At 41.6% G+C, this 288,358-nt stretch overlaps 5 protein-coding genes and 1 non-coding gene across 10 annotated transcripts; 2 read left to right on the plus strand and 4 right to left on the minus strand.

The window, feature by feature from the left end:
• Positions 1–25,040: 25,040 nt before the first annotated feature.
• ANKRD66 (ankyrin repeat domain 66) lies at positions 25,041–32,298 on the minus strand. Its single transcript, XM_047101619.1, has 3 exons — positions 32,136–32,298; positions 29,888–30,116; positions 25,041–25,307 (listed from the first exon to the last, which is right to left on the minus strand). The coding sequence occupies exons 1-3, from the start codon at positions 32,296–32,298 to the stop codon at positions 25,106–25,108; spliced, it is 594 nt and encodes a 197-aa protein (XP_046957575.1). The 3' UTR covers positions 25,041–25,105.
• A 16,561-nt stretch (positions 32,299–48,859) lies between these two features.
• Positions 48,860–85,255, plus strand: PLA2G7 (phospholipase A2 group VII). Of its 3 annotated transcripts, none has more exons than XM_047102566.1 (12): positions 48,860–48,962; positions 68,249–68,391; positions 73,340–73,461; positions 73,900–74,044; positions 75,512–75,605; positions 77,671–77,739; positions 78,594–78,720; positions 79,861–79,974; positions 81,144–81,235; positions 82,631–82,801; positions 84,078–84,226; positions 84,768–85,255. In XM_047102566.1, the coding sequence occupies exons 2-12, from the start codon at positions 68,283–68,285 to the stop codon at positions 84,896–84,898; spliced, it is 1,323 nt and encodes a 440-aa protein (XP_046958522.1). In that variant the 5' UTR covers positions 48,860–48,962; positions 68,249–68,282; the 3' UTR covers positions 84,899–85,255. The 3 variants fall into 3 exon arrangements, with proteins under 3 accessions (XP_046958522.1, XP_046958523.1, XP_046958521.1); XM_047102567.1 differs by having other exon boundaries at positions 48,868–48,962; positions 68,252–68,391; XM_047102565.1 differs by lacking the exons at positions 48,860–48,962; positions 68,249–68,391 and adding an exon at positions 68,444–68,835.
• Positions 85,256–93,002: 7,747 nt separating this feature from the next.
• Positions 93,003–107,192, minus strand: TDRD6 (tudor domain containing 6). Of its 2 annotated transcripts, XM_047102963.1 has the most exons (4): positions 101,084–107,192; positions 98,705–98,829; positions 97,733–97,822; positions 93,003–93,592 (listed from the first exon to the last, which is right to left on the minus strand). In XM_047102963.1, exons 1-4 carry the CDS (start codon positions 107,190–107,192, stop codon positions 93,569–93,571), a joined length of 6,348 nt encoding a protein of 2,115 aa, XP_046958919.1. In that variant the 3' UTR covers positions 93,003–93,568. The 2 variants fall into 2 exon arrangements, with proteins under 2 accessions (XP_046958919.1, XP_046958920.1); XM_047102964.1 differs by lacking the exon at positions 97,733–97,822.
• Positions 107,193–116,721: 9,529 nt separating this feature from the next.
• SLC25A27 (solute carrier family 25 member 27) lies at positions 116,722–142,885 on the minus strand. 2 transcript variants are annotated; one of them, XM_047102864.1, is made up of 9 exons: positions 142,674–142,885; positions 139,965–140,156; positions 137,729–137,813; positions 133,808–133,930; positions 131,464–131,576; positions 128,193–128,277; positions 122,848–122,940; positions 122,114–122,216; positions 116,722–118,517 (listed from the first exon to the last, which is right to left on the minus strand). In XM_047102864.1, exons 1-9 carry the CDS (start codon positions 142,777–142,779, stop codon positions 118,482–118,484), a joined length of 936 nt encoding a protein of 311 aa, XP_046958820.1. In that variant the 5' UTR covers positions 142,780–142,885; the 3' UTR covers positions 116,722–118,481. The 2 variants fall into 2 exon arrangements, with proteins under 2 accessions (XP_046958820.1, XP_046958819.1); XM_047102863.1 differs by lacking the exon at positions 116,722–118,517 and having other exon boundaries at positions 120,403–122,216.
• Positions 142,886–143,331: 446 nt separating this feature from the next.
• On the plus strand, positions 143,332–236,975 carry LOC124529276 (24-hydroxycholesterol 7-alpha-hydroxylase). The gene is made up of 12 exons (XM_047103104.1): positions 143,332–143,599; positions 157,712–157,847; positions 160,310–160,484; positions 161,797–161,946; positions 162,856–162,949; positions 171,066–171,173; positions 176,400–176,490; positions 203,268–203,401; positions 213,896–213,991; positions 214,860–214,948; positions 233,350–233,437; positions 236,014–236,975. Exons 1-12 carry the CDS (start codon positions 143,423–143,425, stop codon positions 236,083–236,085), a joined length of 1,410 nt encoding a protein of 469 aa, XP_046959060.1. The 5' UTR covers positions 143,332–143,422; the 3' UTR covers positions 236,086–236,975.
• LOC124529441 (U6 spliceosomal RNA) lies at positions 179,575–179,679 on the minus strand. Its single transcript, XR_006966340.1, has one exon. It is a non-coding gene; the product is annotated as a U6 spliceosomal RNA (small nuclear RNA).
• Positions 236,976–288,358: the final 51,383 nt, after the last annotated feature.

Genomic DNA, 288,358 nt, shown 5'->3' on the forward strand with positions numbered 1-288,358 from the left:
GAATCAGACAAGAGACTTACTTTTATGTTGCCGATTCCCTTCTTACGTATTGAAGTTGAAACAGACTCAGCGGAAAGATACAGGATTGCCCCTGATTTTAGGAAAAATCTATAACCTCTGCTAATTACAAAGATCATTACTGCCCAAGAGGCCAAGTTAGACCATGGCATCTAGGAGGAAGACCAAACACATGGGAATTACTGAGTAAAGGGAACACCATTGGGATGGGCTTTGCTTTAAAAGGAAACGTGGTTCTAAAGAGGAAGAGTTCGGGTTTCTAGTGTCAAATGACAAACGTAAAACAACTGAGCAATAAGTTTGATGTCCCTTATCCAAGGGAAATAATCCACAGATGGGGATGGGGGCACTGTGGCTCACGAACAGTGGCGTGCTCCTCCCGAGGGATTTTGGGCAAGAGCATGTTCCACAAAGCATTGGAAGTGGCAACACAGAAACAGGGCACGATCGACTGGGGTCGCATATCTGACCTTATTTAGATCGAGGAACAAGAAATAAGCATAAAGCCTGAGGTCGGCTCGTTGGCTGGGGACTGGTTGACTGGATACATTGCATTTCTGGTCACACGGAGCATTTACAGGATCACAGAAGCTCCGTTTACTGGGCAAGAGTGGCTCCATCAGGGCTTGGAAATTTATTTCGACACTGCTGTCCTTGAAGTTAGGGTACAAAGAAACAAGCTTAAATTGCAAAAGGGATGCTTAATTATTAGATACAAAGACCTTCCTGGCCATCTGAGGATTTTGGGGCTCTAAAGTGTTTTAAGGAGGGAGACAGTGTTAGTCATTGAGAATAACACCAAAGCTACAGGGTAGGGTGAGTCACGCGCGGACAGATGAAATTCTTCAGAAAGAGATGCTGTCAGAGAAAGAACGGGTGAGGCTTGGCTTGAGGATTTTTCTTTGTCCTGGGAGAGGTCATTCAGTTTCAGAGGTCATTTAATGGAAGCAAGATGATGGTAAGTCACACATGTAACTCAATCCAGAGAACAAGAAGGTCAATCGTTTTAGAAGACAAATGGGAATTATAATCCCATTTCCCCTTGAAAACCACAAAATTGTTTTGGGGACAGCAGATTCTCTTATGCAAGTGGCCATCCCCTATTTTCAGGGCCAGTTGCAATATCTGACACCTTAATAGGAATCTGAGTTAGCACAGGGGGAAGGTATCAGGAGGACCTATGTGGGGGCATTACTGGAAATTCTGAGAGTAATTAGTCACAGTAAATAGATGAGCTAAGAGGTCTTCCTGACATTCATCTGTCAGGTCTGCTCACATTCGTATGCCGAATCAAATTTTTAAACATAAATTCATCTTCTAACTACCAATGGTGAGAGCAGGAAGACTACTGTGGCAGCCACTTTGCAAAACACGCATGAGGACAGCTCTGCACAAACATGCAAGCAAGGATGCCAGTCACTGATGTCCTGTGAATGGATGGGCTAAGTGACGCTACATAACGGGAAAGGAAGAAAACTAGCCGTCCCTTAGGTTTTTTAATAGAATTTCTGGGAAGAGCACTTTGCTAACTGCCTACAAAGTTTCCTACCTTGAGCGCCATTTCTTCTTATCCAAATAAGAGCAATTATGATGATACTAACCAGATGACTTATTAGGCACTTATGACCTGGCACTGTGTAAGATGCTTTACATAAGCCAATTCATTCAATTCTCATAGCAATCCCATAAGGTAAAAACTATTGTCCTCATTTTATAAGCCTGAGCTCAGAGAGGTTGTATATAGTACCCAGAACCTGAAAAATATCAAAACAGAGAAATGAGCTTAGTAATGTGATTCTCTTTCCAGGGCAGTTTCCTTCTTAGCTGATTAGCTAGACCACCATATTGGGTTCATTCATTCCTTTGTTCATCCATGCATTTGTCCACAATTCCTTTACTGAGCACGTCCTCTGTGACAGGCATTGTCTTAGGCATTGGGAAAACACCCGTGAACCAGACAGACACTGCCCTTGCCCTCATGGAGCTTAGATAGAGGAGAACATCATGGGGAGGCAAGCATCTCTCAGCGTTACTAGTAGATCCCAAGGTAAAGATGGGCCAAAGGGAAATAGATGAACAAATCATGATGTATTCATTGATCACATAGATCACAGCAGACTTCTATAAAATAAAATAGAATGCACAACAAAACACTGTCACCATTGAGTACTCCTAAACAATAAAAAAACAATTGGACTATTGGCACACACAAGAACATAGATAAACCTCAAAAGCGTGATGCTGAGCTCTCAAAGTCAGATACAAGACCATATGTTGTATGACTCCACTTATATAAAACACCAGAAAAAGCAAAACTATAGTAGTAGAATCCAAATCAGCAGTTGCCAGGGACCAAAGGATGGCAGTAGAAGGAGACGGACTACCAAGGACAGAAAGAAACTTGTGGGAGCAATGAAAATATTCTATATCCTGACTGTGTTGGTGGTTATGTAACCGTATAAGTTTGTCAAAAATCAAGGCGTTGTACACTTAAAATTGGCAGATTTTGTTGTATGTAAATTATATGTCAATAAGACTGACTTAAAAAAAAAATCGGGGGGCGCCTGGGTGGCACAGTCGGTTAAGCGTCCGACTTCAGCCAGGTCACGATCTCGCGGTCCGTGAGTTCGAGCCCCGCGTCAGGCTCTGGGCTGATGGCTCAGGGCCTGGAGCCTGTTTCCGATTCTGTGTCTCCCTCTCTCTCTGCCCCTCCCCCGTTCATGCTCTGTCTCTCTCTGTCCCAAAAATAAATAAACGTTGAAAAAAAAATTTAAATAAAAAAAAAAATCAGGAACCCTGGTGCTCACATCCTATCTCTTCCACTAACGTACCAGATGACATTGGGCAGAATAGTCTATGTTTGGATTTATTCTTCAAAAATATGGGGCTAATGAGACGTGTTCTCCCTCTTTTACTACTAGGTCAAAGGAATTTTAAATGTGGAGAAATGTTTTACCACGTATCAAATGCTTTATCAATACGTAATTTAACTATTATTGTTTCCGCACTGAGGACTATCTCCATGGAGGAATGCCATCTCCATTCTCAGAGGCCTAGAATGAATTTAATTTGATAGGTTTCTTAACAGCCTCTGAGCCTCAGGCAGGGTTTCATAGTCCTGAGTCCACATGTTTTAGAGAAGACTCAACCATCTGCTTTGGATTTGGACCATCAAGTTACTGAGCGAATGGAAACAACGTTGTTCTGATGCTTTTTCCCAATCACCACGCATCCCTACGTAGTTAACAAGTCCGTATCCAGACGAGTCTGTCTGGATAGGAGACAAATGCTGAGGGTGGATCCCCAGATTCTGGCCACAAAACCGAAAGAGCAATTGATGGTTGGCTGTATGTTTAGAAAAGCTCTTGATTCTCATCCCGGGATCTATCGCTTTACCGCCAACTATTTTCCCGAAGAAACAGAACTGCTCTATTCTCAATTCTGAAAGCAATTCTTATGCTACTCATCTTTATTTATTTAATGTATTTATTTAGTTTAACATGTCACTGAGTTTGCAGTTACTCACATAGAAGGAACATGAATCCACGTTGACACAGTAACCATCCAGCTGGTATTTGATCCAGTTACCAAAATGCACTTGGGTCCATGGTGGATGCTAAGGAGAAAACCAAGAAGAACCTTGCACATTTTTGTCCTCAAGGCCCTTAAACTTAGCTTTTCCTGAGAGTTCAGCCTTTTCATTTACTGGATCAGGAAAAAATATATATTTATAGCGTGGTAACGCGTACATTATGAAGTATATAATATTTAAAGTTTAAAAATATATTAAAAAGGGGCGCCTGGGTGGCGCAGTCGGTTAAGCGTCCGACTTCAGCCAGGTCACGATCTCGCGGTCCGTGAGTTCGAGCCCCGCGTCGGGCTCTGGGCTGACGGCTCGGAGCCTGGAGCCTGTTTCCGATTCTGTGTCTCCCTCTCTCTCTGCCCCTCCCCCGTTCATGCTCTGTCTCTCTCAGTCCCAAAAATAAATAAAAAGGTTGAAAAAAAAATTAAAAAAAAAATAAATAAAATAAATAAAAATATATTAAAAAGAAGAGAAAAGTCACCATAAGTCTCACTTTTGACATAGTCAGTTACCTTTCATTTAACAAATTTTGTATAGGGGCGCCTGGGTGGCTCAGTCGGTTAAGCGGCCAACTTCGGCTCAGGTCATGATCTCGCGGTCCGTGAGTTCGAGCCCCGCGTCGGGCTCTGTGCTGACAGCTCAGAGCCTAGAGCCTGTTTCAGATTCTGTGTTTCCCTCTCCTGACCCTCCCCTGTTCATGCTCTGTCTCTCTCTGTCTCAAAAAAATAAATAAACGTTAAAAAAAATTTTTTTTAAACGATAAATAAAATAAAAAAATAAAAAAAATTTGTATATATATTATATACGTATATAGTGTATATACATATTATATATGTATATAAATATATATATATAATAGTGATATAAATTTTTGTTCACTTAGTTTTTGGTCATCAAGTCTTTAAAGGAAATACTGAGTTAGAATTTCATCTATTTTTGCTAAATTATCCTTCTTGAGAACATATATCAGTGCTCAGTTTTCCCTCAACTGGCTCTCACCAATGAACAGCCCCACCCAAAACAACAACAACAATAACAACAACAAAAAACTGTGGCATCTTCAGATACCTCAGCTTTTGAAAAATAATATTTATTCAGTTTTGTTATAAAATTAATTTATAGTTACAAACTTACTAGTTCTTTTATAAACTTAATTAGTAGTTATTCAGTGTGAAAGACTGGAAAACACTGTAGGAAAATGCTAACTGTAATCCTACTACGCAAAATAATCAGTTAGCATCTTAGTATATGTCCTAGAATTTTCTCCATGCTTTCTTTTTTTTTTTTTTGTACAAATGTTAGTTATATTACATTCATAGCCTGGCTTATAAATGTTTCCCCATGTCGATAGATATTCTTTAACAAAATGCCTTTCCGGGGCTACATATAGTTCCATTGAATGGATATACTGGCTTTAACTAATGAAGTCTGTGTTGTGGATAGAGTGGTTATTTTCAGTTGATTTTGCTTATCATGGTCAACACTACAGTAAATATCTGTGTTTGCAATTGTATGTACTTCATGTTATTGCCTTAGAACAAATTCCAATAAGTGGAATTGCTGAGTTGATGTATTGAGTTGTTTTATTTATTTATTTATTTATTTATTTATTTATTTTTGAGGAAGGTAATTTTAAGATAATCTCTAATTTCCTCACCCTCTGAAACCACGTCACAGAAAGGTGAAGGTCATTCGAAGTCCGTTAGCCAAAGACCCAAAGAATGCAGAATTAACCCTTTAGGAGGGAAACAGGACAGGACTTTTCAAGGCATCATAGAAAGATTCTGAACTCACCTTCTCCCACAGACACACTGAATCTACAACTACATATGGATCAATTCCCTCTGGAAAAGACCTAAAAACTATCTGAACAACTCTTTCACAACAAAGAGTTAAGAAGTCTATATCCAGATGCATAGGAGTGACAGAGACATAGTCTCGCCCCACACGCCACCCACGGTGTGGCAATGCACAATCAGGAAGTGTCTCATGAATCCGGAACTTCTCCCTGAGATCTGAGGGGTTTGTGCCCCACATCAGGCACTCCAGCCCTTGGAACCTGCAGTGAAAGGAGGAACCCCCAAAATGTCTGGCTTTGAAAACCAATGGGGCTCCTGTCCAGGAGATACATTTCTTAAAGCGCTTGTGCACAGACTCACTCACCCCAGAGACCAGTGCAAAAGCAGCACTTTAAAATTTTTTTTTCAACGTTTATTTATTTTTGGGACAGAGAGAGACAGAGCATGAACGGGGGAGGGGCAGAGAGAGAGGGAGATACAGAATCGGAAACAGGCTCCAGGCTCTGAGCCATCAGCCCAGAGCCTGACGCGGGGCTCGAACTCACGGACCACGAGATCGAAAAGCAGCACTTTAAAAAGTACCCAGATTATACATGAAGGAGATTCATTTGTTGATCTTAAAGCATCTGCCAGAGGAGCAGAAGCCTGTTGAGGCTCTCTCCAGGGATGGAGGCAATGGCAGGAATAATTTTTATGCTCTCTCTCTATCTTGATAGTGTCAGTGGGCGTGCCCCAGCCCTGTGCTCTCCCACAACCCTGCCCTGCTAAAGGTGGTGGGCATGTGCAGCCCACACAGGGGATGCTCCTTGATTGCCTGGCTCTGGGTCAAGGGGCTTGTATTCCTGGGCCCCAGAAGACTGTAACTATAAATGGAGAGATAGTTTTTGTCAGGCTAACATCCCCACAGTGCTACATAAGCAGCAGACAAAAACTATGCCCCCTTTTCTATGAAAAAGACCTACTTTCTTGTCTTGGAGCTTCAGTCTAAAAGGCAGAATTCAGGTTTTCCAGGTATCTAGAGGCTATAGAGGAGATCTCAGGGAATATAGGCTGGGAAGTGCCAGGTTTGTGATCTCTCTTGGCCGTGCTACATCTCCTGCTATCTTCCAGAAAGGAGCTTTTTACCCAAGGAACATCTCCAGCTCTCCTGATCTGGAGGCCACCAGGGGTGACTGTGGGACTTATCATGGTCAATCCTACAGTAAATATCTGCATTTGCAATTGTATGTACTGTATATATTTGCAGAATTGTCTATATTTGCATACTTTAAAAGCTTCTGCTAAGGTCTGGCTTCCAATCAACCTGAAACGAGGTGCTGACTGAGATATATCTTGCCCGTCCCTTTGAAAACTTGATAGGTCTTGGCACACCCTCAACAACTGGGACCTATTAAGAATAAGTCAACCTGCATAGGCAATCACAAAGGCTTAAGAGACAACCAAGAGCTAGGGCAAAGTTGAAAGATAAGGCTCATCTCCTATACAAGGCCGTTCCTTGAAGACTGAAAGAGGTAGCTGTTTCGCCTAATACATAGAAATAAACACGGAGAGAAAAGCAAAATGAGGAAACAGAGGGATATGTTCCAAATGAAAGAATAAGATGAAACCTCAGGAAAAAATAATAATAATGAAGCAGAGAGAAGTAATTTACCTGATAAAGAGTTTAAAGTAGGGGCGCCTGGGTGGCTCAGTCAGTTAAGCGTCCGACTTCGGCTCAGATCATGATCTCGCAGTCCATGGGTTCGAGCCCCGTGTCGGGCTCTGTGCTGACAGCTCAGAGCCTGGAGCCTGTTTCAGACTCTGTGTCTCCCTCTTTCTCTGATCCTCCCCTGTTCATGCTCTCTCTCTCTCTCTCTGTCTCAAAAATAAATAAAGTGTTAAAAAAAAAAAAGAGTTAAAGTAATGGTCATAAAAATGTTTACCGAACTTGACAGAATGGATGAACACAGTGAGAACTTCAACAGAGACAGAAAACGTAAGAAAATACCGAACAAGTCACAAAGCTGAAGAAGACAATAACTAAACCAAAAAAATACACTAGAAATATTCAATAGCAGACTGATGAAGCAGAAGAAAGGATCAGTTACCTAGAATACAAGGCAGTGGAGCTCACCCAAACAGAGCCCCAGAAAGAAAAAAAGAATTTAAAACAGTGAAGATAGCTTAAGAGACTGATAGGAAAACATCAAGCGGAATAACATTTGCATTATAGGGTTCGAAGAAGAAGGAGGAGGAGGAGGAGAAGGAGGAGGAGGAGGAGGAGAAGGAGGAGGAGGAGGAGGAGGAGGAGGAGGAGGAGGAGGAGGAAGAGAAGGAGAAGGAGAAGGAGGAGGAGGAGAAGGAGAAGGAGAAGGAGAAGGAGAAGGAGAAGGAGGAGGAGAAGGAGGAGGAAAAGAGAAAGAAAGGGATAGAAAGCTTATTTGAAGAAATAATGCCTGAAAATGTCCCTCACCCAGGTGGGGAAGGAAACAGATATCAGATGCAAGAATGTCAGAAAGTTCCAAAGAAGATGAACCCCAAATAATTCACACCAGAACACATTAAAATTAAACTTAAAAGTTAAAGAGAAAATCATAAAAGCAGCAAGGGAAAAAAGCTTGCTACGTACAAAGCAGCCCGTGGGACTATCAGTAGTGTGTTTTAGCAGAAACTTTGCAAGCCAGAGAGTGGCACGGTGTCCTCAAAGTGCTGGAAGGGAAAAACTTCCAGCTGAGAATACTCTACCCGGCAAGGTTATCATTCAGAATTGAAGGAGAGATAGAGCTTTCCAGGTTAAAAAAAAAAAAAAAAAAAAAAAGCTAAAGGAGTTTATTACCATTAAACTAGCCTTACGAGAAATGTTAAAGGGACTTCTTTAAGCTGAAAAGAAAGGGCATTAATTAATAAGACAAAAACATGTGAAAGTATAAATCCCACCAGCAAAAGTAAATATACAGTAAAGGTAGTGAATTAATCACTTATAAAGCTAGAATGAAGGTTAAAAGACAAAAGTAGTAAAAATAACTATAACCACAATAAACAGCTAAGGGATACAAAAAAATATAAAGATGCAAAATGTGACTTCAGAAACATAAAATGGGGGGGGTAAAAATGAAGAGTTTTAGAGTGCATTTAAACTTATATCACTATCAACTTAGAATAGACTGCATATATTAGAGGGGGTGAGCCTCATGATAACCAGAAAACAAAAACCTATAGGAGATACACAAAAGTTGAGAAAGGATCTAAGCCTAACACTAAAGAAATCATCAAATCACAAGGGAAAAGAACAAGAGAAAAAGAACAGCCAAAAAACAATTAACAAAATAGCAGTAACTACATACCTATCAATAATTACTTTAGATTTTTAAAAAATATTTATTTATTTTTGAGAGAGAGAGAGAGACAGAGCGCGAGCAGGGGAGGAACAGAGAGAGAGGGAGACACAGAATGTGAAGCAGGCTCCAGGCTCTGAGCGGCCAGCACAGAGCCCGATGCGGGGCTCGAACCCATAAACCATGAGATCATGACATGAGCCAAAGTCGGGCGCTCAACTGACTGAGCCACCCAGGTACCCCAATCCAGCTTTTAAATTCACCTGTGTCTGATGCCACAGTCCATGTTCTATCTGCTTTATCCCCTTCACCCTAGGAGGGGGAAATGGTGACTAGTTCAAGTGTGATTTGAGACACTATATTCAGCCCTTCTGGGCCCCAAGACATGTTCTTTATCAGATGTCTCAGTTCCTGAAAATCCACTATTAAACAATCTTGGTCCAATGTTCCAAAGTCTTCTCCTTTGGTCTTGATCTTCTATTCCCCGCCTCTGTTACCATCCACCCAATGGCCCCAAACAAGAACCTTAGGAACAATCCTTGCCTTTTCCTTCTCCCAGAAATTAATGGCAGTAGGGGTGTGGATTTGCCTTCATAACCAACTCTCAAAACCATCTGCTTGCCACCCTTCCGGAGAGCCTCCACCCCGTCTCAGATGAGTATAACCACTCCCTTGCATGACCGCATCAGCCTCCTAACCTGCCTCTCCACCAATTCACTCTATGTGGGGTGGGAAACATCAAGAATGTTTAAGGAATGCAGAACAGTAGGGTATTAATAAACATTTTCACATTTGCCATACCTTCTATAGGTATTTCTCTTGATACGTATGCCTGTGTGGTTACTGAGCATGTTAACTCTGTTTTCATGAAAGGTCTTCATATCTTGTCAGGACATTAGGGTTTGATGCTTTATGGTTTGACTTCTTTGAGCTTTGGTTTCCTTATCTGTAAAATGATGTTATACCTTGATGATATAGCACCTCAAATTCGAAGGTTCTATGATGTCTTGAATAAACCTAACTGCCCTCTTTCAAAATTTTATTTACTTTTATAATCCAATGCTAGGGATTCAGTGTGTACTTTGGTGAAGGCTATCTGTCCTGTTTAGACTGGAACTTTGTGACAGAAATCCCTTTGTTGTTCTATAGTCCACCGGGGGGGCCGACTTTCTAGCAAATTGGACATCAGCGCCTTGGCTTCACAGAAATCATCTCCTACATTTCAGAGACATTTCAGCGAGCACAGCATTATAAACAACTTGAGATAATTGTTAGTACAAATTGATTTCAATGTTTTAAAAAGAGCATCTCCACAACGGGTTGAATTTGTTATTTTCCCCATGATATTGGAGTTATGAAATATATGAAATTTGTATGAAGTTGAACTGGAGGTTCTATTCCAAACTCCAGACAATCTCCATTCCTTAGCCACGTTCCTACTTAATGTCTGTGTTTCCCACTTACTTCTGCTGGATCTACCTTGGAGGGTTTCATGGAGATTAATTTAAAGGATATGAAAATGGCTACTCAAGTATGTTGTTATTAGGCAGGAGTTTATTGCTGAAAAACCAAGACTCGGGATGTGTGTTAATTGTTTTAACTAGGGGCACCTGGGTGGCGCAGTCGGTTAAGCGTCCGACTTCAGCCAGGTCACGATCTCGCGGTCCGTGAGTTCGAGCCCCACGTCAGGCTCTGGGCGGATGGCTCGGAGCCTGGAGCCTGTTTCCGATTCTGTGTCTCCCTCTCTCTCTGCCCCTCCCCCGTTCATGCTCTGTCTCTCTCTGTCCCAAAAATAAATAAAAAAAAAAACGTTGAAAAAAAAATTGTTTTAACTATAATTAGACATATCTAGAAGAAAAAAGTAAAATGAAATCATAACAAATCCAGTGGGTTTTTTTTTCCTTGAAATCCATTCATTTGAAATCCCCATCGGATAGAAGAAAGGTACCCACATAAACAGCATGTCTGTATTCAGCAGCATCAGAGTTTTGATGCTACAAGGTGGTTTAACCAAAATAAGGACATTGAGTCAAATAGTTTCATTATAAAAACGATTCTGGACACAATTCTTCACAAAAACAACAAAATACTTTGGAGAGCAAATAAGCCGTTTTGAGGGAAGATTCTTCTAACCATTGAGAGAAGTTGATTCCAGGATGCATGTTTATGGGCTTTAGGTAAATTATAATGGGGTCTGGCGGTGGGGGTGCAGTAATGACGGAGGATTGGGCGAAGCGGGTAGGGGTAAGGAAGGGGAAGAGAGAGGGGTGTGGAGACCAACAGGAGGGGGTCGGAGGAAGGCAAACAAACTGGTCAAAGGGACCCTCTAGGCAGGCAAACGTTGTTAGCACTTCAGACACGAGAGAGCAGCCGCCAAGCAAGCTGGACACAACAGGGTTCCAAAAGGTCCACCGAAAAACAAAGCAGCCACCCAGAAGGATGGTCAGGGCATTGGGAGAAGATGTGAGAGATGATGGCCATAGGACTTGTTATATGACGTGGTACAATTAGTTGAAAAATATGGGCTTTTTCAATATGGGTTTGAATGACCTGGAGAACATTGGTTCACATCTCCAAGCCTCAGTTTCTTCAACTGTAAAATGAGGATAGTTAATACCTACCTCTCAGTGTTGTTGTAAGGATTTAATAAATTAACAAACATGAAGCTATACATGGTAAGTACTACAAAAACATCACCACTATCATGATCCTCTCTTTCTCTTTATCATCATTTTTATCTTTTTAAAAAAATTTTCTTAGTGTTTATTTATTTTTGAGAGAGACAGAGTATAAGTGTGGGAGGGGCAGAGAGAGAGGGAGACACAGAATCCGAAGCAGGCTCCAGGCTCCAAGCTGTCAGCACAGAGCCCAACGCGGGGCTTGAACTCACAAACTGTGAGATCATGACCTGAGTCATGGTTGGTTGGATGCCCAACCAACTGAGCCACCCAGGAGCGGAGCCCCATTATCATTTTTTTTTTTTTTAATAAGAGAGACACAGAGACAGAGAGAGAGGGAGTGGGGGAGGGACAGAGGGGGAGAGAGAGAGAGAATCTCAAGCAGGCTTCATGCTGAGCTCCATCCCATGACCATGGGATCATTATCTGAGCTAAAATCAAGAGTTGGGCACTCAACTCACTGAGCCACCCAGGCACCCTATAATTTTTATGTTTATCATTATCCCCACGTATTGTTTTCCTTCTAAGGCCTATTGATGAAAGCCTTTAAGTGGATGTCCTATGTGCCTTCCCACGCGTGAAAACTAAATTGAAAACAAAACTCTGTTAAAACTTAACATACACCTTCCCTGTGACTAAGCGGTTCCCCTCCCAGGTATTTACCAAAGAGAAATGAAAATATATGGAAATAAAAAGTCATGTACCCAGTGTTCATTGCAATTTTTTATTGTAGTAAAAGCATTCAACATTAGATCTATGCATTTAGCAAAATTTTAAGTGTAAAATATTGTTAACGTAGGCACCATGTTGTAGAGCAGATATCTAGAACTTCTTCATCCTACATAACTGAAACTTTTTCCCAGTTGAATAGCAACTCCCGATTTCTCCCTCTCCCCAGCCCCTGGCAATCACCATTCTACTCTCTGCTTCTATGACTCTGGCCAGTTTAGAGACCTTGTAGAAGTGGAATCATACAGTATTTGTCCTTTCGTGATGGCTTATTGCATTTATCATAGTGTCCACGAGGTTCACCCATGCTGTCACATATTGCAGGATTTCCTTCCTTTTTAAGGCTTAATAATATTCCATTATGTGTATACACCACATCTTTTTTATCCATACGTCTATCAGTGGACATCCAGGTTATGTCCACCTGTTGGCTGTTGTGAACAATGCTTCACTGAAGTTTAAGCGTAATGACCTCAAACTGTAAATGACTCATTTGTCCGCCAAGTAGTAAATTAATAAGTAAATTATGCTATCTTCATCCAGGGAATGAACCACTGACACAGTCGATACCATAGATGAATGGTCCAAATACATCATGTTGAATGCCAAAAGCCAGACGCAGATAAGGCATACTAATGAGTTCCTTATATCACGTTGAATATGCCAAACTAATTTATGGTGACAGATATCAGAACAGAGGTTTGGGGAACAGGGACAAGGGTGGTGCGGTTGGACTGGAAGTGTGCATGCGGAAACTTTCTTGGGCAATGAGAATGTTCTAATCCTGTTTAGAGTGTAGATTTCACAAATATACACATTAAACAGTTCACGTAAGCTTTGTGCCTTTGACATATGTATATTAGACCTCAATAACATTGTAGTTCTTCAGAAAAATAAGACAAAAGCAAACAAACAAGTCCCTGATATTTAGCCAAGAAGCTCTCACAAAGCAAAGCTGAGCTACCAAGATCTAGTGAAGGCAGCACGTGCACAGATAGCTTTCCTGGCAAACAGACAGAAGCATATAGTGATGAATAAAGCAAGAGCAGCTTTCCAGAAGAGTGAGCACATCCACAGCCATTCAGAAAAAGCATCAGCTGACAGAGGCCACCCCAGCAAAGGGTTTCCCTGTGTGAAAGCTGAATTGTCATTGAGCATAATTGAGGTCTGTGAAAAGGGTTGATGGGGTACATCCTGAGGATTTGTCTGTTGTCTATTAATGTGTCTATTTACCCTACCATCAGGTCCCCTGCTCTCCCTCCAAAGTATGCCTGTAATCCGGCTGCTTCTTACAGCCTTCACTACAGCCCAAGCCACCATCATCTCTAGCCTGATCACAATAAACTCCATTACTGGTGTCCCTGCTCCCTCTCTTGCCCCTCTGCAACCTAGTCTCAGCACAGGAGTCAGAAACGTGGTTAAAATTCTGCAGTAGTTTTCCACGGCCCTTAAAACGAGATGCCCGATTTTTGCCGTGGCTCACAAGGTCGACATGAACCTGCTGCTGACCGCCTCTTCAACCTCAGCTCCTTCCCTGAGGCGTCCCCCACCAGCTTCCTGCTTCAGCCATGGTGGCTTCTTACTGTGGCTCAGATGTTCTGGATTTGCCCTAGGTACTTATTGTTCCCTCCACCCAGAATGACCCTCCTCCATAGCATCTTGCTTTTACTTCACTTAGGTCACTGTTCAAATGGCTTCTCCTTGGAGATACCTTCCCTGACTCCTCTTTATAAAACGGTACCCCTAGCTACTACCTTTACTCTTAACCTAGATGATAGTTAATTTTGACTGGGCCATGGGGTGCCCAGGTATTTGGTTCAACATTATTCTGGGTCTTTCTGTGAGGGTCTTCTTGAACGGAATTAACATTTATTTATTTATTTATTTATTTATTTATTTATTTTTAACGTTTATTTTATTTTTGAGACAGAGAGAGACAGAGCATGAACGGGGGAGGGGCAGAGAGAGAGGGAGACACAGAATCGGAAACAGGCTCCAGGCTCTGAGCAGTCAGCACAGAGCCCGACGCGGGGCTCGAACTCACATACCGCGAGATCGTGACCTGAGCCGAAGTCGGACGCTTAACCCACTGAGCCACCCAGGAACCCCCGGAATTAACATTTAAATTGATAGATTAAGTAATGGATAGATTGCCTTCTTTAATGTGGGTGGGCCTCCTCCAATCAGTTGAAGGCCTGAATAGAAGAAATGGCTGACACTCCCCCAAGTAAGAGAGAATTCTCCTACCTGAGCCACCTTTTAACTGAGATATCCTTTTAACTGAGCCTTTTAACTGAGATATCCTTTTAACTGAGATATCCACTCTTTTTAACTGACAGCCTTTTAACTGAGATACCCACTCTTCCTGGTGCTACGACAACTGCCAACTACTGAACTTGAATTTAAACATCAGCTCTGCAGGTTTTGGATTTGCCAGCCTCTGTCGTTGTGTAAGCCAGCTCCTTATTCCTTTTTTCTCCCCATCCCCATCTGTATGTCTTCTCTGGAAAAATCCAAAGCTTTTAACCACATGGCTATGCTGCCTCCCAGTGGCATCTCTCGCCCAGATTATTCCAGCACTTTCCTAGCTGGTCTTCCTGTCTGCATTCTTGCCCTGCTCCAGTCTGTTTGTGATGTCACATGCAACCTTGCCTGAACCTCCTCTTCTTGCCTTCAGGACACCATCCGAGCATCACACCGTGGCCGACTGTGACCTGGCTTTATGTACCCTCCAAGGCCAACCGCCGTGGTCACCATGTCCCCTGGCCTTCCCTGCTCCTTCACACACATTATATTTTCAGCCTTGCCAAACCTGCTTGGGTCCCTCAGATTCAACCCACATCCTCTATGTCTGGGCTGCAGAGTTCTCTCCCAATTCTCCTGCTTACCTCCAGCCTATCTTGAGTCTTTCACTCATATGCCACTTCCTCCAAGAGGACTCCTCCGACTTTTCCAGGCTACTTTATGAACTCCAGATAAGCCTTCCCAGAGAGCCCTGGACCTCCCCTTTCATAGACCATCAGCTTTTCTTGGTTTTAGTTGTTTTAACTTCTTGCCTTCTTAGCTGGACAGGGAACTAGTCTGTTTCACTCGCAAGCAGCTGGTATGCATAATACACGTTGGTAAGTGGTTGATTGAATCTGTGAGTAATATATTTATGATTCTCAGCTCTTCAGAAGCCATCTACGCATTTGTATGATTTCTAGAAAAGGTAAATCTATAGAGAAAGAAAGTAGATTGGCAGTTGCCAAGGGCTGGGAGTGGAAATGGAGAGTGCCTGTCTAACTAGCGGGAGGAATCTCCTTGGTGTGGTGGAACTGTTCTCAAACTGGACTGGGGTGATAGTTGTACAACTCTTTCGGTTAACTAAAAATCATTGAACAGTAGGTACACTTAAAATGAGAGCCATGACAATGGCATGTAAGTTACACCGCAATAAAAAACAAATTTAAAGAATGCATCTAGGGGCACTTGGGTGGCTCAGTCGGTTAAGCATCAGGCTCTTCGTTTCGACTCAGGTCATGATCCTACAGTTCCTGAGTTTGAGCCCCATGTTGGGCTCTGTGCTGACAGTGCAGAGTGTGATTAGGATGCTCTCTTTTCCTATCTCTGCCCCTACCCCCCTCAAAATAAATAAACTTAAAAAAAAAAAGAACGCATCCAGTGTCTGCTCGCTCATTGCCAGCCAGTTCCAGAGATGTTTTTTCTGACGGCAGGAAAGCGATCCGAAAATCTGATGTAGCTTAACATTTTTATAAAAACAATGATATCCAGACCTCGCATTTCATTGTTTCATACACAACTTGAACTTCTCTGCGGAAAGTATTTTGCTACTTTAGATTCTTCAGGGTCTACAATCATCAAGTTTCATGGCAACTGATAAGGAAGCCCAGGATCATATTGCCATGAGAATTCCTGTACCGAACATTAAAGAAGAAATGTTTGTAGATTAATTTTCTCTAAGACTAGCACGGCGTGTGTCCCGGTTAGATAAGGCTGGAGAAATGTGCCCGTGTGAGCCGGCCAGAGATCGGAGAATGACTCAGATAGTAGAAGCTGTTTTCTCCAATTGCTGAATTCTCGGTGGAATGTTGCTAAATAGTCATGTGGTTCCCAAGGGGTAGAAGTTCTCTGATTTCCCTTCTGCAAGTTCAGCAAGAATTTGGAGCTGTCTGGCCCAACGTGGGGAGCATATGTGGGAACAGGCAGGCCTTGGGACCCCAGTCATATTCCAGTAGGACTGCTTCTTTGCTTTGATCTTGTCAAATGAGACCGGACAAGGAATGTTTTGGTAAGGGGCTGCAGCTACACCTGTGAAGTTACCACATGCCCTGTGCCCCAGTGGGAGAACCACAGTGCTTCTCAGGCCCAAGATCCCTAGAGGGCTCCAAGCGGGCAGCTCCAAAATCTCTTGATGCCTTGGAATCTGGGACTGCCTGAGGGTAGATCAGCAAAGCCAGCAGGGGTGAGAACTCCACCATTCCAGCCTTGGACTGTCTCTTACTAGGCATTTGCTCTTTTGCATTGGGATTGGTTGATGATACTTGATTGCCATGGAGTTGGATCATGTAATTCTATAAGATTTAAGAAACCAGTCTTGGGAGAAAGAGCGATTCAAGAGACAGATTACAGGACTGGAACACAGAAGATGTGAATTCAAATTGTGGTTCTACAACTAATCAGCTGTGTGACTTAGGAGAAATCACTTTTCCCCTCTGAGCATCTGCTTGTCCATCTGTAAAATGAGGGTTTGGGATTAGATGAATTTGAAGGTGTTCTTGACTCTGATAAAAATAATAATAATAATTTTCATTCCCTAACCATTTTCCTAATCTTAAGTGCCGGGAACATTTGCATTCCGTCCTAAGAGGTAGGCATGGTTCTCATTGTTTGTCATGGATGAAAATGAGGACAAGTCAGGCTAAAAAAATTGCTCAAGTTCAAAGTGCTTGGAAACAAAATTACTTGGACCTGCCCAAATCTGTCTACTCTACACTGGGCCCTAAACCCAACTACACAGTGGAACGTGAAGGAGTCGTTCCTCATTTCCCGGCACCATCGACATTTCCAAAGGCCACTCACTGCTACAGAAAAGCCTCTTGCTTATTTTCCCCAACATTGTATTTAGAGAACTTTTAAGCCTACAGAACCATTGAAAGAATTTTACAGTAAACACCCTTACACTGATTTTCTACTAGTTCTCACTGCTTACTTTGCCACACATCAAGCCAACTACCTATCCATCCCTCTCTTCCTCCACCCATCTTATTTTTTACGGAATCCCTTGATTTTGATCTTTGGAGAAAGGCTTCTCCCATCACATTTTCTCAATCTTTTCTCCCTGTCCACATACCATTCAATCATCACAAGAGCCAATGTAGCAGGTACAATCCCGCCTTATGGATAAAGGATGAGGTCATGAAGGTAAGCAGCTCGCTCAGTATCGCTTAGCTAGGAAGCAATAGAGTCTATATTTCTCTTGGGCTAAAGGCTAGACTCTTACCCTCATGTTCTTATGCCCTCTGACACGGTACTTTTCCAAAAGTAGTCATTATGCCTTCACTTTGATGATACTTCCTCATTTCCACTAGGGATTTTTTTCCACAGGCAATTAATATCTTTTACAGCCAAATGAAACAATAGCAACGATAAAAACACCTCATGGTTTATTCATTGTGCTATGATCAGAGCTTTAAATATAGTACCTTAGGGGCACGTGGGTGGCTCAGTCAGTGAAGCGACCGACTTCAGCCCAGGTCATGATCTCGTGGCTCATGGGTTCGAGCACTGCGTCAGACTCTACGCTGATAGCTCGGAGCCTGAAGCCTGCTTCAGATTCTGTCTCCCTCTCTCTCTCTCTGGCACCCCTGCCCCCCATGCCCGCTCATGCTCCCCTTCCTCTCAAAACCGAACACTAAAATAATAAAAATAAATAATTAAGTATAGTATCTTAAAAGAGGATATATAAATTATGTGGCCCTTCTTCAATAGAGCTTAACATTTACAGTTTGATTCTATGCGTGCGTTTGTGTGTGTTTGTGTACTTGTGTGTATTCCATGATATCTGTTGCTTTTACAAATCTACGCCTTTGCACCCAGTTCAGACCCTTGGCTGGGCTTGATTTCTTTGCTTTGTTTTGTCATGCTCTTGAAAGCGTAGGTGAAGAAGAGGTCTCATCAGGTGCATATGTGGAAGTATCGGCGTGTGTGATAGGGGATTGCTCAGATTTAGCTCAGCGTGGCTCTCAAGCCCCAGGCTTGTTACCCTCAACCTGTCAACTTGGCTCAAACAAGTAAACAAATTCCCTTGCCAACCTGATTGAGCAGAAGGGCGTTGTTCACCAGAAATACTTTAGGTGACCCAAAACCCAGTGGCTATTTGTATTTTAGACCAGTCTTCCCCTCTGCTTTTATTTAAATATGGGTGTGTCTCATTTATGGAAGTTATCACACTTCAAATCCAGAAGACTTACCATGAAAGTGCTTAAGTCTGTTGTGCTGTGAGCCCCTTTGGTCATCTGGGAAAGCACTGGACCTCTTCTAGAGAAAGTGTTTTTAAATTATTTTTTTATGTTTTTTAATTTCTTTGTAACAGAGAGAGAGCACTAGTGGGGCAGGGGCAAAGAGAGAGGGGGACGGAAGGTCCAAAGTGGGCTCTGTGCTGAAAGCCTCGAGCCCGAAAAAGGGTTGGAACTCACTAACTGTGAGATCATGACCTGAGCTGAAGTCAGAAGTTCAACCAACTGAGCCAACCCTAGAATAAGTGTTTATAAGTGAATAAGATAAAATGTAGGGGCGCCTGGGTGGCTCAGTCAGTTGAGCGTCTGACTTCGGCTCAGGTCGTGATCTCACAGTCCATGAGTTCGAGCCCCGCATCGGGCTCTGTGCTGACAGCTCATAGCCTGGAGCCTACTTCCGATTCTGTGTCTCCCTCTCTCTGCCCCTCCCCTGCTCATGCTCTGTCCCTCTGTGTCTCAAAAATAAATAAAAACATAGAAAAAAATTTTTAAATAAAATAAAATGTAAAAGTATAAAGGAAACTAATTTTATTAAAATGCAATTATCAAAATGTTAAAATAATAGCTTGTGATATAATACGTATGTTTTTAATGTGTTGTATAACTAGACACAAGGATAATTCTAATAGTTATCATAATTTCCAACTAATGATGAGTGTTAATGTTATTTCAAGAGATCTAACATATCTAGATATTTAATAATCTGAAATACCATGATTTATATTATGTCAATATGTAATGAAAATACATGAGGTGTCTGTGTGCAGCAAAGTCATAGAAAATGCTAATATTTGAGTTTTGTTTTGTTTTTTTTTAATTTTTTTTTAACATTTATTTATTTTTGAGACAGAAAGAGACAGAGCATGAGCAGGGGAGGGGCAGAGAGAGAGGGAGACACAGAATCCGAAACAGACTCCAGGCTCTGAGCTGTCAGCCCAGACCCTGATGCAGGGCTCGAACTCACGGACCGCGAGATCATGACCTGAGCTGAAGTCAGACGCCCAACCGACTGAGCCACTCAAACACCCCTAATATTTGAGTTTTATTACCCAACTCATAATTGAAAGAAATGCTAAAAATCAGTATTAGTAAAAGTAAAGATTTTTTTTTTTTTTCCACCAGAGAAGTTGACATATATTCTAATTTCTATGCAGTCATGGGAATGCTTAGTTTGGAAAGGACGTTAGCAATTATGTCTCAGGGGTTCTAAACCAAGATGGGCTTCACAACAATTTAGTGAATACTGAAGAAATAGAAATTCTTGGAACCTAGCCGTGACTTATTGAATTAGAATCTCTGAAGCCAAAGCCACGTACATTTTTTATAAATCCCAAAGGTGATTCTGTTGCACAGCCAATTAAGGAATTCATTGAACTCTTAGTATTTCCAAGGAATTTCTCCAAGAATTTCTGATATATATTCCCTTTTCCACTCTCAACTTTCGTGGACCCGGTAGTTTGAAAGATTTATCTCAGTGTATGAGTTAAGTAGTCATTAATTCCTTCCTCCTATAAAAAAAGTATTTAAGATATAATTTGCATACAGTAACATTCATACTTTTTCATGTGTCAGATAATCATACATCCACAACAACTATCAAGATATGGAACAGTTATATCACCCTAAAATTTTATACAGGTAAAATTCATAGATAGTCCTTCCCTCTCTCTTCCCTCTGGTAGACAGTCCCTGCCAACAACTGATGTGCTTTCTGTCCTAGTTGTGTCCTTTCCAGATTGTCCTACAAATGATTCATACAGGCCTTTGATCTGCCCTTCTTATATTTATCATAATTGATTTGGGGTTCATGCATGGTGTTTGTGCAAAAGTAGTTCATTCCCTTCTATTTCTAAGTAGTACTTATTTCATGATATTGATGCACCAAGTTTGTTTATCCATTCACCAGTTAAGGACGTTTGGATAGTCCCCATAATTTCTGGCAATTATGAATAAAGCTGCTATAAATACTTACAGATTGTATATGAATGTAAGTTTTGTTTCACTTGAGTGAAATCCAGGATTGGGGTTGCTGGGTCATATGGTAAGTGTATATTTAACCACCTAAGAAACTGCCAAATTGCTTTCCAAAGTGGCTGTACCATTTTGCATTCACACACACACATACACACACACACACACACACACACACACATGCACACACACACCAAACATGTTCATAACAAAATGAGGAGGGATACTTATGAGAATCACAGTCTTTATCTCTGAAATTGATCACATGGTCATAGCTGGTGTTTATTACTAACCACTTGCATTCCCCAGTGTGTATTTCCTCAGCTGGTCACGATTCTTGGAATACAGAGGAGAAATGAGGGTAAACATCGCTGAGAGCATTGCTGAGAGCATTATTTAAAACGGAGGGGGTTGTGCTCGCTTCGGCAGCACATATACTAAAACGGAGGGGGTTGAGGAAGTGCGTATCTTCTGTCTCAAATTCTCAGAATTGTTGCAAACTCAGCTAAAATTCAGTTAACAGGTGAGGACTCTAGAGAAGTTAAGCAATCTGACTGAGATCCCAGAGCTTGAAGGGTTAGAACGCCTTCCAATCCAGGCAGAATTTCAAGGCTATAGGAGCGTTAGCCAGGGGCTTAGGGCAAGTCACACAACCTCTCAGAATTTCAGTTTGTGGTGTCACAGGGGGACAGTAAGACCTACTCTGCAGGTGGGTCATGGAGATTAGATATAATACATGCTTAGTACAGAATCCACATTCCAACAGAGCCCTCAGTGTCTTCTTCCTATTGCTTTCATTTACTATACACAATCTCTTCTTTCTAGTGTCTCAATGAGACTAACCATGAACAAGGGACTCTGCAAGGATACTGGGAGGCCGTAGCTGCAGCAAAGGACCCTGAGAACACTTATCAGTTTGGTCCGGGTCTGTGAAGCTGATGGAAGACGGAAACTAGACCGGGCGTGTTTATGGACTGAACAATGGGGGACCCTCAATTGACCCCTACAGAGCATTGTTCCTGGACCCCTTTGGGATTCTCAGGAGAAAACTGAGCTCACTCCTATAGAAACATAATAGCCATCACACCGACCTGTTAGAGTGCCAATGCCAGCATTAGGCTGCACATCTCATCTCATCCTCACTGCACAACCCCAAGAAGTAAGGATTATTTTGCCTATTTCATAGAGGAGGACATAAACCTAAATCAACTTGACTCCTAAGCCTATGATCTTAAAATAGTGTCCTTTTTAGAAAAGATTTTTTAGAAAAAAAAAAAAAAAGAGGGGGAGGGATCAATTCAATACGCTGTAAGCAAAAGAGGAAATATTATTATGAAAGTAGTTTTTCACACATTTCCTGAGTAAGGAACCAGAACTGGAAACTAGAAAGATGTGCATGTGCGTGCGTGTTCTCACTGAACCCCGTCCCCACCCTCATCCCCCCTACACCCCCCACCCGCCATCTTTTCCCTCAGTCTTTTCTTTCTCTCCATGGAGCACCTCCCAACACTTCCTCAGCCCTGTGTAGAATTAGCCACTCCACAGTTCTGAGGTTATAGGCTACTGGCCCATCCTCTCATGAAGATTTCTTTTCCAGTTAGCAGGAGAAGAATCTTTTATTTATTTACGTATTTATGTATGTATGTATTTATTTATGGCCCAGGTGTGAAATCTGAGGGGTGTGAAATCTGAGCTGGGCCACAGAAATTCTTGAGTCCAGCCCACTCGTACATGGGAGTCTTGTATACCCCCATGGTGTGCTCACCTGTCTCAGGGTGGACACCTCCAAGACAGCCGGTTTAATTGTGGGCGTCCTGGCTGTTAAAGTATCCTCCTTTACACTGTTCTTACCTCTATTACCTCCTTCACGGGGCCTACCAAGGCTGAGGGGCAGGCCTGGGAGGTGGCCTCAGCCCCATGGTTCGTCCCACCCCAGCCCCTGGGCCACAAGCTCCGGTCATCGGTGTTCCTCTGAAACAGGCGAGACTACCACCCTCCAGCTCCAACCTCTGGGCAAGATTTCCCTACTGGTTTTCATCCCAGCACACGGTGGCTGGTGCTGAGGGGGACATATTGCTCCAGAGGAAGACCCATTGTGGGTTGCTCAGGGGCAGAGGCAATGTTGAGGCAGGGGGTGGTAACGGGGACTCCTCTGCTCCTGAGGATTCACAGGGAGCCAGGGACCCCAGAAAGGCCCAGTTAAGAGGGGAGGCACAGAGCCCGACCCCGACCACGGCCCAGCTCAGTCACAGGCTCTGATGGCGGTCTTTCTGAGGGCCTAGCCAGTGCTGTGGGTGGAGGGGAAATTGTGGACAGGGGGTTCTTTGAGGGGGGTGAGGGCTTTGAGATGGAGGGGGTTTAGTGAGAGGAATGAGGGTTCAATGAGGGAGGGGGTTCATTTGTGAAGGGTCTATCAGTGGTGGGATGGGGGTGACTGGTGAGAAGACTGGGTCTCGGGATGAGCGATGACAGAAAACTACAGGCATTTTTCCCCCCAACTTGGGGGAGTGGGGGTGGGGGAGGGGGCTCTGTGTTGCAACCTGGGCCTTTTCCATCCTACCCCCATGACCTCCACCTACAATCCTCTGTGTGTGTTGTGTCTTGAAGTGGAGGGAAGTGTGAATGAGAGAGAGAGAGAGAGAGAGAGAGAGAGAGAAGATGGGCTCTGTGCAGACATCAAGGGCAGTGGGGGGGGGGGGGGAGCAGGTGAGGTGGTGTCAGGACAGAGTCAGAGACACTGCTCCACCCAGAGCTTAGTCTCATACCCCAGAACCAGCTGGCCCAGAGCCTCCATTTTGACCCTCCCGGGAGAAGAATCCTATTGGACCAGCTTGAGTCAGGTGCCTTCCGAAGTTCATACTGGTTGAGGACCAAGAGGATCAAGGGGAGCAGGAGCCACCTTGGTGCATTGCTGAGCAAGGAGAAAGGGGACTGATGCTCAGGACGGATATAGACACTGGAAAGCGTACCCTCCACAGCTATGCTACTTGCCCATAAGACTTTCAAGCATTTGTTCATTTCAGGTAATTCAAACCGAGCACGGCCTGTATTAACACAAACATGAATTGAGGAAGGCGTAATGAAGACGTTAGATGATTAAAGACACTGAGTTAGGTAGAGAAGCTAGTAAATCTAGAACGTAGAGTAGCCAATTGGAGCGCCTCATGCCATCTGCCCGGTGGAGGCTGTAAATATTTTCTGGTTTCTCCTGCAGTGCTGTCAGGAGGAAAAAAAAAGGGGGGGGGGCAAGCCACCTACGGAATTTTAAACATTCTAGCAGTCGCATATTTTCTTTTTTCCTTTTGAGCTTTTATTTATTTTTGAGAGAGAAAGAGAACACGCGCGGGGTGGGGAGAGAAGGAAGGGGGGGTGGGAGAGGATCCCAAGCAGGCTCTGTGCTGTCAGCACAGAGCCGGATGCAGGGCTCCAACTGAACTCACATGCCATGAGATCGTGACCTGAGGCCCGAGACAAAATCAAGAGTCAGACGCTTAACGGACTGAGTCACCCAGGCACCCGACTGGCAGCCACGTGTTTCAAAAAATGGATGGAAAAAGATAAAATTCATGTTAGTAATACGTTTTATTTAACTCAACATCTAACATATTATCATTTCACCATGTAATCAATAACATTAATGAGCTGTTTTACATTTTTTCTAAGTATTCAAATACTGATATATATTTTACAGTTAGAGCAGATCTCAATTTGGATGCAATATTTTCATTGGAAATACCTGATCTGTGTTCAGATTGCCTAAAATACACATTGCACAAATACAGCTGTATTCACATGGTCCGCTATCCTTGCTACCTCTCATTTCTTATGTGGGATGAAATGAATTCTCGTCGGGGTTTCCAGTTATCGCTCACTGAGTTGGTCCATCACCCACACCGTTTTTCTTATGTGAAAGTGATCATGGATCAAAATGACCATGCTGAGATTGTGAGCCCCTACTCTGCAAAGAAAAAAAAAAAAAAAGCTGGAAACTGGGAGCTACATTTGTTCACCTCCTTGCTTGGTTTACGTGATAACAAATACCTTTTTTTTTTCATAGATTAACTGAACGGAGTAGGTTGGAAATTATTGGGATTGTATTGTTACTTTCTTTTTCATTGAAACAATCCAGTTTCCTTAGGGAGAGCTCTTTCTTTGCCCCCTGTAATTCAATAATTGCATATAGTGGGTCACGGGGTGCTGACAGTGCAAAGGACTCGTGGCCAAACACAAGCAGCTAACACTTGTCCCTTTCTGGCAATACCTGTGGACAGCTTGGAGCAGCAAGGAAGCAGCAGCTCCTGTAGGGAACACCCAGCAAGGCTTTGGGTTGAATGACAGGTCATGAGCTGCCGGTAGAAGGCCGGTCTACAGAATGGTCTTACAGAATGGTCTCTAGAATCATGTAAAGACAGCACAGATCTAACCACTCCTAGTCTGGTGCCAGGGAAAGCTATTTCCGCCGAAAACATGGGTGCCAGAGCCACCAACGCTGTCCTCACATTCTCCTCTCCTTGGGATGGCTCAGCCTGGTGGGGCCTCGGATTTTTTTAATCTTTTTCTTATTAGTTTTTTGATTCGAGGAGGGAAGAGACAGCTCCAGCTCCCTTTTCTTGGCATCCCAGTCTTCGTCCCTCTGGTCCAGAGGCAGCCCCTTCTGCCTGGCAGTGCGGCGATGGTCCTGGCACTCGGGCTCGGCCCTGGAGAGGGGCAAGATGGCGGCTCTCAGTACCCGGATGGGAGAGCCTGTGTGGGCAAGATGGCGGCTCTCAGTACCCGGATGGGACAGCCTGTGTGGGCAAGATGGCGGCTCTCAGTACCCGGATGGGAGACCCTGGGCTGGCATCAGCGTGGACGTCTCTTCCAGCCCTCTGCACACAACCTGGCCACCTCAGGAGTCCCGGAGGGAAAGAAGGGGGCCAAGCTCCAGCATCTCCAAGTGTAAGCTTAGGTACCTCAGTCACTAAAGAAGCTACTGAGGTGGAGAAAAATGGCATGCCCAGAGTGGGAAGTTCATAGAAGGATGGGCACTTAGCGTGAAGACAACACTGCTAATGCTGAAGGACTCACATTCACAGAGCCACCAGCATATTACTAGGATGCTGTTTTCCTTCGTTTCTTTTTCCATTGTATTTTTTTCCTTAATTATAAAACCATGTACATTTGTTGCATGAGATTTTATTTTTTTATTAAAAAAATTTTTAAATGTTTACTTATTTTTGAAAGAGTGAGAGTGCAAATGTGAGAGGGACAGATGGAGAGGGAAACGCAGAATCCGAAGCAGGCTCCGGGCTCAGCTGTCAGCACAGAGCCCCACGCAGGGCTTGAACCCACGAACTGAGAGATCATGACCTGAGCCAAAGCTGGTGCTTAACCATCTGAGCCGCTCAGGCACCCTTGTTGTATAAGAATTGAAATTATGGAAACACTTAAAAAAGAAAGAAAAGTACTCATAATCACATATGCATTATTTGTATATAGAAGGATTTGTGAAAAGAATACTTACACGATATACAGACAGGTGATAGATATGGAACAATAGAAGAGGTAAGAGAGGAATGGGTAAATAGATCATCATACACACATGGACAAAGGAAAGCAGACAACAGTATCATTTGAAGTAGTTCAAGTACAAAGTTTTATAAAAAGCACAGTTCGATAAGGAGATAGCAAACCTGCTTGTCCCCTTAACAACAAGAAATGACCGCTCCGTATTTAGACCACATAACATCCTTCCTCTGCCCTGCTCTTTTTGGGCTTTGCCACCTTCTATCCCATAGTAGCACTATTTATGTAAACAAGTATCTCTCCTCTCACACAGGGAACTTGACATCCAACACTGTATCTGATTTATCTTTAAATCCTTTGTGGTATCTAGTTCAAAGCAATGGGCATGGTAGGTAGGGCTCCAAAATATTTGTTGAATGCACGGCTTAGAGGAAGCCGAATCAAAAGTTGAATTATTTCACTAGGACCCCTAGGATATTCAGCAAGTTGTCAAATACTGTCTAGGCTTTTTCTGAAATTCTCTTATATCCTTTCTTTTCGTCATCCTAGCCCAGGAGAGCACCTACTTGCAACATGAGGCATTAAGAAATTCCTCAGTGACCTCCCTACTTATGGTCTGAGTGCCTCCAATCCTAGCTGCATACCACCCCTGCTGTCTCTTCCCCTACAGAAGGGACTTTGCTAGAGCATCTGTTTCCTCTCTTCAATGCCTAGATGAGTTCACACTCATCTGCTCGCCCATCCCATAATGGTCCCCCACCCACCCAACCTTATTCTCCACTTCTCTCTAGCATGAGTGGTGTACTTAGCCAGGCCACTCATCCTTTCACTCCCCCTCCACTCCCTCACACGTATGCACAACCTCTGCACACTTCCGACTTGGTGCCCTTCTCTCCAAATCAAGAATCTTTCTCCCTCCTGCATTAGTCAGGCCTTAGCTATCTTTCAAGGTCCAGATTAATTTCCTCTTAACCAGGATTCCTTCTCTCTAACCCCTTTCAACTGTCAAAAGGGAAGTTCCACATGGAAGATGATGATACCTAAACATGACTTACACGTGATGTGGTTGATCGTTGTTGTTTTTCTCGGCTCAGCCCTGCAGGCCCACTTTTCCTGGTAATAGCACCCCACCCCCACCCCCGCTATTTGGAGGAACCACCCATCTTCCCCTTCAGTTATGCTGGGCTCATGTATCATGCTTATCCACCCACGGGTCACTAGGAAGGGGATGAGATTATGCAGAGAGGTTCAGCAGAGGACAGCCAAGGATAAGATGCTGAGGAATTTCAGCATCTAAAAGGCAAGCGAGAATCAGAGCCCGAGAGAATCATGAGAAGAAATGATCAGATAGGTACAAGGAGAAATAGAAGAGAGTAGCATCAGAGAGGATAAAAAGTTATCCAAGGAGACATGCCAAAAGAGAAGGGCAGTCAAATACCAAATTAAGGGAGATGAGAACTGATAAGAGGTCACTCATTTAGCAACAAGGACCTCCCCGGATGAGCATTGATTCATACAACAGTGGGGAAGAAGCGCAAAGGTGGGTGAGGAAGGAGAGACGATTACACAGATTAACATTCAAGTAGCATAGAAATGCAGGAAGAGAAAAGAAACAGCAGACAGTAGAAGGACCTCTAATCGTTTGTGTGTTCAGTAAGATCTATTTGAACAGGTTCAAAGGCCAATGAGGACTGAAGGGAAGGAGTAGAAAAAAAGCCAAAAATACAGAAGAGAGGATAAAAGATGCAACAGAGAGTATGGGAACGATGGCCTTGTAGGAGGTACGAAGATTTGGGTCAGGGCCTATATGGAGAGATAACACTTCTCCCAGAAGGACAGACAGGAAGGTAAGAAGGAACAGATGTGGTGTATATACGACATGTAGGTGTAGGAGGGTGAAATACATATGCTCTTGGCTTCAATCTTCTCTATAAAGGGGAAAGCCTACTGTCTGAGGAACAGGTGGAGGTACGATGGGGACGTGAGTCGTCATTGAAGGAGCAGGACAAGAAGGGACAGTCCAACTGTTCTGAGGGCTCAGCCGAAGACAGGAATCCCAGAATTTCTGATGGTGCCTGTGTACGTCGTTGTGGGCTTTTCTCCACCAGAACAGGCACAGGAGTGGAAAAGACAGACACTGACTCAAGGGTGGGAATGCTGGGTCATATGGTACAGAAGGACAAACGGTTGGAAACTAAAGAATCATGGGAACAGAGTGGAAGAAGCAGTGTATCATGGCGTCCAGATGGCAGATAGATGGAAGATCGTGGAACCTTCAGGCAGACGACGGGTCGAGAGGGAAAGAAGAAGCTGAACGAGGAGAGGTCTTGATGCATTCAAATCCCCGTGTGGTGACCCAGGAACTGGCAAAACGAAGAGAGGGCACCACGCTCACATAGTGATATGTTAAGAGTTTTTAAAAGTTCAGAAAACCATGCCGCAGATGCTGAGGTCCACAATGGATGACGCTCACTGAATGCAGGGGATGATGCAGGACTGGGGAGAAGAGTCTTCGAGTCAGGACTCAAGGTTCTGTCTCTTTAACCTCCAGATCACCTCAATCGTGATATTTATTTATTTATTTATTTATTTATTTATTTATTTATTTTTGAGATAGAGAGAGAAAGAGAGACAGAGCACGTGCATGTGTACCCGTGGCGGAGGGCAGAGAGAAAAGGAGAGAGAGCATCCCAAGCAGGCCCTGTGCTCAGCACGGAGCCCAACACGGGGCTTGACCCCACAACCCTGGGATCATGACCTGAGCCAAAATCAAGAGCCAGGGGTTTCACAGACTGAACCACCCAGGCACTGCTTGAGTATTTTTTACTGTGGAGCACCTTAAGAGAAGGTCTCTTTGGTTACTTCTACAGATATCTAACCTCATTGTAAGCAACTACTTTACTTTACAGAAGATAACTTTATCTTCAAGTTCTTAGAAGGTGATTTCACGGTCATCCCCCCTCCCCACCATGAACTGCCCTGCCCTGGAGTCAGATTTGCTACGCATCTCATTTTGGTTTTCAGGCAACGCCACCCTCATTCTGTTACTTTACTGCCTCGTGTACGAACTACTGATTAACCCAACCGGATCATAAATTCCTAAATGTTATTTCCATGCCTCCCGAAGCTGTAACTGTCACGTGCATAACTGACACTTAATTCCATTTGAATGTGTGGGTGAGAGAAAAGATTAACAAGTGCTAGAAGAGTCCTTATGTTTGGTGAGTGTGAGAATAGAAGATTCATAGGCGAACAGCAATTTTAAAAGGTAGAAGGGACCTTACAGCTGATAGCCTAATTCAGCAGGTTCATTTTTAATACGAAAACTGAGCCAGCAAGGTGGCTTAACTTGCCCAAGGTCACAGAGCTAGTATGAATACCTTTCAGGAATCTGCAGGGGCTGCATGAATCTTGTCCCACGTCCCATTGGCAAACTTGGTGGCTCACCTCTCTTATCTGAGATAATTTTTGTACAATCTAAAATAGCAATTATAACAATGAGATATTGTTAACATTATTATAAATATGTACCATTAAAATAACTATAATTTTGGTATAATACAAAAACAATAGATTTCACATAATCTGCAGCAATGTCGCTTCCACCCAAACTAGTCATTTCTGTGAAAAGTTAATAAAAACAACTCAGACAACTGTTAGCTGAATTTGCTCATTCCCTTGGACGGAGCCGAGACCACTGAGTGGGCAGATATCTTGATCACAGGCTCCCGTTTCTCTGCCACTTCTCTAGCTGGAAATAAAGGAAACTTACTTCTCCAGAAACGCCACACAGGCGGTCTGCCCATAGATCTGTGCGATCCTCTTCGGCGTGTCTCCAAAGAAGTCGGGGGCGTCGATGGCCGCATGCAATGCATGGAGAATTTTGAGCACGCTCACATGGCCTGACTCAGCTGCAAAATGAGCTGGGGTCCAGCCCACATCAGTCACCAGGCAGGGCCTGGCTCCGTATTCTATAAGGAGCTGCATCACCTCCACATGCCCTTAGATGTAACGGGAAGAAACGGGAGGAGGTTAAGATTAAAATGTCTCTGCCCCCGCGGAGGCCAGAACTAGCCTAGGTTTTGTCCAAAAGAAGGGAAGACATTTGCTGGGAAGCCCCTCCTCACCCACCCTCCCTCTCCTTCCGCCCGCCCCTTCTTACCAGGGACTCAGTGCCCCACGTTCACCCCCTGAACCTTGCTCCTACCAGAGGCCTGGGCCCTCCAACTATTCCCTCTACTCCCTCCCTCCAGGGCATTCCCTTCCCCCCAATCCCTTCCTAGGAATCTTGCTTTCCCTCCTAAGGCGCTGTACTCATGCCCGTAGGGCACTGGTCAGGCTCGCTCAGCTTTTGGCAGTGTCAATGGTGATCGAAAAACAAACATTTTGCAACAACAGGGATGGGCCTTGAGGGCATTACGCTGAGTGGAAATGAGCCAGAGAAAAAGAAATACCTTAGGATCTCACTTGTACGCGGAATCTACAACAACAACAGCAACAACAGAAACCTCACACACACACAAACACGCCAACATCACTGGTTCAGTGAACAAACTGGTGGTTGCCAGAGGTGGGGGGTAAGGGGTCGGAGAAACGAGTAAAGACCGGCAAAAGGCACAAACGTCAGTTATAAAATAAGTAAGTCCCGACGATGCAACGTACCACAGGGTGACTATAGTTAACGAGGCTGTGTTGCAGATTTGAAAGCTGCCAAGAGAGCAGGTCTTAAAACTTACCAGAAGAAAGCTTTTTGGTAACTACAAATGGGGACAGATTTTAACTTCAGTTACTGTGGTGCTCATTTCGCAACACATAAAAAAATTTAGGGGGCGCCTGGGTGGCTTGGTCGGTTAAGCGTCCGACTTCGGCTCAGGTCACGATCTCGCGGTCGGTGGGTTCGAGCCCCGCGTCGGGCTCTGTGCTGATAGCTCAGAGCCTGGAGCCTGTTTCAGATTCTGTGTCTCCCTCTCTCTGTGACCCTCCCCCGTTCATGCTCTGTCTCTCTCTGTCTCAAAAATAAATAAACATTAAAAAAAAAAAAATTTTTTTTTTAAAAAATTTAGTCATTGTGTTGTTGTACATCTGAAACTGATATAATGCTGTATATTAATTACACCTCAATAAAAAATATTTTAAGTCCCACTGACTTTATAGTTAGCACCAGTTAAGAGCCCAGGCTTTTGGGGGACGACGGATGTGGGCTCATACCTGCCAGTAAATAACAGCTGCTAACTACGGCCTCCCAGACGAGAAACGAAGGTGTGAGGCTCAGTTTCCTCATTTGGAAATTAAAAATATTATCACCTCCCTCAGTGAGTTCTTGTGAAGTACAAATGAAATCACAGACGTAATGTGTACAGCACAGTGCCCAGCATAAAGCAAATGTTCACTAAAAGGTGCTTCATTATAGCTACCATCACCTTGTACTTCAGTTTCTGCAAAATTCTACCAACTGACTTCTCTGCATCCAGGCTTGCTTCCTGCCAATCCATTCTCCATATAGAAGTCAAAACAAAATTTTAAAAAGCAAACGGAACACTCTCTTACTTGACATCCTTCCATGGTGTTCCATTGCTGAAGGCCTTGATAGGCCCATTGGCTGCTTTTGCTACTATCCTCCTTGAATTCTGTCACCGAGCCATGTGAGGCATGGGGGTTATAGCAATGAACAAGGCAGAGTCCCTGTCCGACCTCGGCAATGATGTTCCCTTTCTTGTTGGAGGTCAAGAGGGCAGAAGACTAATATCAATTGAGAGCAAATTATGGGCTGGGCACTGTACATCCATTATCTTAGTGAATCCTCACCACAAGATTCCAAGGTAGCAGCAGTTTCCATTATGTAGATAACTCACTTAAGGCCCAGAGACATTAAATAATTTGCTGAAGGTGCTACAACCAGTAAGTGGTGGTGCCAGGGTTGAAATGTTCCATTTGGCTCTCAAGAAATGTTCTTTCTACTACCCTACACAGACTGGTCACTTCACAAAAAGATGGATTCTACCCAGGCACTGCCCACTCACCTTTGATTGCAGCCCAGTGAAGTGGAGTTCGGTCATTCCAGTCCACATCCTTGTAGTTTGGGTCACAGAGACCTTTCTTCAAAATCTTTTTCACTAAACTGTAATCCCCAACAGCCACAGCTTGGTGGAGCTTTGTCATGTCTGACATTTTGGTCGATTCCATGACTGAAATAATGGAGGGGGGAAAACATGCCCCTTAGGAAGTTCTCTACAGCTCTTTCTTCTCAGTAAGTGATTCCACGGGATTCTTTACCATTTACTTTCTTTCTCAGCTCACAAATTTGCATGTGTGTGCGCTGCTGAGGGTGTATTTGGATCTCAGCCACCATGGTTAGTACATGCCAGTCCCTTACCTAAAATCTATCGACGCTCCCCTCTGCCTCCAGGCATACAGGCTGAATTCATGGGCTGGCATTTTCTATTTGGCCTCAAACCACTTTCCAGTGCTATCTCCAGTTCCCGTTCCAAAGGGCTGGTAGTGCGATTCTGAATTAGTTGTGTGATTCTGCGCCTTGGCTTTCTCATCTATAACCTGGAGACAACTTGCCGGAGTTGTTGTGAGGGTACAATGACAATCTACGTGAAAAGCCTACTGACTGAATGCAGAGAAGGGACTCCAGAGAAAGTTAATACTATTGGCACACCAATTCAGATGGAGTAGATGTAAACATGCAAACAACACAGCTACAAGTTATCTACAACATTAATGCAGAAACCGACAGTTCTCAAACTATAGTCTACAGATGCTTAGGAATCTCTAGGACTCTTTCAGGGGATGCATGAAGTCAAAACTATTTTCATTATAATATGAAAATGCCATTGGCCTTGTTCACTGTGCCGACATTTGCCCTGAGGGTTGAAAAGCAATGAGGTACAAAGCTGCTGTTGCCTCAGCATGAAGCCAGGCAGTGGCATCACACACGTAGAGTCAAAAACAAACAAAAAGGGGGGCACCTGGGTGGCTCAGTCGGTTAAGCGTCCGACTTCAGCTCAGGTCATGATCTCACAGTTCGTGAGTTCGAGCCCCGCGTCGGCTCTGTGCTGACAGCTCGGAGCCTGGAGCTGCTTCAGATTTTGTGTCTCCCTCTTTCTCTGCCCTTCCCCTGTTCATGCTCTGTCTCTGTCTCAAAAATAAATAAATATTAAAAAAAAAAAGAAAAAGAAAAGGTAGTTTCAACCAAGAAACTAAAGTAGTAAGAACTATGCATGTTGACCCTTAATTGCATGACTTCACAAAAGTTATTTTATTTATTTTTTTTTTATTTTTTTTTTTAAATTTTTTTTTTTCAACGTTTATTTATTTTTGGGACAGAGAGAGACAGAGCATGAACGGGGGAGGGGCAGAGAGAGAGGGAGACACAGAATCGGAAACAGGCTCCAGGCTCCGAGCCATCAGCCCAGAGCCCGACGCGGGGCTCGAACTCACGGACCGCGAGATCGTGACCTGGCTGAAGTCGGACGCTCAACCGACTGCGCCACCCAGGCGCCCCACAAAAGTTATTTTAAAAGATTCTGTAACGAAATGTGTCAACATTTGGGAAGTCTGCATAACTCCCTGAACCGATGTCTTCCAAATGACAAGTGGATGATGTTACAAAATCATGCGTGGGTAAAGAGACCCATTCAAGATAGACCTGTGGATTTTAGTGAGACAGAGGACAAAAAATACACTGAGGTTGCTTCAGATTCCAAGTCACTAAAAAGCACAGCCATGTGTCAGTTTGGGCATAGTATCAGAGAATATCCGCAGTTATCTGAAAAGGCTACAAAATACTCTTCCCTTTTCCAATATATGTGGAACCAGATTTCCTTTCGATATTTCAGCCAAAACAACAAACTGAATACAGAAGATCTAAGAACCCACCTATCTTCTATTAAGCCACATATTATAGGGATTCAACTACATAAACACATACATACATACATACATACATACATAAACAATGTTACTCTTCTCATTTCTTTTGCTTTAGAACATGTAATTATTTTTCATAAAAATATTTTTGTTATTGTATATTAGGCTTGTTATGATTTTTGTAAGTGACTTAATAAACATTTAATTTTTTTCTCAGTTTTAATTTCTAATAAGGTAAATAATAAGGTAACGGAGTCCTGAGACCAACAAGTTTGGGAATTACAAATATAAACAAAATAAGGGATTGGGATAGAAATTTTTTTTTTCAACGTTTTTTATTTATTTTGGGACAGAGAGAGACAGAGCATGAACGGGGGAGGGGCAGAGAGAGAGGGAGACACAGAATCGGAAACAGGCTCCAGGCTCTGAGCCATCAGCCCAGAGCCTGACGCGGGGCTCGAACTCACGGATCGCGAGATCGTGACCTGGCTGAAGTCGGACGCTTAACCGACTGCGCCACCCAGGCGCCCCGGGATAGAAATTTTTTAAATGTTTACTTATTTTTGAGAGAGAGAGAGAGGCAGACTGCAAGTGGGGAAGGGGCAGAGAGAGAGGGAGACACAGAATCCGAAGCAGGCTCCAGGCTCTGAGCTATCAGCACAGAGCCTGACACGGGGCTCAAACCCACAAACTGTGAGATCATGACTTGAGCCGAAGTCGGACGCTTAGCCAACTGGGCCACCCAGGCGCCCCAGGGGTTGGGATAGAATTAAAGAATGAGGAGAGAGCCACGTGTGGTGGGGCCAGCGAGAATGTCTCTTTGATCTCAACATTTCAGTTGAGATCTCAAGAAGAATTTGGAGTCAGCCAGACACATTGTGGCCCAGCAGCAGCAGCAGCACCTAGGAATTTATTAGAAATGTGAATTATTGAGCCTCATATCAGACCTCCTGATGTAGACGGAAATATGAGGACAGCCCTAGAGGGGGAGAGAAGGGCGTAACATAATTAACATGCAATGTCCTAAGTGTTATAATGGCAGTGATTTTTCTGGGGACAGAAGGAAAGGACATTTCTCCAGGACTAGGAAGTGAAAGGGACTTTTTTCCAAAAGTGACCTAAGCCGAGTTCCAAAAGGATGAGTAAGAGTCTTCTCGGGCATGGCCGTAGTGGAAGATCCAGCCCAGGCAACAGCGCATCTGGAGTGGGGAGGGAGGCACATTCTGCAAAGAGCAAGTGGCTCTAACTTTGACGTACAGACCAAGGATCCACAAATGTTTCCAATAAAGGGCTGCATAGGAAACTTCTTAGCCTTTATAGGCCAAGAGGCAAAACTCAAGGCTATTATTTAACGTTACCTAACTATTATGCAACAAGAGAAAACCTCTTGCCAGAGGCAGGCCATCCTGGGAGGGGAAGGATCGGTGGTGGTGGGTGAGCGTCCTTTGTGCCCAGTCACGCTCAGCTGGAGACATTCTCAGGGCCAAGAGCAACCAGCCCGGGGAGGAGGGGTCTGGCTGAAAGGATGGTCACTTGCCCTTTACTCCAGTGATGCCCAGATCCCAGCATGCCCTCTCTCCTCTCCAACAGCCCAATCAGTTCAAGTTGACAGCTGGTGGGAGGCAAGGTAACTTGGCTGGACCATTGCTATTGCTCACTGCCGACAGCAGAGTCCCCAAAGTGTAGGCGCTGACCAGTAGGGCCCTGGGCAGGGACTAGGCACAGCCGTGAGCTCAGCAGACAAGTGCTAAGGGCAGACTAGAGAGCAGTTAGCTCTCCAAAGCTCACCGTGCTTGCCCCCCGAGAGCCACCATCATAAGTGGTGACCGCATGCCTGAAAACACGGAGCAAGCCACACTTGGCCCGTAGACTGTAGTTTACCAACCTCTGGTCCATATAAAGCATCTGGGATCTTGTTAAAATGCAGATTCTGATTCAGTAGGTCTAGGAGGAGACCTGAGAGCCTGCATTTGTAGCAAGTCTACACGACAACTACCAGTTCATAGACCGCACTGAGTAGCAATGTCTCTGGCTACAAGGCAGGGGAGAGACTTGAAGTAAGGGAGAAGCAGTAAGGATGCGGCTGTTTTTCCTCACTGAAGGACTATGTGAAAATTACTGGTGAGTTTTAAAAAATAGATGCCCAGGCCTCGGCCTGAGGTGCTTCAGAGTCATTAGATGTGTCGGACGAGGACGTGCCTTTTTGCATGAAGTGAGCGCTCAGTATATGTTAGGTAAGAGAAGATGGCATGGGATGTGTTTCCTCTTTTTGGCTTGTTTTAGTAAGAAAACCCTTACACTGGAAGATTTGATCGATGATAAATCAAATAGTGAACAAGTGCTGGAGGCTTTCCGACCTGCAGGTGTCACAAAAACCAAACCATTTTTAGAATCAGTTGTCTGGAAGCCTCTGCTTACATTTCACGCCAACCTTTAACCAGGTTTGGGCTTAAATCAACTCCATCGGGGTCACGTTTGTGTTCATACCAAGGAAATTCCACAACTTCCCACAGAGAAGTTGCAATTCAAGTAGAAGTTTCCAATGAGTAGCTACATTTATTTGCAGAGAAATTGATGAAGTGATCCTAAAACTTCATATGGAAATACAAAGGGCTCAGAATAGGCCAAACAATCTTGCAAAAGACCACAGTAGGAGGACTCAAACTTCCCGATTTCTAAAGTTACCATAAAGATACAGTAACCAAAAAAGTGTGATACAAAGTACACTGTGTGGCATAGAAATGGATATATAGAGAGAAAAGGGACAGAATTGGGAGTCCAGAAATAAACGCTTACATTATGGTCATTTGGTTTTCACCAAAGGTGCCAGGAAAATCGTAGTCTTTCCAAATGGTGCTGACACAGTTGAGTCACAGTGACACAGAGACACTGACACAGTGAATGCTTGAGTATTCACATACTCAAGAATTAAGTTAATCCTTTCCCTCATGCCACACACAAAACTTAACTTAAAATGAATTGCAGACTTATAGAAGACCTAAAACTAAAACATTTAGAAGAAAACATGGGAGTAAATCTTCATTACTTTGGGTTAGACAATGAAACGGTTCACAGACAGGACGGCAAAAGCACAAGAAACAAAAGAGAACAAACAGATAAATTGAATGTTACCAAAATTAGAAAGTTTTTTTCTACAAACAATACCTTAGGAAAAGTATAAAAGCAAATATGGAATGGGAGAAAATATTTGAAAATTATATATCTGATAAGAGATTTGTCTCCAGAATACAGAACTCTTACAATTCAACAACAACAAAAAAAGCTCCATTAACAATCGTCAAGGAATATAAACAGAAGTTTCTCCAAAAGAATAGGCACATGAAGATACGCACAAAATAATAAGCACCCGAAAAAAATGCTCAACATCATTAGTCACGAAGGAAATGCAAATGAAAACCATACTGAAGCACCACTCACACCCTCTAGAATAACTGTAACCAAAAAGACAGACAATGTCAAGTGTCACTGAGGATGTGGGGAAATTGAACCCCTCACAGATGTGGTAGGGATATAAAATGGGGCAGCTGCTTTGGAAGACAGTTTGGCAGTGCTTCAAAAAGTTAAACATAGACTTATCATATGACCTGTAACTCCACACTTAGCTATACCTACAGAAATGAAAATATATATCCACCCAAAAACTTGTTACACGCACGTTTCCAGCAGCATTATTCATAATAGCCAAGAGTGGAAACAACGCAAATGTCCCTTAGTAGGTGAATGCATGAATAAAATGTGGGAGTTCATACGATGTAACATTATTTGACAAAGGAAAGGAATAAAGTACTGACACCTGATACGACACGAACGGACCTTGAAAACACGCTAAATGAAAGAAGCCAGGCGCGAGAGACCACACATTGTAAGATTCCAATTATGTGAAGTGTCCAGGATAGGCAAATCCACACAGATAGAGAGTAGATTATTGATTGCCTGAACTGGGAGGAGGCGGGGGTAGGAAGTGACTACTAATGGGGATAGGATTTCTTTGGGGGGGTGATGAAACATTCTAAAATTAGGCAGGGGCAAGTGATGCTTTCATAACTTTGAATATATTAAAAACCACTGAATTATGTACTATAAATAAATGAATTTTATGGTATGTGAATTACAGCTCAATAAAGCTGTTTAAAAACAATAAATGAGAGGGCGCCTGGGTGGCTCAGTCAGTTAAGCCTCCAACTTCAGTTCAGGTCATGATCTCATGGTTCGTGGGTTTGAGCCCTGCCTGGCTCTGTGTTGACAACTCAGAGCCTGGAGTCTGCTTCTGATTCTGTGTCGCCCTCTCTCTGCCCCTCCCCCCCCCAAAAAAATAAATAAGCATTAAAAATTTTAAAAAATAAATTAAAAAATAAATGATACTGCTAGAGGCTTTCTTTAAAAAAAAAAAAAAAAAACTGTAGAAAACGTCCAATTCACTAGCCTGCAACTGACTACTGAAATTTAGCAAACTTTCCTTCACATGAATCTTCATAAATTTCATGAAGTGCACCTGAATTTCTGTCTTTCTGGTACAGGCGCCCAAATGTAAAGAAGTAGCCAGTAAATATAAGTTCTAATAATATGAATGATCCATAATAGGCGTAAAAAGCTGAAGGCAGGAGTAATATAAAAATACTTACTCTCTTGCTTGAGATCTGAGGCACCCAGCACGGGCAGGCGTCTTAGGGGCCAGAGGTTTGTTTTGTTCACACCATGGAAACTGGCCCCTCCTTCCTCAGTAAAGCCTGTCAATCAAGGTAGGCCTCCGGGAGGAGGTGCTTGCTGGAGGAAAGGGGACTGCCCCTTTGCTTCCACTGAAGCTGGTCAGCGGTCCTGGCCTGCTTCTGTAGTCTGAGTGTGGTCCTTGACAGCTTCTCTTCAAGTGGCATTTCATCCAAATGCATGAAAATGGAAAAACAGATTGCCAGTCCACAGGGCACTGTGAAGGAAACACGCTGCCCGGTGACCACCGCGGGATGGCGTAGATGACGTGCACCCCACACTCTCAGAACCAGCTTGAGATCTTGCGCAAGACCCTTAAATTTGCTGAAACTCAATTCTCACCAATAAAAGGAAGTTTTAACACTTTTCTCATACGGCAACAAAAGATGCATAGCTGAAATAATTGATAAAGCACCTAACAGGGTGGAGGAAGGAGAAAGCCTTCAGTCAATTTCTCATGGCCTCCTCGTTTTTGATCCCTTACTCTAGCATCTCCTATCTTTATGGTGATGCTGGTCTTCCTGTCTCCCTTTTCTCTCTCTCTCCCTCCCTCCTTTCCTTCCTTCCTTTCTTCTTCCTCCCCCTCTTTATCTCTCTCCCCCTCCCTCTCTTTCTCTTCCCCCCTCTTTCATTCTTTTTTTTTCTTTCTCCTATCATTTCTCTGCTACCTTTCTTCCCACATGTGTTTACTGAATGCCTTATATACTGTACTAGGCTCTGTGGAGAACAAGACTCATGTTCCTTTCTTCTTCGAGCTGAGAGTCCAAAGTAAAAGACAGACCATGTTGAAAGCATTTACTACACAAATTCAGTATTCCATTAGCAGAGTCTACTTCTTGTAGTGTACAAAGAATTGATATTGTTGCAAGATCAGAATTTATCTTCATCTTATGTTTATAAAGCTTTGTGTGCTATTTCTGTCAAAATTTTAATTTTTTTTAAAATTATGACTGAATGAATGCCTTCATCTGCGGTGAATGTCAATAACCTACCCTCAAGGGTCACTTGCTTATATTGTGATAGGACACAGAGGCCACCCGGCAACATCTATGGGCCAGACATTGGCCTTTGGTCACACTGGCTCAAACACTGGGACTAGCATTTCTGGCTGAAGTGACTGCCGTTGAGTATCTTCTCCATAGAAGCCATTTTTAGATCAGGAAGGGACTTTAGAAATCGTGATTCAAAAATTCATTTAGAGATGAGAATGTTGCGATCCGTTGACATTATGTGATTTGATTAATTCACACAGCCACTGTGTTTTAATGCATCTCTTACCATCTCCCCCTGTCACAGACTTTGAGCCTGAAGTTCTCTCTTGTCCAGCGAGAGAGCGGACACAGAATTAAAATGTGAGAGAGGATGTAATGTCTGGGAGAAGACAAGAGCCCCAAGTAAGGGTCCTTGCTCTATTTTTATTAGGATCAGAAGGCCTACAAACATGACGGACGTGCAGAAAGAGACCATGAAACCACAAACATTAACTCATGTGTGCGAGAGAAAGGCGGTTTTGAAGATATCCTGTGATAGGGGTTTGGGTCAATACAAAACAAAATCCTGGCACCGGGCCGATGGTTGTTTACCACAGGCACAAGGAGAGCCTTCTGTTTATCTTAGCTCGCCTAGGGGTAAGACAGAGCATGGGTCCACAAGGCACCTTACTTTTGCTAATTAGCCCTACTCCAGTCAGTTTCACCCTACTGAGGTCTATGGCCCTGTCTACCTGTTTACCTATTCTGGACCTTCCTTCCTGTGAAAGCAGCTTTCTGCTTTTGTACTATGTTGGGGGCGCTTCTGCTCTGTTTACCTAATCTCAGATGCTTTCAGCCTAAACCTTCTTAACCCATTGGTGCAAGTTCAGGGAATTCCTAAACTTATTCCCCACAATCCCCACCTTAACTAAACTCAGGATATATAAGAGATGCTCAGTGACCACAAGTTCAAGGGTTGGCTGGGCCGCTTTGTCACTCCATTGTATATTTACTGCTTACTGTTGACCTCTGCTCAGAACACCATGATTTGATTTTCTTCTGCCTCCCTCCAATTCTAAAGAAGTTGATAACAACAAACCTATATAGACTTTGTTCTCAAAGCAATACTTGTGAGGAGGCAATACAGTGGGGAGGACAGAATGGTGATCTGGCATCTGGGAGTGATGGGAAAAAATGAGATATTTGTTGAATGCCTTTGTGCATCAGGCATTATTCTAGGTGTTTGGGATATTACTCATCAATCTTTTTTTAAAATTTATTTATTTATTTTGAGAGAAAAAGAGACAGACAGAGAAAAAGAGCACATGAGCAAGCAGGAGAGGGACAGAGAAAGAGGGAGAGAGAGAATTCCAAGCAGGCTCTGCACCCACAGCATGGAGCCCAATGCCGGGCTTGAACTCATGGACCATGAGATCATGACCTGAGCCAAAACCAAGAGTCAAAGGCTTACAATAATAACCCTCCTCTCTCTTGTCTTTCAACCCACCCACGTGACCAATATTTCTCAGTTCTTCTTGGTTACTCATGTTATGTATGTACGTGTGCACTTATATATATTAATTCTCTTTCCCGCGTACAGTAAAACCTTGGATTGTGAGTAACTTGTTCTGCGAGTGTTCCGCAAGATGAGCAAACATTTCTAATAAATTTTAACTTGATAAAGGAGCGATGTCTTACAATCCGAGTGGTAGCACGGGATGCCGAATGTCACAAGATCACAACTGAGCCAATGGTTCTTTTCTCTCTCGCTGTGAGATTGTGGGATGCCCAGATGCTTGGTCTCAGGCTTCGGTGTTTGGCAGAAACCAGTGATTTTTCGGAACGTTGGAAGGCGCCCACACCTGGCACTAATGTATTTTTCGTCACTTCGAAACACCTATGGACAGTCCTTTGCTTTTCCATTCAAGAGGAAGCTGACGAATGCTTTGCTTCATTCTAGGTCAGGCTGCCTGCAGATATACACCCTTTCCTCTTACTGCCAGTTACATTAAATACGGTATATGGCAAGAGTTTATTAACACTGTACCACAGTCAACATCCGTGTGAGTGTATACGATGGCCCCCACGCAGAAAAAGGTTGAAAAGAAAGGCGGTAAGAAGGAGATGATTGCTGTGGAAGTTAAGAAGGAAATCGTCAAGAAGTATGTACAAGGTATGCGAGTGGCCAAAATTGCAAGATTTTATAAGAAGTCTATATCTCGACCTCGTCTGCAGAGGAATTGAATCCCTCACTTCAAATGAGATTAGGGAGATGTGTAAAATGTGAGAAACAGTGCAAAATTCTGTAGGAAAGCACCACCCGAATAAGGCTGTAGCAGTGAGAGCAGTGAATCTGTTTAAGGACAAGGCAATGTCACATTTCTGCAAAAGCCTCAAAGGGAGGCAAAACCAACGTCATTAGATGGGTTCCTTGCTAAAGTTGCACAAAATGGGAAAGATTCCACTGAGCCAATAGACAGCAGTGATTCCATTAGTGATAGTGAAAGATCTCCTACACAGTAACCCTCCTCTCTCTTATCTCTCTCACACCCTCCAGGAAGGTTTTCAAAGGTAAGGGCTGTTTATTTCTCTTTCTATTATGTATCTTCTTTATTATTTTGTATTATATTACAGTATTGTAATCATTTTTGTGTGAGTATTTTTAGGTTGTGGAAGGAATTGTCTGCGTTCCATTATTGCTTGTGGGGAAATTTGCTTTGATTTACAAGTGCTTTGGATTACAAGCATGTTTCTGGAATGAATTATGCTTCCAAACCAAGGTCTTACTGTACATATATACGTACAATGTGTATGTTCACATACATACACATGCATATGTATTTCAAATGCTCACTCTGCTTGCCTAGTATTGTCCTAAGCAATTTACATGCATTATCCCTTTCAGTTCTTACTGCAACCTTGTGAGACAAATACTATTCTTATTTCTGCTTTACAGGTTAGGAAACTGAAGGGTTACAAGGGTACGGAAGTTGCCAAAGGCCTTGAGAGCTAGTAAAGGTAGAACTGGATTCAAGCCCAGCTCTGTCTGACTCAGCCTTCTTAATTACCGCACTATGTCTGGAAAAAATGTCAGGAAGATATGCACCAAATGTTAAATAACTACTTCATGAAGTTGGGGTTGTGTGACCCACCCGCTTCCTATGTTTGCTGTTTTGTTTAGGTTTCTAACAACAGGAATGTATTATTTCATCTTAACTAGAAAAAAAATCTCATTTCAAATTACCATCAATTCCCTCATTTTCTCTGCCTTTGGTCAATCTGCTGTCTAATTTTGCAAGACCAGATAAGCCGCCACTCTGGCCTTGTTCCTGGAAGAGCAAACATCATCCGGGAATGCACATCACCAGACAGACTGACTCCATGACTAAGGAGTGAATTCCAGCCACCATGGGGCTCAGAAAGCTTCAAACAGCCTCAGGGAGAGCCCAGGACCATCTCCCACATTATCACTCTCTTCATGCTTTACTGTTACCCAAGTCACAGCCGCATCTCCTTCCTTTTCTTCTCCATCAACTATCTTAAAAGTAGTCTACACTCATTGTCTTTGCATCTGCATTTCTACTCCTTACAGACTCTGACTTCACCCCTCAGTCATGATACTGTTAGTTTTAGGGGTCACCACGTCTTTCTAATTGCTAAGCCTCATGACCCTTTCCTCAGCCTTCATTCCTTCTATCTCATCAACAGTGTTGGTCATACTTACCTTTTAAAACCTCTTTCCTCTCTTGATTCCACAGAGCTTCTCTTTCCCATTTTCTATCCTCACTGTGACTAGCCTGTCTCAATTTCATTCACCAGCTTCTCGTCCCCCTACCGTCCATGACTGTGATGTTCTTTAGAATTCTTCCACCTCTGCTCTCTCTGCAAACCCTTGATGACCAATCCCATGAGTTCTCAGCATTTTCACTTCCAAATAAATGACTTCTGCCCAGGTTTGAGACTGAGTTTCGGACCTGCACAACTAACGGCCCAGGAGATGGTTCCACCCAGATGTGCTAGCTCACTGGAAGAAAGGATCATTTTGTAGTGTTTGCTGATTTCTGTGACATGAAGCCCTCCCTATGGCTGACCTCAAGCTATCAGAGCGAAGTCACTGACTACAGAGCTGGAAAGAGATGTGCACAGGCAGGGGTTGAACAGGAATAAGTCAACTCCACACCCCCACTCGTTCTGCCTGGTATCCAAGGCCAAAGGCTCTCAAACATTATTTTTTAACATATGGTAGAAAACACATTCTATGTCAGTTACCTGAATATGTATATGATTGGAACAAAGTTGTTCTGTGAAACAACATAACCTTATCACATGTGACATACTTTGAAATCTATCACGTTTCGTTTCGTTAAAAAATGTGTCTCAACTCACCAAGTACATTTAATAAGCCATCAAAGGTTCAAGACTCACAATTTAAAAACATCATCTTCAAGCCTTTCAAACTCAATGTGTACAGAACTGCATTATTATCTCACTTTCAACAACCTGTTCCTCTTCCTGCTTTTCCTTTCTCAATTAATGGCTCTATCATCTACCTGGTTTCCCCACTAGAGGTCTCGGGGCCATTTTGGACTCATCCCTCTGCTTTATCCTTTATACCTTGCTGATATCCCTTAAGTAGATCTTCCTACCTCAGTTCCCACTGTCACTACCCCAGTTTATATCACCACCTTTCACCCCATAGCCTCCCAATTCATCCCCTGTTTTCAATTTCTCCAATCTCATTTTTTTTTTAGTACAGTATTGTTTTCCAAAAATCAGTAATGCTACTGCTCTGCTTACAAATGTTGATGGTTTCCCATTGCCCCACGATGTTTTGCATTCATTTAAATATTCCAGAGGGCAACTAATGTGTGCTAGGCTCCATACTGGATGCAGGGGAATAAAAATGACAGAGTTCTTGTCCTTAAGGAGCTCACACTCTACACCCCATTGCATCACTCGGAAGACTCTTATAGTAATCCCAGCTTATCTTGTCATCCTTAACTTCTGGCCCACCCCATCTATACACCTGATGCTTGCCACAGTGGGGAACTTGACATTCCCAAGGAACGTCATTCACCTTTAGGTCCCTGTGCCTTTGCTCATACAGTTCTACATTCTGTTCCAGCATTCTACGTGCTCTTGCTTTCTTTCTTCCAGATGACCTCCCACTCATTCACAAAAGCCACTCTCTGTGAAGCCTTCCTTTGGACAAATTCCTATTTTAAAAAGTTTTAAATATTTATTCAATGTAATCATGCACATACTTCAAATTGTTAAGGTGTTCTAGAACAGAAAAGAAGTACTAGAACAGAAAAGTCAGACTCTTCCATCCCTACCCCAGTCTAATTCCCCAAAGATAATCAATCTTAACAGTGTTTCTTGTTGGATTTTTGGTGATCTCCCTGTGTTTCCAAAATAATACATGGTACTATTATTTCTTAGTGGGTCATCTTAGGCACTATCTATCTAATTTCTACTAAGAGAGTGAGCATTTGGCTCACAAACACACCGGCCCTATCTTTTCTCTTCCCTGAGCCTCCTGATAGAATTACTTCTGTATATTCATGCTGCTTACTTGTTCTCTCCTCTGCAGAATTGCTATACATCCAGAACTTTATTTCTGTCCTACCAACTGTAGACAGAATCTCTTGATTTTCTAAGATGAGACCCTTAGTAACCCAACCTTCTCTCCACCCTCCTCCCCAGTTCTATTTCCTTCTACCTACCTACCTTTATTTTTACATTTAAAAATTAATCTATTTACATTTTCTTGTGCAATCATAGTTTATTCTACTTTGGCTTGTTTATAAGGTGATTCTAAAAGTTGAAAACCAATAAGCAATGTTCCCATTATTAGACTATCTGAATATTGTCTCCAATAGTCTAATAGAGCACACTGCTCATATTTTTTTCTTTGGGCCATTCAGAGAGGTATATTCTTGGATTTCTGGTTTAAATGTAGTTTCTATATTTAGATACCACTCAGTAGTTCAAAATCAATCTATTGTAAGCTGTGTCACACTAGCGTTAGGCCTTTCCTGGACATTTCCTCCCTTGGAGCTCCTACTTTTATTTTATTTTATTTTTAAAATTTTATTTAAATCCAAGTTAGTTAACATACAGTTTAATAAAGATTTCAGGAATAGAATGTAGTGATTCATCACTTACCTATAACACCCAGTGCTCATCCCAACAAGTGCCCTCCTTAATGCCCATCACCCATTTAGCTCGGCCCCACCCCACCCCACACCCCTCCAATAACCCCCAGTTTGTTCTCTGTATTTAAGAGTCTATTATGGTTTGCCTCCTTCTTTGTTCTTATCTTATTTTTCCTTCCCTTCCCCTATGTTCATCTGCTTTGTTTTCATTTCACATATGGGTGAAATCATATGATATTTATCTTTCTCTGATTGACTTATTTCCCTTAGCATAATATATTCTAGTTACATCCACATTGTGGCAAATGGCAAGATTTCATTCTTGTTTATCACTGAGTAATATTCCATCTTCCTGATTCATCTTCTTTATCCATTCATCAGTTGATGGACATTTGAGTTCCTTCCATAATTTGGCTATTGTTGATAGTGCTACTATAAACATTGGGGTGCATGTGCCTCTTTGAATCAACATTTTTGCACTACTAGGTATTTATCCAAAGGATAATTTTTAAATTTTTAAATTTAATTAATTTTCTTTTTTGTCATAGACTCTAAGTCTGAAGTTCTCTTTCGGCCAGCAAAAGAGCAGGATGCAGGATGAAAAGCAAGAGATGGCTAACGTCCAGGAAAAGACAAGAGCCTCAAATAAGGGTACTTGCCCCATTTTTATTAGGATCAGAAGGCTTACAAACATGGTGATGGGTGTGCACAAAGAGACAATGAATCTGTGAACATTAACTTGTGGATGTGAGGGAAGAGGTCTTGAAGATATTCGGGGTTAGGGGTTTGGGTTAATACAAAGCAAAATCCTGACACTGGGCAGTCGGGTAGAAGGTTGTTTACAGAAGACATGAGGCACCCCCCTTGTTTATCTTAGCTAGCCTAGGGGATGGGTCAGGTAGGACACGTAACCTCAGAATTAACAAGGCACCTTTTCTTTTGTTAATCATCTTTGCTCTGGGCTGCTTTACCTGCAGCATAGTGGTCTATAGCCCAATTTACCTGTTTACCTAACTTGATCCTTTCTTCCTGTGAAGATAGTACTAATATCTAAGTACTAAGATAGCATCTTCCTGATGCTATAGTACTAAATTGAGGGGGGGGGGGTGCTTCCACCCTGAATACCTAATCTTGTTTATTTCACCTTTGTGCCCTTATTTTGGGGCCTTGCCCCTCCCTCTCTATCCTGGGGGCTCTGCACCGCCCCCCCCCATTCTGGGGGCCTAAGCCCCCTTTCTCTATCCTTATTCACCTAATCTTGTGAGCTCAGTGTGTGGGCATCCTATGGCTTTGTATTTATTTATGCCTTGGTAACCCATTGGTGTAAGCCAGGGAATTTCTAAGCTTATTCCCCCACAATCTTTTAATTTTATTTTTTTATTTTTTTATTTTTTTTTGCATTCTGTCACCAGCTAAGAGCTTCAGGGGTTTCCAAGTTCCCAATCATATCTTCAGTTTTATTGAATCCCATTTTCTCCTCTAGCTTATTATTTTCATCAGGATGGGTTGGCTTCCAGGCTAGGCCTAGCTGTCGTCTTGGGATTCCCTTTCTCTGCTCATTTGTTTCCAAGTCTCATGGAACCTACTTATACATATATATAAAGCTTTTTAGCTTTTGTTGTTTATCTGAAATTCCATTTAACTGGGTATCCTGTTTTTATTTTTTGTTTTTTGTTTTTTTGCTAAATCTGGCAACCCTACACTGGGTATTTTCTCAGGGCACTAACCTATAAAATGCCAACCACTGTCATCCCATCAGAGAATCTGATCTTATTATGATGGGAAAAGCATAGAGCTGGCTGGCACTGAAAGAAACAAATACAATATTTTATACTCGCCTTCCAGACCCGCTTTCAAAGCCCACCACATTTTTAGGTGTGATGCTGAGTTTCCAGCTTCTTCATCAGGTCTTGAGGTCCTTAGAGATCTCTTACGTAGGGCACATGTACCCTTTTCCATGAATATTCTGGGACAGTTTGCTTCACAGGAGGTCAGCCCAGGAAGTACAGGAAAATGTCGTTAAGCTGATCAAGTTTTATTTAAATTTTCATCTACTGCTAGGTTTAAATAAGTGCCTGCTTCTTTAAAGATACTGATATGAGATAACAGTGCGACTGTTTCCCAGGTGACTGCTCTGTCCTTGCATTTCACATGCACAGGCATTTCATTCTTCCAAGAGGCCGTCGACTGAAGTGTTTTGATTATCTCCATTTTACTGGTGAGGAAACTGAGAAGCAGAAGGGATTTAAGGGAAAAAACAAAACAAAACAAAACAAAACCGTGCCCAGAGTCATTCGGTCACCTCACCCCAAACCAAAAATCACTATTTTAAACGTACAGAACTTTAATAACGCCACGCAGGAATTTCAAACTATTTTCCCCGAGTCTCTAAATGAAGTTTTAAATGGGTATGTTTTCATTAGAAAGCAGATCGAGGAGAAGGCATTGGGAAACGGAGGAAATGTCAGCTAAACCCCAAGTAATTGCGTTAAATTGAGCTACCAGATTGGCCCTTCTTACGTTTCCCGTCATAAATGCTCTTCTGATGGCCCTCCCCCGCATCTCCACGCAGAAATGAAACCGACACAGTGGCAGGCTTTCCAAACCTGAGCGCAGCCCACGTGTGTCTGAGTCGGAGTCAAACGCACAAGGGTCGGGAAATGAGGAAGGCGCAGGCTATTTGGGATTACAGATGGAAGCAGAGTGCCTGGAAAGTGAGCAGGACAGACAAGGTTGGCTGGATGCAGAGTGCAGCAGGGAGCGGATCTGATCAGGCCGGAGTCTGGGAACAGAAATTGGGCGGCACAGCACCCACCCGAGGCATGTTTGGGTCCGTCGCCGGGGCGCGTTGCGTTATCCAGCGGGTGCGGGGTGCGGGACCCCGGGGCCGCCGGGAGGGTGCTGGGTGCGCCCGAGCGCGCTGGCTTCCCACGCGCGTCTGCCTATGGGAGGCCGGCGGCCACACGCTCCGCCCCGTCCCTCCCCACCGGGGCGGACCGAGGGCAAAACCGGCGCGCAGCCCACCCGCCCGCCGCGCGCCCCGGGGGAACTGCAGCGCTGGCGGCGAGGAGCGGTCCAGGGCTCCTGGTTCAGACGAGCAGCTCACCGCAGCGTCCGGGTGAGGAGCGAACGCGGGGCGCGCCGGGCTCGTGCCGGACCCTCGCGGCCCCGGCGCGGGAGGCCGGCGATCCCGGAGCGGCCACGGCCACTGGCGTCTGGAGGGTGGGGGGGAGGGGGGGAGCCGCGCCGCGTCCTGCTCGGGGTCGGCTCGCCGTCCCTGCCGCCTGGAGACAGCGCGCTGGGATCTTTGCGGGGAGGGTCACGGAATTGGAGCCCAGTTCTCCCACGCCCACCGAGGAGGCAACCCTCCTAACCTAAGAATTCGGTGCCCAGAGGGAATCAGGGGACACGGGGAGGTTTCTTATCTCTAGGTCTCCTGTGCTGGGACAAAACGGACACTTCTCTTTGGGGCCTGTGGCGTTTTCCAGAGCCCAGTTCCGAGTAGCTGCCGTACCATTAGGGTAATAAAAAGCACTACCTCTGCTTTGCTCACAGGCTCCGCGGGTCTCACGCCTCCTCCCGCCACCCCCCACCCCCTTCAGACAGCATCACCCCGGCTCTACCCAGAGTAAAGGGGAAGCTTGCTTGTAGAAAGTCACACAAAACCAGACAGCAGAGAGCATTCTCCTCCCATCATACTCTGGAGCTTCTGGTAGAAGTTTCTAGCCCCAGAGAACGAAAAGGTCAGGCTTTCATTCAGGTCTTTGGTTCTTGCGGTTGCTGCAGAGGTGATGAGGCAGGAGGAGGGAGAGGTGTGTAGGGTTCATAAACGGGAGCTCACCATTTTTGAAGGACACGTGAGCTCAGGTTTGGGAGAGATTTGTGTGAACAAATCAGACTTGTGCAAATTACCTTTGACCTAGGCGAGAATCCTGAGCTGGGAGACTGGTATGGGAGTAGGAGCTGGAAAGTGTATCCCTTAAAGTGTTGACAATCCCAAAAGGCTCAGGACCAAATCTTGGGCTCCCCTTGAACTCAAGAGACCAGGGCATTAAGTATTGGCCACCACAAGGGACTGGTGAGCTGCTAGCACCCCACAGATCTCCTCAGGGAGGGAATTCTGGTGGTCCCCTAGAAGCTGGTGAGAACCTACCTCCTTGGATTTCCCAGCCTCCACTCATTGCGTGTGGGCACTGTAGGTTCTCTCCCTTCCCCAGACATTCGGGCAGGGGTTGCCGCCGTGGATGGCATGGTGATGCTCTTCGTTGAACGGGACCCTTTGTACTCAAGGAGGACACTATGAATTGTGAGGGATATTAATCTGGTTCAGCCACTCATTTTACAGTAGAGAAATCCTTTCCAAGGTGTCGAAGGGGTTTGCCCAGCACCCCAAGGCTTTCCTGTAAAGAGAGCCCTGGACAGCTGGTTCCTCATTTCCTGTCCATTGTATGTCTGTGCCCTTTGAACTTCTGTAGTGAGGAATACGCCTTCCCTACCCAGTTAGGTTTTACCATAGTGTTTGAGAGTCTCCTCATAGAGCATTGAGACAAGTGCTGACCAGGTACCTGAGCAACACGAGTGGAACCCTTGGGAATGTCACCGGAGCTTAGGAATCTGTATTCCTTTCAGTGACACCCCAGAAAACGGATTATTTCCTGGAAAGGAAGGTGATCATCAGGTTATTTATACTTTGATTCATCTGAAGGTTGATGAACCTTTTTTTTCCCCCCAAGATCCATGGTTATTGGCTAGACTGACCTCTGGAGGTATTGAGAAATTTACATTACAGTGAAGCATTGAAGAGAAAGTATTGAGTGAAGGGCAATTGAAGGGGAATGTCTGGTTCTAAAACTGCATTGTACCAGAATTCTGAGGAACCTTTGTGTTTTGAAGGGACGGGCAGCAGATTCTTACCGCCTCTCTCTATGAAGCCAGGCACTTATTATGTACCTTTACTGTCACTTTGCTCCATTTTACAGGTATGACTCATAACACACTAATCGAAACAGTCTGATACATATGGGCTTGTCGTTTTTTTAAAAAAGAAACTTAGTTGAGAAAGAAAAAAAATCAGCTGTAAGAATCAATACAGATTGGATTCAATGGGCTAGTTGATTCCGCATACAAGTTTGTGCATTCCTTCATTGACGTCAAGAAACATTTATTGAGCACCTACTGTGTGCCTGGCACTGAGTATAGAGCAGTGAATAAGACAGATGTGGTCTCTGTTCTTAAGGAGTTCACCTTCTAGAATCGAGGGATGAGCAAGGTAAATTCAGATACAACTAGATGTTTTAAAGCAAAGGCAACAGAGTGCTGTGGTAGAGTACTGTGATGAGTGTGTGTGTGAGAGAAAGAGAGAAAGAAGGAGGGAGGAAGATAGACAGAGACAGGAACAGAGATGGTGGGAGAGGCCCAGCTTCTTAGATTGGGTTTTAAGGAGAGATTTTTCTGAGAGATGGCCTTGAGATGAGCTCCCAGAACATTGACAGATTGTTCTGGTGAAGGAACCGCAATCACACAGCTCTGACCACGAGCTCAGTGTGTTCCAGACATAGTCGGAGGGCAGCGTGGCTGGAACAGGGTGAGGGAAGAGAGCGAAGGTTGGAACAGGGTGAGGGAAGAGAGTCAGGTTGAGGGCCAGGGGCCAGGTCACGCAGAGCCTCTTGGGCTCGGGCACACTGTCTGGACTTCAAGGGCAGTGGTAAACCGAAAGCAGGGGCGTGCCTAAATAGACTTAACGTTTCCTCAGAAGTTACTCTCGGTGCCTTGTGAAGAATGGATTGCAGGGAAAGAAGGGCCAGAAGGAGACTAGCCCCAGGCCTTTTATGGTGACCTAGAAGATGACGGTAGCCGTAGGTGGGCAGAAGCTGTTTGGGGAAGCAGAGTAGGAAGCTCCTTAATGTTTTTCTCTCAAACTTCCCTTCTACTTGGTGGGGATGCCATTGCTACGCCTGGTCCACTTAGCTTGTAAAAATAAATAAGCTAGCGATAGATTATGCTCTTAAGGGTGAGGTAAGACTTTATTACTGGCATTATTTGCTAATGCCGCGTTACTTGGAATTTTCTGTGCTTCGTTTTCAAAAAGTTTACCATAGATTTCATTCTTTTCACTTACTTTACTCGTTACAATAAATTATGTGTATTGCACATAAAAAATACTTTGATCTGCTCAGAAGATTGGAATATCCCAACCAAGAGTTACCAATTAAACGTGCCATCTCAGAGTGGAGTAAAAGGATGCGAGTGAGGAGTGGAATGTGATCGGGTAAAGTTCAAAACAGAGTATTTGAATCTGAAAACAGTTCACAAGGAAGTTAGCAGATTTCCTTTTGTCCTGGGTAGGGCTGTATGCAGAGATCTGAGTGCAAAGGTCTGTTGATAATTGAAAGTCTATACGTGGCAGCAGAATTTCTGGAGAGGGCTGTGACCCAGAGTTGAATAGGAATTGCTTCCCTTAGTGAAGCATTCTCTCTCAGAGGGGACTCTTGAACTTTCCCTGATTGATCACTGACTAAATATTAGAGGGCCAGGGAGGAGTTTCAAAGTTGTTTACCAACTGGGGTAGGGATGACCGTCTCAGGGACGGGACAACTAACTGCCACAATGAGGCAATGCTATTTCTCTTTCCTGCCTCATTTTGACATGCAACATACTAAGAGGAGATGTATCTGTTTACAAGGAAATAGAAGTCCTTCCTCATTTACACTGTGTGCAGTGGAGGATTCTGTTCTGGGAATGCGCTGTCATTTATCTTCATTTGCCAGACCCCATTAATTATTTTTTTAATGTCTATTTATTTTTGAGAGAGAGAGACAGAGCACAAGCAGGAGAGGGGCAGAGAGAGAGGGAGACACAGAATCGGAAGCAGGCTCCAGGCTCCGAGCTGTCAGCACAGAGCCGGACGTGGGGCTTGAATTCACAAACCGGGAGATCATGACCTGAGCCGAAGTCGGACACTCAACCGACTGAGCCACCCAGGCGCCCCAGACCCCATGAATTATTTATTGGCTGGGGCATCTGATTTTAGCTTGAAGTGGCCAGTCTGGTGATTCAAACTGCAGACAAAATATGACAATAATTGTGGGATCTGTATCTCCCCTTGGGGTTGGGAGTAATGGGGGCATCTTTGAGGGAGAGATTATAGTTTCTCCTAGAGACGACTAATTATTCTCTTTGACTTCCGTAATGTTTTGAAATGTTGAATTAGCCGCTATCCTTTAAAAATCAATAGAGTCAGTAGATTGTACATACAAATACGGTTTCCCGGCTTTTCTTGGAAAGAAGAAAATCTAGTACCATGGAGCTATCAACCTTACATGACAGCAATCAACTGGAACAGGGTGGTGGTGTTCCTTTTCAGCTGGTCTTGTTTGCCCCTGTCCCCACCACTGTTTTTCTCTTTCACGCACGTCCCGTTTAGCTCATCTGAGTTACCTGGCTGGCCCTTGCAGACTTCTGATCTTAAACCTCAGGTTTAGGGTTACCTAGCCCAGCCTGTGCATCCCATTTCTACCTCTAGCCAATGCAAGAGTCCCCTTTTCAGTGTCTTTGCTAGGAGTCCCCAGACCTGCATTTACATTGCTCCTCTGATTGAACATGGTAACTGTTGAAAGGCTGCTGATACAGAGTTCTCCAGTCTGGGTGTATATACAACATGTCCTCTTTCCATGGAACTGTGGCGGCCATGTGCCATCCGTGTCTCCCCCAGAGTAAACATCCCTGGTGCCTTGAACAGCTCTTCTTTTGATTTGTTGCCTTGTTCCCTTATCAGTCTGGTTATTGTTCAGCGATCGTCCTTCTGCATAAACTGTCATTTGTTGAAGTCCTCAAAACCTGACCAGTTCAGTGAGGTGGGGTTTAACTGGGGTGGAATATACCGATATGCTTCCAGCGCGGACGCAAACTGTCCAGCGATCTTAGGTAACTGTTAACATTTGTGGCCTGGAAGCCATGTAGGGCACCAAACGTTTGGAAACCAGATGCAGGTGAGTGCACATTTTCAACGTGTGAGTAGAATCAGTTCATCGCGTTTTGTTTGCAGCTGTTCAGTGCTTACGCTTATGAGCGTGTGTTTTATTAAATTACTCGCACAATAGGGAACTGCCTTTTATCTTGCTTTTTGGAATCTATCGTTTTTCTTGGGTTGTGAAATGATTACACAAGAGTTGTGTCTGCTGTGCCCAAGATAAGAGGCTTTAGAGACTTTGCAGAAGTCCCTTGAGAGTCCTGCATTCATTTGAGACAATGTCCAGATGAAGTGTTGATTCCCTTAGCTAAAACGGCAGAGCAAAAATGATATTAATAGATTAGGTACTATCTTTTTTCTTTTTGAGTTTCAGTACTAGCAAGTCTGAGGCTGGAACTTTTTACTGACGCTTTTATTTTTATTTTTATTATTTTTAAGTTTTTTAAACATTTTTCTAATGTTTATTTATTTTTGAGAGAGAGATAGAGTGTGAGTAGGGGAGGGCCACAGAGAGAGGGGACACAGGATCTGAAGCAGGCTCCAGGCTCTGAGCTGTCAACACAGAGCCCGACGCAGGGCTCGAACTGACAAACCCCAAGATCATGACCTGAGCTGACGTCAGATGCTTAACCGCCTGAGCCACCCAGATGCCCTTTTGCCGATGCTTTTAAAAGGAGTCCTATATCTTAGAAGAAGATGGAACCTCGGAGTCCAGCCAGAACAATGCATCGATCCCTTTTCCAGTGTCCCTGACAGAGGGCCAGTTAGCAATGCTCGAACCCTTCTCATGACAGAGGACTCTCTCCACACTGTAAGGTATACGTCACAAACGGCCTGATCATTAAAAAGTTCTTCCTTGTGTTGATGAGGCATCCACCTTCCTCTAGCCGGTTTCAGAATGAAAGAAATATCTTCCTTATTAAACAAGGATATAGTTTCTCCAGTCTGCCTTTAGACCAGGGTTCTCAACCACAGCATTACTGACCTTTCGGACCATATATATATGGTTCAACCCCGACACGGGCTCCAACCCATGAACCATGAGATCATGACCTGAGCTGAAGTCAGATGCTTAACTGACTACACCATTCAGGCACCCCCTATATATTAAAAAAAAATTTTTTTTAATGCTTATTCATTTTTAAGAGATGGGGAGAGACAGAGCATGAGTGGGGGAGGGGCAGAGAGAGAGAGAGAGAGAGAGAGACAGAATCTGAAGCAGGCTCCAGGCTCAGAGCTGTCAGCACAATGCCCAAAGTGGGGCTTGAACCCATGGACCTTGAGATCATGACCTGGGCCAAAGTTGGACGCTTAACCGACTGAGCCACCCAGGTGCCCCTCCCCCTATATTTTTCAAAAGTTTATTATTTATTTGGAGAGAGTGAGTGGGGGAGGGGCAGAGAGAGAGAGGGAGGGAGAGAATTCCTAGCAGGCTCCACGCTGTGAGTGCGGAGTATCTCACTCCGGCTCAGGTCATGATCTTGCAGTCCTTAAGTTTAAGCCCTGCATCAGGCTCTGTGCTGATAGCTCAGAGCCTGGAGTCTAGTACAGATTCTGTGTCTCCCTCTCTCTCTCTCTCTCTCTCTCTGCCCCTCCCCCACTGGTGCTGTGTCTCTCTCTCTCTCTCTCTCTCTCAAAAATAAATAAACATAAAAAAAAAAAAGTACTAGATTGCTTAGAAATCAGGGCTGGAAAATTGACAGTCTCCTGCCTTCATCCTATTGTAAAAGATCCAAAACAGAAGATTTTATCTTCTTCAATCATTCAGTTTGATATTGGGTCAATTTTGAGATATTTAAGGCACTTTTTATTTTTTAACTTTAGTTGAAAGTGAATCAGCCTATATTTGTTCTCTTTCATTCTGTAGCTTTATGTGCTCTGTGAGTTTTCTATTGCTGCTGTAATGATTTATCACAAATTTATTGGTTTAAAGCAACCCAACTTTATTACCCTAATATTCCATCGGTCGGAAGTCTAACACAACTTCCCTGGGCTAACCTCAAGGTGTCTTTAGGGTTTCATTCCTTTCTGGAAGCTCTAGGGGAGAATTCATCTCCTTACCTTTTCCAGACTCTAGACGCTGCCCGTATTCCTTGTCTCATGACTCCCTTCCTCCATCTTCAAAGCCACCAGTTGTGGGTTAAGTTCTTCTCACATCTCATCACTCTGACTTCCTCTTCTTCCCACCTGTTCCACTTTTATTTATTTATTTTTTCAGATCCCAAACGCCGTCTTATTCTCTTAAAGATAAACTGGGAAGTCAAAGAGATGAAGTATTTCGAGATTAACTATTCCCAGCTGATTAAATATGTCTAGCAAAGCCATACCACCTGTACTGGAAACGCCCCACAGGCCAGATGGTTAATTTGTACTTGTCTAACATCTAGTCTTTCAAAGGAGATAATGCCGAAATTCCCATTACAGCATATTTGCTTTCCCACTGAAGAATCACAAGAGTTCTTAGAGGCACATGCTACCCATTCATCTGGCTATGTAGGTAGATGCTTCCTGGGAATACCAGAAAGAATGCCCTGAGACGCAGTTTCTAGAAAGTGCTCAGCATCTTTCTTTTTTTATTTTATTTTATTTTATTTTATTTTATTTTATTTTATTTTATTTTATTTTATTTTATTTTATTTTATTTTCTTACTTACTTATTTATTAGTAATCTACATCCGGTGTGGGGCTCAAACTCACAATCCTGAGATCAAGCTCTACTGATTGAGCCAGCCAGGCGCCCCATAAAGTGCCCAAGGTCTTTTTGGCATTCATGGGCAATGGGAGATGGCAGTGGGTGGTGGACACTGAGAAGTGTTCAACTATGGCCGGGGGTATGACTTGTACACATGTCACGGGGCTATGGGGTGTCAGCTCTTCAAATATGATGGAGGAAACGTACGGCCCCAGTTATGCCGTGAGTTCATAAACTGAGCAGTGTCAATAATGGCAATGATGACAACCGTCAGCAAAGCCCAAGGAGGCCCAGTCCTACCAGTTCTTCCATTGGACCTGGCCCCCCCAACTGACCTGCTCATTTGGCATCGGCAGTCTCTGGCCACCTCAGACAGATGCAGCTGCTCGTTGGGGATGGGACTGAGGGAGCCACAAACCAGGAGCACCACTAGGATTTGGCTCATCATCTTGTCGGATGCATCCATACCCACTGCGGTGGTCACCCTGCGTGTGTGTCTCAGGCATCCACAGAGGTACTCGGAGAGCCTCAAGGGACTGCCAGGGACTGGGGACTTCGCTGTGTTGAACCCAGGGTTCTTGGCTTGCACCCAAGGACCGCACAGCACGGTGCCTGGTCTCGAGACACAAAGCCCTCTTTGGCCACCCTCCCTCTTCACTTTTAAAGACACATGATTACATTGGGCCCACCTGGATAATACAGAATAATCTATTTTTAAAAAAAAATTTTTTTTCTTAACATTTGTTTATTATTGAGAGACAGAGAGAGACAGAGCACGAGCACGGGAGGGGCAGAGAGAGGAGGAGACACAGAATCTGAAGCAGGCTCCAGGCTCCGAGCTGTCAGCACAGAGCCCAACGCGGGGCTCGAACTCACAAACCGCAAGATCATGACCTGAGCCGAAGTCGGAGCCTCAACCTACTGAGCCACCCAGGCATCCCCAGAATAATTGTTTTTTTTCATGTTTATTTATTTTTGCGAGAGAGACAGAGTGTGAGCAGGGGAGGGGCAGAGAGAGAGGGAGACACAAACCTGAAGTAGGCTCCAGGCTCCAAGCTGTCAACATGGAGCCCGATGCGGGGCTCGAACCCGTGAACAGTAAGATCATGACCTGAGCCGAAGTCGGACGCTTAGCCGACTGAGCCACTCAGGCACCCCCAGGATAATCTATTTTAAAGTCAACGGATTAGCCACCTTAATTCCATCTGTAACCGTGATTCCCTTTCGCCACGTGAAAACATATTTACGTGTTCTGGGGATTAAGATGTGGAATTTGGGGAGTGTCGCTATTCTGTCTGCCTTATACCCCCATTCCAGAAGTTCATCAGAAAGAATCTGAGGAACAGAGTACTGGCACTTGTGAAAGAACCATTTCTTTTCTCTTTACCAAGAACAGTAGAGTTAAGGCCCATGCCCTAATCTCTCACCAGGATTGGGATTTACACAGGTTTACCTATCAGCTCTTGACATAAATCCTGGACTCAAGAGTGGGCATCTTGCTTACTGTTTTGGTTTGTCTTTTGTTTCAGAAACGGAAGTGATGCCTGATAAGAGTTTACTAGTGACCGATAGGGGAACAGAGGGTTAGCAGAGGTCACGGCGTTATATAGAGATCTCAGCTGAGATTAGAAGGGCAAGTAGGGGACTGTGGCTTGAGGGACAGACGGAAGTACAGGAGAAAAGACAGTATCAACTTTTTTTTTTTTTTTTAAGTAATCTCTGTATCTACCATGGGGCTTGGAGTCATGACCCTGAGATCAAGAGGCATGCTCAACCAACTGAGCCAGCCAGGCGCCCCAAGAAGGTATTAACTTTTAGATGGATTTAGAAAGAATATGTTCTTTGAGCTCTCTTTAAAGGGTCTTCTTGATCTATCAGCATGGCATTTCATGTCATGGTCAGGGCGTCAAAATTGAAGAAAATGCTTCTCAGGTTTTATTATTTTAAAAAAGTAGTGATTTTTTTTAAAGTAAATGTTCTCATTGATTTAAGATATGGGCCAAGAGAAAAGTAGAAAGGATAGAAAATTACCTTCAGTTTTTACCTATACAAAACTCTTCCAAGAAGGTAAACTTTGTAAATGTTTGTTATTTCTTTTATTGATTTTGGGTCTTCTTCTTGTTGTCCCACCGTCCTCCCCCCCCCCCCCCCCGCACTCCTTCTTCCTCTTTTATGTATCTGAGATTGTGGGTAATCCTTTTTATTCTCCACATAACAGTTTACTTAATATTAAATGTAAACACTTTCCATGGTCATACCAACTCTACTAAATATTCTTTTAAAATTATTTGTTAGGGGGCACCCGGATGGCTCAGTTGGTTAAGCGTCTGACCTGTGATTTCAGCTCAGGTCATGACCTCACCGTTCGTGAGTTCAAGCCCCCGTTGGGCTCTGGGCTGGCATCTCGGAGCCTGCCTGGGATTCTCTCTCTCTTCCTCTCTCTCTGCCCCTCTCCCACTTGCTCACTCTCTCTCTCTCTCTCTCCAAAATACACAAATCAACTTTAGAAAAAAATTAAATTGTTAACAATAAAACATTATGTTTTATTGTAAAAGAAAATATGAAACTTCATGGGAAAATCACAATTCTATCACCCTTATTATATCAATAGTCTTTTTAGTGTGAATTTTTACACAGCATCATTTTATTTTTTTTCAATCAAAATTGCATTGTAAAGAGTTTCCTAAGTCATAATGAATTGTTTTGTAAGTATGTTGTTAGTAACTGAATAAAATCCCATTGACGATATTCTCATATTGCTTGAAATCCATAGGGTTTCCAAGGATTTGTGTGTGTATGTGTGGATTGGCTCTCATAAATGGAACTGGAATGAACACCATAGTGCATTATATTTTTAGGCTTTTCCTTCCCTGTGAATAAGATTTTTTTCGTGTGTGCTGATCTCAGGAATGAAGTGAAAAGGTCCAGGGATATGGACAACTTAAAGCTTGCCAAATCGCCTTCCAAAAGTCAGAGTACCTATTTATACTCCCGCTAGAACTGCTGACTTTGCTTTGGTAAATTTCACAGTGTTAAAGAAAAAGGTAAATCCTGTGTTCTCCAGCCTTTGGCTTACCAGTTACTGCTCTGCCTGGCCAGGTACATCTTTCTCAATGAAGATTTTGTATTGGCTGGCGCCGTTAATAACGAATCCTCAAACATTATGATTAGTAAGGTTGCAGGATCAAACGTTTTAGCACTGTCACCTTGGATTCTCCAGTTGTAAATGTCCAAAGTCAATATTAGACTGTTCAGGGCCCTTGTTTTCAGATGTAAATACATTTCTAGCTAACTCAAAGCCCGCGGTTAGGAAAAAGGTACTTTTCTGTGGAAGGGGAACCATGACAGCTAACAGACTTATGAATTATCCCTCTGTTTGGATTCAGAGGCCTCCCTAGTCCTCTTCTCAGACATCTCAATGGCCATCAGAAGATAAAAGAAGCCAGTGTTTGAGAAAGCCAGGGACTTGTAGCCGGTGATAGTAGCCCTTTGTTCAGAAAAGCAAGAAGCACTTTTCTTTTCTTTCTTTCTTTCTTTCTTTTTTTTTTTTCTTTTTTTGGCTCTTTTCATTTTAATAATATGGGAACTGTTTGGTCATATTGATCTAAAATGGGTAATACCTCCAGAGAGGATTGGTAGCTGCTTATAATAAAATCACGTGAAGCAACAAAACAGCTCATGTAAGAAATAAAGCTAGAGAAATGGATTAGAAACCAAAAGAATGTATTGTGAAGGTCCATAAAACAGCGAAATTTGAAAAGGTGAAGGATACTGGACCTTTTTCAGGAGCAGCTTCAGTCTATTTGGGGTAAGAAAATGGACACGATTTTTAAATGTGACAAAATGACACACGAATTAACTGCAACGTAATGGGATAGAGTGAGCATGGTTTTGGGGTGCTGAGGAGGCACTGGGGGAGCGGATGTTACCGTTAAGGAGCTCAGATCCCCTTGATGAGGAGGTGTGGGGCCACAGCCTGGGACTGCGGGGGGGTGAGCCGTGGTCTGGAATTGAATCGAAGGTGGAGAGAAAGGCTTTGGAGGGAGTGTGCTCCTGGGGTTTCTGTTTTCCTTGGGGAAGCTTTCACATCTTCCGTTGAAGGGAACAGGAGGGCAGGGAGAAGTAGAGTGCATCATTTAAGGGAGCCACGATTTTCACCTAGCAGGAAGAAATGAGCTAAAGGGTCAAGGGGCTACCGTGACATCACGGGGACACGAGTCGTAGACTGAACTGTGGCCTGGGGACACAGCTGTGCTCGGTGGCTGTGCTGAAGCCCCAGAGCCCTGCACTTTACATCCCCTGTACGCCCCAAACACACACACGTGCACATGCATACACACATCACTGGGCTAAGGACACCCACAGACAGCACTGTGCACTGCCCAAGTCATTCCTGTGTTAATTCAGCACATCTTCATTGGTCACCTGCTGGTTGAAAGGCCCTCACTGCTGGGCGCAGCGGGAAGTATCACTACGTGTAGGACAAAAGTCCCCCCTGAGATGCACTGTTGTAAGGGTCTCTGTGCTCTGGCCCCTGCGCTTGCCTCCAGTCTCCTACCACCCTCTATGCCTCACCGATTCCCAGGCTGCATCCCCACAGTGCCTTCACTTACAGCCTCCTCTGGGGCATGCCTTCCGTCTCCTCATCAACCCCGGCCAGTCCGCTAAGGCGTCCTCCTCTTGGGAGCCTCAGCTCCAGCGTGACCTCCTCTTCTAGGGATTTCCACACCTCCCGGCATGCCCACCCCCTGAAATTGACCATCCTCCTTGGTGTCCGCACCGAACCCACTTTTATCAAAACATCTCATACTCCAAATTGCATTTTAATAAATCCTTGACTCTCTCTGTGCCTCCTCTGCATTTAGCCAAAGGAGGGTTAAGACCTTTAGAAGCTACAAGTGTTGCAAATATACTACAGCGTCCCCGTCCTCTACCTGTAATGCAAGATGAAGACTATCCTAAGCCAAAAATCACACGTAAAACCTGTGCATATATTAATTTAGAATAATTCGTTTATAGACTTTTTGATTGAAATATTATAAATAAATTTATCAAAACTGAAATTTTCTCCTAGCTTTGGAGCCCTTGCCACACGATTTCCCTTCATAGGTTTTGGCATGCTTATATATCATAGGGTTTGGCGTATAGGTGCCAGCCATCCATTTAGCTCTCAAGACCGGGCACAGTGATGGTGCTTAGGAAATGCTTGAGTGGAGGGATGGGCCAACGGATGGCCTGGCATAGAGGCTGTTGTGGCACAGTGCATTGTGGGGGAGAGTACACACCATTTGGGAGGAACAAATATGTGGGCACTGTGGGGAAGGGCAGGTGCCTCCGCTCGGGGAAACCATCATGGGCATCTCGGCAAAAGATCCCCAACTAGACTACAGGGAGAGTAAGATGAAAGGCAAGTGTGAGGGCGCGTGCATATCACAAGTTGAATACATTACTGAAGAATTCACATCTCTTAGTAAACCTAAACCAACCACCCAACCCTATGTTTACTGTTAGATCAACCTACCTGCTTAGCAAGAGGGCTCATACTTAAAGTTCTTTCTCTTAAAATCGATGGTTTTCAACTCTGGTCTTTATTATGTGGTTTTTGCCCCATCTCCTCGATAAGATAGGCCTGTCTTTTCCTTCGCACACTTTTTTTTTTTTTTTTTTTTTGAGAGAGAGAGAGAAGGCGCAAGTGAGCGAGGGACAGAGAGAGAATCCCGGGAGAGGCAGAGAGAGAGAGAGAGAGAGAGAGAGAGAAGCGGGGCTCACCTGAAGCAGGACTCCTGTTTTATGCAGAGTGGGGCTCATGTTCACCTAAGTAGGTAAGATAGTCATTTACACCTCGTATCCTTTTTAAAATTTCTTAACCAGTAATCAGGTTTTAGATTCAGGAGAACTGAGTTGCAGTGAACATACTTCTTTGTTTATCTTTAGAGTTTCTGCGAAAAGTCACGTAAACCAAAACCAAAGGCAACAAGTTGAGACACTGGAAAACTAATCTCCAAGTCTTTTCTCAGATGCCTACGATATGTTAATCAGGAGCATCCCTGGAGACTTCCAGAAGCATGCTTCAGCAAGTCCTTCTCCTGGGCCAGGGAGTGCTCATTCAGGTTTTAAGCAAATGTAAAACTGGGCACCTGGCTGGCTCAGTCTATAGAGCATGTGGCTCTTGATCTCGGGGTTGTGGGTTTGAGCCCCACACTGGGTGTAGAGATTACCTAAAAATAAAATCTTAAAAAAAAAAAGAAAAATGTAAAACTGATTAAAATGCATTTAAAAATGCGTATCAAAATCCTCTTTCTTATTATCTTATTACTTCTTTAGCTTTTTTCATAACATCACGAGTTTGTTTGGTTTGTTCTTTTATTTGAGAGAACGAGAGAGTGTGCTCGCGAGCTGGGGGAGAGGGTCAGAGGAAGACAGAGAATTTTAAGTGGGCTCCGTGCTAAGCACAGAGTCCAAGGTGGGGCTCCAGTCCACGCCCCCGGGATCATGACCTGAGCTGAAATCAAGAGTCCGCCACTCAACGGACCGAGCCGCCCAGGCACCCCTCCCTAGTTTAGTCTTAAAAGGACTTATTGCCCAGGATTGCCTGTTTCACTACTAAACCTCCTGAGAGAGTACTGGCTGATACTGTCCCAAATACAGAGAGAAAAGAATGGTTTCAAAAAAACCAATTTTCCTATTTTTTTTTTAATTATGAGAAGTTGCATCCCAAGAACAGAGCTGTTCGTACCCCTTAAGTATTGTCTGTTACCTATCTCCTTCAAACACAAAAGTTACATCACAAACTATACTCGGGACAATTTAGTCCCCTAGTTTATAGAGTGTCTCTTCAGTGCCGTACCGAATGTGGTAGAGCACAGCTCGCTCACTCTTGCCTGAAGCTTGGAGGCCAGAGGGTGCTAGGGTAGCCAGAGTGGATTACTGACCACAGGATCTGACTTGCAGGACTTTGAAAAGCCTTTTTTCCCCAAAGCATTTCTTCCCAATAGCTTATGATTCTTTCCTTGGGAGTAAATCTTCAGGGGCTTTGATAGATTGCCTCCGGGAGAGCTTGGCTAAAGGAAAGGGCTGTTATTTTGGAAGTTGATGAGGAAAACCCCCATGCACACACCAGTACCTTTTAGCAGCTTGCGAGACTGGGGAGTTGTCACTCCGAGAAGCCACGTGAGGAGCTGAAAGGTGGAACATTTGAGAAGTCTTAAGAGGCAGGTTGTAGATCATAAGAGGTGCGCAGGCATTATGGGGGCACCAGCAGCCTGCAGAGGGGGAGAAGGCCAGTGAATACAAAGTTCCCCCAGAATTATAGGGGAGATGCTAATTACAGTGTTTGGGAGATATTGGAGCCCCTAATGAAACCTAGAAGATCTATTCAGCAGAACCACCTATGGACAAAGGGGATGATGACCAAGCATGACTTCCTGTTTCTATCTCAAGGTCTCGAGTGGCACACTAGCTTTTATTTGGATGACACTTATTGAGCAACTCCTTACCTGGGAGTGACCCACGGTGCCAGGAATGCAAAACGAGTATGCTAATGTTTGCATCTAGCTCCATGCAAAAACACTGTGTTACGCATGTTAATCACTTAACCCTGGGTAATATTATTATCATCCTCAGCCCCATTTTACGGATGAGGGAATAAGGCAGAGAGGGATTCCATAGTTTGCCGAAGGTCACGCTGCCAGCGTCCAGGCTGGGATTCAGACCCAGGCAGTTGGGCTCTAGGCACTAAAGCCCAAGTAATTGACCCCTACCCACTTCGGTGTACTGAGAAGTCACCCCTGGTGTGAAATCATCTGGGAATGTGTTTCTGGGCTGCTTGGTAGCCCGTACCAAAAAGAAAACAGGATTCTTCATCCTCATTAAGGAAGTATTTACTCATACTTGCTATATACTGGCCCCTTTGTAAGTAGTGAAGAGGTAAATGAGACCAATCCCTGCCCTGGAGGAGCTCACAGGCTAAGGGTGAAACAATTCTGTAAACAGAGCATTGTATTGGAGGCTGCAAAGTATCCAAAGGAGGACGTGTATAGAATGCTGCCAGAGGGGCGCCTGGGTGGCTCAGTCGGTTGAGCATCCGACTTCGGCTCAAGTCAGGATCTCGCAGTTCGTGAGTTCAAGCCCCGCGTCGGGCTCTGTGCTGACAGCTCGGAGCCTGGAGCCTGGTGCGGGTTCTGTGCCTCCCCGCAACTCTGCCCCCCACCCCATGCTCATGCTCTGTCTCTCTCTGTCTCTCAATAATAAATAAACGTTAAAAAAAATAAATAAAAAAGTTAAAAAAAAAAATAACAAGAATGCTACCAGAGGGGGGCAGACTTCTGTGTTGCTAGTGGCTCCAGGGCACAGGAGCCCCTATTCTCTGGGGTGGGAAATGCCTTCTTCCCTGGTGCCCTTGAGGAGCCAGGCCCAGAGAAGGCCTCCTTTCCCGACTGCAGGGAAACCTTGGTGACGATTGTCCACTGCTTTGGACCCAGCTGTCTTGCCATCAGCTGGGGACAGTGTTGGCATATCGTTTCATCCCACAAAACACACCAGCAGGAGACAGCAGGGGAAGGCAGTTCATTCTGTGGCACGGGGTGGGGGCGGGGGTGGAAAGCAGGCAGGATCCCATCTGGATCCTTCTATCACTCGGTACACGGGGGCCAAAGGAAGAAGACCCGCCGTCCATTCCTGGCCGCAAACAGTGACTAGGTGACCTCAGGCCGGAGCCGGAGCCTTTCTGTGTTTCCTTGACCTTCTTCCCCCAAAAGGAAAAATGCAGGTGCTAAAGTTTGCTTCTCCTTCATGTCCACTAAACCTTTATTCCCCCTACATTTTGTAAATAATCTGTTACGGCATTTACCACAATTGTTTGAAAGTCTCTCTGCCCACCGGAATTTTTAGGATAAAAAAATCACATCTATTAAAAAAAAAAAATATTGGATTTAAAAGGCATTTTTATCCCAAACGTGGGCTGACACATTGGCGCTCTTAAAATTGAGTGCATGAGTACGTGAACAAATGAACGAATGAATGAGTCAGCCAATCATTAAATTATTTAGAGGCTTACTCTCTTGAGGATGAGATCAGATAGCACATTATAAGAGGGTGGTGAAAACCTCTAAACAGGTAGTACTCTCTGGGCGCCTGGCTGGCTCAGTTCGCAGAGCACGTGTCTCTTGATCTTGGGGTCATGAGTTCGAGCCCCATGGGGGGAGTGGAGATGACTTAAATAAAAAAATAGTGAGTTAATTAATAATGCTAACTGAATAGTACTCTTTTTGTCCCACTGCAGCAGTTTCCAAATGCTACATTCTGGGAGTGGCTGTGTCGGGATCCCTCAAGAGCTAAAGTGCAGATGCCCCAACGTGCCTTCTAAAAATTCTGAGTCAAGGGGCACCTGGGTGGCTCAGTTGGTTAAGCGTCCGACTTCAGCCAGGTCACGATCTCGCGGTCCGTGAGTTCGAGCCCCGCGTCAGGCTCTGGGCTGATGGCTCGGAGCCTGGAGCCTGTTTCCGATTCTGTGTCTCTCTCTCTGCCCCTCCCCCGTTCATGCTCTGTCTCTCTCTGTCCCAAAAATAAATAAAAAACGTTGAAAAAAAATTAAAAAAAAATAAATAAAAATTCTGAGTCAGTAGGTCTGGGTGGGACTCAGGAAGCAGTCTGTTCTGAGGTTCCCCAAGAGCCCTTGTAGCTAGCATGAGGTCAGGGTGGGAACTCTAACGTGCCATTTCACCTGGCCTTCAGTCTGTCCTGCTTCACTCTGAGGACCGACGGTGATGGCATTGGCACAGGTCTGGTAGAAACATGGGGGGGAAGAGCACCCCAGTCCTGCGTGCAGGACCTGGCAAAGCCCTTCCAGCAACTGGCCGTCTCTAGCTCTTCCTGAGGTTAACAGGGAAGCTGTCATGAGTACCACAGAGCTGTGGGCAAAAGCTAACTTTCTTTGGGTTAGTGCAGTTGTTCCTAAAACTCTCTGTTGATCTCCTTGTGTGTTTCACGTGGCCTTCCTTCTTCCTCGTCTTCATCCCCGGTGATTTTCCAGATGGCCAAATGAAGCTCCTCTAACTCAGCCATGGGCTGGAGCACCAGGGGTAGAATTTTCTAAAGCCCTCTGCTCATGCCCCTGTAAATACTTTCTGCGGATGGTGTCATTTGGTGAAAACCCCAGTTGTGACGGTATAACAGGAGGGTGGTTGGTGGAGGCTGGGGAGCGGATCACCTGACTTTTGTTCGACTTCGTCTGCTGCTTATTTGGGAAACTCAGTAGCTGTTTCTCTGGATGCACACACAGCACTCTGCCGTCTCCAAGGGTTCTAGCGTGTTGCTCCAAATATGAATTAGGGCAAGAACGATGAGACAGAGGCTCCTCTCTTTAGAGAACAGTTTCTAGCCCTTTATTAAGTCATCTTTTTAAAAAAAAAATGTTTAGGGGCGCCTGGGTGTGGCTCAGTTGGTTAAGCGGCCGACTTCAGCTCAGGTCATGATCTCACGGTCCGTGAGTTCGAGCCCCGCGTCGGCTCTGTGCTGACAGCTCAGAGCCTGGAGCCTGTCTCGGGTTCTGTGTCTCCCTCTCTCTGACCCTCCCCCGTTCATGCTCTGTCTCTCTCTGTCTGAAAAAAAATAAAATAAAAACGTTAAAAAAAATTTTTTAAAAAATGTTTATTCCTGTTTGTGGGGGGGAGGGACAGAGAGAGGGGGAGAAAGGATTCGAAGCAAGCGACAACAGAGAGCCTGATGTGGGGCTTGAATCCATGAACCACGAGACCACGACTTGCGCCAGAGTCGGACCCTTAACCGACTGAGTCACCCAGGCGCTAAATAAAAGGGTAACTTGAAATGAAGTTCTGCAAATAAATTTTAAGAGTATAGTTTTACATATTGATATTTGTATGTATGTGTGTATTTATAGCTATGTATGTATTCTATGCATGTATTCAAGCATAGAAATACATCTGAAAACAAAAGTCTGTTAGCAAGTTACTACCAGTGAGGAAACAGTTCAGTTTTATGAAGGGAGAAATTCTAGAAGGTAAAGACGATGCACAACTACAAGATAAGCTTTTGCTAATAAGATGTTAGCATAGCGCCCAGTTGTAATATCATTTGTTATTATCATGAGTCTAATATACCACGTGTTGGACTACAATCATTCCTTCACAAATTCTGTAAACATTTATGCAACACCCACGGCATGCCAGGCCCCTGGTAGGCAGTGGGAAGAATACATAAGGCCTGACCTCGCTGCCTCCGGGAAGGTTTCAGTGTAGAAGAGGCATAGAGATCACCAAAAATGAAACATCATTTCTGCAGCAATATGATCATTTTATAATTGTGACGGAAACATTAGCCAGAACTCCCGGAGTGTTTACGAATGCGCTAGACATGTCTGTGGACGTTATTGACTGCCATCTGTGATTGCTACAATTATTCTATTTTGACGCTATTCTTTGTAACCAAACTAGACTGCTACAGAGTTAGAGAATTAGTGACCAGAAACCTAATATGACTGCCTCAACGTGTTATTTCTACGCGCTGTGATATGATCCGACATTCCCAAGGATTTGGCCACCTTGATGCCTTTCAAAAACCCGGCCCAGAAAATGCATATTCCGTTTTTTTCCAGGTGGTTTCTTCCCATAATTGTATGTAAAATCATGTTGCTAGTGCCTTAATCTCCCTGATTTGTCAGCCTATTAAAGTCCTCTTGATTGCATGTGTTTTTGTTTTTTTTTTCTTTTGATAACCTGCCTTGAAGAAGGTTAAGCTGAAACCACTCCTCAGCTTCCAAGATGTTGCCATCCAAATTGCATGCACTTTTCTGCTTCTGCAGCAGCCTCGCACTGGTTCATCCTTTTGACTGGCAAGACCTAAATCCTGTTGCCCATATTAGATCATCAGGTAAGAGGCATCTTTGTTCCAGGGCTTGAGCAACTGATCTGTGGCCAGATTCCACGTGGCCCCGGAGAAGTTGCATGTGTGGACTTCTAACCAAGTTCTATTACAAAAAGGCTCATGGAGACCTGTTCTCCTGGGGTTGGGGAGAGAGCCTCGCTTTCTCCTCCTTGCAACTGAAACTGAAACTGAAGAAGCGCCTGTCTTCTTCAATATCATGACTACAGGACAGAACCAAGATGAGGCATTTTCAGACAGACTGGAAGCTCAGCTGGCAACCACTGTGGAGAACTTCCTCAGCGTGGCCCCTTCTGTCCCTCACTGCCCTAGCCCGCTCTCACTCAGGCGCAGTGACACAAAGCCCCTGGAGTTCTCTCAGAGGCAACCTCAAAACCTGCTCCCATGAAGGTGAAGGAGAGGCAGGTGTCTTGATCAACAGGTGTAGTCCTGGTTAGTACTGGGGGCGGGGGGGGGGGGATGTGAGAAGACGACCATTTAGGCTCTTGGGGTCCAGAGGGAAACCATGTTTTCTATGTTATCACAAGGGGAAGCAGGGACCAGCTGAAGAGCTCCAGGGGAGAATGGATGCACATCTCTTGCTCTCTCTTACCTTGTGGTGGGAGGGAAGGGGAGGAGGGGAAGGTTTAGTCAGGCCCAGAAGAGGTGGCCAGAGTGGGACAGCCACCTCTAGAAAGGTACATCTGCCATCACCAAGAAGGACCTGTATTGCCAAGAGATTGCTTCCGGAGTTTTGTGGGTTCCTGTGAATCCCAGAGCATGGTGATGCACGGTCTTCTCTGTCCAGATTCTCCTCAGGTGAGCAGTGTAGGTGGCTTCTGAAGCCGCAGACCTGGTGACTCTGGATCTAGCTGTTCAGGTTTGATGGGTGACTCCTTATTGTAACATTTACAAAGGCGCTTTCATAACCCTGCACCTGATAAATACTGCCTTGCTTTGTAGTTGGCAAAGCAAATGCATCGGTCGGACAGACTACATGTTGTATCTGTATTTACACAGGAAATGGCATAATATCTCACAGGTGCATTCATTCAACAACACTTATCAGGAAGTTGAGTCATCGCTGATACACCGGTGACTAAGACAGTGAGCTTGTGGTCAAGCTCAAGGACCTTCCAGCCTAGTGAAGTTAATTTTCCCATTACCTTTTCCAAGGATTGGAAACGAGTAACATCTTACCCGACGGACAGATTATCAGCTAGGAGACATTTACATCATGCACTTTTTATTGGCTCAGGGTGGGAATTTCAAAACGTGTTTTATATCCCATGTTTGAAAGTCACGGGAAGGCTGTCATTGGACTGGCAGAAACTTAAGAACAGGGACACCACATTATTCATCTTTTGTAGTCCCACAGTCAAGGCCAGTGTCCCATTCGGTCTTGAGCAACCGAACGCATACATATTTTGTAAATTGTTAGAAATCCTTGATTAAATAAAGGATTAGGATAATAGATGGTTGTTCATATCCTAACTAAATGAGTATGTAGAAAACATGGTTATGCAGGTAAAGTATGGGCTAGAAATATCCTTTTTGTTAATGGAGGACATAAAGCTGTATAAGAAAACGTTACGTTCCTAGCGTGTATACAATCCATCTCGAAACCCAGGAGTGAGTATCAGGAATATTTGACAAATGAACACCCCAAAAAATGTATCGTAAGATTAATAGCCTATAAATAGTCCAGAGGTTCCAACGCTCCTATTAAAATAAAGTTGAAGAAAAACAAGGAGTGACATCTATGAGTTCTGAACCACAAACTGTATCATCTAGAGGATGGACGCTCAACCTGATAAGACTCCTCGTTTCTTCCTTCGTGATGAGTCCAGATAGATGATTGGAGAACAGGAAACCGGGGACAGTGACTGGATTACCTGCAGGCTGATGAAACTTTTCTGTACCCCCCTGGCACTGAACAGCCACAGGGCTCTGTAGACCTACACCCACACCTGGGTTAGCTCCAGGATTCCTGAGGGGCCGTCTTCAAATGGGCAGAACTGTAGACTCACCTTGACCTGTGGCTCCTGAATGCTGAGCGAGGGGGCTTTTTGGTAGAGCAGGATTTAGAGAACCAGGGCACTCCTAGGTAATTGGAGAAAGTTCCCAGAGCCGAGGTGGAATTGAGATTTCACAAGAGAAACCTTGTGGGCCTTGGAACCCTCCCATTACTCTAGACCTGAACTCCTAATTTCCAGAGGTAGAGTACCTCCAAGGCGGCTGTGCGTTCTCTGGGCTCCTCACCAAACTCCATGAGCCGTAGCCCTCCCCTTCGATGCCCGTACCATCACATCATGGCTGATGTGGGTGGGGGCACAGCCGGACACAGCCTGCCCCTCACAGAGGGAAAGGCAGGGCTTAACATCTCCCTGTTACACCACGAAGCCTGACTTGGTAGACAATCTTAAATGGGAAAGAAAGAGCCTTTTGTGATTCTAAATAGCACTGAAACCGTTAGCCTCTACAGGTAAAGTGGGTTGTTGTTGTTGTTGTTGTTTAAATGTCTGAGGAAGTACTTTGGATTTTGAATCTGCCCAAAGGGAAAATAGTATGGTCTAGTTTCCGTCTGCTCAAACTCTTCTGAGGGCTTGAATTTGGGTAGCCAGAGTTAACTCCCTCTAGGTAAGGGACACACAGTGTCAGTTGTCTGCTGCTGATGTGTTCTGTGCTAGGCCCTTGACTTCTACCATCACTTCATTCTCACAGCTGTCCTGCAGGTTGTCAAGTGCTTTTTTCCCCCATTTTACAAATGAGAATAAGAGAGGGGAGCAACTTGCCTAGGTCAGAGCGCCATAGCTTCTCAGGGGTACAGCTGGAATCCAAAATAGGATTACCTGGCTCTAATACCCCAGGCCATTCATCTCACTCCCACCTTCCTTGGAACTAGCTCCTACTATTGGACTATGAATGGCAGATCAGGTGGTCTGGTACCTTCGCCTAGTCGTTTTGTAAACTTGAATAGGCACAGCCTTTCTGATTTAGTAGAATTGGGGTACGGCTGAAGATCCTGATTTCCAAGCTCCCAGTGATGCTGATTCAGGGACCAACTTTGACTAGCAAGCCTCATGTATTGAAGGGCTCATCGCTGGCAAGTGCTTCACACATTAGTCACCGACATGAAAGACAGGCTTCTTCTCAGACCTCAGAACATTTCTGGGTGATGCCCCATGATATCGACATAAGTTCCATACCTAAAACGGCTCCCTGTGTCTTAGTGGCAGAGGCAGAATGCGATGGAAAGCTTGAAGGAGTCTGTCGAGCAGTGAAATCGACTCGCACAGTATCAAGTAGGCAAGCTCGGAAAGACAAATAGAAAAGTGCAAGTCTGGCTATAATGATAGTTGGACTCACCATCTTACCAAGTAAATACGGATTCAACTGGGATTCAGAAAGGAGGGTAACAGGCAAAACTGCAGGTGTGTTGAAGAGTTTAGGCACCAAAGAAGGAGGAACAGTTTCAAGAGTGGGTGGGTAAAAGAATATATACCATAAAGGGGTTGATGCAGATGAGAGCCTGGTGAGCCGTGGAAAAGCTCAGCTCAGCTTACTTTCACAAAGATTTATGGAGCACCAGCTGTGTGCCAACATTAAGATCTGAAGATACAAAAGTACACAGCTCTTAAGAAATAGCCTAGTGTGGGAAGCAGAGTGTACAAACACATAATTTTAATACGATAGGAAAAAAAGAATGATAGAAACACATAGAGGGAACTGATTTAATAATGAGGATGAAACAAGTCTGGGGAATGAAGGAAGGCTTCGGAGAAGACCTGACATCTGATCAAGATGTTAAAGGGTGAACAGGAGTCTGCCCCTGGGATTTCAAACACAAGGAATAGAATTTATAAAGGTGCCGAGGCGTCGAACAGCTCCGTGTATCGCTCAGGAGTGCTGGAGCCCATGGAAGGCAGGTAAAGAAAAAGCAGGAGAGTACAAGGCAGTAGACCTTCAGATCACTGAGGGTCTTTCTTACAGTGCCCAAGAACTTGGGATGTAACTTATGCCCCTATGAAATCTACACATTTCAACTCCAGAACATTGGAAGGATAGGCCACATTCATGCCTCAAGTAGCAATGGAACTAGCTTAGGAAGATGTGTAGACTACAGACTGCCTTCCAAAAAGATTCCAATATATTCCTCATTCAGAAATAGCCACTTAGTGATCGGAAGCCATTGACAAATTCTAAGAAGAGTAGCCTGGTAAAATGTGAAGGATGCATTTGAAGGTTACGATCCAAGATGAATAGGACAGTTAGGAGAGATGACAACTGTCTGAGACCTTGAAAGTGTAAATAGACAATTAGGGGATCAGGGCTATACTGGAGAGAGAATTTTAGGCTAAAAACAAAATGTTAAAATTGAGACTCGTTGGATGGAGGGGTTTGATGAGAAGGACATAGGAGGAGGATTCCCAGGTTTCTGACTCGGGATACACGAGCTAGGAAATGCTGGAGCTGCAGGCTGTGTGGTTGGGGGATGAGGAAGGAGAGTTGCGAGATGGCCATTCGATCTTATTTTGGACCATTGGCCTTGATGTTCCAAAGGGAAGCATAGCAGGTAGAGGCACCCAACGGGAAGTTGTAAGCCCAAATCTGAAGTGTGAGATAAGGTTCCTGTTTGGGAAAAACAGTCGGGGGAAGGGGTTTTTAACATGATCTGGATCAGAGCAGAGGCTAAGGGCAAGGCTGTAAGTGTTAGGAGGTGATGGTCTTAAGCATCTTAAGAAATGTCTACCTCTATCTTTATTCCCCCACAATACTTTGCTTACATCAGGCCTTTAATAATTATTTGTATATTTTACTAGTTAGGTAAAGAAATGAAGGAGGCCAAAAACGAAGGGGTGTAACTTAATTCCCTTGGAATTTCCTTTTGCATGATAAAGTCTGGGTGTAATGGATGACAGTGAGATAATATTCACTTTTTTTTTTTTTTTTTCAGCATGGGTCAATAAAATACAAGCTCTGATGGCTGCTGCAAGCGTAGGCCAAACTAAAATTCCCAAAGGAAATGGCTCTTATTCTGTCGGTTGTACAGACTTGATGTTTGATTACAGTAATAAGGTAATGCTTTGATTAATAGCACTAATCTTTATGTTCTGACATTGACTGTTCCTGTGGTCCCCTAGAAGGTTTTGAAACTTGCTCTTGCCCTCACCTGAGAATGACTCATGTTGCTATTTATGTTGTTGCATAAGAAGCCTTTTGCTACGTAAGTCTTTCCCAGATTTGTTGCTATCATCTGATTTATTTATCTATAAGCTCTATTTTCCCCTTCCTTAATGGTTGAAACCAGCCTGCTCATGCTTTCTTTTCACTCAGAAAACATGTTTCCCCTTCTCTTTCTACTGTATTCAGGCACCACAGCAGCTGAAAAAGTTCTCTCTGGACCTCCTTGTGAACAACCGAGGTTTCCCCTCTAATTAAATATGCCAAATAGCTGTTGGGACATAATGGAGAAGCAACTTCACTAAAAGTACATTGATTTCTTTTCCTCTCCAGGGCACCTTCTTGCGTTTGTATTATCCATCCCAAGAGGATGACCACTCTGACACCCTTTGGATCCCAAACAAAGAATATTTTTTTGGTCTTAGTAAATTTCTTGGAACACACTGGCTTATGGGCAAAATACTGAGCTTCTTTTTTGGTAAGATTTCTGTTGATCCTGCTTTGGTAGGCTCTAGAATATAAGAAAACCTTGAAAACAGCAGAAGTTTCTGGCAAAGATCAAAGTAGATTTTCTCCAGTCTAAACTTCTAAGATGACAAATTGCTTCTCAAAAGCCCAGGCAACTGTCGGAGAAGCAGGGGTTCTCGTTTTGTTCGTTTTGCATATATCGGGGCATATGGAGGTAGGGAAAGTGCCAGACTTAAAGACGGCTGTAATATCTGCCTGTGGCAGATATTCTTTGATATTCCTGCTCATATACTGCAGGGAAGCAATAATCTGGTGAGTGCCCACTTCCCTTTTGTATGCTTTGTACGAAAGTGAAAACTAATTTCTCACCCGTCATAAATGATGAGACTCTGCTCTCATTCCCATCTCCTACCCGCCAAGGGACCAGCCTCCCTCACCAAGACAATCTGATGTGCATTCCCCACTTCATTTGTCTACTTATAGCTAATATAGACGTTTCCTTCCTTATCTGTTTGACCAGACACTACTGTTGGGCCGGTGTCGACTACATCTTCAAATTTCCCTCTCAAAACTACCTGCCACTTTTGGCATTCTTTGAAACATCTCCTTGGAGTTTTCCTAAAAACCACCTAATAACAGAAATGATGGAACCGTAACTAACACCTCTTTATGGTGCCGAATAAGTTAACAGATCACTTCCACGGCAATCATCACGTTCAAGCTTTATGACTGCCTCTCCATTTTATAAATGAGAAAATGAAACACAAATAACTCATGGTGATAATGACAATAGCAATGGAGAAGTGAAACGAGGGAAGACAGTGCCTTCCACGTTGTGAGCCCCTTCTTACGGCCCGAGATAGGCGCTTTACATATGTTGCCTACTTAGATAACATTCTCACAAAAGCCCTATCAGGTATCATTTCCTCCATTGTGCAAAAGAGGAATCGGAGACTCGGAGAGTTCTCGTTACTTGCTCAAGGTCAATAGTAAGTGGTAGAGCTGCATCCAAAGGCACATCCGAGTATGAAGTCAGCGGTCTGTCTTGATCATTACCAAATTAGCATGGAATGAAAGGAGATTTGAAGATTCTGGTTCTCAGGGTAACGCTCCTGAGGTTTATTCGGTAGTTTGGTTTCAGAATATTCCCTTTGAAGTTTCACCAAGACCCGGGGTTGGTGCTCAGGAACAGCCTTCTGAATGCACCTGTAAGGGGTAAAGTGTCTCACCCTCAGTTCAGAGCTGGCAGTGAAAACTGATAATTCATGATTTTACCGTCTTAGGAAAAACTACATGCTTCAGGTCTTTGGGTGTTAAGTATCTAGCAGCAGACTTTTTAATGAATTTACTATTAGTCCATAAAAACATAAGTATAAATTCCATGAGTTAGGATTTCTACTAAGAAGATGTAAATTAAATTAGGCGGCAACATTCAAGTCGGAGCAAACACTAATTATAATCTCTCATTGTTGTCTAGGTTCAATGACAACTCCTGCAAACTGGAATTCTCCTCTGAGGACTGGTGAAAAATACCCACTAATAGTTTTTTCTCATGGTCTTGGAGCATTCCGGTAACGTGTGAGAGGAAAACTTTTAACCCCTAAGGTCCAATGGCAATGCATTCCCTGCCCTCCCCTTGCAAAAAGAAGAGCAGAGTTTGGAGTATCATGGTCACCCCCGTCTTGGAGGAATTGGGGTTCCTCAAATGTTGACCATGGTCTATTGATCAGTCCAGCCCTATCTGGTCAAGTAGTTTGTTCTCTCCTTCCAGCTCATGGGGACTAGCCTCATGACGAGGACAGAAGAGGTGGCATTTGGGGCTGTCACCCTTCTATAGTACAATACACTCTCACAACCATCCCCTGGATTAGCTCAGGTCTTCTGAGAAGCGTGCACCAAAATTGGATTGGCTATAAAAGACATTTATGGAGAGAAATGCCCGTGAAGGATAGAGGGAACAGAGAGGAAAAGACAGAATCTTCAGATCATGATGCAGGTTGGACACTTGGGAAGGAGATGGGGAATGGAGAGATTGGGTATGGAGAATCCCAGATTACAGCACAGTTCTAGCAGAGACTGGACCAGGCCAAATGAGAGAGTGCTTAACTCGAAGTTGCTCATCAAAGGAGCCTCGCATCTCACAGGAATGGGTCTCCATTGGTACCCGTGCCATGCCCAGTCACTGGGCACAGCCCAAAGGAAGCTTAGCTGGTGGTGGTGGATCCAAAGGGGAAGGGGCTCAGTGGGGTCTTTAGTCAACTATGCTCTCTGCGGCATGATCTCAGAGTGGCACGTTTTCATGACCACCACACCCACGCCGCCTCTGTTTTCTCAACTGCCTACCTTTCTTTCTACCTCAGAGGATGATAAGACTTTCAGAAAATAAAAGGTGACTTTTAGTTGGCCAGAAGTTGGGTAGCTTCTGCAATAAGAAATTATCTTCGGTACTTCAATTGGAGCCATTTCTTTGATTTCTACCAGACCAGTGGTTGGCACGTTAGGATCTGAGGACCAACGCTAGCCTGCTGCTCAGTTCTATAAATAAAGCTTTACTGAAACACATGCACACCCATTCGTCTTTCGCATTGTCTGCGGCGACTTTTGTGCTACGACAGCAGAGTTGAGCAGCTGTGACAGATATCGTATTGCCCACCAAGCTGGGAATATTTGCACTCTGGCCTTTTACAGAAGACGTTTGATGATCCCTGCACTAGACCCATTTCCCCTTCCTGGGTAGATTGCGTATCTTCAACAATAGAGGACATCGTTCCCACTACCTCTCTTTGGTTCTCTATTGCCATTTCCTATTGAATGCATGACACGAGAAGATCGTCCAGAATGAGGAACTGGAAGGGGTCAATGCAGCTTACTTAGCACATGATTGTTTCCAGTCATTTAGATAAATAACAGTGGACACGTGTTCAGCCTTTCCCCTGGTTTAGATGTGGTTATAAGCACTGAAAACATATTAATGTACTTAACCCTTACAAGAATCCCACCAGTTATCATAGTGTTGCAGAGGACAGATAAGTGACTTATCCAAAGCAGTGGTAGATTCAAATGTAGTGGTCAGACAGCAGGTCGTGTTCTCTTCAGCACCACACTGCACCGCCTTCCTACATACGCTGTCTTAGCAAAACCTTCTAACTGTTCTAAAGCAAAGGCTTTATAAAGTCCCATTTTACAGGTGCAGACAAAGATCTGGTCATGCAATTGCCTAAAGTTATATACCTGGTCGGTGGTAGGACCAAGATTAAAATCCAGCGCTCTCAAAGGCAATATTTAGAATCACTGCATCACGGTTTCTCAACCTCAGGACTACTGACATTTCTCAGAATTTCTTATCGTGGAGGGTAGCCCTGTGCACTGTAGGATTTTTAACAGCATCCCTCTATCCACTGGATGCCAACAGCACCCTCTGCCCAGTCATGATAATGAAGTTACCTCCAGACATTGTCAGGTATCCCCCGAGAGGCAGAAGTGTGCCCCCTTTGAGAACCACAGCTCTCTGGTGTACCCCTGGGCACTACCACAGGGGTGTGATGGCTTCCACGTTCCGAGGCTCGTTAGTGGACCCCGTCTTTGCATGACAGCTATTTCAGTGCTTCCTGTTTGTTTGTTTGTTTTGTTTTGAAGGACAATTTATTCTGCTGTTGGCATTGATCTTGCATCTCATGGGTTCATAGTTGCTGCTGTAGAACACAGGTATGTCGCCTGGGCTCTGACTTCCAAGAAGATTTATAAAAAGAAATCAGTGAAATTGTCAACTATGGTTACGTGATGAGGGGATAAAAGGGGACTGAGTTAAATTGTCAAGAGTTGAAAACCAGCTAGCATTTCTAGAGTTGTCATTGTGTGCCGTGTTCATACATCATTTAATCTTTGGAACAACCCTCTGAAATGGTTACTGTTGTCACTCTTTTAAGGAGGAGGAAAAATGAAGCTGGGAAAGGTTGAGTAACTTGCTGTAAATCACACAGTGAAAAAATGGCAGCACTGGGATTGGATTCCATGCATGAGTTTGCGAGGGGGCCTCCTAGAACAATGACGATAGGACGGGTTGACTTGACCTGCAGCGATGGCTCTTTCTGAGGACTCCCTTGGGGGCCTCTTTGGTTTTATTTTTATTTTCATTTATTTTTAAAATATAATTTATTGTCAAGTTAGCCATCACACAGTGTGCTCTTGGCTTCGGGAGTAGATTCCCGTGATTCATCCCTTAATTACAACACCCAGTGCTCATCCCAGCAAGTGCCCTCCTCAATGCCCATCACCCATTTTGCCCCTCTCCTCCGCCCCTCCCCCTGCAACCCTCAGTTTGTTCTCTGTATTTCAGAGTCTCTTCTGGTTTGCCTCCCTCTCTGTTTGTGACTATTTTTTTTCCCCTTCCCTTCCCCCACGGTCTTCTGTTAAGTTCCTCACAGTCCACAGACGAGTGAGAACGGTTTTAAAACAAAGGTAGAGTGGAAGAAGAAAGGGAAGTCGGAAAGATCAGAGTGAAGTGCGGGATGGGGATGAGGAAGAGCGAATGTTAAGTAATTGATTTGTTTGTGTTGTAGAGACGGATCTGCGTCTGCGACTTACTATTTCAGGGACCAGTCTGCTGTAGAAATAGGGAACAAGTCTTGGCTCTATCTTAAAACCCTAAAACCAGGGGACCAGGAGGTGCCTCTACGAAATGAGCAGGTACATTGCAGCAACAGGAGGAGGCGTGGTGACTAAAAATCGTATGCGCGATGATGATGCTTGCTGATTTAATTTGCACATGGTAAGGTCTGCTCCGAGCTCCCCCATTTCCCATTCCCAAAAGGCCTGTCGGAAGATCTTCAGAGTGATACAGCTCCCTTGATGAAAAGTCTGGATCATGGTAAAAACAAAAGACCAGCATAAAAATCTTGAGAGATGACAGTAGATATTCAGAAATCATTGGCATCAGAACTTCTAATTTTAGGGGCGCCTGGCTGGCTCAGTCGGTTGAGCGTCCGACTTCGGCTCAGGTCATGATCTCACAGTCCGTGAGTTCGAGCCCCGCGTCAGGCTCTGTGCTGACAGCTCTTGCTTCGGATTCTGTGCCTCCCTCTCTCTCTGACCCTCCCCCGTTCATGCTCTGTCTCTCTCTGTCTCAAAAATAAATAAACGTTAAAATTAAAAAAAAAAAAAAGAACTTCTAATTTTAGAATCTCAGAGGTGCCAGAAAAGGAATCCATAAATACCCTCGCTGCCAAGGCAATATTAAAAGCACTACTTTTTGGAGAAGCAGTATAGGACAGTATTAAGAGTCCAGGCCTTAGAATCCAAATTTCTGTGTTTGAATCCTGATGCCCTCGCTTCCTAGTGGGATGATCTCGATCAAGCGACTTACTCTATTTTGCTTCTATGTTTTACCTGTTGCAAAGTAGTGACTAATAACCGTATTTGGCTCACGGGGGAGTCTGGAAGATAAGTGATAGAGGGCACATTGGCTTCCACCTTTGTGCCAAGCTTTACTACAATGGGTGTTTTCCATATGTCATTGCATCTAACCCCACCCACATTTCACTGAGGTAGGCATTATTACACAACAAATGGGAGCTGCGGAAGTTAAGGAAACCGTCTGAAGTCACACCGTGGGGAAGCAGCAGAGACAGGATCTGGACTCAGCTGTACCTACCTGCAGGGCTAAAGCCTGTGTCCTTACACTAGGTTGTGTTCCAGTCACTAATCACTGAGACGTTTGTAGTTTATAAGCAATCAATCGTCTTTCCCACACGCAACTCGTACACACACTTTAAAATAAGTATCGCAGCTTCTTTACTGGTCATTTCCTTGTTCTAATAATCACACTAGGTGCGCCAAAGGGCAAAGGAGTGTTCCCAGGCTCTCGATTTGATTCTGGACATTGATCGTGGAAGGCCAGTGAAGAATGCATTAGATGTAGAGTTTGATATGGAACAACTGAAGGTGAGCTTGAAAAAAGTCATTTCCGTTGTCCTGTAGTTCTTTATTGTTCCTTATCATCTGCTTTTCTGCTGTAATGCATGGAACCGTGTGACAAAAGGCTGCAAATTAAAAAAAAAAAAAGTGTATGTGAAGTATTATAGTGATGAGGAATGAACTAGGCTGAACTGTAGATGAGATTGCCCACAGTCACCTTTGAGCTACAGAAGCAGCCGTTTCTGTGGTTCAACTCAAGAGCTCCAGCAGAAGTGTCGTCATTTCTCGGATGGCTCCTGCATATTGTTGAGCGTGATCCTGAAATGGTGGCCAAAAGTTTTCAGCAGAATATGGACAGGCGGTAGAAGAGTATCAAAGTGGAGGGCATGCACAAAGACCCAAGAGTGTGTATGGAGGACGGAGGACAGGGAGTAGAGGGGACTAGGTAGAAGGGCTTCAGTCTGGGTAGAAGATGATCGTCTGTTCTCCTGACACAGTGAAGAGTTTCTTGTCCCTCAACTGTCTACTCCCTCTCCTGTCTCCATGATTTTGTACATGTTTTCCCCTTGGCTGACACATTCTTCTCCCTGAGTCCTGCTTAATCTTCATCTCAAGTCAGGCATCACCTCCTCCGAGAAGCTTTCTTGGACCCCATTGTCACCCCCGCCCTGGACTGGCGAACTATCTATCACCCTCCTAGCTCCTTGGCACCACCCTGTTGTATTTGCATCACGTGTCCATGTCTCTTTCTTCACTGATAGACTGGGAGCTCATTGAAAATGAACTACGGTGCCTGGCACAGAGCAGGTGTTCAATAGATACTCATGAAATGAACAAACTAATTAAATGTGGACGGAGGGAGAGGCAGAAGTCAGCAATGATGCTGGTGTTGCAAGTGTGGGTGCCTAGGAAGATCATTAAGTTCACTTCTGAACTTCTATGAATGCTCAATGTGTGTGTGTGTGTGTGTGTGTGTGTGTGTTATTTGTGTATACGTATATACATGTATGTGTACATACACGTGTATGTAAAAGTGTGTATTTGTGTGTATGTATGTATGTATTTCTTTTATAAGAAATCAAGGTACTTAACCATGCCCATGGAATTATTAATAATTTTATAATTTAAAAACTAATTTAGTCTATTCTAACAACCTGTGAGATAGTTATGAATATATATCATGCTTTTTCATATAGGACTCTATTGACAGGAATAAATTAGCAGTAATTGGACATTCTTTTGGTGGAGCCACAGTTATTCAGACTCTTAGTGAAGACCAGAGATTCAGGTAAGAGGAGGCAAAGAGAGAAAACAGTAAGCTATTAGAAGAGAGGAAGTGATAACCCATGTGAGATAGAGTATTTTTCAAATTCTTAATGAGGAAGGGACCCTTCAGGGCTTATAAGTCTGTTCTTTTGCCTCCATAAGTACTCTATATGAGTTTCCTAGACAGAAATAATCTCCTTCTCTTGCTATCATAAGATCTCCCCATTCCTATATATTTTTCTTCATCATTCTTATTTATCTGCTTAAGCACTTAACATTTTCACTTGGAAATTTATCTTTATACATCATTTTATTTTATTATTATTATTTTTTAGTGCTTATTTTGGGAAGAGAGACACAGAGCGTGAGCGGGGGAGGGGCAGAGAGAGAGGGAGACACAGAATCCGAAGTGGCTTCCAGCTCTGAGCTGTCAGCACAGAGCCTGACGTGGGGATCGCACCCACAGACTGCGAGATCATGACCTGAGTCGAAGTCGGATGCCCAACCGACTGAGCACCCAGGCGCCCCCGTATACATTTCATATATGACATATGATTGTGATGCCAGTAATGCGTCTTGTAGTATTTCTAGACTTCCTCAATATGCAGGGCATTTTTAATTTTTTTTCCCCATCCTTAAGATGGACAGAGGTCTTAAATTACACTTAACTTGGGTGAGTCAGGACCAGACCCCAGAAAAAAATACTTTCTTTCTTGAACTATGTCATCACAGACTAATGAGATCATGTAGAGCCAACCAGTAAGAAAGTGGGTAGGATCATCTCTGAAACTTCATCTCACATTTCTTCCTTAAAATCGGTTTCCATTTAAGGGAATTATCTTAGTTTGCCCATTTAGCACATAAAACGGAGTGTCCAAAAGGTCCAGAAACAGGATAAACTTACTTTTAAAAAGAAAGTTACATTTTCGAATGATACGCCCCCTATGTTTTTCTTCAAGCCCCACTTTTTCAGGTGTAGTACCTCAAAGCAAGTGGTCCAACGGTTGCTCTGAAAAAGGCATAATAAATCAACCACAGACTGGCCATACGTGCTGGAAACAAGGGCAATAGTGCATGTATTGTATTTCTTCAGACACCCTACAGTTCTGAAGAAATCGTTACTTGTTCGAGAATGTATTTTGAAGACCATAACAAAAATGAAAACATTTTAAGCATATTATATCGTTCTAAAGGTCACGATTCCTAAATGTCTCCTAAAGAAAATGATTATGTAATGCCAAGTCGACCGCCTTATGAAGCTAATCATATTCCCTTCGCACACTGTATAGTACCAGTGAGATTAACCTGTAATGAACCAGTGTGGTGCATGTCCATTAATCCTGGCATCATCAGGAATGCTGTATGTCGGCCAGCGTGTAACCAGCTTTCTTTTATCATTGTCTACAAACACCTGCAGGTGTGGTATTGCCCTGGATGCATGGATGCTTCCATTGGGTGATGAAGTATATTCCAGAATTCCTCAGCCCCTCTTTTTTATCAACTCGGAACGGTTCCAATATCCTGCTAATATCATAAAAATGAAAAAATGCTACTCGCCTGACAAAGAAAGAAAAATGATTACAATCAGGTAAGTATTAGTGATTTATTTCATCCTCTGAAAAGAAACTTGAAACTTGGATAAGCATCCCAAGGTACCATTGGTAGCCGTCCCAGAGTTGTTAAATTCACTGTTTAGACTTTCAATAAGGGAGAATATTAGATACTTTCAGGGTCTAAGAGCCTTTGTGTTTACTCTTTTAAAATGCAAATGTTTTGGGGCGCCTGGGTGGCGCAGTCGGTTAAGCGTCCGACTTCAGTCAGGTCACGATCTCGCGGTCCGTGAGTTCGAGCCCCGCGTCAGGCTCTGGGCTGATGGCTCAGAGCCTGGAGCCTGCTTCTGATTCTGTGTCTCCCTCTCTCTCTGACCCTCCCCATTCATGCTCTGTCTCTCTCTGTCTCAAAAATAAGTAAACATTAAAAAAAATAAAAAAAAATAAAATGCAAATGTTTTCAGTAGTGTTAACATATGTCATTCATATATTGATCATTAAAATTTGCATTAGGATACATGCTATTTTTATGTAAACACAAGAGCAGGCTTATGCATTTGGGGGGCGAGGGTAGGGAGAAGTATTGTATCATTAAGCCAGGCTGGGAGGTCTTTGGAAAAAAAGTCAGAGCATCTGTTGAGATCGGCAATGTGTTTACCTGTTTGGAAAGAATCTTGAAATTCCCAAAAGCTATAATGGGACCCCCTTGAGCATCCGTGATACGCTTGTATCATGAATGTGAAAAAGAAATCCCAAAAGAGTTTTGAACTCACAATGTGATGTTATAAGGTAGGGGGCATCCCTCTTACATCTGAAACATGGTCTATTTCAAAGAAGACAAGTGGTGGCAGGAAGGAAACACAAAGTGCATAGGTGATAAACGCTGTGATAGGGTCGGAGAATGGAGTCTTTTCTATCTGATGTGGTCAGAAGACACCTTGGAAGACACGGGAATAGAATTGGCCTTGAAGGATCAAGAGATGTTAAACAGATAGGAGGGTCTAAGGTGGTTTAGTTAAGGACCTCGATTTAGCTTCAAGTTAGTTAAGGACTTCAATATTTGTATGTATAAGTCTAATTCTAAAACAGAGGTAATGCAGAACGCCTAGCCTCCCTCAACCCCACTTGCTTACTAGGCTCTTTACCTTTTTCATCCTTTCTCTGCGAGGAGCCTGGAAAGAATAGCTCGTACTTAAGAGCTCATCCTGACTTCCATTTCCACTTTGACTCCTGTGGACCAGCTGAATGCCACCAATGTACCGAAATGCATCCTGTCAAACAATGTGATTTATAAACCTCTCATTTCTCTTTCAGGGGTTCAGTGCATCAGAATTTTGTGGATTTCACTTTTGCAACTGGCAAAATAATTGGATACATGTTCACTTTAAAAGGAGATATCGATTCAAATGTAGCAATTGATCTTAGCAACAAAGCTTCATTAGCATTCTTACAAAAGCATTTAGGTAAGAAACTAAGAGTGTTTCATGACACAAACCAGGTGCTTCTTAAGACAAAACTGTTTTATTGCAGTGTGAGTCCCATTTTAACTGTCTCCAGTTGGTTTACAATGGCCCAGAACAGTAAATCAGTTTGAAGAAAGAAACTTGAGAGATTGAGTTTTGCTGCTTCTCATGCTACATATCACAGATAGGAAGTCTACCTGTTAATTTATCTTTGAGGCAGAGCATGAGCAGGGGAGGGGCAGAGAGAGAGAAAGAGAGAGAATCTGAAGCAGGCTCCAGGCTCTGAGCTGTCAGCACAGAGCTCAACGTGGGGCTCAAACCCACAAACCGTGGGACCGTGACCTGAGCTGAAGCCAGACACTTAAGGGACTGAGCCACCCAGGCGCCCTGGAAGTCTAGCTTGTTAAAGGGAATCGTCTTTCTGTGCAGACTTGGTGGCCGTTTGTGGTGTAATTTGTGAGGCTGTCCTGCCACCTAGAGGCACTGAGCTGTCTCGTACTCTCCAAAGCTTCATATTCTTGTTAACATTTTTCTCTTCCAGGACTGCAGAAAGATTTTGATCAGTGGGATTCTTTAATTGAAGGAGAAGATGATAATCTTATTCCAGGGACCAACATTGACACAACCAACCAGCATGTCACTCTACAGAACTCTACAGGAAGAGAGAAATAGAATTTAGATCAAGAGCACTTTTTAAAAAGCTGTCTAAAAGTGTGTGTATGTGTGTGATTTTAATGTTTGGGTTTTTTCTCAAATAACTCTATTGTAAAATGTAGATTATATCATAACAGTGATTGAAGCTTGTACTGGAATTTTTTTCTTTAAATGTAAAGAACGACTGCTATGTATAACAATACCAGCCTAAATTTTTATTTTACTAAGATGATACTTTTTCAGTGCCAAAATTAATAACTATTTTTACATTCCTTTAGTGGACAAGTATATCAAAACAGGCACAATGCTAATGAAAACATGTTGCAATGACATAACTAACTCCCCCCAAATACAATAAATACAGATTTTTTTTTTTTTGCCCCTCTTTTCTATTATGAATAGAATTGAGTTTTGGCAATATGGTATTCTAGGTAGACTTTGGAAGCACTCCCCTTTGACTTTTGGTCATGGTGAGAAAAATTAGATCACACAGATGGTAAAAGCACTGATTTACCACAGGATTAGGGATACTGTACAATTTCAATATGAAAACTAAATTAGGGGAGTGGCCAAGGATAAGAATATTGGAGACAAGGCAAAGGCAGCAGATTAAAATGGATTAAAGAGAGTTTATAATTTGTTTGCATTTACTTAATGCTTTATCTCTGATGGATTCCACCTACTCAAGAAAGGTGCCCGAGACCCGGGCCAGGGATTCCAGTTATAACATATTAGTTATGCAGCCGAAGCCTGTGAAGGATAACAAAGGAAACAGAATTGCTTTTAATTGGTTTGTTTTTCCAGTTGGTTTTGTTTATGTTTTAAATTGTGTATGCAGTGGTAGAAGTGGAATAGCACAACACAGGCATACCTTGCTTTATTGCACAGGGCAGATACTGAATTTTTTACACTTTGAAGGTTCAGGACTTCCGTGGAGGAAGTAAGTGCGTGCAGCTGTGGTGGAAATAGCAAGAGAACTAGAATCAGACGTGGAGCCTGAAGATGTGCCCGAATTGCTGCAAGCTCACGATCTAATTTGAACGGATGAGGGGTTCCCTCTTACGGATGAGCACGGAAAGTGGTTTCTTGAGATGGAATCTACTCCTGGTGAAGATGCCGGGAAGAGTGTTGAAATGACAACATAGGATTTAGAATACGAGGTACACTTAGTTGACAGAGCAGCCGCAGGGTGTGAAGGGATGAACTCCGATTTTGAAAGAAGTTCTACTGGGGGTAAAAGGCTACCGCACGGCATCACGTGCTGCGGAGAAATTGTTCATGGAAGGGAGTCAATGCGGCAAACTTCATTGTCTTTTTAAAAAACGCTTTAAATGTTTATTTTGGAGAGAGGCGGGGCGGGGGGGGGGACAGAAGATCTGAAGTGGGCTCTGTGCTGTCTGTGCAGAGCCTGATGCGGGGCTTGATTTCACGAACCGTGAGATCGTGACCTGAGCTGAAGTCAGGTGCTCAACTGACGGAGTCACCCAGGCGCCCCTAAAGAGTTTATTCTTTTTTTTTTAATATTTTTTTTCAACGTTTATTTATTTTTGGGACAGAGAGAGACAGAGCATGAACGGGGGAGGGTCACAGAGAGAGGGAGACACAGAATCGGAAACAGGCTCCAGGCTGTGAGCCATCAGCCCAGAGCCCGACGCGGGGCTCGAACTCACGGACCGCGAGATCGTGACCTGGCTGAAGTCGGACGCTTAACCGACTGCGCCACCCAGGCGCCCCAGCAATCAAGTATTTTTAAATTAAGGTGTGTACGCTGCTTTGTTTAGAGATGCTATTGCACATTTAATAGACTACACTCTAGTGTAAACATAACTTGTATACACACTGGGAAACCAAAAAAATTATTTGACGTGCTTCATTGTGGTGTTTGTGGCGATCTGGAGCCGAACCCACATATCTCCTAGGTATAGCTGTAAATGGAGGTAAAAAGCTGGCTTAAAACTTCACGCGCTTGTACGTCGGGCGCCATGGGAAATCGTTTGTTTCCCGATGAATATAAAAATTTATGCCACTCATGGTTAAGTATATTTTGGCTTAATTATGGTCTGGCTCCTATGAATTCTTCACAATTAAGCTTGTTTAAGCCTGTGTGAACAGGATAACCAGGACTTCATAAGCAAACCAGGTTAACTGTAACTATTCCATCACCTACTTATTGTGCTCAGTTAATAAGCAACAGTGTATTTTGATTTGGCACTTCGGGCTATCCTAATGTGGCAGGGTGGAAAATCGCTCTTTTTGAGAAATTTAATTTCTCCCATCCTATAGCCATTTCCGATTTTTAAAATTTTTAAGAGTTAAACTCTTTAGCAGGACACTGAAACCTCTCCATCATCTGGCCCTAATGCATCTTCTCTGACCTTTTCTGCCAGTACCCCACAACTGTATCTCCTACAGGAGTGAACCAAACTTGTCTATTCTCATCCCAGGAACAGGTAACACGCTTTCTCCCTCAGCTCTGTTCAACGCAAAACCCTCTCCTTTCTACTTATTGAAATTACACCCAGCTTTTATTTTTTTTTAATTTTTTTTTTTCAACGTTTATTCATTTTTGGGACAGAGAGAGACACAACATGAACGGGGGAGGGGCAGAGAGAGAGGGAGACACAGAATCGGAAACAGGCTCCAGGCTCTGAGCCATCAGCCCAGAGCCTGACGCGGGGCTCGAACTCACGGACCGTGAGATCGTGACCTGGCTGAAGTCGGACGCTTAACCGACTGCGCCACCCAGGCGCCCCTACACCCAGCTTTTAATGTCCTTAGTTCTCACCATTTCCCCATCAGGCTTCAGGGTCTGGTAATGTCTCGGAGGCAGGGATCTTTTCCCCGCTCACGGAGCAAACCTCCCTACTCATTTTAGAAATGGATGGTCCTTCCAATTGTGGTGATGGCCCATTCGGTAGCATCTTTGTGGGTGGTACATGCAGGTGCTGACAGGAGAAAGACCCAACGAGTTAAAGGTTACAAATACAATAATGATCTAGTGCACGCACTGAGTATCTTTCAGGGAAAAGAATACTATTTCTAATCTTAAAAACACTTCGAGAAAGGTTTCATTAACCCCATCTGACAGATGAGGAAGATGAAGCCTCAGAGAGATTGTATAACCTGCCCAGGTCACATATCTAATCAGCAGCATATAGCTGAGGTCCTAAAGCTGGGACCTGTCTCACCACCTACACAAAACCATGTTTTCAAAGAATGGGCTTTGAAGTTAGATTGGTCTGGGTTTGATCAGGTTTCTGAGACTCTCCAGCTCTTTGACCTAGAGAAGTTATTTAACTTCTCCAAAAACCTGCAATTTCCTGTGGCGCCTGGGTGGCTCAGTCCCTTAAGTGTCTGACTTCAGCTCAGGCCATGATCTCGTGGTTTGTGAGTCTGAGCCCCGTGTGGAGCTCTGTGTGGACAGTTCGGAGCCTGGAGCTGCTTCGGATTCTGTGTCCCCCTCTCGGTGCCCCTCCCCCGCTTGGATTCTGCCTCTCTGTCAAAAATAAATACTCAATTTTCTCACCTATAAAACATGGATAATATTAATACGCCCCTCAGAGTTCAGAATTGAAGGAGAAAATGCATTTAAAGTACCAGCGGAGTGACTGACACATAAGAGCTAATACTGACTTTACTATTTCCCCCATTTTTAGAACTGTGATTCCATTACTACAGATAATCCAGAACCAAAGATAGTCCACAATCGTATTTCCTATTTGTTTTAGGCTCTCATCACCATTTATTTCCGATTTTTTAATTTTTTTGAAGTTTATTTATTTTGAGAGAGTGAGAGAACAAGTAGGGGAGGGGAAGAGAGAGGGCCTGACACAGGGCTCAAACTCACAAACCATGAAATCATGACCTGAGCAGAAAACAAGAGTTGGACACTTAACCAACCGAGCCACCCAGGGGCCCATTTCAGGTTTTTTACATGAACAATGCTAATGTGAGTTTACAGGGAATTTTTCTTTTCTTCTCTTTTTTTAATTTAAATTCAAGTTAGTTAGCATATAGTGTAGTATTAGTTTCGGGAGTAGAATTTAGTGATTCATCACTTATGTATAATACCTATTGCCAGTCCCAACAAGTGCACTCCTTAATGCCTATCATCCATAAATCCATAAATCCCCCACCCACCCTTCCAGCAACCCCAGTTTGTTCTCAGTATTTAAGAGCCTCTTGGGGCACCTGGGTGGCTTGGTCAGTTAAGCATCCAACTCTTGATTTTGACTCAGGTCATGATCTCACAGTTCGTGAGTTTGAACCCGCCTCAGGCTCTGTGCTGACAGCGTGGAGCCTGTTTGGGATTCTCTCTCTCTCCCTCTCTCTCCGCCCCTCCCCTGCTCTTTCTCTGTCTCTCTCCCTTCCTCCCTCCCTCCTTTTCAAAAAATAAATACGCTTTTAAAAAAAGAGTCTCTTGGGGCGCCTGGGTGGCGCAGTCGGTTAAGCGTCCGACTTCAGCCAGGTCACGATCTCGCGGTCAGTGAGTTCGAGCCCCGCGTCGGGCTCTGGGCTGACAGCTCGGAGCCTGGAGCCTATTTCCGATTCTGTGTCTCCCTCTCTCTGTGACCCTCCCCCGTTCATGCTCTGTCTCTCTCTGTCCCAAAAATAAATAAAAACGTTGAAAAAAAAAAAAGAGTCTCTTATTGTTGCCTCCCTCTCTGTTTTTATCTTATTAATTTTTTCCTCCCATATGTTCATGTTCATCTGTTTTGTTTCTTAAATTCCACATATGAGTGAAATATATTTATCTGTCTCTGACTTACTTCACTTAGCATTAGACACTCTAGTTCCATCCACGTTGTTGCAAATGGCAAGATTTCATTCTTTTTGAGTGCCGCGTAATATTCCATTGTATATACACATCTTCTTTATCCATTTATCAGTCAATGGACATTTGGGCTCTTTCCATAATTTGGCTATCGTTGATAGCACTGCTATAAACATTGGGGTACATGTGCCCCTTTGAATCAGCATTTTTGTGTCCTTTAGATAAAATCCTTATAGCGCAACTGCTAGGTCATAGTTATATTTTTAATTTTTGTGAGGAACCTCCATACTGTTTTCCAAATGGATGCACCAGTGTTCATTCTCAGTACAAAAGGGCTCCCCTTTCTCTGCATCCCTCCCAACATCTACTGTTTCCTGAGTTGTTAATTTTTGCCATTCTGACAAGTGTCCTCACAACTGTATCTCATTGTGGTTTTGGTCTGTGTTTCCCTGATGATGAGTGACGTTGAGCATCTTTTCATGTGTCTGTTATCCATCCGGATGTCTTCATTGGAAAAGTGCCTGTTCATGTCTTCTGCCCATTTCTTCACTGGATTATTTGGGTTTTGACTGTTGAGTTTGATAAGTTCTTTACAGATTTTGGATACTAACCCTTTATCTGATGTCATTTGCAAATATCTTCTCCCATTCCATCGGTTGCTTTTAGTTTTGCTGATTGTTTCCTTCTCTGTGCAGAAGCTTTTGTTCTTGATAAGGTCCCAAAAATTCCCCTTGCCTCTGGAGACATACCTAGTAAGAAGTTGCTGTGGCCAAGGTCAAAGAGGTTGCGTGTTTGCTCCTGTAGGATTTTGATGGTTTCTTGTCTTACATTTAGGTCTTTCATCCATTTTGAGTTTATTTGTGTATAGTGTAAGCAACTGGTCCATGTTCATTCTTCTGCATGTCGCTGTCCGGTTTTCCCAACACCATTTGCTGAAGAGCCTGTCTTTTTTCCATGGGATACTCTTTCATTCTTTGTCAAAGATTAGTTTGCCATATATTTGTGGGTCCGTTTCTGGGTTTTGTGTTCTGTTCCAACGATCTATATGTCTGATTTTGTGCCAGTACCATACTGTCTTGATGATTATAGCTTTGTAATACAGCTTTAAGTCTGGGATTATGATGCCTCCAGCTCTGGTTTTCATTTTCAACATTACTTTGGCTATTTGGGGTCTTTTCTGGTACCATACAAATTTTAGAATTGTTTGTACTAGTTCTGTGAAGAATGGTAGTATTGTTTGGATAAGGATTGCACTGCATGTGTGGATTGCTTTGGTTAGCATTGCTATTTTAACAATATTTGGTCTTCCTATCCATGAGTATGGAATGTTTTTCCATTTCTTTGTGTCTTCTTCAGCTTCTTTCATAAGTATTCTATAGTTTCAGCGTATAGATCTTTTACTTCTTTGGTTAGGTTTATTCCTAGGTATCTTATGGGCTTTGGTGTAATCATAAATGGGATAGATTCCTTGATTTCTCTTTCTGCTGCTTCATTATTGGTGTATATAAATGCAACAGTTGTGTATGTTGATTTTATATCCTGCAACTTTGCTGAATTCATGGGCCAGTTCCAGCAGTTTTTTGGTGGATTCTTTCAGGTTTTCCACAGAGTATCATGTTGTCTGTGAAGAGTGAAAGTTTGACTTTTTCCTTGTCAATTTGGATGCCTTTTATTTCATTTTGTTGTCTGATTGCTGAGGCTAGGACTTCCAGTACTATGTTGAACAACAGTGGTGAGAGTGGACATCCCTGTCATGTTCCTGACCTTAGGGGGAAAGCTCTCATTTTTTCCCATCGAGGATGATAGCTATTAGCTGTGGGTCTTTCGTATATGGTCTTTATGATGTTGAGGTATGTTCCTTGTATCCCTACTTTCTTGAGGGTTTTTATAAAGAAAGGATGTTGTATTTTGTCAAATGCTTTTTCAGCATCTATTGAGAGGATCGTATGGTTCTTATCTTTTCTTCTATTAATGTGATGTATCACATTGATTGATTTGTGGATATTGAACCACCCCTGCAGCACGGGAATAAATCCCAGCTGATTGTGGTGAATAATTCTTTTAATGTATTATGGGATTCATTTTCCTAGTACCTTGTTGAGAATTTTTGCATCCATGTTCATCAAGGAAATTGGTCTGTAATTCTTTTTTAGTGGGGTCTCTGGTTTTGGAATCAAGGTAATACTGGGCTAATAGAATGAGTTTGGAAGTTTTCCTTCCATTTCTATTTTTTGGAACAGTTTCAAAAGAATAGGTATTAACTCTTCCTTAAATGTTTGGTAGAATTCCCCTGGGAAGTCATCCAGCCCTGGACTCTTTGTTTGTTGGGAGAGTTTTGATTACGGACTCAACATATTTTTACTGATTGTGGGTCTATTCAAATCTTCTGTTTCTTTCTGTTTCAGTTTTGGTAGTTTATGTTTCTAGGAATTTATCCTTTTCTTCCGGATTGCCCAATTTGTTGTCATATAATTGCTCATAATATTCTCTTATTATTGTTTGTATTTCTGCAGTGTTGGTTGTGATCTGTCCTCTTTCATTCATGATTTTATTTATTTAGGTCCTTTTTCTTTTTGATAAGTCTGGCTAGGGGCTTGTCAATTTTGTTAATTCTTTCAAAGAAACAGCCCCTAGTTTCGTTGATCTGTTCTACTGTTTTTTTGATTTTTCTATCATTGATTTCTGCTCTAATCTTTATTATTTCCCTTCTTCTGCTGGTTTTGGATTTTATTTGCAGTTCTTTTTCCAGCTCCTTTAGGTGTAAGGTTAGATTATATGTTTGAGACATTTCTTCCTTCTTTAGGAAGGCCTGGATTGCTATATACTTCCCTCTTATGACTGCCTTTGCTGTGTCCCATATTTCCTTTTTAACTTAAAAAAATTTTTTTTAACATTCATTTATTTTTTGAGAGACAGAGCATGAGCAGGGGAGGGGCAGAGAGAGAGAGAGGGAGTCACAGAATCCAGAGCAGGCTCCAGGCTCTGATCTGTCAGCACAGAGCCTGATGCAGGGCTTGAACTCATGAGCCATGAGATTATGAGAGTCAGACGCTTAACCGACTGAGCTGCCCAGGCACCCCTCCTTTTTATTTTTTTTAAGTCTATTTATTTATTTATTTATTTTGAGAGAGAGGGAGGGAGGGAGGGAAAGAGAACAAGTCGGAGAGGGACAGAGAGAGGGAAAGAGAGAATCTCAAGCAGGCTCTGCACAATCAGCATAGAGCCCGATGTGGGGCTTGATCTCAGGAACTGTGAGATCATGACCTGAGCCAAGACTAAGAATTGGAATCTTAACTGACTGAGCCACCCCAGCGCCCCTCCTTTTTAATAAAATGAGACTACCACACCTTTAAGGAGAAACTTTATTCAAATATTATGTCATATTAGAATACTTCCAAAATCAAACAGAATATTGATCAAATGTTAACTAGACCAACAAGACAAAGCTCAGAAACAAAACAAAAATCTGAAGGAGTTATTGCTAACAAAGCCATCCCTATAAGTAGTATCATATAATATACTTGCCATAAACCTAGCAATTTGTATTTTAACACTATATTCAAAAGAAACAGAAATAGGGGTGGGTTGTTGTGTTTTTTTTTTTTTTAATTTGAGTAATGTGTTAGCATATTGTTTAGCAAAATAAATCCACTTAACTGATTAGAAACATAACATATTTAAAGGGAGAAGAAAGATCCCAGATCCATATGTACGGCAAAACCACTATAAATACATTTCGTAGTGGCCCTGAGATCTATTTTGTTTTCAGTGCATATCAGAGTTTTCAAAAATGACAACTTCTTGTGATCATATGCTCTCGACTTGCTCAAATACTCTGTCGGTCTGGGCAAGATGCCACATGTTTAAGAGCAGTTTCAGACAGATTGGCCACGTCTATGGATCCACGGTTAAATCTATTTCACCTCCAGACCCCTTTTCTGGAAAAAAAGAGAGAGAGAGGAGAGAGAAACCTCAAGTTGAGAAAGAAAAACAAAAAAATTATCTACACGAGTGCTACCACACAAATTTAATGTCCTTTGAAAATGGTGAGAATTATTCTATGGAGAATTATTCCTACAGAAATGTTTTTTGTCTTTTAGCATTTTGGTTCTCACACTCTACCTATTATCAAAGTTTCTCTAAAATATATAACTGGCATATTTTATATTTTTCTAGAATGATGTTAGTAAAGCTGATAACTGAACAGTCCTTTGTTCTCTTTCACTAATATGTATTTTTCAAATAATGGGAAAGCCACCAAGAGCGGATTTCACTCTCAATGTACCTCACTTCTAAGGACCATGTGCTACTTATGAACAAGATCATGCAATAACCAGTAACTTCCAACAAATTGAATCTTATCACGAGATAAACTAAAAACCCAGAAAGAAATTCTGAGATATCATTTAATATATGAAGGTCACTTGAATGTATGAGCTAGTCAACGCTGAGAAAATTCTTTAAAATCCTTTAAAATATAAATTTATCATATTCACAACTTAACTTTCAAGATTAATTCAACCCACAAACAAATTTTCTATGATATTTCAAGAAATCCTCTTCTTCGTTATTTATTCCCAGATGCACATTTAACATTTTTAGCTAAATATTTTCTACTACTAACATCCAAGGAAATTGATAAACCATTTTTGTTTGAGGATTCAGAATAATGGTACCTTTACGGTTTGGCAATCTGTTGATAAAAGCTATTTTCTTTTAAAGACACAAATCACCTTCAATTGTAGTCTGATCCAATGACATGAAGTAGAGATCTTTCCCCACTGTCTGGAATACAGCCTAACAAAAGGAACCTTTGGATTACCACCAATTCTTTATTACAGACACAAAATGATTTCAATCAGAAAGGGACGGTAGATAAACCAGAAAAAAATGGTAAAAAATGAAAAACTAAGCCTCTTGAAAGTGTGGCAATCTGATTTTGTAGTGAAGAATCACCCAAGAACATTTTCTATCCTTCCAATACTCATTTCTCTGGAACATCTCTACTGGAGCGTCCCATACCGGGAGTAAAGTAGCCTTTTCCAATTTTCAGCTCCCAATCTCCCACAACTTTGGTGTCTGATGCCTTTCTCAAAGGGCTCCTATGCAAACACATTATCCACGGTGAGCCACAGATCCTTTACTAAAGACTTACTGAAGAGGGATATTTCTCCTATATTCCTTTCAACAAATAATAGCATTGTGTGTATGTATGAAGTCTATACAGAAATTGATTCATGAGACATATTCTTACAATAAAATGAAATCTCTCAGATACAAAAAAAAAATCCTTAAAAAATGCAATCAGATCACAGTGACTTGACCAAAAAAGTCATGCATAATTTAATACCTCACAATATCCGCTTGTAAAGGAAAACCAGCTTATTTGTAGACACATATCTAAGAGTTCCTTCAAATTTGAGGAAAGGATCATTTAATAAATAAAATTAATAACCAAATTTTAAAAAGTAAAGCCTTATCCATAAGTAGCTTCTATATTTGTTAACTGATGTAAAAGCCAGTTGTGTCTATACTATTTTATGAACACTCTGAGTTGCCTTACATAGTTCGCTATTTGGCAGGCATAGGGTAGTTTATCCAAATAGAATCCCATATGTGTACATCTATGCATTTGGCTGTGGATTCTTGAAAAGTAATGAATGGAAAAGATCAGAATGTAAAAGAAAAACTTCAGTAAATACTTATGCAACCTAAGTGGAGCAAGCTGTTATTTTTGACAAGTAAACAAAAACATGAAATTAATATAAGAAGGTGAAGAAAGATGTTCAGTGGTTTTTCACAGTGGAAAAATTTCAAATGACCTAAATGTGCACCACTACAAGAAATGGTTTAACAAATGACTGACCATTTGTGTCATATAAGATTATGCAACTATGGCCTTCTGGCTGTGGCCAAGATGGAGTGAGTTGACTGTAGCCTGCCTCTCTTATACTTGCTACAACTAAAAATTCTGGAAAGTATACAAAAAGTAACCGTGGGCTCTGAAAAGTAAATAGGAACAGGCAGATTGAGGACTGAAGTAAAAACCTGAATAATGACTCATAACAGGGGTGGATTCACAGATGTTTCTTTCCTTCCTTCCTTCCTTCCTTCCTTCCTTCCTTCCTTCCTTCCTTCCTTCCTTCCTTCTTCCTCCTCCCTCCCCTCCCCTCCTTCTTCTCTCCTCTCCTCTTCATTCCTCTCCTCTCCTCTCCTCTCCTCTCCTCTCCTCTCCTCTCCTCTCCTCTTCATTCCTCTCCTCTTCATTCCTCTCCTTTCCTTTCCTTATTTTTTTCCTTCTTTGTCTCTTAGTTTTGACTTGAGTCTGGACCAAATCAGAGCTGCCCAGCCTGTGTGGATGGCAAAACTCTGAGGGAGATCCCTATTTCTAGCCAGCAGATTGGGAAAAGAGGCCCCCTGAATGCTAGAAAGTGACGAATGAATGGGAAATCTCTTCACTATTTTTCTTTTTTACCTTCTGACCCTGTCATGAGAGCAGCCCCAACTGAAAGTCTGAGAGAAGACTCTGACCAGTGGAACGGGAAAAGGGCTGTTTGTTATCTGGAAATGGGGGGGTGGGGATTGATTTTTCTTGTTTCTCTCTCTGCTTCACTCCAAAGGCAGGCTCAGTCAAACAGAATTGCATGACAGCAAAGAAGGAAACCTTGAGAGAAACATGCTCTCTGTCTAGAGGAACAAGAAAAAGAGCCCCTAGGAGCTGGATTAAAGAAGATCCTTGAGGGACACCTGGGTGGCTCAGTCAGTTAAGCGCTCAACTTCGGCTCAGGTCGTGATCTCACAGTTCTTGAGTTCGAGCCCTGCGTCGGGCTCTGTGTTGACAGCTCAGAGCCTGGAGCCTGCTTCAGATTCTGTGTCTCCCTCTCTCTCTGCCCCTCTCCCACTCACACTCTGTGTCTCTCAAAAATGAATAAACATTAAAAATAATAATAATAATAATAATAATAATAATAATAAAGATCCTTGAGGCCAGCAAGTGTGGAGGAAATCTCAGAGAGAAAAGGAATTGAAAAATATGAATCCCTAATACTATAAATGAACTGATATAAATCCCAAGGTCAACCCTCAACTATGCATATGCAGAAGAGAACCAACTAAGCATAGCAATCTTTAACACCCGATCTACTATATAAACTGCTACCTAAGACCCTGGGAGGCTTATGCTCTGGGCGGATGCAAACACCAAAGCAAAGTCTCTGAAAACTAAACTGACATTGGAACCCACAAGCAAAGAAGGAGAGACAGAACTTGTGGTATGAACCCAACTGGGTTGACCACCTGCTAAAATAAAGACTTCAATATTTTCTAGAAGATTTTCATAGGATCCAAAGTCTTGCAACATAATGTTCAAAACATTTGGGACATAATCCAAAATTACTCAACATACAAACAACTAGGAAAAGCTAATCATATTTCAAGGTGATCAGTAGATGGCAAGCCCTGAGGTGACCAGATATTGGAACTATCAGATACATATTTTAAAGTAAAAACGTCAACAAATGTCAAACAGAATAAACTCAAATGCCCAGATATTATAATGGCATGGGAAATTGAACACAAAATATAAAATATAGAACACAGAACACAAAATATAAAACTGTATGCAGAATGAAATCAATTATGCACAAAATAGGTCGATGACATATGTACATTCCATATAAATAGAAAAATTATGAAATAAAATGAAACCGATCAAGCTCTTTGTCTTAGATAGATGTATTATAGGTGATAGATACTTTGTTTCAAATTTGCCATTTTTCCAGATTTTCTACATCAGGTGTATTTTATAAAGATCTCAGATACCAAACAATTTTCATTTTTAAAATCCCCCTCTCCCCCAAATCAAGGTATAAAACATTAATAACCAGTTTGCCCAAAGGGATACTTGGCATAAAGTCCAGAATCACTGATTTTGTTATTGCTGCTTTTCACTGTCATTAATTCCAGTATTAGTATTCTTTTTTCTTGATTATTCCCAAACACAAGGGCTTTGGAAATAGTTTAAATTACCTTTCAAAATGAGACACAATGCTCTCATTAATTAGTATTTATATCCATACCTCAGATGGACTCTTATCTAATTTGGGTATGCCATTCCAGACATTCTCAGGGTTCACTATCTCCTCCATACCATTTGAAAGGTTCAAAACCTACAAGAGAAAAAAGGTATTTAATAAAACTTGGTAGTTTCCAAAAACTGTAACTGATTTATGGACCCTAGCAATCCTTCTTCAACCGAAATATCTCAAAAGGCAATGAAAATAATTTTATTAAACTTCAACTTTACGCTTTTAACTCTATGGAACTTCTGTTCAAAAAACATATTGAGCATGCCTAGATATCAAAGGTAGCTAAAAATTAGATCTTAAGAAGCTCAACATTTTGTGGAGAAACAGATCTCTAAGCAGATCATTACATCGTAGTAAGTACAGACCTCTGTAGCAGGAGAAATGGGAATATAATATAGGTATAAAGTTTTTGGTGTGTGGGGAGGGTGAAGAGATGGAGAGACTTAGAAATAATGCTAGTGAATGCTCCCTGGACGAGGCAATGTAAAAGGAAAATGAAGACGCAATGAAAATCTTCCAAAAATAAGTGAAAATCGGGCCACTCAGGTGGATCAGTTGGCGAGAGTCTGGTTCTTGATTTCAGCTCAGGCCATGATTCCAGGGTCATGGGATTAAGCCCTGCATTGGTCTCCTCGCTGAGCACAGAGCCTGTTTAAGATTCATTCTCTCTCTCCCTCTGTCCCTCTCTCCTGCTCACACTCTCTCCTCTCTCAAAAAAATAAAAATATTGCAACTACATGGATGGAACTGGAGGGTATGATGCTAAGTGATGCTAAGGGATGATTTCTTGCTAGGATGCTTACATCTGATCTTCGAGATGAGTTCTGCACTGCACCAAATTTTAAGGGGAATGATCAGGTAAACGTCTGTTCAAGAGCATTTTCTAGTCTGGTGAAGTTGGCTAAAATTTCCTCAACAGTCTCCAAAGTATCTTTTGAGATAAAGTGCTTCCATTTCACTTACCCTTGTGCCTTCTTCACCTATTTCCAGAATCTCACATTTAGACCATGTGTTTCTTAGACTTGACCACACAACACACTTGGATCCAACGGCAAATCCTTCCAGAGTGTAGGTCTTCTCTGCTTGAGCTGCCAAATTGAATAAAGACTCAGCGTGTACCTCTTAATCCCTTGATGTTAAATACACAAGCAAAGCATTTTCTTGTCTGCATTGACTATTCCTATATAATCACTGTCATGGATGGTCTCAGTCTGTATCTTTTCCTGGATTTCATTTTAAATTCTTCCAGGGCCCTTTCCCAATAAAATTCCTTATCGCTTTCTTCAAAAAATACCAGCATGACGTGATGCGTCTTTTAAGAATATGAATCTGGGGGCGCCTGGGTGGCTCAGTTGGTTGGGCGTCCAACTTCGGCTCAGGTCATGATCTCAGCGCTTGTGAGGTCGAGCCCCGCGTCGGGCTCTGTGCCGACAGCTCAGAGCCTAGAGCCTGCTCTGGATTCTGTGTCCCTCTCTCTCTGCCCCTCCCTCGCTTATGCTCTGTCTCTCTCTCTTTCTCAAAAATAAGTAAAACATTAAAAAAAAAAAAGAATATGAATCTGATTCCTGAATTCGAAACTACTGTTGGCAGCTGGTTATTGTTGCCACATGCGATGTGGTCTATGGTTACAACAGCTGTTTCTGAAGCAGCATATTACAAATTGGTAGACATTCTTATCACAGAGCTATTACTTATTATTAATAAAATGTGGCAAGGGGGACTAAAAACCTAGGATAATATTTAAATGAATTGTAGTACAGCCACTGAATGGAATCCTAGAGAGTTAAAATATTTTGAAAACATGTTTAAGGGATTAAAATGCAGGATTTGACACTATGATAATATGATTTTTTTTTAATTTTTTTAATGTTTATTTATTTTTGAGACAGAGAGAGACAGAGCATGAACAGGGGAGGGGCAGAGAGAGAGGGAGACACAGAACCCGAAACAGGCTCCAGGCTCTGAGCTGTCAGCACAGAGCCCGACGCGGGGCTCGAACTCACGGACTGTGAGATCATGACCTGAGCCGAAGTCGGATGTTTGACCGACGAAGCCACCCAGGCGCCCCGATAATATGATTTCTATTTAGTTCTTTAAACTGTATGTAAATAGACACAGGGTGAAAGACAACAGGAAAGAAGTGCACTGCAGCTTTAATAGTGGCAGGCTTACGGTGATATGGGAGATTTTCATTCTCCCCAGACTACTGTTTTCTCTATTTTGTACGATGGCTCAAATTTAATAATCTAAAAATTGACATATGGGGCACCTGGCTCGGTCGGTTCAGCGTCCAACCCTTGATTTCGGCTCAGCTCATGATCCCAGGGTCTTGGGATCGAGCTCTGTGCTGAGCATGGAGACCATCTAAGGTTCTCTCTCTCCCCCCCCCTCTGCCCACCCTCCCCCCACCCCCCGGGACACATTCTCTCTCTCAGATAAAAAAAATAATAATAATAATGATAATAAGTAAAAATTGACACATAAGAAGTCTAACATTGATTATTTCCCAAACCCTAAAAGTTAGGCATTTCGTGTAACTTTGTTTTGTTTGTTTGCTTGTTTAATTTAGAGTGTGAGAATCTTAAACACACTCCATGCTCAGCGCGGAGCCAGACGTGGGGCTCAGTCCCACGACTCCGGGATCACGACCTGAGCCCAAATCAAGAGTTGGATGCTCAGCCAACTGAGCCACCCAGGGGCCCCCATTTCATGTAACTTTTAAATCTTATTAAGTAGAAAGAAAACAGCCATACATGTAGTTTACTTAAAAAGTTCATAATAAATTTTCTCCAATATTTACTCCTGGCTGGTCTCTTGCTTGGTTACTATAAGCTCCCCAAATCTAGTGTTTGTTTAGGGGTTTCTAAATAAATGACAAGGTGTATGCATGAACAAAATGGTTAAATTTGAAAACTCTGCAAAAATGATCCCTATCGTCAATTCACGCCTACAGTAGTGCTTAGCAAAGGAACAATATGTTTTTTTAAGACTTACCAAAAAACGGAACTTTTGATTTTAAAGATTATTTGCTTACATTTGAAACATGATTACATTTTGGAAACACTGATTCTAAGCATTTTAAACACAAAATTAATAATTTAGCAGCATTTCATCCAGCCTACAAGGTATGGTTCTACATTGATTTCGCAACTTCATCTCCCCACATTTAAAATGCTCGTCATGAAATCCAAATCTTATTCTCTTTTCAGGTTTTAATCTTTTCCCCCAAAAATGAATTAAGAAAAAAACAAGGCAAAAAGTAAATAAGAATTATTGTCTTTAATACAAGTAGGTATTTTTTGAAAAACACTAAGTTAAGTAAAAGTATAAGAAATTACATACCTGAGACATGATCTTGTAAAGCATTATTGCGCTTCCTTCCGTCTCTGAATTCTTCTTCGGAGAACAAAGTCAGTGGTGAAATGGCATTTCTGCTTTTGTACTCTGTAAATTCTTCTTTATATATGTTCATTTCAACTTGCCTGTTGGGATCGCAATTCATTCCGTGTAGGTGCAAGGGTAACCTAGGCTGGTCGTCAAAACATTCCATACAACTTGACTTCCTTGCGTCCTCAGCGCACGTGGGGTCTTGGGCTCTCTGACCGACTCGTAGAGACAAAGGGTTTATTTTGTCGTCTAAACACAGCTGGGCTGTGGGTAATTCTAGTTCCGGCTGTTTCTCAGATTCACAGTTGAGGGGAAGCTGCGCTGTAAATGGATGCAGGGTGGCTTCTGTGTCACAGCCCTGGGGGAGGGGCACAAGTGGAGGCACCCGGCCTGGCTCTTTTTCTTCATCCCCGACTAGAGAATGCTGTAACTCAATGGACTCCAGCTCCAGGAACTCTTTTGATTCATCATCAGGAGAAAGTGGCACCTCAAGTGAGTTCAGTTCTAATATCTCCTTTGTTTCACTAGCCTGCAGTGGTAGTAACGTGTTAAATCCCGTCATGAGGTATTTATCATCAAACTTTGCTTTGTCAACCAAATGGCACTCTCTTTTACCTTCCAGTACCTCGATGCCTATTTTATCTTTGCGTGGGTTTTCAAAAGCTTCAAAAATGTTGTCAGTGTCAGGGTCATAGAACTTAGTTGGTTTGGCTTCAGTGATGTTTAAATCTTTTTCAATTCTTTCAGAGAGCTCATTTGTCTGTGACTCGACATATAGGGCTTTCTCTTGTCCAGCTTTACTACTTGGTTTCTTAAATCCAACCTCAGGACTGAGGGACCCAAGAGCTCCCTTTATCTCCGGGTCATGTTTTTCATAGGGCAGATCACTGTTACTAATGCCAATCTTAGAATATTTCTTCATCTTCTGATTAATACTTTCGCCTTTGCTTTTCAAGTCAACGATTGCTAAAGGGATATTACAAACATCCCTTTTGATTTCTAATATTGTTATCTCCAACACATCTTCTGTTACTATTTCATAAAAATAGTCATTTCCCTCTTGACGGCACGCACCTTCTGAAATATTAAATCCTGAGAGGCAACATGGAAAGGCTTGCATGGGAACCACCAAGAGTTCAGAAGGAATATTCCAGAGTGCTTTGGGGTCCACGCAGTCTTCGATGTTTCCAAAGTCCACAAGCCTGACAGATACCAGATAATCATCACAAATATTGGTGATAAGTGCCCTGTAATAATGCCCATCTTCTCTATATCTCACTATGCAAGGATCTCCAATATGAGGGCATGGGACACAACTTCTCCAAGCTGTTACTTGTTCTCCAGCGGTTTGTACTTCTACTTCTAAAAACTGAAGTTTCTCGGTATCAGCAAATTGACACCAAAAATATTCAGGTCCATCTATCACAGTGGCATATGCTCTTATCGTCTTCATCTTTGGGTTGTACCAGTTAAGAAACAGTGAAGTGCCAATGTCTGTTTTGTGGACAGACTTTGAACAGGCACCTTTAATGATTTGGTCAGAAAGTCCTACTTGAGATTTGTCACTGAAAGCATATCTGCTAATCATGTCTTCTGCTATGATCCCATGTTCATCAGCAAGAATAACTTCCCATCTGTCTTGGAATTGAACAAATTCACATCTTATTTGAACCTCATCTGTCCTTCGGGAAAAGTAACGCGTCACTGCCTTACAGTTTAAAATCTCGGGAACCCAAAGTCCTCTCAAGGAGCAGTGAATGCACAGGGCTGGTACCAGTGCGTTAAGAAGGTCCAGCTTACCTATCTTGTTAGTATGGACCACAGAAACATTGCCATAATCTATAAACTGTACACACAGAAGGTCATTGGGTTGTTGTTCCCTGACCACAGCCCGATACCACAAACTGTCTTCTGGAAAAATGGCGCATGTTACATCTCCTCTCTGCAAAGGTGGACCTGAATAAAATTCTGGCCTGGTCCTAACATCATTTAATCTCTCTGAAAGACTAGTGATTTCAGCTTCATCTTCTGTTAGTTGAACATAAAAGTCTGAAAGGTCATTTATGTGGGAAACATACACCACTGTTTTAAAGCCAGGCATTATAATCTTCTGAGGGAGCTCAGAAAATTTTAGAGGCAAATCTTTGTTACACGAATCTCCTATGTTTCTCTCTGAAAGGGTAGCTTCTAGTCTTGTGGCTTTCGAAGGCGACTCAGCAGAACCTTCTTCTTTCTTCTCGGCTGTGAAGGGACACATTTGATTATCTTTATTTCCCACGGAGTCCTGATACTGAGTGACTAAGTTTGTCTTTGTCAAACTTCGTAAAAGCTTGGTTTCCCTACATGCTGGGCTGGTCTTAGATTTGTGTGGTTCTCCCAAGATCTCCATGCTACGTAACGCAGAGTTCTCTACTGATTTACTTGAATACTCCGTAGGTGACAACTTGAGATTTTCCTTCTTTACTTCAAGAGTTTCTGTCGTGGTGGTGAGATCTTTGCTCTCTTCTTTTTTTCTTGTCCCACCCCTGTAGCCAAGTAACCCTAACTTCTCATTGATATTAGCGTTGATTTGGATACTGTCGTCATAGAGTTCTATAATCAGTCTCCCATCTGGATCTTTTGCCACCACCAAAGCCTTCAATGACTTATCTAAAACAGTCTCCTGGAACCATGTTGTAATTTCGTCTGGTATGTGATCGGGTATGTCAGACAATGAACACTTAACAGCTTGCATGGGCAGAAGTAAGACATCATACGCATCCCTAGGTAGCGGAAGCAGATCATCGCTGGTTACCACATAAATGTTTCCAAAATCAACAAAAAAGACTTTCTTTGGTTCTTTTCCTATTATCATCCCCCTATACCAGTTTCCATCAGTGTACTTGGCAAGGCACAAGGTTCCAGGGGTCAAGGGGGATGTTTTTAAATTCGGCAAAACTTTACTCAATTGTGTAATATTACAGGACAACTGTTCTAAAATATTTGCGTTTCTTCCCAGTTGGCAATAAAATGTCCAAGGGTCATCGACATGCGTTATATACACCAATTCTTCACTTCCGATTTTCATCTCGTGTGTCGAATAGTAGTAAGAATGTAGCTGAACGGAGGACTCCAGGGGCTTCTGAAGTTTCACTGGCCTTGCGAGTCTCTTTTCTACCAAAAAGTGGCAGGCACTCTGAAACGGTGTTAGCAAATCCACTATGTTAAACAGCTCTTCGTCATGCGCTGAAGCCAAAGCAAATACTGTGCATTTCAATTCGAGATTGTCTTCCCAGGCGTTGTCTACAAATTCCCTAAAAGCTTGGATTGCCTTTTCATTCCAAGCAAAAGGATTTTGACCCGTTGGTTGAATTAAATTATATAGACTGCACCGAAAAGCCTGAGCCTTAACCTTGAGAAACTCTTCACTAATTGAGCAAATATTCTTCACAGCCACCATATCTTCGTCTCCATAATCTACAAACTTTACTCTGACGCACTGTGAAGATTGTGCCCCGCGGATCACAGCTCTGGACCATTTTCCATTTACCGTGCGTTTTGCCAGACAAGCGGGGGCAGTCCCCTGGTAAGGAGCAGCTGTATTCTCGCAGTAGTCCTGGATATCACACATCAAAGTTTTAAAGTCTTGAATGTTCCTGGTCAGCTGGCACCAGAAGTAGCCGGGGTTTTCAACAGAAGACACTTTGACTCCTACTGTACTTCCGACTCTCACCTCTCCTTTACAAGAAGAGTCTGGCGTAATTTCCAGGAAGTTCTGCACTAGAGGAGAGTAAACAGATACTCTTTTTTCTTTCTCCTGCACCACTAGTCCAGCCGGGGTATCTGCAGCGACTGGTGGATCAGTCACAATTTCTGCAACAGAGCTAGTTGTGTTGTCTCTCTGGGCCTTCTGTTCTACGTCTCCCCTCTTGGCAGGAGAGATTTTGTTATTCTCGGCAGGAAAATGGTTTGAAACACGCCCTGGAGAATGGGCACTTACGGGAATGTTCTCCTGTGTTTCAAATTCCTGATACTTTGCATATCCGGCTTGAGCCATTACCTTACTAATGTTTTCTTCCCCTGTTCTTGATTCATCGAGAATCTCAATAACATATTGCTTATCCTGCTTATCAAGGACATGGATAACCAATTCTTTGTGGAGCACAGTCTTTTTGAAAAAGGAAACTGCCTCCTGGCTCCAGCTTTCCCCCAAAGGCCAAATATCGGCCAGCGTGCACCTCAGAGCCAACACTGGCAGTCGTCTAAACTGAGGAAGCAGCATCCTCACGTCGTACCAATCCACATTTTCCAAACTGCCCCGGTCAACTAGGAATACAGCCACACTCTTGTCATCTAATCTGGTGACCATGGCCCGATAATAGCCGTTCTCTTTCCATTTGACACAGCAAAGGTCATTGGGTTTGGGTTTCAACACCACCCCCTCCAGCTTACTGGCTGAGGAATAGAAACTGCACATCCTCCTCATCAGCTTGCTGAAGGTGCCGTTGTGCTTCCTCAACCTAATCCAAAACTCGGACGGATTTTTAACAAACTCTACCTGGGCATCATAGAAGGCGTTTATCTTCAACCTGGTAGATCTTAAGGCCGGGAGTGGAATCTCTTCATCCGCTTCTTCAGCAGGAGACTGAGACTGAAGAGCTGTGGCTCCTCCCTTCTCCTCTTCCTCCTCTTCTTCCCCTTCCTCCTCCTCCTCCTCCTCCTCCCTTCCCTGGCTCTGCAGGAATTGGTCGGCCAGGCAACAGGACTGTAGCCCGAATACACAGTTCAGGTTGGTCCCATCTTCTCCATACAGAGTGACATAATACACGTGCTCAAAGGAACAGTAAAATTCAATCTTTGCATTCACCGCCTGGCCCAGTATCAGTGTCTTCAGGTCACCCACCTGTGACCGAGACCAGCCTCTCCCACCGTCCCAGAGCCCATACAAGGCACAGGGGTAGGTCACCACGGGCATTCGAAAATACTCGGGCAGCAAGTAGCGGAGACTGCTGCAGCTCACTAACTCCTTCCTTCCATAGTCTACGTGGAGCACCTGGGCACAGCGCTGGGGCCGAAACGTCTCCAACAAGAGCGCTCTGTACCAATGTCCGTCCAACCCACAGGAGGCACACGGAGAGCCAGGCTTGTCTGGGCTCTCCTCCCTCTCCTCCCGGGTGGCACTGGGAGAGTTCTCATCCCCCGTCCCCGTGGAACCCCAGTATATCTGGGCCATGCTCTCGGACAGGCGGTGGATCTCCTGCGAGAGGCTCCGGAGCTGGCAGTGAATGCGGTGGGGGTGGCACACCTGGGTCACCACCACCGGCTCCGTCATGCCCAGCTGCAGCTGCGGGTAGAAATAGTCCAGGCCAGGGTGCTCCTGCTTCGGAGGGACTCGCGGGAGGACCCGGGCCCCCAAGCGTAGGCCGGCAGCGGCCGCCGTCAGGTAGCGCTTGAGCAGCGAGCGGAAGAGGCTGTCGGGCACCTGCCGCGCCAGGCTGAGCTCCTGCATCTGCTGCGACAGCCCGGGCGCCTCCAGAAGGACCAGGCGATGGAGCAGCAGCACGTCCAGCACGCGCCCGTGCACCTGCCCGCCCTGCAGGCTGCTGAGGAAGTCCACGGCGCCGGGCGGCCAGTGCTGGGGCTCGCCCCCGCCCGCACCGCCGCCGCCGCCGCCCTCCGGCACCAGGCCGGCCAGCACGCAGCCCAGCACCTCGGAGGGCAGGTGGAAGAACTCGCTGCGCCCCGGCGCCAGGGAGCCCGCGTCCGCCGTGACGGTGCGGCCCTCGTCGAGCAGGAAGACGCGGCTCTCCTGCGCCTGCTGGCTGACCACGCGGCAGCGGTGCCATACGAGCCCCACCTGCACCAGGCACAGCTCGCCCGGAGAGGCCGTGGCGCTGCCCGGCGCCCACGGGAGGCGCGTGGCCGCCGCTTCCTGAATCTCCCGGTTCAGGCGCAAGTACTCCTCCCGCCGCTCGCCCACCAGCCCCCAGAGCTGCACGGGGATCACCTCAGGGCGCACGTCCACGAACGACACCCGCAGGACCAGCGAGGTCCCCGGGGTGGGCAGACCGGGCGTCGAGGACATCTCCGCGGCGCGGTTCCGCGCTGGCGCACGCAGCCGCCAGCGCCCCCGCGCCCGTGCCGCGGGAGGGACGGCCCCACGGCCCCAGGCTCCGGGCACAGAGGGACCGGGAAGGACGCCCGGCGAGGCGGCCCGAAGGCAAGGTCTCCGACGCCGGGTCTCCGGGACTCGCGCCGACTGGTAAGACCGGCGGCGGGACCAACCGCCGCGTTCGCGCCGCGCATGCATTTGCAGCGCGTGGCGCCCCGCTTCTGGGCGCGGGAGGCCGGCCGGGCCCGCGGGCTCAGCGAGGCGCGGGGGAGCTGGGCCCCGGCGCGGCGCGGCGCGTGGCGAGGCCTGCGGCTTGGCCGAAGGGGCTGGGAGGGCTGTTCCCGGGGCCACGGGGTGTCGGGGTCGCGATCCAACCTACTTCTCGAAAGAGCGCCTTCCGCCGCGGAGGGCGCAGTGGGCGGGCCTGGCGGAGGGCGGGGTGGGGGTGGGGGGCGACACCGAAGGGGGGCAGGCTCTTGGCCGTCCACCTAGTGCTGCTGGAGCCCCGTGTGCCCGTGCTAGGCTCCGGAGGAACGGGAGGAGACCTGGGGGCGCTGAGGGCACGTGCCCGGGCGTTAGGGCCGAACGCTCAGAGGGCCCGGGGCTTCAGGGCGGAGGCCGACCGGGATGCCCCTGCGCCCCGCGGGCGGGGTGCTTGCGTGCCGCCGATTCCCCATTCTGTGTTGTGACCTTGAGCAAGTTGCTTACCCTCTTCTTGAACCTGTTTAGTCGCTTGAATTGATGAAGTTGTTAAGAGGGTTACAATAAAGTATGAATGTATTTGGAGACTGTTCCATCTTCCCCACAGCTACTGGGCTTGACTTGCTCTGCTTTTTTGGCCTAATTCCGGCTTCTCGGTTTTGCAGGCATTTATTCTTTTACTCACAGGGCTAGCGCAGAACCGGACTTAACAAAAGGAGGTCTGGAGGAACGGAAGAAACACGCCTTGGTATCTTGCTGTATCTAGTACTGCAGGGGACCTCTTGGCTGTCCTCTTGTTCTGTTCCCTCATTGAAATCTTAGCAAGATAAGCCTTAGAAGACTGCAGGGGGAGGGAGTGGAAGGGGAAAGTGCAGGGTGGTGGGGGGGGGGGGCTGTGTGTAGCTCCCAGACATATGCCTAGAATAGATTTTTGTTCATTCGCAAAGCCAGTCACGTTCGTGGGAGTTTCTCGTGTCACTCCTTCACATTTTGAAATATCATCAAGGGGCGCCTGGGTGGCTCAGTCGGTTAAGGGTGGGTCTTCACCCAGGTCATGATCTCACGGTTTGTGGGTTCTCCCGTCCCTCCCAGCTGTGTGCTGACAGCTCAGAGCCTGCACCTGCTTCAGACTCTGTGCTTCTCTCTCTCTCTCTCTCTCTCTCTCTCTCTCTGCCCCTCCCCTGCTCTCTCTCTATTTCAAAAAATAAACATGAAAAAAAATTAAAACAAGAAAAAAGAAAAAGAAATACCATCAAATACAATGTAAATAAAATCAAGACAGTTCTTAATACAATCCTGGGCTATTAAATCTCAGCGTTTTCAATCTATCCAGGTTAGAAGTAACCTCCTTCTGCCGAAACCTCCCATGCTTACTTCTTTCAAGTTTTTTTTTTTTTTTTAATATTTATTTTTTTAAAGTAAGCTCTAGGTGGGGCTTCAACTCATAACCCTGGGATCAAGAGGCACATGCTCTAGGGACTGAGGGGACCCCCAGTCTGAGGGGACTAGGGACTGAGTATCCCCCCAGCCTTCTCCCCCCATACGTTTTTTTTTTTAATTTTTTTTAATGTCTATTTTTATTTTAGAGAGAGAGAGATTCAGAGAAAGAAGGAGATACAGAATCTGAAGCAGGCTCCAGGCTCTGAGCTGTCAGCACAGAGTCCGACATGGGGCTTGAACCCACCAACCATGAGATCATGACCTGAGCTGAAGTCGGACATTTAACCGACTGAGCCACCAAGGTGCCCCTCCCCCCATACTTTTAATGGCACTTTCACATTGTGTTGCGGTTGGCTTTGAGCACTTTGGCATCCCACCAACTTAAAACACTCCTTGTGGCAATAACTGTTGGTTGCATTCCTGGGACCTAACATGGGGCTGACACAGTAAGTACTTGCTGGATGAATAAATACAAGAATCATTTGGTTTCCTTAAGAAGTTAGATTTTTATCTGATAAACATTCCTTGACAATTCAGTTTCAGTTTCCAATTTTTCTGTAATGTTTTATATTCATGATGGAAGAAAAACATTTGATTTAAAAACATCTAGCAAGATCTAGGGGTACCTGGGTGGTTCAGTCGGTTAAGCTTCCGACTTCGGCTCAGGTCATGATCTCCCAGTTTGTGGTTCCAGCCCCACGTCAGGCTCTGTGCTGACAGCTCAGAGCCTGGAGCCTGCTTCAGATTCTGTGTCTCTGTCTCCCTGCCCCTGCCCCCACGTGCGCTCTGTCTCTCTCTCCTTCTCAAAAATAAACGTTAAAAAAATATAGCAAGATGTAGCTCAAATGTCTCTTCTTCATGACTCTACTATTCACCCAGGCAGAACTGGCTAGCCCCCTGTCCCCTCTGTTACATTTAGTTTTTGTGACATATGATGTCACACCATGCAATTGTTTACTGTTTCTTTTTACCCCAGTATGAACTTCTTAAAGGCAAGAACTCCTCTCATTTTTTATATTCTCAGTGCCTAGCACAGTACTGGACTTTTAGTCAGCACGCAATAAATGTTGAACAAGAGAATAAGCAGATTATCTGGCACTGTGTCCTTTATGGTGGAAGGAAGGAGTTCATTATAAAATGGTCTTATTATCATCTGGAATTGTTTGATCATCCCACAGAATAATGGAGGTTTCAATTCTCTGTTTCAGCTCAAGCAGTATAACCAAACCCTTACAGAGACCACAGGGCTGTAGATAGAGGAAATGACTTCTGTCTTCTGTTGAACTTGTCTCCTAACCTCCTTCCATGGCTCAGTGCCTTGACTCCTGAATGTCAGGGCATATCATGTGGCGATAATGGGCTGAGAACCTGTTCCTCCCATCCTCCCAGATGTTCCCAATGTCCCCCCCCCCCCCTCTTCTGTGTCTGGGGGAAGTAGCTTTATTTGCCCTGCATTGCTCTGCTGCTGGACAGGGAGCTTAAAAAATCAGACCACTGTGCCGTGAGGATTAAGCTCCTGCTACCACCATCCATCTCCAGAACGTTTTCCTCATCCCAAACTCTGTAGCCATTAAACACAGACTTCTCATTCTCTCCCATTCCAGCCCATTAGTAACCACGATTCTCCTTTCTATGAATTCGGTTACCCCGGGTTATCTCGCATAAGTAGGATCATACGGTCTGTGTCCATTTCTGCCTGGCTTACTTCACTCGGCACCATGTTTTTAAGATTCATCCGTGTTGCAGCATGTCTCAGAATTCCCCTGCTTTTTAAGGTGGAGTAATATTACATTGTGTGTGCGCACACACACACACCATTTTGTTTATCCCTTCATACATCGTCTGTCAGCAGACATCTGGGTTTCCACCTTTTGGCTCTGTGAAAACTGCTGCTCTGGACATTGGTGTGCAAGTAGCTGTTCAAGTCCCTGATTTCAATTCTTTGGGGTAGGGACCTAGACCCGGATGGCTGGGTCATACGATAATGCTATGTTCAGTTTTTTTTTGAGGAACCTGTACACTGTTTTGTATAGTTTTACATTCTCATCAGCCACGTTTCCCCACGTTCTCACCAGCACTTGTTATTTTCTGTTGTTGTTTTTAACAGCCATCCTCATGGATATGAAGTGGTACTCATGAATTTTGCACCTATGTTCATAAAAGACGTTGGCCTGTAGGGGCGCCTGGGTGGCGCAGTCGGTTAAGTGTCCGACTTCAGCCAGGTCACGATCTCGCGGTCCGTGAGTTCGAGCCCCGCGTCGGGCTCTGGGCTGATGGCTCAGAGCCTGGAGCCTGTTTCCGATTCTGTGTCTCCCTCTCTCTCTGCCCCTCCCCCATTCATGCTCTGTCTCTCTCTGTCCCAAAAATAAATAAACGTTGAAAAAAAAAATTAAAAAAAAAATCAAAAAAAAAAAAAAGACGTTGGCCTGTAGTGGTCTTTTTTTATAAATAGATTTAAGCATTTGGGACAATAATAATAATAATAATAAAAAAAGTCAGGGCTGTCCTGAGGTTTCTTGGTTGTGTTGGTGAGCTTTTAGTGCCACAGAGAATCCTGGAGCAGGACCAGATTTTAAAGGACAGGGAGGAAGGATGTGTACAAAAAGTACTGTTGTAATATTGGGAAAGTTCAGCTCACAAGGACTGTGGCCCTCCTGGAGGAGGTATATAGTTGGCAACTGAGGGAACATGATCAAAACTTGAGAACGAGTAAGAACCAGGAAGACAGATGATGGGAGCATCTGCCATTTCTTGAGTAATGGTAAATGTTCACGAATTCCCAGCCTAAGTGTAGTAGCTGGAGTCACAGAACTGCAGGACTCTCCCGAGAGACAGAGAGAGTGACAATTGGCAAGAGGGCCAAGAACAGAACCCCGAAGAACCAAAATTTAAGTACTGTGCAGCAAAGAAATAGCCAATAGAGACTGCAAAATAGGAAGCAGCAGGAGGGAATAGTATTTTGAAATCAAAGTAAAATATGGTATTTAAAAAGGAGAGCTGATTCTCCAATGTTTCAAGGAATCCAGTGTTATTTTCCTCTTCGGTCCTCAGCCAGTGATCATGTCCATCACTGTAATTTATTAGATATCCTTTCTAGTCCCAGCAGAACCGAATTAATAGGAAAACTGGGTCAATGGCAGAGCTGGATTTATTATAAATTAACAAGCTTGTAGTGACAAGGTATGAGCATCCTTTTTGCTAACATTTCAAAGCTGACATCTAAATTAAGCCTGTTTTTATTTCAGTTGTGAAAAGTACAGATTAAGACTTAAAAATCATCTCTAAATTTATTATCATCATTTAAAAATAACACCAGGGCAAAGCCGCACCAGGACACAACAAAACCTTTTACAACCCATCAGGCGTTTTTAAAACATTTATTTTAAAAATCAGAATAATGTGCTATATTTACTCACATATATTCCTGTTTGTTACCAGATATTTTCAGCAAACAGACATCTTTAAGCCTCTTCATCTGCTTTTATCAAACCTTCAAAGTGGCTCCCGCTGCTGTTGACAATCACAGCAGCCTGTTGGGGGTAAAGTATGGGGAGAGAAAAATAATCACGTATTCCTCAAAATTCAGAAATAATAAAACACTTGAGCGGGTAAATGTGCATTTGTATGGCACCAACGAAGGCCAAAATAGTGATGTAATTTCCATACACACTCTAAAATGAATAATATAAACTTGTCCCATTATTAACTATTAACTCACCAAATACTTTGTGTTAAACCCTGGAGTTTTGTGGAATAGCTATTAAACTGATGACTACTTCGTAAACATTGTGATAATTACGTATGTTCAAAAACACACGATCTTTTGAAAATGCAGCTAAACAGTTTGGTGAAGAATCTCATGAAATCAAGTGTTACTGACCCAACACAATTATTCTGAAGGTAGGAGGAAAACAACACATGAGTTTTTATGGATGTAAGGTCTTTAGAATTCATGCTCAATCATTCCTCCACACGACCTGGCATTTAGTAATATATATTTTGGGGGGAATCGTTTTTAAAGAATCCTGTGTGTGCATAAATGTTTTTCTCTCTCCACCCCCCAAAAATTCTCTGAATGCAACAAATACCTTCTGAGTGGCTTCTATTTGGAGTTTTAAGAGAAAGAGAGATGTATTACATGGTCCTTGCTTGCAAGCAGTTCATTCTGTAGAGGGGAAGGAGGCATAAATCCATATACACAGTCATGTGTTCTTAGGAGGGGAGGCAATGGGAGCACAGAGGTGTTGCAAATGTGGAAGTCTCCGGAGGTCATTCTAGATATTAAAGTAGGCTTTAACCCCAACATGAGGATGAATGGGCAGTGGTGATGGGAGCACACAGTGGGAACGTGGCATGAGAAGCGGCCAAGTGAAGAACAGCTCCAGAGAAAGAAGTGGAGGAATGCCTTTGCAAGAAGGTGGAGTGCAGGTATGCGGTGAAATGCAAAGGTTAGGAAAATGGCTTGGAGTCAGATTGAGAGGGGCTCGGACGTGGTATTAAAGATTTGTGCCTTTATTATGTGTGTATGAGGAGCAGCTGAAGGTAAGAACATAGAGTGACGTGTCCAGAATTGCTTAAAGGAAGAAGAGTCTGCCACTCTGTGAGGGAGGATTTTCCCGTGACGCAGGCCATCTATATAAAAATTTGTATTGTACTTTAAGGTCTGGGTAAACCTTAACCAAGCTTGAAATATGAGAAGTTAATCAAATTCAGGAAAAAGCAAATCCCAACAAATTTTTAATCTCGTTTTTTTTTCCACATGACATCAATATAATGGCCCCCTTCAAGTATGTGCGAGTTAAGATTCTAGAAGATTCTAGAGTTCCAGCACTTCATCTTATAAAGGAATGGAAATCAAGAGAAGTGAAAGGACTTAATCTAGTTATACTACTTTGTCATAAGTAGAACCTGAGTTGGATAAAGGTCTTTAGAATTCAAGCTCAATCATTCCTCCACATTACCTGGCATTTAATAATAACATATATTTGTTTGGTAATCAGTTTTAAAGAATCCTAGTTTAACTGAGGAGAAGAGAATTGAATACTTCCCTCCTCCCACCCAATTTTTAACCCTCATGTATTAAAATACACATTTTTTTTTCCAGTGGAGGTAATCTGTTTTCACAAACAGAGAAGAACATGTATAACTATTTTGACTGTAAATAAATGTTGTGGTTAAAAAATTGAAGATGATGGCAGAATAGCATTTTTTTACATTTAAAATCTCCCTGAATTTTCCTTTTTTTCTTAGCGAAGTGAAAGAAATTTCAGACTAGTCTTATGATAGACATTATTAAAATAAGGAAGACAAAATTAATTGATTTATGTTATCTGTAGCTGTAAAAAAAAAAATTGTTGAGTACCTCACAGCAAAGAAATGCTGCCAATGAGCATAAAGACATATATAAAAATAAGACATGGTCCCACCACTAGTGGCTTATAATCAAATAGGATTTGGAGCACTTGATAGATACTTTATTCCTTACTGAAAGCAAATTTCAGTAATGTTATCTCTATTCAGATATATATGCTAATTCACTTATATGTATAAAGAACAAAGAATTGTATGTAACTAACAATCGCTATATATTTTTCAATGAGAGAAAATCATTTGGGAAGAGAAAAATGCAGAAGCTAGAAGCAAAACAAACTTAAATGTTAGTTATTATCAATACTGAAGATAAATACTACATACAGTAGTAGTAGAAGAAAGTGAGATTGAAATGGTTACATCTTTACTGAAATTTTAATTCCTTTTTATTTACTGTGGATTATTTTGAAGCAGATCAAGATGATTTCAAGTTGGTAAAAATAAAGTGAAATTCCAAGATACATTAATGAAAATGACTTCACTGGAAAAGTATGAAATGGGAAGAGACATATGTGTTGGATATAAAGGATTTGGTCATATTATGGAGGGTCTTAATGCTCGAGATAAGGCATGGCGACTCCATTCTAAAATTTGGATTAAAGACCATTCAAATTTATTTAAAATGTACGAGACAAAAAAAAAAAAATGCCATAAAGAAAAATCTACTTTTAGAAGATTCAAGAGCATTGGACTGGGTTGTTGTGAAGATAACATAAGGCATTTGCTGTATACCTAATTAGAATATAATAACTGCCAATTATAATAATAATTAGGAGATCTGTATTTTTATCCAGGCTCTGCCATCAAGTGACCTATGAGCATGAACATCTCTACTTCTCTGGCCCTCTGTTTCACAACATGTAAAATGAGAAGGTTAAACCAGATGATCCCAAGGAGTCACTTCAGGTTTAAAAATTCCAATTATTCATGTTGAATCCAGAGATCAAGGAATAGTACTCAGTACTTAAGCAGTGTTTTTACCCCCAAACCCCTCAAAGAATAAAGCTAAACAAACTTTTCATGGTCCAGTTGGCATATTTTGATCCAGTCTTTACTTAATTTTAAAAGTTATAAAACATGAAAACCCAAGAGTCCCCCAAAGTGGTCCCAATGCAGAACACTTGGGAATTTAAGAACACAATATTATTTTAAATATATTTAACAACTCAATTCACACAGATTGACAGATGCAATGGAAAAGTAGACCACCAACAGATTCTGATTAAACTCCACAATCTGAAAATTTCATAGAAAAACAATAAGCCACTGCATATTCATACATCACATTAAAATATATATTTGAAGTATACATCCTCTTTTAAATGGCAGTGATTATACATTAGTGCAACCACAGAGCACTTGTAAACTTTTTTTTTTTTTTGTGGTTCAACATCACCCATGTCCATGGGTGATGACACCCATGGACAACAAATTCTGTTTGGTCAACTCCACTGTCTTTCTTGGGTCTAAGCGTTTTGAGTTTCCCTATGTTGACAGTTATAGCCTCTACCTACAACTGTATCCATCTATCCAGAAATGCCCACTGTCTGTGGGTGTGGGAGCAGGTGGTATACAGGTCAATCTGAAGAAATCTCTCACCTTTCTAAAGTAAGAAAAAGGGTTTGATCTGATGATTAGAGACATAACCATATATCACAGGCAATTTATACTTCTCACTAGGCAGGAAGCTTTGTCAAAATGGAGTAAGGTTCAGGCCAGAGACGGCTTCAGTATGATTCCTTAGTTATCTCTCCTTCCGGCCCTTAGTGTTAAGGAAGGGAAGATAAGAAAGGATGCTTGTCCAAAGTGGCTGACATCATCTCAGCCTTGCTTTTAAAATGCCACAGTTTAAAATTCAAAGGCTGATAATGATAATAACAAGTTGCTTTATGAAAAGCAACTTAAGCTTAAGCAACTCAAGCAACTTAAGCTGTCCGCTTAAGCGTTAATCAAACAAGTTGCATGTTCTTATATATCGAGATTCTCAGGAGCAAGCAGCAAACTCTGGTCGCAATGGCATATGTAACGAAGCAAACACTCTTCTCTGCTTTCATCCAGACTCGGTCTGTGGCTGGCAGGAAGTCCTAAGCGTGTGCAGTGGAGTGCTGACCAGTAACACAGATCTAACTAAAGATGGGACACAGACAGAAGGGAGCTTCTTTCCTTGAAATCCAAACATCATGTCAAATTGACGTTTTTTGGTCCTCTTGGCAAGAAAAGGTACATCAACTTTCGTCACCACTAGGGAGACTCAAAATGTTTATTCATGAATTTTCAGTCACCTCCCTTTAATTTACAGTATGTGCATGTTAACAACAACAATGAATCCCCGAGTTTCAGCTGAAAATACAACAGTTTCAATGTATTTCTTAATCACTAAGTATGTATGTATTCTTCCACATTCCTATTGTCTACTTCAGGTCTGAGATGCCCCCTTGTGGCACTTTTCTAAGTAGGCTCCTCAGCACAGAATAGCATCTCAAAGGTCAAATCTTCTGGCCCAAGGGAAGTGCTCAGGATTCAATCTTCTTGAAAATTCTGTGCTGGGTCTCACTGGGTGGCCTTGTGTAATCCAACCAGATTGCTTTTGAACAAAAAGAGGAGTCAAAGAGAACTTGGGTTTCCAGAGAAAAATAAAGTGCTGCCCCCTATAAATCACAGTCTCTGTGGAGTACAGTGTCTTCCTAAAGAGGTAGAAATAATAGGGGTGTGTGTTGTAGGTGCCCATATTTCAATGATACTGAACACTGTATCTTTAAGGGCTGCATCTTTAAGGGCTTAAAATGGACTGACTCCACTCATCTCTCTGATTTTTTCATAAGTAAGCCAGAACACCAGTGACCAAGGGGTCTGAAAGATTAACCAAAGAAGTTAGTGCATATTTCAAAGCGATTATGAATATTCTACATATACGCATATACATCTTTGAATGACGAAGTCATTTTGAATCCCACTTAGGCTGCAAACAAATATTTTGGTATTTCACCTTTAGAGAGCACTTTAAAACTGACGAAACATTTTCATATCTTATTTTTCATAGATTTCTCTGAACAATTTACAGTAGAAAGGAAAGGTACTGACACCCCTATTTTACAGATGAGGGCACTGAGGCTTGGCAATCGAATACCTATTAACATATGATAGAGCTAGACTACAGGCTTCTGGCTTCCATTCTAGGGTCCTTTTCACTGAACCATTACTAGCTAAAAGGCTAGGACTCGCCATGCCTGAATTCTAGGCTGGGCTCTTCTGTGTGTACTTTCTGTGTGGAGGTGGACAAGGAGACATTTAAGAACTTGAAACTGAAGACAGAAGATTAGCCCCTGAGATGTAAACCATAAACTCAACACCTGATCTCTCACAAAGTGGATAGAAAAATTCCCATTAAAGAGAGAAAAGAGCTTCCAGCTCAGGGAGACATGCCTATCTTGATATAACTGTGTCAAAAGGAATTAAAGGGAAGGGGGTTATTCAACAATAGAAGATATAAACGTGGAAGGAAATCACAGAGGAAACACTGGAAGGAATCGTCAGGGAAAGAGTATGTTGGATCCAGTTCCTGTATGGTTTGGTTCATAGGTTATAGGTAATATAGATCAGAGAAAAACTATCACACTAGAATCAAAATAGAAGCCTGAGCAATTAGACTATAAAATGCATTTGGTTAGACACTTTGTGAAGCAATATTTAGGTCACGTGTTTAGAAATACGGAGTATGTTATAGGAGACGGAGACTTTACCGGTGGGTTTAGGAGAACACATCTTGATTAGTTAAATGTGTGAAGACGGACACAAAATAAAGAAGGTGAAGCCATGACGATATCATATTCTTGTGACAACAAAAATCAAGTGAGCCACGGATATAATTGCAATCAGATCAAGGAATTAGAGGTCTTGGCTAAGACTGGACTATATAATCATTCCTAACTGTTCTGGTAATCAGACTTCTGTATGCGAATGAAAGAAATATTAATTAGGGATTGAGCAAAGCAAGGCCATACTACTTTCACGTAGTGGAAGGGACTGGGCTTGAGTTTAGCTGGCCTCTGAATGGGAGTTGGACAGGGAGAGCATACAGCCACTAACAGGGGAACTACATAGATGGGATCCTTGGAGCGTCTGCGCAGGATCACATGTAGGTGGTGCATGTGCACTTGGTTTTTCTTCACCAGTATAGTTATACTGCTGTAAATAATCCAAGTGAATATGAACCCATGTGGTCTCCTCTGGTCTGGCCATTGCTGTGACTGCTCAAAAGAGTCCTTCTCCATGCCTTTCGCTGTGGGGCTGAACACATAAGGGCTCTTGGGTTGATATTCTTAAATACTAAGATTACAAATAAGCTCTTCCTGTTATTTTTCTGTGTGCAGCAAGCAACCTCCTGATTGTAACCTGGCTTCACGTGCAGCTTGAATTTAGGAAGCACACTGTCCAAAGGACTTCAGCGTCTGGATCACTTGCCAAGTGTGTTTCTCAGTGTGAAGGGGCCAGTGCCGTGGTCTGATCATCAGTTTCAATGAATACGGTCGAAGTGAATCTGTATTTGCAAGGCCAATTTACTTGCAGGTTTCATGAGTCAGGTTTCTAAGCTCAGGGTCCTGCACTGTGGCAGACCAACAAGGCAGTGCCACCCTGGAGATCTCTGCTGGTTAGCCAGCTGTTTGGGGAACATCTCTCTATCAGCACGCACTGTCTCTTTTCCCTGACGACTTCCATAGCTACCTGCAGGATCTTGAGAGATTCACTACACTGTATGAGCTAGGAGCATGGCTTCAGAGCTGAACAGACCCACAGCTAGTTCCCAGCTCTGCCACATACCAGCTAAATGAACTTGGGCAAGCGTCTCATCCTTTGAGCCATGTTTTTCTCATCTGAAAAATGAGGATAACACCACCTGTTTTACTAGGTTCTCAAAGACTTTGCACAGTGCCTGTCCTATGTGAAGTACTCTTTTTTTCTCATTTATATTCCCTGAGTCTCATGCATAAAGAGAATGGGTCAGATTCAGTGGTCTCAGTATTCCTTTGGACTTGGATATTCTCCCTGCCCTCACGCCTCCTGCCCCTGATTTTTTCACCAATGGCCTCACCATCCTCACAGTCTCCCACACTAGACATCCAAAAGTCCCATTTCCTTTGTTCCCTCCCCACCTTTTACATAGAGTCAGTTAAGTCCTGTGGAGTTAACCATATATGTCTCTAGAATATATCTTTGCTCCATTTTTACAATCATCTCCAGGATAGAGCGCAGATAAAACTTCCTTTCTTGGGTCCTGGCTTTAAATGTATCTTCTGTATTGCTGCCAAAGTAGTCCTGTCCCCAAACAAACCTGAGTACTTTCCTCCCATGATTAAACAGCTGCTTGCTTGCTCCGGGGTTTTCCCTAAACCAGCAAACTGACCCCGGTAAGGTCCTTTTATAACCCAGTCCATAGGTACTTCTCTAGAATTCTGTCCCACCACGTCTCCCCTGAGGACCTATTCTCCAGCTACACCGAATTTTCTGCAGTTGCCCCAACCTACTGGGTCCACGCATGAGTTGATCCCTAGGCTCATACTGCTTTTCTTGATAAATGCCTACTGATCTTTCAAAGCTCGGATCAAACGTGCCTCTGCAGAAGACTTTTGTGCCTTCCCAAACAGTCAGAGACATGTTTACTTCACTACCCATGTTACCAACACATTTTGTTTATACCACTAGTAGAGCAGTAATACAAACTGCTTAGTAAGACCATGTCCTCTGGAGTCAGACTTGCTGGGTTTGCCTCCCTGATGCCACTAATTGATAACTACCTAGCCTGGCTGAGTTCTTTATACTCTAAGCTTTTGTTATTCCTCTCTAAGAGAGAAATCACAATAACCTACTGAAGAGATTGTTGGGAGAGTTCAGTGAGTTAATCCGTGAAAATGATGAGCACGGTGTTGGTGCTCTTACCAAGTGATTTAATAATGTTAACTTTATTATTTCTGTAATTTTCACTATTTACATGTCTACATTTTCCATCACATTATAAGCTCCTCTCAGGCAAAAAACTTATTCCCTAGGGCTGCCAGCACTTACGATAGTGCCTGGTTCATGGCAGGCCAAATCAAAATCCTCCTTTCCATTAAGAAACATCCATAGATTTGAGATAATTTCAAGATATAATCTAGACAATCAAAATAAGGTTTTACACTTGGGTACACTTTTGGACCAGCTATTGCCCAGGGCTTTGGCTATTAAATCTATGTTAATAGATACCTACTATTGCTTGGTGATGTCACTTATTCTCAGAGCTTCAATTCCCATCTATATGTAGACAGTGCTCCCCTCTAAATCTCCATCCCCATATTTTCTGTAAGATCCAGATCAATATACGAAGCTAGTTATCTAAACCTCTGTTCTTAGATATCCTATGAGTATTCAAAACTTAACAAATCTAGAGTTAAACTTGTTATTCTACCATGAGATCATCCCTACAAATGATCTCCGTGTTAGGATATTACATCATCTGTTGCTCAGGTTGGGAATCTGGGAATGAAACCCAGCTTTTCTTGCCTTCTTTGACCATTTTCCCCTCCTCACCCAGTCATGCTTGTCATGCTTCCAGCTCCTTGCTTTCTCCTAAATTATTTTGTAGATCTATCTTTTTCTTTCCCCATTGTGGTACTCTAGTCCGCACTATCATTATGTCTCATCTACTACTGTTCCTGGCCTTTCTCTAATCCACATGGCAGCTGGAATGATCTTTTTAAAAATACACGTATCATCAAGCCGGTGCCCCTCACTCTTATGGGTCCTATGACCCTTCCCACACTGATCTCTGCCTCTCTCTGGCCTCACCTTGTACCTCTCTCCTCCATGTCTTCATGCCTCGGCCAGCTGGGTTTCCTTCAGTTCCTCAAACTCCTCATGTTCTCTGTCCATTCCAATGATTCCCTCTACCTAGAATGTTTTTTCTGCTCTTTTTTACCTGGCTAAGTCCTACCCATTCTTCAAAACTCAATTCTAAAGTCCATTGTCCATGGAGGTATTCTTAATCTCCAGGCCTAGGCTGTATGCCCTTGCTATATATTGCCATAGCACCTTGCACTTTTCCTCTACCACTCATCACTTCCAGTTTTTTATTCAGTGTTTGGCCTTATCAAACCAGCAGCTCTGGCACTAGAGCAGGGGGTGAGACTCTTCTGTTCATCCCTCCAAACCAGGCCTTGAGTACAGGGCTTTGCATGGAGTAGGTGCTCAATTAATATTATCATACTGTGTAAAGTATTGATTGTTTGAATTTCTAAATGCACAACTCAGTCTTGCAAATATGTTCCAACTTACAAAATCCTTGAGTACCCTGTGTTTATTATATATGTTGTTACTTGAATAAGTCTCACGCTACATCTTTGTTCACCACCATAAAAATAACATCCAAACCTAATAAAAATGACATAAGGCTTTCTTACTAAGCAGAGCTTTGTGGTGATAAGTATTAATGGATAATGCAACATTTGCCATCAAAGTAACAAAAATTTGTTTGAAACAGTAACATTTCCATAGGAATGGTTTCTAGCATAAAATCTTTATACCTGTCCCAAACTGCAGTACTTTGACTAAACAGACCACTAAAGGTTTTTAAATTGCAGAAAAACCCTCTCCTCTGGCTTTATAACAAGAGAATATCAACTTATTTATTTCTGGATGTAACTGAATTATTTTACTTTATTCTACCAAGAAAGGTAACAGGACTCTGAGGAGAGGTAAAAAGAAAACAAAAAAAGATATAAAAAAGAGAAAGAATTGTGGTTTGGGGGCAGAGCCATGCTAAAAACCAAAAGAGAAAGGGGAAAATATTTACAGATTAAAAGCAATTTAAGTACAAAGAAAACAAAAACAAAGGAAAAACCTGACGTTACCATTCTCAGCCAAGATGGTAAAAAGCCTTTATATAGACTCATGAATCCTTCTCCTTGAACAGCCTGAATCAAGCAGTCAGTTGATGATTTATACAAAAGTCCCCTAAAAAGGAAAGAAGACAGTTCTACTAAATTTCTTGTGTGTAAATGGATGTGTACAGAAAACATAAATAAAAAATAGTCTAAGCAAACTTACTCTAATGAAACTTAAATATTTTCTGCTAGCTTAGAACAAATAATATTTGTAGTTCAGTATATATAAATCACCTCTTTTGAGTTTAAAGTTATTTTCTTTAGATGTCTAAGGCTGATTCTTCTGATTCATCCCACCCTTAGTCTTATACTTAGAATTCGCTCTACCTGATCTCTTCCAGAGAGAATATAGTGTTTTATATCAAATCAAATTCTCCGTGTTACCTGTAAGTCATAAGCTTCTGAAGAAAGTGCTCTGTAAATTCTCAGCAGAGTATATTTTCATAAACTCTTTGAAAACAATAAAATCACAATAAATACCTTGTGTCTAAATAATATGATCATTAAATTAGTTTATATCCTCAAATGCACAGTACTTTTCCATCAGACAAAGAGCAAGTAATTACATACAAACAGTTTGCTGGTTGAACACATGAACACACGTATTCATTTCTAACAAGAATAAATGCAGGGAAACATCTTAAAGAAACATTATTATTACAGACATTCGAACACATGAATAGTGAAGACTTTCTATCTACCTTCCTTGTTTATCTCGTGGTTGATTCATTATTCGGCTTTTGATGACATCAGCAGGTGTTCCCAGAATAGAAGCTACCAGTCCAGAACATAAACTGTAAATACAAAGAAATGAATTTGAAAGATAATAAACATAGGGGTTTCTAAATTTTGAGAAAGGGAAATTTGATATGTAGACAGAAAGAATGTATGTATCATTGTATTATTCTTCATAATGATCTTAGTTTACCTTAAAGTCAATGCTTAATGAATTCACTAAAGAGGTAGAAAAAAGAAAAACTAAAAATAATGTCCAGTCAACAAGTATACACAGAACACCTGCTGGTGGCAGGCACTCTTCTAGGCAGTGGGGAAGACACACCCGGTCCTGTCCCTGAGGCACTTAGTTGGGAAGGGGCAGAGAGGAAATGAATAATTTCTGATGCAGGTAAGTGCAATAAAAAAAAAACAAAATGGGACAGTGTGCTAGGGAGTAACTGGGTGACAGGCAGCCGGGGAGAGGCTCTGGGGCAGCAGCAGGACTGAGACCTGAATGGTGAGAAGCATCCGTGTGAAGACACGGAGGAAGAATGTTGCGGGCAAGAGGAACAGCCCAGGAGAAGCCGTGAGTCAGAAAGTGTCCTTGGTGTGCTTAACGGCCAGGAGGCGGCCAGCATGGCTATGGCGTCCTGAAGGAGGGAGGCCAGCCATGTGGAAGACTAAAGAAGCAGGCAGAGATCAGCCCATGAAGGTTATTTAAGGAGTCTGACTTTATCCTAGATATGAAAGGAAGTCATCGAGAGGATCGGAAGCAAGGGAATCACCTTGCTATACTATAACTATAACTATGCTATAACTATAACTATTACTTTGGTTAATAGTTAACAAATAAGAAAAAGTTCACTCTGACCACTGTTTAAGCCTCACTTCACTAAGCTATTTGATTTGAATATAATAACCTTACCTTTTCCCGCCAGCCTAAAGGATCTTTCTAAAATACAAGTCTAACTATGTCATTTTTCCCTACTTAGAGGCATCAAAGACTCGTTCCCTATTACCTGATTTAGCTTCTACACTGGCTGCCGCACATATTACTCCAAAATCACATCCCTCTTTGCCCATTATGCTCTAACAACATAACTAAGTGTAGTTCTCTCTACTCCCCATACTATGTAACACCTCCGTGTCTTCAGTTCTTCCATTTGGAATGTCCTGCACCCCCATCTAGTAGGAAAATTCCTGTTTTTCCTTGAATCTATGTTCAGGCATAAGGGCTAGGAAGTTTAGGCTTATCCCTTCTTCCTTTATCCACCAAGGCTAATCACTCCTTCTTGAAAATGGCATGTCAGTTACTCAGAAAAGACAAAATGGATGTGGTCAGCCTACTGCAGAGTAAATCAAGATTCTGAGAAGATACTGAGAAGTTAATCAAGAGACTGAGAAGTGAAGAAACCACTAACAGTTCATTATATATGTGGGCATGAGAGGCAATTACAGAGAATGAGCATCCACACACTGAAAACCCATGAACTTCTTGAAACTTTTCCATGAAAAAGACATATGATGAGTAAAAGGGTGGTGGACCTGAGTCATAGAGAATGGAAGTCCCATGTCCCAGAAGCCGAATCCGCAGACTGGGATCCTGGCAGTAAGCATAACGGCTTATAAACATAAAACGGCCAGTGGAAAGCTGGAAAGGAAAACCGTGGAAAACTTTTAGGTCCTTCCAGGACATCAAATACCTCACAAAGACAGGGACCACTGGCTTCTGTGCCAAGGCTTTTGAAATCTCTGAAGGCTCTATGGCAGGAAGTTGAAGCTACCTTAGGAATTTTCATACTCTCTCTCACTCTAGGAAGTCCCCAGACTCTGTCTCCCTCTTTCCAGCCAGGATTTATAATTCAAAGGAGAAAATTACTTTAGAAACACTTGAATTCGAGACAAGGAAATCATATAACCTATTTCATATTACAGCAAAGGACCCAACTGTATGTCATGTACATACAGCCTATTTCATATGCTACAGCAAATGACCTAATAACTCTCTTGTGTCTCTGTCCACATAACAGCCACTGTCTATGTGGGGAGAGCTCTTGTTTCACCATATACTTTCCAGTAGGTGCACACAACTGCTCTTTTCATATTCTTTCCTATTAGTTCAGATTCTTTGAAAGCTTAATACCATCAATTTTAATACACCTTCATATTTTCACACAGAAAATCTTAACTAACACCTAAGGATATAGTGTGCTTTGGCTAGACTTCTTTAAAAAAATAAACATTCAAAGAGCAAATAATGTGTTAAAGAGGCCTCAAATAAGATGGTATCTAGGGTCAAAATGAAAAGATAGGGCAATAAAAGGAACATGGATTTTGCTCAAGCTACTTGCACTGAAATGGACTTTGCTGCTTTTTGCTATTGGCCTTTATCGCTCCTTGCTAGTAATACCCCCAAATGAAGCCCAGGCCACAGCTGAAGTGATAATGGACAGAAAGTGACCGGGTGAGTCTTCTCCAGAAGGCCCAATGGCTATCTGCAAGACCAGTGTCAGATATTCCATCAGCACTGTTTCAGAGAAAGTGATCCTCTCAAGGATGAACTAAATAATCATGCTCATGTATCATCTTCACAGAGAGTAAACTAGCCAGTTTTACCTCTCAATAGCCTCATGATTTGAAAAGAAGAAAAAAGGCGTGCCTGGGTGGTTCAGTCAGGTAAGAGTCCAACTCTTGGTTTCGGCTCAGGTCGTGATCTCACGGTTCTTGAGACTGAGCCCCACTTTGGTCAGAAAGCAGAGCCTGATCAGAGCCTGCTTGGGATTCCCTCTCCCTCTTCTCTCTCTCTCTCTCTCTCTCTCCCCCTCCCTCCCTCCCTCCCTCCCTCCCACTCAATCCTCTCAAAAAAAAAAAAAAACATTAAAAAAATAAGAAAAAAAAAAGATTATTCTGGCCTTTCTGTTCTTTATCATCGCCTGACCATTAATTCAACTCTCCACTGTTCCTCTGCTTTCTTTATTAAACATAACTTGTCACCTGCTTTCTCACCTCACTAAAATCCTGACTTGTCTTTTACTGTTCCTGCTCTACCCTGGGAGAGGTACTTTTACTTACACCATTTTTAAAAATTGTGGTTAAATACACACAGCACAAAATTTACCATTTTGACCATTTTTAAGTGCGCAGTTCAGTGCTTATACCATTTTTATTTATATCAAACTCATTTTTCCCTAGGTGTTGATGGCTCATATAAAGCTCTCTGATTATACAGCTGCAATCCCCTTCAAGCCTCCATGAGCATTCATTTTATTCTATGACACAGTATCCAGAACTTCCAGATCACACAGCACTGTTTACTTACTTAGAGTTCATGGTTAGCAAATTTTGAGCTGCCTCATATACCACATGTATTCATATCAACCCATTAAAAAACCTGATCTGGTGGGTAGAGCTCAAAAATGAACCAAATGCCCTAAAACCTGAATTAGAGAATTCATTTTCCTAAAACCTGAATTAGAGAATAATCAGACTATGTTATTTCAGATTAGGGCTGGAATATATATAGCTGAAAATCTTATGTCTTTCCAAAAAAGACAGACCTGTTTGGTGGAATAGTATACGGTAGGAAGATTTACACTCGCTGGGAAATCCATGGTTCTTTGGTTAGAAGTGTGGTACTTCAGAGACCATTTGGATAGAAAGACAATGAAAAGGAAAGAGTGGCAATATCAGTGTAGGACCCCAGGACAGATCTGAATATCCTGCTCCTAGAGTAGATCATAACACTGGAACACACAGTGTCTTGAAAGATGAGAGAGTCTCACAAGATGACTTGACCAGGTCGAAATGGGAGACGAACGACTCCTGGGCAGAGTGAACAGCATGAACGAAGACAGTGCAGGAAAGATGGTAAGGGTGGGTACAGATGTAATACATATGTGTACAAGGATGGAAGTAAGAAGCAGAAGGAAGCTGAAATCCTGAGTTTCCTCTGAAAGAGGAGGCCAGACTATTGGCTACAGAAAGTATGGTGTAGCTTGGGAACACACGTGGGTGAGAATTTGGAATGGAAAGGATGGTAAGCAAAGACATATACAGAGATTGCCCTAGTAGCACTAAGGATAACACTTATATTTAAAGTGGAGGAATAAAGAAAAGCTACTCAAGGAATATTAAGGTGAATCTGAAATGAAGAATGACTTCTATATATCTCCAAATGTCATTGGTTTGACACTATTAATATACTTTTGGGGTTCTTTAAATGGCATAAAGGGTCCTGGAATTTGGACACATGATCAGAAGCTAAATAAAATCATTATAATGTTCAGGATACTAGATATTTATAAAGTAACCACTCCAGTAAGTAGTCACTTTCTTTCAGCATTTACCTTATGTTGTTTTTATACTTGTCTTGCTTTCCCCTTGGTCAACTCCTTGCAAAGGAGCCTGGGTTACCTTCTGTACCCACTGCAGAGCCCTGCAGGTGCCTTTATCAAAAAGATGCTCAAACATATCTGTGGGACTGAATTTGAGAACTGAATCACCAGAATCTGACCCCAGGAGGGTCCCATCAAGGTGCAAATATTTGGGAAGATTTAATATGAAACATTCTGCACCTCTGTCTCTCCCCCGTTTTAACTGCAACTATTTTTTTTAATTTTAATAATCTATTTTTTAATGTATTTTTTTACATTTATTTATTTTTGATAGAGAGAGACAGAGAACAGTGGGGGAGGGGCAGAGAGAGAGAGAGGGAGACACAGAATCCAAAGCAGGCTCCAGGCTCCGAGCTGTCAGCACAGAGCCCGACGCGGGGCTCAAACTCACAAACTGCGAGATGATAAACTGAGCCGAAGTCGGACACTCAACCGACTGAGCCACCCAGGCGCCCCAATAACCTATTTATTTTTAAATTTACATCCAAGTTAGTTAGCATATAGTGCAACAATGATTTCAGGAGTAGATTCCTTAATGCCCCTTACCCATTTAGCCCATCTTCCCTCCCACAACCCCTCCAGCAACCCTGTTTGTGCTCTGTATTTAAGAGTCTCTTATGTTTTGTCCCCCTCCCTGTTTTTATATTATTTTCGCTTCCCTTCCCGTATGTTCACCTGTTTTGTATCTTAAAGTCATCATATGAGTGAAGTCATGAGATATTTGTCTTTTCTCTAATTTCACTTAGCATAGTAACTGCAACTATCTTTAAGAAAATTGTCCTTTGTAAAGAAAATTTGTCCGTTGTACTATCACCTTACTCTAAGGGTAATATCACTAGATTCTCAATCAAAAGAGACAGAAGGTTAGAATTGATGCCAAATATGCAAGGAAAGTGACACACAAAAAAATCAATCAAACTAAAATAATCACTTACCTTGATAAACCATGAGTCGTGATATTGTCCTCAAGTGGTGTATTCAGTACCAAATAGTGTTTCACTGTATCATAAGTGGTTAAATCTGGCAATTAAAAAGAAAAAGAAGGCTGGAATATTCATTCATTGGACAACAAATGTCTTTCATGTTGTGAATATGTTCGGCTGGGGGCGGGAATGAAAGATACCATTATTGTTCTCAAGCAGAGGAAAGCAAGCCACAGATGGAGGGGGAGGAGAAGAGGAAGAGAGACAGACACTCAATTATATCGTTTTAACATCTGAATCCAGCTAAGCATAAAGTCAGCTCAACTGGTGGCCTTTCTCAGTATTTGAGCTGATAAATTCCTTTTTTTAATCCTAATTTAAGTTGAGTTGCAATTCTGTCACTTATAATAAAAGGTCCTGACTGTTACTCTCTGTTAAGATTTTTATGTTTTTTTTTTTCTTTCTCAATGACAATGCAGAGCTGTTAAAGAGCTTTAAACAGGGCAGTGGTATCTCACAACACTGGAGTCTTATAAAGATTACCTACAGTGAAGCACAGGGAAGTGAACTGTAAAGAGGCAAGAATGGACAGATGCATTTGATCATTCACTAGATGTGTGAGTGTCTACCATGTGGTAGGCATTATTCTAGACGCTGGGGAAAAGAGCCATGGACAAACCGAACAAAATTCTCATTCTTTGTTGAGGGATGAACAATGAACAAAGAAGTAAACCACATGGCATTTCAGATACAAATAACCAATAAGGCAAAGCAAGGGGGATAAGACGACCAGAGGGTGGAGAAGAAGAACGTATATCAATTTTAAAGATGGTGATCAGAGAAGGCTTCTTAATAACATCTGAGCAGCAGCCTAAAGAAAACATGAGAAAATAGACCTTGGAGATAATCTAAGAGAAAGTGTTCCAGGAAAAACAACAGTATGCATTATACCCCTGAGGTGACAGTCAGCTTCGTGCATTAGAGGAACAGCAAGAATACTGGTCTAACAGAAGCAAGTGTCAGAGAAGTACGAGTCCAGAGATGGAGAGCAACAGAAGCCAAGGGAGGGTTTTGAGCAGAGCAGTGAACTGATCTGAGCTATTCTTTACAAGGACTACTCTGCTTATTTGGCTGTGAGGAGACTATAGGGAGACAAGGCAGATGAGACATGAGACGATTGCATTTATTCTGGGAAGAGATGATGATGGTTTGGACAAGGGAGTTGTGGAGCGCTGGTCAGATTCAGGACAAGTTTTAAAGGCAGAATCAACAGGATTAGCCAGCAGACTGTATAGAGAGCGAAAGAAAGGGATCAAAGAGGACTACAACATTTTGGGCTTAAACACTCTGTCAGCAGGGCTGACATTTTTGGAGATGGTGAAAATGAGAACTGGCCAATTTAAAATGTTTTAAGTAAGATGATGGATTGGTGACCTTGATGGGAGCACTTTCAGATGCAAGGTGGCACACAATGGCTGTAGGGTGGGTATGGGGAGACCAGTTTGGAGGCTTTTGTAGTGATCCAGTGAGGGAAGATCAATTATACTTGGACAAAGGAGTGGCTCCTTGGACAAGAAGAAGTAGGTGGATGTGAGATTTAGCTAGGAGACAGAAGTGGCTGGACTTGAAGTGAAAGGAAAGAGACAAAAATCAGGCTTAGGTTTCTGCGTTGGTCAGATGAGAAGGTGATTTTATCATATTCTGAGATTGGGAAGAATGGAGAAGGAAGTGGTTTGATAATGAGTGTGGTTTGGACACAAAGCAATGTATTTGAGAAAACCTAAGTGAACATTCTGAGTAAATAACTGGGAACCTAGGAGAGAAATCTGAGCTACAAGAGATTTTGAAGCATCGAATTGAGAAACTAAAATCAGACAAGATTCCTGATAACCAAAATATCCACAAGTATGATACAGTAGACATGGATGGACTGAAATGGCAAAATAATAATAATAAAAAAACAGATTTGCTTTCTTTGAGGTTTATGTGATATGTTCCTACACCCCTCAAAAAGGCTATCTGTTAATTTCCTAGAATCATATAATTTTGGTCTTAGAAATGGTTCTTTCATTCATTAATTCATTCATCAACTGTTTAGTGACTACATGTAAGGGACTAGGAAAATAATGATAAATAAAACATGGTCCTTGCCTTCAGAGAACTCATAATCTAGTGGAGATAAACATATACTAGAAAGCAATGGAATGAGGTACAAGCAATAACAGAGATAAGCACCGGGAACTTCAGAAACACACGAAAGGACATCTAACACAACATGGCTAGGGCAGGGTGGTTGTGGGGTTCAGGAAAATTACATGGTGGAGAGACACTTCAGCTGGTGCTAAGTGATCTGCAGGAGGAAACTAGATAGAAGAAGAGAGGGAAGAACAAAGTATGAGGTGAAGAACAGTGTGATATGTGTAGGCAGTGGAACCTTCTAGTTTGTGACTCTCTACTTCATTCTTTACTCCTCCATCAATGAATTGCTCAATTCCCCGAAGCACCAGTTGGATAGTGCAGACTTTCTGTGTTATGTGATGAAATTTCCACTTTGTTCTGTGAGGGATGAGAAGCCAGTGAAGGGTTTTAAGGGTCCCAGTACCATGTTCAGATGTGTATTTTAGATAAATCCCTCTGGGTATTGGGTACAAATAATGAGGACAAAGAATGACATCTGCTGGATGGCTGTGTCAGTGCTCTAGCTATGTGGCTTTGACGGTGAGTATTGTAAAAATGGTGGTTTTAAGGACACTATGGTGTTATGTATTGGGGGGGGGGACACTTTTAAGAAATATTTAGAAGACAGAAGCAATTAGTGACTGAATATCAAAGGTGAGGGACAGGATGAGTTAAGGAAATGTTCAGGCTTCCAGCCTGGGGTGCCTGGCTGCACAAGCTGGGTTATACAGCAGTAGGAGCAGGGTTACTGGGGGAACGATTTGGACAGTCTGGATAGAGTGATTACCACATGGTTACATGTGCCACTTTGAGTCTTAGAGGAGGGTGTAGGTGGAGAGGAGACCTCAGAAATTATTTAGTCTTAATATCCTTATTGTCACAATTTGCTTGTTTTACGAAATCCTTTTCATAGATCACCATGGAGAAAAGTAAAAATGCTCTAGGGAAAATATTCAATTAAAATATTAACAACATAAAATAAGACTGTTGCCAATATACATTACTAAAACTAATAAAAAAAATTTCATTTTCCCCAATGTAAGTGCTTAACCTTACGGTGATCAAGGCAGTATGACTTCTCAGAATTCAATAAAGTTTCCATTACCTCCCATATTCACCAGTGCTGCTCTTTGTATATTGGGTACCCAGCCTGCCCAAAGCCCACGTATTCCTCCTTCAGATAAGATTTTTGCAAATGCATGATGCACACCACGAAATCTAAAGGAAAAATAATAATTAAATATGAAAATTCTGTGCATTTCTGTGCATGGAATGCAGCTGGATAAGCTTTGCCTATAGCTGTTATGATTTGGAGTAAAATAACATCTTAATTATCCAGAATTGTTAGAAATTAAAGCAATCCATATAAGTCAATTTCCAAAAAAAAAACATTTTTTTTAGGGAAAAAAAGCTGACATTTGACTTAAACATTTTTTTACTGAAGTCTTTATCAACTCTCATCCTCTTCTCAGATTATTAAACAGGTTAAAATTCCTTTCTTGATATTTAGACATCAACGCACATATTAAATCCAGGAAGGAAGCTATCAAATGTCTGGGTTCATTTTACTAGTACTACGTGAGACCTGCAAATTTTGTAATTTCACCAAATAACGTTACAAAATCAATCCCCAAATATTCTCAGAAAGGAAATGACATTTTTAGCCCAAAGAGTAGGGAGGGTAATGTCATAATAAGAGTTCTTAAAATTGAGTACTTATGGCTTTATAAAAATTTACTATCCTATCCTGATTTTGCTCTTGTTTATGGTACCCAAGTAAAAAATGAGGCTGAACCATGAATCAAATCTGGAAACCTCTGTTATAAAAGTCTGGGTTTTATATAGTCAGAAATACCTGGAGTTCCATGCCTCCTTTACCATTACTAGCTGAGTGGCTTTTCTTAGGCATTACATTCCCTAAGTCTCAGCAAAAAGATAGTATGACATATTTACTGGGCATGCATAATGGCTCTTATGCTACATGGGAAGTGATACTCACAAATGATGGCCCTTGTAGCTAAAATCTGTTGTGCACTTATTAAGCACAAGACTTTTTATATACATAAGATAAATTTTATTCCTGAAAACTCTATGAAATATGTATTAATATTTCAATTTCCATCTGAGGAAACTGAGGCTCAGAGAGGTTAAGGAACTTGACTAGGGTTGGAGCTAAAAGGTGGCAAAGGCTGGATATGAATCCCAGGATATGTGACCCCAAGGTTGATGTTCTGTACATGAAATGTTTTACTACTACATCAAAACAAAAATTTCCAACAGTGGAGACAAGGGGGAAAAATTGAGGAGATTAGTTAAAAAGTCAGATTTTTCTGGATCCCAATAATTCTCTCCATATATCCAACCATGGCAACATAGCTGTGCCCTGCTACTTAGTAATTAACTCAAAGTTGTTACAAGACAATCAAATGGGCCCTGGGATTCTGTAAACTGCTCGGTTAAGTCAGAGTGGTACCCTTTTGTCCTCTGTGGTGGGTGTCCTCTCTCTGTTTGCAGGGTTCAAGGGGGATGTGGACTGCCAAGCCCAACCTCATTTTTCACGGAGCCAGCTGGAGGAGGGGCTGAATGGAGAGCAGTGGTCAGTGGTGGGCTCTCGAAGGGGCCGCCAAAGCCTCCTTCCCCTCTGGCCCAGTCACAGACCTGCAGTGTTCAGAGGAGCAGACCTCTTTGTACTCAGTCCAAGGCATCCTGCACTTTTCCTCTTTTCTGAGAGAGGTCTATCAATCTCTAAGGTTTTGCCCTTTTTCCAGGGAAACAGTCCAAGTGGTGTTTTCATAAATTATTTAACATAAAACCTTTGAAGAAAGGCAGACTTCAATAATGTAGAGTAATGCCATAGGAGAATTTTATATCACAAAGTCAAAATGAAAACCTTCCTTCAACTTGGGGAAAAGAGACGGAACAGAATTAGGGAAGTGGAAAGAACTTGCAAGGTCAGTCTTGCTATTTCCCTTCTTTCAGGGAGAAAGGGAATGAAACCTAGCTTTTAGACATGGATGAACCAGGCAATCTGTCATGCAAACCTTCTGATATTAACCTTTTCAAAGATGAAAAAACAGAGACGAGGAGTGCTAAGTGACCTCCACAGCACTAACCCATAATGGCAAAACTGGGATTCACACTAGGGAAAATTTTAGTGATCAGACGCTATATCAAAAGCTGTAGCAGGAGACAAGTCTAGCTGACTTGGCTGGGAAAAGCAGCTAAGAGCTACGCACGCATAGAATTTGTCTGGTAGAGAACACGTGCACCTTAACATGCAAAGAAATGATCCATGTTAGCTCTCCTCTTAATGAATGTATCTTCCAAGCTGAAAAAGTCAGAATTAATGTCTCTGCTGAACGGTGGATTGCAAAAATGCATAAATCATTAGGTAAGTGTTCAAAGTATGATGGGGGAGAGGAAAGGTATCAGTTAATTGGAGAACTTACCGCAAAGGCTTCCCTTCAAGTTTCCTTTTTCCTTCCATTTGCATCTGAACCTTCACTAGATCAGTTGGGTTGGCTAAAAATTGGCCAACAACACCAGCCATCATACCTCCAATCACTGACTTCCTAATTATAAAAGGAGATACATTTTCAATAGTTTCTATGAATTTCACAAATTTTGTAGTGAACAGTACCAAGCTGGTACAGCCCCTGCATAGGGGACTTCAGACAAAGTGCAGAAAACGATAGACCCAAACAAATCACAGGGGAAGGCAGATGGTTTGTCTGTTTACTGAAGGGAGGGTTAAAGGACTAGAAGGAGTTGAAATTCAAATCTGGTTTCAGGGGCCTTCCATAGCCTGAAATTCAAAGGAAGGGCAGTTGCTTCAAAGACATAAATACGTGAACTGACCATTTAATCGTTGCTTAATTCTGACCACAGGGAAATAAAAATAGCATAGATGTAATCAGTCTAACAGACAGAAGCTGGTCAAATTTTATAAACTACTATTTTAGTAGTTGCAAAGTAAAAGGGGTTTGAAAACTTTCCTCTCTTTGAAGAAGCTCTCTCTGTCCTTAGACTTTCTTCTCCTCACCTCCCAAAGCCAATAGCGATCATGTCTAGACTACTGTACTTAAACATGCTTTACCTTTTCTTAGGAGACAGGGGGTATTTTCTTTCCTTTTACTCTAAAACAATATTAGAAGAGGTACAAATGGGTATAGAGTAAAAAGGGTCCCTATCACCAGTTCCCCTCCTCTGAAGTAATCACAATTGCTAGTTTCTTATGGTGTCCTGGACATAACAGTAATGCATTCACTGAATGCTTATTATGTCAGACACTGTTCTAAGTATTTTTAAAAACATCATTTCATTCTTATGTCAAACCTATGATATTAGTACAGCTGTTACGTTCTCTTCACAGATAAGGAAACTGAGACATAAAAGCAGTTAAATGATAAATCACACAACTAGTAATTAAAGAAATTAATTAAAATTATCTTTTAGCCATTACATTAAGCTATTAATGGGAATATATGTTATTATATTATATATTATATATAAGTGAGTGGAACAGCTAAGATATAATGCCAGGAAGTCTGAGTGCAGACCACCCAGTCTTTTTTTTTTTTTTTTATGTTTATTTATTTTTGAGAGAGAGAGAGAGAGACAGACGGACAGACACAGAGTACAAGCAGGGAAGGGACAAGAGGGGGGCGGGGGACACAGAATCCGAAGCGGCTCCAGGCTCTGAGCTGTCAGCACAGAGCCTGATGTGGGGCTTGAATCCATGAACTGTGAGATCATGACCTGAGCTGAAGTAGGACACTTAACCGACTGAGCCACCCAGGAGCCCCTGGACCACAGAGTCTTAAGCGCTAAGTTACAACTGACAGTGCACACACAAACATGTATGTATAAATACTCCTATTGAAAGGCATAAATGTAGAATGCCAGGCTGTATGCTGTTTCACACTTTGATTTTTCCCTAATAATATCTTTTAAGATATATTTTTCCTAATACTGTATCTCAAAGGTTATCAATTCATACAGAGCTGCCTCGTTTAAAAAGATTGTTTCATAGCATCCCACTTTATGGACACACCACAATTTATTTAAACGGTGTAATGTTTAAAAAATTTGAAGATTTACAGGACGTTTGATAGGCCCTGCCAAATTATCTTCCATAGACTTTATATCAATCTCCACTGCCACCAGTGGCCTACCAGAGTGCCTGGTTCTCACGATCATGAACGTGGTACACCATAATTGTCTTTCTCTGTGAGAATCTCATAACCATGGCCTCCTTGGTAATTGTGACATAATTGTAATTCTTTAGGCATCTGTCTCTATTACTGTGTGCTCAGTGATGGCAGGGACTGTATCTTTTTCATTACGATAGCCTCAGTATTAAATATAGAACTGGCATGCCATGATCATTCAATAAATACTTACTGACTGAATTAATTGTTCGGACTGGGTCAAAGGACATCAAGCCCATCCACCCTGAGAGGTGACTTCATAGTGAAATATTTCCTTTGAACCCCTTATCTATATCTTTCTCTGCTGGGGGAGGGGGTTACAAAATGCAAGGACTATTAATCTATTCTATCACTAGTTCTGGGAAAGCAATTAGTGTAACTTAGTACATTACACTTTTTATTTTATTTTTTTTTTATTTTTATTTTTTTTCAACGTTTATTTATTTTTGGGACAGAGAGAGACAGAGCATGAACGGGGGAGGGGCACAGAGAGAGGGAGACACAGAATCGGAAACAGGCTCCAGGCTCTGAGCCATCAGCCCAGAGCCCGACACGGGGCTCGAACTCACGGACCGCGAGATCGTGACCTGGCTGAAGTGGGACGCTTAACCGACTGCGCCACCCAGGCGCCCCATACATTACACTTTTTAAAAAACAGAGCCAACAGATTTCATCTGGAAGGTGAAATTCTGCTTATTGCCCTTTCCTTACAGTTGTGACTTCGACTTTTTTTTTAGGCCAGGAAAGATATTATTACAGACATCATTATTGGTTAGTCATATAAAACTTACCTCAGTCTTTCAAAGCTCTGCATTATGCTTTTCTGTATAAATATATCAAAATTTACCCACTTCCCAATTGATATTTACTTTTTTTATTATTTTATTTTTTTTAGATTTTTTTTAACGTTTATTTATTATTACTGAGAGACAGAGAGACACAGAGCGTAGCAGGGGAGGGGTAGAGAGAGGGGAAGAACAGAATCTGAAGTAGGCTCCAGATTCTGAGCCGTCAGCACAGAGCCTAACACGGGGCTTGAACTCAGAAACTGCGAGATCAAGACCTGAGCCGAAGTCGGTCGTCTAACCAACTGAGCCACCTGGGTGCCCCGATATTTACTTTTTTAAAAAAATTACTAAATGGGTGATGGGCATTACGGAGGGCACTTCTTGGAATGAGCACTGGGTGCTATATGTAAACGATGAGTCACTAAATTCTACTCCTGCAATCAATGCTACACTATATGTTAACTAACTTGAATTTAAAATTTAAAAATATATCTAATTAAAAGAGGAAAAAAATACTATTATCAACACTGCTACAGTCGATATCTTTGTGTGTGTGTTTATGCATTGGTACAAGTATTTCTGAATGTGATTATATCATAAAGGAAGAGTTGCTGGGTCAAAGGATTACACATTTAAACATTTTAACAGAAATTTTATTCTCAAAAAAAAGCTCTCTAATAACTTATATTCCCATTAACAGCTTAATGTAATGGCTAAAAGATAATTTTGATTAATTGCTTTGATTACTGGTGAGGTTGAACACTTTACATGTTTAACAAACACATGTTTTCCCTTTGTGAATTTTGCCTGTTGATATCCTTTCCCTATTTTTCTTTGTGTTTTTATGTTTTTAATTTATTTATATTTAATTTATTTATAATAACCTATTTTTCTGTTTCTGTTATAAACACTCTAAGTGATATGCACTTACATACATTATCTCATCTAATCGTACAAACACAAAAGCCTGATGGTAGGTATTAGTTCTACAGCTAAGAAAACTGAAGATAAAAACGATCAAGTAATTTAATCAGCTTACATATATACTAGTAGAGCAGGAATTTTTGAGCCTGTCTCTGTCTGACTCGAAAGCTCTTTTCTCAGTAGAAAGAGGCATAAAGGAGGTGCTCTGTAAGAGTTCTTTTAACATTAAAATATTAAATAATATATATAAACATGTACATATGTACATGTTTGTTTTATGCTGTATGCAGTAAACGCTCAATTACTTGAATTTACATTGTAACTATTCTTTATTTTAAGCCTATGACAAGGCAGTTGTGGCATAAATGTACAATTTTATATGTATCTGATGGGTAAACATGAAGGCCTCGGGGGCAAGAGCACATACTATCTTCAAAACAAAACTTACCAAAGAGGATAATGCTTATCTTCACTTTTGCCAAACACAACTTCACGGAGATGTTCATAAGTGACCATGCGCCCTCCAGAGTACACTGTGTAAAACAGATCATTTAAAACGTGAATTTGGCTACACGTTTAATAAGACAAGAGGACATTTTGACCTGAGCTAGTGGATCTCTTTAGCTGTGTCTTTCCCTCATGTGCCCTATGCTTCAAACACGTGGGTTTTTCTTGATGTTGCTCTAAATGTGGCATGCACCAAGCCTCAGGCCTTCTCACAGGCTGGCTGATCTGTCTTGAATGGATTCCCCCTTCTCTGCTTTGCTAACTCCTCCTAGTCCTCCAAGATTCAATTCAAAGAACATGTCGTCTAAAAAGTGCTCTTGTTCTAGACTGCCGTGGCACCTGCCATGCTTCTCCTCTGTTCTCCCAGAACTACCCAGGCATACATCTAATAGGACTTTTGTCACATTAGTTGGAGATTAACTTGGCTTTGTTGCTTATCTTTCCATCAGACCGTGAGCTTTTCAGGGCAGGCTTTGTGTGTTTTCATTACTCTGTGTGCCCTCTCAAGGACAGAGCTTGGTATACAGCAGGGATTTTCCTTGAACAAACATGCGTAACTTCATCAGATGACTTATTATATTAAGGTAATTTTTCAGTCAAGTATCAAACATATGACATGAATCTTAACTGGAAAGCCATATACGATGATCAACAAAATACAAATGAAAAGAAATCAGAACAATCATGGGAAGCAAAGGAGAAAATTAAAAAAAAAAGAATAGAAAATAAAAATCATTAAAATCAGTACATGGTATTCACAGAGAGCACTTTTCGTGATATTTCAGGAAGTCTGATCAAGGGTTTTAATGTATGCAAAAATATACGAAGCACCAAAACACCAACAGTCTCTGTACATACTTCTGGATAGCTCTTGAAGAATACACTCTTAACTTACTCATCTGAAGAACTGAAACTTTAAAAATAATAAGCTGGTGAATATTAAGTCTGGACACTTTTCTGGTCAAAGGTCCCTACATATTTGAGGAAATATTATGAATGTAGAGGAGTAAAATGCCATGTCTGTCCTACCTCCTTTGAAACCAAGTTTTACATTCTCCCATCCACAAGCTGAAAACCCAACAACTATTATGTTTGTGAGTGCCACTTTAGAAGCAGGGCAGAAAAGCATCTTCACTGGCTATGACATAGTTACAACTATTTTCCTTGAAGAATGACTGAAGGACCACACAGGTAGTTAGGTAGCCTTGGAAACTGAGGCAAAAATCAGCTGCACTGCAATTACTCCATTGCCAGAATAGGATTAGTCATCCTTGTTTTCTTTCAGAGTTACCTAGTCTGTAACATATGGGACAGAGACTAGCGAGATTTGGCATTTAAGTCAAATAAGTTTTAATTTGCAAAGAACACGAAAAGTTTAAATTTTGTGTTTTAAAGTTTCCAAAGTAGAGAAATGTATCGATTATTCATTTCTTTTCTTAAAAATCTTCAAATGTGGGGTGCCTGGGTAGCTCGGTCAGTTAAGTGTCTGACTTCGGCTCAGGTCATGATCTCGCGGTTCGAGCCCTACCATGGGCTCTGTGCTGACAGCTCAGAGCCTGAAGCCTGCTTCAGATTCTGTGTCTCCCTCTCTCTGCCCCTCTCCTCTTCATGCTCTCTCTCTCTCAAAAATAAATAAACATTAAAAACATCTCAAACATGTAGAGGAAGTAGAGAAAATAACTCCCTCTATATCCTTGAGATTGATCAATTGCTAACATTTTTGCCATATTTGACTCATTTTTTTCTTTCTTTTTTTAAATTTTATTTTTTATTTTTTAAAATTTATATCCAAATTCGTTAGCATCTAGTGCAACAATGATTTCAGGAGTAGATTCCTTAGTGCCCCTTACCCATTTAGCCCATCCCCCCTCCCACAACCCCTCCCATAACCCTCAGTTTGTTCTCCGTATTTATGACTCTTTTTTTTTCTTAAAGTCCATTACAGACATCATGACAGTTCATCCCTAAATACTTGTATGTGCATTTCTAAAAATTTAAGGTGATTGTTCCTTAATTGCCTTAAATTGGTAGTCAATTTTCTTCTTAAGAGAATATATATTCATTTATCACATTAATAGGAAAAAAGCTACTGGTTTTTGGACACGGCTAAACACAAAAGCAGAGGACACAAACACAGCACTCATAACAAACTTACCAGATGGAATCAAGATAAATACCTACGTGTCTGTAAATGGCAGGTGTCACTCCTTGCCAAAGCTTTAGGAAGCCTTCTTCTTGAACAATCCCTAGGGCTGTGCGCACCATGCCCCTATAGGGAGCCGACTCTCTTGCACCGTCTCCCAACCGAGCAAGAGCCGCTTCTCCTTGCATTTGGAGTCGAGTTTTTGTGAGATCGAGGGGAAAGGTTGCTAACAAAGAAAAACAAAATGAGGGGGAAACCCGCAACATTCAGAGAAACCAATAAAAATTCTAAAATTCTAAAGTCATAGGTCTAATATTTTAGTCACTACAAGATGGACGGTTCTCAAATTTTAGAGTACATCAGAATCAGCCGGGGAAATTGTGAAAAAGTATTTATTTCCCAGCCCCATGCTTATGGATTCTCAGTAGGTTGATGGGGGGTTAGAAATCAGCTGATTCTTATGCACTCCCAAATTTAAGAATCATTGTCCCAGATTACCCCCCAGATCACTGGGGGTGGGGGTTAAGTGACAAGATTTGGGCTTTTTTTACTCAGAAATTTCAGCCTAAAATATACTTCAGTCCTTAATTTTTGCTTTCCCATAGGATTAACTTCAGATATTCATATTCTGTGATGCCCCCTTGACTGCAACCATGATTAGGACACAATGTGACTGTTAGAATACTATACTACTTATGACAGGTTCCTAATAAATGCAGGTGAGCTGAATTCTATAATTTCATGGGTGATGCTCACTGACCCCAAGTTTGAGATATGGAAGATGTAATACAGAGTTTATAATGTTGTCTTTTTATACAAGGGCAGCATGCTCAATATACTTTCGATTAAGGCACATACTGAATCGTTTTTCCAGCACTAAGTTTTATGTATAGCCTCCTCACAAGTACCCACTGTACTTGAAAACAATTTTTCTAATAATTATATTTTGAATTCAAGCTAGACATTTTACCTTGAAACGATGAAGCTTACTGGCCCACATTAGGAAGATCAAGCTCATAACTTTATAGGCATAATGTCTTGAATAACTTAACCAGATTCAGAGAAGCTCATGCACATTATTGACATTACATGAGTCTTTTCAATGACCACCGCCTGACACAAAACCATAGTTACGCTTTTTCTAAGAGAAGACAGTAGGGGGGAAGGGAATATTAAATCTTACCACTGGTCTTTGGAAAAAATATCTTGCTGATAGTTCCCCTAAAACAGAAGTCGTTTGCATGAAGAGAATTTAAGCCATGCTTTCTTAACATATGAGCCCCGAAAAGTCTTATGATATGGGTGCGTCTATACCATGTGCCTCTCAAAATAATTTTCGTTTACTTGCTGGTTACTTAAATAACGCTTCAGGTTCCGATCCTAAATTCTTTTGTACTCAAACCATCTCATACTCTGATTTCCCCACCTCTCATGCCCAGCCCCCACACCATTCTCCACAAATTTTTAACAAAAGGAAGGGTTCTGTGCCAAAGCCATTGGTCACAGGGGGAAACTATCAAGTTAAAAAACAAACCAGCAAACAAACGAAGTGCAAATACCTAATTCAGCAATCTGATTTTGCATGTTTTAAACAGCCGATGAAGTGTGTCTCAGTAAAAGCAATGAATAACAAAAATTTCCCATCAGCTTTAGAAAAGAATGAAGAAAACATAGAGGGTCCAAAGGGCAAGAGTGGAGGAGCATAAAGGGCAAATCAACAGACGGTGCTGACTCTGCAGGAAATACAAAATAATACAAACACTCATTCCAAAGAGGACAAACTACCATTGCTTAATGGTAACACATCAAAGCTGTTGTTCCCCCCTCCCCCCGCAACAGGCAAGAAAATGAAAGGGTATTCTTAAAATGCACAGAGAAGGCTTCAGAGGGAACACATAGGCACTCCGCTTACAAAATCCTTGGAAAGAACGCCACCTGCTCATGCAAGGGCATCCGAATTCTCTCCAGGTGGTCTCGAGTTTTCTCTGACTTGCTTATGCATATGTAACTGTCCATCTTCTACGCTCTTATGGTACTTGATATCTTCATTATTAATAATTAGCACAATGGAACTGTCTGTCTCTGCATGTGTCCCCACCCGCCTGTAAGGTCAGGGTTGAGTCTTTTAAGCTCTATCACCACAGTCTAGTATTGTAGCTATTATGATAATGTTGCAATTAATAAGTGCCCCGCTTTGGACTTAGCATTTGACTTCTCAGAATCCTGCAAGGTAAACACAGTGTATAGATGAGCTAAGCTCAAGGAGGACAACTGACGGATGTTGAGTAGACGATTCGTAAGTGACAGGTTAATAACGTAAGTCCCACAAGTTGGTTCCACAACTTGGACCCAAAAGACAATGATCTAGTGAAGCTATGTAAGAATATGAATCAGATGATCTCAGTGAGGATGAAAAGTGGATTGTGTTTTTATTAGAAGGTCATCCTCGCGGAAGGGAAAAGGATTCCTACAGAGGAATGACCGCTCATGAAGCTTCCAAGAGTAGACACTCAGGCACAATGGCACACCTCTGAGGGAGACGAAATTGTTAGGAAAAGACCTTGGTGACCTCCAGTCCTCCTCGCAAGGCCGGCCTTGCCCCCGCCCTGCCACATCTGCCAGGCAGGTGTGCAAGAAGAGGGCGCAACCCAGCCGGCCGAACACCCCCGTACCCCTCACCCCCACCCCCAGCGCGGCACCTCGACTACTCGCGGGGGAGGCCCAGGCAGGGGCGGCCGGGTACCTAGCTCGGCCACGGTAGCCGCGCAGCCCGACAGAAGGAACTTGCTCGCCCGGGGCCATCTCTGGGCGAGCGGCAAAAGCCTCTCCTCATCCTCCGGAACCGACATTCAGCAGCAAGACAGGACGACAATGCACCCCTTCTGGCCGGCGCCCCGCGCCGCGGCTGGCCTGCCCCTCTGCCAGGGCGGCCCGTCCTCAAGCGGCGAGCGGCGGGCCGGGGACCATTTCCCTCGCTCGGCTCAGTCAGGCGGCCCCGCGAACCTGCAGCCTTCCTAGCAGCCCCGGCTGCAGCGGTCCACCGGACTGAGAGCTGAACAACAACGCGAAGCCCACGAGGCTTCTGGGAAATGTAGTCCGCCGGGCTGCGCGCCTCTTGGGCGCCATTCTCCAATTGGCCGGGAGCGAAGCTCCCTCCGCGCCGCCGGCCCCGGTCTCCATGGCAACGGCGCAAGTTCGCCCCGCCCTCGACCCCGCCTCACCCGCGCCCGTTCGGTCCAGCCCTAGCGTTTGGTCCCGAGTGGCCAGGACAGGAAAGACAAGTAGAGGTGGGAGGAGGGAGCGATGCTGCAAAAGTCATCTAAAAATTGGGGCGGGGAAAAGAGGCTACAGTTTAGAAGGCAGACAAACTGCGGAAGTTGTAGCAGACAAGTTGGCAGGTCCAGTAGGTGCACCCTCCCAAGAGGGAATGAGCAAGTGCCACGGCGGCAGGATTTTTACCTTCTCTGATTGTGGAAGGCGCTAGACAAAAACATGGAACTAATTTCCCCAACAGTGATTATAATCCTGGGTTTCCTTGCTCTTTTATTATTCTTTCAGCGGAAGAATTTGCGTGGACCCCCGTGCATAAGGGGCTGGATTCCTTGGATTGGAGCTGGATTTGAGTTTGGGAAAGCCCCTCTAGAATTTATAGAGAAAGCAAGAATCAAGGTATGTGGCCTTAGTAGGTGGGGTTTGCGGAGGAGGTAATGTTTTCTTTTTTATTTTCTTTCCCAGGTTCTCAAATGCAATACTAGAATACGGAGAACATACCTAGATCCACAGATAAAGACGATCATTACTCAACTATTGACAGCTATTCCTTATGCAAGATTTTTCAAAATAGATTTTTATCGATTATGAACAGATTTTTATCAGCTCGTAGCTGCCCTTTTGGAAGTAGATACATAATTTATAAATGCTAGTTACTTCACCGTAGTTTAAAAGTTCTAAGTGTATACACATTAGCTAACAACTTGCAATAATTCAGAAACACAGAAGTGAAATACAGTTAAATTAAATTTATGAAAACGTGTAGTAAATGCGTGTCCGAACTGAGATTAACACCAGGCTGCTGTAAAAATTGCTTACAAACGGTCTTTTCAAATTTAGCCTGCGCTGTATTTTCAGCTGGTGTTCTTATTTGATGATGATGAGATCCATTTTCACTGCATACTAAGATTAGTAATGTTGTTGTACGAGACGTTTTTGTCCTTAAAATAGCTTTTAAATACAGTGTATCTTTCAAAAACAGGATATAAGTTACTGCCAACTTTTTCCCTTTATTGCTACCAGTGCTTCAGGGTGCATTGCTGTATGTGTGTCGTGTGGTTGTGCTGTTGGCGCTTATCCAGTTGTTTCCTCAGAATAAATTCCTAAAAGTGGAAGTGCCTAGTCCAGTGACATAAATATTTAAATTGTTTATATTATTGTGTTACCCTTGCAAAAAAAAATGTAACAATATACACCTTTTCCTTTGAGTGTTCGGGATTGCCTACCTCCTCATATTCTAGCCCACTCTAGATACCATAATTATTGAGAGCCAGATATAGGAAAAATGATATCTTAAAAGAATGTTTCTTTGTCTCTGGTAGCCTTTCTTGGGCATATGATTTTAATAAATTTTAAGGAACGTTTTCACTGGCTTGTCTCAGAAGGTCAAGCAAGGTCAAAAAGATCATTGTTTTCTTCTAAAAGGTGTGTGATTTTACATTTTACATTTAGGTCTATGATCCATTTTGAGTTATTACTTTTGTGTGTGTGTGGGGGGGTAAGAGTCAGGGGTGAAGTTAATTTTTTTCCCCAATCTGGATGGTCTCGTTGTTCGAATTGTTCCACTCTCCTTTCCTCACTGGTTGCCTTTGCAGCTTCTCAAAAATTAGTTGACCATATACATGTAGATCTATTTCTAACCTTTATATCCTAGTCCATTGATTTATATGCCCACTCCTTTGTTACTAGTACACTGTCTTAAATACTGTAGTTTTATAGTAAGTGTGTAAACCAGGCAGTGATAGCCCTCCATATTTCTCTGTAATTGACTTGGCATTCAAGATTCTTTGCATGTTATTATAAGTTTTAGAATTGGCTTGTCAATATGTATCATAAAGACCGCTGGAATTATGATTGGAAGTTTGTTAAATCTATTAGGAAATTAGGGAGAATTGACTTCATAATAATATTAAGTCTTCAAAGCTATGAATACTGTCTATCTCTCCATTTTTTAGCTATATAATTTCTTTCAGAAATATTCTGTAGTTTTTTGTGATGCGATTGTTAGTTATTGTAAGTATTTTATATTTGGAGGCACTCGTGGATAAAATTGCTTTAATTTTTGTTTTCCAGTTGTATCCCGTTGAAACATAAAAAATACAATCTGTTCTCTTTATGTTAACTTTATTCCCTGTGACTTTGCTAAATTCACCCTATTAGTTCTACTAGCTAATTTGGAGATTCCTTAGGATCTTTATACATAAACGATGTGTCTTATAAAAAGATAAATGTACTTCCTTTTTTTCTGATCTTTATGCTTTTTGTTTCTTTCTCCTGTATTATTACCATCAGTAGGACTTATAACACGTTGTTGACTAGAAGTGGTGAGACTAGACAAGCTTGTCTTTTTCCTAATGTTAGCGAAAACACATTCAGTATCTCACATTTGAGTGTGACGTTAGCAGTAGATTTTTCAAAGGTGCCTATTTCAGTCCTGACCTTCAGTCCATACCAAGAATTCACAGATGCCACCAGGGAATTAAATAGTGATTTATTACCTGTTCATCTTTTCCTAACTGCCAGTGAAATCCTTATCTCACCTGGTTCTACCTCATCCTACACCAAAACAGAAGCCTTTGCATTTGTTTTAAAAGCTGCAAAGTATTCCCTAAATTATAGTTTCCTTCAACAGTGACTTAATAATTGACATACAGTAGTTTGTTTCCCATTTGTATGTGTGAAAATGTATCCATAGAATGAATGATCAGATTCAAAGTATAAAAGCATTTATAATTTAGAGTGAAGTAGGAAATCTTTTGAGAGTGTTTTGAGCAGAGGAATGATGGGATTTGATTTAAATCTTAAAGGTTCACTTCGGCTGCTCTGTTAAAAACAGGACTGTAAGAATAAAAGAAGGATAATTTGAAGGTTCTTTGCAGTAATTCAAACTTGAGGTCAAGTGGTTTGGAGATAGCAGTGGAAACTTGAGAAGCGGCTGGGTATATGTTGAGGGTGGAAGCAGCCGGATTTCCTGGTTAATTGCACGTGGTGTGTAGAAGAATGCAAAGGGTCCAAGATGGCTCCAAGAAGTTTGGTTTGAGTAGCTAGGGAATGGGAGTCCAGTGACATCGCCATGATTGCAAGAACTTACTGAAAGGGAAGACGTTATCAGAAGTGCAGCTTTAGATACATAGGAGTTTGGAATGTTGACATCCAAGTGGAAATGCTGAGTTAAGTAGTTGGATAAATGAATTTGGAGTTGCAAAAGACATCCCGTGATGCACAGGTTCAACCTCTTTTGCCTGTCTTCTATAGCTATCATTTCCCCTAAAATTCTTTTCACATAATTCTATTTAATATTTTTTGCATTTCTATATTGTATTGTCTTTAGACTATTTCCTATAGTCTCCTTTGTGCTTCTTGTAATTATTATCTTTTATTTAGAAATGTCTTTATTGTTTCTTTCTTTCCTCAGTTCCTTTATCTCCTAATTTTCCTCTATTGTCTGGCTGTTTCTTCCATGGCTTCTTATGTTTCTTCTTTGCTTATTTCTTTTGCAGTTGGCAAAATTATTAGATTAATTTTTTTTATTCCAAAAATAATTTTGCATTACAGGTTTTAGGTGCCCTATGGCAGAATGTTTTTGGTGAGTTACTTCATCTGTAAGAAAGTTCTGATGTCCTTTTTTGCCCTTTTTTAAAGAATTTTTCTTACAGTGGTGACGTTTTCCTTTTTTGTTTAACCATATTTTTATTTTTTTTTACCATTCATTTATTTCTGAGAGACAGAGAGAGGCAGAACATGAGCAGGGGAGGAGCAGAGAGAGAGAGAGGGAGACAGAATCCGAAGCAGGCTCCAGGCTCTGAGCTGTCAGCACAGAGCCTGACGCGGGGCTCGAACCCAAGAACTGTGAGATCATGACCTGAGCCCGGATGCCTAAGTGCCTCTATTTAACTGTATTTTAAGGTCTTAAGTTGTCTTGGACCAGCTGTCAGCAGGAGGTTTTGGCTGGGGGGCAGTTGCTTTCCAGGTTTCTTGACAGAGCTCTTTTATCCTATCCTCCCTTGCTACAGTGAAAATATAGTGCCTCTGTGTACCCATGGCTCCTCTGCTTTTTAGGATGCAATCTTTCACACTTGAGCTCTCACTGCCTTTCTTCAGTAGTGGCTGCTAGGAAAAGAGGTGACCCTTGTCTTCTCAGGTGTACTCTTCGCTTTTACAAGAAAGTGCTTTTGGGAGCCCACTCTCTGTGTTATCTTTTGCTACCTCCCTCAGTATCCGTGGGCTGTTTATCCTAGCCCATTTCATAGTGGTTCCAACTCTGTAGACTTCCTTCTCCTATCTCAGAGTGGGTGTTTCTGGGCTTTTCCATTGTCGAACCCCTTGCACATGCTCCTTGTCTTTCTCACGGTGCTGTGATAGCTGCTAAGAGCAGAGCGAAGAGTTCTACTGGTTTCAAGTGCCGTGGGTCATGCTTTTTGTAGTTAGTAGATTTTCTTCTTGTTGTCTAGCTCAGTAATGTTGCTTGTGCACATATGTTTTTCTCCTTGTGGCTCTGTGTGGTTTCCAAGAAAGAGGTAGAACAATTCAGAAACACGTCACTGTGACATCACCACCAGAATTGAAAGGCTGTGTGCTTCTTTAAAGAAATGTGTGGTTTTTTTTTTTTTTCAAATAGGTCCATATTCTAAAAGCATGAACATACATACAATGAAAGGTCTTCATCTCATCTCTGTCCTCTAACTGCTTACTTTCTCTTCCAACAAGAATGTTTCCATTCTCTTGTATCACTTTCAGAAATATTCTGTGAGTGAAAAAATAAAACGAAACGAATTAGGGATGTTTGCTTCTGAAAAGATGGGGTAGTTGTACTTTCCCCTATTCCTCCCACTAAGTACAGCTAAATATGAATTAAACATTATATATAAAACAAACGTGAGATGATTTTGCAAGGTGGAGAGAGGAGGGCTGATAGGCTAGCGACCTATGAACAGGATCTGATGAACAACATGGTAGTGAATTTCCTTGATTTTTTTTTTCTGCTTCATATATCTGGATTGGGCTCTAGAAATGCCAGCAACCTAGAGATGCCAGTGGGCACAGGCAAGTAAGTAAGCCCCAAGAAAAGCCGACTCTCTCTAGGTAAAGGTCCAAAAAAGGAGCAGCCTAGCAAGATAGAACAATTTTAGGCTGTAACTGCTCCAGGCAGACACCACAGGGAAAAAAAAATATGGTGTCACCACAGTCAGCAAGTGCCAAGTGGAAAGGCTACCCCTGACTCCTAGCCAGGGTGAAATGAAGTAAAACTCGTCCCCTCTTAGCAATGGTAGTGGCAAAAGAGACCTAGAGGAGGATCTTGACTTTCCATACTGCTCAGCAATAATGAGGCCATCCCCACAACAGTGTTAATGGAGACCACACCTAGAGCATGGACTGTACCACCACTGAGGAATAACAAGCAGTCCCTCTCCTACTCACTGAGGTGGTGACCCATGAACCTTAGAGGGTAAGCCAGGATTTTCACCACCATTCAGCAATAAAGAGGCTGCTCTTCAAACACCTCCAGGCCAGTGGTGTCATGTGAGAGCAGTAGTGAAAAACCCCTTCTTCTCCCAGCCAGAGTGATATAAGAAGAACCTAGAAGGGAGACTTAACTTTCACCCCCACTCAGCAGTAATAAGGAGTTCTTCTCTCCCCATGCTGAGTGATGAACCTAAATTTCCATCCCCCTACCTGGCAACAATGAGGTGGCATCCCTTTCCCGTATCAGAATAATGCCAAAGGAAGCCTGGAAAAATGTAACAGTTAAATAAAATCCAGTGTCATAACATTATATCCAAAATGTTCAGATTTTAGTAGAAAATCACTCCTCATACCAAGAACCAGGAGGATTTCAACTTGAATAAGAAGAGACAATCAACAGATGACACAGATATTAGAATTATCTGACAAGGATTTTAAGACAGCTATAATAAAAATGCTTCAACAAGCAATTATAAGCATGCTGGAAACAAATGTAAAAAAAACAAAGTCTTAGGAAAAAACAGAGAGTCTCTGCGAAGAAATAGTACATATAAAGAGGAAACATGGAAATTTTAGAACTGAAAAATACAATAACTAAAAAAGAAAAAAATAACTTAGTGGATGAGTGCAATAGCACAATGGAGAAGAGTGAAAAAAATCAGTGAACTTCAACATAGGTCAATAAACGTTACCCGATATGAAAAACAAAGAGAAGAAAGATTGAAAGCAAATGAGCAGAACTTCAGGGACTGTAAAAAACCTAATATTTATGTCATCAGAGTCCTAGAAAGGAGAAAGAGGGTGGAGCTGAAAAAGTATTTGTAGAAAGTAGAACTGAAAACTTCCCAAGTGTGGTAACAGACATAAACCTACAGATTTGAAAAGCCAAGCTAATCCCAAACAGGATAAACCCAAGGAAATCCATAGCAAAGCAAATGAAAGTCAAACTTCTGAAAACTAAAGACAGAGATAATTTTTAAAAGCAGCAAAAGACAAATGGAACCTTATTATGGTAGGAAAAGAAACTGGAATGATAGATTCTTCATCAGAAACCATGTAGGCCAGGAGGAATAGCATACCATTTTTCAAGGGCTCAAAGAAAAGAACTGTCTGCCTAGAGTCCTATCTCCAGGACAAATATTCTTTAGGAATTAAGGAGGAATCAAGAAATCCTCAGTTAAAGGAAAATTAAGAGAATCTGCTGCTAGAAGACTAGCCTAAACAAATGAGTAGAAGTAGTTCTTTAAACAGAAAAGGACCAATGAAAGAACGAATCTTGGACATCAAGAAGGAAGAAAGGACACAGTAAACAAAAGATCTGTACGTGCAACAGACTTCTGTTCTTGAAATTTCTAAATCATTATCGGTGCCTGAAGCAACAATTATAACACTATTTGATATTGTCCTAGTTGTATGTAAGGGAACTACCTAAGAAAATTACATTACAAATGGGAGAGGGTAAAGGGACATAAAGAGAGATTTGCTTGAGTTGATAAAATGGCTACACTATGCAGCCACTGTGGAAGACAGTATGAAGGTTCCTCAAAAAGTTAAAAATAGAGCTACCCTATAATCCAGTAATTGCACTACTGGGTATTTACCCTCCACATACAAAAACACTAATTCAAACGGATACATGCACCCCAGTATTTATTGCGGTATTTATTTACAATAGCCAAGATATGGGAGCCCAAGTGTCCATTAACAGATGAATGGATAAAGATGATATGATACACGCACACACGCACACATATACATACAGTGGAATATTATTCAGCCATAAAAAAGAATGAAGTCTTGTCATTTGCAACAACATGGATGGAACTAAACAGTAAAATGCTAAGCAAAATAAGTCAGGCAGACAAAGACAAATACCATGTGATTTCACTTAAATGTGGAATTTAAGGAACAACCAAACAAAAGAAAAAGAGCGACAAACCAAGAAATAGACTCTTAACTAGAGAGAACAAACTGATGGTTACCAGAGGGGAGGCGGTGGAGGGATGGGTGAGATTGGTGATGGGGATTAAAGAGTACAGTTATCATGATGAGCACTGAGTAATGTATAGAATTGTTGAATCACTATATTGCACACCTGAAACTAATATAACACTGCATGTTAGCTATACTGAAATTAAAATAAAAAACTTTAAAAAGTGGCTATACTAACTGACTATAAGTTATATATATCTAATGTAATACCTAGAGTAATCACTAAAAAATCTCTACACAAAAGGTCCACAAAAGGTACACTAAAAAACTCTACACAAAAGGTCCACTTAAAAATAGTATAAATAAGTTAAAATGGAATTCTAAACAATGTTAAAATAACACACAGGAAAGGAGATAAAACAGAAAAGCAAAACCCAGGGAGAATAAACAGAAAAATAAAAATAAAATAGCAGAGACTTAAACCGTAATATATCAATAATTTAAGTTATAAATGGTACAAATACAATTATTGAAAGATAGACATTTGCAAAATGGATTTAAAAGTGATCCACCTCTATGATAGATACTAGAAACTCACTTCAAGTATAATGAAATAGGCAGGTGAAAAACAAAAAACTATGGAAAAAGATATATTATGTAAGCATCAGTCAAAAGAAAGTAGGAGTGGCTATATTAATAGCAGAAAAAGTACCTTCAGAGCAAGTAAAATTACCAGAGACAGAGGGAGACATTATGAGATCATTTATGACCATTATAAAATGGTCAGAAGGAATTAGCAATTCTAAATTTGTACGCACCAAACAACAGAGCTGTAAATTATGTGAACCAAAAACCAGACCTGAAAGAAGAAACAAACAAATCCAGTTATAATTAGACATTTCGACAATGCTCTCTTAACAATGGGTAGAACAGCTAGGCAGAAAATCAGCTAGACTATAAAAGACCACCAACCCAACAGATCTAATGAATATGTGTAGAGCATTCTACCTAACAAAGCAGGTTATGTATTCTTTTCAAGTGCCCATGAGACATAGGACAAGATAGACTATATTCAGGTCCACAAAACCCCACAAAATTTAAAATGATTCAAATTGTACAATGTATTCTCTGGCTACAGTGGAATGAAACTAGAAATCAATAACAGAAAGATGACAGGAAACTCTGAACACTTGGAAACAAACAGCATATTTGTAAATAACCTATGAGTTGAAGGGAAATTCTTGAGCGAAATAAAAAATCATGCTGAATCGAAAGAAAATAAAAATGTAACCTATCAGAAGTTGGGGGCACAGCTAAAGAAGTGCTGAGAAGGAAATTATTATCACTAAATATTTTCATTATAAAAGCACATAAGTGTGAAATGAATAAAGCTTGTCTTTCAACCCCTTCCCCATGAAAGAGCAAAATAAACCCCAAGCAAGCAAAAGGAAGGAAGTATTAAAGAACAGAAATCAATGAAATTGAAATCAGGAAAAAAATAGAGAAAATCAGTGAAAGAAAGAGCCAATCCCTGACAAGATCAATTACTTTGAAAGACCTTCTGCAAGAAAAAGAAGACACAAATTATTAATGTCAGGAATAGAATGGGGCATATCACTGCAGACATCAAATGCAGACATTAAGGGAACACCATAAGCAACCCTACACATAGAAATTTTGGCAACTTAGATGAAATGAACCAAGTTCCCCCCCAAAATGCAAACTACCACAACTATTCAGTATAAATTAGATAATTTAAATAGCCCTGTACTATTTAGGAAATTGAGTTCATAATTTCAAAACTCCCAAAAAAGGAAATCTTAAGACCCAGATTGTTCTACTGGAAATTATGCCAAATGTTTAAGGAAGAGTTGACATCAATTTTATACAATCTCCTCCAAAAAGTAGAAAAGAAGGGATCATGTCCCAGTGTATTTTATGAAGCTAGGATTACCCTGATACCAAACCAGATAAAGACAGCACAAAAGAAGAAAGCTACAGATCAGTATTCCTTATGAATAAAGATGCAAAATCCTTAAAATACCGGCAAATAAAATCCAGCAATGTATAAGTGAATTATATGACCTATGACCAAGTGAGGTCTATTCCAGGGGTTTAAGACAGGTACAATATTTGAAAATCAGTTAGTCCAAGCTCCCATATTAATAGGTAAGAGGAGAAAAAAAACCACATTAACATTAATTTGTACAGAAAAAGCATTTGACAAAATCCCACACCCATTCATGATTTTTAAAAACTCTCAGAAAGGTAGTAATAGGAGGAGCCTTCTTCAACTCGATAAAGAATATCTACAAAAAATTTACAGCTAACAGCAATCTTAATGGTGAAAGAATAAATGCTTCATCTCTGATTGGAAAAAAAGCAAGGATGTCTGCTGCCACCACTATTATTCCACATGGTACTGGAAGTTCCATGAGTGCAATAAAGCAAGAAAAATAAATAAGAGTCAGAGGGAAAGGAACAAATAAAACTGTCTGTGTTTGCACATGCTGTGGCTGTTTACTTAAAAAATCTGGAATTAACCGGTAAATCCAGCAAGGTCACAGGATACAAAGTCAACACACAAAAATTAGTTGTATCGCTACATAGTAACAATGAACATGTACACATGGTAGTTAAAAATTCAGTGCAGTTGCTCAAAAAGAGAAATAGGTGTAAAAATTATGAAATGTGTATAGGACTTTATTCTGGAGACTACAAAACATTGATGAGAGAAATCAAAGATGTTAATGAAGAGACATACTGTGTTCACGTATTGCAGAAGTCGACATAGTAAAGATGCCAATTCTTCCTAGATTGATATACAGGTTTCATGCAAATCCTACCAAATTTCCTGTAAGGTGTGGATATAGACAAGATCATTTCAGAATTTATATGGAAAAACAAAAGAACTAGAATAGCTAAAATAATCTTAAAAAGAAGAATAGAATGGGAAGAGTCATTCTTCTCAATTTCAAGACTCATCACATAGCTACATTAATCAAGATTATGTGGGTGGAATGATAGATACAGAGATTGATGAAACAAAATAGAGAACTCAGATGTGCTAAATGTTCAATTTAATTGCAAATGCAATTTAATGAAATAAAGATAGCCTTTTCAGCAAATAGCAGTGAAGCAATTAGACACCATTAAGCCAAAAACAAAAACAAAACAAAATGAACCTTGACCTAAGTCTTCCATCTATATAAAAATTAACTCAAACTAGATCATAGATTTCTATGTGAAACATAACACTATATGACGTTTAGAAAGGAATGAGAATGTCTGGGGCCAAAAAACTAGTTCTTAGACTTGACACCGAGAGCACAATGTATAAAAACAAAAACTGATAAATTGGACCTCATCCAAATTAAAAGCTTTTGTTTGTGAAAGACCCTGTTAGGAGACTGAAAAGACAGGCTGTAGACTGAGAGAAAATATTTGTAAGCCACATATCAAACAAGGGACTGCTATGTAGAATATATAAAGAACTCTCGACACTGAGCATTGAAAAAAACCCCAACAAGTCAACTAAAGAAATGGCAAATGACATAGGAACAGGCTATTGAAGGGGATATGCAGATGGTAAATAAACACATGAAAAAACGTTCAACATCATTAGACAATAAGGATATGCAGATTAAAACCACAATGAGGACCGCCTGGGTGGCTCAGTTGGTTGAGTGTCTGACTTGGGCTTGGGTCATAATCCCATGGTTCAGGAGTTTGAGCCCCACATCAGGCTCTACGCTGATAGCTCAGAGCCTGGGGCCTGCTTCAGATTTGTCTTCCTCTCTCTCTGCCCTTCCCCCGTTCATGTGTGCAGTATCTCTCTCTCAAAAATAAATAAATAAACAAATAAACATGAAAGCCACAATGAGCTATCACTACACACCTATAAGAATGGCTAAATAAAAAATAGTGACAACCTCAGATCCTAGTAAGGATACAGAGAAACTCACATATTGAAACTCATACAGATCACTCATATCTTGCTGGTGGAAATGTCAAATGATGCAACAACTCTGGAAAGCACTCTGTCAGTTCTTTCAACAATGAAGCATGTAGCTGCCATACGACCCAGCCATTTCACTTCCGGGCCCTTATCCTAGAGAAATGAAAACTTACCTTCGCACAAAAATCTGTGCATTAATGTTTATGGCAACTGTAATTGTAAGAGTCCCAAACTGAAAAGAACACAAATGCCCATCAACATGTTTAAAAAACACTGTAGTACATCCGTACCGTGGAGTACTACTCAGAAATGTGAAGGAATGAATTATTTTATTTAAATATTTATATTTATTTTTGAGAGAGAGAGAGAGGGAGGGAGGGGCGGAGAAAGTGGAGGACAGAGGTTCCAAAGTGGGCTCTGTGCTGACAGCAGAGAGCCTGATGTGATGCAGAGCTCAAACTCATGAACCGTGAGATCATGACCTGAGTGGAAGTTGGACACTTAACTAACTGAGCCACCCAGGTGCCCCAAGGAAGGAAAGAATTATTGGTACCTACTGCAGCCTGGGTGGATCTCAAATGAATTCTGCCAAGTGGAAAAAAAAAAAAAAAAAGCCAATCTGAGAAATTTCTATACTATGTGATTCTCTTTGTATAACATTCTGGAAATTCAGAATTATAGAAATGAAGACCAGGTTAGCAATTGCCAAGGGTTAAGGAAGAGGTGGGGGTGAGAGGGAAATGGAAGCGACTATAAAAGGGCAGCATGAGGCATCTTTGTGATGATGGAAACGCTCTGTACCTTGACTTCATCAATACCAGCGGCCACAATACCAATGTGATACCATACTGTAGTTTTGCAAGATGTTAACACTAGGCACAACAGAGTAATGGCTCCGTGGGGTTGCTCTGTATTATTTCTTACAACTGTGCACTAGTCCGTAATTATCTCAAAATAAGAATTTTAATGACACAACACACAAGGGCCATGTCTATGACATACTGTATTGCTTGCCTTTGCTTCATAACACTCAGACGTCATGCACAGAAGAACAAAAGCAAATCAAATAAGACCCAAAAAACCCTGTTAGCGAATTTATAACATAGCACATGATCATTTGCACGATACAGTTTTGCGATAAGTTACCTTAAATACCATGCATCAGCAGTTACCTCAGTTATTCAATGTGTTTGAACTCATCTGCTCTGCACTGTGGCCTGGGTACCTATTATGTGTTACAGAGGCCACTTTCCTAATTGGAATTCTCATTTGAACAAAACTTTAACCAACAATGGAAATCCTTCATCTGCTTCTAAATATTGACTAACAAATAACTATAGATAAGGAATACTAGAAAGTCATGCAGATGTCCAGATCACCAGTGTAAGAAAATGAGACTTCACTGTTAGGCGGCTTAACGGTTACAAGCCCACAGTTGCCTGATCGGGCCCAACAGTGTGTCAGAGGAATGATCTCGTGCCATTTCAGGGTGGTCCTAGAAATGGTTGTAATATCGAAGTAGTGACAAGCATAATATTTCGAAATACTTACAGTAACAATGATGGGATATGAAAGTCTGGGTAATTGTTCTAAGAATGTATATGTTGCATGTGGTATTGTAAAGTCAGAGCCGCCATAGGAGGAAATGAGAAGGAGGGATTGGAAGGAAGAAGTGTATTATACTCACAGGTCCGAGAGTGTGGCCACTGGGTACCATGCAGGGCCACAGGGAAGAAAGAGTCAGTAGGCAGACATTAACAGCAAGAGAAAAGCCTGTGCCTGAGCCTTTGTTGGGGCTTCCTCAAGAAAGGCAAGCAGGGCAGGGAAAACAATTGAGGACTGGCTAGTTTGAATAATTCTTGCGGGCGTTGGGCCACACTGGTGGGGTCTACTTGCCTGGTACCTGGCCTTTGGATGATTTCGGGCAGGGGAAATACTGACTTGGTGTGTGAGGGTTAGATAAGGAAGTAGATGGTGATATAAACTCAAGGTTGGTTATTTTGCATGTGAAAGGTATGCTCCCGGATGGCTGAGCCCTTTGCTCCCTGGAAGAATTGGCTAGCCCCAGGAGGACAATCTCTACCCAGTAGTGAAACTCCAATGCCAGAGCATCAAGAATAAGAAATATTGTTAATATAATTGGCCCTGTGATGAACGGATGCCAAAGAGACACAGAATATAAGAGAATATAGTTGGAACAGTGGTTTCTTTCGATGATAGAGTCACAGATAAGATTGGGGTTTGTTTGCCTGCGTTCATCATCGAAAAAAATACTAAATTACAATTTGAAGTCAATGAAAATAATGATATATTTTTCTCCCGATAAAGTCACGGACTTCCCGAAATCAAACTCTGGGCTAGTGTTTGTAGGTTGCTGGTGATCTGATGGAGGGCAGGAGTGATGATGTGGGATGACAGCGTGCATAAACATGGAGTTAAGAGAAGGTAAGAGTGTGGAATCCATGACGCAAGTGAGCGAGTGCAGACATTCCACAGGAGCAGGACGTCCCCTCTGTCCTAACCCAAAGGGAAGCATGGAGAATGGATACAAACGTGTATCTTTGCGAGATCTGGTAGTGACAATTTGAGAGCGCCCTTACTTGATTGCCTCCGTTTTCCTCGTGAGCTACGAAGCCAGAACTCTCTGTGTGGCGTGGGTAGGGCAGGTATCCAAGGGAAATAGTAATTTTGGAAAGTGAGACAGTGAACACATTAGAGGACTTTTCAGGATCGCAGGACATTGTTGCGTGACCCCAGATTTAAGGTAAAATCAGTCAGCTGTTTTGTATGTTTTTCTTGAACAAAATTGAGCAGTAGATTGCTCGTGAGCCTACTGCTGTCTGGAAAACAAGGTTCAAACATCACTGTTGACATAATTTCTAATAATTATTTCTAGTTATTATTTCTTACTACAAGAAAGGAAGCTTCAAACAAATAACATGATCAAAAGGAAGGTTAAGTATCAGGACAGAATAAATCATGATTTATATAATTTATATTTGGCTGAATCTGCCACAATGTATAATGTTACTATATATAAGCATAATAATTTGTGTCTTGTCTATAACTTCAGCACTGGGGTTCTTGTGTAACCCATGGCCCATAACTTATTTATTAGAAATGCTTCCTAATATCTGTATTTATGTGTTTTCTTCCAGTATGGACCAGTATTTACAGTCTTTGTTATGGGCACCCGAATGACCTTTGTTACTGAAGAAGAGGGAATTAATGTGTTTCTAAAATCCAAAGAAGTAAATTTTGAACTAGCAGTGCAAAAGCCCGTCTATCGTACAGGTAAAGAATATTTTCAGATAGTTTGTTTGAATACAGCATTGGTCCAAGAGCAGCTTTAGGTAACAACCCCTCACTCCTCTACCGAGAATGATGACAACCCTTATTTTATGCTCTAAAGTGGGAACATAAGATAGAAAGAACATCTGATGATTTTGGTAGTTGACAAACGAATTCTTGGCAGCCTCATTTCAGTCTTAACTAGACGTGTGTAAGAGACGAGGTTACCTCGCTGCTGTTTATTTGGAAAATATTCGGAATCTGTATCCTGTTACAGCTCCCACGATGTTCACTGGGACATGAACATCTGCTGCCGTGTATACAGTGTTCTTCAGGCTATAGCTCTTGGCTTGATCACATGTTGCTACTCTGCTCACTGAAAGTAGAATTCCACTGCTTAGTAAGCCCTTTACTATGGCATTTCCTGACACATTCCATAGGGCTATTAAGGTAAGTGGGGCTTGGCGTCATGTAATCGGCGGCCTTTTGTTCTCCATCCTCAGAGACTGCTGGATTGTACTTATCAGCATGCTTCTGGTGTGACCGTCCACTTTATTTCTTCCCAGGCTGCAAACGTGTGGTGCTGAAGCCATTTGTCCTCCCAAGAATGCAGAGCAATTGCATTTTTGTGCCTGATTCTTCTTTTCCTTGGTTTCTGTTTCTTTTCTTTTCTGGTTTTTTTTTTTTTTTTTGCTTCTTTCTTAGTTTTTCTCTTCATGTAGCCTCTCATGCATTTCTTACCATTAAAACAGAACAGTTTTAAAAGCTGTGAGTGACCGATAGCATGATGATCATTTCTTTTTGCTTGCATGAAAATCACAACATGTTGGCCAAATTCTTTGACGATTTAGTGCTTCTTAATATTTAAACTGTGGAAGTCCAGAGGCACCTGGGTGGCTCATTTGGTTAAGCGTCCGACTTCGGCTCAGGTCATGATCTCACGGTTCGCGGTTCAGTCCCCACGTAGAGCTCCACACGGTGCAGATCCTGCTTGGGATTCTCTCTCTCTCCCTCTCCCTCCGAGCCCCTCCCCCACTCATGCTGTCTCATCTCTCTCTCTCTCTCTCTCTCTCTCTCTCTCTCTCTCTCTCAGAATAAATAAACTTAAAAAAGTTAAATAAATAAACTATGGAATTCCAGATCAAAGAATAGAAATATTCTGAAGGCTCTTGATCTGTATCTTCATATATCCCTCCAGAAAAATATGCCAACCTCTCATGTGTTAGGGCTGCATAGAAGTGGCCAAGTTTTTTCACCTCTGCCTCCACTGGGGACTTTCATGTTTAAATATTTCTATTTAATAGACAAAATATGTTAATATAAGTACTCTTGAGCCAGCTTCCTTTGCCTCTCATACATTCCCCTGCTACAGAGATGTATGCTCAGGAGATCTAAACATTATTTTTAATGAACTTGTATAAAATGTAACCTACCCATAATAGGCTGATCAAATATAAAACCAAACATTATTTTTTTGCAAAAGTTACTTTGCTGACAATAAAAGAGGATTAAAGAAAAATATGTAAGACTAGTGAGTTTAAAAATTCATACTCTTACTGGCCAAACTCAAGCAGGAGTGTGTGTGTATCATGGAAGGATCATGAACAAACACCAATGCAAAGGAACAAGAGCTACTCATGGGATTAGGAAAGGCCTCCTGGCGGAAGTGATATTCAGTAAAACACTTGAAGGAGAAAAAGAAGTTGGCAGGATAAATGTGTGGCTTATAGTTGTGGGTGTGTGGGAATGAGGTGAGGCTGGTCAAGTAAAGAGTTTTGAGCAGATAGTACATCTCATAAAAATGATGGGAAATATAAATATTAGAATACACTGTACCTGGAATACAAATCTCAGGAGGGGGGGCAGGAAGGGGCTGGAAATGTCACGGGAAAACTAGAAAGGTAGTAGAATGCCTTGTAAACTTTGTTAAGGATAGGAAGCCAACGAAAGCCTAACATGGAAATAAGTGGTGCCTGGGTGGCTCAGTCGGTTAAGGGTCTGACTTTGGCTCAGGTCGTGATCTCACCTCAGTTTCTGAGTTGGAGCCCTGCGTTGGGCTCTGTGCTGACAGCTTGGAGCCTAGAGCCTCCTTCAGATTCTGTGTCTCCCTCTCTCTCTGTCCCTCCCCCACTCATGCTCTGTCTTTCTCTCTCTCTCAAAAATAAACATCAAAACTTTTTTTTTTAAATAAATAAAGATAAAAATAAAACCACTACATTTATGTTTCCCAGAGGTCCTCCGAATCACCCACTTGTAGATCACCCCTTAGAGTGAATCTCCCTACAGACTTTTACTGACTCACAGAATAGGTCGAATCTTCACCTGCTCTTATTTGTGGGAGGCGATTTTATGTAAGGGGAGGACTTTGGATCTAGTCCCTCCTGACCAAGTAATAGTAGATGTAGGTTGACTATTTGCTTCAAGGAGTCATTGCTTCTTTTGAAAATAGTTTTCTCTGTTTATAGCATCGATTCCAAAAAATACTTTTTTAACACTGCATGAAAAACTTTATGTCATGATCAAAGGGAAAATAGGGACTGTGAACCTATATCAATTCACTGGACAACTGACTGAGGAACTACATGAGCAACTGGAGAAATTAGGCACTCATGGGACAATGGAGCTGAGCAACTTCGTAAGGTAAATAGTTGCATTAGTAGGGGTTAATCTTGTAGGGTTTTTGCATGTGGGTCTTTTTTTGGGGGGGGAGGATAAAATAATCTGCAGCCAGTGCATTGAACGTAAAAAATTATCTGGTGGATTAATGAAGTCTAAGTAGGTAATTATGAGATTATATTAATCCTTTCAATTCTAATTAACAGGTAGTTTTTAGTTAGCACACCAATTTTAAGGTGAGCAAATAAGCCCATACAATCATTTAAAAACATTTATAGTAATTTCTCTTTAGTGATGCCATGCCACATAGAACATATCTACCTACAGGGGATGCTGATAGGTGAGACAGGGAAGGGCAGTGGAGGAAGCCAAATGGCCTCAGCTGTGTTCTGAAGCTTTCTGGCAAAGGTCAGGGCTGGGCAGAGGGAGCCATGAGAAAAATTTCCAGCATGCATAAGGAGATTTGGTAAATTGAAGTTACCGCGTCGGCCATTTTTCCATCTCATTAGGATGCTGAGGGCAGGATTCAATAGTTCAGATTCATAATAAAAGAGCAGCGTTTAATATTTTGTTAGAGGTCCAACAAGAGAGAGAGAGGAAAACAAACCAAAAAACAAAATAAGCAGCCATCCAAACTTGTAGCATGTCCAGTACCTACAACAAAACAAAGCAAATTCTTGGATGTCTTTGAAACTTTGGGGGCAGCAGATCCTGAAAAACTAGTGAAGAAGGGATGGTAAATAAAAATGAAACAGTACTTGGTGTCACTAGTCTAAGTCATATTAATAATCTTTGATTTTTTTTCACTTAAGTATGCCACAGTAATCATTTTATTTACTTACGGCAAAACTTAATGATGATAGGTACTATATTTCAGTACGCAGTGGTTCAGATCTGTGGGATCCTGTGAGAGCTTAGGAAATTTGGTAACTAGTGTTGCCCTGAGTCTTTGGTTATTTTTTGCTGCTCTCTAAAATCATGGGCTGTATCTTAGTTATTGGTATTACTTGCTAAGTAAGCGCTTGTTGAAATTACATTGAGTCAATTTATTTCTGGCGTATCATCTCACATTTGTCAAGATCTAACAATGCTTGCTTAGAAAGCATTTTAAAATCTTCAGAGAAATAAACCAAAATTTCAGTTACCCCTAAGTTATCTTGACCACAGTGAGCAAATATTAAAACCTTTTAAGAGTAACACTTTCCCAAAAGAATCTGTGGCACATTATTATCTACCCCTAATATATATCTATTAAAGTAACGTCCTTTTTTTTGTATCCTGTACCTTTCTTCTTTGGTCATTGGGTCTGACTTTTTATGTGTTTTTATCTTTGTAGGCATCTGCTTTATCCGGTTTCAGTGAATATACTCTTCCAAAAAGGCTTGTTCCCCACAAATGAGAGAAAAATCAGGGAGTTCCATCAGCATTTTCAAGCTTACGACGAAGGTTTCGAGTACGGGTCCCAGATGCCAGAGTGTCTCCTAAGGTAGAGAGATTTTCCCTATAATTAATTAACCAACCAAGCTCCTCCCAGAAATACATACCTGTCTCATTTTCCTCTTCTGAGTAGGGAGAGCAGCATCCAAGTGGAAGACACAAAAGCTACTTCTCATGATCAGATTTTGTTTGTGGTTTGTGTTTAAATTATTGGAGGAACTGAAGAAGAGAGAGATGCATTCTTTCCTTTTTTTTTTTTAATTTTGAGGAGCAAAAATGAGACGGGAGAGAGGGAAAGCGAGAGAGAGAGTGTCAGCATGAAACGAAGAATTTCTCTCATTTACTGCTTATTATTATCACAGTCGTGGCTGTAGTTTGGAACCATGCTAAATCACCAAGTATCATCGATCATAGATGTTGTTGTTTTTAGTCTCTCTGAGGCAAAAGGAGACATGGTCAAATGTATTTCTCACGGTTGGCTCCCATGGTTTGAATGCAAAATAACACATGAATTCTTAAATGCCTTAGCAGCTGGTCTGCAGTAGTGGCTGGTCAGATAATATTAAAAAGATCGTAGCCGGTTTGTTTCACCCGGCTTAAGCCAGTCCTCGGTCCCCGTGCAAGTTTTTCATCCTTCAGCAACTGACAACAGCCCGAGTAAAAGTAGGGCAAGCAGGTCATACTCTTTTTTTTTTTTTTTTTTGTATTCGATGCCAATCCTGTAAGAATGCAAACATTTATTCGCAAAAAAAAAATCACTAAAAAATGTGGCTGCCTTGCCCCCTCGATTTTTCTTGTGGACTAGTAAGTGTGAAGGAAGACCTCGCATGAAATTCTGGCAAAACTGAAGACGAAGCTTGGAGAAATAATTCCATAGATATTCCCCCTTTCGCGCTGTGACTGGTTATTCCTGAAGTGCTTTCCCGTTAACTTACGCACCTACTTTTTCCTCACCCAGTCACTGGTCGAAATCCAAAAAGTGGCTTTTAGCACTCTTTGAGAAAAACATTCCCGATATAAAAACATACAGATCTGCGAAAGATAATTCCGTGGTAAGTATCCCTTAGTTGTTTTTTTTTCTAAAATATGTGGGATGAAAGCAGTCATAAGCTATGGTTTTTAAAAGATGTTTTGCTAAAAACTCATAAGATTGTTCAGGTGACATGTTTGTGTCAAGTACCGTGTTGGATGTTTACGTACATTAATCTGTGGCTACATCCTCACAACAATGAGGTAGGTATTATTGGTCTTCTACATAAAGAAAAAAACTGAGGCTACGGCAACAACATATAACAAGATGCTCAAGGTTTTACTGATTTATGTATCCTACAGTTGTGTCAGCAATGGTAGGTAGGAATTATGGTGCGTCAGGCAAGGAGAACAAAGCTCCATAGACTTTGTTCTTCATGCCACTACCACTGATTGTTTCTCTCTTCAAACGCAAGGATGTGGTAAGATATAATTTGAAAAGCAATGCCCTGGGAGCCACTGTCCTAAGGGTCCTAGATCTGTGGTTCTTCAGGTGTGGTCCCTAGACCAATGGTACCAACATCGCCTTGGGACCACTCAATCGGAAACTCTGGGGTGGAGCCCACCAGTCTGTGCTTTGATGGGCCTTCCAGGTGGTTCTTACACTTGCATAATGAAAGGAAGAAAGGTTCTCAGCCCTGTCTGCTCATCAGAATCTCTGGGAACCTTTGAAAACTATCTGATTCTCCAGACTTCCCCTACCCTCCACTGCCCAGAGACTGGGATTCACTGAGTCTGAGCGCGGGCTCAACTTCGGTCTCCAGTCACATGACCTTGGGTGTGGCACCTCGCCTCTTGGCCTCAGTTTTTTCACCTGCCTCATAGAATGTGGGGCTTAAATGAGTTAATATTTGTGAAGCAATTAGAGAGTAGTGAGGACCACATCAGAGCTTACACCATGTGATTATCATTAAAAATCAGATCTTTTTTTTTTAAATATGAAATTTATTGTCAAATTGGTTTCCATACAATACCCAGTGCTCATCCCAAAATGTGCCCTCCTCAATACCCATCACCCACCCACCCATATATATAGATATATATATTAGGGGTAGATAATACCCATCACCCACCCACCCATATATATAGATATATATATTAGGGGTAGATAATAATGTGCCACAGATTCCCTCCCACCCCCCATCAACCCTCAGTTTGTTCTCAGTTTTTATGATTCTCTTATGCTTTGGCTCTCTCCCTCTCTAACCTCTTAAAAATCAGATCTTTTAGTATTTACAGATGATACCAAACATCTCTGTTTGCTTGCTTTTATGTTATGATAGCAAGTGTTATCACAAGCAACTCTGCTTAACACTGGAGAGGAAGGTCGCTTTAGAAAAATAGGGATGTGTAAATGCTTAGGTATCTCCCTTCTAAGTAAAGAGAACAGAAAGCTACTCTGGAATGCCCTTTATTGATAAATGATGTTGCAGCTAAGGATTCTATTTTATAAACAGACCCAGACAAATACATTTTTGTTTGCATAATTTTCCAGGATTGAGGGGAAAAGCCCCATGTGTGTAAAAGATTCATCCAGATAGATCTGCAATTTGTGGGTCTGGAAACAGGGTTTTTAATGCCACAGCTAAACTCTCCACTGACAATACTTCTAGAGTAACATTTCTCATTCCTGTTCTGAAGAAAGGAGGCATTTTTTTTTTTAACGTTTATTCATTTTTGGGACAGAGAGAGACAGAGTATGAATGGGGGAAGGTCAGAGAGAGAGGGAGACACAGAATCGGAAGCAGGCTCCAGGCTCTGAGCCATCAGCCCAGAGCCCGACGCGGGGCTTGAACTCACGGACCGTGAGATCATGACCTGAGCTGAAGTCGGACACCCAACGGACTGAGCCACCCAGGCACCCCGAAAGGAGGCATTTTCAATCATAGGTACTCCAACTTGCTCTTTGAATAGAGACACATTTTGAACTTTGCTGAAGATAGTCCAACATTTAAGACTTTAGGACAGAGGCACCTGGGTGGCGCAGTCGGTTAAGTGTCTGACTTTGGCTCAGGTCATGATCCTATGGTTCTGGGGTTCAAGCCCAACATCAGTCTCTGTGCTGACAGATCAGAGCCTGGAGCCTGCTTTGGATTCTGTGTCTCCCTCTTTCTCTGCCCCTTCCCTGCTCGCGCTTTCTCTCTTTCTCTAAAAAAAATTAATAAACACTTAAAAAGTTTTTTTAAAAGACTGGGAGAGAACTCAGTTTGAACATTCATGAGAAGTTTTCATTTTTTTGTGTATCATTTCTGTTTCTTCCAACAGTGTTCACACTGAGCTTGTGTTTTGTACCCAGTTTTTTTTTTAATGTGGGCTAAGAAGAAAATAAAAGATTCTGTTGTCTTCTACTGTATAAGTAGATTTCAATGGCCTAGTTAAGCAGAAGACTGGAAGAAATTTTTGTTTTTTTAAAATATTACACACACATTTCATCACATTATAAACATCAAACGTGGTGATTTCTCTCTTGTTATTCTAGATGTATATTAAACTAGTATTTTCATTTAAAATTAAGACTGCACCTACAGAATAGCATATCCAGAGAATGAAATCCATCTATAGGATTTTTCATGAGGTACAAACTTTGTGTTGCAACAATTTACGTTGTATGATAAAACCTAGGATTTTCAATTTTGCTAATCCATTGTCACAAAAACAGTAACAATGAGACATCGGTAGCATTTCTGTGGTGCTTACTCGGTGCTAGGTGTAGTGTTACACATTCCACAAGTTCATGACTCATTTTTCACAACCGCTATAATACCTAGAAAACTGGGGATTGTTAAAACCAGGAAGCTGAGGATTAGGGTGGTTAATCACTTTTGAAACATTACATGCCTTTGTAAGTAACAGCAATAGTCTCCCATCATGTATTTTCTTTGATAGTGATTTCACAGTTATTTCTCGTATCATAAGACCCGAAGCAAAACTACTAACGGTAAAATGCAGTTCTCTTAATCCCTAATCCATGAGAGTTGTGGGTTGTATCTCTCATGGGGCAGTATACCGTAGTAGCTAAGAGTGTGGGCTCCAGAGCCAGGACCTGGCTCAAAGGGTATGAATCCCAGCTCAACCATCGACACGCTGCCTGTCCCTGGCAAAGTTCCCTAACTTAATTGTGCTTCAGTTTCCCCAAATGTAAAACGGTGAAGATAATGGTATCTACTTCTTGGAATCGTGGTGGGGATTGGATGGTTAAATACTTGTAAAGCCCATAAAACAGAACTCGCCTTAGCAGGCAATGACTAGGCATTAGCTACCATCATTTCTGTAACCTAAACCTGAGTTATTGAAGGCTCCAAGTGCATGAGCAGCTCAATGAAAATGGTACAGTGTCTGAATTTCTTCCCCCTGATGGGAAATGGCCACTGATAAAGGGGTGTTCAGGAAACCTCCCAGTGAAGAAAACATGCTCAGGGAATTTAATTTGTGTGGTGACCCGAGAGCAACTGTAGGTGGTCTTGGATGGGGCTCTGAGCTTAGTTGGCACCATTCCAGTCAAATATCAGTTCTCTTCATGTTGCGGTATTTATAATATATACTGGCTTGACGATACTTTCTTCATGGTGTATAGGCTGAGAATCTTCGTGGAAAATGGGGAAAGGATTTTTTCTTGAATTCTTCAGAGATCTGTGTTTCTGTGTTGCTGGCATTTCCCTAAAAGCAGAGGTTTATTATTTTTTTATTTTATTTTTTATTTTTTAAAATTTATATCCAAATTAGTTAGCATCTAGTGCAACAGTGATTTCAGGAGTAGATTCCTTAGTGCCCCTGACCCATTTAGCCCATCCCCCTCCCACAGCCCCTCCCATAACCCTCAGTTTGTTCTCCATATTTATGAGTCTCTTCTGTTTTGTCCCCCTCCCTGTTTTTACATTATTTTTGTCTCCCTTCCCTTATGTTCCTCTGTTTTGTCTCTTAAAGTCCTCATATGAGTGAAGTCATAGGATTTTTGTCTTTCTCTGACTGACTAATTTCACTTAGCATCATACCCTCCAGTTCCACCCATGTAGTTGCAAATGGCAAGATTTCATTCTTTTTGATTGCCGAGTAATACTCCATTGTATATATATACCATATCTTTATCCTTTCATCCACCGATGGACATTTGGGCTTTTTCCATTCTTTGGCTATTGTTCATAGTGCTGCTATAAACATGGGGGTGCATGTGTCCCTTCAAAACAGCACACCTGTATCCCATGGTTAACTGCCTAGTAGTGTGATTGCTGGGTCATAGGGTAGTTCTATTTTTAGTTTTTTAAGGAACCTCTGTACTGTTTTCCAGAGTGGCTGCACCAGCTTGCATTCCCACCAACAAAAAGCAGAGGTTTATTTTTTAAAAATTGTCAAAATGCTATTATGTACTAAGTTTTGTTTTAGGCACTTTAAAGGTAGTAACTGATTTAATTCTCACAACAATCCTATGAGGTAGATACCATGTTATGGCCATTTTATTGATGAGCTTAAAGAAACTTGTCCAAGGTTACCTAGGTCTGGAGTAACTAAACCAGGTTCTGGTTACACATAAGGATCTTGGAAGTTGCAACTCCATCCTAACAACAAGTAGCAGGTGGAATGGACCAATGTTGGAATTATCAGATTGAGACTTTGAAACAACTGGGGTCCATGCAGAAAATAGACTAAATGCCAGAACAGATGGACAATGTAGGCAGAGAGATGGCAATCCTTAGAATGAACCAAAATTAAATGCTAGGTATAATAAACACTATAGCAGAAATGAAGAATGCCTTTGATGGACTTATTTGTAGGCTGGCAGAGCTGAGAAAAGAATCTCTGAGCTAGAGGATGTATCAGTTGAATCCCCAAAAACTGAAAATCAAAGGGAACAAACACTGAAAAAAAAATACAGCAGAACATCCAAAGACTGTGGAAATATGGGACAACTACAAAAGACATAGTATACATATAATGGGAATACCAAAAGGAGAAAAAAAAAAGGGAGAAAGGAACAGAAGACATATTTGACAATGATAATGACAGAATTTTCCCCATTTAATGTCAGACACCAAATCATAGATCCAGGAAGCTCAGAGAACATCAATCATGTAAACACCAAAAACTACACCTCAGCATATTACTTTTAAATTACAGAAAACCAAAGATAAAAAATCCCAAAAGAAGCCAGAAGGAAAAACTCCATATCTCCAGGGGAACAAAGATGAGAATTACATCTGACCTCTCCTTAGAAACCATGTAAGCAAAAAAAGAGTAGAGTGAAGTATTAAAAGAGTCGAGTGAGAAAAAAAGCACCCCAGTCTGGAATTCTATACCCTGTGAAATTATCCTTTAAAAGTGAAGGAGAAATAAAGACCTTCTCAGACAAACAAAAGTTGAGGGAATTTGTTGCCAATACACCTTCTTTATAAGAAATATATTCTTATATATTCTTTATCATATCTTTCTGTAATAAACTGGTTATCCAGTAAATAAAATGTTTCTCTGAGTTCTGTGAGCCCCATTAGCAAATTAATTGAACCTCAGGAAGGCGTTGTGGGAACGTCTGATTTTTATAAGTACAGATAACAACCTGGAGTTGCAGCTGGCATCTGAAGCCCAAGGAGGAGGTTTTTGGAACCTCCAGTCTGTAGCCTGTTGGTCCAAAGTCCAGGTAATAACCTGGGCTGTGACTGGCATCTGAAGGGCAGGTGCAAGGGTGGAGAAAGGGTATAATCTTGTAGGACTAACAAGTCCAGGACTAACAAGTCCTGACAAACTAACACTTAACCTGTATAATCTCATGCTATTTCTGGGTAGATAGTGTCAGAATTGAATTGAATTATAGGACACCCAGATGCTGTCCTGAATATCATTTATCGTTGTTTGAAACTTCCCTCCCCCACTCCCCATACACATACATATTAGACATTGGTACCAGAACCCCATAGCAAAGATGTCCTCTTTACCACCATGTTCAACATGATGCTGAAAGTGCTTGCTAATACAATAAGTCAAGAAAAGGAAATTAAAGTTACATTTATCAGGACAGAAGACATAAAACTATCTTTTTTCTTAGATGCCATGATCATATGTATTGAAAATCCAAAAGAATCAACAGACAAACTATTAGAACTAATAAGCAATTATAGCAAAGTTGCAGGAGACAAGTTAATATACAAAAGTTAATTGCTTTCCCATATACCAACAGTGAACGAGTGGAGTATGAGATTAGAAACACAATACCATTTACATTAGTATCCCCCCAAATGAAATATTTAGGTATAAACTTAACAAATGATGTATAAGATCTGCATGAGGAAAGCTACAAAACTCTGATGAACAAAACCAAAGAACCAAGTAAATAGAGATTTTATGTTCATGGATAGGAAGATTCGATATTGTCAAGATGTCAGTTCTTCCCAACTTAACCTATACGTTCAATGTAGTCTCAGTAAAAATTCCAGCCAGTTATTTTATGGATATCAGTAAACTGATTCCAAAGTTTATGTGGAGAGTCAAAAGACCCAGAATCACCAGCACAATATTCAAAGAGAATAACAAAATTCTTCAAAAGAGCAATGCTCCCCGACTGCAAGATTTATTGTAATGCTACAGTCGTCAGGGCAGTGTGGTATTGGTGAAAGAATAGACTAATAGATTGATGGAACAGAATAGAGAACCCAGAAATAGACCCTTTTAAATATAATCAACTGACCTTTGATGAAGAAGCAAAGGCAATATAAAGAAACAAAGATAGACTCTTCAACAGATGGTGCTAAAACAGTTGGGACACCCACATGCAAAAAAAAAAAAAAATCTAGACACAGATCTTATACAGTTCACAAAAATTTACTCAAATGAGTCACGGACCTAAGTGTAAAATGCAAGAGTATAAAACTACTGGAAGATAACATGGGAGGAAGCCTGCTTGACCTTGGGGTATGGTGATGCCTATTTAGGTATCACACCAAAAAATACAACCCATGAGAGAAGATGAAAGCGTATGAAAAGATGGTCCACATCATATGTCATCAGTGAAATGTAAACGAAAACAACACTGAACTACCACGACACTCATTCTGTCCAGAATCTGGAACACTGACAACACCACCGGTGTTGCTGGTGAGGATGCGAAGCAACAAGAACTCTCATTCGTTGTTGAGGGGGCAAAATGGTACAGACACTTGGGAAAACACTTTGGTGGTTTCTTATAGAAAACAGCAACAACAACAACATACTCTTACCATAAAATGTAGCAATTATCCTGCTTGATATTTGCCCAAATGATTTAAAAACTTATGTTCACACAAAAAACCTGCACATGGATGTTTACAATAGCTTTATTTATAACTGCTAAAACTTGAAGGCACCAAGATGCCCTTTAGTAGGTAAATGGATACACTGTGGTACATCTAGGGACTGGAACATTATTCAGCACTCAAAAGGAATGAACTATGCAGCCATGAAAAGACATGGACAAACCATACATTCATAGCACTAAGTGAACGAAGCCCATCTAAGAAGGCTACGTAATGTATAGTTTCAACTGTGTGACACTCTGGAAAAGGCAAGATGTGGAGAAAGGAAAAAGACCAGTGGTTATTGGAGAGGAAGGAGAGGTAAATTGGCAGAACACAGAGGATTTTTAGGGTAGTGAAAATAATTTGTGTGACATTGTAATGATGTCGGCATATCATCATGCATTTGTCCAAACCAATAGAGTTTATAATGTCAAAAGTGAACCCTAAGGTAAACTACGGACTTTAGGTGATTATGATGTGTCCGTGTCCTTGATCCATGGTAAAAAAAAAAAAATACCATTTTGGTGAATGATATTAATAGTAGGGAAGACTGTACATGAGTGGGAGTGAGGGTCATGTGGGAAGTCTTTGTAGCTTCCTCTCAATCTTATTGTAAACTTAAAACTGCTCTAAAAAAACTAAAGTCTTAAAAAAAAAACCAAAAACCTAAGCCAGAATTTGAACCAATGCATAAAGCAGCAGAGCCCCTACTCCTAATTACTATCCTGCTGGTAAGAATATATATCCCTTAGCATGCCTCCAGCTGCAAGGCTAGGAATGGCAGAAATAGCTTATTTGAAAAATATGCATGCTCTTTGTTTATTAACAGCACTCTTTGTCACGTAGCTGTGGTTTGACAGTATGTATTTCTTTTAAACAGACATTAATGCAGACTTTGCTGGATATCATAGAGATGGAAAGAAATGAAGAAAAGAGCCCCAACTATGGGCTTTTAATACTTTGGGCTTCTCTGTCCAATGCTGTCCCTGTAAGTATATTAGTAAAGTAAGGGTTACAGTTCTGTCTACTGCAATTTCAAGTTTTTTCCTTCGTTTTTCTTTCTGTTCTTTCTATTATGGGAAAGAAAAAAGACAGCAGTGGATCTGGTTGTGAGCTAGGAAAACAAAACTCACATGGCTAGTAAAATCTGATAAAACCACAGAGGAGGCAAAGCAGAGATCTCAAGTGAATTCTGCCCTCTGCAAGGCAGCTCGTCCTAGGCTAAGGGAAAAACTTGCACTTTGGGGTCAATTGTGACAACACTGCTTATGGAGCACTTTCTTTGTCAGGCAACATGCTTAGTATTAGCGCTTGAAATGAGTAGGTCTTGACTCTAACATTTTACTGGGGAGAGAGTAGGCAAATGGATAATTTGAGACAGAATTGGGCTGGAATCAAGATATCCCCCTCCAGAGCTGTGGAATCTCAAAGAGGTAACTTCAACCCTCAGCCTCCATTTCCTTTTGGGTAATGAAGGGATAATACAGCTCCTGGTATGGTCCTAGGACTTGGGTACTTAATGAGTGGTGACTCTCATTTCTCTACAAGGTTGTTGCAAGGATTCAGTGAGATAAACCCCACTGGTACCCAGTTTGTATTAGGTGGCATCTATGTCCTGTAAGCTTCCCATGAATGGAACTGGTGACCTTGGAACTCACAATACTTCTCAAGAGAGCAGAGAATTTTTTTATGTTTACTTACTCTGAGAGAGAGAGAGAGAGAGAGAGAGAGAGAGAGAGAGAAAGAGAAAACAAGCACAGAAGCCAGGGAGGAGCAGAGAGAGAGAGAGAGAGAGAGAGAGAGAGAATCCCAAGCAGGCTCCACACTGTCAGCACAGAACCCAAAGCAGGACTCGAATCCTGAGGTCATGACCTGAGCCAAATCCAAAAGTTGGACACTTAACCGACTGAGCCAGCCAGGTGCGCCGAGAACAGAGACTTTTTAACTGTTTCTTATTTATTTATTTTTTTTAGTATTTATTTATTTTTGAGCGAAAGAGGGACAGAACGCAAACAGGGGAGGGGCAGAGAGCAAGGAAGACAGAGATTCTAAAACAGGCTCCAGGCTCTGAGCTGTCAGCACAGAGCCCAACGTGGGGCTCGAACTCATGAACCGTGAGATCGTGACCTGAGCCGAATCAGATAGTTAACCTACTGAGCCACCCAGGCGCCCCTTTAACTGTTTCTTTTAAAGTTGTTATAAACTAGATCAAAGCCATGTGCTGTGTGCCACTTCATGTTTGACCAGCACCAGCTACCTGTGTCAGAAGATTCCACATTAGCTTAAGCTGCGCTTACATTATTTGAGAAATTAAAGAGTAACCTTTTTTATGCATCTGTCTTCTACTAAATGGGACTATTCAGCCCATCTCTAATGATACATGTAGCCATTTTTCTTTTTTTCTTCTAGCAAATAGGAATAACATATTTTAAGTATTATTTATTTCTCCCTCCTCTTAATGAAGGCTTTCTAAGTACTGATAGTCTAGTTTCTTTTAACCTGTTGGAACACAGACTGGGTAAGAAGCGGAAATAGAAACACTGGCCTCTCTGCTCACATGTGTGTCAGTCTTACGTATTTCATCTGGAATGGGGAAATAAGAATCGTCTAATCCTTTCCTCTTCTTTATGTACCTCTGACATTATTCCCTGATTTCTCCTTAGACAGCTTTCTTGGATACCGAGTAAGCTACAGCAAAATTAAAAGGCAGACATCAGAACAGCTCCCAAAGCAGCAACAAAACAGCCACTCCTGTCACAGGATTAATTTTCAAGATCTCATTAGAGAGGTCCCCCAGAAAAAAGGGACACAAAGCTCCAATTGATCTGACTCAGGGGAAGTCAGTTCTTTGGAACGTGTTCCTGGCATTCATCTGAAAGGACTTAAATCATTAATTTCAGAAAGAAAGTGTCTGATGATTAGTGAAAGATCCATCTTGCTGGCGCTTGTTGGCATCTCCAAGAGGCAGCTGGTGTGTGGACAGACACCCTCGAAAGGCTTCAGAGAGTCAGGCCCACTGCCAAATCCCTGTTCTGGGTGACAGTGAACCGATTGTTTAACCTCTCTGAGCCTCAGTATTCTCATCTATGGGATAGGATGAATGTGATCTACCTCATACGATAGTCGTGACGGTTGTATTTTTAAGAAATGGCAAGTGGCTAACAGTCCCTGGCACAAAGAAGGTGCTCAATGAGTGTTAGCTTTCTTCTTTTATAAAAAGTAAGGCCATCCTTCCAGTCAATCATTACTTTCAATGGCCCATTAATTATAAGCTGGCTTGGTTCTCAAACCTGGACCAAATGCCCCAGGGTGGGAGTGGCCATGTTGCCTGGCTTCTGTGATGTCCCATAAGTGCCTAGACAACCACTGCAGGCCCTGCTGGAGGGACAGGAGGTGGGGCCTGTCCTTTCTTCTCTTCTCTCCCACTCTGTGCTCTGCCTCCAGGCCCATGGAACTCAGACCTATCTGAAGGATAGGCTTGGGACAGGTCACTAGAAGGCTCCATCATGGTCAAGGTGACCTTTGGTGGACTGGCCCAAAATATTAACCATAATTTGTGAAATTATTCCTGTGGGGAAACCACTTCCCAATTCCAAGAAATTCCTTTCAAATGAACTTTTTAAGAACATTTTTCCAAAACTAATCTCACAGCTGACATTTTGTCTTTGATATCGACCGCTTCTCTGAAGCTCTTTCTAAATCCTTTTGGTAGTGACCACTACCCCCCATCCCACCCCATCTCACTTTCAACTCGCACAGCATGGGTTGTTGGCACCACACGTGGCTCCTTTTTCACCTGATTGTATTTCATATCCCCAGCTAGACGTGTAAAGTTCTTTGGGCAGGAATGATGTCTTGTACATATTTGTGTTTACCATGATTGTAGAAGACTGTCTGACATGTTATGGAGACTCCCTCAATATTTATTAATCTTTTTTTGAATGGGAGAATAAATGCTGCTGAAGAACATACCCAATTCATCTTCTAACAGAGCTGGGCAGGGCTTTCCTCTTTGTCCATTGTCACCTTTGTTCTTACCTCTCCAGAAGCATTATAGTGGCTGCTTGTGAAGTCCAGTGAGCCAGGGCACCCTTTTTCTTTTTGCCCAGCCCTCACCATGGACTTGACCCCTTTGACAGAACTCTAATTGTCATTTTTGGGAGCAATGTTTAACTGAGAGTGCCAAGGTCTTGTGGTCACTTAGTCTTGTTTGTTGATTCAGTAATATATGTAAATTTCTTAGTTTCTTATTACTGTCCTTTTTTTTTTTTTTTTTTTTGAGAAAGAGAGAGAGGGGAAGGGTCAGAGAGAGAATCTTAAGTAGGCTTCATCCCATGACCATGAGATCATGATCTGAGCTGAATCAAGAATTGGATGTTCAACTGACTGAGCCACTCAGGCGCCCCTACTCTTTGCTGTCTTTTATGTGTCTTTTTCTTTTCTTTTTGAAAAAGTAATTGAGCTTTTTTTTTTTTTACCAAATTTAAGTGATAAATAATATCATTGTACAGCCATTTATAATTTAGCTGATTTTCTTGTGTTTGTTATAAAAATAAATATTACCCAATTTTTGTGAATGTCTAAAACTCTAGGCACTATTTAGTGTAACTCTGAACCCCTCTTTTGTATAACTGAAAGTCTATGTGCTATCACTAAGCTGTTTTTTCCCCTAATATTAACTCTGACCTTTTATTCATTTATTGAATATTTATTTTTGAGAGAGAGAGAGTGCGCGAGTGTGTGCGCACAAGCAGGGGAGGGGCAGAGGGGGGGACAGAGGATCCAAAGTGGGTTCCATGCTGACAGCAGAGCGCCCAGTGCGGGGCTTGAACTCATGAACCATGAGATCACGACCTGGGCCAAAGTCAGATGCTTAACTGACTTATCCGCCACCCAGGCACCCCGTGAACTCTGACCCTTTAATAAATAAGATGAACTGAGGGTGGAGTGGTTATTAATTAAATCCAATGATTTCGCCCTTCCATCCATAGATAATAATAGAAGGATCCCGAATGGGGAGACAGGAGAAGAGAGCTTTCTGGTCATGTTTCTTCTAGTGTAAATCGGCCTGGATAATCTCTAGGATAAGTCTTTTGTAATGTGGATAATGCCACGGAAAGAGGCTCTCCAGATGGTGGCGGCCTTTGTTCTCCCATTCACTTTGTTTATGTACACAGTACCATATTTACCCTCCCACAGACAGAGTTCCTGCCCCAGAGGGGAACACCGTTGAGCAGTATCGCATTTGGCTTATTTGAGTGCTTCCTTCCGATAATTGCTCTTCCTTCTTTGACCACAGAGGGGAGTATTGGGATTATTTAAAGGTACTTAAAGTTACCTCACAAAAAAGACAAAAAAACTTAAGTGTTTTAAATATTAAGTATTTTCTGAGTCTTTCAGGACTGATTTTCCTAGATGAAAGTTCTGTCACAATACATATTTACAGAAAGGATGAAAGGGAAACCCAAGCTTCTTTTAACGATTTTATGCAAGGTGACTGTGTAAGCTAAAAATAGAAGCAAAAACATCTACCCAAGTTAGTGGAAAGTTAATTTTTGAAATGTATGGCAGTATAACTTTACCTTGTAATACCACAGTGAGGAAAGACATGAAATGATTTTCTTTGGTCTAGAGAGAGAATTTGCAAGCATGCTATGTTTGGTAACCTTCAGGTGTGAAAGATACTGATGCTGAGTAACTCTCATCCTTTAGTTTATTGTATTTTGGGTATACTTTCCTAGGCTTATTGAAAATTACCATGTTTTATTTGCAGAATATATGATGTGCTCATTCATTTCTATTTCAAGGAAATTAAATTTTAGAAAATGTTTTTGTCTGGATTAACATTCTTAAGTGTCATAATTCGTTGCTTCTGGATATTTATTGTATGCCTCTGTAATATCTTCTAATGTGAATTACTAAAAAAAAAAATCCTACCTCATGTTTTAGTAGAGATAGTTTAATCTGTATAAACAATATAGTTAAACTACCGTGACAGAATGAAATTATAGATTTGGCTCTCAGAGACGGGTAACATCTCTGTTGTTCATAAAGTCTGTTTTCAAAAATGCTCTTCAGTGTGCTTTTAGGTTTAATTTAAACATTTTCCTGGCTTCTTTTCATGTTTACAGCTAATATTAAGTATGCTTTCACTCACTTTCAAAGAAGGTTGTATTGTTTGATACATTGATTTGTTGTTGTTTTTATTTTTAAGGTTGCATTTTGGACACTTGGATTTGTCCTCTCTCGTCCCAGTGTCCACAAGACCATTGTGGAAGGCATATCTTCTGTGTTTGGCACAGCAGGTACTAAACCTGAATTGAATTACACAGTTGAAGAGATATCTAATAAATATGCGCTTGTCACATGTCACGGGCAAACCTAAGTGCCCAGAATTTTATAGAAGTTGAACATAATCCAAAATTGAACACAGGATATAAACTGATCAGGTAGATTCCTAGAATTTAATTACTGTCCAGGATTTTGGAGGTCATCTAGTGCAACCCCCTTACTTTCCAAATCATGAAATAAGTGCTAGAAAGATTGTGATTTGCTTAATTTTCCTACTTAAATGCAAGTATATATATACTTGCACATATATATATGTGTGTGTGTGTGTGTATGTATATATATTTATACTATGCATATATATACATTTATAGTATACATATGTATACTTGAATGCAAACATATATAGGCTTTTTCTTCAAATATGTGTATATCTTTATATTGTTTTCAAATATGCTACTCACTAACATGCCTTTAAGTTTAACTTAAACATTTTCCTAGTTTCTTTTTTTTTTAATTTTTTTATGAATATAATTTATTGTCAAATTGGCTTACATACAACACCCAGGGCTCATCCCAACAAGTGCCCTCCTCAATGCCCATCACCCATTTGCTAGTTTCTTTTAATGTTAAGGGCTAATACTAAGTCCACTTTCATTCACTTTCAAAGAAGGTTGTATTGTTTGATACATGGGTTTTTTGTTTGTTTTTTTTTTAAGGTTGCATTTTGGACATTTGGATTTGTCCTTTCTCATCCCAGTGTGTATGTGTGTCCACACACACTATATGTCCACACACACTATATGTATATGTATGGACACATATATATGTATGTCATCCCAGTGTGTATGTGTGTCCACACACACTATAGTCCACACACACTATATGTATATGTATGGACACATATATATGTATATACACACATACATGCAGGCTTTTTCTTCAAGTCTCTTGGACCTTCAAACCTCTTGGCCCTTCAGTTGTTTTTGGAATTCAGGATTTTCCAGATTTTTGTAAGAAGTAATATGGTGCATATATTACATAACATAGATGTCAGGTAATGTTTTGTCACTAAAGGAGTTGTTTTAAAAGTTAGAGTTAGAGATTTGGGAGGGTTCGGACTGTAGATGGGGATTGCCACCTTGCACTTTTTAGTTCAGTTTGGGATGCTTGTCATCTGTTTTAAAAAGCAGAAATAAGCTTGAATGAAGAGAGCGCTCAACCCCTTGTTTATGTAGCATAATTTTGACCCGTTTGGAAGTAGCATCTTTTAAAAAACCTCAATGTGTCAAATTATGTATTCTGATATAAAAAGAATAATAAATGACTTGGAAGAAAACAGTGTAATAATAGGACGAAAGTCTGATGCCAATAGATAGTCCCGCCCCCCACCCCCACCATTTCATGATTGCTGAAAATATTTTCTTTGAAATGTTTTCTTTATTTTCTACTGCTTCTTGTTGAATTAAACCAAAAATCAAATTGGCTTGATCAACATGACTGTCTAGGCAATACTGTCTCTGAGCCTTGAGTATGAATAGCAGGTGTTGGGGTTGGGTCTTACAGATATGGTGAGGGTTAGAATCACTGAGCACCAACAATGCTAACAAGTTAGATTTTGGAGATACGTTAGTGAATACAAGACTACTTGCCCTTATGGGGCTTAGAGCTACAAAGTTAATGGAAATGTGCATGCCTGCACATCTACAAAGGATAAAAGGGAATGTGTCTTTGATTGTCTCATATTCACCTTTACCGTTTCCTCACTGGAGTCTTCTCCTGACTTAAGGTTCTCCAAAGTCATAATCTTTAGGATTTCTCCTCTGACAGAAAAATGTTCCTTCAAACAGCAGTACTAGTGTAATAGTTACATCTATCAATGTCTTCAGTTTATAAGACTCTTGCAGAATTGAAACAGTTTACCTAAAATATCAAATGTTCTTTGCTGTGTGTATACGGAACGATTCAGAATCCGTTTACACATAAGATGTAGTAGCAGCTCAGGAATTTAGAGGTGAGAGACCACTCACTCTTTGAAGGTTGATATCAAGGAGGATATCTATGTGTGACAACGAATTCTGTCAAAGAAAGCACATTAGAGTGCATGGAACAAGAATCTGACTCATACAGCAGTTCTCACATTCTTAATGCTCTTCTCTGTTACAAGATCACCACTTCTTTCTTGGAGATGTCCTTAGTGACTTGGATGCCTCTCCACATCTCTGTGGCCTCAACACTCACCACTAGAGCCCATCCCAGGCATGATGGTCAACTTTCTTATAAAATAAGTCTCAGGGTAAAAGTCGCTGTTGAATAATTGGTCCTTTGTATCTGGCTTCTTTCACTTGGCACAGTATTTTATTTTATATCATGTTATTTTACACTAATTGATTTTCAGATGTTAAACCACCCTTGCATTCCTGGGACAAAGCCTACTTAGGCATGTGTATAATACATATAACTTTTATGGATATAAAATATCCATAGTGTACATATACATATATTTATATCCATATGACATTTGTAATTTTTATGTTGCTGGATTCAGTTTGCTAGTATTTTATTAAGGCATTTTATATCTATATCAAAAAGGGATATTAATCTGTTGTTTTCTTTCCTTGTGATTTGTCTGGGTTTGATATCAGGACACTTTTGGCTTTATAGAATGACTTAAGAAGTATCCACTCCTCTTATGATTTTTCAAAGTGTTTGTGAAGGAGTGATGTTAATTCTTCTTTAACCATACAATAGATTTACCAGCAAGGTGATCTGGTGCGGAGATTTTCTTTGTGAGAAGTTTTTAATTAATTCAACCCCTCTACTTGTTATAGGTTTATTCAGATTATATATTTCTTATTGTCTTTAATTGAAATAAAGCTGACACATAACATTATATTAGTTTTAGGTGCACAATATAATGATTTGATATACGCATGTATTATGAAACGATCACCACAATAAATTTAGTTAACACCCATTATCACACAGTTAATTTTTTTTCTTGTGATGCAGACTTTTAAGACCTGCTCTCTTATCGACTTTCAAATACATAATACACTGTCACGTATTTATTATACCATTGCTGTACATTCCATCCCCAGAAAAACATGGGACACTTCACAAATGCGTGTTATCCTTGTTCCGGGGCCATGCTAATCTTCTCTGTATTGTTCCAAATTTAGTATATGTGCTGCCAGAGTGAGCACTGTCTCTTTTTTCTTGAGTCAGTTTTGTGGTTTGTGTCTTTTTAAGGAATTTGTCCATTTCATCTAGGTTGTGTGACTCGTTAGATTCATGTTATTGCCCGTAATCTTTGTTATGTTCGTAAAACCACTCGGAAAGCATCTCCCTCTTTTGTCATTTTAGTGATTGTGTCCTCTTTCTTCTTTTCTTGGTCAGTGCAGCTAAAGGATTCTCAGTTTTGTTTTCAAAGAACTAACTTCTGGTTTTGTTGCTTTTATTTTCTCGTATTGCTTTTCTATTCACTACTTCTTTTATTTCTGTCCTGATCTTTACTATTTATAATTTATATCCCTTTATGTTGATAAAGGGATATTCTTTATTTTGTTCTTTAAACATAACTTTTCTTACAGTCTTTGAACACGTTTTAAAATATCTGATTTAAACTCTTTTTTTTTTCTTTTTCTTTTTAGTAAGTCCAACATCTGGTTTTCTTCAGGGATGGTTCCTACTGATTGCTTTTCCCCTTGTGTATGGCCTGTATTTTCTTGTTCCACGTACTTTTGCGTATTTCCCGTTAAATGTCTTGTAATTTTGTGTTGGTAATGGGACACTTTAAATAATACAATGTAGCAGCTCTGGAAATCAGATTCTCCTATCTCCTCAGGGTTTATTGTCACTGCTCCTTGTCACAGCTCTTGTTTGGGTGTTTCTTTATTGACTTTGGTTAACTAATTCTGTAAATTTTGCATTATCATGTGTGGCCACCTGTGTTTCTGCTTGGTTAGTTTAGTGTTCAACTAATAGCTGGATGAAGACTTCCTTACACTAAGAACCAATAAGACTCCTCGGTTTGCATGTTTTGGATTTCGTTTGTGTGTCGGAGCATGCCTTCAACACTCCGCTAGGCAGTAGGCAGCTCTGCCTTCATGGTCACTTCCACTGGCACAGAGCCCCAAGGTCAGCCATGAGTCAGACCTTAGAGCCTTCTCAGGGCTTTCCGGAGCCTGAATAAAGCCCCGGGCATTTGTACTGTCCTTTATAAGCACACATTTCTATAGTCCCAGGAATACACTGGACCTCTTCAAAGCCCTAGGACATCTCATTCCCTAGCTCTTCATTTTACTCTTTTTGATTTGCCTGTTGTGTGTCCCAACTGTTGTCTATTGCCTCGGGGAGCTGCAAAGTCCATTATCTTTAAAGGTTTCCAACCAACACCCCAGGGGAAAAGACTTACTCCACTGAGTAAGTTCCAAGTCCAGTCAGATAAAGATAGTCTTGTAAGTGGGACCTTTGTAGTGAACCCTCAGACAGGCCAAATAATGAGAATTCTCTAGGAATGAGGTTTTGAAGGAGTTCCAATATCATTCTGTCCCCTCTGATGGCTGTTGAGCTGCTGGTCTGCACTGTGATTGTAGGTGATTGGTTTTTAAGGCTACCGTGGATCTATGGCGAGAGGGATGGGAATAGGGCACATTAAAATGTCATTAAGCTTGCTCTTCTTACCAAGATTTAGCCATTTTTCTTAGATAAAAACCCCCTGGGTTGCTGTAAGCTTTGGTTAATTTCCAAAGGTCTGAAAAAGTTGATTCCGGCGATTTTTATCAGATTTTTCATTGATTTTAAAGAGGGAGTTTTGGGAGTCCTTTACTCTGCCGCTTTTGCTGACATTACCCTGCACCACAAGTTTTAAAATTTCTTTTAAGAAACCTTTCAAATTCATTGTTAACCCATCATTCATCTATTTATTTAGCTGCCCTTCAACTCTGTTTTGAGGGTGTCAAGGCATTGTGTGAAAATATCAGGGCTATGAAGATGAGTAAACTGTGGTACTGGCTCTCAAGGAAGTTCGTGAATGAAGTGTACTTTATTAAAATGAAAACAGATTTGGAAGTATCCAGAAGATGTTAGGAAAGAACAAGGAATGTTTACATTGTTTCTTCGGAGGTGTGTACCTGTTAATGGATTCTGTAGGTTTTCTATGCTCAGAACTCTTTTCCTTGTTCTCGTTCATGTTTTAGTAAGCTTGAATGTTATTTCCTCAGGTCTTTTCGGCTTGCCCTTTCTGAAGTCACTTTCTCTAACTCACTCTTAGTGATTTTGTGACTCACCTCACTATTTCCTTAATAAGAATGATTATTTTGTTTATTAGTCTATCTATCTATCTATCTATCTATCTATCTATCTTCTGCCTTTTTCATCAGAACATAGCCCCTCTAACAACAGGACCAATGTCTATCTTCGTCTCTATGGTAGGTATCCCCAGCTGCCTAGAGCCAAAATTACTCAACAAATATTTTCTGAATAAATTTAATGAACAAGTAGAAGAATATAATTTTTAATTTATTTTGATTTTTTAAAAATGTTTATTTATTTTTGAGAGAGAAAGAAAGAGAGAGACAGAACGTGAATGTGGGAGGGGCAGAGAGAGTGGGAGACAAAGAATCTGAAGCAGGCTCCGGGCTCTGAGCTGTCAGCACAGAGCCCGATGCGGGGCTCAAACCCACATACCGCGAGATCATGACCTCAGCCCAAGTCAGATGCTTAACCTACTGAGCCACCAGGCGCCCCTATATAAGAATGTATTTTAAGAGATGAATGTCTTAGTTTAACTTTCATTGGCAGCTCTATCACCCATCCCAGTAGACAGTTTATATGAAATGAATATTTTATGTAAAGAAGCTTTTGATGAGTTTCTGCACTTGATTTTTGAGTTAGAAGAATGCTAGTGTCAGCTAATATCTGATCAGTACTTTGAGACACTGAGTAGTCTCAGGTCCAGCTAACATTTCTCTAGGGTCTTGAACTCTGTGCAGAATCTTCTTACCTACGATTTTATTGTATCCATTAATCGTGGGTGAAATATGCATTATCAAATTATTAAGAATCTGACAAAGAATATTTTGCTTTGTTACAGAGTTTTTGGGCATTCCTGGAAATTAGTCATTTTGTTTTAAATTTTAATTGTTAGGTCACCAGACATTATGTCAGTTGCCTGTCATAACCTCAAAAACTTAGTCCAAATGCAGGGGTCAGAATGTCTGGGTTCAAATCCAATCTGAGATACAAACTACTGGTTAATTCCTTACTCAGGTCACCAAATAATTCTTCTTCTTCTTCTTCTTCTTCTTCTTCTTCTTCTTCTTCTTCTTCTTTAATGTCTATTTACTTTTGAGAGAGAGAGAGAGAGGGAGAATGAGCAGGGGAGGGGCAGAGAGACAGGGAGACACAGAATCTGAAGCAGGCTCCAGGCTCTGAGCTGTCAGCACAGAGCACGATGTGGGGCTTGAACTGTCGAACTGTGAGATCATGACCTGAGCCAAAGTCGGATGCTCAGCCAACTGAGCCACCCAGGCGCCCCACGTTACCAAATTCTTTAAGCCTATTTCTTCTTTAGATAAATGGCAAAATAAGAGTGCCCGCCTAATGGAGTTGTTAGGAGAATATGGCAAGTATAAAGCAGACAGCACAATATTTGTCAAACTATAGTCGTTTTATGAATCTTAGCCATGGCCAAAACTGATATAACCTGTATCAGTTGTGTAAAATTTTACAGTCTTGTCACATCATGATATTAGTGACTATTATGACTCTGAGTTTTTCTACATTTAAGTATTAGCATTTCCTTTTAAAATGCCATAGTTTTCTTGAATGTTTACAGCAATAATTGAATTATTTTGTATCAGTTGGCCATCCCTTTAAAGGGACTGAATGCAGCAGAAATATATCATGAAGACATTTCTATCTAATATTATCCTAGAGGGTAGAAACAATAGTAACAATAATGGCTAACAGACCCAATTCCAATTGCTTTTTTTTTAATTTAAAAAGTTTCTTTAATGTTTTTTATTGTTTTTTTGTGACAGAGAGAGAGAAAGAGGGAGAGAGAATAAGAGCAGGGGACGGGCAGAGGGAGGAGGGGAACAGAAGATCTGAAGCGGGCTCTGTGCTGACAGCAGCAGGCCCAATGTGGGGCTCGAACTCACAAACCGTGAGATCATGACCTGAGCTCAAGTCAGATGCTTAACCAGCTAAGCCACCCAGGTGCCCCTCAGTGTCCACTTTTTTATATCACTAACTCTTAATGCAGAATCTGGGTTGGTAGATCTGATCGGCAAAGTCTTATTTTCACATCCTAGCTTCCAGGGAGGCAAGGGGAGCAAGAATCTGGCATTTTTCAGCTCTGTGATGGTAGGCAAGCTTCTGCTGAAACATGGGGTGCAGATATTGCATAGTCAAAACTAACACATATCGATATGTGTATGTAAGTAATGGAATATGTATCTTTATATATATATATGTGAGTATAGAAAATAAGCATATTTATTATATTACCATATAAATATATTTTTATAAATGCAAACACATTTCATAAATATAATATGTACCTTTATATCTAAATATTTGTGTACATACACACATAACATCCCTTGACTATTCCCAGGTGAGGTGACCCCTTGCTAACAAAGTCCATGAAAGCAGACAAAGAACAGTTAAATCTTCTCACCTTTCTCATATCACTTTGTACTTGTATAAACTATGAATTTTCAAAAACAGCGCAATAATTGACTGACACACCTTTGTGCTGCCCAAAGTCAAATGCTCATTTTTTTTTTTATTAAAAGTTTTTTTTAGCTTATTTCAAGAGAGAGAGGGAGAAAGAGAGTGGGCAGGGTAAGGGCAGAGAGAGAAGGGGGAGAGAATCCCAAGCAGGCTCCACACTCTCAGTACAGGTCCTGATGCGGGGCTCAAACTCATGAACCGTGAGAGCATGACATGGGCCGAGATGAAGAGTCAGACACTTAACTGACTGAGCCACCCAGGCACCCCTAATCTTCTTTATCCTGTGTATCTAAAAATTCACACATTTGTAGTTCAACCAAACTTTGTGTGTTTTGATAAAGAAAGAGGAGCTTTTGTCTTTGTTTTTTTCTGAATCTCTTCCTCTTCCTAAAGGGTTTTATCTATTCTCAATATAATGAACATTGCTCTTTGTACCCATAGAACTGTTCTAAGAAGAAAATAGTTATTCATATTTTTACTTTAACATTAAACTACATATTATGCCATATTTGATTTTATTAAAGTATTTACATTTTAATTTGTATAATGTCATTCCATTAACCCACCATTTTGGTTTACTTTTCTTTTTTATTTTAGTTAAAATGTAGGACTACATGTTTGTTTAGGTGCTTCTTGCATTTTTAGCTTCATTGTGCTTTGTATTCTCTAGATAACTACTAAAGGACTATAGGATCACAGAAGATTCACCAACACAGCATAAATACTCACATTTATGAGCAACTGACCAAAAGCAAGTTCAGGCACTCACATTTGGGACCTGTTTAGGCTATTAAAAAGCAATTTTCTTTTCCAATTTTGGACTCCCACGGTGAGGGTCTGCCCACCAGGAGAGGGTCATTCTATCTTAAAAACAAAACCCATAAAAATGCAGTTGAAATCTTTAGCTGGTTGTATTGGCCCTTTCTACCCTTCTTTTTTTTTTTAATTTTTTTAAAACTTTGATTCATTTTTGAGAGAGAGAGACAGAGCACAAGTGGAGGAGGGGCAGGGAAAGAGGGAGACACAGAATCTGAAGCAGGCTCCAGGCTCTGAGCTGTCAGCACAGACCCCGATGCAGGGCTCAAACCCATGAACTGTGAGATCATGACCTGAGCCAAGTTGGTTGCTTAACCGACTGAGCCACCCAAGCACCCCATCTACCTATTCTTTTTAATGTAAGGGAGCATTAACACTTTTTTTTTTGCATTCAGTTTTACTGTGCATTTATTTAAAGGAAAAATTAATAAAACTTAAAAAAATTTTGTTTAATGTTTATTTATTTTTGAGACAGAGAGAGAGAGAGAGAGAGTGAGTGCCAGTGGGTGAGGGACAGAGAGAGAGAGGGAAACACAGAATCTGAAGCAGGCTCCAGGCTCTGAGCTGTCAGCACAGAGCCTGACGTGGGGCTCGAACCCACAAGCTGTGAGATCATGACCTGAGCCAAAGTCAGACGCTCAACTGACTGAGCCACCCAGGCGCCCCAATAAAATTTTTATGTTAATATACAAGGAACCAGATTAGTAATAGAAATGCACCTACATAGAAATGATCCCTGTCTTACATGAAGTTATTGTTTGTGTATTGTGAAAGATACATTACCAGATTTTCATGGGATTAGAGTCACGAACTTGACTTACAAGTTTCAATCTGGTCGCTCACCAGTTGTGTGACTTTGGATATAAGAGAAAATTTACTCAGAAACAACCAATAATGTTTTTTTATTCCCTTGTGTTCTGATTTAGCAGCAATCCTGACTGGGGGTGCATGGTCACTGACATTGTCCAAGTGGCCAGATGCTCTATTACATGGTGACGTTGACTCATGTGGCTACACTCACCATACACTGGTCAGAAAAGGTTCTGTCTCTGCCCCTAATTATAAACAAGTATAAAAATTAGCAGTGTGATAAATGAAGTTCAGAACCTGTGGTGATGTTCTAGGCAAAATCCATATTGTTTGTATTATTACAATTAGTTCGTTGGTTTTACTTCATTGCATTTAAACATTTTCATTTATTCTTGAAACCCCATCTGTACACTTCTTAGCTATATTATAATATGTGTACAATTTCCCTCCACTTGAGTATGTCTCCATACTATCTTGCCAACCAATAACAACATTCTTGGAGGACTCCATCATGACATATTAAAGACCCAAGTCCCTCCAGCTAACTGAAGAACCTCACTCTCATTACCCTTCTGCAACCTGCCAGGGCCCAATGGCTGATAGCCAAAGTTGTGTCTGTGATAGATTCTTGGCCCTTTGTTGCCCAAAATATTGAGAAAAAAAGGTCAAGTAGCAGAACCAAGGTCACTTCAATGGAGTCATGAGCAGAGGTAAGTTATTTAATTAAAAAAATTTTTTTCTCCACTTCCACTGGTTGCTTGAGAATATGTACTTAATATAGAGGTTTTGGAGGCTGTAACTTATCATACAGAAAATTTCTTGCATAGCCTTGTTTTCCTTTGCTAGTCCAACTTTTTAAATACTAGAATGGCAGGCTCCATGCTCAGTATGGAGCCTGCTTAAGATTCTCTCTCTCTCTCTCTCTCTCTCTCTCTCTCTCTCTCTCTCTCCGTCTGCCCCTCTCAAAAATAAAAATAAATTTTAAAAAACAGTGGGGCACATGTCTTGATTTTGGGTTGGCTTAGGTCATGATCCCAGGGTGGAGGGATTGAGCCCCACATTGAGCTCTGTGCTGAGTGTGGAGCCTGCTTAAGATTCTCTCTCTCTCTCTCTCTCTCTCTCTCTGCCCCTCTCCCCTGATCACATTCTCTCTCTAAAAGTTCTTTAAAAAATTAAATAAATAAATACTGGAATGGACCCAGCAAACATTCAGTTATGCTGGAATTTCTCACAAACTGCTTGTCATTCATCAACCTTGAAGAACATACATAGATTACCTAAGAAAGTGTTTATTAATGCAGGATATTCCATCTAGAACTGTTCTAGTCCACTCTGAATATATAATTTTGTTACCCTCTTTTTCCCTTGACCTTAAAGACCAAGATGATGTCACTTGAGAACTCAAAACTTGTTACTTTCCAATCCACTAACTTAGCTGTAAAGATCAGGGTGAAACTTGAACATAAGATTTTTGGCCCATGATAGATTTCCCGGGTGGATACATTTCCTCCTACATTTTCTGCTTCTAATACCTGATTACATATCTTCTGGTACTCTAAATCAGGAGGTTTTGTGTGAAATCACTCTCTCTTTTATTGCCTAGCTTCAACAGGCTGAAGGAGATAGCTATAGATCATTTGATATCCTGTTCAAATTTACAAGCTTGGAGATAGGTCCCACTCAGGCGCTTCTCATTTTATTAAGTGTTTCATGTCTCACTTGGTGGGCACTGTTCATCCGCTTTACTTATCCTCTACATTTTTCATTCTGACAAAGTTCTTTTTTCCATGTGTTCCATTAGAGAATTATTCAGGCATTTGGATGATCTTCCTTTCCCTTTAGCAAACACTGAGGTAAAGGCCTTAAGATTGGGTTGACATCTCTCCAGAGAACACCATCTAAAAATTCATAGTCATTATGTAGAGTTTTTAAATAAAGGGCATTTCTAGGTCAAAATATATTTAACATTTTATAATCTACCTACTGTTGTCTTGTGTACTTAATCTCTCTCTCTTTTATTTATTATCCATTGGACTATGTCCTTTATTCCTTGAAAAAGATACTGTAGTTATAAAGCAGGCTTCATTTTATATTCCAGTAAGTAGGGAAACTGATAACCTCTTTGCAATATATGAAAGAAATATTTCTGAAAATAACACAAAATACTGTTTTTTTTTCAGAGGAGAATCTTATATAGTTGACTTGGTATAGTGACCTTAAGCTTTTCTCAAAATGATAGAATGGGATTTGGGATATTTTTATATGTGCATGTAATGGAAGAAAGGGTGGGGAGCATCAGTCCCTTAGTTATCAACTCCTGATCTCACATTCACTAATAATAACCTGTTCTAAGCAACATTGCATTCATTCGTTGGTATCTTTCTCAATCCATTGTCATCACTGCCTCTTTTTAACATACCCAGTCTATGGTTATGAATGTCGAACTGAAGCCACTGAGCAGAGGCTACTTCCAAAAGATTATTGCTTATAATATTTCAATAGACGTCAAGCAGAGTACCGTGCACCGGTCATTGATCCCAGAGGAGGACTCTAAATGCTTCTGCAGCTTGGTATCAGAGTCTTTAGGAAAAACACAAAGCAGTAAAGCACTGGATGGAACACACTCCACTTACATACAGAGGAGACCGAGCAGTGGGTCTTTCCCTAGCTTACCCCTCTTGTGCCTCAGTGGAAGGAACCGGTGCCCTCTCCCCTTGGAAGACAGATAAAACAGTGGGGGCGGCCAGATGTCAGATGGTGCACATGCTTTAAGTAGAGACAAAGGAACTTTCACTGTGCCTGCCACAAAGAAGGATACTCCCACACGAGGTGATAAGACCAGCACAGGCTGTGTGGGCTCTTTATTCTTGGTAAGGAGTAATCCAGGCCCAAGGCCCATTCTTACACAGCTGAGTTGGAGTCCAAGGACTGGGCGCATTAGACTGACTTTCCCAATGATAGGAATGTGCCTCTTTGATAATAAAATTTTATCCTAGATCCTTCAGATGCCAAAAAGTCATGTCTACCGCTAGAAAAGTCACAAGACCTGGAAGGTCTGAAATGACTGAGGGGTTTGGAAAAAGCTGGTGGCTAGAAGGGGTGAGTGAAGCCATGGTTTGCCAGCCTCCAGCAACAACCCCTGAAGCCCCTAGTGCCCATATTCACAGAATCTGTGGACAATCTCTCAGCTTCGTTTTTGCTTTCCCATCTGTATCCACTTTTCTCATCTGTATTCACTGCCAGTGCCTTAAACTGCTTTTTTTTTTAAGCCTTCCTATTCATTTTATATCTGTCCTTCCTGTTCATTTAACTGGCATTTGTCTTGCATAAAGAAATTGGGGTAGGACATGACCTATATAGAGGAATTAATAACATTTTATAAAAATATACTTTAAACAAAACAACCTAAATAAAGAAAAAAAAGCATACATGTTCCTGGACAGAAGGGTTTAATATCATGAAAATGCCAACCCTTTTCAAGTTAATATATATTTAATCAATTTTAATGAGAATTCCAATGGATTTGGAGCGGGATAACTAAATGACTTAAATATGTTTTGAAGAACAAGTGTAAATAAAAATAACAACTACTGGAAATATAAACTAGTAAGGCCAGTTTTGTCCTACCTCATTTTAAAACTTATTTATAAAGCTGCTATAGCAAAAGAGGACACAGTTGGGATACGATTGGCATAACCCTTATTTGTTTACCTTTTGCCTACAAAAAAGCAAATTCACAATCTTTTCTTTCAAGACTAAAAAAAATATAGGAAAAGGATCATTTTAAAAATTCTCTTTCACATTCTTGAAGCAAAAGTTTTTAAACCATCAACGTTTGCAGTGAATTAATATTCTAGAAACCCGCAGTCCTTGGAGACACTATACCTATAAAGAATTTATAGAAAACAGCAGTGAACTAAAAGCCCTTAACTTTGTAGGCTACTATGTACTTCATAGTCTTTCATCTACCATCACCTCACTCTTGAATTTTCTGCCAATTTACAATCTTTTCTCACAAAGTTTTGTCTCACAGAACATGTATAATAAGGCACATGTGTAAGTACATGGACAGTCATGAAGTTAATATTTTGTAAGGAAAAAAGACCCAAAGACTATATCTTTTTTTCTTTATTAAAGAAATATTGGAGGGGCGCCTGGGTGGCGCAGTCGGTTAAGCGTCCGACTTCAGCCAGGTCACGATCTCGTGGTCCGGGAGTTCGAGCCCCGCGTCAGGCTCTGGGCTGATGGCTCGGAGCCTGGAGCCTGTTTCCGATTCTGTGTCTCCCTCTCTCTCTGCCCCTCCCCCATTCATTCTCTGTCTCTCTCTGTCCCAAAAATAAATAAAAAACGTTGAAAAAAAATTTTAAAGAAATATTGGAGAGAGAACACAGAATACCTACTTTTTAAATCATGTTTTTGAAGGATTTCAACACAATAAGCTTATAGTTTGCTTGATATGTTATAGTTGCTTGTTATGTTTGAAATACAAGCTTTGTATTTTCAAAAAGGGTCCAGATATCTTATCTTTTGCATATATTTTCTTGCCTCAGGAGCTTCCCTGAGTGGACCTCCTTCTCTCAGCCTGTTCCTCATATTCCAGGGGCTTCTGTGAGATACCTGAATGAGGCAACAGGATATAACTCAGTTCCAGGGATCTCTTCTACTCTTTCTTTAATTAACTCATTATCTTTTTCTGATCTTTTTGCTTCGTGTGCGTGCGTGTGTGTGTGTGTGTGGAAAATCATATTTACTTCCTAATTATTTTAGGTGCCCAATAAGCTCCCATTCTATATCTTCAGAGGCCATAAATCCAGAGTCACCCCCTACTGCATGGATAAGGATCTGATCCTTCTCCAAGAGGGAGGAGAAAGAGACAAGAAGATAGGAAAGGAAAAGGGGAGGGGGAAGGACTAGAGACCAGAAGAGTGTCATCCATGGTGAGATGGATTCTTAAACAGCTCAGCTCTCTGACACAGGGGAACCCCTGATTTATCCCCCAGGTCCCCCTGCCTAGTGACCTCTCTCCATCACCCTCTCCCTTCTGAAAAGTAAAACAGCCTTTCCCTTTCTCAACATACTCTTTTGAATCTCCTTTATTCTTTTCACATCTGCTCTAGAAATTCATTTAGACTTAATTTTTTTCCTGTATAAAGACATTTGGCTGTGGTGTGCTCTGTGCCCACTGATACCAGTGGCGCCCAGTCTTGTGGCTCATACTACCTGAGAAGGTCCAGCCCCAAACATAATCCGCCACATTCGGGAAAAGCTGGGTCTTACTGTGCAGAATAATGAAGTACCTCATAATTTGCAGCTTGCTTAAACAACTTTACTCTGCAACCTTCTTTACTCATTAATTCTTTCATTTCTTCTTTCTGTCCTTGATACTCTTTGTTTCTCAGTTCTGGTCTACTCCTGTTCTAGGCCTTTCTCTCTCTCACTGTCTCTCAGTCCTCAGGAATAGAGGAAGGTACATATTTGGAGAAGGGAAAAGTCATTGGAATCTTTATCCAAAACTGAAAATTAACTTTCCCTTCCAATAATGAAAGCTCAGTTTCACAATACTTCCTTTTAAGTTTAAAAGGATAAGTGTAGAAAGGGATTGCTTTCCCCATTGGGAGACAGGCCAACAAAGAAATCTTCATCTCACTAAAAATTTCCAGAAATCTGTACTAGCACATTCTTACCACTGATAATTGTTATACGGTCATCTGACATATAAAACCTGTTATGAATAATAGTAACTATTTCAGGACATTTTATCCACTCTTACTCTCTCTATTTGAGATGTACAAACTTTCCCCAGTGAATATGTTTCTCTTGGGAAGAAAACAGCAATTTTGTAAATATTAGAAAATATTTCTGGAATAAATTAGAGGTATAATTTTTAAAAATTGAGTTTTTGAACACTGTTTATCCTATTGATGTTTTTAAAATTGCTGAAGTGAAGGCATGGATGTAAGATAGTTTTTCTCCACTTTGGAATATTGTAAATTATTGATTAGTTCTCTTTAGCTTTGTCTCTGTTTTCTAAAAACTGATTTTTTTTTTTTCAGGAGCTTATCTAGAAGTCCCTGGTTGAGAAAACTCATTTCCTACCCTTATTTTTTTTTATCAGTAATTGATGTCATTGCTTTATTATTTTTGAGTAGAAGTTTTAGAAATGCTGTATTTTTTTCAAAGCTGTTGTATAATTTCCCTAAATAAGTCTAAAGTAAACGCTAGCTTTTATTACTTAATTTTTTGTTTTTAAGCAAATTATGATGAAGTTTGGGAAGCAAATTTCTTGATCAAATTTTGGTGGGAATCATTGCTCAAGGTTATGAGATCAGTTTCTTTATTTTGCAGCCTAGACCTCATGTATTTTTATCCCAGCCCCACCCTTCTTCATGTGTACTGTGACCTTTTGCACACACCTTAGCTCCAAATATTTTAAACAAGCTGCTCTATGAATATGAAAAGACAACATTTGTAAAGGATCTCCCAGCATAGAAAAGCAAACAGAACTAAGAATCCATGCTTTCAAAAGTATGGAAAGAAGTGGTGGAATGAGTAGCGATGCACTCTTTAAATTGCTGTGGAAGTTTATGTTTGCTTTGCTCTTCGTCATCTTTCCATATGTCCCTGGTCAGTAGATACACCTGCTTTTCATTGTGGAGAAGCATGGAACCCCCTCAGTCTTCAACCCCATTTTGCAGTCCCACTGTCTGAATCAGACTCCTCAGAATTATGGCTCAGAAGGTCTGAAGGACTTAGCACATGCCTACTCTTCCCCTCCTTTTCTGGATTATTTCCTCCAAGTTGTTAGTTAAATCTTTACGTAATATTATTCCCGAGCTATAGAAGCAGGGTGTTTATATTTTCTGTACTTATTTACTTACTGGTTTGGGGGTGTGTGTGCACGTGCGCACGTGCGTGGATGCTTGCGTGTGTGTCTAAGTAAGGAGAAGGGGCTTGAAATATTAAGGAACAGAGGAACCACATCTCAAAGAACAACTTACTTTCGTGATTCTATTTGAGTCATGTTCCTTTTTATAAGCCCAAGAAATCATGGTTTTATGATTAATTTTGGAATTTAAGTTGCTTTTCTTTCTGCCTGGGTGAGTCCGACTCATCCCTCCAGGCTTAGCTGAAACTCCAGCCATAGGAAAGAGGGGACGAACACCCTTGCCACCTAAGTCCTCTCTTGGGAAGCTAATATCATAGTCATTTATATACACATATTACTTTGTGTCCTTGTGTCCAAAATCCTTTAGGGAGACTAGTGACTGTGTCTTTCTCATTCCTTCCTTCTCTTTCTCCTCTAGGGGAAGCAGTGGGTCAAGGTAAGCCAGGGCAAGGGCTTTCTGGGTGGGTATCGGTTTGAAGACAGCTCTGACACGTCCAAGGTTGTCTCCGGGGACACGTTATCTCTGAGGCTTGATAGCTGGCAGGTAGTTATGAGGGATAAATGAAGTGGTCCAAAGTATTTGTGACATTAGATGATCAGTAATTAGTATTATTCTCTTCCTATCTCTTTAACAGCCTCTAGGCTTGGCCTGGCGTAGAACAAATATGAAGCAAATTTATCTTGAGTGAATTAATGGCTAAAGTAATGGAATTCTAATCTATGACACATACTTAAACAGATATGATTCACTGTGCAATAACATGCTTGCCATTGTGCCTATGGAATCCCCAAACCATATATATTTTAGAAATGGTTTACCGTTTCTGAATGCAAAATCATCCTTTCTGTTATTTGGTTTCAAATGGCCTAAGATGTGGTTTGACCTTTATTGCATGTATGCCAAGAACTTAAACAGATGGTTTCTGAATTTTACCCCAAATCGCCCATAACTTCCCTGGTTGTCTTCTGTACTGGTCCCAGTCCCCATTAGGCTCTAGCTCTTTTGATAATTACCTTGGCATTCTTCCAGTGGAGTCTTCTATTTTTAGAGTCAAAATGCTGGAAGAACAAACCACAGATGTGCATTGAAATATGCAGAGTATGGGTACAGAGCCATTTCTGAGAGTTATAATAAGAAAAGTCTTTAACCTAAAGATGTTGTTTGAAAACTTAGCATATTTCCTTTTCTTTTCCTTTGTCTAGTCCCAGAATACTACCTTGTTTGTCGAGCATCACACTGGGATTTGAGAAACTAAAGATATGTAATCAAAATATCTATTTTCCGAGAGTACTCTACATTTCTCATACATTTTTGTTTAAAAAGTTATTAAAGAAGACAATATCAGTCATAAAAACAAACCTTATTTAACACCTCACGAAATGGACAGTCTCCTTTTGGAGAACTGCAAAATGGGCTGGAAGGCAGGAAGGTTTTATAGGATAAAGAATAAAGAACAAGGAAGAGACAAATAGAAAATATTGGTTAGGGCCACACAGTCATCCTTCTCTAGGGTGAAAAGAAACAAGGAAATAGTAAGTACAGAGTTCAGACCTGGCTTGGCATTTGGGGATTGGCAGACGGTATACTGTTTTTCTGATCAAGTGGAGCATTTATAGGAATGTGAAAGTTATCTAAGTCACTGATGTAGCCCGCTGAGCAGAAGTGGCTCCATCTTGGGCCTCGAAAGTTCTTTCAACAGCTTATATATCACATTAGATTTTAAGTATTTTGAACTCAAAACAAACTTTTGTTTCTGTGTGATATAATACAAAACATTTGTATGCTTTATCTTTTTTAATGTTTAAAATTTTTTTTAATATTTACTTATTTTTGAGACCGAAAGACAGAGCATGAGCGGGGGTGGGGGCAGAGAGAGAGGGAGAGAGAGAATCCCAAGCAAGCTCTTTGCTGTCAACATGGAGCCCAAGGCAGGGCTAGATGCCACAAACCATGAGATCATGACCTGAGCTGAGATCAGGAGTAGTAGGAATGTTCAACTGACCGAGCCACCCAGGCACCCTAATTTTGCGGTTTACAGTTCACTTAGTTTAATAAGGTTACTTAATTTAAAGGTTTTTATTTATGCATTGTTTTATTTGATTTAAAAAAATTTTTTTTAAGTTTATTTGAGAGAGAGAATGTGCACATAGGCACACACGCATGAGTGGGGGAGGGGCAGAGAGCGAGGGAGAGAGAATCCCAAGCATGGTCTCCCCACTGTTAGCACAGAGCTCAGCGTGGGGTTCGAACTCACGAACTGTGAGATCGTGACCTTAGCTGAAATCGTGAGTCAGACACTTACCCAACTGAGCCACCCAGGCTCCCCTTATTATTTTTATTTTAAAGGAGCTCAGAAAACTTCACTCTTCCTTGAATCCAAACATTTTAGGCCAGAATTATGCCTGTCTTATTATAGGTGGGTCACTTTGGAGTCATGCAAATCTGATTTTAAATACAAACCCTCGTCCTTGGTAGTCATCTATCCTCAATTAAGTAGAAAAAATATTTTTCTGTATCCTGTAGCTGCAGTAATGTAAAATACAAAAAGAAAAAAGAAAAAGAGGGATTGTTTGTCCAATGTAGATTCTCTAAATAGACTTTTAAAGAGAAAACATTTTTTTTTTTAAAGAAGATTTAAAATCTGAATTGTAGGTCACTGCGAATTTATTTGTAACATCCATTTGCCAGGGGCCATCTTGGTTTTCAAGATAAAAGTGGAATTGGTTGGAACCCCATCCCGGTGTTCTAGGAATCCTTGGAGGGAGGAATGAGGGAGATGGCAGAGGTGGAAGCTTGTATATCTTGTAGTTTTCTCTTGACTCATCGTTCTTGCATTTGCTGATTTCTCAATTTACATTCTGTCTTCCCTTCTGCATGTTTTGCCTCTTTTTGGTATTGCATTGCCTCACTGGACATCGCCCAGATCTTTATTTCCTTGAGTGTACACTTAAGGTTATTTCTTAGCAAACTTTGCAAAACATTAAAAATATGGAACAAGGAAAGAGAAAATGATGTTGCAGCCAGAAACAACTTGAAATTGAATACTTGACATAAAGTTGAATATTCTTCTGTTCTTACAAGTCTTATCTGCCATTACCCTGAAGAATTTGCCTGGGCTTCCTATCAGGTAATCAGCCACCTGCCAGGTAGCTGGGTCCCTTCTGTTCTCTCAGATCTCCAGCCTTGTCTTACTTACCTTGAAGACTCCAGCAATTCCAGTCCCTTCTTCCTGTGCAGAGCCACAGACTCTCCCTTTGTTTGACCAAGGACATTCAGGCTTTGTCCCTCAGGGCTTCATCTTTTAATGCATGCCATTCGTCAGCGATTTAGTTTTCTTTCCTCCTTTCTTCGTTTTCTTTCTTCTCTTCTTTTTTCCTCCTCCCACCCTTCTTCCTCCCTTCCTCCCTTCCTTCCCATCTTCCTTCCTTTCTTTCCTCAAATACACTTTAAAAGAATTTTGGATCCCCTTATTTTTAATTTGATGTGTAAAATTTATTATCCTGCACTTCAGTAATTTCAAAGGACACTACTCCTGGTATATTGCCTGCATGATTTTAGTCTGTTTAAAATATTTAAATATCAAAAGTTCTAGATTTAGTTCATTCAGTGATGGAAAATGGCTGCCTTATAACCTAATTGTCAAAGCCAGTTCTTATTATCAAACTCATCAGCCAATCCAGCTTATTTTCTAATGGGAAAGATCTGTCCTATTTTTTTCAATTCAATTCAAATAAATGTGTCATATGTGTGCTGCTCTGATGCTCCCCTCACTTTTGAATTCTAATTTTAAGATAGACACATGGAAAAACATGGAAACAGCTATCTGGTTTGTGTGCAAGGGCTAGTGGAGAAATGGATGAGATAAGACCTGTCTTTGGGCGCTTGAGTGGCTCAGTCGGTTAAGCGTCCAACTTCGGCTCAGGTCGTGATCTTGCGGTCTGTGAGTTCGAGCCCCACGTCGGGCTCTGTGCTGACAGCTCAGAGCCTGGAGCCTGCTTCGGATTCTGTCTCCCTCTCTCTCTGCCCTCCCCCTGCTCACACTCTGTTTCTCCCTCTCTCTCTCAAAAATAAACATTTAAAAAAAGAAGGAAGGCCTGTCTGCTTTTAATATTTCTTTTCTGTGTCTGCTTTACTTTGCTTTCAAGGGCTCCTTCTTTAGGTACAACGTGTTCTGTACTTGCCCTTTTGTTTGGCACTCAAGAGATTTTTATACTGCAGGGAAAATGTGCCAGTGTGAATATCAAGATGACCGAGAGGCAAACTTTTACAAAGTGAGGAAAAGTTGATTGTGTTAGGAGATAGGGAAAGAGAACTGAGCCACAGTTTTTTCTTAGACAGACCCATTTTAGAAGAAAATAAATATGGAAGTACCAGAAAATTGGTTTCCTTAACATTATTGTGTCCATGTGCCCTCTGTTGATGAATGTGATTTGGAGACTATTATACGACAGTATCTTTTAAACAATAACCATTCTTTTCCTAAGAGATTATATTTTCCATGCATATAGACACATATTACAGGATTATTCAGATGCTGTGCTAGCCATTGTCCACTTGACTTGGTTATATAAACGATCTGTGTAATAAAGGTCACACAGAATTTATGGTACTTGTAAAATTCCAATGCTGGAATAAAATCTAGACTTCTGAGCAATAGGAGGTACAGTGAGGAGCAAACAAGCAGCTTGTTCCCTTGATGCTTCTTAGTCAGGAATTAGCAAGCTTTTTCTGTATAATACCATAGAGTAAATTGTTTTAGGCTTTCTGGAACAGAAGGTCTCTGTCACCACTGTTCAACTCTGCCGTTGTAATGTGAAAACATCCCTAGGCAATAAATAACAAACGAGTTTTGCTGTGTTCCAATAAAACTTTATTTGCAAAAACAGATGGTAAGCTGGATTTAGCCTACTGGCCATAGTTTGCCAACCCATGTCCTTGACTATGGCCTTATATAAGAGAGAAGAGTAGGACCCAAATATATGGCTACAAGTAAGCTTAAGTCAATGATATCCAGAAGGCACTTTGGCAGTCTGATTCTGATGAAGACGGCACCTTTGTAGCTGTAAAAATGATATAATTTTAAGCCAGTTCTGAAATCCTGGCCAATTAAAACTTCAGTCGGAGTTATTTCGTTTTAGGGTTCATAGTAAGAAATAAAACCCCTTTGCTGTCTTGTACTTTCATGTGAATAAAAACGAGTGACTTTGGTGTTGATACAGTTGACCCTTGAACAACACTGGCCTGAACTATACATGAAGTTTTTGAATAAATATATGAGACAATATTGACATAGATACTGACAGATGATTCATTTCATAAACAGATGATATAAATTTACGGTATCATATATATAGTACAATATTGTAAATGTATTCTTGCTTCCTTATGCTTTTCTTACTAGCATTCTCTTTTCTCTAGTTTACTTTATTCTAAGAATACAGTATATTATATATAACATAAAATGTGTGCTATTAATTGTTTATGTTACTATTAAGGCTTCTGGTCAATACTAGGCTATTAGTAGTTAAATTGTTGGCAAGTCAAAAGTTATAGGTGGATTTTTGACTGGAGTTTGTGGGGGGATAGTCAGCACCCCTAACCCCTGCATTGTTCAAGGGTCAGCTGTGTGTCTGCTCAGAACTTCTGATTTAAATCTTATTTTTTCCCACTTAGTATGTTTCCCTCCATTGTCTTAAAGAGATAATTTTAAAACTGGTGATAGAAACTGTTTGAAACCCAGATTATTTAATAACATTCAAGAATGTCTTCTACTTCTTTCAGTCCAGCACAGTGGTTCTTAGAGTATGTTTGCTGGGCCAGCAGGCATCAATAGCACCTGAGAATTTACCAGAAATGCAGATGCTTGGGCCCTATTTCAGACTTACTGAATCAGAAACTTGGAGGGTAGGGCCTTGTGATCTGTGTTCTAACAAGCCCCCAGGTGATGCTGAGGCATGCTTAATGTTTGAGAACCACTGGTCTAGCTTATACCAAGTTTTCAGTTAATTCTTTTTTTTAATGTTTACTTATTTATTTTTGAGAGAGAGAGATAGACAGCGAGCAGGGGAGGGGCAGAGAGAGAGAGGGAGACAGAATCCCAAGCAGGCTCTACATTGTTGGTGCAGAGCCCGATGCAGGGCTTGAACTCACAAACTGTGAGATCATGGCCTAGACCAAAACCAAGAGTTGGACGCTCCACTGACTGAGCCACTCAGGTGCCCCTCAAGATGCCTTTTAGACGTGCAAGCAGTACCATCAAGAAGCCAGTTGGATAAAAATAAGATGGAGCTCAGGAAGGTGATCAAAGGCAGATGATAAAATTCACCAGCCCACTGATGATATTTTATAGAAAAGTATTTGTTTGAAACCACAGAAAAAGAATCTAGTTAGGGAAGAGAGGAAGGCCCAGAACCGAAACCTGGACTCTTCTGGGGCACATTCAGAGGTTGGATAAAGGAGCCACCTCTCATTAGCTCTGGCTTCAGCTGGTGTGGGCAGTCTGGGACTGCAATGAGGACCCCTGATCTTGTCACTTCCTACACTGAACTCTGTTCCAGCCAGCTGGATTCCTGTTATGTGAACATGCCTTTTCTTTGGTGTATCTAATCCTTTGTTCTGATTTTACTTCTTCTGAGGAGCCTCTCTGACAATCCCTTCACACCTGCCCCTCCCCACCCACCCCATTGTGGTCACTGTCACCACTGTGCCTCATAGCACATTGCACATTTTGATGTGGTAACACTTACCACATGTTAATTACTTTTAGTTCTATGCCTTTTCTATCAGACTATGTACCTTGAGAGCCAAGGTTCTTCCGTTTATGTTCATCCTCAGCACTTGGACACTGCTAAGAGGTTCTCAGTAAATATCTGTTGGGTGAATGGTTGGAAGAATTCCTCAGACCTGGTGTCCAATTAGTATTGGATATGCTTTCAAACTGTAATCTCCCAACTAAGGTGTCAGGGAAAAGAATCACTTTACTAGCTACGGAGCAAAATCCATCAGGAAGGTGTGGTTTCTAAAGAGTTATTACTAAATTTTCACTAATAATGTAACAATAATAAATACCACCTTATATTGAACGCTTACCTCATGTTAGACACCATGCTAAGTTTGTGTGCTATTTATAAACTCATCAGTTAGAACCTCAGAATTCCTCATTTCAACACTGTCTGGGCAAAGCACTTACCCTTCCTTTTTTCAGTTTTAGAATTTGTTGTCTTTTTTTTTTTTTTTAATTTTTTTTTTTCAATGTTTATTTATTTTTGGGACAGAGAGAGACAGAGCATGAACGGGGGAGGGGCAGAGAGAGAGGGAGACACAGAATCGGAAACAGGTTCCAGGCTCTGAGCCATCAGCCCAGAGCCCGACGCGGGGCTTGAACTCACGGACCGCGAGATCGTGACCTGGCTGAAGTCGGACGCTTAACCGACTGCGCCACCCAGGCGCCCCTAGAATTTGTTGTCTTTTTAAGTGTAGTATCTTTAAACCTTCAATTTCTTGTTTCCCCTGCAGTGCTTAGTTAGCACTTTGCTCTCCACTAAATGCCAAATAAATATTTGCTCACTTGATTTAGTAGTGATAGCTCTTGCATAGGCAATGATCTCAGCCATTTTTTTTTTTCAAATAAAAAATTTCTGATTCTGACCGTGGATTCTCTAAATTAACTTTTTTTCTGAATTAGCTTAGAAACTCCAGGGATAGTTCAGGGAAAGTAAGAAGAAGTAAAATTTTTGTTCCATGGCATATCAAGATAGTTTTCTGATGATAATAATTCCTTTGGTTCCCAGTAACTACTTGTAGAAGATTTGGCCACATGCATGCTGAGACATTTGATATGTGCTGGTAATGCTGAAACAAATGAAAACCAGGGTTTGTTTGTTTGTTGAAGGATTATCTCAGAGAGTATCCATAGCCAGTATATAGCTACTTATCTTTTGTGTCCTGGTTAAATAGCTATTGATGATGCTGGTGTAGATAATGGGAGTTTTTAAAAGTTTGGGAATGTTAGCGTAAATAGCTGTTTCTCCTGTGGGATTTCTCAAAACCTGTAATATGCTGATGTGTTCAGTGAATCACCAAGAGAATGCTAACATTTCCTGTTAATTTGGTGGGCCATAAAACGTTTTTTCTGCTTTGAACTTTGGACATCTTGCAAATGCTTCATAGAACACAATTTGGAAAAACTGTGATATTTAGGTTGTGAAGATGCAGAAGGCATACCTATTATTTTCCCATCCCTGTTATGGAAAAGCAAAAGCAAAAGTTTTGTGGGACAATGTCCGTGAAGGTTAAACAAATGGCCCCTAAGGTCACTGGTCTCTTTTTAAATATTAGGTTACTTAGGTCTGAGCAAATGAGCAGAAGGTCTTGGTAAAGAACAGTGCTGTGTATCACTATTTCATTGTTGGAAGATTCATCCTTTCTTGGCCCAAGAGAGGAAGCCCCCAGATTCTCGAGTCTTCACATTTTCTAGAATGGTGTCATGGATCATCTGTAATGGCCTCAGGAGATTTCTCACTGTTCCATCACATTTATACCACCTTCCGGACCCATTACACCCACTGCCATTTTCCGAACATACCCGTGCTTTGTACAGTCTTCCTTTTGCTTTTCCTCTTTCCTTTGCCTGGACTGTTCATTCATCCATCTCCCCATGTTGAAGTTGGACCTTTGTTAATTCAGCAGTTATTTACTAAAGTCTACTCTTTGCAAGGAACTCATTATAATCATAGTTGTAGACAAAGATACTCAAAATATTTTGCTTTTCTTTTAGTTAGACATGCACCTCCCTGATTTTTTTTTAAATGTTTATTTATTTCTGAGACAGAGAGAGACAGAGCATGAGTGGCGGGGGGGCAGAGAGAGAGGGAGACACAGAATCCGAAGCAGGCTCCAAGCTCCGAGCTGTCAGCACAGAGCCCGACACAGGGCTCAAGCTCACGAACTGTGAGATCATGACCTGAGCTGAAGTCGGTCGCTCATCTGACTGAGCCACCCAGGTGCCCCTGAACCTCCCTGCTTTTATATTAGAATAAAATACCAGAATATTTTACACATCACAGAACAGTTTCCTTACTTGCATGGTGTACCAGTTAACTATAGGCTTATCTTTTACCTCCTAGTAGACTAAATGCATTGCAAGAATGTCTTTTTAAAAAAAAAAAAAAAAACTCTTTTAAATGTTTATTTATCTTTGAGAGAGAGACAGAGTACGAGTGGGGAGAGAGCAGAGAGGGAGACATAGAATCCGAACCAGGCTCCAGGCTCTGAGCTGTCAGTACAGAGCCATATGAGGGACTTGAACTCATGAACCGTGAGATCATGACCTGAGCCGAAGTCAGACGCTTAACTGACTGAGCCACCCAGGTGCCCCACAAGAATGTCTTAATTATTGTACCCTAGTAGAGCCTAACTCAACTCCTGGCCCTTACTTGGTGCTCAAGAATCTGTCAAGTTGAATGGAATGTATAGATGTCCCTATGGGTATTAGTAGAACTATAGCTTAGAAAGCCTGGTTTCAGATTTGCTTCTGACTAAGGAATTACAGATGTACTGACAGGTCAGATTTCCCAGGTAGCACCCACCTATAACTGTCCTGCAGAATGGGTTTACTTTAGAACCAGATTCGTCGAGAATCTAAGACACGGCTGGAGACTCTTATCCATGCATTGCCACTACAGTTGGGAAGCAAATGTGCAACTTGGCTTAATCAAACTGACAGTGTTTTTTTACTTTTATTAACCAATACTGTCAAAACAAATTGAAAGCTGGGTTGTTTCAAGTAATTTTCAGAATGCAAACATTTTATTTGAAATACCACTAATTAAAATGTCTAAGTGGACTGAAAGGGCCCAGCTATATTTTGGGTCATGGAAAGATTGATCCCAATCCTTTTTCAGATACCTTCAATCTAAACATAAACTAAGGTATGCACATTACATTAGGAATGTTTGGTGCACCTATGTTTAGAGGGAGAGCTCATCATTCCAGATGTAATGCATGTTCCTCATTGTCCCTTTCCTCATGTTCTTTTTGGACCTTCTGAAATGTATGATTGAAAAATCAAAAGCAAAACCAAAAATGAATCAGCAGGGAAGAGGCAGAAATAGCAAGCCAGGTGGCTTCTCCGATCTTTTACTTTATGCTTTTGAAGCCAATCTTCTATTGCTGTTTCCTTAAGTGGAAGGAATATTTAGACAAGAAAGAAAGAAAGGAGTGAAAATGGAACACCTTTCCGACGGGTACCATCTTAATCATTTGACAGCCATACGAAGATGAAGCCCAAGGTTGGATCCCGGTCCATCACCTTGAAAGAATCGACAACGGTTTAATTTTTTAGGCTGCACTGGCTCTTGGTAGAAGGAAAATGATAAAAAGAGGCAATGTGTTACTAAACATGGTATGCAAAAAGTAATAGCAATGCTAACACTTGTTGTCCAAGGCAGTGTCTAACCTGTATTAATAAGCTCCCGTGAAATCACTCTCTGGCCTCTTTAGGTCGGTCTTTTAAACAAATTTTGAAATTCTCTCTACAGGTAAAGATAAGATAAAAGTATCTGAGGATGACTTGAAGAAACTCCCACTGATCAGATGGTGTATTTTGGAAACCCTTCGTTTAAGAGCCCCTGGTATCATTACTAGAAAAGTGATGAAGCCTGTTCAAATTTTGGTGAGCTTTGGTTTGGTTTTAAAATAGTCAACCTTTGAAGGAAAAAAGGTACATATTTTGCCATATGTCATTAGATAATTCCTCAAGTTCCGTTAAGGAAACAGGTTACGGATGAGAGTTGTGCCGTACCATTTTTATTAATGTGAATATTTATCTGTTGGCAACTTTTTTAGCTAAAACATAACTCTTCAATGATCATTTTGGTTATGTGATTCCACATCAGAATTAATATGATCCTATTTAGGTCAAGCAGGTGGATTAGATAGTCTGCTGAACCAATGGGCAAGTAATCTTGAGCAATGGGTTCAGGAATTGAGGGTATGAGGAAAGTTCCTTTGGGTAACTGGAAGGTAGTTTCAGACTACAGATAACGCCAGGGAAACAGCGGGAAAGCTGTGGATGATAGCAACTGATATCAGCAGTCAGCAGCTGAGTGAGGGAGAGAGGTCCTTCCTATGAGCAAAGTAGGAGAAAATTTGCAAGTGCTCCATGGCAGCTATGTTCGTGTGGCTGACTTTTAATTCCGTATTTGGCAAATCAGTCAGGCAGAACAAATTTTTTTTTTTTTTTCAGAATGACTTGACAGGGCCTGCATTATCCAGATAGATCACATTTACTCAGCTCTCAACTCTTGTTACCTTTTTAATAATACAGTTTGATACAGTTTTTAGTAGTGGAAGACAAAAGAGACCAAAAAAAAAAAAAATCAAAATTTTATAAAAGTTGCAGCTACACCCAAAGGAGACATAGTTTATTTAACTGGTCTTACATACATTACAGCATTTAGTTTTAGTGGGATTTTAACTGTTTATGCTTTTAAATAATCTATTAGTTACTTTAAAATATCAGTATAAAAAGATATGCTTTGAGGAGATATAATCAAACAACTTGGTGCAATTGAGTAGAGGAATGTGTTTATTACTCTGAATAGTACTATAGTTTATATTGAACTTTTGTTAAACCTTATTTATATTCTGGCTAACAGATAATTAGCTGAAATACAGAAGTTATTTGTCTGCCAGTAGGTATTTTGATTGTTATTTTAAGTATACAGATGCCATACATGCTTTGTGAGATTTATACCTACATATTTCAGTTATTTTGGAGCTTTTGTAAGTGGCATTTAAAAAAATTTTGGTTCTCAATTGTGCATTACTTGTTTGTAGAAACGCAGTTGATTTTTGTGTATTCACCTTGTACTTACAACTTTGCAAAACTCAATGTGCTTTTTGGTCCTACAAGTGTTTTTATAGATTCCTTGGGAATTTTTATGTAGATATTTTATTTCTTTTATTTCTTTTTCTTGCCTTATTGCCCTGGCTCTGACTTCCAGCACTGTGTTGAATAACAGTAGTGACAACAGATATTCTTGCCTTAAGGGGAAAGCATTAAGGGGAAAATCTTCCACCATTAAGCTCGATTTTTGGTGTGTTTTTGGTAGATGCTTCTTATCAAGTTGAGGAAATGTCCTTCTATTTCTAATTTACTGAGAATTTTAATCATGAATGGGTGTTGGAGTTTGTCCAGTGCTTTTCCTGCATCAGTAGATATAATCATATGCTTTTTCTTCTTTAACCTATTGCTGTGATGGATTACATTTATGGATTTTTGAATGTTGAACCAGCCTTTCATAGACATGAAAGACATGTCATGCTAGGCATGACATTCTGGAATAAATGTCAATTTGATCATGTTGTCTAATTCTTTTTATACATTGTTAAATTTGTTTCACTAATATTTTGTTGAGGATTTTTTGCCTGGAAGTTCCTAAGAGATAGCGATCTATAGTTTTGTTTTCTGCTTTCTTACCTTACTTTCTTTCTCTTTCTTTCTCTTTCTTTCTTTCTTTCTTTCTTTCTTTCTTTCTTTCTTTCATACTGTTTTGTCTGGTTTCTATATCATGATAATCTCTTAAAAGATGTTTTATGCTTGTCCTGCCCTCTTTTCATAAGCACTCAGATTCCTTTCTTTACTTCTTTCCTCTCTCTTCCACTCTCTCTCCTTTCTCTCTTTCTTCTTCTTACTTAATGCTTTCTTTTTCTCGCATTTCCTCTTTCTGATCTCATTTTTCAGGCCTTTTACCCTGAAACCTCTCTCCTTTTAAGTTCCCATTTAGTTCTTTAGTTTCCATAGTTCTTTACTAACTATGCCTTTCACTAAAACAGGGAGAAAAAACCACAAGAATCTTCATATCTATATATCTATCTATATCATATCTATGGAAGAATAAGATATATTCTTCCGGTTACTTTTGTACTATCTTCTCTGTAACTTTCAGTGTGGTTTATGTGACTTCAACACGTTCTGTCTCAGACTTCCTTGACCATTGTTCTGCCTGCCTCATATATGACTGCTCCATACCCTCCTTCTCAAACTTAACACCCAGCTTGTGCTATTTCATTAGCTCAGTATGTGAGGTCATCACATGATAATTTTATAATGAAAAAGTTTAAACTATTACATAAATACATTTTCTGGCAGACAGACCCAAACCAAAGACCTTTAGGCACATGCCAGTTTCCGATCAACATGGTGCACTTTTGAAATTGTATTCTTTTTAGCTTCTGCTATCCTGACCTTCAGCATTCTTTTTTTTTTTTTTTTAATTTTTTTTTTCAACGTTTATTTATTTTTGGGACAGAGAGAGACAGAGCATGAACGGGGGAGGGGCAGAGAGAGAGGGAGACACAGAATTGGAAACAGGCTCCAGGCTCTGAGCCATCAGCCCAGAGCCCGAGCGGGGCTCGAACTCACGGACCGCGAGATCGTGACCTGGCTGAAGTCGGACGCTCAACCGACTGCGCCACCCAGGCGCCCCTTTTTTTTAATATATATAATTTATTGTCAAGTTAGCTAACATACAGTGTATATAGTGTGTTCTTGGTTTTGGGGGTAGATTCCGTGATTCATCACTTACATACAACACCCAGTGCTCATCCCAACAGGTGCCCTCCTCAGTGCCCATCACCCATTTCCCCATCCCTCGTCCCCCATCATGCTGTTTATTTACTTTTTTTTAACTTGATTATACTTATACCTCAACCCTTCTTTTTTCAAATAGATATTATTTGTCCTTACTATTCTCTTGCCACACTAATTATCCTCTTATTTTTCCTTTATTTTTTACTGTACCACCACCTGAAATCTGTCTTCTGTGCCCTATTTTTTCCCTTCGAGCGGAAGCTTTCCACTGGACAAATGTCAGTTTTTTGCTTGTTTCGGTTTGCTTCTCATTTTGGGACCCTTGAAGATGACTCAGTCTATTTCTTCCTTCCTTGTATTTTTATTTTACCATAAGGTGTTGTTACAAATGTATTTGTTTTTCGTCATGCAGCTGACTTAATTGCGGGTCAGGCTGCAATATTGGCACTAACACAGTCACTATATTCTACTGCTCCATTCACCAACCTGAAAACCTCTATCCTTAAGCAAGTGGCTCTTGGAAGAGCTTTTAACCACATGTTCTTACCAGGGTCGTGCTTAACTAAGGGAGGTTATAAATTTGTTGTGGCCATTAACACCTCATATTTTTTCAAAAGCAATTTTGCTCGTTCAAGAACTTTACCTAGAAAAACACCCACGTTCAAACATATGCAACACGTATATACTCATGTGTATACAACTCCCCATGACCCGTTAGCCATACAGCTATCTCACATGCTCCTTGTATGGCACCAATACAGAAACCTATGTTTCATTATAGTGTAAATCTGCCATTTAGACACTTTTTAACATTATTACACTTTTCATGCATCCAGCGCTTGCGTATTTATCTCGATAGCCTTGTAATAGTCCACTGAATTCATAGCTTAAGTATTTCATTATTTCCTAACTCTTGAGAATTTAGGTTGGTTTCCTTTGTGGTTACTTTAATGTGGAGATTATTTGCCTCTTTGTGCATAGTACATTTTTTAAAAATATTTTATTTATTTTTGAGACAGAGAGAGACAGAGCATGAGTGAGGGAGGGGCAGAGAGAGAGGGAAACACAGAATCCGAAGCAGGCTCCGGGCTCCGAGCTGTCAGCACAGAGCCCGACGTGGGGCTCGAACCCACCAACCGTGAGCTCATGACCTGAGCCGAAGTTGGACGCTTAACCAACTGAGCCACCCAGGCGCCCCCATAGTACATTTTTTTAATGATTATTCTTGAATTATACTTTAATAGTGGATTATTGGTCCAAGGGAATAAACACATTTACGATTCACTGCATACAATCCTCTTACAAAACTGAACTGTTTTTATAATTCCAACATTATAGATTCTCAATAAAAATTTTTAATTAAAAGTGATAGATATCTGAAACAATTTGAGAAGTTGTAGAAAAAAAATCATAATCTCTTATCTCCACTTCCTCAAACTCACACTTTCTTCCTAGGGGCCAGTGGATCCAGGCTCATTCCAAGCCCTGCTGGTGTCTCTTTTACTGATCATGCAACCCAGAGACATGCGCTCAGGCTGCTATCTTCCAAGAATGTTCTAGAACTCCTTTTCCTTATTTTTCACAATATACTTTTAACTTTTTTTTTTTCAAATTTTTAAATGTTTACTTATTTTTGAGAGAGAGAGAGAGAGAGAAACCATGCAAGTAGGGGAGGTGCAGAAGAAAGGGAGACACAGAATCTGAAGCAGGCTCCAGGCTCTGAGCTGTCAGCACAGAGCCCGATGCAGGGCTCGAACTCATGAACTGTGAGATCATGAACTGAGCTGAAGTCGGATGTTTAGCTGACTGAGCCACCCAGGCGCCCCTACAATATATTTTTAATATTTGTAAAAGGTACAAATATTACCTTTGTTTCTGTACTTACTATTTCTTTTATAAATTAAATGTATACAACCTTTCCCCTTTTAGGAGGCATAAACTAATCACTGTGAACTTCTCCCTGCAGAGTTGAGGCTTTAATTTTGAAAATAACAACTTGAACAGCTTTTTCTTCTTATTTCATAAACAAATCTTGGTAATTAGTTTTAAAAAGGAAACCATAATGAGGCACCTGGGTGGCTCAGTAGGTTAAGCATCCGACTTCGGCTCAGGTCATGATCTCGCAGTTTGTGAGTTTGAGCCCCACGTCGGGCTCTGTGCTGAAAGCTCAGAGCCTGGAGCCTGCTTCAGATTCTGTTACTCTGTCTCTCTCTGCCCCTCCCCTGCTCACGCTCTGTCTCTCTCTCTCTCTCTCTCAAAAAGAAATAAACATTAAAAAATAAACAAAAAAATAATAAAAAGGAAACTATAAAAAAACACTAAAAGAAGAGAATAAAAATTGCTTAAAATTTCACAAGTCTGATAACCACTTGAACATTTTGGTATTCTGATAATTTCATATTTTTTTTTCCTGTAGTCTGTGCATTTTTAAAAATTCAATTAGGACCATGCTATGCTAATTTTCTCATAATCAGCTTTTATGTTAGTAATAGTTACAAAAGTTTTCTGTATCAATAGAGGGCATCTACACAGCTTTGAATTGCAGCATGATTATCTAATATGTGGATATAACATAGATTTCTAAATCAGCTGTCTATGCCTGAATGCGTATGGCTTCCGGGTGTTTACTGTTACAAACAGGGCAAAGATGGGCATCCATATGGCCAAATCCTGGTTTACAGTAGTAATTATTTCCTTGGTATAAATTCATACAACTTGGTCCTTCTAGGCTTCATATGTTTTCTAAAACAGGTGGAGTGTCTTTATTGAATATATTGATGTGTTCCCAGAAATTTGGATTATGAAAAACACTTTGAATGGGATCATCCATATCAAGTAGTGGTGGGGGTGCGTGTTTTCTTCCCTGTGGGGCAACTGGTCACATTTCTTGCTGTGGATGCTTGAAGTGCTCTCCTACTACTCTTTCCTAATGCAGTCTGAACATGGTCTCCTTTATTTATGTCCCTGTACTGATTCCTTCCTATATTTTTGGGACAAATTAAGATGGGCATACGCCATCTGCTTTCTTTGATTTATTCCTTCTTTTCTTTTTTTTCCTTCCTTTTCTTTCTTATATCATCTTTACAAAACTCTTAAACTTCTACCTGTACTCTGTTTTTAAGGTTTCATACTTTTGGTACGCAGGTAATCTTCAAGAATACCCAGGAAAGAATAAACAAGGAAGTGTTAGAAAATATGAATGATTAAAGAATACTAATTATCTTCTCGAGGTATTGAAACATATTATAAAACCACAACGGTTAAAATGGTATGATAGTGGTGTCAGACTTAATGTTCACTATCAATACAACAGGCTGGATAGGTAACATAGAAACAAGTCCCTTTGTATCCAAGAGTGTAGTATAGAATAAGTGAATCGTAAATCAATGAAGAGGGAAGAGATTAACATATGGTTTGGGATGACTGGCCAGAAAGTGGGTATTTTTTAACTTTTAGAGTAGTTCTCAAACTTTTTGTTCTCAGGATCCCTTTATACTCTTAGCATTATTGTTTTTTTTTTTTTTATGTTTATTTATTTTTGAGAGACAGAGAGACCAGCAGGGGAGGGGCAGAGAGAGAGGGAGACACAGAATCCAAAGCAGCCTCCAGGCTCTGAGCTGTCAGCACAGACCTGACATGGGGCTGGAACCCACAAATCGTGAGATCATGACCTGAGCCGAAGTTGGACGCTCAACCCACTGAGCCACCCAGGTGTTCCTATCCTCTTAGCATTATTAGAGACCCCAAAGACTTTTACCTATGTTAGTCATATCTATCAATATTTAATGTATTAGAGGGGCACCTGGGTGGCTCAGTGGGTTAAGCGTCCGACTTCGGCTCAGGTCATGATCTCACGGTTTGTGAGTTCGAGCTCCACATCACGCTCTGCACTGACGGCTTAGAGCCTGGAGCCTGCTTCGGATTCTGTGTCTCCCCCTCTCTCTGCCCCTCTCCCACTTGTGCTTTATCTCTGTCTCTCAAAAATAAACACTAAAAAAATTAAAAAATATTTGCTGTATTAGAAACTAAAACTGAGAAATTGGTATAATATTCATTTGCTAATTAATTTAAAAATAACAAGAAACCTACTACATGTTAAAATAATAGCATGGTTTTATGAAACATAACTATATTTTCCAAAACATAAAAAAATGTGGGAGAATAGCATTATTTTAAGATTTTGCAAATCTGTCTAATGCCTTGCTAATAGAGGACATCTGGGTTCCCATAAATGTGTCTGGAATCAATCTGTTGTGATATATTCTTTCCATTGATGGAAATGAAGAAAATTCAGCCTCACACAGACATGTCACTGGAAAAGGAATCAATATTTCAATAACTTTTTCAGATATGTCTGCTTTCTAATACCTCATTGAAATGCAACAGTGGGAGTTTCCTAAAAGTTTGTTATAATCTGAAATATCAATCAATGAATTTATTGTATTCAGTTATGTCAAAATCCACTGGTTTGTCCTATACTTTGAATCTTGTACCCAGGCATGATTTTTGACCTAGCACAGCCTCTGGAAAGGTCTTAAGAACTCCCAGAAGGTTCTAGACCACCCTTGAGAACCACTATTTTAGAGAAAAAAGGGCTGCCAAATCTTGGGATTCATCAATGAAACCACAAAGATGAACAGATTTAAATGTATCACATCAAAATTTAACATGTATTTTTTTAAGTATAATCCAAATTAAATGTAAACCAAAAATTAAGAACAAATGTTCATGTAAGTACAACACAGGGGTAAATAATGTTAATATTTAGAGAACTCACAGATCAATACATAAAGCAGTAATATTGCATAAATTAATGAGGACAGAACATGAACACAAAAGTTCATAGAAGAAAATAACTTAACATGGAAAAATGCTCAACAAAGACATAAAGATTTATACAGGAACCAAAAATAACCTATTAAGTGTCAGATTAGCAGAGAAGAGGGCAATGAAATTGACACTAAAATATTATAGGTAGAAACCTATTTAGCTACCAGATTTGAGGGAACAGTTGAGCAAAATGTATTAACAGCCTTTAAAAATGTCCATGCCCTATATTTTCTGAACATCTATGTTAGAAGATTTTATGTGAAAAATGCTTCATGGAAGAAGATGCTTTTGATGGCATTATTTATTATGGAAAGAAAACCCAGGGAATGATTAAATTATTTATGATTAATCTGCCCAATGAAAGATTAAAGAGACATTGGAGACAAAACTGTTCACAATGAGTCCACACTATAAAGAAGAAATACTTATGCTATAATATTAGGTGAACAACGTTAAGTTTCCAAAATTAACTATTCATCAGGATAAAGACTATGTTTAACAACAACAACAACAACAACAACAACAACAACAACACTCAACTGTTCGGTAAAAGTACTGGAGGGAAGTCTAGCCGGTTGATGGGTGTTTTTTTGTTGTCAGCTTTCTGGTTGTTTTTTAGCTTTTTCTATTTTTCTGAATTTTCCAAAATTTGGATAGAGAACATTTTTTATCATGCAAAAGAGTGTACTTTTTTATTTTTAGCCTTTTTTTTTTTTTTTTGCAACGTAATCACGTTCCTGGTTAAGAGCTAGGAAAGTGTGTGCCTCGAATCCCCTCCTGTGGATGTTTTGCCTTTCTATAGGACTGCTTCTTTCTCTTCGAAATTCTACATTCTTTGCAACCACTTTGCTCTCAGTATCCTTCTTGAGCTACAACACAGAGTGCTGCCTTCTCTTCCCTCTTTAAGAAAACCCCATCTCCACGCTAGCAAATTAAGCTCACTGGGCCTCACAGGATCCCTATGAAGGGGGCCGGCCAGGCTCAATGCTGCCTACTTGAGAGACACAGTTTTACAACACAGAGAAGCTGTGATTTTGATGGCGATCTGTGTTCTGGTCCTAGGACTGTTTCGTCTCCCTTTTGGTCTTTCCCTTCATGTGCCGTGTAGACGATGACAGCGACTGTTAGATGGGACGATGATGTCCTTTTGCTCAGAGGTTCCTTTGCTCAGAGGTTCAACCGGCTCTCACATTCCTTTATGCCATTCATCAGCCTGGCATTTGCTGCTGTGACAGGAACTTCTTTCTGGTCTCCTCCCTGTTGCTAATGTTAATTCTGTGACTGAGATTCCATTTGAAGGCTTCTACTAGCCTGTATTGTAGGCTGTGGCAGTCAGTCTCCAAGTCACAGTCATGGGTCAACAGCCAGCCACTAAAGAGGTGTATGCGGTAAGGAGGGGAAGGGCACCAGTTGACCCGCCTGGAGCCCTGTCCCAGGGCTGTCCCTGGTCCTGCCCCCAAACACGCATCAAGGGCCTCTGCAGCTGATCTCGAGGTCAGGCATGACCACTCTAACCTCAGTTCTGCCAGAGGTAGAAGGAACAGATAGGCTTGAGATCTCCTAAGTCTTTTTCTACTTTAAAAATGGTAAGAGGACACCAGCGAAATCCCCTCTCTCTTCCTTGTTTGGGAGCTCTCTCAGCACTTAGTACTGCAGCGGCCAAACCTTAAGCAATATTCAGTCCCCATTGGAGCTAACAGGGTTTCTCTCTGGTTAAAAAATGATGGCCCATTCCCATATGCCACTCCCTGCTACTATAAAAAGACATATTTGTAATTGTAACGTGCTCATATTCTAGAAGCAGAAGGTAAGTGTTTTTGTGAATATCTTGAGGACATTTCAAACTAACGCAGGGTTAAATATATATGACTTCCAATGATTGGGGATGGGAGTTACTAACAGAATGTGCCTTAGGAAAGTTGATAGCTATCTACTGGTTACACACCATGGGAGAGCCCTTTGTCCTATGGTTCCTGAACATGATGAAGTCAGGGTGATTTTATGACATGGTTTTTAGTTCTTAGTATAGTTTATATATTAGAAAACCTATGATAACATAAACGGGGAAGGATAATTCAGAAACACACTGCTTAACCTCAGTCCCACAGCCACAGCGTTCCCAAACACCAAACCAACCAAGAAACACACAGCACTCAGTGTCCCGTGTCTTCCTAAACAGTTGTCTTCGTATTCTTCATATTATTTCTGCCCTAATAGCTGTTTCTGGAGTGGAAAAAGAGAGAGAGAGAGAGAGAGACTCCACTGCCTCTGCCCTGACACTGTCATCAATGTCCCCGGGGATAGGAGACACCCACTGTTCCCACCCTCAGTGCTGTTATGGCCACTGTCCTGTCTCAGAGTTAGATTTTTCTATTCCGCGACCTGGGGATTCACTGTGGTTCCCATCAAAAGCACTTGCTACCAACCCCAGTATCAAACATCCAAAGCTGCATTACATCAGACATATACTAGTATCTAAAATCTTCACATTTATCTAATATATTTCCCCCATGTAACCAAAGGTGTATGCACATGTAACTAATCATCAGAATTAGAATGTAGTCATTGCTTAAGTTGGAAAACAGAAACGATCCTTCCAGGAAAGAATTAGATTTTCTCGCCATTGATTTATAAAATGTATATGTCTTCTCTACAATATAGTTGGAGCATTATTTTTAATGACCCAAACTCTCTTTAAAGCAGATTTCCAAAAATAACTTGAAACTGATTTTTCTATCATAGAATTACACTGTTCCTTCCGGTGATTTGTTGATGTTGTCTCCATTTTGGCTGCACAGAAATCCAAAATATTTTCCTGAACCTGAAGTGTTCAAACCTGTAAGTCCTCTCTTTCAAAATGCATTACCCTTTGATTTTAATTTCCTTTATGGTGGGAATATGAATTCATAGATTAACTACAATTGTGTCATTTTAGCAGACCTATTTCTCTCTGTGGTCTAACAAGGTCGACAACAGAGTAAAAATCAGACTTGTAATATGGATGGGTATAACACAAATGAGATAGCAAGGTTTTTGAAATAAGCTTCACCAACTTGAAAATAAATGATCTGAAACCAGCAAAGTATGTTAAAGTGAATATGTCTGGTTTTGAAAGAAGACTTATTTTATATTCATCGGGCAATTGCTCCTGTTGTTAGTTTCCAAGGAGTACTAAAAACAAACGAAACAAGACAAATTAAAGCTGTTCTCTGCTGTTTCTTAAAATTGGGGGGTTACAAGGCTAAGCAGAATCTTAAGAGGTGATTTAGTCCATCCTCTGTCTTTAGGTACAAATTAAAAAAAAAAATGGCATCCAGATGTATTCATTCCACATCCCAAGCTCCTTCCAATAGGCAGGGCGGCCAGTAACTTACTAGATTTATTACCAAGGACAATTTTGTGATGGAGCCCGAGATCTTATTATAAATAGTCTTCCTTTTCTGAGGTCAGTTCTGTGGTTGATTTACATTATCATTTACGTTTACCACTTAACAAAATTCTTTTTAAACCTTTTTATTTATTAGTTCACATTCCAAAAACACAATTGTGCCTGATATGAATAACAGGTTGGAAAAAAAATTACCAACAGCCCTGCAACTTTATATGCAAGGATTAGCTGTACAAAGTCATTTTTAGCCTAGAGAAATAAAGTTAAGCTTATTTATATAAGACTGATTTGGAAAAAAAAAATGATTTCTTCCCACAGGAACGTTGGAAAAAGGCAAATTTAGAGAAGAATGCTTTCTTGGACGGGTTCATGGCATTTGGAAGCGGGAAGTACCAGTGTCCTGGGAGGTCAGTGAGACAGCTGGGCCACATTTATCCAGAAACTCTGCAGAGACACGATGGCTCAGAGGGGGGGACATCTTTGGCTTAATCTCCCTTTTCTTTATTACCAAACTACAGGGAGATCCAGGAGACCACATTTTGTTTGGTTGGCTGGTCGGATTGCACGATGTCCTTGTGGGAATGTCTACGGTGGCTTCTGATGGGAGACTTCATCAGAACCAAATATGACAGTCGCAGCTGCATGATGAAAGCAGGGTTTAGGTTTCAAATGTTTAGCTTTCCTATGAGGATACATTCGAAGTTGCTTGAGTTCTACCTTTTAGAAAATTAAGTCCGAAGTATACTATTTCTTTACAACGTTCGCATGGGCCTGTGCTGGGGTTACAGAACATCCGTAGCTTGGAGCAGAGCGGCGCCTTACTAAATGGTTTCTGTTTGTTGGGGCAATTTTGTTCTAGGAAATCTTTCTTCTGGATCCTTTCAGAGTTAAATTAATCTGGTCCCCAGGACCGCGATGCTCACTGCGATGTTGTGTTCTAGTGCAAGTGTCCAGCACTTAATGAAAGTTATTTTATGTTTATTTATGTGATCAGAAGCTGTTTTGAACACCTTGCCTGGACCAGGCCTTCTGTTCATTAGGATAGAGCACTGAGGAACATGGACTTAGTCCCCAACTTCATAAAACTTACACTCTACCTGAAATAGGTCCCATTTCTTCACCAGGGACGATTCTGTTGGAGAAATATTAGTATCTGTTTGTAACGAAGTCTCACTCAGTGAATGTACAAATCCTTTAAAAGTCGTTATATCACAAAAGTTGTAGTTTTTAAATTTAAGAAGTCAGTTGTTTTCATTGTTTGAGCAGGAATGCTAATCCATATCTATAATTATGACTTACTCCACAGCATGCATTCTACTCCTCTTTTGTTTTATGGTTGATAGCATCAGTAGGCTTCTAGTAATTCATATCTCCCCCAAAATGGTTTTAAATAGTCTTAGCCAACCATGGAAATTCTATCTTCATTTTTACTTATTTATTTTAATTTATTTTAATCTTTATTTTTGAGAGAGAGAGACAGTGTAATCTTTATTTATTTTTGAGAGAGAGAGAGAGAGAGAGAGAGTGAGTGGGGAAGGAACAGAGAGAGGGAGACACAGAATCTGAAGCAGGTTCCAGGCTCCGAGCTGTCAGCACAGAGCCCAATGCAGGGCTCGAAGTCACGAACTGTGAGATCATGACCTGAGCTGAAGTCGGACACTTAACTGACTGAGTCACCCAGGTGCCCCGGTATCTTCCTTTTAAAAAGTCATTCTAGGAGTCTAAGGGTAAGCAAATTGGAGCCTAGTGTTTCCCTGGAGCAATGATTTGTCCTGGAGTAGGTAGTTGACCTAAACTCATCGATCAGACCTAAAGGAGAGACTTTTCTTCCATAGCTGGGATAGAGGTCCCCCCTTTGTCCTTTCCCATTGAATATGTATATATATATATATGGGTATATATATATATGTGTGTATATATATATATATACACATATATATACATATACATATACGTATACGTATACGTATATATATACCCATATATATACACATATTCAATGGGAAAGGACAAAGGGGGGCCTCTATATACATATATATATATATATATATATATATATATATATATATATATATCCACATATATATATATGGATATAGACGTAAACATTATTTTTTAGAGCAGTTTGAGTTGAAGGTTTCATTGTTGAGAGCTGAAAGCATGCTGATTTACACATCAAGAAACTCCAAAGTCTAACATTGTAACTGAGTGCAGATCCTTTAGGAGCACAGTATAATAAACAAACATTATCAAGGAAAACCTCTATGTTCATCCTGACTTTCATATTACTTTCACTTTAGAGAAGCATTTTTTCCTTTTTGGTGGGAACGTGCACACAGGTGTGTGGGGGTGGAGGGCAGAGAATCTTAAGCAGGCTCCACACTCAGTGCTGAGCCTGACACGTGAGCTCAATCCCATGACCCTGGGATCATGACCTGAGCCGAAATCAAGACCTGGACGCTCAACTGACTGAGCCACCTAGGCGCCCCTACGGAGAAGCGGTTCTTAACAACTGTAACCCAGCTACTGTTTTGTCACCTACTAACTATCAGTGCACCCAGAGTAGGTCTTCTAAAAACAAATTGGTGTTACTTTTTTCAGGTCCCTTTACATATATTCCCAATGACGACGAAAGAGTTTCTTAATAACTATCTTTTATTACAGAAGTTTATTTTGAACTATTTATTGATCTTGGGGTTTTTTTGTTTTGTTTCGTTTTGTTTTACATTTTTTCAGTATAGTTGACACAAAACATTGCATTTGTTTTAGGCGTAGCACACAGTGATTCAACTTCTCTATACGTTATGCTGTGCTCACCACCAATGTAACTGCCATCTGCTACCATATAACCATCTTTTAAATTGAGCTGGAAATGTTTTAAACCAGGGACTAAAACGCCCTGCAGTGAAGCATGTAGTATTAGCCAGTGGTCAAGGATTAACTGATGATTACTGTTTTCTAAGAAAGGCTGTGATGAAATTACTGTGATATCTTTTGGGGCTGACAGACATTTGCTGGAGGTTGACAGTAATAGGTACAATAGAGGAGACCATAACATTTCAGCTTAGTTAGAAGTATCTTATTTGTATAGAAACTATACATTTTTAATGTACTGAGCTCTTCCTCTATGCAAGGCAGTGCCCTGGGTATTGCAGGAGCTTCAATCAAGAATAAGACATGTTCTCAGCCCTCAGGAGATGATTATCTAGGAGAAGGCAAGGAGGATATTGAGTTCATAAATAACTACAAGGAATGCAGGGTAAGAAATGCCCAAACACCACACTATGGAGATTTGAGAGAAAGGGTATATCTGGTCAGAATGATCTTAGATTTCCTGGGGAAAGTGGCCTTTGAAGGGTTAGGTGAACGTCTAGACTGAGAAAACAGAGTGACCAAAGGGTCATTAAGGACAAGGGTATGTAGTTAAAGGGTTTATGGTTTCACTGTTATTAAGATCAGACTACAGGTAGTGGTGGGAAGAAAGACTCAATACACACATTGGCCCAATTGGGGAGGCCCCTTAACACCTGGTTGAGAGGTTGGTACACAGCTCACAAGGCACTAATGAAGTGTTAAAAGGTTTTGTATAGAATGGGTTAGAGTGGGGCATGGCTTAGGTTATACAATTATGCTATATTCCATGGGAGAGACATGGAGTGGTAGAATCTACCAGATTTTGGAAACTAATTAGAAACGGGATCAGTCAAGGGGAAGGATTCGAGGACTGTGGCTTGAATCTAGGTGGCTGAAAGAGATGGTGAAAATAGAGAAATCAGGTGCAGGAGCAAGTATGAGGACAAGATGTTACATTTTCCTTTGAAACCTTTTTAGTCTGAGGTGTGGCAAAATATGTATCACATAACCAAAATCTGTGGGAGAAATAGGAATGTTGAATACATGCAACAATAAATAGAACCTCCATAGTCTCATTTTTCTATTGTTTCTGCTTTTATAAGTCCTTAACTTTTCCATCACATATTTTACATAGCCAACCCCAGAAACATCCTGTCTTTAAAGACAAACAAAACAGAAGATTTTCCAGGAAAGTGAATGACTTCATTTGGACAGTTTTATACCAAGATGGATCTCTCTACTAGAAATTTAATCCCACAGATCCTTAGCATAATCCTCAGAAAATTGCACCCATTCTAAATTCGTGTACCAAGAGCCAACTTATTTTCTCGTGTACCAAATATTTTGTGAGTCAGAGAAAATTGCCTTTCAAGTAGCCGACGACCACAGTTGATCATGAACACATAGCCTTGTGGCCTCGCAGCTGTCATCCCTTAGAGTTCAGGCCACCGAGGCGGTGTGAGAAGCCCTCTCGTTAGTGGACACAGAAGGTTTTGCTGAGTTTGCAAAATAAGTAGCCGGTACTGCTGTCAGCTGCCAACCAGAAGTCAGGATGGAAGAATATTGTTCCGGCTCTGCAGAGTGGGAATTCTGAAAATACATTTGCCGGAAGAACCCCTTGCTGGGCACTTCCTGGTAGCTAGGAAGCTCCTGGGTACAGGCAGGAAGGGAACTCTTCCCAGTAATTCTATTGCTGGAGAAGTCTGGTGGTACAGAAAAACAAACAGGAGAAAGCAACTTGAACTGTCAGACTTCTTTGGCAATGGCAGCATGCAGAATGAGGAGTTGCCTTACAGCGGACATTCTCCTCTGAAGCTATGAATTGAAACAAAGGAAGAGAACAGGGGATTTCCAGTGTGGCGTGGCTATCTCTGAGAGTTGTGACCTCAGCACAAAGGGATGTGCTTGCTGTACTGCACCCCCCTCCACATCCCCCACCCCCTTGCAAGCCAACAGCCCCCATTTCTCTTGCTTCCCATCCCTGCACGAGGATGCCTGGTTGGCTGTATCCCTGTGCTCATTGATCTGGGTCACATCCCAGTTGTAAAACAATAGCCCTGATCTTTGGCAAGACCCCTCACTTAAAAAGCTTGCTTGGAGAAGAAGAGGCTGTAGTAAGAGTAAATCTACAATACTTGAGAAGTAAAATGAAGCGTGGAGTCCTCAGGAATAGCAACTACGATCTCTATTTTGTGTGTGTGTGTGTGTTTGGGTCCTTCCTATATCCTGGGGCAGTACTGGGCTACGAAGTCATGGACCTGTCTTGAATTACTAAAGAAAGTCACACGGTGGTGGGAAAATTAATCCAAACATAGATCCAGCTGGTAGTAGATTAGTAGTGGCAGTATTCAACCTAACAGGTATTTACGGAGCGCCTAATATTAGTGTGTTTATTCTTTCATTCAGGAAGTATTTATGGAGTCTATGTTGTATGCCAGGATAGCGTTCTAGGAATTACCTTGGAAAACAAAATGAGGGATGAAGTCCCTTCCCTCAAGGAACTTATAGTCTAACTCAAGTCACTTCATGAACCACTGGGGAAATTCAAAGACACATAACTTTCCTGAGTTGCTTATAATATAGCTGGGGAGATGAGACCCTAGCAACATGAAAAACAAGCCCTACTTAACAGTGTCAGATGACCCGTGAGAAATGCCAAATGACACGTATACGTAGTAACTGCCGTAGGAATTTCGAAGAGGGGGATTGGAAAAGGCTGTATGGACTAGATGGCAATAAGCAATAAACAGTATAGAGAAAGCTCGTAGGAATGTAATGTAATGTAATATAATGTAACGTAATGTACCTGTATGTTGGGATTTTAAGCTCTGTGTACAGTTGTTTCTATATGTTTGTTTTCAAGGTAATATAATCTTAACAATTGTGCCTTATTCAGTAAAAAATCTTTGCAGTATGCTGCAAAGTACTGTAAGTAGCTTTTCTCCCTTTTATACTTAGAAAGAGCTGATTGCTTTGAAGAGTGAGGAAACTCAAATCCCAATGGATTTCGTGAGACCTTGCAAATTCAATTTATTCCGAGGCATTTGTTACATAAACAAACGCATCCCCTCAACTCTGGTTGTCAAGTAGAACTGAAAAAACTATATTTGCTGATATAATTGTTTCCTAACATTTTCCTTATTGTGGGCACACGTCCTGGAGGGCAAATAAAAAGGGTTAGGAGTGAGGGTGGGAAGGGTGGATGTGGTTAATTCCAAGACTGAGTCAGGCTGCCAGACTCCTTTATTAATTTTTAGCCATGTATCTCTCTTCTTACTGCTTTACTGAGGAGCAGTGACTCGCTGAAAGGAGCCCAGAAACCACTGGCAAAATTGTAGTCATTACTTTCCCAGCCACCTTGTTCTGACGCTTCATTATGAGGCTAAGATTTAAGACTGTCAAGAACAGAAGAAGCAATTCAGGACTGACTTTTGATCCTTAAGCCAAAGTGCTTCCGAAATATAGCATGTTCGTTTCTGGGCAAAAATTATAGCAAAGACCCTCTTTTCCTTTTATTTACAAAGTAGATCTCCAGCCCCTCTGTGGTGCACAGAAAACCTGCACAGGATCTGTATCTGTGGAGAGAAAGAAAGAGCACTCCAGGCTGGGTATCTTCCACCGCTCTCCCCATTTTTTTTATTTTTCTCCACTCATCAAACTCAGTGACTACTCTTGAACAGGATAGATGTCTCCTGTTCAGAAGGAGGGTTTAATTGCAAGGAAGTGAGGACTGAATTAAAACTGTGCTGGGTCACCATACTGCTTGTGGGTTACTGCCTCCCTATCATCTAACGCCTTCTCCTTTCTTCCCCTCCCTCATTTTCTTTCGGGGTCCATGGGATTCTGGGGTGCTGATTCCATCCCCCCAGCTCCGTAACAGTGGAGTGTGGTTCCCTAAGCCCATGTGCAAATACCATCCCTGTCCCCCAGTTCCCTTCCCATGGTGACTGGTTTCAGTGTTGGCGTATGTTTTAAGCAGTGCAAGGAACTATGAGGGTTCCCGTTGAGACTTCTGGGTCAAAAATAATCATTCCCTGTAGGATGTGAATAAAGAAGCACTTGGCCCCCCAAATTGTTGTTAGCTATCCGGAGACAATAAAAGCAGCGTTAGGGCGAAGTTGGTACCACAGGGCAGAGCAGCAGGGGCAAACTGGCTTTCTGGGAACATCGCTGAGCTGCTGGGCCCTCTCTGCCCGAGGCCAGCCAGCTCTAGTTTTTCAGGCACACAAAGCGATGCATTCCCTTCGGTATGGAAACCAGTCTGATGTGGGCTTTCTGTCACTTACAACCCAAAGCATCCTAAGTAACATAATTTCCTTAAAAGCAAAGGTGTGCTTCCAAGGTTTGTGGAACTCTGTGAAATACTGTATTAACGTGCTCTGACCGTATCCATGAATTGCTTTCTAAATAGCATGGGCTTTTGCAGAGGGGTGATATACCCATTTACTGTGGGTGCATCACAAAACAAAAGCAAGTGTCTCATCTTCAATTTTTTCTGGAAGGTCTGGAATTTAAAATATACCGTGAGGGTGGCTCAGTCAGCTGGGTGTCCGACTTGGCTCAGGTCATGATCTCACTGTTCATGGGTTCGAGCCCCACATCCAGCTTTCTGCTGTCAGCGTGGAGCTGGCTTTGGATCCTCTGTCCCCCTCTTTCTCTCTGCACCTCCCTGCTCATGCTCTCTCTCTCTCTCAAAAATAAACATTAAAAAATAAAATAAAATATACCACGAGATCACTTCTATTTGGTGCATACTTAATCTTCCGGAAGTCAGTACTATTCCTGTGCCCTTTGCTTGAATAGGAAGGTTCAAAGTTGTATCCAACTTTCTCGCTCATAGTGCATCCATAGGAGAGTTGCGCCACTAGGAGGGGTAGCGGCAGGATCATGGGTAGCACCTCAAAGTGACCTCTGGAGAGTGCCCTCCCGCTTCGATGAAACAGAAGACAATCTCTCAAGTTAGAGGAAGGGCAGAGGTTTTTTCCATACTGTCCCTGTTTGTTTTCTTATCTGGTTTCTCACCTCCTCTTCCCCTATTAAATAGCTCCCATTCTCTTCCCTTTTCCATAGGCTTTTTTCTTGTCCTTCTCTCCCACTTACCCTGTTCCCACTCTTCCCTTCCCACCTTATTCTTATTTAATGTAAGTGTCTACCTGCTCACTTCACACATTCTGCCCTCACCATCACCCCCAATCAAGAGTCCGGTGCCCTAACCGTAGAGCCTCCTGTATACCTGAGATAATCTTTATCATTGTAATTGTAGTACAACTAAAAAAGAATGATAAAATACATCTTCTAACATAGTCTTTTCCCTTTCTCCTCATCAAATTCCTCTAGATCAGTGATTCTTAAAGTGTGATTCCCGGACCACCGGTGGGAACATTACCTGGAAACTTGCAAAAAATGCAAATTCTTGGGCCCTTCCCCAGACCTCCCTGAATCGGAAACTTCCAGAGCAGGGCCCAGCGATCTGTGTTTTAACAAGCTTTCCAGGGGATTCTGACACAGGCTAACGTATGACAACCGCTGGGCCAGATTGCTTTGCCTCCTGCCACCAAATTGATTTCATTTTCCTAAGAGATCTCTTGGGCGGATGAGGTTGTGGGGACAGTACTTCCCCTTTAACTTGAATAACTCATGCTTCCATGGAGGATGCCTGTGAAAGTATGTCTGTCTGCTGCCTTCTCTGAATTCCAGGGCGAGATCATTCTATTTTCATAAGCCGCAGCTGGTAGCAACTAGGAATATACTTCAGAGCCCCTGCCCCTGGCAACCATGGCAGGTTTCCAGCCCATGCTGGCATTGCCCGCAGTGACTCTTCTGGTAGGAGAAAAAAAAAAAAAAAAAGCAAGAGATTTTCCTTCCAAAAGCAAGAGAGGGAGGCGATCTCAACATCAAGACATCTAAAACCAAGATCATTCATTTCCCGTAATCTTATCATTCCTTGAGTACTCCCTGTTTCTTTTTGACGTAGGGCTGCTCTAGACCCCTGGCCTTCCAGAGTGACCCTTTGCTCTTCCCTCTTTTTGGCCTTCCACGCCCCCCGCCCCCCTCCTAAACCAGGTCTTCATGCCTCACCAGCAGGTGACATTGCAGTTTCCTTAACCCTTCTCCCAGGTTCTATCATCTCTTCTTTCAACCCGTCTTACTGCGTGCGGATTGCTTTTCCTCAAATAATCATCTCAGTTGGTCACTCTCGTTAAGACTCTGGTGACGTTACCTGCAGAGCGTCACGGAGAGCCTGGAGCTCTAGGCCGATTGTATCTTTCTGAACATTTGGCAGTGCCCTCCCCAAAGGGGCTACCAGCCGTCCCCAACTGCAATGCCCATTCCTTCGCTTGTTCCTGCGCTCGCTGGGTCTGGAATGCCCTGACTCCAGGTGAGGGCCTACTTCCTTAAAGCCCCATTGCCTTCCATCAAGGTCTAGCTCAAGTTTGACCTCCACAGAAGTTCCTGTTGATTGCTCCAGACCACAGGGCTCTCTCCAGGCTCCAAACGTCCATAGCCCTTTGGTCTCTGTCTTGGCCTCATATTGTCACCCTTTGCATCTCTCCACGTGCATTACTAGTGTGAGGTCTGTGAGGTAGCGTGTGTTTTGTCAGACTCCGTGCTCTCCATGTCTGTATGGTGCTCCTTGAACATTTATCTACCAACGGCGGAGACACACGAGCACTACGTATTTAAGGAATTTTCAGTATGTTTATATTTTAACGAGCTTTATTTGTAGATGTGTTATGTGGTTCTCGTAAGTGTGAAAAATAAATCTGTTATAAATAATATGCCTCATTATCTTCATTGTTTTGACACAGGAGCATTACAAAAACAACCCTAACGTGAACATAGCTCAGCTTGCTTCTGTTAAAAATACTTGAGGAAGCCCATTTTCTGTGACATAAAAAGCTTTTAATGTCATAGGTACGTGTGTGTCAGTCTCTGACATCTCAGGCCTCAAACAAAATTCAATAACATGGTAAAGGCTAGAAAACACTATTTTTTGCAATTGCATAAAAAATGACTGTATTTAGTGAATAACTGAGGTAATTTTGCTATAATATTCAAATATTTGGATTTGGAGAAAACTATTTTTAGCACATATTATTTATTGTCTGTATTATGAATGCATCTTACCTTTCCTTTAGCTAGGATATCAGTCAACATGGTTAGAACTAGTATGAAATATGTTAATATTTATGCTCTTCTAATAACGAATACGAACTTAATAACTAACTTAACACTCAAAGATAAAAGAAGAAAAATATTAAAGCCTCTCTAATGCACAGTATGAAGTGGGTCAAAAGCCTCAACTGTAATTTTACCTTAAGGGAAGTGTAGCTTTATGATTTTAAGGAACATTGCAGGGACTAAAGTTTGTTAAGGAAATGCCTTACAGATTATAGTGGGAAGCTCTTCTAATGAATTGGTGAATATTCTCTCTGATTATTTCTAATCAAAGTATGCATAGTATTTCTAACATGTTTACTCTTTTTTAAAAAATGTGTATCTACTTTGAAAGAGAGAGAGAGAGAATGAGTGGGAGAGGGGCAGAGAGAGAAGGGGACAGAGGATCCAAAGCAGGTTCTGTGTTATCAACCAGGAGTCTGACACGGGGCTCGAACCCACGAACCATGAGATCATGACCTGAGCCAAAGTCAGATGCTTAACCAACTGAGCCACCTAGGTGCCCCTAACATGTTTACTCCTAAATAGCTTGTGAACATTGTTTGCATTCTCATCTGTGTGATAGAGGAAGTCCACGTGGAGGGTCTTCTGTGTGTAATAATGCTTAAGGGAATGTCATTTTCACACATAGGTATAAGTTTTCAATAAGCACAACCTATTCACTGGGTCTGTAGCACTTTTCAGGATCAAAGACCCAACACTGTCATTCAAACCCTCCACGGACCCCTCCCACTCTGCCAGTCTCGTCTCTCATCACCTCACCTTCTGCGGGGCAGGGTGTGAAGCAGTCACGGGGCCCTAGATGTTCCAGGGCCCCTTGTGAGACAGTGCCTGGGAACAGGTTGTCCTTCTGGCCAGAGTGCCTTCTCCACTGGAGCGCCTGCCACCCTGCCCGCCCAAGTGGTTATTTTGTCCTCACGCTGCTACAGTGCCTCTCCTCCAAGGACTGGACAGAGTGCCAAGGTCCTTCATGCCAGGGAGCCGAGCTCGGAGAAGTGCGCGGTCTATAGCAAAGTAACGTTAGAGAAGTGCCAAAGCCAGAGTTAGGAGAAAATAGGACCATCTGGATAAAGTGGAACCTACCAAACTGTTTTGTAATTCACAGATGCAAAATTAGCCAGTATTTTGCCAGGTGAGCACACTGAGTATCCGGGAAGTCACTGCTTATTCCACTGACACAAAGTGTCAGCTTAGTTATCTGAAGAAGTGATCTCATCTAATTTACTTCCAGGAAGGGCGCTAAGTACTGAGAAGAGTTGGTCGTTTTAGGAGCTGGGAACTTGGTGACTGATTTCACATGTTGGCGCTCCTTGCCACGTTTTCCATTTGATCCGGGGCTCGTGCCCTCCATGAAATACTTCATGGGGATTTAGAGATACCGCTCTCTTTTTGTTATTCTACCCCTTTGGCTCCTCCTTACCAGTGTCCTTTGCTCCTCTCCCTCACCTTCCTGACTTCCAAATTTTGGAATGTCCCCAGCACGGTCTCGTCGGATTGCCAGTTGGTTTTGTTTTGTTTTGTTTTGTTTCCTATTTAACTTACTTCCTAAGTGATCACATCCTGTCCCACAGCTTTAAATAATCGTCTGAATAATGAAGACTCTGTATTTATATCCCTTATGGCTCCAGTCCTGACTGAATCCCTCCTAAACGTCAGGCCCATTTACTCAGCCTCCACTCAGCATCTGCAGTGATGTCTCCAGGCCACTGGTGCACAGCAAGCTAAGCTTAACAGTTCCAGAACCGAGTTCCAGGCGATAGCTCCCCATCCTGCTCCTCCTTTCGTCCTTCCCGTGGCTGAGGTAAATAGCGACTGTGTTCTTGCATTTCCTCAGGTCAGAAACTCATTTCCTAGGGTCAGAACTCATTCTTGACTCAGTCTTCTGCATCCAGAAGGCAAACCGTCAGCCCATTGTGCAGAGTATATCCAGTCTCTCACTCTGGCTCATGACTATTTCTTTTTCTTTTTCTTAACTTATTATTTATTATTTTTATTTTGACTTATTTAATTGACATCCGAGTTAGCATCTAGTGCAACAATGATTTCAGGAGTAGATCCCTTAGTGCCCCTGACCCATATAGCCTGTCCCCCCTCCCACCACCCCTCCCGTAACCCTCTGCTTGTTCTCCATATTGAAGACTCTCTTATGTTTTGTCCCCCTCCCTGTTTTCCTATTATTTTTGCTTCCCTTCCCTTGTGTTCACCTGTTCTGTGTGGCTCATGGCTATTTCTACCATCCTGGTCCAAGGCCCTACTTTCTATTGTCTGGAAAATCCTAATGGCTTCCTCAACCAGTCTTCTGGCTTCCACTTACATCACGATATGTTCTGTTCTCCATGTAGCAGCCAGAATGATTCTCTTGAAACTTAAGTCACATTTGCTCAGAGCTATTCAATGGTTTCCCGCCTCACAGAATGAGATGTAGTCTTCAGCAGGCCCCCACGGGCTCTCTACTTGCCTGGGGGGTCTCTCTGACATTCCCCTTTTCTTGCATCTCTAGCAACATTAGCCTCTTCTTTTTTCCTCATTCTCCTTCCTCTGGATTTGTGCACTTTCTGTTCCCTCTGTGTGGAATTCTGTGCCCAGATATTCATATGTTGCGCCCTCTTACATCATTCCAATGTCTACTGAAATGTCCCCTCATCAGAGAGGACTTCCTCATCCGAAATATTTTAGCCCATGCCACACTCCCTTTCCCTTTATCTTGTCTTATTTGTTACTGTAGTACTTATTCTCATGGTTGATATATGCATTGCTTGTTCATGTGCTGCCTGCTTACTACCTCTCTTCTAGAATTTAAGCATTCTTATGAAAAGTGTGAATGGTGTTTTTGTTTGTTTGTTTACTGTTGTAACTTCAGCACTTAGAAGAGCATAAAGCACGTAAAGACAGTGCACACTGAATGGATGAATGAATGGAGATCTCATGTTATCGTCAGAACTCTTAGTATGTAACCTCAGTGCCTGTTCACTGGTCCCATAAATGTCCCTCCCTTCCGGGAAGAGTAAGGAGGAAAAGCACGTAACGTATATCCACACCGCAGGTGTCCCTTCCGAATCTGACCCGTAGTGTCCTGTGATGTCTACTGGACTCCCAGCTTCTCATGGTAGATGAGACGCTGTTTGTGTGACCCTGTCTCCAGGAGAGAGAGGAAAGTGAGGCTCTTCATGCTTCCTGACATTTTATCATCTCTTTGTTCTTCATAGCGGTGTCACACAGGGCCATAAAGATGCATCACGCTTGACTGATGTTTTTTAAAAAATGACACAGTTGATTCCAGACCATTGCAACAAAGCTAATATCGCACTAAAGTGAGTCAAATGAAATTTTTGGTTTCCCAGCGCATATAGAAGTTACGTTTCTATGCTACACCGTAGCCCGTTAAGTGTGGAGTAGCATTATGTCTAAAAAATGCACATACCTGACCTTAAAAATACCTTATTGCTAGAGAAAAAAAAAATCCTAACTGTAAGCTAATCTGAACTTGGAGTGAGTAGTAATTACTGATCACAGATCACCGTACCAAGCACAATAATAGTGCAAAAGTTTGAAATTTTGTGCAAATTGCCCAAATGTGACGCAGAGACACAAAGTGAGCACATGGCCTTGGAAAATGGCGCCGAAGGACTTGCTCAAGGCAGGACTGCCACCACCTTTCAGTTTGTACAAAAGGCGGTATCCGTGAAATGCAACAAAACAAGGTATGCCTGTGGAATAGTCAGGGAAAGATAAAAAAAATGGATCTAAAATATTTCTTTTCCCATAGCCCAGGAAATCCCCCATTCCTACCGTTGGCCCTTGCACACAGGCTGTGCTTGTCTATTGCAAAATAATCACAGAGTGGTCACTGTCCTCTTCACCTCATCCTGCGCCTGGGGTGTCGATTTCACTCAAAGACCCATCTCCCTTCCTCCATGAGTACCTTTCTCAAAGCCTGAGTGTAGAATAACACCAGGGGCTCTCAGGACAACTGTCCGCCATTGTCCTTGGGACTTGAGATCCCCCAATCAGTCCCTGTGCTGGGCATGGGCACACCATCTCCCTCTCTCTTAAGATACGTACGCATGTTTATCCTTTAAATTCTCTACTCAATAATTGACTGCCATTTCAACATCTCTCTTTCTTTCTCCATTTCACATATGTCTCAAAGACCATCATTTTTTCCCCACAAGATACTATACTTTAAACCTATAAAGAGGAAATTAAATATTTACCCCCAAATCATCAAGGCAAGTTTCTCTCATAATAGAGTCAGCGTATTATTATAAAGAACAATGTGTACTTTTTTTTCTTTCAACTCTTCAAAGATGTTGTTCTTGTTTTTTAAAATTTTTTAAGTTTATTTACTTATTTTAAGAGAGAGATAGAGAGTGAGCAGGGGAGGGGCAGAGAGAGAGGGAGAAAGAGAGACAATCCCAGGTAGGCTCTGCACTGTCCGATCAGAGCCCGATGCGGGGCTTGAATTCACGAAACGTAAGATCATGACCTGAGCTGAAAGCAAGATTCAGAGGCTTAACCAACTAAGCCACCCAGACACCCCTCAAAGATGTTGTTCTGTTGTCTTCCGCTTTCATGATTTCTGATGAGAGGTTTGTGACCTGTGACCTTCTTCCTTCCTTCCTTCCTTCCTTCCTTCCTTCCTTCCTTCCTTCTTTCCCTCCTTCCTTCCTTCTTTCCTTCCTTCCTTCCTTCCTTCCTTCCTTGTGTCTCCTCCCCACTCCCCCACTGCTTTTAGGACTTTTTTCTTTGTCACTGTTTTTTTTAACGATTTGATTCTGATTTGTCTTGGAATAGTTTTCTTTATGTTTCTTTTGCTTTCGCTTCATTGTGCTTCTTAGCTCTGTAAACTAACAGTTTTAACAAATCTGGAACTGTTTCAGCTTCTATTTCTTCAAATATTTTTCCTGCCCACTTCTCTGTATCTCCAAATTACACATATGTTAGACTGTGTGATGGTATTTTACAGGTCACTGATACTCTGTTTATTTCTTTTTTCAGTCCCTTTTTAATCTATGTACTTCACTTCAGTGTTCTATTAAGTTCCATGATCTTTTCTTTTGTAGTGTCCTATTTTCTGTTAATTCCATCCAGTGTGTTTTCACTTAAGATACTGTATTTTCATTGCTAGAAGTTAGGTTTGATTTTTTTTTTTTATCTTCCATTTCTTTCTTCATTGTGCTTCTACCTTTTGAACATGTGGAATATATCTAACTAGCTGTCTACAGTATCTGTCATTTCTGGGCCTGTTTCTTTTGAATGATTTTTCCCTCACCCATGTTTCGTATTTCCCTGTTTATTCTAGGCATGGCCATTTCTGAATAAACGCAAGACATGAATTTTAAGTGTCATAGATACTAGGAGTTGCCTGGGTGGCTCTGTCGGTTAAGCGTCCAACTTTGGCTCAGGTTCTTGGGTTTGAGCCCTGCATTGGGCTCTGTGCTGACAGCTCGGAGCCTGGAGCCTGCTTCGGATTCTGTGTCTCCCTGTCTGTCTGCTCTTCCCCCACTCTTGCTCTCTCTCTCTCTCTCTCTCTTTCTTTCTCTGTCTCTGTCTCTCAAAAATAAATAAACATTAAAAAAAATTTAAGTGTCATGGGTACTAGATTTTATTGTATTCTTTAGTTTTAGGCTTTACTGTGGCATGTAGTAAGTTGCTCAGAAAAATGAGTTTTCAAGACTTGTTGTTAAGCTTTGTTAAGGTAAAATCAGGAGTGGCATTTAATTTAAGATAATATAATGCACTTCTAATTAAAACAATAACCTTTATTTTTTTAAGTTTATTATTTCTTTTTATTTTGAGAGAGAGAGCAGGGAAGGTCAGAGAGAGAAAAGGAGAGAGAGAATCCCAATCAGGCTCTGCATCGTCATTGTGGAGCCCTGCACGGGACTTGAACTCATGAACCGTGAGATCATGACCTGAGCCAAAACCAAGAGTCAGATGCTTAACCAACTGAGCCACCCAGGTGCTCCATAAGGCTATAACCTTTAAAGGCCCTACTCAATTGTCCATGTGTTACAAGATCTCCTCACTCTTGCATGTGGGAACAGACTTCCATATCTTGTGGGAGCCCTGGGCATTATTCAGCTTATTGTTCCTTAGCTTTCTTTTTCATCTCTCATCTTCACTTCAGTAGTTGCCTCTTACACATGCTGAGATTAGTACTCAACCAAATACTCCAGGAGACCCCCATGCGGCTCTCTGAAGCATTCTTGTTCTCTCTGTGAAACTCCCTCCTCTCTTTTATTCTTGCCTGCAAATTCCAGTCTCTTTAGCTTCCCTGAACTTTGATCTCTTGTCTTTTTAATCTAGTGAGACTGTCCAGTCTGCGTGGGCTTTCTCCTCCTTGCACGTGATCTGGAAACGGCCATGGACGGAGAACGGGAGACTCTCTGGCAGAGTTCACCTCAATGATTCCTTTTCTCTTGGGAATTTTCATCCTACACTGTGAATCTTGCTCAGTTTTTTGAGTTATTTAGAGCAGGACATGGCCAGAAGTAGAAGTTCCATTCGTTAGAAGTCTGGCAGAAATTTAGTTGTGAGAAATTCTGAACCTGTACATGGGTTAGCAAAATTGCTTTTTCTTGGAATTGCTCTTTGATTTGAAGCAGTAAAGACTGTGTATGTTCTATTTCATAGCCATTGATAGTCTCTTAGAATAAATTATTTTTAGCACTCATAAATAAGTGGGGTTAAATATGCATCACACATATTTGTGAAGAAGTGATGTGCCATCCAAATGGGTTATAACAACATGTGGAGTACTCCCGATTTCATTTGAAGTAAGATGCTTCAAGAATGTTTCAAGATGTTTCAAGAATACTGGTAGGAAACAAATCTAATTACCTGAGGTGAATATCAGGTCATTCATATTCATTCATTCACTCAATCAACAAATATTGAGGACTCAAAGATGAGTAGAACATGGTTGCTACTGTTTGTGAATACTGTAGTTTATAAGGGGAGTCAGACATACAAACCATTAACTGTAACGTGGTAGGATATAGTAGGATTGGAGGGTAAGGACATTGGTGGAGGAATGTGTAAAGTGCCACAGAAATGCAGAGAAAGAGAGCTAGAAAGGGCAGGAAATTGAATCTCTTTTATGGAAGGCATCCTTTCCATCATCTATGCCCTCATTCATTCATTCATTCATTCAGGTAACATGATTAGGCACCAATAGTATGCTCTGTACTGTTAAGTCCCAACAATACAGTTCCTCCTCTAGGAGAGAAATGGCAATTTGATAAGCAATTGCAATTCAGTGCAATAGGTGGTGTGGCTGAGATGTGCACAGGGGACCATAGAAGTGGAGAGGAGGGGCATCTCGTCTCAGAAGCAAGTGGTCAGAGAACGCCTCCAGAGGAGACCGAGCCTTGGGCAGGGGAAGGGCTTGCAAGAGAGCGTCACCGTTCGGGAACTGTCAGGTACACGGGGTGGCTAGAACATGGGTGTCGAAGAGGAGCTATCAGTGGGGAGGAGGCTGGGGAGAGAGGTGGGGGCATATCTTCAAAGGCTGTATTCTCTGTTGTCAATTGGAAGGAAATGGGAAGCATCAGCAGATTGTGTGTGTGTTTACGTACACTGAGGACATAGTGACAGATTTATGTTTTAGGAAGTTCACTCCAGTGGTAAAGTGAAGGACAGAGTGGAGGGAAGTGAAATTGGAAGCAACGAAATTAATCTGAAAGCTGAGCTAATCTGGTAATCCAGGAGACAAATCATGATGAACTGCACTGAGGGAATAGTGGAGGGACTGGAGACAAGACAAGAAGCAGAGGGATTGGGGAAGTATTTAGAAGATAAAACAAAAGGACTCAGTGCCTAATTGGATATAGAGAGCGAAGAAGGGGATTGAGTCTGTGATGACTTCCAATTTTCTGACCTGTTGGACTCATCGTATTCACTAAGAGTTATGGCCCCTAAAAGGCATTGCCTACCCTGAGGAGAACTCAAAACAACCCACAGAGATGCACAAAAAAAAATAGCAGAATTCCATTTATACTTTCTCTCAATATTTTTAGTTTCTATTTGTATGTGTCTTACAAAGTATATAGCAAACTAATATAGTAGTATGTGTATATACTTTATAAGTAAATGAGTATCAATATATTGTAGGGTATGCTCAAATATTTCATTATAGGGTATATGATCAAAAAGTTGGGAGACATCTTAGTGAACGATCACAAAAGTAACAATATTTGGTAGTTATGGGGAATTTGAGATGCCTATAGAACATCCAGGCAGTAATTTCTCATGGGCAAAAAGAGTCTAAATCAGACAAGAGTGTCCAGTAGAACTTTCTGTGATCATGCAAAATGTTCTAAAGATGTGCTGTCCAGTAGGGAGGCCAGTAGCCACGTATGGCTATTGAGTACCTGAAATATGGCTAGAGCAGCTGAGGAACTGAAATTTTTAACTTTGTTTAAATTTAATTTATTTATGTTTAAATAGCCATGTGTAGCTAATGGTTACCATGGTGGGAAGCACTGATCTAAAACTTTGAAGGAGACCTGGGCCCTCATTAATTGAGTGCTTTCACTGGCTAAGCATTTTACCTACATTTTAAAGCAATTTAATGATCCCATCTACCCTCTGCGGTAGACAGAATTATAAAAGAAAAGAATAAATTCTTCCTTACTCTATCCTTCTGATGGTTAAAGTTCATATTGTGTGGAAGAACATACTTGCTCTGAAATCTGTATGTGTGCTTTCTAAATATTCTCTATTGGTAGAGATTTATGCATCTTTCACTGACAATTTCATATTATCCTTTCAGGTGGTTTGCTCTGTTACAGATTCAAATATGTATTATTTTAATACTTTATAAATATGACTGTAGTCTTCTGGACCCATTACCAAAACAGGTAAGTGTTTTTGGAATTTTGAATACCATGGCTTTCAAATTTGGTATAAATTCTAACCCCTTAGTTTTAATTACTAGAGGTGAGCTGCTAATTTCCTCACCTAGACTTGATCTTAACAGGGTCTTACATGAAACCAGACTGAGAAGATAGCCCCTTAATTCCCTTACTTCTGGGTCTAATGTATGTGCCACAGTGTCACAAGACGGGGACCAAATAGCAGTGTTTCCACCATTTATAGTGTTAAGGAGCTCCTCAGTGAATTTACCAATTTTGACCCTGTTCCCTATGCTAAATAGACATGGCCTTGATGTTGGGCTTGTTTCCCTAGAGAGGCACGTCTGTGAGTCCAAAAGTGACCCGTCAGTTTTGGAGGCAAGTCATAGCCCTTGGTCCATTTGGGAAGCAATACCATAGCAGAAAGCAGCAAAGACAGTGAGCAACAGTAAAGACAGTAAACAGAAGTGAAAAGACCATGACCTTATTCCTTCCTCTGACCATTCAATATTCTAGTCATTTAACTCCTCTGTGTTTCTACAGGCCTGTTCTCCTAGACCAGTGGCTTTCAAACTGGGGCAAGCATCAGAATGACCTGGGGAGGTGGGGAGCATTTTAGAACACACAATACTGGGCCCCACCCCTAGATCTAGGATATCTAGGGAGGGGCTCAGTAATTTGCATTTGTAACCAATTTCCAGTGGTGCTAATGCTGCTGATCTGGATAACACACTTTGAGGACCACTGTCCTAGGTGATAAGGGAAAGTTCAATTAATTTCAAATGTTTGGAAGTCATTTTGAAGATTCTGGATAAAAGGTGCTGTTTCAACTGAGGATGAAGCTCAGAAATCAAGCATTGCAATTTCAGGGCTATTCACATGGCATATTGTGCTTTGATTTACTCTTGATATAATAAGGCTAATGTATGGAGGGATAAATAAAACTCTTGGGTGACATTTCAATAGAAATTATGTAAGTGCCTAAGTGACACAGACAATGTTGTATTACTCATAAATATGCACATTTCGGCACTTTCCCCTGATTTCTTTTGCACTTCTATTTTGAGTACAAGTAACTACCAGGATGAAAAGCCCTCAAAATCCTACCATGGAAGGGAAATCAAAAAACCTGTCACAAAGGTTCTTAGCACGTATGGTTTCATTGTCAAAATGAAGATCAGGGCCAGGCGTATACTCCCCAAATGCTAGTTCCTGATCCACTGAGTTAGATGTCACAGTTTTGCCCAGGACTGATTCCCCCTCCAAATATTTTACCACCAGTGAGAGGACATGAGAATCCTTGTCAGATTAGAAGGAGGACGTTTGTCCAAACCCCATAACACCTAAGCCTAGAGGTCTGTAATTTTGACCAGTTCCTTAGGCAAGATTTTGCCCAGTCCTTTTTCCTAGCTAAGAATTCCATTAGTTATATTTATCATACTATTCTACACACATCCTATTTCTGTTTTGACACTACTAAGAACATTTTTGGGAGAAATATCTCAAAAAAAGAAATGTTATCTCAGTTTAGAAAAAGTATATGTCTAAGTGAATTCTCATGATCTCAAGTGGCATTTCACGTCGCAATTCTCATTCTAGAAAGAGATCGATTAAAATTATTTAATTATTGGACTTATTTTAATAAATTGCAAAATGAGGTGATCAAAAAAATGCAAGAAATGGCCTTCACAGTACCAGGCTCTTGTAGAGATGAGAGGGGATGGGTTGCCAGGGCATGTTCTGAACACTCTTGTCAAGTACAAGGGCATCGCTGGGCTTGGAAATCAGCTTCCCCAAAGAAATATACTGGTCGTAGTAGCAAATATCAAATGCTAGAATCCCCAATTTTAATTTTTCAAAAGCCCTGTGCTTTATTTTACCTCAAAGAGTCTTAGAAAATTAATTTCAGCTCTCACTGAGAAGCAAACAATGAGCTTTACAAGATCTGTGACCGGGGAGCAGTGTCCAGATACTGACAATGAGAGCTATTCGTTTGGGGCATTTATAAGACCAACTTCAATTGTCTTGCTAAAACAAGCACATTTTTGCTAACACTGTGGAGTTTTTCTCATTCGGTTGGTTGGCTTTGTTCCATTTTGCCTTTTGGGGGGTCACGGATCCTTAAATAATCTCACAAAACCTATGGATCCCTTTCTAGAAAAGAACATAACTTTCCATACACACAAATTTGTCGTTGCATCTTCAAGGAGTCCCTGGTAACCCTGCAACTCATCCTCTTAACTCCCCTAAGAACGTCCTTATTAAGAAGCCCATTCTGTGCCTTGTTGTGTTCAAACTTAACCATAGACTGAGGATTTAAATTGAACTGATTACCATTTCCTTGCTCTTCACTATCCCTCAGCCCTCAAGGCTGATAAAACAGGTTGCAAATGTTCTGTTCCTTGAATGGAAGGCTAAAACATGATGCCTGACATTTTGAAACGCATCAAGCAAATACTTCCACTCTTTCAAATCTAGACTCTGTACCTTTTAGAGGTCATCACCATTGAATAAACCTTGGGTCTAATACTGTTGGCTTATGTCTCTTGATGTCTGTATTTCTTCTCCATTTCTGCTTTTAGAGTTCTCTCCATTTGCTAGGTGTCCAACAGCCAGAAGGACAATGCCACATTGAATTTAAACAAAGAAAATGACATCGGTTGGGCCTAAGGAGGGCCAGGGCCTTCTGGAAGAGTGATTGCCCCCATCCACTAGCCTGGAAGCATCTAGACCTGAGCTCTACTGCTTAACTTTGTTTTAGGATTTAATCCAAGAGAATGTCGAAATGGTAGGTGTGTTTGGTAACGTAAGAGTAGACCCAGAATCAGACATCACTCTCACTGATACAGAGACCTGAAAAGTGGTTTATAGAAAATGTTTAAATGATTCAAACAAAAGAGGCACTTCTTAAGAAGTTGTAGTTTGGTTTCATGCATAACTGTATTAAAGCTGTAAATAGACATAATGCCATTTGAATGAAAATCTGAGTAAATTGTGAAGGCAACATGCTTAAATTTCTATTTTGAAAAAGGCTAAAAGTCTTCGACTCTAAAAAAAATGTTGAACGATAATTTCTGGAAATTTTCTACTTTTCTTATATGATCCTTAAGTGGCAATTGGAATTCTTAAGCTATAGTAATATAATTCTTTATGGGAAACAAGCTTTCTAAGACCTGGAGCATGTCTTACACTCATTCTGTGCTCAGCTACACCTAGGGCAGCACTCTCTATAAGGTTTATTCAGTAAAGGTGTGCTGACTGATATATTGATTTGTATTTTAATGAAGGTGAAAGCACTCTTTTGATCGAAGGTGTTGGTAATTATGGGTTAGGACGTAATATTTTTGTTAATGTATAGAAACACAAAGAAAATGATGTCAAGGCCAGGAACAGCATCTGAACCGATTACTTAGGACTTCTATCTGAAATGTGTACTATGAAATCCTGAAAAGAAATCCTGTGATGCCCACAGGAAATGTATGATGCTAGTAATAGAGCGATCGGTGATGTCATGATGTGACTTCTATTCAGTAAAATGCTGCTTGCCTCCTTTATTTCACAATAAATAAGCTTTGAGTGCATGTCGTCCTCTGGATTATTTGCTCCCCTGTGCTAGAACTACCCTGCGGAGTTGATAATGACTGCTTACTCATCTATTTCCTACCAATGAGCAGATGACTCCCTAGGAGAAAATTAAGTACTCTGGAGTGCATTAACTCTTCCAGACTAATCCAGCGATTCTGAAGCTTAGCTCCCGGCTCGCAGCTTAGCTTAAGCAGGTTGGGGGTCCGGAGACAGGAAGGGCTGACGGAAGCAGTGTAGAAGTCCACAGCAGACCTGAGCCTTGCAGATCAAACGTGGCAGGCTCTGCTAAAAATGGCGGGAGTGTTCTTAGGGCACGCTGGGCCTCCTGAACAGCTGAGGCCCACAGTGAAACACTGTATTTGCCTATAATGTACACTTCAGCTGAATTTGTAGCCACTCTCCATATTCTTGCTGGGTAAGGATGAATGTTAGCTGACAAGCTTATGCGCTTTAAAAAAGGATGTAGACTCAGGAGATCTGTTGACCATAAAAATGATAAAAATAAAATAATGGTAAAAGAAATATGCTTGGAGGTCCCGTATCTTTTTATTTCCCTAGGCTGGGACTCTATATTATAGATCTAAATCACTGCTCTCTCCAGGGTAGAGTTTAAAGTAGCTGGCTCTCCCTTTCAGCGGGGTGTATTCAGAACTCAGTATTGCCCTCTTCCGGTAGGTCGGGCGTTCAGCTGTGGCAGTGGCTACATCAGCTTTAGTGAGAACATAGCCTCCATGTTGTCAGCCATTGTCCAAATTTGTTTCTTTTAGGCCTCAACCAACCAACCAAACCTTTTGTAATTGACCAAGAGTCTATGTATATTCTTACCTCAGCCTATTTCTGCCTCCACACAAAGAACACGGCCGAGTGTACTGCTCAAAACATTGGGAAAACTTCCCCTCACCGCTGTCTTTTAGGGGCATCCCTGAAGGTGGCTGAGTGGGGTAGAAGTCAGTTCGTTCCATCGTATCAAGCCGATCTATATGTCATCCAAGCCTGTGATTTGTTTCTCTTCTGTCAGCTAGTCATGCCCAATGGGCCAAGGGTGTGAATCGAGAGAGATACATCGGCAAAACAGAGGTAAGTGAAGGAGTGTTATGTAATTGACTTCTGGTCCTGTTCCAACCTGATCCCAAATGTATCCTAGCCATTGTATAATGGGTTGCTGCCAAGCCCACCTGATATTTTACTTCATAAATAGAACAGTACTCAGCTCATCATGGGAAGTCTGGTCGAGTATTCACTCGGCACGTTCAGGCATCAGAGACTGAGCGGTATGTTGGGAGCTGCTTTTCAAATGACAAATGGTTTTCACCTGCAGAAGGCATGCTCATGCTCTGGAATCCTAAAGATCTATCCATCTATCTATTGGCCCATCACCACTGGGAGTGGTAGTGCTTGAAGTGGAATCAGAGCTTGAAGATGCTCGCGGGGAGCTGACAGGGGAGGCGAGAGTAATCTTTGCTTGCAGTTGATGAACTTGAAGGCATGTCCTTGTAGGGTGGCCTTGTATGGAGGCACAAGATGGCAGAGTCCTTGTTGTTTGGATAGAAGTCCAGAAAGGACTCCGGTGTCAAGTGCTTGTCGAGATCCGGGTTGATGTTGAACTTGTAGCCCAATCTTAGGAGGCAGGTTGTCAAAGTTGTAGTGGGTCTTGTAGTTTTTCTACTTGAAGCCTGTGTAAACGCAGTTGAAGAATAGACTTGAGGGGTGCCTGGGTGGCTCAGCAGGTTAAGCGTCCGACTCTTGGTTGCGGCTCAGGTCATGATCTCACAGTTCGTGAGTTCTGGCCCCACATCGGACTCCATGCTGACAGCATGGAGCCTGCCTGGAATTCTCTCTCTCTCTTTGTCCCTACCCTGCTCTCTCTGTCTCTCAAAATAAATAAACTTAAAAAGGAAAAAAGAAGAGAAGAGAAGAGAAAAGAAAAGAAAAGAAAAGAAAAGAAAAGAAAAGAAAAGAAAAAAGAAAAGAGAAGAATAGACTTGCTGTTGCACAAGCAGTATGCTAAAGAAGGCACAGGAGGAAAGAGACAGAGACACATACATAACACAGAAGGGGTTTTCCTGTGAAGGGGAGAAAAGGGAGAGTGGTGCTTGGAAGGGGACATGAAAGGACTTCCTTCCTCCCTCCTTCTCTCCCTTACTTCCTTCCTCCCTCCATCCCTCCTTCCTACTTTCTTCCCTTCCTCCTTCCCTTTGTTCCCTTCCCTCTCTTTTTCTCTGTCTCTCCCTCCCTTTCTTTTATGCAGGGAAGACACTAGCATGTTCCAGTGCTTATGGGAAGAAGCCTGTAGAGAGAGATACATTGAAATAAGAGACAATAGAGAAGATAGTTTTTCATGCAAAACCTCGCAGATGGGAGGTATTGGGATAGAGAGCCTATGCACAGGAATTAGCTGTAGACCGGAGGCAGGAAGGTCACATATTCCACCCTTAAAGAAGCAAGGAGGAAGGACTCAGGTAAGGGCAGTAGCAGGAAACTGAACAAATTCTCATTTGACAGATTTTATTTTCCGTGTCAAGTGGAAGGTGAGTTATTTCCTGGGAGTGAGGGAATGGAGAAGTGGGGGCAGCGGGGAGGGGAGGGGAGATATTTTCATGATGAAATACCATGGCAGTTTTGTGGTATGAGCTCTGGAGGAACTTCTAGCAGCCTGCAGGACAGCTGGAAGAACAGGATTGATGCAATCGGGATCTTGATCATTGGACGAATGTGTGCAAGAGAGGTTAAGTGCGGTTGAGGGTAACCTAAGAGTACCAGACAGAGAGGGAAGGAAGAAGAGGCAGAAAAAGGCTGAAAAGAAGAAACAATCAGTCACGGGGCGCCTGGGTGGCTCAGTCGATTCGGCGTCCGGCTTCGGCTCAGGTCACGATCTCGCGGTCCATGGGTTGGAGCCCCACATTGGGCTCTGTGCTGACAGCTCGGAGCCTGGAGCCTGCTTCAGATTCTGTCTCTCTCTCTCTCTCTCTCTCTCTCTGCCCCTCCTCAGCTTGCACTCTGTGTGTGTGTGTGTGTGTGTGTGTGTGTGTGTGTCAAAATAAATAAACATTAAAAAAAGTTAAAAAATAACAACAAAAAAGAAACAGTCAGGAAACTGGGCTCCATGTGGAGTTGAAGAATAAAAGCAGTGGGAACAAATAGTGAGAAACCCAGCCGAGGGCTGTGGTCACAGGACAGACCGTCTTGATGGCAAGTTTCAGAGGACAAGCAGTTGGGGCGGGATGAGAACGTCCGAGGGGAGGCGTGTGAGGGGAGGCTGGCCGGGCACTTAAGTGAAGAGAATGAAATTCAGACTGTGGTTGTGATCGTGTCTTAATACAGACGTGCAGAACATCCTCCTGGAGGCAGCTGTTGTAGCACGTGTGGTAACGGGAGTTAACCCTCCCTCTCCTTGTTCCGAGGACAGAAATGGGCGCAGATTATGACTCCAGTTTCCCTTGGCAGCCTGCGAGCAAAGTGAGCGTGCGTGTGTTTACTGACAGGATAGCAGAACTCGGTGGTGGTGCCCCCCGGAAACTTGTAACTGAAGCAGGAAATGGGGGGGGCGGGAAGGGCCATTAACACTTAAATTGAGAAGTCATCTGCTGAAACCCAAGTGTCCACATGTAGTCGGAGATCACACTCCTCAGACTTACAAGTCACCGTGAGATTTCAGTGTGACAAAAAGGAAGCGTCTTCGTCCATCCGGGCTGCTGTAACAAAATGCCAAGAGACTGGGTGGCTTAGAAACCACAGACATTTATTTCTCACCGTTCAGGAGGCTGGGAAGTCCGGGATGAAGGCCCCGGCATGGTGGCATTCGGGGAGGGCCCTCTAGCAGGTGCATAGCCAGCCCCTTCTAGCTGCGTCCACACACGGTGGAGGGGATAGAGTCAGTGATATTGGGATGGTAATGTAACCGGGTGGATGGTAGCTACCCTTGTGGGGAGCACGGCATAATGTATATGTCAAATCACTGCGTTGTACATCTGAAACGAATGCGATGTCGTATGTCAATTACACTCAAAAGGAAGGAAAAAAAAAAACCCTCCCCACAAATGCTCCTCTGGGTTCCACGCCTCTTGGTAGAGCAGGCCAGGAGCTGGCGGTCGTCTCTGAGTATCCCCATGAGAGTGGACCATTGCACCCGGCTTTTATCAGCACAGTATCTTTTGTTTTAGAAAAGGCTTTAGAATAGACGTTCCCAGGGACCACTGGGTGGCTCAATTGGTGAAACATCCAACTCTTGATTTGGGCTCAGGTCATGATCTCATGATCGTGAGATCGAGCCTTGCATTGGGCTCTGTCTGCGCTGGGCATGGGGCCTGCTTTAGATTCTCCGTCTCCCCCTCTCTCTCTTCCCCTCCCCACTCATACACTGTCTCTCAAAAAAAAAAAAAATAGAATAAATATCCCCGTGATCTGGTTTTGGGTAATTAAAGTAAACTTTAATTAGAGTTTTGTTGTTAGCTTTATAATCTCATTTTTTGCTAGTTTAATAAATGGCTAGAGGTTGTTGCTGACACGGGTACAACTGGTTTTAACTACCTATTTTCTTAACAAAATACCTGTTACTTTCTAGAAACCAACAATCTGACCTTTGTCACCTGAGCAGTTACTATATGGCACTCACTCGGCCAAGCACGTCTCACCCATCCATTTACTTTGGTCTCATAAACACATTCAGTCCCATGTGTTCACTTTGTTTCTATTATTATCCCTATTTTACAAGTGAGAGAAATGGAGCTTGGAGAGACTGGGTGAGATCACACAACTGCTAAGTGGCAGAGGCGGGATTTGAACCCAGGGCGTCTGGCTGCAGAACATGTCCTCCTAACATCAGCCAGCACTGTATCCTTCCAAAAAAGACAATGTTACCCACAGGTGACAGCACCTTTGACCTTGGTGTCATCAGAATCCACACTCTGGGTTCTCTCTTACCTCTTAGGTAAAATGTGGCTAATTTGTGGTGTAGCCTACTTTACAAATAGAGGAGGAGAAGGACTCCTCGTGGTGCCAGTTTCCTTCCTTCTCAGCTGCCTTCTCCACCCCGCCCCAACCCTCATGAGAACCTTGCAAGTGACTGGCCTAGAGTTAGACCCCACAGATGGGGCAGGGGGCCGTTCACTGTTTTAAGAAAAACGTCCGAAAATATGCATCTTTTAGTAATGGAATATATATGTAAATGTCGAAAAAAATGTCATAAATTCTCCTAATATATCATGTATCATCAATTAACAGCAATCGACTCTTTTTTTGAGCATAGTCCTACCTCCTTCCCTGATAAAAATAGTCCTGGTCATTAGGGACGCAAGAGGCCAGAGGGTAAGGAAAATATATGGATTTTCTCTTCTGTTACAGACAGAAACTAACTAAATACCAAAGAGTCTTAGTTTAAGCTTTGCCTTCAGGTGACTTGGAACTTTGGGAAGAATTCTGTAAAAGTGACTTGAAGGAAGGGGTGTGGTCTTTGCTTCACAATGCATATAAACCCTCTGATTTTCATTGTGGTTGTTGCGGAAAATAAACGTGTAGAGAACATAATTTGAGATTTCAGCCGAACATCTGGTTTTAGCGCTTAAGAAGCTAAAATCCAAGCTGGAGAATGTTATGTGCCCTTGTAGGATGTTGGGTGCCTGGTAAGCACAACCCCCCAGGCGAGAGGGTTTAAGGGAGTGATTCTCTGAAGACAGAAAAAAATGGAACAAATAAGGAAATTTCCAACTCCTTTGGGCAGCAAAACTTTTCATGCCTCAACACATTGATTTGTAGATCTCCCAATAAAAAAGCAGATAAAAGCTGACAAACCCAACTAGGCATTAATCGGCCCTACCTCATTGTTTGTACGACCGCTGCAGAGCCCCCCAGGATCAGAACAGCACGTTTTGAAAAATGCTGGACTAGACAAGCTCTGTGTGGCAGAGACATTTCAAGCCTGTTGAATGTCGGGCGCTTCCGGACATTTCCCAGGGCCCCCGGACAGTTAAGCAGGGTCATGTGACCAATTGGGGCCAATTATCTGTAAGTAGAAATGGTGAGTGTCAATTCCAAGTCGAAACACGGGCGGCCCTAGAGATATAAATGGCCTTTCTTTCCGTCTTCACTGGTGTTGTGATGGGGGAAGCTAGCAGCAAAAAGGGAGAGAGCCTCTATCAGCCTGGGTCCCTGACTCTCGATGAGGAGGAAAAATCCTTTCCCCGAATTTGCACTAGGCATACAGTGCGAGCAGTTAACGCTGATGCTTGCTGCCACAGCATAAACGGGTCTTCCCCAACACTCTTGAGAAATCTGGCTGCGGTTCTTTTTCATGCCTGTAGTCCTCTTTTCTCCAATCTAAAAAAGAAACGAGGGGGGCCTGGGTGGCTCAGTCGTTTAAGCCTCTGATTCTGGAATTCGGCTCAGGCCATGAAAGCGAGCCCCGCGTCAGGCTGCACGCTGAATGTGGAGCCTGCTTAATATTTTCCCTCCCTCTGCCTCTCTCTCTCTCACTCAAAACAAAAAACAGAAAACAAAACGAAACAAAAGTTAAAAAAAATAAATAAAAAGAAATGAAATACGGGTAAATGCTGCAACATGGATGAGTCTTGAAAACATGCTGAGTGAAGACGCCAGATAGAAAGGACCACATGTTGTATGATTCCATTTATATGAAATATCCAGAAAGGCAAATCTGCAAAGAGAGAAAGCAGATTAGTGATCGCCTAGGGCTCGGGGTGGGGGTGGGGGCGGGGGGGGGGGAGATGATTGAACAAGTGACAGCTTAAGGGACATAGGGCTACTTTTATAAAATGTTTTCAATTGATTGTGGTGATGGTTTGTGCATCTCAGTGAATATCCGAAAAGCCATTGAATCTTACATTGAAATGGGTGAGTTACATGGTAAAGCAATTATATCTCAATAAAACTGTGAAAAAAAGTCTACTGGAAAGAATATGCAATGTGGTAAGTGTGACTCTTAGAACACAAGGCAGCTGTGCAAAAAACACAACTTATTAAATACTCCATAAAGCTTCACTGTTCCAGATTCTGAGGTCCTGTTCTTTTGGGCCAGCTGCAAACTATAGATGAATAATTCATTCTGAGGGCCCTCCATCCTTCCCAGCTTCATAGTAAAATTAAGGATGTTCCTGGTGAATAGAAAAAGGGACAAGTGCCCCCTGGTCACCAATGTTTCCAGTCTGCCTCTGCCCTCCCATCACTGCTGTCCATTAAAGTCCCATGACTTCCTATAAGTTCTGGGCCTCACTCAGCACGGCAAGAACCCCGGAGCCTACGTTCTGTTTGGCCTAGATTCCCCTGGTCTCACATCTCCATCAAAGTCTTCAAGACTCGGGTCTCCCAGGCTCAGTCACCCTTGTCAGTCCAGTAGAAGCTCTTTCTAATGAGGGAGAACCTCTCTTGGCTTCTCCAAACATCACTGTAGTGTCCCTGACCCTCGGTTCTCCCTGTTCTTTAAGAGTTGGCCTTGATAGCTCATAAAACCCACAACCTAGTTACATCTTAAGGACAGAAATGGCTTAAACTTAGAAGTGTTCCGGGAAGTGAGGAGAAATAGTTACATTCCGTTCTCCTGGTGCAGCAAAGGAGGGAACAAACAGAATAACTAAATTGCTCTATAAGAGCATTCTGAAGGTTTCTGTATTTTGGCCTAGTAAGGCCACAAGTTAAAGATAATAATGATAATAAACTAATGCTAATAATAAGAGTCAACATCGATTGATTGTGTTTGGCCTGTGGAAGGCCTTTCCAGGCTTTGCCTTTTCTCTTTCCACAACAAACAAGAACCACACTCCATAAGAAGATACTGATTTTGGTCGTCAGTTCCAAGAAATGTGGTGAATTGATTCATAAAATAGGCATCCTGAAAGTGCTTATGGAGGAGGCTTGTCTTACAGTTGCCTATTGCGGTGGAAATCGGCAATAGGGTTTTAGTTTTCAGTTCATCCCCCCATATGAAGACAGGGAAGCCGAGTTTTCCCTTAAAAAGAGCTCCAAGGCAAGGTTTTTCATTGCAACACTAGGCAGAGATCACCTGCTCTCCTGTTGCGAGAGTCTAGGATAAAGAAAGGACGCCTTTCTGGGCTTAGCGGTGGGGTTTACAGGAAGATACTCTGACGTGAGTCCTGGTGGCATGGCTGAGCCACACCTCATGGGTCTTGTTTTCCCTCTGCAACACGAGAAGCCTGTTTGGGGGAGGCTAAGACCCTTCGCCAACCCCACGTCTGATTGCAACACGCACAGTGGCATGGTGGTGTCTTGGGAGGTGCCCGCTGCGGGCCAAATCTTGGAGGGCAAATAAGTCACAGCTACAGGCCTTCCTGCATCTTCTGTCATGAAGGGAGGAAGGATGAGGCAGCTCGGAGCAGTGGAAAGAACTGAGGTTAGACTCAAACCCCCCCACGTCCCAGTCCTGACTCTTGTCTTCACCACCCTTCGGCCCCTTCGGCCACAGTTTCCCAGTCTGTAAAGTAGGGCTAATCACAATAGCCACCTCGCCCTGGGGTTGAAACTGATTCGCTTTGTGAACTCTGCTGCCCGGCAAGTGCCATCCAGCGACAAGGCACAACAAGGATTGAAACGTTTCCGGACCAACTCCTTGGCCCCATAGGCTCCCCTGCAAATTGCAGTCGATATTCACTACAGCTCTCGGCCTTGTTCGACCTGGGAAATTTCTAGCTGTCATATTTTCGGGAACCCAACTGTGTTTTTCTCCAGTAGCCGTAAGCGCTGCCACTCTGCTCTTCCCGTCCCGGATGCCCTCTCATTTTGGTTTTAGAAAAACGGGCCGCTCGTCTGAGACCCACATCCTTCGCGTTCTCCTCGGCCAGCTTGCTGGGAACAACTTCGGTTCTGTCCCAACCGAATGTTTAGAGGCGTCTCTCCCCTCTGCTCTCTCTTGTGGAAGACGCCTCGCTGAGTCCTACATCTGCCTCTTCTGTGCCAGTGCTTTTCTCGGGTGAGGTAAAGACCAAACACGAAGGACAAAACAACCTGTCTAGCCCCCGGTTACATTCCCAGCACTCTTTTCCCATGCTCTGTTAATCGTTCATCTGGCCAAAAGGGTAACAAGCACAAAATAAAATAAAAATAAGGCGGGGCACCTGGGTGGCTCAGCCAGTTAATCCTCTGACTTCGGCTCAGGTCACGATCTCGTGGTTCATGAGTTCGAGCCCCGAGTCGGGCTCTGTGCTGACCGCTCGGAGCCTGGAGCCTGCTTCGGATTCCGTGTCTCCCTCTCTCTCTCTCTCTCTGCCCCTCCCCTGCTCATGCTCTGTCTCTCTCTATCTCAAAAATAAAATAAACAAAAAAGGCATTATCCCCTGTCTGAAACATAAATGGACTAACCTTCATGAAAATGTTTCTAGATGAGCCCCAAACTACAATCCAATTTGTAAGACTCTACACATTGAGATTTTGCTAAGGTTTCTCTTTATTTTATTTTATTTTTTTAATTTTTAATGTTTTTACTTATGTATTTTGAGAGAAAGAGAGTGTCTCTAGCAGAGGAGGGGCAGAGAGAGAGAGAGGGAGTGAGAGAATCCCAAGCAGGCTCCGCACTGTTAGCACAGAGTCTGATGCAGGGCTCGAACTCACGTTCCATGAGATCATGACCAGAGCTGAAATCGAGAGGTGGATGCTGAACTGACTGAACCACCCAGGCACCCCACCAAGCTTTTTCTGTATTATAATGTCATTTAAGAAACTACCTTTGAGGATATTCATTCATTCATTCATTCATTCATCATCTTAAATGAGCCAAGAGAGTGTCAGGCAAAGAGAGAATGAGAGAGGCACACCATGCCCTCCAAGATGTCTGTTAATAGGGGAGTCAGACTATCTCCCTCCTAAGAGCCCTTCTAGCATTACAGCCCTATGATGCTTGATGCTGTTGTTGGGAGAAAAAGTCCGTTCAGCCTTCTACCAATTCCCCCAGGTAGTTAGTTTCTATGAAATATTGCATTTAAAAAAAATTTTAATGTTTATTTTTGAGAGAGAGAGAGAGACAGAGAATGAGTGGGGGAGGGGCAGAGAGAGAGGGAGACACAGAATCCGAAGCAGGCTCCAGGCTCCGAGCTGTCAGCACAGAGCCCCACACGGGGCTCAAACCTATGAGTCGCAAGAACATGACCTGAGCCAAAAGCAGACGCTTAACCGACTGAGCCACCCAGGCGCCCTGTAATATTGCATTTACTGCCGTGTTTCCGCTCACCGTCTGCTTCCCTTCTCAACAGCCATCTATTACTAACCCCACCAACACATGTGTGTGTGTGTGTGTGTGCGCATGCACACACACACACACACACACACACACACACTACATATTCTTAGGACTTTCTGAAATATGGGGCATTCTTCTTTATCATAAGATTAGATGAATATATTTCTTTTTTTTTTTTTGAAAAAAAATTTTTTTTTCAACGTTTATTTTTTATTTTTGGGACAGAGAGAGACAGAGCATGAACGGGGGAGGGGCAGAGAGAGAGGGAGACACAGCATCGGAAACAGGCTCCAGGCTCCGAGCCATCAGCCCAGAGCCCGACGCGGGGCTCGAACTCACGGACCGCGAGATCGTGACCTGGTTGAAGTCGGACGCTTAACCGACTGCGCCACCCAGGCGCCCCTAGATGAATATATTTCAACATAGAAAAAGAAAATAGAACGTCACTAGACACAATGGATGCAGAATGAACAGCTGTCGTCAAAATCCAAGAGTGGCCAAAGGACTTGTGTCACCTCCAGTGAGGGCATCATGTCCACACCGTCCAGCACCCAGAGGAGGCTCTGAGGTTGTGGTCCACGTCCGTCATGTGCAAAGACGAAGGTAGAAACTGCAGACTCCTTGCTTTGTGCCCTTTCCCCTCATACAGTGCCACGTCCTCTTACTTCTGATTTTCCTTTGCTGAGTCAGGAGGAGCCTTTTCCAATCTTCACTGAGATCGCCAGAAACTTTTCCACCAAACTGTTTCCCCTTTCCTTCTGGAAACACAACACTACATCTCCCCAGCCTTCCTTGCACTTGGGTGTGGCCACGTGACTGAGTCCTGACCAGTGGAATTTGGACGCGAGTGGTAGATTTCTAGGCCTAGCCTATTAAAACCCTTCCATGGACCACTCTGTTCTCTTCTTCCATCTTGGTTTCAGTGAATGGCTCTGAGGCCCCACTGGATGGTGAGGTCACAGATGGCGGAAGTCGGGGTCCCTGAATATGTGGAGAAGGGTCACCCCCCCCAGCCCAACCCACACTGAAATGTTCAGAAAGCACATGATACACTTCCACAGTGTTGAGCCACTCAAATGTGGGGATTGCTGCCTCGAGAAGATATCCAACCCCATGTGTTTGCATAAGAATTTTGTACCATAATTTAAATGCTGTGCTGTCCTTTGAATCAGATTTAAATAAACTTCAACATCACTTGACGATTGTTTCTGTTGCCATGCCATGAAGAAAACTAAACCAAGTTTTCTTAGTTTGGAGTGCAAGTACCATAAAATGAAATGAAACAAAGTTAATTGGAACCAGATTAAAATTTTTATCTGATTTGATGTACTGCATTTCATCCATCAATAAATGGAATGTGGTAAATGTCTTTATATATCCTTCAAATGTTTATGTTCTATTTATATGGGTCTTCAAGAGCTGTGTCCCAAATGAGCTTGTTTTTGTAATCCTGAACTCCTTCAGAAAGTAGTTTTATATTTAATGCAGCATGTTTGATTGTTGTTGCTAAGCATCCATTTGGTGCAAATTAATAAAAACACAAGCACTAGCTCCAAAAGCCAAAAACAGAATGGGGTTGGAGAGGAGGCACTAGAATTATTTCCCTCTGATTTGGAAAAAAACAAGGTTTCACATGTGAAACCTCACCAGTTTTCTTTTTCTTTTTCTTTGCTTTGCTTTTTTCTTCCCGCCTTTACCAGAGGCCCTTGGTCCAGTAAAGACGAGAGTTCAAGTGTCAAGTTGGGGCCGTTAACTGCTTACAGGCCCACGAACTCCTCTCTAATTCTTAAGCTTGGAAAAAACACCTCATGTGCAGCAGGAAAGTGGGTGGCTGGTGAAGAAGGAAGGCAGAACCAGGATATGAAAGGAAAAGACGTGACTCAGTGTGGTCACTCCAAGCAGTAGAAGCTGCAAATGAAACCAAGGATTAGCTCCTGCAGGAGAGACACTTGTAGGCATGTGAACCTGAAGACAGCTGCTAAACCAGAAGCTGAGAGACACAAGTTCAAGCTGCACAGAGATATAGCATGACATGACTGCAAGGTAGGGAGAACCTCAGGCTGGATGAGTTTAGCCCACCCAGGTCCCAAGTCTAAACGCTCGCCCTTTTCCATTTAGCTCCACTCTGCAAGCTTGACAGGCTCCGTGGGTTTATGAGTGCTGTGGGCAGTAGACCTGCTGCCAGTGGGGGCAGAGACGGAGAGAGAGAGAGGGGTAGGGTGGGGGTTCTCTGCGCAAAGTAAGCCAACTTGGCTGAAGCAAAGAGGCGGGGCTCAAACAAGGGTCGCCCTACTCCTTGGTAAATAGGCACGGTGAGGATTGCTGCTAAGGAAAAATCTTCATCCTATGCCGGCAGGAGGGAAAGCTAGTGCAGCCTTTGAGGACAAGAGATGCATGGGGCTTGCAAGGTGAGAATGGAGGACTCCAGGCTGGCCCCTCTTTGGCCCTGGCTGTAGCTAATGCCAGGCGTTGGTGGACAAGAGGCTGGGCCCTCTTCAGACCCTGACCCTGCTCCTCTGCCTCTTGTCTTCAGATCATGCCCCTACTCTTTCTCTTTTCCCTGTGACCTCTCCTGCTTGTATCCCCTTCATCTTTTCTTTCCTTCTGTCAGAGGATCTCTTTATAATCTGGGAATTGTGATGAACAGAAACCTTCCTCTTTCTCGAGTTTTATTTTTCTCCCATTTAACTGGACAAAGCAAATCATATCATTTGCCCGAGCCCTGGGGGTGAGCAGTGGCCAGTCCTCTTCTAGGGAATGGCCACCATCCTGGCACAGCTCCTCCTAACTAGTTGGCTGTGGACAGATTGGACTTGTAGGCGAGTGAGAGGACCAATTCATTCCAGATTGGGGCATCGTGGAGGCAGAGGGAAGGGCATTTGACTGAAACATTGAAGTCAGATACAAACCCCAGGCAGACGTTGGCCTCAGCGAGGAAAGAGTGAACCTTGGCAGAATACCAGGATTAGTGAGTAGCAACTGATAAGATTTAGTTCATGGATGAACTATGTGTTTGATCAAGTTAACTTAAAAGAGAAAAAATGGTAACTGGCCTATTCTACGCAAGAGGAAATTTGAACCTTGGTTTTATAGGTTTTAGTGGGAATGACAGCAGAATGTGATAATGAAATCTTTGTGGAAAATTGTATTCGATGAGGAAGGGAACCTCCAAAGATACTCAGAGTTTGACAAATATTACTTAAATGTCAAAGGAAAAGTTTTAGTCTAGATTTGAAAGGGAACTTTCTCTTGTTTTGTTGTTTGTTGTTGCCGCTGTTTTTATTCCTGTTGCCTTCTCTTCTTGCCTCTCCTTCTCTTCCCTCCTTTTCCTCCTTCTCTTGCTCCTTCCCCTCTCTTCTTTCCTTCTTCTTCTTCTTCTTCTTCTTCTTCTTCTTCTTCTTCTTCTTCTCCCCTTCCTCATCACTATTTATATCACCACTTTTTCACTTCTTTGAGTGTCAGTCAAGTCTCAAGGAGTTCTTTCAAAATGTACTTTTTTAACACTAAAAACACACACCAATTGTCTCAATTAACATTGTATTTGGCTGCATATCATGGAAAATCCCAAAGTGACAGTGATGTAAACATACAAGGGCTCATGATCTCACATTAAGGACATCCGAGGTCAGCAGTCCTGGACTGGCTTGACACTCCATGGTGTCACCAACCTGACACCCAGAAGGAAAAAGAGACCTGATAATGGTCGCCCATCAAATTAGTGGCCGAACTAGGACTGCTGGAAAACAAGACAAATTTTGTAACTTGAACAGTGAAATGCCAAATGTTTTCTAAATTTAGCTCATTTTGAACTTACTTGTCTCTCCTTACCTCCTTCTTCTCTATGATTTCCTTCAGCTCCTTTGTTGGCTTTATCTTCCCTTTGCAGTATCCATGTAATGAAACACACTGCTTGGTCTTATTCACCAGGAAAACAGTAGGTGTCAGAAATACAGAAGTCACTACCTCTAAGGTGGTAGAGGCTACCTACTTACAGTCCTGACAGGATTTTGGGAGGTAAGAAGATACACTGCCCAGAGCTCAGAAAGGGAACATCCGTGCAAAAAAAAAAAAAAAAAAAAAAAAAAATCAGCTAGAGAGAATTCATGTGGTTACAAAATGGGACACAAAGGTCCTGTTGACTTTGTCATTTTTGGTGCTTTTGACTTTTTCCCTTTCATAATTCTTGGGCTATACTAATATCATAAGAAGGCAGTAGGTGTGGTAGAAAAGGATGTGGGTTTTAATTTCAGATCCTCTGGGCTTGTATTCAGATACTACCTATGTCCTAATGAAATGTCTTGGGTAAATTATATCCATTAGCTCAATTTCCTCATGTGTTAAATAGAGGGAATGGTCTCCACTATTAGGTAATAGTTCCCACCTGCACATACTGGTTGTCAGGATTAAATGAGGCAATACATATAAATGTTTTGGTCCTTCTACTTTAAACAAGTGACAACAACAAATAATAAAAGCAAAAATAAATAAACAAATGACAGCATACTACAAATGGGAAGGGAGGAGGAAGAGAAGAGAGGGAAACAAACCACAAGAGACTCGTAATGACAGAGAACAAACTAAAGGTTGGTGAAGGGAGATAGATGGGAGATGGGCTAGATGGGTTATGGCTACTAAGGAGGGCACTTGTGATGAGCACTGGGTGTTGTATGTAAGTGATGAATCACAGAATTCTACTTCTGAAACCAATATTGCACTATATGTTAACTAACTAAAATTTAAATTAAAAAAAAGTACAATGAAAACAAGTCATATGAAAATTCATGTTTATAGAATTAGGTAAATTACTTATGGATAATTTGAATTTAAAATATTCTATGCCAGGGGCGCCTGGGTGGCGCAGTCGGTTAAGCGTCCGACTTCAGCCAGGTCACGATCTCGCGGTCCGTGAGTTCGAGCCCCGCGTCGGGCTCTGGGCTGATGGCTCAGAGCCTGGAGCCTGTTTCCGATTCTGTGTCTCCCTCTCTCTCTGCCCCTCCCCCGTTCATGCTCTGTCTCTCTCTGTCCCAAAAATAAATAAACATTGAAAAAAAATTAAAAAAAAAATATTCTATGCCAAAAGGAAACGCAGTCATATTCTATTTTTTCCAAAAATCCAATATACAAACAATTCATGGAACAGACTGTCTGTTTTACTTACTACTGTGTCCAGACAGGAATGGTTTGAGATACATGGTAAGTATTTAGTAAATATTTGTTGAGTGAATAAATATATGAATGAATGAAACAACTTTCATTTATTCTCTGTAAACTTGGCACCGTAATAGTTGCTGAAAACATAAACGAGTCAACTTTCAGGAATCCCAGATTCTAAGTATGGACAGACCAGATGATTTCAGATAACAATTAAGTGCTATGTGTAAAGCTAAACAGGATTATAGGATAGAAATGGACGCAAGAAATGTGAAGGGGGCAAGAGGAGCTTTAGATCTGATGGTCAGAGACAGGCTGATAGAGTTATTGGTGAAGATTTCTTCAACAAGCTCTGTATTATATTTGTTTGACTTAAATTAATAAATAGAATTCTATTTAGTTCATTTTGCAAACATTTTCTTCAGTTATTCATCACAAGGTTTATAGTCATAGATACAGCTCTCCCCTTAGATCTTGCAAAACTTGGAAATCCTGAGGCTTTAGGATCTCCAGAGAACAAGTTTGAAATTGTTATATTAGGAAGTGTTTACAGGGAAGCATGTCCCAGTCAACATAAGATGGTCATAGATGCAAACCTCCAGAAAAAAAAAAAGCCCTGTGGTCAATATGCTTGTGAACCAGTCCATGAATATTGGTATATTAAAGGCTTAGAGAAGTCTGACAACAGAGTAACATATAGTACATGCATCCTGATATTTTCGCATGTTGTTTTAAATTTTATTTTAACCTTATTTTTTTCCCCTCTCAGTACCCATATTAACATCAAAATACAGTTTGAGAGGTATTACTATTGTATAAAAGATAAACCTCTGGCACAAACAGAAAGTGAAGAAGTTGATCCTTTGCCCATACGTCTTGCAATTCTAAAATGGTATATTTACACACAATTATCAGAAACTTAAAATAAGGTCTAAATATCATATTTATATACATTACCCGCTTTGACTAAACCCTTTGAACTGATGAAAGAGTTACTCATGTTTAGTTATTTTGGTTATTGGAGGGTTTCTTCAAGTAGCCCTGATGTGAAAAGGGCATATACTTGGATTCCCTCTATTTTTGCTTCATGAGAGTTAACAACGTTCAAGCAGATCTATCTTTGGTTTGGTTGGATTGGGCTGGGTTTAGCATACAACAAACAGTAGAATGTGGCAGAAACTGCATGAGGTTTTACACGTGGACACCACACTCAGCTCCTTTGCTCCATCACTCACTCGAGGTGCTTTTAGACAAATTACTCAAATTATCAAAGCTTTACTTTTCTCATCTGAAAATAGGGACAGTAATCACCATCTCCTGCTTTTAGGAGGAGGAGTCAAGCTGATGAAAAGGACCTAGAGAAGAGTGTCATCCCAGCATCTTTCTGAAATGTTAGCTTGCGGACTTTGTATTCTCCCTCTAAACCTCTTTTCAACCCTCTCCCCCCCCCCCCCCCACTGGAGATTCAATGGGAAAAACAGAATGTTTGCTGTTTGTTCCCTCAACGATGACTCACAGAGTGCTGATATATTGAATCAATTAGTGAAGAAGTAAAATTAGTGTCCTATTTTATAGGTGTGAAATGAGCGATTCAGCAAGTACCTTGTAGGATATACAACATTCCGAGCCAGAACTTTTCTAGATTGTTTACTTTGTTATTTCACCCCAGCCACGCTAATGGGAGTCCCTGGCCAATAAAACAATCACTCCTTAGCTCCTTATAATGTTCTAAAGATGTAGAAAATCTCAACAAGTAATGACTGAATTCCTCACATCAGCTGCCCAATAATGACTATGGACTCTCCAACTGTTCCCACCACAGCATCATGGAGAAAAGAAAGCTTGCCTAAGTCGGATGACTGCACTATTTCCAGCAGACCACACATAACCAAATGCAACAACAACTTAACTTTGATAAGAGCCGATTGAGTTAATAACACCATTTTAGAAGATTGTTTAACAAGACATATTATCAGACCTCAGAGATTGTCCATGAAGAATTTTCAGTCCACTCGTCCAGAGCACTACCATAGCACACGGTGTTTTCAGTTCTCAGGAATTGCCTCATGAGTCATTCCTAATATTAACCCAAAGTTGAACGAATGGTATGCTCCTTTGGTTGGATGATTTAGTTTGAACCTAAATGTTGATTTCAGGGCTGTGGAATATAAAAGTGGAATCATACTAACTGGCATGGAGAGAGAGAGGCAGTGTATCGTGGGAATGGGGGGAGGCGGAACATCCCACTATATATCCTCCCTTCTTCTAGGATGCGTTGCTTCCTGATGGAAAGAGGCTGCAATTATTGAATGCATCCTGTTTCATCAGAATGTCGTAGGAAAACTAAATCATGATCAGAGTGGGAAGGATCTTTGACTTATGAGACAAGTCATTCCCTGAGTTTTACTTTGCTCTTCTGTAAAATGATGATTTCATAGATTATTTATAAGATGTCCACCAGTTTCCTGATTCTATCATGGTCCAAAATTCATAACGTTTCTTTTTTTTTTTTTATTTTTTGAGGCATTCAGATACCTTTCATGATACTTCTTTACCAGTTTCCTTTCTGTTAAGGCTTTTCACAAGAAGCCCAAGTTAGTCCAGTCTCCACAGGACACCTACTGGATTATTGGGAGAAGCTAAGTAGTGTTTGTGATGCGGGAGACAGATCCCTTTTCCTGAATCACAAAAATCATGTCAGTTCTACATGTTGGTCTTTTCCTATACCTGCTGCAAATAAAATTGATCATTAATCGGTGATGCTTTCCTCAACCAAAAAATATCTTTTACCATCTTCTGTGACCTGAATGATATGTCAGGAATCACTGGAATAGTAAGAAAAGTTAAGAACTTTGTCTCTATTACAGAAGTCTTTACATTCCAGCAAGAGTGAAAAGGCTTGTGTAAATAAATACTTGATACCATAGATCAAAAGATAGCATTAGTTAAATTGTGTGGTATTAGAAATAAGCGCATAGAAACTCCTTTACAAGTTTTTTAGTTTTTGGTTTTGTGTGTGGGGGGTGGGGGGCAAAGTAATTTGGGTAATGCTTCATGAAGAAAAATGAATGCTATTGAGGAGTGGGTAGAATTAGGACGGAAATGGAGTAACAATTGAGGAAAGGGAAAAGATATGAAAGGTGATGAGTAGGGGCACTGGTTTCCCATTATCTTTTCATCTTGTGAGCGAAAACTTGCCAAACAGTGGCTCCAAGGACAAAGCACAATCTGCTGGGCAAACATCCAAGGATGAGGAGCTTTCCTGAAACAAAAGGGAAAGGGAAGGCACGCAGGAATGTACAATACTGTCTGCAATTAGAGAATCCAGTAATTAACTTGATTTTTTCGCTAGCAATTGCAATAGTTGAATTTATCACAGGGTGTAAGGAACTTCCAGGTTTTAAGAAAGATCCTATTGGCTGGCCTTGCTTCCTTGAGGTTACCTCTCTTAGATAATGTGCCTTTTTATGGGCATGTAGGTGAGGATCAGAACCTTCCTTAGGCATTAAGATGGAAAGGTGGCAGGAGTTAGTTCATTAAGTCCCAAGATTGTTGAGAAAGGGGCAGTCATAGTAATTGTTGCAAGCTAGAAGAGACATTTAAGATTAGCGAGTTTTTCATTTACATATAGGAGAATAATGTCCAGAAATTTAGGTGACTTACCCAAGGTGGTCACAATCATTTGTATATGAGAACACTTTGGTTATAATTTTACTATAATGTCCTTCTTTTAATGAAAAATATTAATATTATGTTTCCCATCTCTCTGCTGTAATGATAAAATCCTTTTTTGACCCTGGTCTAAACATAACCATTTTTTAACATCTGATGTGTACCCAAATTCTTATGTCCTTAGGACATTAATTTGAAGAAAAATTACATAAGGAATACATAGTTCGTGTGGAAAATTTAAAAGCACAAGTACAAAAAGGAAAATTAGGGGTGCCTGGGTGGCTCAGTCAGTTGAGCGTCTGACTTCAGCTCAGGTCATGATCTCACAGTTCGTGGGCTCGAGCCCCACGTCGGGCTCTGTGCTGATGGCTCAGAGCCTGGAGCCTGCTTCACATTCTGTGTCTCCCTCTCTCTCTGCCCCTCCCCCACTTGTGGTATGTCTTTCTGTCTCTCAAAAATAAATAAATGTAAAATAAAATAAAATAAAATAAAATAAAATAAAATAAAATAAGGAAAATTAAAACCATCTGCAATTCTGTCCCTAGAGAAAACCAGGGCTATATATTCCATATATCTTTCCTATGCATTATATACATACTTTTAATCTAAAAATGATAGTTTACTCTTTTAATGGTATGCTATTTTTCAATCAATATTTTGTAAGCAAGTTTTAATGTGAATGCATATATTTGTAATCCTCATTTTTGACCCTACATTAAAAAAAGGGGTTGTGGGGCGCCTGGGTGGCTCAGTCGGTTAAGCCTCCGACTTCGGCTCAGGTCATGATCTCAAGGTTCGTGAGTTCGGGCCCCCATCGAGCTCTGTGCAGACAGTTCAGATCCTGGAGCCTGCTTCGGATTCTGTGTCTCCTTCTCTCTCTCTGCCCCTCCCCTGCTTGTGCTCTGTTTCTCTCTGTCTCTCAAAAATGAATGAATGTAAAAAAAAAATTTTTTTCTAAAGGGGGGTTGTAGTCATCTCTGGTGAATTGCTTAAATGTATTTCATAAGTACAAAGTGTCTTCAAAACTACTAACCTTGCTTGAAAAATATGCATTTGGCCATAGATATACAGAAATGTGAAGCTCTTCCCCTTTTAAAATCAAGTGGTATTATCAACTCCTATTTTAAACTTGTTTATGGAACTAGATTAATACTGAACATAGATATATAAAGGTGATTACAGTGCTGGAAGTTTGACCTTTGAAAAATCCTTCCCTGTATAAACAAAGTCTGGAATGTTTTAAAACCTCTAAGCCAGTCAGTTTCTTTTTTTATTTATCATAAACCTGGATCAACACAGAATGTCCATTTTATTTAAAGTAGGAAATGAAAACACCTTGGTTCCCTAACCATACTTGAAGGAGGTGTCTTTGAACCCCACATGTTCCTTGCCCCAAACCCACGTGGCCCTGCTGGAGTCTCAGGGCCCTGCTAAACCTGGCCTCACACAGCAGCCTTATCTGACCTCCTTGAATTGGTAGACCTGCTTGTTTGGTTCTGCTTGAGTTTTTCTTCACAGTCCCACACCCGTTCTGTTCTTGTCCCCACCTCTATAGCTTTATACTGATAAGGCTTCCCATGGAATGTCCACCCTTTCCTATTCCAATGCATCCTTCCTTTACTTTACTTCCTTTACTTTAGACCATTTAGTGTCCTTGAGTGTGTCAAGATTCTTGGCTGAAGCCTCACAACAAACCAAAAGATGAGTAAAATTAAGGTAATCCATTACAACAGAAGAAAAATGATCATATCACTAGATGCAGAAAAAGTATTTGACAGCACTCAAACATTCCTTCACGATAAAAACTCTCAATAAACTAAGAATAGATGGGAGTTTCTTAAGTTGGTAAAAAAATATATATAAAACAAGCCCCTATAGCTAACATACTTAATGGTGAGTGAATCCAAGCTTTCACACTTAGATTAGGTACAAGGTACAAGGCAAGGATGTTTTCTCTCACCACTCCTTTTCAATATTATACTGGACGTTCTAGCTAATGCAATAAGACAAGAAAAGGAAATAGTAGGTATAAATATTGGGAAGAAAGTAACAAAACTTGCTCACTGATGACGTGATCATCTGTGTAGAAAATCTGAAAGACTCAATTTTTTAAAATCCTGGAACTGATAAGCAATCATAGCACAGTTGTAGGATTCAAGATTAATGTACAAAAGCCAATTGCTTTCTTATACGTGAGCAGTGAACAAGTAGAATTTGAAATTAAAAACACAATGCAATTTACATTAAGACCTCCCAAAATGAAATACTTAGATATAAATCTAACAAATATGACAAGATTTATATGAGAAAAACTACAAAGCTCTGATGACAGAAATCAAAAAAGAACTAAATAAATGGAGAGATATCCCATGTTTAAAAATAGAAAAATCCAATATTGTCAAGATGTCAGGTCTCAACTTGATCTCTAGATTTAATGCAATCCTAAAAAACCCCTGCTCATTTGGTCAATATAAACAAACTGCTTCTAAAATTTATATGGAGAGACAAAGACCCATAACAATCAACACGATATTGAAGGAGAAGAACAAATTTGGACGAGTGATGCCACTCAACTTTAAGACATATTTAAAATTACAGTAATATAGACAGTGTTGTATTGGCAAAAGAATAGACACATAGATCAATGGAACAGAATATAGAGCCCAGAAATAGACCCATGTAAATATGATCAACTGATCTTGGACAGAGAAGCGATGGCAATACAATTGGCAAAGATAGTCTTTTCAGCAAATCCGCACAGTGATATTTATAGCCTTATAGCAACTTTATTCATAATTGGTGACGCATCCTTTAAAAATTCAATGCTCTACATGCAAAAACCAGGTGTTCTCATAGCCTCATAGTTCTCATAGCCTCACACTGGTGAGTGTCCATTGCTAAGAATTTTGAAGGGGCAACGTGGCAACTTATATTAAAATCTACAACAACAAACATAAGTCTGTTTTAGTAATTCCACTTCTAGGGATTGTTTTAACAAAATCATAGATTATGAAAAGATTTACAATCAAGATAGTTCATTACATTATTGTTTATAGTGGCAAAAAACCCAGAAACAATTGAATATACAACAGAATGAGGTTGAAAAAATAAGTTAGTTTTAAATCCAAATAATGAAATACCATCATGTCATTAGCACTCAGATTAAGTTGTAAAAAAAAGCAAGAACCATGAGTGTGAAAAAAATGTCTATAGATTATTAAACAAAACAAGCAGATTACAAATCCTAATGTATAAAATATCATCTTGTTTTTATGAGACCGTCATGTTCTTAAAACTTTCTTGTAAGTTTGAAATTATTTCCAAAGAAATTTAAAAAGAAAGTATATTTTATAGGTAGATATAGAAATAGATCACGGATAGATGGAAAGAAATATTGATATATAGATAGATGGACACATAATCAGATAGGAAACACGAGGGAAGACTATTCTTTCTTAGGGAAATTATAAGCTAAATATTCAAAAGATATGAATTGACTGCCTGATAAACATTAAGTTAAGACTGGTTAGGAGAGAGAGGACTGGAAATAAATACACTAAAACATTAGTAGTGGATGTCTTTGAAAGGTGAGGTTGTGCTGATCATCTTTGTGTTTTCTCCCCCTCCTCTGGTCCCCGAAGAGCCCACATTCAGAACTTTGCCTCTGCTGATCTGTGATACCAGTTTTCTTTTTTATATCTGAGTGTTCTGCTTCTCAGAGATATCATACGCTAAACATTCAGGAAGTATGAATGGACTGCCTGACCAACAGTAAGTCAAGGCTGGTTCTAGGTCAAAAGACTTTGAATGAAAAAATGAAATGGAGAGCATAGTGGTTGCCATAGTGGTTGTATAATAAAAGCACACACAGTTAAGTGGGAGACATTGCTTCAGAGACTGAATGGTTCAGACCGCGGGTCTGAAGCCCAGTTGCCTGGCCCTATGGACCTGCCCTCTGCCTCACATTCCTCATATGTAAAGTGGGTATGTGAACACCGTCCTCTTTGAAGAGTTGATGTGAAAATTACAACAAATTAATACTTGTAAAGCACCTAGAATAGTGCCTGGCACTCAAATGTTAGTTAATAAATTATTATTGTAAAGAATAATGTGTTTCTTTTCTTACTGTAAAAGTAATACAGAAAATTTGGAAAGTAGACTTAAGGAAAAATAAAGAATTAAAAATCTTCTATATCATCAATGCTCAGATACAAAGTTCTCAGCTAAAATTACTGTTAATATTCTGATACAGATTTTTTTCAGTTTGTTTCTCTTTGTATGTATCTCATACATATTTTAACTCTTGTTATAAAAGTGGAATCATACCATAGAGAGCTTTATAACTTGTTTTTGTATTTACAATATAGTGAACATCTTTTATGTAATTAAATATTTATATAAACACTTTAAGATGTTTTAGGGTTATTTGAAAAACAAGTAAACTGATAAAGGCAGCTTTGGCAATTTGAAGTATCAAATGTTTTTCACATGAGTCAATAGAGAGAACGAAAACATAAGCAAAATGTAATTTTCGGCTTGTAAATATTCAAACGGTAAAGTTAGGAAATGTCAAGAGATTGTGTATATAGCTCTTAGAGTGCTAAAAATAGTAGTAAGGACATTTATGAATCTAGCCATGTTCTCCTTTTAGGAGGAATTGGGTTACTTAATCTTATAAAATAAAGTATCAAATTATTTTCCCTCATTTTTTATTTCATGGATATTTATAGAAAAAGAAATAGTTGTACTTCATTCCAAGAACAAGGAGATTTGAGCTAGTTCTTTGAATGCTTTTACAAATTTAGCCATGGTCTGACAAAAGCAAATAAGTTCCTCCAGCTTTTGAAGAGTCTCATTCCAGCTCTGGTGTAGGCGTGTTCTTGCCAGGCAGGAGAGGGATGGTCACCCAGCCATAGAGAAAGTGCTCCGGTGTGGTGTTTGCTGGGGAGGAAGAGCATGGTGCAGATGTTCCCGGGGGGTTAGAAGGGGTGGGGCGGGGGAGGGGGCAGTTGGAGCACCAAAGGTGTGGATTTGGGTTGGGATCTAATCCTGATATTTTAGCAATTCTGTCACCTCAAACAAGTCGTTAACCTCTGGGTGCCTCATTTCCCCCTGGTTGTACATCCCTCATAGAGCTCTAGTGAGGACTACACGGGAAGTACTCATAACCAGGGTCTAGCATACCCAGACTGTGCTCCCAATAAGGGTCAGTGCTATCATCATCATCACCGCCAGTCATTAGTGATTATTGTTTTTCTGATCTCCCAAGGCTCGGACCTCCATGCTCTGCTGTGGATATGCCCTGATGAAAAGAGAAGTCAGCAGGTAGGGAGGTCCCGGACCGTCCCTGCACATGTGTGTGTCAGGGAAGAGAGCCGAGCGAAAGCCGTTTGTACTGGCCTCTTCCATGCACCCCCTGCCCTCTACCTAACCATGTGAGTGAAATCACATAAAATAAAGAACACTCTAAATGTCAAAAAGAAAAAAAAAAAATAGAGCAGAACTGTCAGTGATTGTCAGTGCGTAAGCTTGCTGGGGATCAGGGGGTTCGACACACCTTGAATATGTGAAAGTCTACGGGTTGACTGTCTAGCTATGGAGGTGAAGCCCAGGTTTATATTCATACCAACTGCTAAAGCCTCTTCTCACCAGTGCCTCCCGGAGCCATGGCCCAGCAGTCTGGAGTTTTGGAAACTATCCCCCCGCATTTTCTGTACTCTAGTGCATAGAGGAAGGGAGATTTTCAGCCGAGGCGGGAGGTGGGAGGCAGGCTAAGGGCAAGAGATCCAGCACCCGAATGTGAAAGACAATTTCCAAGACATAACCTGTTCCCTCTCCCATGCTTCAGGGACATTACTACTGGGATGCTGCTTTCTGCACCATTGACCTTGGAAGGTGGCTTTCTTTCCCCCTCATCTGAACCTTGCCTCAGAGATCCCCTTCTCACTCTTGACTTCCAAATGTCCTCTCTGTGTGTAACTCCAGCATCAACTTTGGAAACTACTCTTTCCTCTGGTCTGAAGTCTCTGGCTGCCTTGGGAACACCTCCACTCGAATATCCGCATGAACCCAGGAGTTCAACCTTTTAGAAACAGGACCCTCCCCTCCAATTCCAATCTGTTCAATTTTGAAAATACTTTCTTTTGTTTAAAAAAAAATGTAATGTTTATTTATCTTTGAGAGAGTGAGTGAGAGAGAGATAGAGTCAAGTGGGTGAGGGGTAGAGACAGGGAGACACAGAATCTGCAGCAGGCTCCAGGCTCTGAGCTGTCAGCACGGAGCCCGATGTGGGACTTGAACTCAAGATCATGAGCTGAGCTGAAGTCGGACGCTTAACTGACTGAGCCACCCAGGCTCCTCTCTGAAAATATTTTCTGAGGGCAAAGCTCCTGTTATGCAATTGAAAGTTTACTCGTTTACCTTAGCCTTACCTACTAGGTAATGAACGTAGTACCCATGATTTTGCTTTTTTTTCTTTATAGCTCCAGTCATTGGTAGATGGTGGGTAGTCCATAAATACTGTGTGAATGAATTGTTGAATGAATGAATGAAGAAAGAAAATGACATAAAAATGAGCATGTGCTGCCCCTGGACTCCTCAGGCTCTCTTTTCTGTTTAAGAACATAAAACAGGTTGCAACAATGCTATAATGGAAGCCCTTAGGAAGTGAACTAGGAGAAGGGAAAGAATAAGTTTGATTAATGATCTGATGAATTGGAAAAGAGGAGAGACTTGGGCTTTGAAGCCCTGGTGGGACCTTTCTCAAATAGCCTACAAGTGTCAGTGACACCAATGAGATGCTACTGTAAATAAATCAATTACTGTAAATAATGCCCTACTGAGCATATTAATCTTGCCTACAGTATACTGGTCTGATGATTATGGAATCTCAAGCCAGATTACAGTTCACAGTTCCAGATCTGGGATTACAAATTGAGGCCACCCTGGAGATAATGCTTGTTCTCTCTTCCTTAGGGAGCATTATTCAACCCTTGCCCTTTAAATCCAGATGATTTTCAAGATCTTTTTTTTTTTTAACTCAAAATATCTGTGATACAGGTATTTCTTCTAGTGAATAAAGTCTCTGTGCCTTTGAAAGAATGATAATGAACTCTTTGCTAGAATTGAACACTTTATATATGTAATTTCTAATCCTGACTGCAACTCTACAAAATATGTATGTTTATATAAGTTAGGACCCTTTGTGGAAAGTGACACAAAATCCAGTTCCAACTATTTTAAGCAAAAAGAGAGAATTCGTTGGCTTAATCGGTAAAAAGCTCAGAGTGGTGGGGTGCAGGCATGGCTCTATCCAGGAGTCCAAACAAGCTGTTTGACATCCTTTCTCTTCATTTCTTCATCCTGCTTTCTTTCTTTGTTGGCTACTCTAAGGCAGGTTCTCTCTACATTGTGACCTTCAGCAGATCCATTCTTACGTCTGTACAGCTCCGATTCTAGGGCAAAACAAGGGCCTCCTCTCATAGGCCCAAATCTTAAAGAGTATCTCATTGGCCCCAGCTGAGTCATTTGATCATCCTAGATCTAATCATTGTTGTGCTTTTATTGGCTGATCTTGGCTACATGCTCTGACACGTGCTCAAACCTCAGTGTGGAAGAAGTGTTTCTTCCTCCAACATTTAGGTTAATAGACAAGAGAGAGTGGAGACTCAGGCAACAAATGACCATCACAACTTTGATCTTAATTTCACGAATGAAGTAGGTGAGACTCGAAATAATTAAAGGCACACAACCAAGGAGCAGCTGTACCAGCCAGGCTCTGATAGGAAACAGAATTGAATTCAGGGGGTTAGAGACTAGCAAGATTATTTGTAGAAGTTCAGACAAGATGAAGGGGGCCAGCAAAGGCCGCTGAAGCCCTGGGAACCAGGTATGACAGAACCGCTTTGAGGTCTGAGCAACAAGGTCTGGCTCCCAAGAGACCAAATGACAGCAGTGATAGCAATGGAGGGATACCACTGCCGAAAATGCAAAGTGGAGAGGGAGCATGGGATGGAGGTGAGCTCCCTTGACTTATTTCTCCTACACCTTGATCTCCTTCCAGTTGCTCCCACCGGGGCCTAGGAACCAGCCAATCTGGGATGCAGCCAGAGCCACAGAGCCAGGAAGAGAAGGGCAGGAATGGATAGAGAAGGAACGAGGGAGAATAACTAAGCATGGCAGCTATGTCAAGTTCTGAACCCAGCTCCAACTTCTCCAAAAAGGTTTGTCTGCTCCTCTCACCCACCTTTCATACTTAGGAGGCGTGTGTGTGGTCGGGGACCTTTAGGTCAGAACCTTTTGGTAATGAACCTCTAGGTAAGATGCTACTCCCCTATAAACTTGACTGACCACTCTCCCTTAGCGGCTGGCTTTCAGATACCTTGAATCTGTGGCCTCAGGTGTTTGTCCTTGTGGTGAACTTCCTGATGGCAATGCTCATCTCATCATCCTGGCACTAAGATTTAGAACATTTCTATTTGCTCAGTGCTTCACCAGAAATTGCTTAGATTACAACTACTGCTAGAAGGGACCTTCCAGATATGACCCACTTCCTTCCATCTAAAGGAGAATGCATTGATTATCCTTCAAGGAACCTCTGAGGTCTGTGCTCAGGTGAGGATAGACTGCTGGGCTGCAGGGCTCGGCATCTCAAAAATATAAGACTCCAGGGTTTAGGTTATAAAAGGGGGAAAAAACGAGAATTCTGACCGTTGAAGCAAATGCCCAGTGCTGTCTCAACCTGGCACTGTTGTACGGACACTATTCCCTCTAATCTAACACAGTGTGAGCTCTCTGAGCCCTTCTCCCATTGGTGTGTATAGAATATTTCCCCCGTTTTGACACATATATGGCTGGTATGCCTTGTGCTTATTCTGCCTTCCAGAAAATATTTTTCGTTCCACCTCGCAAAGGATGATTGCTTTGAGGAAGCTGAGGCAGATTAGTCATTGGCAGTCCTGCTTCATGTTTTCCTCAAGGTTGACTAGCATCAACCCTTCCTCTCATCATCCCAGTGGTCTGCATTTGGAGAGTTGTGAACAGTCCTGAAATCTTCCTGGTCCGGGAAAGAGTGGACCCTGCCTGTGGAGAGTTTGCTGAGGTCATCTTGACCAAAGTTCCACCTAAAATAGGCTGCCACACGCTCTCTGCCTGAAGATTTCAAGGCAGCTTACTGTTGCATAAATCTGTATTTTTTTTTTTTTAATCCTTATTTCACGGTAGAGTGGAATCCCTTTTCTATCATTCTTTCTGGTGCTTTCCCTACCTTCCACATTGGCGTTGAATGAGCAGACATTGTCTTGACCACATTTCATCTTTCCAAACCCTGAAGATAGCGATCACATGTCTCTTTGGTTTTTCTAAAGAAACTCAAGCTAAAAATGTCTATTTTCTCTCATCACGTGATTTGACTTCTAGACTCTTTCTATCTTGGTTTCCCAGCAGCAAACATGTTCTAGTTTATCATTTTCCCAATCAAATGTGGCTTATACTCCCAGTGAGGCCTGACCCATGCAGAGCACCATGAGGCCATGGCTTCCAATTATCTGTTAGGGTTTTGTTTTGTTCTGTTTTGTTTTGTTTTGTCTTGCTTTGTCTTGTTTTCTAGCTGCTGTGTCATGAAGTTGGCTCACATTGAGACTGACTTCAGTAAAACCCTTGGATCTTTTCACAGGGACTCCCGCCAAGCCACAGCTCCTCCCTCAATATTTGTGGAATTGATAGTTTTAAAAATAACATTTACATTTTCTTTTATGATAAAAGCAGTACGCCATAATTAAAGGAAATTTAGAAAATACAGTTAGGTAATTTGCCGGTTTAAAAAAAAATCCCACTATCAACAACAATCCCACTGTCCAGAGATATCTGCAGCTAATACTTTGGTAATTATCAAGGGTGGCAAAGTAAAATGCCAACAGCGTTCAGGGAAATATTATAAATTTGTGAAACAGTAGGGTCTGGGTGAGCCTGCTGCTGGCTAAAGATGGCAGCCATCATTCAGCTTGGGTTACCTATCACTCTCTAGAAGTGAGGGCTCCCAAAAACCAGAACCTGATATTATGATTTTTTCCCCCTCAGGAGACCCTGTAAATGCAGAATTTTATGAGAAATCTGCTTATTAAATGTTGGCAACTAATTATTTTTGGCAGTGTTCTTGTCTTTGAACTCTCTTGGGTCCTTGAGGTGCTAGTTGTAGGGCTTCTCTGGTGTATATACCTCCACCTTGCTTTCTTCTCTCAATCCTTCAGAAAAAATGGGCTCATCCTCTCTACATAACCAACAACAACTTGTGATCACCTCCGTTAAGTCCAGCTACCCTGGCCTTGGCTAACCTTCCTCACGGTCTCCCTTCCCAACATCGCTCTTCTCCTCTAGGATGCCTTTCCTTCCTGTTATCTGTGCGTCCTTCTCATCCTCACCACAGAGCCTGTACTGGGTTATATCCTTCCCGAGCTTCACTCCCTGTCATAACTCTCTCTCAAATATCAATATTTCCCACAAGATTTGGTCCAAAAATCACCCTCTTTTTGCTCTACTCACCACTTTCATGCTGTCGAATATTTCAGTGTTTAGAGTCTGAATGATCCAGGCTCAAACCTAGATCTGCCCTTGACTAGCTGTCTAACCCTGTGGAAAATTGCTTTGATTTCTCTGAAACTTAGTGTCCTGAGCCATGATGTTGGAAATAATGATGCATACCCTGGAAAATAGTTTAGAGAATAAATAAAAACATACATAAAGCATCTCAAGAAATCATAACTGTTGTGATACAATTATACTTTATTTAACACAAGTATAATTAACATACAGCGTTCTATTAGTTTCAGGTGTACAACATCATGATTCAACAATTGTATACATTTTTCAGTACTCATCACAATAAGTGTGCTCTTAATCCCCTTTTTCTATACTTGGTTTAATACTTGATTTTAACCATCATCGTAAGTCAAAACCAGGTGCTTATATTCACTATTTACCCCAACTTGACTAGGAAATAGTAGCTTCTTTAAAATACTCATTGAATAATCAATTAATAAAAGAATGAGTAAATGAATAAGATGAAAATCTGTAAGCAGGCTGAAAGATTCAAGTTATTCCAAAATACAAAGATCCAGGGAAGTCGTCCAAACTGAGAAAGGAAGAGAAGGGGGCTCACACTGGGTAATTCTGGTTCTTTGCTATCTGATACTGTCTTTTCATGTTTCCCAAAATTGTTGGCGTCAAACCAAGCATCTCATCAGACCGGTATTAACATTAATGATTTGTAACTAAATATGTCAGTTCTGTGATTTTTCACATATGTGGGAAACCAAATTTTGAATTCATACTTTTGGAAGTATTTTCATTTGCTGTAGGCTTGCCCCTCAGTTATCCAGTGGCAGACTTTTCCCTGAACATTTTATGAAGGCTTAGAAATGCACATATGGCAGTGGCAGTCTCTGGACGTGTGCTCACCCTGCTCTACCCATTGGAAGCTCTACCCAAGCCCTGAAGCCAGAAAATGCCACAGGGGCTATGCAAGTGTCTTGTAGACCTCATAAATATTTTGGGGGTAAATTAATGGACCAAGAAAAAGTTCAATGGAAATACATAAAAATATATTTCACTCATTTTATTCTCTTTACTAACTGTATAACCCTGAGGAAATTACCTTAATCTCGCTGAAACTTAATTTCTTCATCCATCATATCAGCAATAATGATGCTTGTGTCTCACTCTCTGTGACCTCTGAGTTAGCTTGCTTTGGGCCGCAAGTAAAAGAAAATCTGGCTAAAAGTGGCTTAAACAACTAAGACATTTATTATCTTATTTACCAAGATGTCCAAAAATAGATGGCTCAGAAGCTCGCTGATGTCTGGGCCCTGAGATAGCCTGTCTGTGGTTCTCCTGGCTCCTTTCATGGCTATATAATGGCTGCCATCTCACCCCCTCATGACAGCACTCAACAAAGGAGAAAAAAAAATTCCTGGAAGCTACCAGCAGATTTCCCCTTAGGTTCCGCTGGCCAGAGTTCAGCCACATACCTAACAGGGGAAGGAAATAGTATGATTGGTTTATACCAATCATGGTTCATCCCTGGGGCTGGAGTAAAGAGCCCCTCTTCCCGGAGTACCTTGCATCCCCATATCTGAACAAAATGGGGTGTTGAACATCTAAGAAAAAGAGAGGAAATTCTTGTTGAATAATAATAGCTAACAGTAATGGCTATTTGCCAAGCTAGCTATGTACCACGCACTGTTCTAGAGACTTGACATATGTGAATTCCTCATAACATACCTTTGCGCATAGGTGTTGTTATCCACACTTAACAGATAAGAAAGAGGCATTGAGGGGTGGAGTCAGTCTCCCAAAGACACAGAGGTAGCAAGCTGGTAATAGGCTGATTGGCTCTGAAGCCCATGTGATGAACCCCTAATCTGTGCAACTTCTTGCATTGGGGTCTGCCACCCTTTCCATTTGGCAAAACAATCCTGGACTCTCCGAATGAGATCTTAGAAAGGTGAAATGAGTACCTGACAAATGAATGAATAAGTATTTGAGTATGGTTGCCACCACACATGCCTCGTAGATAATTTCTAATAATAACAACAATAATAAGACCTATCTGTTGTAGGCCAGGGGTCCTCATAACATCGTCTCATTTGATCATTTGATTGACATAACAGCCAACAAGTTCATTAGTTTCCAAGGGAAATGCAGTCGATTAACCTGCCCAAGTAAGTGACACCCGGGTTCGATCTCAGGTTTGCTTGATTACAAGGTTTGTGCTCTTTCTCCCATACTCCACAACCTATAAAAAAATAATAAAGAAATGAAGTTTACATCTGCATTGTTTAGGAACCAGAAAGCACATCCAGCATGGAGAGATCTCCTCTACTGAAATACAGACTAAGCAGAGTCACCCCTCAAGGAGGCAGGAATTGAAAAGTTGTGTTGATCAACCAACCAGTGGAGTTGATGAAACTGGTCCTTAATATCAGGCTGACAAGTTTGTTTCCACTCCTATTAAGACATTTACTGGCCACTTTATAGTAAATTCATTGCTGTTCTGTTCTCAGAATTAGACTTTAAGCTCTTTGAAGACAAAGTCATATTTTCCTTATCTCTTGGTTTTCCATGAGGCCTATCACAACTCTGTAGTTACTGCATTCTCAAGAACTACATTTGGAATTAAAAAAATAATAACCTTTTTATTTTGGAATAATTTTAGACTTACTGAAAAGTTGCAAAGTTAGTACGGTGAGTTCCTGAACCCTCTTCACTCATTTTCCTGGTATTAACATTTTACAAAAACACTAAATTTGCTATTTAGTAAATTAACTAAATTAACTAAACTACAGACTTTATTCATATGTCACTAGTTTTTCCACTAGTGGCCTTTTCTGTTCCAGGATCCAACCTAGGATGTTACATTGCACTTAGTCTGAGTAGCATTTTGTTTAGAAGATCTTTTATTACTTTGTCTAAATATGGTAGCAAAGGAATAATATATGTACATACGGTTTCTGTGTTTCGTAATCATCTTAAAGTTAGCCAGCATTTACTAAGCTTTTGCTATGTGCCAGGTACAATTCTAAGAGTTTATATGCACAATCTCATTTCTTTTCCTTGCAAAAACCCTGTGAAGTAGATACTGTTATTATCTCCATTTTATGGATAGAAAAACTAAGGCAGGGGGCATCACGTCACTCAGTACTAAGAGCTGTGACTAAAACCCAGACCGTTAGACTCTCAAGTTATACATAAATGTGATATTTGAGAATAAGCTGCAAAGAAATAAAAGAATTATTAGGTAGGCTTGTTTTTCTATCGTGTTGTAGTGAGAGGTAAGACTGAAAAAGTTGCTGCTCCTTCCAGACTGGTTTTCCAGGTCTCCGATTTTTCCATACACCTCTTGTGAATGCAATAAGGACAGCATGCCGTGACCCTGTGACTTTCGAAAACAGAACTGAAGGTCCTGACACCTAGTCTCAAACTCCCTTCCTGTCTCATGCACCAGAGGGTCATGTCCAAGCCTGGGATATAAATGATAAATGAATGTGGTTGGTCATCATTTTTCCCCATCATAAACCTCTGTCCAAGGGCTATCATGCTGGAAGGGCAGAGGTGTTGAAAGAAAGAATGGAGGTGAACTGGCAGAATACCCTGCAGAGGCTCAAATGACAGGCTGGCATCTGCCTGACACAGAATGTTCTAAATGTGTCTTCATTACCGTGACTCAAGCTACATTTAATTTACAATGGGGAGACTAATAACGCATCAGAAGTGAAAAAAATATATGCAAAGCCTATCTATCGTTCTTTAAACTCTCTTTAAACTCTCTTTAAACTCTCTTTTTTCTTATTGTTCAACACAACACTCTGTAGAATCACTTTTCATTTGAAAATTCCTATTGGGCATTGAGGAGGGCACCTGTTGGAATGAGCACTGGCTCTTGTATGGAAATCAATTTGACAATAAATTTCATATTAAAAATAATAAAAAAGAAAAAAAGACAATTCCTATTGGGAACATAGAAATCCATTCTGTTGCTTTAAAGTTGTGGTTGGTGGTTGATAAACAAGACTTCACATTTTTTTTCTCTAAATTATGGCAGTGGGGCCAAGGAGCAAAGGGGTGGCGTGGCAGCCATCTTCAAAAGCAGATCCCAACAAGATTCATGCATCCATTCACTATTCATTCAACAAACATGACTGAGTCCCTATAGGTGTCAGACATGGGGCCACATCCTCTTTATCTAGAAGAGGTGATAGACATGAGACGAAATCACCTAGTGTTGCAGTTCCTCTGAAAGAAATAACTATGTACAGGGTTTTGCAAATAGTTCTGACCCACGTAGCATGCAAACACAGGAAATAGAACAGAGTAACATTGAAAATATCTGACTGAATTGCACATAGTAAATACAGGTAATCTTTCATAAACCTTTCATTTCAGTAATATACAGGTAGTGTGTGTGTGTGTGTGTATGTGTGTGTTCAGGTTTGTCTTTGAAGTTTATTTATTTATGTTTGAGAGAGAGAGAGAGAGAGAGAGAGAGCATGAGTGGGGGAGGGGTGAGAGAGAGAATCCCAAGCAGACTCTGCACTACGTGGGGCTCAAATTCACAAAACGTGAGATCATGACCTGAGCTGAAATCAAGAGTCAGATGCTTAACCAACTGTGTCACCCAGGTGCCCCCAGGTGTGTTTTTAAAGTGTGTCTTATTATGGTTTGCAGTCAAAGAAGTTCCAGCAGCATTGATCTGATCTTTAGTGGGGACGAAAAAGATGGAAGTGGTGAATTCTCTCTTGGAATAGGAGGAAGGCAGGTAGGAAGAGTCTCCATGATACCTGAGTTGAGTCTTGAGGAATGGTTTTCACGAGGTGGATTATCAGACAAAGGACGTTATGAGCTCATGAGAGGAGAATAGGAAAGCAGATAGAGGCCCAGCAGCCTGAAATATTGTGGACACAAATTCTGCCTTTCTCCTGAGATGTGAGGGCTAAGAAATCTCTAGGCATCCACCATCAGAGGGCCAGGAAGAATTGCTACTCTGTGTGTGCCTGAGATCAGAGCTCCTCAAATTCAGTGTGCACGCAGGTTATCTGAAGATCTGGTTAAAATATGCTGTCTGGGGTGAGCCCTGACACTCTGCATTTCTAACCAGCTCCCCGGTGATGATGACGCTTCTGGTCCGGGGACCACACTTTGAGAATCAAGGCCGATTTTTAGAGTGTAAGAATGAATTGGTTTTGGACTTGGGCCATATATGATCTCTGTAATCTACCCAAGTGTAGGTAGGCTTCTGGTGTGTAGAAACATGGAGTTGCTGGACCAGGTAAAAATACTAGCTAACTTCTTCTCTCCATTTTTTTTTTCCTTCTTTAAACTGGAATATAAATGCTTACTAAGCAAAATGGAGATAACACATTCCTCGCAAGGTTGTTTTAAGGGTTGAATTAAAGAGTGCATATAAAACACTCAGCAAAGTGTCTGACACACAGTAGAAGGCTGATAAGATATTATTAGATTCAAACACTGGTTCTGAGATCTGAAATTCCAGAGGTTCTAGAACCAGACTTCCTACCCCAAACAATTCCCTAGTATTCTTATGAGGCTGGCTAGGAAGGTGTTGGGGATTGGGGAATTTTTGTTGTATATTATTTGGGATAATTTTTGCTTTTGTTCTGTTTACTTTGTTTTGTTGTTGATGTTGTTGTTGTTATGTATGTGTGTTTAGGGAGTGAAAGCAAAAGTTTCTGTTCTTATCTTGGTCAGAGAATTGAATCTCATTAAAGATATACGGCAGTGGAAACTAATTGGACTTTGTTGAAGTTCTTAATGCCAACTCTAGGCACATCCTTAGCCTATCATAGGAGCACATTATCCTTACAGCTGGCATGGAATTCTGAGCTCAAATTCTATCAGATGTCACCAATCCCAAGTCTTCACTTGGGAAGACTGGTTGATGATAACCACATGTATTCACTTCTTTTCTTCTAGGTAGTATTACCTTTAGGAAAGGGGAGTACTGTCAAAGAAACCACGTTTTGTCCTGAGTTAAATTCGAGTCCGTGATGATGCACATTAAAATTAAGTGAATTGGTTCCTTTAAAAGGTTTTTTTCCTAAAATAACTTCAAATTCCCTTGAGTTTTAAAATTCTTTTCGTCTTTTTACCTTCCATGTCGGTAAATTATTATTACTTTCCCACTTGATCCTGAATCTGCTGTGTGTTGAGAAATGTCCCATTAAGTCCAGGGATTAAACCCAAAGAGCAATGGTTGCCTAAGTGAAGTTTGGATGTGGGCAAGTGAGAGTTAAATGAAATAACTTTAGTAAGAGTGAAATGAAACTGTCCCTTACCAGTCTTGGTGCTTTTGGGTGCATCGTTGGGCCTGAGAAGAGAGGAGGTTTCAGTATTTCACTGCCAAGCATGGAAAATGTAGAACAGTTGGCAGACTGGCGAATCTTTTCACAAGGAAGCAGAGGAAACTATTTTTATTGATTTCTGGAATATTAGATCTAGAAAGAACTTACAGACTAGATAAACCATTCCTTTTCCCCAACATTTTACCAATGAGGAAACCGAGTCCCAGAGAATGTAGTCTGATTTCACACAGCTAAGTAATTACAGGTTGCAGAATATTTCCATGTCAGAGGATGTACGAGGATGTAAGAGGATGTAAGAGGATGTCAGAGGTTGGCGCAAACACTGCTGATTGTAGCCTATCTGGGGAGCTCTGAGCTAAGGTCTGGGGAAGATCCTGACTGCACAAGTGAAGGGACGAAGGGTTTCATTGGATCCCAAGTATTCTTCCTTGAGTGATTACTTTGTTTTTCTATTATGTGCCCAGTGGCCACCAAATTGTGTGTGTGCATGTGTTGAGGGAGGGAGGACAACCAAGACATGTCTCTGATGCTGTCACAGCCCAGTCTCACCCAGAAGTCACTGTGCTCCCATAATCCCCAGTTCCAAGTTGGGCGGGTCCCGGCCACATTTCCCATGGATGTCTGTGTAGCCCATCTGAACTGCTATTTCGGACAGCGTTCTAAATCAGTTTTTGTGTTTTGGCAGAGGACTGGAACCCTTTTTCTAATATTACTTCTGTGGGAAAGTGTTTTCTGAGTTCCAAACAACTCAACTTACAAATACATTTTTGGAATATGACCCATTTATATATATATATATATATATATATATATATATATATATACACACACACTGAGGACTGCCTGTTCTGGAGGTAAAAAAAACCAAACCCTTACCATATACAGCTCAGTGGTACCTAATTCAGGTGTTTCTTATATGATCTTATTCAAGGAATATCAGATGTGCCTAAAATCTGAAGCATGTTTAGGCTTTCTTCCAGGAAGGATTTACTACAGGGTTAGCAACTTCCCATGGGATGGGATTTAAGGTCCAAAGACACCTCCCTTTTCCCCATTCATGCCCTCAACTTGGTCTTGCCAAACTATCTGAAATTGTCAGTGCTAATTAAGACAGAGGGTCCATGGGTGCAGAATCAGTTTATGGGGGACAACTTTTTCTTTAAAAAAATTTTTTTTAATGTTTATTTACTTTTGAGAGAGACAGAGACAGAATGTGAGTGGGTTAGGGGCAGAGAGAGAGGGAGACACAGAATCCGAAGCAGGCTCCAGGTTCCGAGCTGTCAGCCCAGAGCCCGACGCGGGGCTCGAACTCACAAACCGTGAGATCATGACCTGAGCCGAAGTCGGTCGCTCTACCGACTGAGCCACCCAGGCACCCCGGGGACGACTTTTTCTTAAACCCGGGTTCCTTGTTTGGGTTTTGACTTTTTAAAATACAGATTTCCAGGCTCCACTCATGGAGAATCTGATTAAGTAGGTGAGGGATAGGATTCTGGAAAGTATTTTTTTTTTTAAGCTCTCTGGAAAATACTGATCAAGTTACGTCTGAGTCAAGACATTTATTGATTCACTGATCAATTCATTCAATTATTCATTCTTTCCAAAGTTTGGATTCCATCATATACCAAAGTTTGCTCATTGTAATATAGCTCATTGTAATTGGGTAGTGGAGATAGAATGACAGGGAAAACATGAGTACCGTAAGAGAAGAAAGGGATGTGAGGACTACTGATGTTGGGTGAGATTTGGGAGATTGAAATCACAAGAAGTTTTGCAGAAGCATTGATGCAAAGCGTAATATAGTTGGGAAGCAGAGCAACCACATTCTTGAGCCGGATTGCTGGATTCAAAGCTTAGCTCTACCATTTACCAGCTTACAACTTCTGTCAAGTTGCTTAAACTTTCTGTGCCTCGATTCCCTCGTCTGTAAAATGGGGGCCATCCTAGTACCCACCTCAGAGGGCTGCTGTGAAAATTAGACGAGCTGATGTAGGACAGCATCCTGGTCAGGATACTGGTTTCGAGCTTTCGCGTGTGTCAGAACCCCCTGGAAGCCTTGTTAAACACAGGTTTCTGGATTTTGCCCCAAGTTTCTGAGTCAATAGATCTGGGGTGGGCCCAAGAATTTGCAGTTCTATTAATTTCTCCAGTTATGTCAATGCTGCTGGTCCCGGGACAACTCTTTGAGAATCACTGTCTTAGAATAGTGTATGTAGCATTTGTTGCTATTATTTTCAGTTGCTCATTGGTGGAAGAATTTGAGCTCGTCAGGCAAAGGCACCCAGGCAGAGGGAACTGCCAGTGCATAGCATGGAAGACTGAAAGCAGAGGGCATCCTCCGGGAACAGGGAGGAACAGGCTGGCTGAAAGACAGGATGGACTGTGGCCATCAGATTCTGAAGAACCTGGCCCCATTTAAGTATAGATGTTATCTGAGAATAACCAGAGAGCCTATTATCAGCCATTACCACCTTAGCACAAATTAACTTATCAGAGTAATCTGTCACCTTGTCAAATCCTGGAGGAATCTGACTAATGCCTGACAAATGTGGATGGCCCTATGGGTTGCTCCTTCTTTGGAAAATCAACCCACACCGATGAGTCACAGGCATCCCTGAAGGTGCTCAGTCATCCAGATCCCTGTAGGAGCACTTACCTCACTATGGGACTTGGGGATCTGTTGTCACACCTGAAATCAGCCTACTGACATCTGCACACTCATACTCCTGATACCCAAAGCGTTTGCTTGTTTTGTTTTGTTTTGTTTTGTATTTTACAACCTTCTCCCCAAATACAACAACATTAGAAAACTTACCTATCTATGAATATTTTCCACACTACGGACCATGAAAGACTTATTTATGTATACCTTTTGCACGCCATAGACTGCCAAAGGAGCATTAATTAAAAACAAAACACAACCCATCTATCTTTCTGGTTTTGTTTTTGTGTATTTTTTTTGGTTCCTTTTGGGGAAAACGAAATAATTCACGAGTTTTCGTTTAACAGACAATTCCCATATTGCAGCCTCTTGCACATTCTTGTTTCTGTGAAGGAAATGCAGATCAGCTTAGGTGCCCCGTGGCTGTTCTTGTGCATGTCATTCTACCGATGCCTTAACTGTAGGACTTTATACACCTGACATGCTCCAAAGCCGAGTAAGATCCAACATGGACAACAGTGGCTTTCATCCTGGCGTGGTGAACCTGGGGCCACTGTGAGAGCGGACCGGATTATTTTGGGCATAGCATGCTGCAATAAATGGAAAAAGAGAAATCGGAGACAGGCAGTCTTCCCCTGCCATCTGAACGATAATATGGATGTGTCATGCAACCATGAAGAGGGAGTCAGACAGAGGGAAACTGCTTTTACTGCTGCATCAAAATTGAAGGAGGAGGAGACTGTGGGCGTAGAAAAATCATTTATAGGAGAAAATGCTCTGGTAGGCAGAGCATTGCTCTGGTAGGCACATCTAAGTTTGCAATCGGCTACCTGTACATTGCTCTTCGGTTACAGGTGTTTCTGTGAGTGTAGGGTCTATGCATGTGTGTCTGTGCACATGCGTGTACGGATGCTTATGTGAGAGAGGGCTATGCAGCCTGTGAAGAAAGGCCCTGTGCTTGGTTTAACGCTCTGATGCCATCGTCTTAAAATTCTTTTCTTTTTTTTTTTTTTTTAATTTTAAGCGTATTTATTTTGAGAGACAGAGCGGAGGAGGGGCAGAGAGAGAGGGAGAATCCCAGGCAGGCTCCCTGCTGTCAACGCGGAGCCAGATGCGGGGCTCGAACTCAGGAACCACGAGTTCATGACCTGAGCCGAAACCAAGACTCGGAAGCTTAACTTACGAAGCCACCCAGGCACCCCTTTAAAATTCTGAATCCTTTTTGATCAAAGGGTCCTGTTTGGTCACTTGGCAATAGGTCCCCCAAATTATGTACCTGGTCCTAGAGAGAGAGTCAGTTTCATTGATCTAGATGACTGGAACATGGCATAAAATTTTAGTTCTTAATTTTTAAGACTATTTAAAAAAAGCTGTGTGCCTTGGCTTACTTGTTAAACCTTTGCTTATTACTTTCTACAGCACTTTTGTGCTTTGTCCACTTGGGAGTCCTTATAGCTTCCAGCATAGCCATCCACGGTCATTTGATTTTTTTCTTGCCACAGAGTAGAAGTCGGCTAACTTTTTCTGGATAAGATCACATAGGAAGTATTTTCAGCTTTCGGATCTTGAGGTCTCTATCGCAACTACTCAATTGCCATTGTTGTAAAAACAGCCATAGACAATACACAAATGAATGAGTGTGGCTGTATTCTGATAGAACTTCATTGACAAAAACACGTGGGGGCTAGATTTGGGCCGTAACTTGAAGACCTTTCCCATAGAGCAGTCTTCTCTTTTTGATGATGTTGGTGCAGCCAATAATGAAACAGATGATGATGATGATGATGATGATGATGGTTATCATGAAGCCAGACACTGGGTCAAATCCTTTATAAACATCATGGTATTTAATTTTTACAACAATGTATAGGATGGTTACCATGATCCTGACTCTACAGATGAGAAAACTAGAGTTTAGAGGAGGAATTTAGTTATTCAAGGACATCCAGCTAATAAATAGTAGACTTGAGATGAAAACTTCAGAGCTGCCCTGGGCCCCAGTGTTTCCAGTCCTTCACTTCTCGTACCTTTGCCTACAATTCAGTTCCGTCCAGGGCTCTAGAATTGATCCAAGTTTTAGGTGAGAGGGAAGTTGTAAGGCGCTCCAGCCGCACTGATGCAATCAAGCTATCCTTAGAGCCTCCTGAGCCTCTTACTTTCCAAGAACCAGTCCCCACCTTAGGATCCAGGTAATGGGGTCTCTATCTTGTTCTGTATCTCATTTCTCCAAGCTTTTTTTTTTTTTTTTTTTTTTTTTTTGTCAAGGTGAGCCAGTGTCTCTATGGGAGACTTCTTGATGACAACAATGTGCTTAGATAGTTATTTTTGTCTGCTGGGCTGTTATTTGGGGACCAAATGAGTCTTTTGGACTGGGTTTGGCCCAGTGCTATAGCCAATTTCCTCTCCCTCTGCTTCCATCTATTCTCCATCCCCGTGCCTGTCCAGCCCTAAAGATGGATCTTGTCCTGGCTGCTGCCTCTCCTGGCTGCCCCATGTTATAGTAGTTAACAAGGCCACAGATCTTCCTCGCCAGGGTTAGTGTGGCTCTCCCCATACGAAAGGACAACTGCCTTATTTTCTTCTCCAAATTCGGTTTTGAAGACTAGCCCCAATCCTGCCCTGTCTATAGCATCTTCCTGCACTGCTCCTATACTCACAGAACTTTCCTTTCTTTCATTGCCCATCACACAGCACCGACTTGTGTTTTTCTCTAGTCATCTTGGGAGCCTTATGCTCATTGATTTTTCTTTCAAAAGCCCTGTGAAAGTACACATATTACTTTTGTTCCTTTTTCACTTGTAGAAAAGGTGGTGGCCATTAGGTACTAGGTATTATTGATTATTATTAGGGATTGTTGATGGGCTGGTAACTATATGAGACTGCCAAGGTGTCCCTGTCACAGTGACAATATCTTACTAGTGAGAAAGAGACAAGTGGCCCAGACAGCTATGATCTGCCAGGCATGATCAGTTTGACTTTGGTGTTTTCCTCTTGAATATGAACAGTTTCACAAAACATCCTAGGATCATGAGGAATCAGGACAAAAGCAAGAGCTTCCGCAACCATATATAAACAAAGACAAAAACGTGTCCAAACTACAAAAATGATCAGATATTCCACAATCCTGGCTAATATTAAAGACTGCTGCTTCTTTATAATTATAGCTACAGCCCTGTTTGATTTCTCCTGCCTTGTAAATTTATTGCTATATGACAACAAATTATTACCCTCCTTTCTAACAGTATCCAATCTAGAGCAAATCATTGCTTCCTTAAACCCTCTCCAAAAGTCACTTAAGACAAGTTCAAACCCCATGGTAGGTCTTCTAATGTGCTCTTAACGCCATGCCACATTATCTCCATGGAATATATTCTCCTTTATTGTAGTGAGCGTAAATTCAGCTTGTTTAACTACAGGTGTGTTTATAGTGGCCTTTGTCGGAGGATATTGACACCAGAGATTCCTTGAGGTTGTAGAATCATAGTCCATCATTTTGACTTTATTTCTTTCAGGGTATATGTGTATTTTTTTGTTTTCTTCCATGTAAAGTCTCTAGACTATAGACTAACAATGAATGAATGGAATGTGAAATTAAAAACCCAATACCATTTCCATCATGACATATTAAGGTATAAATTTAACAGAACATAAATAAGATCTACATGAGTGAGACTACAGAACCCTGATAAAAGAACTTGGAGAAAAACTGGACAAATGAAGAGATATTCCATGTTCATGGATAAGAAGATTCAAGATGGTCAAGATGTCAGTTCTTCTCAATTTGACATACAGATTCAATGCAATCTCAATCAAGATTCTCACAAATTATTTTGTAGATATTGACAAACTGATTCTAAGGTTTATATGGAGAGGCAAAAGATCCAGAATAGCCAATACAATATTGAAGAAAACAAAATCAGAGGACTGATTCAACCAGACTTCAAGACTTACCATGAAGCAACAGTAATTGAGAATGTGATATTGGTGAATGAATAGATTAATAGATCAATGGAACAGAATAGAGAGTCCCTAAATAGACTTACATAAATATAGTCAACTGATCTTTGACAAAGGAGAAAAGGCAATACAATGGAGAAAAGATAGTCTTTTCAAGAAATAGTACTGGAACAACTGGACATCTACATACAATATATGGAGAGAGAGAAAAATAAAGAGAGAGGGAGAGAGAGACCTTACATTCTTCACAAAGATTAACTCAAAATTGATTATATACCTAAATGTAAAATGCTACAAACCTTTAAAACTTCTAGGAGATAAAAATGGGACAAAATCGGATGACTTTGAGTATTACGATGGCTTTTTAGATAAAACACTAAAGGCACACTACATAAAATAAATCACCGATGAGCTGGAATTCATTAAAATTAAAAGCTTCTGTTCTGTAAAAGACACTGTTTTTCAAATTTTTTTTAATGTTTATTTATTTTTGAGAGAGACAGAGACAGAATGCAAGTGGGTTAGGGGCAGAGAGAGAGGTAGACACAGAATATCAGAAGTAGGCTCCAGGCTCTGAGCTGTCAGCACAGAGCCCGACGTGGGGCTTGAACTCACAGGGCGTGAGATCATGACCTGAGCCGAAGTCGAATGCTCAACCGACTGAGCCACCCAGGTGCCCCTGTAAAAGTCACTGTTAACAGAATGAGAAGACCAGCCACACAGTTGGAGAAATGATTTACAAAATACATATCTGATAAGTAACTGGTATTCAAACTATAAAAGAACTTTTAAAACAATAACAAGAAACAATAAGAATAAGAAAGTGAACAACCCAGTTAAGAAATGGGCAAAGAATCTGAACAGACATCTCGCCAAAGAAGACATATAGATGGCAAATAAGCATGTGAAAAATGTTCAGCATCATACATCATTAGGGAGCTGTAAATTAAAACAACAATGAGATGTCACTGCACACCTATAAGAACGGTGAAATTCCTAAACATTGACAATGACAAATGCTGGTGAGGATGTGGAACAACAGGATATTTCACCCATTTCTTATGGTGATGCAAACTGTTACGGCCACTTTGGAAGGCAGTTTGGTGTTTTCTTACAAAGCACAGTTTTACAATACGCTCCAGCAATCCCACTCCTTAGTATTTACCCAAATAAGTTGAAAACTTACGTTCGCATAAAAACTTGCACGCAGATGTTTACAGCACTTTTATTCATAATTACCCAAACTTGGAAACAACGAAGATGCCTTCCATAGGTGAATGGATAAATAAACTGATACATCCAGAATACAGAATATTATTCAGTGCTAAAAAAGAAATGAGCTGTCAAATCATGAAAACACATGACGAAACCATAAATGCATATTGCTGAAAGAAAAGAAGAAAGAAACCAATCTGAAAAGACTATTCACGCTATTAGTCTTCACGAATGTCTACTCTATGACATTCTGGAAAAGGCAAAACTATGGAGACAGCTAAAATATCAGTGGTTCCCAGAGGTGAGTGGGTAGGCAAGGAGGAGCACAGAGGATTTTTAGAGCAGTGAAACTAGCCTGTAGAGGACTGTCGTCGTGGGTATGTCATAGACTTGTCAAAGTTCAAATAATGTCCAGCACCAAAAGTGAACCCTAATGTAAACTATAGTAGCAACTACATGGCTGATACTGATGCGTCAATGTAAGTTCACCAATTATAAGAAAAAAAAAATGCATCAATCTGGTGGGGGATATTGATAACGAGGGAGGCTGTCTTTGTGGGTGCAGGGGGTATATGGGAAATATCTACACTTCCTGCTCAATACTGTGGTGAACCTTAAACTTTAAAAAATAAAGTCTTTTAAACTTTTTTGACAAGTAAAGCGAGATTTTGTTCAAAGGATTAAGGATGTTTCACTGGGAAAGGGGGATTTTGGAGTGAGACATGAGGACTATCTCCACATATTTGAAACACACTCAGTTGGAAAACGAGTTGGACTCTTGTCTCCACGGCTTCCAAAAGTGAACTGTAACCAATGAGTGAAAATCCTAGGAAGATAAGTTTGGGCTCAGTATAAGAACGCCTTTTCACACAATGCTATCCGAAAACGCAATTCATCTAAATCAGCAGGTATTTATGAATTTATGCATCCAGAAGAAGTTTAGAAGAGTACGAGTCTAAGGCCACTTCCAACTCCAAAATTCTGCCTTTATTTGTATTAATGCAGATTAATCGGAGTGAAGAGCGAAGGTCTACTACCTTTTTGTTGTTGTTTCCTTGTTTTTCTTTAATCGTTTTTAAGATGGAATTCGGTGTCACCCTTGGGAAAAAACAATGTGGTGTCTGGGTAAGCGAGGAACTGTGAAACGTACAGACTGCTTCAGTGCAATTTTGATATTGGTACCAGGAAACAGGCATAAAAAGGAAAAGTTAAAAGAGCTATTTTTATAGCAATTAGATGACAGAATGCCAAGCTGATTTAAATATTATTCACTCAAGTTGGTTCTCACCCCCACCCCGTCCTTCCTTCAATTTTCCCCACTTTCCGTGCTCTGGTCTTTTCACACTATTGACTTTCTCCTGCCATCAGGCTCAGCCCCGTCCGCCGCGTTGCCACCCGCAAGCCACAGGCTTCCTCCGGCTCTGAATTGCTTTATTTTGTAAAGCAGAGACGTCTATCTTAACTTTGTCGAGCAACAGATCTCGCCTAGACTCTGATTCACATTCGACCGTTTACCGTAGGACACCAGCCTCCCGCTGGTCACCGGCTCTCGCACAATGGGAGTCCTTGAAGCCCTCTGTCCCCAGGTCTGGTGGCTGCGAATCCTGGCAAAGCCCAGGAGCCCGCGCAGGGCACCTTCAGCGCGTGGGCGGGGCGGGCGCAGGTCTCCAGCCAGAGGGCGCGGCACCCACCCAGAGCAGACGCCCCGAAGACCACCCCCCCCCCACGCCCCGCCCCAGGGGGCTTCCCGACCTTTCCTTTCCCGGAGTCGGGGGCTCAGCCTGCCTGTAAGAAAAGTCTCTTTTCCAGTACTCCCCACCCAGTTTGCCTCTCCGCCAGTTTCTTCTGGGCTGGCACTGCCCAGTCACCCTTAGCTTCACAATCTGCCCCCCTCACTCACACCCCCAGGAGGCCCCTACCCGGCGGTGACCCCGAGGACCCCTCCCCGCAGGGGCCGGACTCCCGCGGACCGGCCCGCGCGCTAGGTGTCCAGAGGGTCTTCTTCGCTTCCCGGGCACCCTGAACGGGAAGCGGGGTGTGGGGGAGCCGGGGGCAGGGTGGGAGCCCGGGGAGCCGAGCGGGTGCGGGCCCGGGAAGGGCGCCGGGTCAGGGGGGAGGAGAGGAGAGGAGGCCACACAGGGGCTTTCGGTTTCCTGGGGTCTGATTGGAGGTTGGCCCGATGAGTCGGAGCTGGGGGCGCGCCCATCTCCGCTGGCTCCTGCGAGAGCCGGCGGCTCGGCCCCTCCCCGGAGCCGCTTTGTCCCGGCTGACGGCGGCCGAGGTTGCGGGGAGGAGCGGGCGGGAGGCACGGAGCCGGGGACACACGGACCGCGAGACCGGAGGCGGGGCGCGCCGCGCACGGCCCCACGCCCAGGCCCGCGGGCACCGCGCCCGCCCCCACGCGCTCGCACCGGCGGGCAGGTGAGCAGGCAGCGCCGCGCCCGCAGTCACCGGCCCCGCGGACGCCGGAGCCGCCGCCTCAGCCCCTGCCGGCGCTTCGTGGACGCCCAGCAGGTCGGTTATGTAACCGCGCCGGCCCGCTCGCCCCTGCGCCCGGTCCAGCGGGGACTGCGCGCGGCGCCCCGGCCGTGGCTGAGGGCGCGGCGAGGGGCGGGCGGGCGCGGTGGGGTTCGGGGGCTGGGCAGGGGGGCGGCAGCCGCGGACGGAGGGGGGTCTGCTCCGGCTCTCAGTCCCCGCGGCGGCCGTGGGGACGGAGGTCTCCCTTGACCCCCCTCTAGAGGGCGCGGGTCTCTAAGAACCCCTGCCCCATTCCTAGTGGCCCAGGGGCTCGCCTTCCTAGTAGCAGCAGCAGGTGCACAAGTAAAACAGCGAAGATGACGCCTGTGGCCCCCCTGTGGACTGAGGTTTGGAGAAGGGGTGAGGGCAGGTGGACTGCACTCTGAGGGGAGGAAAAAGAGGGGAGAGAACTAGAAACTCCTTATCAGTGCTCCTAAAAAGTGCTGGAGAGGAGGAAGGTACTTGGAGGCGCAGCGGGCTGGGAATTGTCCTGCCTGGGATTAGTGGGCATGGGTCATCTAAAAATAACTTCAAGTTTGAAAAGTGAAATAGAAGGGAGTGCAGTGTGCTGAGTTTGCCTGCCTGTGGGATGCTTCGCTCTAGAAGTCACCAGAGGGAACAGGCAAATCCCAGCCGCCTGGTCTCACTGGTTTCCAGGGTGTCTCGGTTTGACTTTTAGTTAATGATTTATTCTCCAAGGCACTGCTGTCTTTTTCTTATCCCAGAATGAGTTATAGCAGGGTGCATGCTTTGAATCTTTGCTATTTTCTACATCATTGGGATAGAGGTGTTCAGTGGACATCTAATGAGTTCGTTACCAGAGCTATTTTTTTTTATTTTTTTATTTTTGGTATGATTTTAGTAAAAACAACAGTTTCTGGGCTCCTTTTAACATGCAGTCCCACAACTGAAGGTGAACGAAGGCTACGGCCTTCCAGTCCACACTTCTTCCTTCCTTCTGCTAGAATCACATTTAACCTGTCACACAGAGGGTAGGCTTTAGGAAAAGTAGGACATTTAAAAAAAAATGCCACTCAACTTTCTCACATATTACATCAACATCAAAACACAGGACAAATATATCACAGGCACAGGACAACACTTGCTAACTGGCCCTCTCCATTCTGGGGAAGCATCGAAGTCGGAAAAGCTGAGAAGCTGGAAAGGATCAAGAAGCAGGTCAGCATTGACTGTAGAACGAGGCAGGGGAGTGAGCATTTGGCTGCTTTTCAGGCTGCCCATTGATTTTCTTTAGCCTTGGAGCTATTATCTTAAGTACAATCAGTCATTGCATTGAATTAGTCTAAAATGTGAGTTGCACTTTGCTTTCAAATCCCCTGCAAATCAAATCAGCATTTATTGAGCACCTACTACTCAAGTCCAGTCCACAGAATTTTGTGAGGGAAAAGTGTCCTCAAATAAAGCTACAGGATCCCGGGAGCTTTCAGAATGCCTTGTGTGTGCAGGTCCTGCAGAAGCCAACTAAATCTAGGAGGATGTGGCTCTCCCTCTCCATTGATGAACATTTAACAAGCGTTAGTGGGAACTCGAGAACTTTGCCATTTGCAAGTTCCCATTACACTCTTTTGAAAGCTACTTACGTAATTGTTTGCAGTTAGTTATATATATTACGGAAAGTAGCTTTATTGAGATAGGTTTTGATAGTAACTGAGGTTTAATTTTATTTCTTTGGGTAATTTTATTTCTTTGGGTACCATGCACTCAGTTTAATTTTTTTAAGTATTTATTTGGGGGAGAAAGAGAGAGAGAGAGGGGGAGGGAATGAGAATGAGCGGGGCAGAGGCAGAGAGAGAGGGAGACGCAGAATCTGAAGCAGGCTCCAGGCTCCAAGCTGTCAGCACAGAGCCCGAAGTGGGGCTAGAACTCACGAACCGCAAGATGATGACCTGACTGAAGTCAGATGCTTAGCCGGCTGAGCCACTGAGGCGCCCCCATCCACTCAGGTTATTTAGCAGTTATTTGTTAAGCATCTACTGTGGGCCATGTAGGCCCTGTGCCAGGGGATAAAAGAATGAAGCCCAGGCATTTCAGAAATCAATCTAGCAGAAAAGAAGGATAAGAAAATAAGTGATAGTGATCCACATGGTGAATGGCTAGTGGAGATAGGAACAAGTTCATTGGAAGCCCAAAGAAGGAAGGGTGGAGGGAATCTGGAAGAGATTCCAGAAAAGCAGTGCACTTGGACTGCATTCCAGTAGGCAGCAGCAGCTTTTTTTTTCTAGAGAAGGGGCCAGGTAGGTGTTCCACATCAAAGGCAAGTTTGTGTTCAAAGAACATTTAGGTCCTCTGAAATGAGGGGGTGGCAGGAGAGTTTGGGGGGTGTTTCAGTGAGCCTGAGATGTGAATACACTCTACTGAGGAGGAGAAACTATGTAGCCTTTTTGAGGAGAAAAGATTTGATCTAATTTGAATTTTGCAAAAGTGACTTTGGAGGTCCTAAATAGGTGGTATCGCAAAGGGGAATGAGCTTAGATTTTAGACCACTGGAGTGATGCAAGCAAAAGAAGAAGAAGAAGAAGAAGAAGAAGAAGAAGAAGAAGAAGAAGAAGAAAAATTAATTGTGCTTGAGCCAGGTAAGATAGAGAAAGAGAAGAGAGATCCTTGGAGAGCCATTTCAGAGGGAGAATTAGTAGTAGTAGGTCACCAAGTGGGTGGTGGTGTGGAAGGAGTTGATGTCTAGATGGACGGTCAGGTTTTTAACTAAGTTAGGAATTAGGCGAGAAGGATTAGATTTGAGAAGGATGAGGAATTTCAACTGAAATCTTTTCCTCTGAGATCAGGAAGAAAACAAGGATGCTCATTTGCCACATAGTGCTGGCAGCCAGAGTAATTAGGCATGAAAAATAAATGAAAGGCATCAAATAAGAAAGGAAGAAGTAAAACTGTCTCTATTTGCAGGTGACATATACATAGAAAGCTCTAGAGACTCCACTAAAAAACTGTTAGCAGTAATAAACAAATTCAGTAAAGTTGCAAATATGAAATCAATAAGCAAAATAGGTTGCATTTCCATAGGCTAATAATGAAGTATCAGAGAAATTAAAGAAACAATCCCATTTATAATTCTATCAAAAAGAATAAAATACCTAGGAATAAATTTAACCAAGGAGGTGAAAGATTTGTACACTGAAAACATTGATGAAAGAAATTGAAGAAGACACAAATAAATAGATAGTCCATGCTCATGGATTGCAAGAATTAAAATTGTGAAAATGTCCATACTACCCAAAGCAATCTACAGATTCCATGCAATCCCTATCAAAATACCAATGGCATTTTTCACAGAAATAGAACAAACAGTCCTAAAATTTGTATGGAACTACAAAAACTCCAAATAGCCAATGCAATCTCAAGAAAGAAGAACAAAGCAGGAGGCATCACACTTTCTGATTTTAAACTATGTTATAAAATTGTGGTAACTAAAGCAGCATGGCATAAAAACAAACACATAAATCAGTGGAACAGAATAAAGATCTCAAAAATAAACTCACCTGTATGTGTTCAATTATTTTATGACAAAGGAACCAAAAATATACAATGAAGAAAGGATAGTCTCTGCAATAATGGTGTTGGGAAAATTGGACCACTGTATTACACCATACACAAAAATTAAGTCAAAGTGGATAAAAGGCTCAAATGTAAGATTTGAAGTCATGGAATTTCTGTAAGAAAATATAGGGGGTAATTTCCTTGACACTGGTCTTGGCAATGATTTCTTGGATTTGTCAACAAAAGCAAAAATAAACAAATGGGACGATATCAAACTAAAAACCTTCTTAATAAGAAAGGAAACTATCAACAAAATGAAAAGGCAACCCATGGAGTGGGAGAAACTATTTGTAAATCACTTATCTGATAAGAGTTCATATCCAAAGCATATAAAGAACACATACAACTCAATAACAAGAAAACAAAACAAAACAAAACAAAAAACCAAACCCCACAAACAATCCAATTAAAAAATGGACAAAGGATCTAATATACACCTTTTTTCCAAAGAAGACATACAGCTGACCATTAAGTACATGGAAAAGTGCACAACCTCACTAATTATCAGAGAAGTGAAAATCAAAACCACAATGAGCTATTACCTTATACCTATTTAGAATGGCTATTATCAAAACAAAACAGAACAAAAAAACCAAGAGATAAGTATTGGCAGGGATGTGGGAAAAAAGGTAATCCCTGTGCACTGTTGTTGGGAATATAATTGATGGGAATATAAATTGGTGTGGCCACTATGGAAAACAGTATGGAAGTTCCTCAAAAAATTAAAAGTAGATCTATTATATGATCCAACAATCCTACATCTGGAAATTTATTAGGAAATAAATATAGGAAACAAATTCACTATCTTGAGAAAATATCTGTACCACCATGTTCATTACAGCATTATTTACAATAGCCAAGAGAGAGAAATAACCCAAGTGTCTGCTGATGAATGAATGGATAAAAGAAAGAAAAAAATATATTTTATACATATATAAGAAAATATATGTATTTTATATATATATAAGAAAATATATGTATTTTATATATAAAATAGAATATTATTTAGCCATAGAAGGAAGAAAACCCTGTCATTTGTAACAACATGGATGGACCTTGAGGGTATCATGCTAATTAAATAAGTCAGAGAAAGATAAGTATCGCGTGATCTGACTTCTATGTGGAATTTAAAACAAACCAAGCTCATAGATCTAGGAAACAGGTTTGTGGTCGCCAGAGGGTGGGCGATGGGAGGTGGGCAAAATGGGTGAAGGGGGTCAACAGGTACAAACTTCCAGTTATAAGATAAATAAGCCCTGGGTATGTAATGTATAGTGTGGCGATTATAGTTAATAATCCCGTACCGTATATTTGAAAGTTGCCTAGAGAGTAGATCTTAAAAGTTGTCATCATAAGAAAAAATATGTGTAACTAACTATGGGAGGTGATGGAAGTTAACTAAACTTATTGTGGCAATCACTCTGCAATATATACAAATACCAAATCATTATGATGTACACCTAAAATAAATATAATACCTGTATTATATATCAATTGTATCTCCGTAAAACTGAGGCAAAAGGGTA

The sequence above is a fragment of the Lynx rufus genome, unplaced genomic scaffold, assembly GCF_022079265.1.
Source record: "Lynx rufus isolate CCGP_SWC_20201006 ecotype Redwood Valley unplaced genomic scaffold, mLynRuf1.p SCAF_6, whole genome shotgun sequence".
Classification (NCBI taxonomy): domain Eukaryota; kingdom Metazoa; phylum Chordata; class Mammalia; order Carnivora; family Felidae; genus Lynx; species Lynx rufus.

Coding starts and splice junctions, on each gene's coding strand:
- TDRD6 (XM_047102963.1), bottom strand. CDS start 107,192: ATGTCCTCGACGCCCGGTCTGCCCACCCCGGGGACCTCGCTGGTCCTG. Junction 97,823..98,704: donor TAGGTGAAGAAGGCACAAGG/GTAAGTGAAATG, acceptor TTTCTCTTGTAG/GTTTTGAACCTTTCAAATGG. Junction 93,593..97,732: donor TAGATAAGAGTCCATCTGAG/GTATGGATATAA, acceptor CTTTTTTTCCAG/AAAAGGGGTCTGGAGGTGAA.
- LOC124529276 (XM_047103104.1), top strand. CDS start 143,423: ATGGAACTAATTTCCCCAACAGTGATTATAATCCTGGGTTTCCTTGCT. Junction 214,949..233,349: donor AAGTACCAGTGTCCTGGGAG/GTCAGTGAGACA, acceptor TTATCCTTTCAG/GTGGTTTGCTCTGTTACAGA. Junction 233,438..236,013: donor TGGACCCATTACCAAAACAG/GTAAGTGTTTTT, acceptor TTCTGCTTTTAG/AGTTCTCTCCATTTGCTAGG.
- ANKRD66 (XM_047101619.1), bottom strand. CDS start 32,298: ATGGAATCGACCAAAATGTCAGACATGACAAAGCTCCACCAAGCTGTG. Junction 30,117..32,135: donor TCACTGGGCTGCAATCAAAG/GTGAGTGGGCAG, acceptor GTTACATCTAAG/GGCATGTGGAGGTGATGCAG. Junction 25,308..29,887: donor TGTGTGGCGTTTCTGGAGAA/GTAAGTTTCCTT, acceptor GCCCCTCTCCAG/GGCCGAGCCCGAGTGCCAGG.
- SLC25A27 (XM_047102863.1), bottom strand. CDS start 142,779: ATGTCGGTTCCGGAGGATGAGGAGAGGCTTTTGCCGCTCGCCCAGAGA. Junction 131,577..133,807: donor CTTGAAGGGAAGCCTTTGCG/GTAAGTTCTCCA, acceptor TTTTTCCTTTAG/ATTTCGTGGTGTGCATCATG. Junction 122,217..122,847: donor CCACGAGATAAACAAGGAAG/GTAGATAGAAAG, acceptor TTTCCTTTTTAG/GGGACTTTTGTATAAATCAT.
- PLA2G7 (XM_047102565.1), top strand. CDS start 68,625: ATGAGGCATTTTCAGACAGACTGGAAGCTCAGCTGGCAACCACTGTGG. Junction 68,836..73,339: donor GATCAACAGGTGTAGTCCTG/GTTAGTACTGGG, acceptor TTTTTTTTTCAG/CATGGGTCAATAAAATACAA. Junction 75,606..77,670: donor CATGGTCTTGGAGCATTCCG/GTAACGTGTGAG, acceptor TTTGTTTTGAAG/GACAATTTATTCTGCTGTTG.